Source organism: Homo sapiens, chromosome X (assembly GCF_000001405.40).
Source record: "Homo sapiens chromosome X, GRCh38.p14 Primary Assembly".
NCBI classification, from domain to species: domain Eukaryota; kingdom Metazoa; phylum Chordata; class Mammalia; order Primates; family Hominidae; genus Homo; species Homo sapiens.
Genome location: NC_000023.11, coordinates 85,491,592 through 85,779,949, shown reverse-complemented (window position 1 = coordinate 85,779,949; position 288,358 = coordinate 85,491,592).

Genomic DNA, 288,358 nt, shown 5'->3' with positions numbered 1-288,358 from the left:
CCTACAAAAGAAGTTCAGGATCATTTTAAAGGATTTGTGTAGAAAATACAACACAGCTGCTGAGACCTGTTAGTTCTGTGTAAAGCCTCTCCTATTTCCAAGACAGTTAATTTGATCATTTTTTGAGCGTCACAATCTACATGGCATGAACAATAGGTTCTTTCTGAGAGAGTTTAAAATAAAATATAATATAATTTTTAAAGGCTGGTGTTGCTACTACAAAATAGAAAAGCTCTTTCTTTCCAGTGAGGTGAATTACCATGCTGTACCTGTACTAGGCATATGAATAGAGCAATTCATGTATAAAGATAGCTTTAAAACATGATGCTGTCTTGTGAAAGGAATATCATTTTTAAAGTATAAGCATGAAGGATTTTTCAAAGATGAGTCTTTTTCTCAGAGTAATGTTGCATACAAACTGAAGATTGCCTATTCTATTGGATTGTATAATGAAAAATCAATCAGTTTAATGGTTGATAAACTTTGACATTCAAATAAAAATGTTGCTGCTATTTTCATAAAGACCTGTAGGCAAAATGAGATTCCATGACTTTAATTTATGCAACAGCAAATGTCTGCCAAAACATTGTACAAATGACTGTATAATGAGGCAATAATAACTGAAGGAATCAAGGGAAAGGGAACAGACACCAAACTTTTCCACTTTTTGCAGATTACAGAACTGCTTTGACAAAACCAAATGAGGTAAACTGAAAATGTCCCTCTGCTCTGTCATTACACCAGTGGATTTTGTTTGTGGAGAAATTCTTTTAAATTCTTTGCTATGATGCTTTGGCTATACTGCCCCTATCTTTTCCTCTTTCACAAAATAGATCATTTAAAACTTCCTTTCTTACATTTAAAATTTATTCTTTGTCTCCTGTGTCTTAGATGAACTTACATGTGATCTTTTTAAACCAAGCCTTAAGGCAACGAAAGAAAACACTAGAGGTCTTAATTAATAAAATTGCCAATATTATTAGTCTCAGACATTACCAGTTGCTTTGAGGCTGACGGTATGAGAAATCTTAGTATATGCTCTCTGTGTAGTCTGAATGAGACTGTTTCTATTTTATCCAGGTGTCACATGGGGCTTAAGAATATTTGCAAAGGAGAAACTGTAGAGATGTCAATGAATTTAAGCTGAGTGAGTAGGGATGAACAGAAATAGGGAGGGCTGTTTAGTGAAAACATGGTTAGGTACTTAGTGTACAGGCTCAATGAGTTTGAAGAACTAATGGTGTGCGGTAATTAAGTAATTGAACAAAAAAGTAAGGAATTTGGGGTTAGAGTAGAATGCTTAAATTTAATACTTTGGAGGCAATGCAATGATGGTTGATGGGTAACAATGGGGTTAGTGGTTGATGTAACAATGGGGTTTAGTGGTTAAGGTGGACGGGAGAAAGAAATCATTAAAAGGAGAATACATAAACACTTAAAAGCAAGAATTTTTTATATATTAGCTAAATGAATACTGTAGTTATCAATAATACTAATAATATTCATGATGGAGAGGGAGGAAGACAATGAGCCAAGTGCTGAAGATGGAAATGAATGGTGAGAAGTAAACAGCATTTTACTGGTTAACAATGACAAGAAAATGCAGCAGATGGCATGGCTATTAGCATAAACTCCACAGGATATTCAAAGGAAAAAGGAGAAACGGTTTTGAAGCGGCAATGTGGAGCAAGGAAGATATATATTTTACCTCAGACTCTAGGTTACATGGGTGTGAAAGTTAAAATAATCACCATTTGAAAGGACTTCAGGGAAAGTAGTATCCCCATTGGATATCTAGGTTTAAGTTAGAGCAAGAAGGTGAAAGGAATGTTAAGAATTTTAAAACATTGTGAAGAGTAATATCAAAAAATGTCAGACTAAGATGTTCTAGGCTCTTGTGCCACCACAGAAACATCAGGAAATAATAAGAAACTGACTAAAATAAACTTATAGGATTGTTGGAAAATAGTCAAGGAGCTACAGCAACAAAGTAAATGTCCAATAAAAAAAGCCATATTCAAAATGGTAAGATATTTTGTGGCATTTTTACCTCATTTGTCCCACCCCATCCCAGGTACAGCACAGTCTTGGTTTGGTGGAGGAGGCAGCCCAACTCTCAGTTCCATCTTTTGACTGAAGGGAGTTTATCCGACTTCATATGTGAACTTTTAACCACTCTAGGGGCTGCATGAAGGACCAGTTTTTGTTTCACCATCTCAGATCTCAGGTGGGAACAGCAGCAGGCACAGTTTGGGAAATGTGCAGATGGACTGTAAATGTGCAGACCCCTAGGGCAAATAATTATTGATGGAAACATCTAATAGTCCATCTAAGGCCCTGAAAAGAAGCTAGGGTGAGACTTTTGGGAAATTAACACATTGAAAAGCAACCACATGTATGTGAGACTCAAAAAAGCCACACACAGGCCCAGGCAGAATGCGTGCTCAGAAAAGACCTGAGAAGAACTTAAGTTTTCACCTCAGAATAATTGCAAGACCCATAATACACTCAGCTAATTAGTGAAGGACTGCTTTGGCACAGAGCCAGTCTGCAAAGACTGAGAAAGATGACTTTTTTTAAAATGCTAAATTATTAATAAAAAGTTTACAATGCATAAAAGAAATAGAAAAATGTAGCCCATTGAAAGGAAAAAAAATGTCAAAAACCATCCCAGAAGAATGACAGGCATCAGATTTAACAGACAAATACATGAAAGCAACTATTTCAAATATCCTCAATGTGCTAAAGAAAAACACAAAGAACTAAACTAAATAAGGAGAATGATAATATGTTAAAATGAAACTAATGACAAAAGATAAAAATTATAAAAAGTAGCCAAACATCATTGGATTAGAAGAAATATTTTTTGTTACTATGACAATATGACCGAAAACAATCCATAGGTTCAATTAATCACTATCAAAATTCCAATGACATTTTTGGGGGAGCAGAAATAGAAAAACCTATCCTAAAACTTACATGAAATTTCAAGGGATGCTGAATATATAAAACATTTTTTAGAAAGAAAAACAAAACAGGATGAGTCACATTTCCTGACTTCAAAACTTATTACAAAGCTACAGTAATAAAAAATGTGTGGTATTGAAAAAAGCATAGGCATATAGACTAATGGAATATAATAAATAATTCAAAAATAAACCTTTCTATATATGGTCAAATGATTTTCAATGAGGATGCTAAGACTGTCCAATGGAGAAAAAGATAGTGTTTTCAACAAATGGTGGTGGGAAAACTGGATATCTATATGGAAAAGAATAAAATTGGATTCTTACCTTACACCATATACAAATAGTAAGAGAAAATTAATTGAAGACATAAACATAAGTGCTAAAATTGTAAAACTCTTAGACAAAAAATAAGGACAAATCTTATATGTTCCTGCTTCCCTTTAACCTTTCACCATAATTGTAAGTTTCCTGAGGCCTCCCCAGGAGAAGCCTGTACAGCCTACAGAACTATACGCTGATTAAACCTTTTTAAAAAAACAAAATTACCCACTTTCAGATATTTCTTTATAGCAATGTAAGAATGGACTACTACAGACAATATCAAGAGAATGAACTAAGGCAACAGGTAGAATGTGAGAAAATATATCTGTTAAGGGATTAAAGTCCAGAATACATTAGTATAAATAATGCCTACAACTCAACAACAAAAACCGCCCATTGGAAATGGGCACAGGATTTTGATAGACATTTTTCTGAAGAAGATATGCAAATGGCCAATAAGCATACAAAACAATGCTCAATATCACTAATCCTTAGGAAAATGCAAATCAAAGCCACAATAAGATACCACCTCAGAAGGATTAGAACTGCTATTTAAAAAAACAAAACAACAACAAAAAATAACAGACATTTTTGAGAATGTAAAGAAATAGAAACCCTTGTACATTGTTGCTGGGAATGTAAAATGGTGCAGCTACTATGGAAAATAGTACAGTAATTCCTCAAAAAATTAAACTTATAATTTTCATGTGATCCAGCATTTCTACATCTCCTTCTCCCTCTTTCTATCTCTCTCATTCTCTATTTCTCTCTCTCTCTCTCTATGTGTATATATATATATATCAAAAATATTTAAAAGCAGTGACTTGAATAGACATCTGTACAACAATGTTTATAGCAGCATTATTCACAATAGCCAAAATGTAGAAATGACCTAATTTTCCACCACAGATAAATGGATAAACAAAATATGACAATACATAAGATGGAATAATATTCAACCTTGAAAAGGAATGAAATTCTGACCAATGCTATAACATAGATGAACCTTGAAAACATTATGGTGATATAAGACAGGCACAAAGGACAAGTACTTTAAGATTCCAGTTATACTGGGCACCTATGACAGTCATCCATAAAGACCAAAAGTAGAATGGTGATTTCCAAGGCATGAAGGGAGGAGTAAATGGAGACTTACTGTTTAATGGGTATAGAATGTTTAGTTTTGGATGATGAAAATATTCTGGAGGTAGTGGTGATGGTTGCACAACAATGGGAATGTAATTAATGCCACTGAACTGTACTTTTAAAAACTATACAAATGATAATTTTCATGTTATGTGTATTTTACAACAGTAAAGAATAAAAATTTAAAGACAAAAAATAGTTTTTAATTTTAATTTGAAGTGTACATTTTTTTTCCTGATTACAGATTGTGAGTTGCCAGAGGATATGGTGAATAAACTCAGGGTGGGAAAGGGGTGTGAGATTGGTACAGACTGGGAGCAGCATAGAGATAAGAGGTAAGTAGTCGAGAGATGACCTGGGAACCTAGGTTTCCTGTGGTGACTGAAGAAAGATGTAGGCAACTCAAAATTGGGAGGTGATCTGGGTATGGATAGATTTCATAAAGAAGGTACTGCAAAAGCCTTAGAATACCTGCTTCTTATTAGACCATGATTGTCTAATAAAGGCAATATAGAACAATTGTTTCCCTTATAAAATTTTGGCTTCTAACAAAAAGAGAATTGAATCATGTTTCTACCACTTACCATCAGTGTAGTCCTTTGGCTAAACTTTTGGAACTTATTTTTTCAACTGTGAAATAACATTGATAAGACCTACCTGAAGGAACTGTGTGACTCCAAAGCAATTACATAGTTAGATGCAGTTAAGTGCTGAATATGTTGTCAATACTCAACACTGTTGGCAACAGGCCCCAAAATCTGGCCATAAACTGGCCCCCAAACTGGCCATAAACAAAATCTCTGCAGCACTGTGACATGCTCATGATGGCCTTGACAACCATGCTGGAAGGGTGTCGGTTTACCAAATGAGGGCAAGGAACACCTGGCCCACCCAGGGCAGGAAACCACTTAAGGCATTCTTAAACCACAAACAATAGCATGAACAATCTGTGCCATAAGGACATGTTCCTGCTGCAGATAACTAGCCAGAGCCCATCCCTTTATTTCAGCGCATCCCTTTTTTTCCCTTAAGGAATATTTTTAGTAAATCTTATGACTGGCTTGCTGTCAAGAAATATGTGGGTAAGTCTCTGTTCAAGGCTCTCAGCTCTGAAGCCTGTGAGACCCCGATTTCCCACTCCACACGTGATATTTGTGTGTGTGTGTCTTTAATTCCTCTAGCACCGCAGGGTTAGGGTCTCCCCGACTGAGCTGGTCTCCGCAAAATACAATGGTTAACTTTGTTTTGATTGTTGTAATTATTTTTATATCCATTATTATCATCATCCTTCTATTTTTCTGAAGAACTGTAATAGGATAAAAGGCCTGGGAATCTTAAAAGAAGGAGAGAGGGGCATAGGTGAGAAATTGCTTCAGATGAAACTAAGCTCATCTTTCCATTTTGATATGGACTGGCTCTGTTAATGTAATTGATGAAGAAAGAATGCTCATGAGAAAGTTTAGAAAACATTAACAGAAGAAATATGATAGTTTAAGGCTGTGGCTCCATGCAATTGAAGATTCTATTACATCAAAACAATAAAAATGTATTTTTGTTTATTAATATATACTTCAATGCATCTGCGTATTCTAAAATCACTTTTTCTTATTTCATCAGAACTACATTTCCACTGTTGAAAATTATAAATTTCAGGTAAGCAGAGACAAAGTAAGAATGACACATGAGCTCCTAAAACCCAGAGATAACCACTATTTACCTTTATGCATAGCCTCACAGTTTTTTTCAACTCATATATAATCTTTTAAATAAAAATAAGATCCAACTCCATATACTAATTTAAACTTGAATGTTTTACTTAATACAAAATCTTGAACATATTCCCATGTCAAACAATACAGGGTTACACTGTTACATTTTAGGTACATAGTATTCTGTTGTATGAAAATACCATAATTTATTCAACAGTTTTATTGTTGTACATTTAGTTTATTTTCATTTTTCACTATCAAAAAAGGCACAGTAGTGAACAAACTTTTAAGTAGATTTTCTATCCATCCTATATAATTTTCTTTACATAAGTTGTTGGGGAGAGATTCCTGAACCAAAAGTTATGTAAGGTGGTAAGTTGTACATAAATAAAGAAGAATGTCATTGTGGTACCTGGAATCAGAAAGGCATGAGTTAGAATTCCAGCACCTAAATTTACTAGCTGTGTGATCTTGGGGAAGTTTCTTGACTTACTATTATTCTGTTTTCTCAGTGAGTTATTTATTCTCAATCTCTGCAATAATATAAATAAATATTTGCCTGTCACATAGATTGATGTGAGAAAATACATGTGAACTGCTCAGCAAAGTGCCAGGCATATAGTAAGACTTGTTGAAATATATGTTAATATATTTAAGCTGTATATATTATTCAACATAAGCCACAATAAACACTATAATGCAAGTGGTCCTAGAAGTAACAATGGGGCCCCTTCACAGTTCTGAGTTATGCTAATAAAGGCAACACACAGGGGGGTGGAGGCAAGATGGCCAAATAAGAACAGCTCCAGTCTACAGCTCCCAGTGTGAGTGACACAGAAAACGAATGATTTCTGCATTTCCAACTGAGGTACCGGGTTCATCTCACTGGGGATTGTCGGACAGTGGGTGCAGGACAGTGTGTGCAGCACACTGAGCCTAAACCAAAGTATGACGAGGCATTGCCTCACATGGGAAGCACAAGGGGTCAGGGAATTCCCTTTCCTAGCCAATGAAAGGGGTGACAGATGGCACCTAGAAAATCGGGTCACTCCCACACTAATACTGCACTTTTCCAACAGTCTTAGCAAATGGCACACCAGGAGATTGTATCCCTCGCCTGGCTCAGAGGGTCCTATGCCTACAGAGCCTAGCTCATTGCTAGCACAGCAGTCTGAGATCAAACTGCAAGGCAGCAGCGAGGCTGGGAGAGGGGCGCCCACCATTGCCGAGTCTTGAGTAGGTAAACAAAGCGGCCGGGAAGCTTGAACTGGGTGAAGCCCACCGCAGCTCAAGGAGGTCTGCCTGCTTCTGTAGACTCCACCTCTGGGGGCAGGGCACAGACAAACAAAAGGCAGCAGAAACCTCTGCAGACTTAAAGGTCCCTGTCTGACAGCTTTGAAGAGAGTAGTGGTTCTCCCAGCATGGAGTTTGAGATCTGAAAATGGACAGACTGCCTCCTCAAGTGGGTCCCTGACCCCTGAGTAGCCTAACTGGGAGGCACCCCCTACTAGGGGCAGACTGACACCTCACACGGCCGGGTACTACTCTGAGACAAAACTTCCAGAGGAACGATCCAGCAGCAACATTTGCTGTTCACCAATATCCGCTGTTCTGCAGCCTCTGCTGCTGATACCCAGGCAAACAGGGTCTGGAGTGGAACTCCAGCAAACTCCAACAGACATGGAGCTGAGGGTCCTGAATGTTAGAAGGAAAACTAACAAACAGAAAGGACATCCACACCAAAACCCCATCAGTACGTCACCATCATCAAAGACAAAAGGTAGATAAAACCACAAAGATGGGGAAATAACAGAGCAGAAAAACTGAAAATTCCAAAAATCAGAGTGCCTCTCCTCCTCCAAAGGAATGCAGCTCCTAACCAGCAACAGAACAAAGCTGGACAGGGAATGACTTTGACGAGTTGAGAGAAGAAGTCTTTAGATGATCAAACTACTCTGAGCTAAAGGAGGAAGTTTGAATCCATGGCAAAGCAGTTAAAAACCTTGAAAAAAGATTAGACGAATGGCTAGCTAGAACAACCAATGCAGAAAAGCCCTTAAAGGACCTGATGGAGCTGAAAACCATGGCACGAGAACTACATGATGAATGCACAAGCCTCAGTAGCCGATTTGATCAACTGGAAGAAAGGGTATCAGTGATGGAAGATCAAATGAATGAAATGAAGCAAGAAGAGAAGTTTAGAGAAAAAAGAATAAAAAGAAACAAATAAAGCCTCCAAGAAATATGGGACTATGTGAAGAGAACAAATCTACATCTCATTGGTGTACCTGAAAGTGACGGGGAGAATGGAACCAAGTTGGAAAACACTCTGCAGGATATTATCCAGGAGAACTTCCCCAATCTAGCAAGGCAGGCCAACATTCAGATTCAGGAAATACAGAGAATGCCACAAAGATACTCCTCGAGAAGAGCAACACTAGGACACATAATTGTCAGATTCACCAAAGTTGAAATGAAGGAAAAAATGTTAAGGGCAGCCAGAGAGAAAGGTTGGGTTACCTACAAAGGGAAGCCCATCAGACTAACAGCTGATCTCTTGGCAGAAACTCTACAAGCCAGAAGAGAGTGGGGGCCAATATTCAACATTCTTAAAGACAAGAATTTTCAACCCAGAATTTCATATCCAGCCAAACTAAGCTTCATAAGTGAAGGAGAAATAAAATACTTTACAGACAAGCAAATGCTTGAGAGATTTGGTCACTACCAGGCCTGCCCTAAAAGAGCTCCTGAAGGAAGCACTAAACATGGAAAGGAACAACTGGTACCAGCGACTGCAAAATCATGCCAAATTGTAAAGACCATCAAGGCTAGGAAGAAACTGCATCAACTAACGAGCAAAATAACCAGCTAACATCATAATGACAGGATCAAATTCACACATAACAGTATTAAACTGAAATGTAAATGGGCTAAATGCTCCAATTAAAAGACACAGACTGGCAAATTGGGTAGAGTCAAGACCCATCAGTGTGCTGTATTCAGGAAATCCATCTCATGTGCAGAGATACACATAGGCTGAAAACAAAGGGATGGAGGAAGATCTGCCAAGCAAATGGAAAACAAAAAATGGCAGGGGTTGCAATCCTAGTCTTGGATAAAACAGACTTTAAACCAACAAAAATCAAAAGAGACAAAGAAGGCCATTACATAATGGTAAAGGGATCAATTCAACAAGATGAACTAACTATCCTAAATATATATGCACCCAATACAGGAGCACCCAGATTCATAAAGCAAGTTCTTAGTGACTACAAAGATACTTAGACTCCCACACAATAATAATGGGAGACTTTAACAACCCACTGTCAACATTGGACAGATCAACGAGACAGAAAGTTAAAAAGGATATCCAGGAATTGAACTCAGCTCTGCACCAAGCGGACCTAATAGACATCTACAGAGCTCTCCACACCAAAACAAAAAAATATACATTCTTTTCAGCACCACACCACACCTATTCCAAAATTGACCACATGTTTGAAAGTAAAGCACTCCTCAGCAAATGTAAAAGAACAGAAATTATAACAAACTGTCTTTCAGACCACATCGTAATCAAACTAGAACTCAGGATTAAGAAACTCACTCAAAACTGCTCAACTACATGGAAACTGAACAACCTGCTCCTGAGACTACTGGGTACATAACAAAATGAAGGCAGAAATAAAGATGTTCTTTGAAACCAATGAGAACAAAGACACAACATACCAGAATCTCTGGGACACATTCAAAGCAGTGTGTGAGGGAAAATTATAGCACTAAATGCCCACAAGAGAAAGCAGGAAAGATCTAAAATTGACACCCTAACATCACAATTAAAAGAACTAGAGAAACAAGAGCAAACACATTCAAAAGCTAGCAGAAGGCAAGAAATAACTAAAATCAGAGCAGAACTGAAGGCAATAGAGACACAAAAAACCTTTCAAAAAATTAATGAATCCAGGAGCCGATTTTTTGAAAAGATCAACAAAATTGATAGACCACTAGCAAGACTAATAAAGAAGAAAAGAGAGAAGAATCAAATAGATGCAATAAAAAATGATAAAAGGGATATCACCACCGATCCTACAGAAATGCAAACTACCATCAGAGAATACTGTAAACACCTCTACACAAATAAACTAGAAAATCTAGAAGAAATGGATAAATTCCTCGACGCATACACCCTCCCAAGACTAAACCAGGAAGAAGTTGAATCTCTGAATAGACCAATAACAGAAGCAGAAATTGAGGCAATAATTAATAGCTTACCGACCAAAAAGAGTCCAGGACCAGATGGATTCACAGCTGAATTCTACCAGAGGTACAAGGAGGATCTGGTACCATTCCTCCTGAAACTAATACAATCAATAGAAAAAGAGGGAATCCTCCCTAACTCATTTAATGAGGCCTCATTATCCTGATTCCAAAGACTGGCAGAGACACAACAAAAAAAGAGAATTTTAGACCAATATCCCTGATGAACATCGATGCAAAAGTTGTCAATAAAATACTGGTAAACCGAATCCAGCAGCACATCAAAAAGCTTATCCACCATGATCAAGTGGGCTTCATCCCTGGGATGCAAGGCTGGTTCAACATACGCAAATCAATAAACATAATGCAGCATACAAACAGAACCAACAACAAAAACCACATGATTATCTCAAAAGATGCAGAAAAGGCCTTTGACAAAATTCAACATCCCTTCATGCTAAAAACTCTCAATAAATTAGGTATTGATGGGACGTATCTCAAAATAATAAGAGCTATCTATGACAAACCCACAGCCAATATCATACTGAATGGGCAAAAACTGGAAGCATTCCCTTTGAAAACTGGCACAAGACAGGGATGCCCTCTCTCACTACTCCTATTCAACATAGTGTTGGAAGTTCTGGCCAGGGCAATTAGGCAGGAGAAGAAAATAATGGGTATTCAATTAGGAAAAGAGGAAGTCAAATTGTCCTTGTTTGCAGATGACATGATTGTATATTTTGAATACCCCATCGTCTCAGCCCAAAATCTCCTTAATCTGAGAAGCAACTTCAGCAAAGTCTCAGGATACAAAATCAATGTGCAAAATTCTCAAGCATTCTTATACACCAATAACAGACAGAGAGCAAAATCATGAGTGAACTCCCATTCACAATTGCTTCAAAGAGAATAAAATACTTAAGAATTCAACTTACAAGGGATGTGAAGGACCTCTTCAAGGAGAACTACAAACCACTGCTCAATGAAATAAAAGAGGATACAAACAAATGGAAGAACATTCCATGCTCATGGATAGGAAGAATCAATATCGTGAAAATGGCCATACTGCCCAAGATAATTTATAGATTCAATACCATCCCCATCAAGCTACCAATGACTTTCTTCACAGAATTGTAAAAAACTACTTTAAAGCTCATATGGAACCAAAAAAGAGCAAGCATTGCCAAGTCAATCTTAAGCCAAAAGAACAAGGCCAGAGGCATCACGCTACCTTACTTCAAACTATACTACAAGGCTACAGTAACCAAAACAGCATGATACTGGTACCAAAGCAGAGATATAGATCAATGGAACAGAACAGATCCCTCAGAAATAATGCTGGATATCTACCACTATCTGATCTTTGACAAACCTAACAAAAACAAGCAATGGGGAAAGGATTCCCTATTTAATAAATGGTGCTGGGAAAACTGGCTAGCCATATGTAGAAAGCTGAAAATGGATCCCTTCCTTACACCTTATACAAAAATTAATTCAAGATGGATTAAAGACTTAAATGTTAGACCGAAAATCATAAAATCCCTAGAAGAAAACCTAGGCAATACCATTCAGGACATAGGCATGGGCAAGGACTTCATGTCTAAAACACCAAAAGCAATGGCAACAAAAGCCAAAATTGACAAATGGGTTCTAATGAAACTAAGGAGCTTCTGCACAGTAAAAGAAACTACCATCAGAGTGAACAGGCAACCTACAGAATGGGAGAAAATTTTTGCAATATACTCATCTGACAAAGGGCTAATATCCAGAATCTACAAAGAACTCAAACAAATCTAGAAGAAAAAAACAAACAATCCCATCAAAAAGTGGTTGAAGGATATGAACAGACACTTCTCAAAAGAAGACATTTATGCAGCCAACAGACACATGAAAAAATGCTCATCATCACTGGCCATCAGAGAAATGCAAATCAAAACCAAAATGAGATACCATCTCACACCAGTTAGAATGACGATCATTAAAAAGTCAGGAAACAACAGGTGCTGGAGAGGATGTGGAGAAATAGGAACACTTTTACACAGTTGGTGGGACTGTAAACTAGTTCAACCCTTGTGGAAGTCAGTGTGGCGATTCCTCAGGGATCTAGAACTAGAAATACCATTTGACTCAGCCATCCCATTACTGGGTATATACCCAAAGGATTATAAATCATGCTGCTATACAGACACATGTACACGTATGTTTATTGCGGCACTATTTACAGTAGCAAAGACTTGGAACCAAGCCAAATGTCCAACAATGATAGACTGGATTAAGAAAATGTGGCACATATACACCGTGGAATACTATGCAGCCATAAAAAACGATGAGTTCATTTCCTTTGTAGGGACATGGATGTAGCTGGAAATGATCATTCTCAGCAAACTATCACAAGGACAAAAAACCAAACACTGCATGTTCTCACTCACAGGTGGGAATTGAACAATGAGAACACATGGAGAGAGGAAGGGGAACATCACACACTGGGGCCTGTTGTGGGGTGGGGGAAGGAGGGAGGGATAGCATTAGGAGACATACCTAATGTTAAATATCTAGTTAATGGGTGCAGCACACCTACATGGCACATGTATACATATATAACAAACCTGCACGTTGTGCACATGTACCGTAAAACTTAAAGTGTAATGAAAAAAAGCAGTTGATTAAATTTAATAAAACTCATCATCAAAAGTTTTTTAAGAAAAAAAAAGAGGCAACACACAATGGATGGACTCAGGTACATGCAAATATCACAAGAGAAAGAGTGTCTTCCAACCCAAAAAGTGGAAGAGAGTGCTAGACTGCAGCCTAATCAATGGTATTGACAGGTGCAAATATTCTAATAACAGGAAAGAATTTGTCAATTTTGAAACAAAATACATTTATTCAGGGTGGGTATTATAGGGGCATGATCTAGGAGAAAATGTATTAGTGAACTAAGATGAATGTTTGTTCAGTTGGTCTATCTTTCCAGTGGAGATGGATTAATTACTCTCCTAGCTGGAAGACAGGAGCCATGAAAATCATCCAGCTCATTCCCTTGCTGTATATTACTGGGTTTATTTGATCACTTTCTGATTATAATGTGGCTTTCCATGTAAACTTTCCTATAGAGAAGAGAATGTATGTATGTAAGAGAATCAATGCATCTATGTATTCCAGCCCTTGTGACAATTGTACTCTAAGAGTAACTTAGTAAATCGGTATTCTGTTTCATATCTCAGTATTTTTGTGAATTTGGTGGGCAAAAACTATTCCCAAAAACTTTTATTATTTTAGAGGCAGTATCAAGACTCAGTTTCTAGCCCTAAAAAGCTACATCAATTTAGCAAACCCATCTCTCTCTGTCCTCTCTGCTCCCAAAGCTGTTTTCAGTCAAAGAGGATAATTTTCCCAGAGATGAGTGCCATCAAAGGTATCAAATGGCTGTGTTTCTATACTATTGTGTATGACATAAACCTGATGCCCTGAGTTCTAGACTTCCAATTCAAAATTATTTTAATCAAAGAACTATTTGAATCTGCCCTGAGTTTCAAATGTCTATATTAAAACATAAAAGACAATGATTGTCTTTTTCCTCCTCTGGTTCTATTGTAATAACACTTTCTTGTTAGGCCTATAATTCCAAAATCCTTCCAAACAAAGGCAGTTTTGTCCTGGAAAGTGGTATTGCATAGCACTTTAGAGGCTGGGTTTAGCTCAGTCAAGACCAGAGGAAAATGCTCTCCATTGACATCCAATATTGCCCGAGATCACTGGAGGCATTCCTGTTTCTTATACAACACATGATGGCTTTGGTGACCTTTGTATCACACCCTGATAATTCATTCGCCCTGCACCACAATTTCTGTCCTCCCTTGTGTTCTATTTTGAGTCCTTATTGATCGGATATTCTCTAACTACTCTCTATTAAGATAAAGATAGGTAAATGCCAACTTCTCCGTATGGAATATGTGGGTTACTTTGAAGTTCTAGTAGACAAGCATAGCTATTTTGGTACAATCGATAGTTCTCTGTGGCAAAATCATCCTCTTTGACTTAAATCAGCTTTGGGAGTAAGGAGGGTAGAGAGAGATGGGTTTGCTAAATTAATCCTAATGATCAATGGAATGGCAAACGTGACAACAAGCTCACTCTTCTATTCAAGTACAACTTCCCTAATGGAAAAAAAATAACTGAAATGCAGAGCACACTCACAGAGAGTCAATAATATCTTCTTCCTACTCAAAATTATAGGGCCCATACTGGAATACATTTTTTAAAACTAAATTACATTCATTTTTTGAAATAGCTAATATATATACATGGTATAAAATACAAAACAAATAAATGGGTATACAATTAAAATTGTCTCCCTTTTACTTAGACACCCAGTTTCTCTCTTCATAGGCAATTGTTAACAATTCTTTGAGTATGGTTTCTGACATATTTTATGCATATTTAAATTCTTTTTATACAAATAGTAAGGTAATATAATGCCTTGCTTCCTTAATTAAAACTATCATGGGGATTGTTGAATATCAGTAGAGAGCTGCATCATCTTTTTGATGGCTGCATGATATTCATTAACAATATATCACAAATCATTTAACCAGTCCCTCTGATGGTAGATATATAAGCTTCATTCAAAGAATTCATATTGTACCACTGGGATCTTCTTTTTCTTCCTCACTTTTCTTGGCCCCAAAGGCATTCAGTGCTTTTTTCCTGCTCTCTGGGTGGTCAAAATTCTGTATTTTCTGCCCCATATTTTCTTATCTTTAGTAGAAATATCGTTTTTCTAATTTTACAATTACATTTATAGCATAGTATCTGTCACCAAGTGCTCCATAAATACTAGATTTGTTCCCTCAGACTGCTTATATGAATTGCTATGTGCCACAAAGAAAATAGTCTGATTAACCAAATGACACTAATGATCAATCATACATCATCTTGTAATCCAGTTAGATATGTTTGCATTTTAAAAGAAGACTTTAAAAATCAGAGATGAATTTCCAGGGATTTAAATTGAAAATTAATGTGAATAAATCAAATCAAATAATCTGAATAAATCAAGTAAATCAAATACAAGTATCTGGAGGGTCACCTTCTCAGAATCTCTTAAACATCATTAGACTAGCTATTGTCTGGTTTATTTATAACACTTGGCCTTCAAAGGCTGGCTCTGGATTAGATAATCTTTAAGGTATTATTCAGTTCTAACTTTCTGTGATTCCTATCTCCATTATGGAGAAACCACATTAGTAAACATGTTTTAACATAAAAAGCCAATTACAATCTTAGTTGCTTGATTTTTGCCAATTCCATGCTGATTTAACTATACTTGAATATCACCTTTAAAATATATATCGAAGTTTTATATTATCAATATATTAATAATGAAAATGTTTAATCACTACTTTGCTAAATTAGACAATGGTAACTGTTTGTTCAACAGCAGAAACACCATGGTACTTGGACAAACATAAGAATAAGGGCTTCTTTAAATTTTGTACCCTAGGACCACACTTGCTTCACCCTATTTCCAGTCCTGGTTTCAGCTGTGAGCTAAGCTTAACTCTATGGACTAAAAGGAGATCTTTCTCTCCTCTAAGTCCTATGCCAGTGATTTTCAACTTGTGGTGCATCAGAATCACTGAAGGGCTTGTTAAAATACAGATGTCTGGGCCCCAACTGCAGAGTTTCTGCTTGAATAGTTCTGGAACAGGGCCTGAGTATTGGCATTTCTAACAAGTTTCCAGGTGATGCCAATGATGCTTGTGCTCCTTTGGAGGAGCGTGGGAGGAACACACTTTGAGGACCACCATCCTAATCGCAAATGCCTAAGAGCGTCCTGCCCTGTAAACTTCATGCTCTAAAATTTACAAGTGCAGGCTCTATCCCTGTTGGAGGAAGTCTGTCTCAGTTCACTGCTGTTGATGACTGAGCTTCTAATTTTATTTCCAGGGTTAGTATTAGGAGGCCTATTTGCCTGCAGATTTATCACATGCTTCAATATGAGCTTTATTAGTACAGGCAAAATTTTAGACTCCCATATTCTGACTCTTCTTAATTGGTTCAGAATACCTGTAAGAAAATGAACAGCTGTTCTACCCCCAAACCCTAAAATACAACAAACAATATCAGACACGTGAATCTGTTATAGAGTATCTTTATTATGTTTCAGTGGATACATTCCAGAGTCTGGAAATATACTCAGGTATCTGGCTGAGAAAATCTGCCAGGAGTAGGGGTGGAATTATTCTAAGCAAAACAATGTTTGCTAGGTGAAATGTTATTCATTTATACATTTACTCAGTAGCTAATCAATCAGTATTTTTATCAACAAAAATTATTAAGTATATTATACGTGGCAGACATTTTTATCTGCTGAGAAAAAGTGTTGAAAAATAGACGAGGTCCCTACTCTTGTGGAACTTACATTGAAATAAACACACACCCACACACACACACACACAAATAAACAACAAAATATTAACTGGTTATAAGTACTACAATGGACTAAGAAAAAGTGATTCATAAGAGCGAGTTAACACAGGAACAGAATACTAAGTACCACATGTTTTCACTTATGAGTGTGGGCTAAATTTTGAGTACACATGTATACAAACAAGGCAACAGTGGATACTGGGGACCACTAAAGGAGGGAGGGAGAGAGGGATAAAGATTGAAAAAGTAACTATTTGGTACTGTACTAAATTCCTGGGTGAGGGGCTCAATCATAATCCATACCTCAGCATCACACAATGTACCCATGTTACAAACCTACACCTGTACCCCCTGAATCTAAAGTAGAAACTGAAATTATAAAATAACTAAATAACTAAATAAATAAATAAATAAAAATAAATAAAATTTGAAAACAACTTGCTTGGTAAGATATATTAAATCAATAAAATACTCACTAAAGAGTTAAACTTTAGACTGAGCTCTGAATAATGAATAGAAAAGAAAGAGCAAATCAAAGTTCTGGAAAAAGTGAAGCAGGAAGATAACTTAGAAGATTATTGAAGTAATCCAATGAGAAACTCTGTTAACTAGGACTGTGCAGGTATCAGAGGATAGCAAAGAGGGATGACTTCAAAAACCATTTAGGAAGCCAACCTACAATGAATTGTATATAGCATCAAAGGGAGGAAACTACACCTAGTTTATGGCTGTGGTTACCGGATTGTTGGTGATGCCATGCTCTAAGACAAGTAAGAGTAGAAGGCGATGAAGCAACTTTGGGGGAAAAGAAGAGACCGAACTATTGGAGATATAGATAGATTTAGATTAGATAGATAGATAGATCTGGAGTTCAGGGAAAAAGTCTGAGCTAGAGCTGGGAGTTGTCAGCATGACAAACAATCATTTAAACAATGGGAATGAATGAGATAGTTAATAAGTGTGTAGGAAAAGAAAAGGTCCAAGGGCAGAACTTGCACATTACTAGAGTGGTTAATTAAAGATTGAGTCTCAAATATCATTTAACTATGTGAATGTTCATACTATTCAGTTATAAATTTTCTTAAAGCAATGACACACAAAGCAGAAATAAAATATTGCTTAAATTAAGCATTCCAAAAATCACTTGAAATCTGATAGTTATTATTTTCCCCAAAAAAAGTCTGTCTATCTGTATGTATGTGTTTACAGTTTGGCTATTTGACTATATGATTTTATTTTTATTTTATATCATTCAAGTAATTCTTTGTCTGAAAATTTTCTCACTACCAAAAAAAAAAATTCACAAATTATGTATGCTAGTACCATTTTTCCCTCATGTGTAGTTCAGATATACTTAAAGGCTGACACCAAAATGGAACTAGATGTATAAGAGATTTATTGGGAGAGGTAGCAGGAGAAGAAGGAGAGAAATTTTAGACCACAATTCAGATATGACACTAATGGATGAAGAGATGAAAGGAAAAAAGATTGACTGAAGAGTCTTGAAATGCAGCAGAGCAAGCCAATGGGAAGTCCTCAAGCCTAAGTCTCCCACTGAAAAAGTCTCACATCTCCCAAGAATTATCTTGTTATTTTATCTCCCCAGTGCTTAGTCTTTGTCTGGGAGCAACTCACAGGAAGCATAGCATCATAAATGCAGTGGTAGTCTTTCTCTCTTTGCCTGCCTCATCCATGTAAGACGTGACTTGCTTCCTTGTCTCCTGCCATGATTGTGAGGCCTCCTCAGCCACATGAAACTTTATTCTGGATCATAACGGTGGATGGGAGGCAGAACTAGATTGCAGCCCCAACTCACATGGACAAAGTCGAGTGTGGAGGCTTGCATCATGAACTTTAGCTCCAGAAGGACTGCAAGAACAAACCCAGAATCCAAAGAGGACCCACAGACCCTCTGAAAGAAGTAGACTGTTACTTCAAGACCCAGAAGACATCCCACATACTATGAGTTCCCAAACTGTGGAAGTGGGAAAAGGAGATCTTCTGCTCCTGAACACACATCACCACTGGGAAAATTGAAGGTCTAATTTGCAGGAGAAGTTTCTGACCTTACCTGGAGCTGAGTCAATTTAGAGAGCCAAGTGAAATACAGGGGAAGAGAAAGTAGCAGGAAAGGCCCTGGGAGCTCACTGAGTCCCCAAGTGGGCCACTCCTGATTGGCACCACAGGGATCCTTTGGGAGGGAGACCAGAGGTGTGAGGGAAAATGCCACAGGGAAAAGAAAAAGTCTCTGGTTGAATTTTGTAACAACTTGAACCAGGATAGAAGCCTCCTGGCCAGAACTCAGGGGAGGGTGCAAATCCAGTGTGCAGGCTCCACAGGTGGGGGAAGAACCAAAGCCCTTTACTTTTGCAGTTGGGAGGTGGGTAGCCCTGCTCACCCACTGCATGAAAACAGACTGAGGGCTGTTGGGAGGGGGCACGGTAGTAGTGAGACCAGTCCTTCAAATTGTATGGGGGCTGTGTGAGGCCTGTAACTGCCAGCTTTACCCACTTCCCTGACAACCTGCATGACACAGCAGAGGCAGCCATAATCCTCCAAGGTACACAACTCCATTGAACTGGGAAACTCACCCCCATCCGCCACAGTAGCAGCAACAAAACCTACACAAGCAGAGTCTGGGCTCAGACACACCAGTCCTGCCCCAACCTGATGGGCCTTCGCTATCCACCCTGGTATCTGAAGACAAAGGGTATATACTCGTGGGAGTTCTAGGGCCCCACCCGTCACCAGTTCCTCTCCATACTGCCACAGCTGATGCTCTCTGGAAAGCACCACCTCATGGCAGGAGGCCAACCAGCATAAAAATTGAACATTAAACCACCAAAACAAAGAACCCTCACAAAGACCATTTCACCCCCTTGCCACCTCCACCAGAACAGGTGCTGGTGTCCATAGCTGAGAGACCAACAGATGGTTCACATCACAGGACTCTGTGCAGACAACCCCAGTACCAGCTCAGAACTGGGTAGAATTTCTGAGTGGCTAGACCCAGAAGAGAGACAACAATCACTGCAGCTCAGCTCACAGGAAGTCACATCCATAGGAAAAGGGGGAGACTATTACATCAAGGGAACACCCCGTGGGACAAAAGAATCTGAACAACAGTCTTCAGCCCTAGACATTCCCTCTGACAGAGCCTACCAAAACGAGAAGAAACTAGAAAACCAACTCTGGTAATATGACAAAACAAGGCTGTTTAGCACCCTCGAAAAATCACACTAGATCACCAGCAATGGATGCAAACCAAGAAGTCCCTGATTTACCTGAAAATAATTCAGGGGGTTAGTTATTAATCTAATCAGGGAGGCACGAGAGAAAGGCAAAACCCAGTGCAAGGATATCCAAAAAATGATAAGAAGTGAAGGGAGAAATATTTAAGGAAAGTCTCAGCAATAGAATTCAACAAGTAGAAAAAAGAAATTCAGAGCTAGAATACAAGGTCTTCAAATTAACCCAATCCAACAAAGACAAAGAAAAAATAATAAGAAAATATGAACAAAGCCTCCAACAAGTCTGGAATTATGTTGAATGACCAAACCTAAGAATAATCAGTGTTCCTGAGGAAGAAATCTAAAACTTTGGAAAACATATTTGGGGGAATAATCAAAGAAAACTTCCCTGGCCTTGTTAGAGACCTAGACATTCAAATACAAGAAGCACAGTGAACACCTGGAAAATTCATCACAAAAAGATCACCACCTAGGGGCATTGTCATCAGGTTATCTAAAGTTAAGACAAGGAAAGAATCTTAAGAGCTGTGAGACAAATGCACCAGGTAACCTATGAAGGAAAACCTATCAAATTAACAGCAGATTTCTCAGCAGAAGTCATAGAAGCTAGAGGGATGGGGGCTCTATCTTCAGCCTCCTCAAACAAAACAATTATCATCCAAGAATTTTTTATCCAGTGAAACTAGGCATCATATATAAAGAAAAGATACAGTCTTTTTCAGACGAACAAATGCTGAGACAATTCGTCACTACCAAGCCATCACTACAAGAACTGCTAAAAGGAGCACTAAATCTTGAAACAAATCCTGGAAACATATCAAAATAACCTTTTTAAAGCATAAATCGCACAGGACCCATAAAACAAAAATACAATTTAAAAAACAAAAACAACAACAACAGCAAAAAACAAGGTACAGAGGCAACAAATAACATGATGAGTGCAATGTTACCTCACATCTCTATACTACCATTGAATGTAAATGGCCTAAATGTTCCAATTAAAAGACACAGAACTCCAGAATGGATAAGAACTCACCAATCAATTATCTGCTGTCTTCAGGAGACTCCCCTAACACATAAGGACTCACATACACTTAAGGTAAAGGGGTTGAAAAAAGCATTTCATGCAAATGGACATCAAAAGCAAGCAGGGGTAGCTATTCTTATATCAGACAAAGCAAACTTTAAAGCAACAGCATTTAAAAAAGACAAAGAGAAACATTATATAATGGTAAAAGGCCTTGTCCAACAGGAAAATATCACAATCCTAAACATATATGCACCTAAAACTGGAACTCCCAAATTAATTAAACAATTGCTAATAGACATAAGAAATGAGGTAGACAGCAACACAATAATAGTGGGAGACTTCATTACTCCACTGACAGCACTAGGTAGGTCATCAAGATAGAAAGTCAACAAAGAAACAATGGATTTAAACTATACCTTGAAACAAAGGTACTTAACAAAATACAGAACATTTTATCCAAAAACTGCAGAATACACATTATATGAAACAGTGCATGAAACTTTCTCCAAGACAGACCATAAAATAGGCCATAAAACAAGCCTCAATAAATTTAAGAAAATTGAAATCATATCAAGCACTCTCTCAGACAACAGTGAAATAAAACTGGAAATCAACTCCAAAACGAAACTTCAAAACCATGCAAGTACATGGAAATTATATAACCAGCTCCTGAATGAGCATTGGGTCAAAAACAAAATCAAGATGGAAATTTAGATATTCTTTGAACTGAATGAGAATAAAGAAAAAACCTGTTAAAACCTCTGGGATACAGCAATGGCGGTGCTAAGAGAAAAGTTCATAGCCTTAAATGACTACATCAAAAAGACTGAAAGAGCACAAACTGACATTCTAAGGTAACCCCTCAAGGAACTAGAGAAACAAGAACAAACCAAACCCAAACCCAGCAGAAGAAAGGAAATAATCAAAATTAAAGCAGAAGTAAAGGGAATTGAAAAAAAAATACAAAGGTGGGGGGGAGACAAGATGGCTGAATAGGAACAGCTCTGGTCTACAGCTCCCAGCGTGAGCGACACAGAAGATGGGTGATTTCTGCATTTCCATCTGAGGTACTGGGTTCTTCTCACTAGAGAGTGCCAGACAGAGGGTGCAGGACAGTGGGTGCAGTGCACCATGCATGAGCTGAAGCAGGGCAAGGCATTGCCTCACTTGGGAAGTGCAAGGGGTCAGGGAGTTCCCTTTCCTAGTCAAAAAAAGGGGTGACAGATGGCACCTGGAAAATCGGGTCACTCCCACCCCAATACGGCGTTTTTCCAACAGGTTTAAAAAACGGCTAACTAGGATATTATATCCTGCACCTGGCTCAGAGGGTCCTACAACCACGGAGTCTCGCTGATTGCTAGCACAGCAGTCTGAGATCAAACTGCAAGGTGGCAGTGAGGCTGGGGTAGGGGCACCGGCCATTGCCCAGGCTTGCTTAGGTAAACAAAGCAGCTGGGAAGCTCGAACTGGCTGGAGCCCACCACAGCTCAAGGAGGCCTGCCTGCCTCTATAGCCTCCACCTCTGGGGTCAGGGCACAGACAAACAAAAAGACAGCAGTAACCTCTGCAGACTTAAATGTCCCTGTCTGATAGCTTTGAAGAGAGCAGTGGTTCTCCCAGCATGCAGCTGGAGATCTGAGAACGGGCAGATTGCCTCCTTAAGTGGGTCCCTGACCCCTGACCCCTGAGCAGCCTAACTGGGAGGCACCCCCCAGTAGGGGCAGACTGACACCTCACACAGCCGGGTACTCCTCTGAGACAAAACTTCCAGACGAACGATCAGACAGCAGCATTCACGATTCACAACAATCTGCTGTTCTGCAGCCACTGCTGCTGGTACCCAGGCAAACAGGGTCTGGAGTGGACCTCTAACAAACTCCAACAGACCTGCAGCTGAGTGTCCTGTCTGTTAGAAGGAAAACTAACAAACAGAAAGGACATCCACACCAAAAACCCATCTGCACATCACCATCATCAAGGACCAAAAGTAGATAAAACCACAAAGATGGGGAAAAAACAGAGCAGAAAAACTGGAAACTCTAAAATTCAGAGCGCCTCTCCTCCTCCACAGGAATGCAGCTCCTCACCAGCAATGGAACAAAGCTGGACGGAGAATGACTATGACGAGGTGAGAGAAGAAGGCTTCAGACGATCAAACTACTCTGAGCTTCAGGAAGAAATTCAAACCAAAGGCAAAGAAGTTGAAAATTTTGAAAAAAATTTAGAAGAATGTATAACTAGAATAACCAATACAGAGAAGTGCTTAAAGGAGCTGATGGAGCTGAAAGCCAAGACTCGAGATCTATGTGAAGAATGCAGAAGCCTCAGGAGCTGATGTGATCAACTGGAAGAAAGGGTATCAGTGATGGAAGATGAAATGAATGAAATGAAGTGAGAAGGGAAGTTTAGAGAAAAAAGAATAAAAAGAAATGAACAAAGCCTCCAAGAAATATGGGACTATGTTTAAAGACCAAATCTACATCTGATTGGTGTACCTGAAAGTGATGGGGAGAATGAAACCAAGTTGGAAAACACTCTGCAGGATATTATCCAGGAGAACTTCCCCAATCTAGCAAGGCAGGCCAATGTTCAGATTCAGGAAATACAGAGAACACCATAAAGATACTCCTTGAGAAGAGCAACACTAGGACACATAATTGTCAGATTCACCAAAGTTGAAATGAAGGAAAAAATGTTAAGGGGAGCCAGAGAGAAAGGTTGGGTTACCCACAAAGGGAAGCCCATCAGACTAACAGCGGATCTCTCAGCAGAAACTCTACAAGCCAGAAGAGAGTGGGGGCCAATATTCAACATTCTTAAAGAAAAGAATTTTCAACCCAGAATTTCATATCCAGCCAAACTAAGCTTCATAAGTGAAGGAGAAATAAAATACAAACAAGCAAATGCTGAGAGATTTTGTCACCACCAGGCCTGCCCTTAAAGAGCTCCTGAAGGAAGCACTAAACATGGAAAGGAAAAACCGGTACCAGCCGCTGCAATGTCATGCCAAAATGTAAAGACCATCGAGACTAGGAAGAAACTGCATCAACTAATGAGCAAAATAACCAGCTAACATCATAATCACAGGATCAAATTCACACATAACAATATTAACTTTAAATGTAAATGGACTAAATGCTCCAAATAAAAGACACAGACTGGCAAATTGGATAAATTTGGACCCATCAGTGTGCTGTATTCAGGAAACCCATCTCAATGCAGAGACACACATAGGCTCAAAATAAGAGGATGGAGGAAGATCTACCAAGCAAATGGAAAACAAAAAAAGTCTGGGGTTGCAATCCTAGTCTCTGATAAAACAGACTTTAAACCAACAAAGATCAAAAGAGACAAAGAAGGCCATTACATAATGGTAAAGGGATCAATTCAACAAGAAGAACTAACTATCATAAATATATATTCACCCAATACAGGAGCACCCAGATTCATAAAGCAAGTCCTGAGTGATCTACAAAGAGACTTAGACTGCCACAAAATAATAATGGGAGACTTTAACACCACACTGTCAACATTAGACAGATCAATGAGACAGAAGATTAACAAGGATATCCAGGAATTGAATTCAGCTCCGCACCAAGCGGACCTAATAGACATCTACAGAACTCTCCACCCCAAATCAACAGAATATACATTTTTTTCAGCACCACACCACACCTATTCCAAAATTGACCACACAGTTGGAAGTAAAGCTCTCCTCAGCAAATGTAAAAGAACAGAAATTATAACAAACTATCTCTCAGACTACAGTGCAATCAAACTAGAACTCAGGATTAAGAAACTCACTCAAAACTGCTCAACTACATGGAAACTGAACAGCCTGCTCCTGAATGACTACTGGGTACATAACAAAATGAAGGCAGAAATAAAGATGTTCTTTGAAGCCAACAAGAAGAAAGACACAACATACCAGAATCTCTGGGACACATTCAAAGCAATGTGTAGAGGGAAATTTATAGCACTAAATGCCCACAAGAGAAAGCAGGAAAGATCTAAAATTGACACCCTAACATCACAATTAAAAGAACTAGAAAAACAAGAGTGAACACATTCGAAAGCTAGCAGAAGGCAAGAAATAACTAAAATCAGAGCAGAACTGAAGGATATAGAGACACAAAGAACCCTTCAAAAAATTAATGTCTCCAGGAGCTGGTTTTTTGAAAAGATCAACAAAATCGATAGACCGCTAGCAAGACTAATAAAGAAGAAAAGAGAGAAGAATCAAATAGATGCAATAAAAAATGATAAAGGGGATATCACCACCGATCCCACAGAAATACAAACTACCATCAGAGAGTACTACAAACACCTCTCCGCAAATAAACTAGAAAATCTAGAAGAAATGGATAAATTCCTCAACACATACACCCTCCCAAGACTAAACCAGGAAGAAGTTGACTCTCTGAATAGACCACTAACAGGCTCTAAAATTGTGGCAATAATCAATAGCTTACCAACCAAAAAGAATCCAGGACCAGATGGATTCACAGCCGAATTCTACCAGAGGTACAAGGAGGAACTGATACCATTCCTTCTGAAACTATTCCAATCAATAGAAAAAGAGGGAATACTCCCTAACTCATTTTATGAGGCCAACATCATCCTGATACCAAAGCCAGGCAGAGACACAACCAAAAAAGAGAATTTTAGACCAATATCCTTGATGAACATTGATGCAAAAATCCTCAATAAAATACCGGCAAACCGAATCCAGCAGCACATCAAAAAGCTTATCCACCATGATCAAGTGGGCTTCATCCCTGGGATGCAAGTCTGGTTCAATATACACAAATCAATAAATGTAATCCAGCATATAAACAGAACCAAAGACAAAAACCACATGATTATCTCAATAGATGCAGAAAAGGCCTTTGACAAAATTCAACAACGTTTCATGTTAAAAACTCAATAAATTAGGTATTGATGGGACGTATCTCAAAATAATAAGAGCTGTCTATGACAAACCCACAGCCAATATCATACTGAATGGGCAAAAACTGGAAGCATTCCCTTTGAAAACTGGCACAAGACAGGGATGCCCTCTCTCACCACTCTTATTAAAAATAGTGTTGGAAGTTCTGGCCAGGGCAATCAGGCAGGAGAAGGAAATAAAGGGTATTCAATTAGGAAAAAGGAAGTCAAATTGTCCCTGTTTGCAGATGACATGATTGTATATCCAGAAAACCCCATTGTTTCAGCCCCAAATCTCCTTAAGCTGATAAGCAACTTCAGCAAAGTCTCAGGATACAAAATCAAAGTACAAAAATCACAAGCATTCTTATACACCAATAATAGACAAACAGAGAGCCAAATCATGAGTGAACTCCCATTCACAATTGCTTCAAAGACAATAAAATACCTAGGAATCCATCTTACAAGGGACATGAAGGACCTCTTCAAGGAGAACTACAAACCACTGCTCAATGAAATAAAAGAGGATACAAACAAATGGAAGAACCTTCCATGCTCATGGATAGGAAGAATCAATTTCATGAAAACGGCCATACTGCCCAAGGTAATTTATAGATTCAATGCCATCCCCATCAAGCTGCCAATGACTTTCTTCACAGAATTGGAAAAAACTACTCTAAAGTTCATATGGAACCAAAAAAGAGCCCGCATCACCAAATCAATCCTAAGCCAAAAGAACAAAGCTGGAGGCATCATGCTACCTGACTTCAAACTATACTACAATGCTACAGTAACCAAACCAGCATGGTACTGGCACCAAAACAGAAATATAGATCAATGGAACAGAACAGAGCCCTCAGAAATGACGACGCATATCTACAACTATCTGATCTTTGACAAACCTGACAAAAACAAGCAATGGGGAAAGGATTCCCTATTTAATAAATGGTGCTGGGAAAAGTGGCTAGCCATATGAAGAAAGCTTAAACTGGATCCCTTCCTTACACCTTATACAAAAATTAATTCAAGATGGATTAAAGACTTAAACGTTAGACCTAAAACCATAAAAACCCTAGAAGAAAACCTAGGTGTTACCATTCAGGACATAGGCATGGTCAAGGACTTCATGTCCAAAACACCAAAAGCAATGGCAACAAAAGCCAAAATTGACAAATGGGATCTAATTAAACTAAAGAGCTTCTGCACAGCAAAAGAAACTACCATCAGAGTGAACAGGCAACCTACAAAATGGGAGAAAATTTTTGCAATCTGCTCATCTGACAAAGGGTTAATATCCAGAATCTACAATGAACTCAAACAAATTTACAAGAAAAAAGAAACAACCCCATCAAAAAGTAGGCAAAGGACTTGAACAGACACTTCTCAAAAGAAGACATTTATGCAACCAAAAAACACATGAAAAAATGCTCACCATCACTCGCCATCAGAGAAATGCAAATCAAAACCACAATGAGATACCATCTCACACCAGTTAGAATGGCAATCATTAAAAAGTCAGGAAACAACAGGTGCTGGAGAGGATGTGGAGAAATAGGAACACTTTTACACTGTTGGTGGGACTGTAAACTAGTTCAACCATTGTGGAAGTCAGTGTGGCGATTCCTCAGGGATCTAGAACTAGAAATACCATTTGACCCAGCCATCCCATTACTGGGTATATACCCAAAGGATTATAAATCATGCTGCTATGAAGACACATGCACACGTATGTTTATTGCGGCTCTATTCACAATAGCAAAGACTTGGAACCAACCCAAATGTCCAACAATGATAGATTGGATTAAGAAAATGTGGCACATATACACCATGGAATACTATGCAGCCATAAAAAATGATGCGTTCATGTCCTTTGTAGGGACATGGATGAAATTGGAAATCATCATTCTCAGTAAACTATCACAAGAACAAAAAACCAAACACCGCATATTCTCACTCATAGGTGGGAATTGAACAATGAGAACACATGGACACAGGAAGGGGATCATCACACTCTGGGGACTGTTGTGGGGTGGGGGGAGGGGGGAGGGATAGCTTTAGGAGATATACCTAATACTAAATGATGACTTAATGGGTGCAGCACAGCTGCATGGCACATGTATACATATGTAACTAACGTGCACATTGTGCACATGTACTCTAAAACTTAAAGTATAATAATAATAAAATAAAAAAAATACAAAGGTAAATGAAACAGAAAGCTGGCTCTTTGAGAAAATAAATAAAATTGATGGACCATTAGCAGGATTAATCAAGAAAAGAAGAGAGAAAATCCAAATAGCCTCAATAAGACACAAAATGGGAGATTTTACAACTGACAACACTGAAATACAAAAGATCATTCAAGGCTACTATAAACACATTTTCAAACATAAAGTGAAAAACCTAGAAGCAATGAATAAATTCCTTAAAAAATACAACCCTCCTAGCTTAAATCAGGAAGAATTAGATACTGCGAACAGACCAATAATAAGCAGAGAGATGGAAATGGTAATTTAAAAATTACCAACAAAAAAAAGTCCAGGACCAGATGGATTCACAGCAGAATTTTACCAGGCATTCAAAGAAGAATTAGTACCAATCCTTTTGACACTATTCTACAAGACAGAGAAAGAGAGAATCCTCTCTAATTTATTCTATGAAGCCAACATCACCCTAATACCAAAACTAGGAAAGGACATAACCCAAAAAGAAAATTACAGATTGATATCCATGATGAACATGCTAAAAACCTTAGCAAAATACTAGCTAACTGAATCCAACCACATATCAAAAAGATAATCCACCATGATCAAGTGGTTTTCATACCGGGAATGCAGGGATGGCTTAACATACCTAAGTGAATAAATGTGATACACAACATAAACAGAATTAAAAACAAAAATCACATGATCATCTCAATAGATGAAGAAAAAGCACTTGACAAACTCCAGCATCACTTCAGCATTAAAACTCTCAGCAAAATTGGCATACAAGGATCATACCTCAACGTAATAAAAGCCAGCTGTGACAAACCCAAAGCCAACATAATACTGAATGGGGAAAAGTTGAAAGCATCCCCTCTGAGAACTGGAATAAAACAAGAATGCCCACTCTTACCATTCCTCTTCAACTTACTACTGGAAGTCCTAGCCAGAGCAGTCAGACAAGAGAAAGAAATAAAGGGTCTACTAGTCAGTAAAGTGGAAGTAAAACGATCATTGTTTGCTGATAATGTGATCGTCAAACTTGAAAACCCTAAAGATTCCTCCAGAAAACTCCTAGAATTGTTAAAAAAATTCAGCAGAGTTTCCGGATACAAGATTAATGTACACAAATCAGTAGCTCTTCTATATACCAACAGCAACCAAGCTGAGAATCAAATCAAGAACTCAGGCTGGGCATGGTGGCTCACGCCTGTAATCCCAGCACTTTGGGAGTCTGAGGTGGGTGGATCACTAGGTCAGGAGATTGAGACCAGCCTGGCCAACATGGTGAAACCCCATCTCTACTAAAATACAAAAAAAAAAAAAAATTAGCTGGGCATGGTGGCACTCACCTGTAGTCCCAGCTACTCAGGAGGCTGAGGCAGGAGAATTGCTTGAAATTGGGAGGTGGAGTTGCAGTGAGCCGAGATCACATCACTGCGCTCCAGCCTGGGTGACAGAGCAAGACTCTGTCTCAAAACAAAACAAAACAAAAAAACAAAAACCAAAAACAAAACAACAACAACAAAAAACCCCTTAGGATTATTCCTAAACAAGGAGGCAAAAGACCTCTACAAAGAAAACTACAAAACACTGCTGACAGAAATCATAGATGACACAAACAAATAGAAACACATCCCATGCTCATAAACGGGTAGAATCAATATTGTGAAAATGACCATACGGCAAAAAGCAGTCTACAAATTAACCTATGAAAATAGGCATATAGACCAATGGTACAGAATAGAGAACCCAGAAATGAACCCAAATACTTATAGCCAACTGGTCTTTGACAAAGCAAACAAAAACATAAAGCAGGGAAAGGACACCCTTTTCAACAAATGGTGTTGGGATAATTGGCTAGCCACACATAGAAGAATGAAACTGGATCATCATCTGTCACCTTATACAAACATCAACTCAAGATGTATTAAGGACTTAAATCTAATATTTGAAACTATAAAAATTCTAGAAGATAACATGGGAAAACACTTCTAGACACTGGCTTAGGTTAGGATTTCATGACCAGGAACCGAAAAGCAAGTGCAATAAACAAAGATAAATAGATGGAACTTAATTAATCTAATGAGCTTTTCACAGCAAAAGGAACAGTCAGCAGAGTAAACAGACAACCCATAGAGTGGGAGAAAATCTTCACAATCTCTACATCTGACAAAGGACTAATATCCAGAAGCTACAATGAACACAAATCCACAAAAAATGGGCTAAAGACATGAATAGACAACTCTCAAAAGAAGATATAAATGGCCAACAAACATATGAAAAAATGCTCAACTTCATTAATAATCAGGGAAATGCAAATCAAAAGCACAATGCGATACCAATGCGATGCCTGCAAGAATGGCCATAATAAATAATCTAAAAACAGTACACGTTGGCATGGATGTGGTGATCATGGAACACTTCTACACTGCTGGTGGGAATGTAAACTAGTACAACCACTATGGAAAACAGTGTGGAGATTCCTTAAACAACTAAAAGTAGAACTACCATTTGACCCAGCAATTCCACTACTGGGTAGTTACCCAGAGAAAAAGAAGTCATTATACAAAAAAGACACTCTTACACGCATGTTTATAGCAGCACAATTTGCAATTGCAAAATTGTGAAACCAACCCAAATGCTCATCAATCAATGAATGGATATAGAACCTGTGATATATAAGATGGAATACTACTCAGCCATAAAAAGGAATGAATTAATGACATTTGTGGCTACTGGGATGCAATTGGAGACTATTATTCTAAGTGAAGTAACTCAGGAATGGAAAAGCAAACATCATATGTTCTCACTGATATGTGGGAGCTAACCTATGAGGACGCAAAGGCATAAGAATGACACAATGGACTTTGGGGTCTTGGGGAAAAGTGTGGAAGGGAAATGAGGAATAAAATAATGCAAATAGGATGATAGGTGTATTGAAATCTCACTAATCACCACTAAAGAACTTACATAACCAAATACCACCTGTACCCAAATAACTTATGGAAAAATATAAATAACAAAATAAATAAAGTGGTACAGAATTAGAAAAAACTATTTTAAATTTCATATGGAATCAAAGAAAACCCCATATAGCCAAGACAATCCTAAGCAAAAAAACAAACCTGGAGACATCACGCTACCTGACTTCAAACTATACTACAAGGCCACAGTAACCAAAACAGCATGGTACTGGTACCAAAACAGACATATAGACCAATAGAGCAGAACAGAGAGCTCAGAAATAACACCTCACATCTACAACCATCTGATCTTCTACAAACCTAACAAAAACAAGCAATGGGGAAAGGATCTTTTATTCAGTAAATGGTGCTGGGAATACTGGCTAGCCATATGCAGAAAACTGAAACTGGACCCCTTCCTTACACCTTATATAAAACTTAACTCAAGATAGATTAAAGACTTAAATGTAAAGCCCCAAACCATAAAAACCCTAGAAGAAAACCTAGGCAATACCATTCAGGACATAGGGATGGGAAAAGACTTCATGACAAAAACTCCAAAAGCCATTTCAACAAAAGCCAAAATTGACAAATGGAATCTAGTTAAACTAAAGAGCTTCTGCACAGCAAAAGAAACTATCATCAGAGTTGATAGGCAACATACAGAATGGGAGAAAATTTTTGCAATCTATCCATCTGACAAAGGTCTAATATCCAGAATTTACAAGAAACTTAAACAAATTTACAGAAAAAAACAACACCATAAAAAAGTGAGTGAAGAGCATGAACAGACACTTCTCAAAAGAAGACATTCATGCAGCCAACAAACATAAAAAAAAGCTCAACATCACTGATCATCAGAAAAATACAAATCAAAACCACTATGAGATACCATCTCATGCCATTCAGAATGGTGATTATTAAAAAGTTAGGAAACAATAAATGCTGGTGAGGCTGTGGAGAAATAGGAATGCTTTTACACCATTGGTGGGAATGTAAATTAATTCAATCATTGTGGAAGACAGTGTGGAGATTTTTCAAGGATCTAGAACCAGAAATACAATTTGATCCAGCAATTCCATTATTGGATATATACCCAAAGGAATATAAATCGTTCGACTATAAAGACATATGCGCAAGTGTTTATTGCAGCACTATTTACGATAGCAAAGACATGGAACCAACCCAAATGCCCATCAAAGATAGACTGGATAAAGAAAACGTGGTACACATACACAATGGAACACTATTCTGCCATAAAAAGAAATGATATCATGCCCTTTGCAGGGACGTGGATGAAACTGGAAGCCATCATCCTCAGCAAACTAGCACAGGAACAGAAAACCAAACACAGCATATTCTTACTCGTAAGTGGGAATTGAGCAATGAGAACACGTGGACTCAGAGAGGGGAACAACACACATCAGGGCCTGTTGAGGGGTGGGGCCCGAGGGGAGGGAACTTAGAGGATGGGTCAGTAGGTACAGCAAACCACCATTTCACACGTATACCTATGTAACAAACCTGTACGTTCTGCACATGTATGCAGTTTTTGTTTTTTTGTTTGTTTTTAGAAGAAATAAAAATTTTGAAAAATTCAGTGGTAAATCCAGAGGGGCCACAGCTGGAGCCCTCAGTCAATCTCCTTGTAGCAGGGGATCTGAGTGGCATGTTTATATGGGTGCCATACCTTAATAATACTTGGTACTGCATAATTAACAGATGTTTTAAACAGTGGATTCTCATTTTGCATTCCAGCTCTACATAGCTCTTGCTAACTATATGACCTTGAAAACCATTTCGGTCTCGAGCTTACTTATTGGTAATATGTGAGTGATAATATTTACCATACCTGCTTTAACTCATTTGTATGGATCAAATGAGGTGATAAATTGAAAACTACCATAATGTTGTATAACCACGTAATCCAGTATGGCCTTCTCTAGCCACTTGTGACTACTGTGTTCCTTTTTACTTAAAATATTTTATTTGCCAGATCCTTATTAAATTTGAATTGTAATTTTTAGTATTTGTGCATATTATTATTACTGAGACAGGGATTCACTCTGAACTCCAGGCTGGAGTTCAGTGGTGTGATCATAGTTCACCGTAACCTCAAAATCCTGGGCTCCAGTGATCCTCCTGCCTCAGATTCCTTAGTAGCTAGAAACTACAAGCATATACGACCATGCCAGGCTAATTAAAAAAAAAATTGTAGAGACAGCATCTCACTGTTTTGCCAAGCCTATTCTCAAACTTGTGGTCTCAAGCAATCCTCCTGCCCTCCCAAAGTGCTGTGATTACAAGCATGAGCCACTGTGCCCAGCCTGGGACTATTATTAATATATCTTTTGCTTTGCTTTCATTTTACTATTCTCTATTTTACATATTTTCAGATATCTTTACTGCCTTTGTTTACTACATTGTTCTTTAACTTATACATTTCTTTTCACTTTTATTTTAGTTTCAGTGGTACATATGCACATTTGTTATATAGGTAAATTGCATGTCATGGAAGTTTGATGGACAGATTTATCACCTGGGTAATAAGCAAATAAGCATAGTATCCAATAGGTAGTTGCTTGATCCTCAGCCTCCCCCTACCCTTCACCTTCATGTAGGCCCTGGTGTCTATTGTTATCTTCTTTGTGTCCATACGTACTCAGTATTTAGCTCCCACCCATAAGTAAGAATATGTAGCATTTGGTTTTTTATTCCTGTGTTAGTTTCCTTAGGTCAAAGGCCTCCAGCTCCATCCACGTTGCTGCAAAGAATATCATCTCATTCTTTTTCATGGCTGTATAGTATTTCATGGTGTATATATATTATATAATATATATATATAGTATATATAATATATATTATATATAAAATATATAAAATATATATAAAATATATATATAAAATACATATAAAATATATATTATATTTATAAAATATATATAATATATATAATATATAAAATATATATAATTTATATAATATATATAATATATAAAATATATATAATATATAACATATATAAAATATATATAATATATAATATATATATGAAATATATGTAATATATATAATATATATATGAAATATATGTAATATATATAATATATATAAAATATATGTAATATATATAATATATATAAAATATATGTAATATATATAATATATATGAAATATATGTAATATATATAATATATATAAAATATATATATAAAATATATGTAATATATATAATATATATAAAATATATATATAAAATATATATTATATATAATATATATAAAATATGTATATAAAATATATATTATATATAATATATATAAAATATATATATAAAATATATATAAAATATATATACAAAATATATAATATATAAAATATATATATAAAATATATAATATATAAAAAATATATAATATATAATATATAAAAAATATATAATATATAATATATATAAAATATATATATAAAATATATATATAATATATAATATATATAAAAAATATATATTATATATTATATATATAATATATAATATATATAAAAAATATATATTATATATTATATATATAATATATATATTAAGAAATATATAAAATATATATTAAGAAATATATAAATATATATAGAAATATATATCAAATATATATATAAAAATATGTAAAATATTATTTAAATCAAATCTACCATTCACGGGCATCTATGTTGATTCCATAACTTTGCCATTGTAAATAGTGCCGTGATGAACATGCTTGTGGATGTGTCTTTATGGTAGAATGATTTATATTCCTTCGGTTATATACCCAACAATGGAATTGCTGAGTTTAATGGTACTTCTGTTTTAAGGTGTTTGAGAATTGCCAAACTGCTTTCCACCTTGGCTGAACTAATTTATATCCCTGCCAGCAGTGAATAAGATTTCCTTTTCTCTGCAACCTCATCAGCATCTGTTATTTTTTGACTTTTTAATAATAGCCATTTTGACTGGTGTGAGGTGGTATCTCATTGTGGTTTTGATTTGCATTGCTCTAATGATTAGTGATGTTGAGCATTTTCTCATATGCTTGTCAGTCACATATATGTCTTCTTTTGAAGAGTTTCGGTTCATGTCTTTTGCCCACTTTTTAATGGTGTTGTTTGTTTATCTCTTGAAGATTTGTTTACATTCCTTATAGATTCTGAGTATTAGACCTTTGTCTGATGCATAGTTGGCAAAAATTTTCTCCCATTATGTAGGTTGTCTGTTTACTCTGTTGATAGTTTCTTTTGCTGTGCGTATTAGTTTAATTGGGTCCCATGTGTCAGTTTCTGGTTTTGTTGCAATTGCTTCTGGAGTCTTTGTCATAAAATCTCTGCCAAGGACTATTTCCAGAATAGTATTTTCTAGGTTTACTTCAAGGGCATTTAGAGTTCAATGTCTTACATTTAAGTCTTTAATTAATCTTCAGTTGATTTTTGTATATGGTGTAAGAAAGGCATCCAGTTTCAATCTACTACATATAGCTAGCCAGTTGTCCTGGAACCAATTATTAAATAGGAATTCCTTTCCCCATTACTTGTTTTTTCTATTTTGTCAATGATCAGATTACGGCATTCCGTTGGTCTGTTTTTGTACTAGTACCATGCTGTTTTGGTTGCTGTATCTTCACAGTATAATTTGAAGTCAGGTAGCATAATGCCTCCAGCTTTGTTATTTTTGTTTAGGATTGCTTTGGATATTTGGGCTCTTTGTTGGTTCCATATGAATTTTAGGTTAGTTTTCTGTAGTTCTGCAAAGAATATCATTGGTAGTTTGATAGGTACAGCATTGAACCTGTATATTGCTTTGGAAAGTATGACCATTTTAAGAATATTGATTTTTTCTATCAATGAGCATGGAGTATTTTTCCATTTGTTTGTGTCATTTCTGATGCCTTTCAGCAGTGTTTTGTAATTCTCGTTGTAGAGATCTTTTAACACCCTGGTTAGCTGTATTCCTGGGTATTTTATTTTTGTGTGTGGCTATTGTGAGTGGGATTTTATTCTTGATTCCACACTTAGCTTGGATGTTGTTGATTTATATAAATGCTAATTTTTGTACATTGATTTTGTATCTTGAAACTTTGCTGAAGTTGTTTTTCAGATCTATGAACTTTTGGGAAGAGACCATGGTGTTTTCCTGGTGTAAAATTATGTCATCTGCGCATAGAGATAGTTTGACTTCCTCTCTTCCTCTTTGGATATATTTTATTTCTCTTGCCAGATTTATCTGGCTAGGACTTCCCATAATACGTTGAATAGGAGTGGTGAGAGGGGGTATCCTTGTCCTGTTTTGGATCTTAAGGGGAATGGTTCCAGTTTTTACCTGCTAAGTGTAATGTTGGCTGTGGATTTGTCATGGATGGTTTTTATTATTTTGAATGTTTTCCTCCACTGTCCAGTTTCTTGAGAGTTTTTTTTAACATAAACAGATGTTTAATTTTATTGAAACAATTTTCTGCGTGTATTGATATGATCATGTGTTTAACTCTGTTTATGTGATGAGTCACATTTATTGATTTGTGTATATTAAAACCACCTTGAATCTCAGGAATAAAGGCTACTTGATCATGGGGAATTAGCTTTTTGATCTGCTGCTGCATTCGATTGGCTGGTTTTTTTTTTTGAGGATATTTGCATCAAGGATATTAGCCCAATGTTTTCATTATTGTTGTTGTTGTGCGTTTGCCTAGTTTTGGTATCAGAATGATGCTTGCCTCAGAAAATGAATTAGGGGAGTCCCTACTCCTAAATTTTTGGAATAGTTTCAGTAGGAATGGTACCAGCTCTTTATCTGTTTCATAGAATTATTTATATGTTTCATAGAATTCAGCTGTTTAATCTGTCTTGTCCTGTGCTTTTTATACTGATGAAGGGATGTTGAATTTTATTGACAACCTTTTCTGCATCTACTGAGATAATCATGTGGTTTTCGTCATTGGTTCTGTTTATGTGATGGATTACGTTTATTGATTTGCATATGTTGAACCAGTCTTGCATCCCATGGATGAAGCTGACTAGATCATGTTGGATAAGATTTTTGATGTGCTGCTGGATTCGGTTTGCCAGTATTTTATGGAGGATTTTCACATCGTTGTTCATGAGGGATATTGGCCTGAAATTCTCTTTTTTTGTTGTGTTTCTGCCAGGCTTTGGTATCAGAATGACGCTGGCCTGAAAAAATAAGTTAGGGAGGAGTACCTCTTTTTATGTTGTTTGGAATAGCTTTAGAAGGAATAGTAACAGCTCCTCTTTGTACCTCTGGTAGAATTTGGCTGTGAATCCATCTGGTCCTGGGCTTTTTTTGGTTGTTAGGCAATTTAATAACTGCCTCATTTTCAGGACTTGTTATAAGTCTGTTCAGGCATTTGCCTTCTTCCTGATTTAGTCTTAGGAGGGTGTATGTGTCCAGGAATTTATCCATTATGTCTAGATTTTCTAGTTTATCTGCATAGAGGTGTTTATATTATTCTCTGATGGTAATTTGTATTTCTGTGAGATGAGTGGTGATATCCCCTTTATCATTTTTTATTGTATCTATTTGATTCTTCTCTCTTTTCTTCTTTATTAGTCTATCTAGTCGTCTATTTTGTTAATCTTTTCAGAAAACCAGCTCCTGGATTTGTTGATTTTTTGATGGGTTTTTCGTGTCTCTATCTCCTTCAGTTCTGCTCTGATCTTAGTTATTTCTTGTTTTCTGCTAGCTTTTGAATTTGTTTGCTCTTTATTCTCTAGTTCTTTTAATTGTGATGTTAGGAGGTCGATTTGAAATCTTTCCCACTTTCTCCTGTGGGCTTTTAGTGCTATAAATTTCCCTCTTAACACTGCTTTAGCTGTGCCTCAGAGATTCTAGTCTGTTGTGTCTTTGATCTCATTGGTTTCAAAGAACTTTATTTCTGCCTTAATTTTGTTATTTACCCTATAGTCATTCAGGAGTAGGTTGTTCAATCTCCATGTAGATGTGAAGTTTTGAGTGAGTTTCTTAATCCTGAGTTCTAATTTGATTGCACTGTGGTCTGAGAGACTGTTATGATTTCCATTCTTTTGCATTTGCTGAGGAGCATTTTTGCTTCCAATTATGTGGTCAATTTTAGAATAAGTGCCATGTGGCACTGAGACAAATATATATTCTATTGATTTGGGGCAGAGAGTTCTGTAGATGTCTATTTGGTTCACTTGATCCAAAGCTGAGTTCAAGTGCTGAATATTCTTGTTATTTTTCTGACTTGTTGATCTGTCTAATATTGACAGTGGGGTGTTAAAGTCTCCCACTATTATTGTGTGGGAGTCTAAGTCTCTTCGTAGGTCTCTAAGAACTTGTTTTATGAATCTGGGTGCTCCTGTATCAGGTGCATATATACTTAGGACAGTTAGCTTTTCTTGTTGCATTGACCCTTTACCATTATGTAATGCCCTTCTTTGTCTTTTTTTTTTTTTATCTTTGTTGGTTTAAAATCTGCTTTATCAGAGACTAGGATTGCAATCCTGCAACCACTGCTTTTGTTTTTGTTTTTTTTTTTTTTGCTTTTCATTTGCTTGATAAATATTCCTCTATCCCTTTATTTTGAGCCTATGTGTGTCTTTGCACATGAGATTTGTCTCCTGAATACAGCACACCAATTGGTCTTGACTCTTAATCCAATTTGCCAGTCTGTACCTTTCAATTGGGACATTTGGTCCATTTACATTTAAGGTTAATATTGTTATGTGTGAACTTGATCCTGTCATTATGATGCTGGCTGGTTATTTTGCACATTAGTTGATACAATTTCTTCATAGTGTCATTGGTGTTTATATTTTGGTGTGTTTTTGCTCTGGCTGGTACCAGTTTTGTGTGTGTGTGTATGTGTGTGTGTGTGTGCCTCCTTCAGGAGCTCTTGTAAGGCAGGCCTCAGGGTGACAAAATCAGTCAGGTTTTCCTTGTCTGGAAAGGATTTTATTTCTCCTTTGCTTACAAAGCTTAGTTCGGCTGGATATAAAATTCTGGATTGAAAATTCTTTTTTTAAAGAATGTTGAATATTGGCCCCCACCTTCTTTTGGCTTCTAGGGTTTCTGCAGAGAGATCCACTGTTAGTCTGATGGACTTCCCTTTGTAGGTGACCTGACCTTTCTCTCTGGCTGCCATTAACGTTTTTTCCTTGTTACAACCTTCAAGAATCTGATGATTATGTGTCTTGGAGTTGATCTTCTCGAGGAGTATCTTAGTGGTGTTCTCTGTATTTCCTGAATTTGAATCTTGGCCTGTCTTGCTAGGTTGGGGAAGTTCTCCCAAATAATATCCTGAAGTGTGTTTTCCAACTTGGTTCTATTCTCTCCATCAGTTTCAGGTACACCAATCAATCATAGGTTTGGTCTTTTCACATAGTCCCATATTTCTTGGAGGCTTTGTTTATTCCTTTTTATTATTTTTCTGTAATCTTGTCTTCACACTTTATTTCATCAAGGTGATCTTCAATCTCTGATATCCTTTCTTCTGCATGATCGATTCGGCTATTAATACTTGTGTATGCTTCACAAAGTTCTCATGCTGTGTTTTTCAGCTCCATCAGGTCATTTATGTTTCTCTCTAAACTGGTTATTCTAGTTAGCAGTTCCTGTAACCTTTAATCAAGGTTCTTAGCTTCCTTACATTGGGTTAGAACATGCTCCTTTAGCTCAAATGAGTTTGTTATTGCCCACCTTCTGAAACCTACTTCTGTCAATTCATCAACCTCATTCTCTGTCCAGTTTTATGCCCTTGCTGGAGAGGAGTTGAGATCACTTGTAGAAGAAGAGGCATTCTGGTTTTTTGAATTTTCAGTGTTTTGTGCTGTTCTTTTCTCATCTTCATGGATTTATCTACCTTTGATGTTTGGGGCTGATGAACTTTTGATGAAGTTTTTGTGTGGGGGTCTTTTTTGTTGTTGTTCTTTCTGTTTGTTAGTTTTTCTTCTAACATTTAGGCCCCTCTTCTGCAGGTATGCTTCAGTTTGCTGGAGGTCCACTCCAGACCCTGTTTGCCTGAGTATCACCAGTGGAGGTGATAACAATTGCCGCTTTAAAGTCTATAGCCACACAATCTCTCTTACAGTTTCTGCTTGCATGGTATATATTTTTCCATATTTTTACTTTCAACCTATTTATGTGTTTGAATATAGAGTATCATCTATAGAGCCCATATAGTTGAATCTTGATTTTTTTAATCTTGTTGGACAATCAATGCCTTTTGACTGGAATGTTTAATTCGCTCACATTTATAATTGATATGGTTGGATTCATTTTTGCCATTTTGCCTTTTGTTTTATGTATGTTTCATGTCTTTGCATTATTAATACGTCTTATTGCCTTCTGGTCTCCATTGTTTCTTTTTAGAAATCAGCTGTTAATCTTCTTGTAATGAGTTATTTTTCTCTTGTTCCTTTCAAAATGTTCACTTTTTCTTTGCCCTTGAAAGCTTTCACTATGATGTGTTTGGTGAAGATCTCCTTGAATTTTACCTACTTGCACTTGCAGATCTTTTTAGATGCATAGATTAATGTTCTTCATCAAACTGAGGAAGTTTTTTGCCTTTATGTCTTTTTTTTTTTGCTTCCTTCTCTCCTTTGTTTATTCAAATTATGTGTATATAGGTGCACTTAATTGCATCTTACGTTTCTCTGTGTCTCTGTCGATTTTTTCACTCCCTTTCTTTCTGTTCTTTGGATTGCATAAATCCTCTGATTCTTTCTTCTGAAGCTCACATCTACTGTTGAGGTCCTTTAGTGATTGTATTCTCTTTGGTTATTTTACTTTTAAATTCCAAATTTTCTATTTCATTCTTTTTATAATTTATTTTTCTTTATCTATATTCTATATTTGAAAGATAATTGTCGTTATACTTTTCTTTAATTATTTAAAGATAGTTTCCTTTAGTGTTTTTGAAGTTATTATACCTGCTTTGAAGTCTTTTACTGATAAGTTTGGAACCTGGAGCCTCTCACAGGCAGTTTACATTGGCTGCTTTTGTGTGTGTATTTGGGCCATAGTTTCCTATATCTTTGTATAAGACATTAAAAGAAATCTATTTTCTAAAAGGTCCAGTTTTCAGCAAAACAGGATCTTTCAGAGAATACTTTGTAGCAGCTCCGGATATTGATTTCTCCCCTTGGTTTTTTGCTTATTTATTTAGTGAGTTAGCTAAACTAATTCTGCAGAGGCTTGTGTAGATGGCAGCTGCCACACAGCTAACAAACTCAAGGTAGCAGCTCTCCTACAGCACACGCTGTGTGGGAGAGAGGGACTTTACAGGACTGCATATGTCCCACATGGTGCGAGTTAGAGGTGGGAAAATGGGCACTATCTGCCTGCCACAGTCTTTTGGATATTGACCTTCTTTGCCAGAGCTGAGGAAAAAGGAAACTTCTGATGTCCATTATTTGTGGAAACTTTCCAGGATATTTCTTCCTTCCTAGAGATCTGAGCAAAATGGGGATTTTCACTCTGCTCTTATGCTCTCTTAAATAGTTCTCCCACAAAGAAGAGCTATGGAAGGATGAGTTAAGCCACTACTTCAAATGCCATAGCTTCCCACTGTTCTTGCCAATTTTCCATATATTTTGTTGAAAAAATGATTCTTAATGTATTCTAAGCCTTTTTCTCGATCTGCAGAGGTCATAAATTATTCTCTTTGCTAATTTTGACTGGCTTAGGAGATGACTCTCCATGATATATTTCTCCACTCCCCAACTTCTCACACTAACATTCTTTTTTAAAATTAATTTTAATAACAAATAATAATTGTGTGTATTAATGGGACAGAATGTTATGTGCTGACCTTTGCATACATTGTAGAAAGATTCAGTGAAGTTACTTAACATATCCATTACCTCACCACTTATACATATATTTCTGTGTTGAGAATTTTTTCCAACAGATATATAAAAAAATGCTCAACATCTCTAATCACCATGGAAATGCAAATTGAAACCAAAATGAGATATCACCTCTCATTGGTTAAAATGACTATTTCAAAAAAGTTGAATGATAACAAGTGTTGCCAAGGATATAGAGAATAAACTCTTCTTCACACCACCATTCTTGAAGTCCCATCTCTGCACATAATTTTAAAATGTAGAACCTTAACGAAGACAACTAGTGGGTAACATAGGTCATTACAGGAGATATTAAAGATAAACTACATCAATTTGGGGTATATAAAGGCTGAATGTAATTTGGATTAAAGCAAGAAGAAATATTGTTTGAGTTACTTTCCCACCTTACATTTTGAACAGAAGCACACATTATTCAGTAAATACTATGTTAGCTGCATATCCTTGAACTCCCCAACCTTCAGTAGGTTACTTTTTCTTTTATCTATTATCTGAATGTTTGTAGGAATTTCTCATCTTTTATCAGCTTCTGCCTGCAAGTTCCAAAAATATGTTTTAATAGACATCTATTACATATTTCTTCAGATGGCTGCTTTAGGTTTTTTCTTTAATCGATAATTACTTCTTCACTAAAATATTCTCACTCAAACGTGGACCATTCCTTAATTTACAGCTAATACAAGGCTGTAGCTTTAACTAAATTTTACTATAAGCTTAGAGGTAACAGGTGGAAAATACTATATAGAAAAAGAAAACATACAACTGGATATCAGTTATCAATACCTCATTTATAAGAGTCCCACAATGACCATCTCTCTTTTAGCCTTTTGTCAGCTGCCATGTGCCCTTTCACAAACAGGAGTCTGTTTTGACCAATCCTCTCTCCTAGTTATCCAAACATAACTATTCCTGACTCCAGAAAAGGGAGATGTACCCTAGTCTAAGTTCTATCTAAATTCCTCCTCCAGGATAACTGAGAGTGTTAATATCTGCTTTCTTCAATTGTCCTGCCCTTTTGATCCAAACAAAGCAATAAAATAGTCATATCTTAAATAATATTATGTGTAAGACACTGTCTAGACACCAAACAATCCAGTTTCTTTGCACCATTTTATCCAACATTAGATGAATAAAATACCAGGCCTGCACTCCTCTCACTCTAGGGTCAGGTCTGGTCTTTCTATCTCTTATTAGCAAATAAACAGGGCAAAAAAGATATCTTACCTCGTAAGGGGAAAAAAAACTTTACATATGCAGTTCTGGCTAAATATATATTTAGAAAAGAAAATAAAACCTCTACAATGGAACAGTCTCCTTAAAAATAAAACTAATCTACATTATTAATTAGGATAAACATCTAAAGTTTCTGAATTTGGTTTCATTTCATAATCCAGGACTTCTTCAAGAAAAATAAGAAAGCAGTAGTTACACTACATCTGTCTGACTGAAAAGGTTCAACAAAGATCCCTCTCTCAGGAAAAAGACTAATTCCAATTCTCTCAAGAATGTTCCAGCTTTCCCAAGAATTCAGAAACCATTTATGCTCCCCCAAATTGGATACAACTCAACTAAGTGTTCATCAAAAGCTAATAACTGGGCTAGGCATAGAGGCTCATGCCTATATTCCTAGCATTTGGGGTGCCAAGGTGGGAGAATCGCTTGAGGCCAGGAATTCAAGACCAGCCTGGGCAACATAGCAAGACATCATCTCTGCAAAACATAAAAACAAAAGATCCAGCCTGACGATTTGTACCTGTAGTGACAGTTTCCCAAGAAGCTGAGGCAGGAGGATCACTTAAGCTGAGGAGTATGAGGTTACAGTGAGTACAGTGAGCTATGATCACACCACTGCAGTTCAGCCTGGGCAACAGAGTGAGAACTTGTCTCATTAAAAGAAAAAAAAAATCCACTAAAGCCACTAACCTGCCTCATGCTTTATGTTCATTCCTAATACATTAAATTTGGGTGACATGGAAGAAATTGAAGTTAGAAATAAATAATTCTTGGTGAAGGACTTAAAGATGGCTGTCTGGATATATTAGATACTCCCTTCTCCCACAAGAAAAAAAAAATAGCAGATAATCACACTGCAGCATGTTGCCATTTTTGGCAGACCAGCCCCCACCATACTGCATCCTTCCCTGGGGCTCAGTAGCCTCTTCATCTTCACATCCCTGAATCCCCATTAACATTCCTGGCAAACAGATAATCTGCCAGAAACAAGGCAGGAGCCACTGGCAGTGACTATGCCCTCTATCACAGCAAAGGAACAGCCCTGCATTTTCACCTGCCTCAAGGACAAATTTTACTGCCCACAACCACTGCCATTGCCAGCTACTCTGTGGCCAAGGCATGAGCAAAGCAAGTCCCCCTGCCCAGCGACCTACGTACAGCTGCTCCCATTGAAAGCAGCTCTACCCTCCTCAATAACAGGACTGCAGTGCAGCCACTCCTTCCCTTAACTAAACATTCTGCCAAAAGCCTGGGGATCACCTCACTTGTACCTACAACAGCAGTGCCTTCATGTACCCCTAGGAGGAAAGAAAGTAGGCTGCCTAGGCTTGCTGCACTCATCCTAGTACCCAAGCATGTCGTCCAGGAGCCCATCTCAGTCCAAAATATTTGTACCTAAGCACTCCTGTCAGAGATCTGAGGTAGGGCCCACTCAATCTGCCACTACAACCACAGCTGGCAACCACTTCCCTGCACCAACTGTAAAACTGAGGATTGGACTGTTCAGTCCATTGCAGCCTCTGGTAAAACCACTATAGATTGTTGGGGTCCCAGAGGGTTGTCCCATCACAGCTCCTGCCATTGCTCATGCCATGTCTGCTGCCCAGGGGCTCAAAAATCTTTCCACTACTGCCATTCCTGGAACCCAAGCAAGCAACCTGGAGGCCAAAGAATCACCCTGCATGGACCTGAACATACTGGTGCCATTGTTTGCCACAATGGCGCCCAAGGTCAGCATGCTTGGTCCACTGCTGCCAACCACTGGGTCCTGATGACTGGCTCACCTGCCATCCCAGTCTCCAGTGAAATTTCACCACAGTCTCTATTAACAACCACAGCCTAAGCCACTGAGGAAATTGCATACACCACAAATTCTGTTCACAGCCACATAAATCATACAGAGACTGCACTACTGCATGTGCCGAGGATCAAAGCTAAAGTACTCTACCCAACCAACACCATAGATGCATCTTAGAAAAACTTCTTCCCCTACAAAAGCAAATTCAAAAAATCAAAATGGGCAGATATCAACTTAAGGACACAGGAAAAACAACAACTTAAGGACACAGAAACATGAAAAAGCAAGGAAGTATAACACTCACCCCCAAAAAACGTGGTAATTATCCAGCAACAGAACTCAATCAACTTTTGGTCTTTGATGATGGTGATGTACAGATGGGTTTTTGGTGTGGATGTCCTTTCTGCTTGTTAGTTTTCCTTCTAACAGACAGGACCCTCAGCTGCAGGTCTGTTGGAGTACCCTGCCGTGTGAGGTGTCAGTGTGCCCCTGCTGGGGGGTGCCTCCCAGTTAGGCTGCTTAGGGGTCAGGGGTCAGGGACCCACTTGAGGAGGCAGTCTGCCCGTTCTCAGATCTCCAGCTGCGTACTGGGAGAACCACTGCTCTCTTCAAAGCTGTCAGATAGGGACATTTAAGTCTGCAGAGGTTACTGCTTTTTGTTTGTCTGTGCCCTGCCTCCAGAGGTGGAGCCTACAGAGGCAGGCAGGCCTCCTTGAGCTATGGAGGGCTCCACCCAGTTCGAGCTTCCTGGCTGCTTTGTTTACCTAAGCAAGCCTGGGCAATGGCGGGCGCCCCTCTCCCAGCCTCGCTGCCCCCTTGCAGTTTGATCACAGACTGCTGTACTAGCAATCAGCGAGACTCCGTGGGCATAGGACCCTCCGAGCCAGGCATGGGATACAATCTCGTGGTGCGCCGTTTTTTAAGCCCGTGGGAAAAGTGCAGTATTCGGGTGGGAGTGACCCGACTTTCCAGGTGCCATCCATCACCCCTTTCTTTGACCAGGAAAGGGAATTCCCTGACCCCTTGCACTTCCCGAGTGAGGCAATGCCTCACCCTGCTTTGGCTCGTGCACATTGCGTGCACCCACTGACCTGCACCCACTGTCTGGCACTCCCTAGTGAGATGAACCCAGTACCTCAGATGGAAATGCAGAAATACATCACCATCATCAAAGACCAAAAGTAGATAAAACCACAAAGATGGGGAAAAAACAGAACAGAAAACCTGGAAACTCTAAAAAGCAGAGCGCCTCTTCTCTCCAAAGGAACGCAGTTCCTCACCAGCAATGGAACAAAGCTGGATGGAGAACGACTTTGACGAACTGAGAGAAGAAGGCTTCAGAGGCTCAAATTACTCTGAGCTACTGGAGGACATTCAAACCAAAGGCAAAGAAGTCGAAAACTTTGAAAAAATTAAAAAGAATGTATAACTAGAATAATGAATACAGAGAAGTGCTTAAAGGAGCTGATGGAGCTGAAAACCAAGGCTTGAGAACTACGTGAAGAATGCAGAAGCCTCAGGAGCTGATGCGATCAACTGGAAGAAAGGTTATCAGCAATGGAAGATGAAATGAATGAAATGAAGTGAGAAGGGAGGTTTAGAGAAAAGAGAATAAAAAGAAATGAGCAAAGCCTCCAAGAAATATGGGACTATGTGAAAGGACCAAATCTACGTCTGATTGGTGTACCTGAAAGTGACGGGGAGAATGGAACCAAGTTGGAAAACACTCTGCAGATCCAGGAGAACTTCCCCAATCTAGCAAGGCAGGCCAATGTTCAGATTCAGGAAATACAGAGAACACCACAAAGATACTCCTCGAGAAGAGCAACTCCAAGACACATAATTGTCAGATTCACCAAAGTTGAAATGAAGGAAAAAATGTTAAGGGCAGCCAGAGAGAAAGGTCGGGTTACCCTCAAAGGGAAGCCCATCAGACTAACAGCGGATCTCTCAGCAGAAACCCTAGAAGACAGAAGACAGTGGGGGCCAAAATTAACATTCTTAAAGAAAAGAATTTTCAACCCAGAATTTCATATCCAGCCAAACTAAACTTCATAAGCGAAGGAGAAATAAAATACTTTACAGACAGGCAAATGCTGAGAGATTTTGTCACCACCAGGCCTGCCCTAAAAGAGCTCCTGAAGGAAGCACTAAACATGGAAAGGAACAACCGGTACCAGCCGCTGCAAAGTCATGCCAAAATGTAAAGACCATTGAGACTAGGAAGAAACTGCATCAACTAACGAGCAAAATATCCAGCTAACATCATCATGACAAGATCAAATTCACACATAACAATATTAACTTTAAATGTCAATGGACTAAATGCTCCAATTAAAAGACACAGACTGGCAAATTGGATAAAGAGTCAAGATCCATCAGTGTGCTGTATTCAGGAAACCCATCACATGTGCAGAGACACATATAGGCTCAAAATAAAAGGATGGAGGAAGATCTACCAAGCAAATGGAAAACAAAAAAAGGCAGGGGTTGCAATCTTAGTCTCTGATAAAACAGACTTTAAACCAACAAAGATCAAAAGAGACAAAGAACGCCATTACATAATGGTAAAGGGATCAATTCAACAAGAAGAACTAACTATCCTAAATATATATGCACCCAACACAGGAGCACCCAGATTCATAAAGCAAGTCCTGAGTGACCTACAAAGAGACTTAGACTCCCACACATTAATAATGGGAGACTTTAACAACCCACTGTCAATATTAGACAGATCAATGAGACAGAAACTCAACAAGGATACCGAGGAATTGAACTCAGCTCTGCACCAAGTGGACCTAATAGACATCTACAGAACTCTCCACCCCCAATCAACAGAATATATATTTTTTTCAGCACCACACCACACCTATTCCAAAATTGACCACATATTTGGAAGTAAAGCTCTCCTCAGCAAATGTAAAAGAACAGAAATTATAACAAACTATCTCTCAGACCACAGTGCAATCAAACTAGAACTCAGAAATAAGAATCTCACTCAAAACGGCTCAACTACATGGAAACTGAACAATCTGCTCCTGAATGACTACTGGGTACATAACGAAATGAAGGCAGAAATAAAGATGTTCTTTGAAACCAACGAGTACAAAGACACAACATACCAGAATCTCTGGGACGCATTCAAAGCAATGTGTAGAGGGAAATTTATAGCACTAAATGCCCACAAGAGAAAGCAGGAAAGATCCAAAATTGGCACCCTAACATCACAATTAAAAGAACTAGAAAAGCAAGAGCAAACACATTCAAAAGCTAGCAGAAGGCAAGAAATAACTAAAATCAGAGCAGAACTGAAGGCAATAGAGACACAAAAAACCTTCAAAAAATTAATGAATCCAGCAGCTGGTTTTTTGAAAGGATCAACAAAATTGATATATCACTAGCAAGACTAATAAAGAAAAAAAGAGAGAAGAATCAAATAGACGCAATAAAAAATGATAAAGGGGATATCACATCCGATCCCACAGAAATACAAACTACCATCAGAGAATACTACAAACACCTCTATGCAAATAAACTAGAAAATCTAGAAGAAATGGATAAATTCCTCGACACATACACTCTCCCAAGACTAAACCAGGAAGAAGTTGAATCTCTGAATAGACCAATAACAGGATCTGAAATTGTGGCAATAATCAATAGCTTACCAACGAAAAAGAGTCCAGGACCAGATGGATTCACAGCCAAATTCTACCAGAGGTACAAGGAGGAACTGGTACCATTCCTTCTGAAACTATTCCAATCAATAGAAAAAGAGGGAATCCTCCTTAACTCATTTTATGAGGCCAGCATCATTCTGATACCAAAGCCTGGCAGAAACACAACCAAAAAAGAGAATTTTAGACTAATATCCTTGATGAACATTGATGCAAAAATCCTCAATAAAATACTGGCAAACCGAATCCAGCAGCACATCAAAAAGCTTATCCACCATGATCAAGTGGGCTTCATCCCTGGGATGCAAGGCTGGTTCAATATACGCAAATCAATAAATGTAATCCAGTATATAAACAGAACCAAAGACAAAAACCACATGATTATCTCAATAGATGCAGAAAAGGCCTTTGACAAAATTCAACAACCCTTCATGCTAAAAACTCTCAATCAATTAGGTATTGATGGGACGTATTTCAAAATAATAAGAGCTATCTATGACAAGCCCACAGCCAATATCATACTGAATGGGCAAAAACTGGAAGCATTCCCTTTGAAAACTGGCACAAGACAGGGATGCCCTCTCTCATCACTGCCATTCAACATAGTGTTGGAAGTTCTGGCCAGGGCAATTAGGCAGGAGAAGGAAATAAAGGGTATTCAATTAGAAAAGAGGAAGTCAAATTGTCCCTGTTTGCAGATGACATGATTGTATATTTAGAAAACGCCATCATCTCAGCCCAAAATCTCCTTAAGCTGATAAGCAACTTCAGCAAAGTCTCAGGATAAAAAATCAATGTACAGAAATCACAAGCATTCTTATACACCAACAACAGACAAACAGAGAGCCAAATCATGAGTGAACTCCCATTCACAACTGCTTCAAAGAGAATAAAATACCTAGGAATCCAACTTACAAGGGATGTGAAGGACCTCTTCAAGGAGAACTACAAACCACTGCTTAAGGAAATAAAAGAGGATACAAACAAATGGAAGAACATTCCATGCTCATGGGTAGGAAGAATCAATATCATGAAAATGGCCATACTGCCCAAGGTAATTTACAGACTCAAAGCCATCCCCATCAAGCTACCAGTGCCTTTCTTCACAGAATTGGAAAAAACTACTTTATAGTTCATATGGAACCAAAAAAGAGCCCGCATCGCCAAGTCAATCCTACGCCAAAAGAACAAAGCTGGAGGCATCACAGTACCTGACTTCAAACTATACTACAATGCTACAGTAACCAAAACAGCATGGTACTGGTACCAAAACAGAAATATAGATCAATGGAACAGAACAGAGCTCTCAGAAGTAACGCCACATATCTACAACTATCTGATCTTTGACAAACCTGAGAAAAACAAGCAATGGGGAAAGGATTCCCTATTTAATAAATGGTGCTGGGAAAACTGGCTAGCCATATGTAGAAAGCTGAAACTGGATCCCTTCTTTACACCTTATACAAAAATCAATTCAAGATGGATTAAAGACTTAAACGTTAGACCTAAAACCATAAAAACCCTAGAAGAAAACCTAGGCAATACCATTCAGGACATAGGCATGGGCAAGGACTTCATGTCTAAAACACCAAAAGCAATGGCAACAAAAGCCAAAATTGACAAATGGGATCTAATTAAACTAAAGAGCTTCTACACAGCAAAAGAAACTACCATCAGAGTGAACAGGCAACCTACAAAATGGGAGAAAATTTTTGCAACCTACTCATCTGACAAGGGGCTAATATCCAGAATCTACAATGAACTCAAACAAATTTACAAGAAAAAAACAAACAACCCCATCAAAAAGTGGATAAAGGATATGAACAGACACTTCTCAAAAGAAGACATTTATGCAGCCAACAGACACATGAAAAAATGCTCATCATCACTGACCATCAGAGAAATGCAAATCAAAACCACAATGAGATACCATCTCACACCAGTTAGAATGGCAATCATTAAAAAGTCAGGAAACAACAGGTGCTGGAGAGGACATGGAGAAATAGGAACACTTTTACACTGTTGGTGGGACTGTAAACTAGTTCAACCATTGTGGAAGACAGTGTGGCAATTCCTCAGGGATCTAGAACTAGAAATACCATTTGACCCAGCCATCCCATTACTGGGTATATACCCAAAGGACTATAAATCATGCTGCTATGAAGACACATGCACACGTATGTTTATTGTGGCACTATTCACAATAGCAAAGACTTGGAACCATTCCAAATGTCCAACAATGATAGACTGGATTAAGAAAATGTGGCACATATACACCATGGAATACTATGCAGCCATAAAAAAGGATGAGTTCATGTCCTTTGTAGGGACATGGATGAAATTGGAAATCATCATTCTCAGTAAACTATCACAAGAACAAAAAACCAAACACCGCATATTCTCACTCATAGGTGGGAATTGAACAATGAGATCACATAGACACAGGAAGGGGAACATCACACTATGGGGAGTGTTGTGGGGTGGCGGTGGGGGGAAGGGGGAGGGATAGCATTGGGAGATATACCTAATGCTAGATGACGAGTTAGTGGGTGCAGCGCACCAGCGTGGCACATGTCTACATATGTAACTAACCTGCACAATGTGCACATGTACCCTAATACTTAAAGTATAATAATAAAAGAAAAAAAAAGAAAAAAAAAAAGAACTCAATCAAAAAGAAATTTATGAAATTTCAGAAAAAAAATTCAAAATATTGATACTAAAGAAGCTCAGCAAGATACAATGTAATTCTGAATAATAACACATTAAAATTAAAATGCAATTCAGGATATGAATGAGAAATTTACCAAAGACATAGATATAATAAAGAACCAGATAGAAATTCTGGAACTCAATAATTCATTGAATGAAATACAAAATACAATCAAAAACCTAAAACAGACTACATCAAGCAAAAAAAAAAAAAAAAAAAAAAACTATCTCAGAACTTGAAGACAGATCTTTAGAAATAACCCAGTAAGAGAAAAAAATTTAAAAGAATGAGTAGAAACTAGGCAACATATGGGAAACCATAAAGGGAGCAAATACTTGAATTTTCAATGTTCCAGAAAGTGAAGAGAAAAATAAAGGGTGAGAAAACCTATTTAATGAAATAATAGATGAAATCTACCTGAGTCTAGCAAGAGATTTAAACATACAGATATTGGAGGATACACCAAAGTAGATATACTTTAAAAAGATCGGCTCTGTAGAACATTATAGTAAAACTGTTCAAAGTCAGACAAAGAGAATATTCTAAGAACAGCAATAGAAAAGCATGTGGTCACTTATAAAATAATTCCCATAAGACTAATGGTGGATTTTTCAGCAGAAATTTTCAGTGCAGGACAGAATGGGATAATATATCAAAGTGCTGAAAGAGAAAAAAACTGCCAGTCAAGGATACTATGCCCAGCAAAGTTGTCCTTTATATATAATAGAGAAATAAAGCCTTTACCAGACAAACCAAAGCTGAGAGAATTCATCACTACTAGACACGCTTTATAGGAAAAGGTTAGGAATTTCTACATCTGGAAGTAAAAGAATAACTACCATAATGAAAACTTACGGAAATATAAAACCCATTGGTAAAGGAAACACACAAATGAGTATGAGAAAAACTCAAATGTTACCACTACAGAATACCACCAAACCACAATGATAAACAATAAGAGGGAAAGAAAGAGACAAAGGAGGTACAAAACAACCATATATTATTGTTATTATTATTTATTTTATTATTTTTTTGAGATAGAGTTTCGTTGCCCAGGCTGCAGTCCAATGGCACAGTCTCAACTCACTGCAACTTCTGCCTCCTGGGTTCAAGCAATTCTCCTGCTTCAGCCTCCCAGGTAGCTGGGATTACAGGTGCCTGCCACCAAGTCCAGCTAATTTTTTTGTATTTTTAGTAAATATAGGATTTCACCATGTTGTCCAGGCTGATTTCGAACTTGTGACCTCAGATGATCTGCCTGCCTCAGCCTCCCAAAGTGCTGGGATTACAGGTATAATTCACTGTGCCTGGCCAACAACCATATAGTATTGATAAAATGGCAGGCATAATCCCTCACATATCTTTAATAACCTTGAAGATAAATGGTTTAAACTTTCTACTTAAAATACATTGACTAGCTGATTTGATCTGAAAAAAGGCCCAACTGTATGCTGCCTACAAGATATTCCTCTCAACTGTAAAGACATATATACGTTGAAAGTAAAGGGACAGAAGAAGCTATTCCATGAAAATGGAAACCAAAACCAAGCAGGAGCAACTATACTCATATGAAATAAACCATACCTTAAATCAAAAATAATAAAAAGAGACAAAGAAGGTAACTATGTAATAATAAAGGGATTGATTCAGCAAGAGGATATAACAATTCTAAACATATGTGATCCAACACCACAGCACCCAGATACAAAAGGCAAATATTATTAGATCTAACAGGAGAGGTAGACTCCTACACAATAACAGTAGGAAATTCTACACCCCACTCTCAGCATTAGACATATCATCTAGACAGAAAATTAATAAAGAAACATCAAATTGAAACTGTAATTTAGACCAAATGGACCTAACAGACATTTACAGAACATTTCATCCAACAATTACAGAATACATATTCTCATCAGCACATGAAATATTCTCCAGGATAGACAATAGGTTAGAACACAAAATAAAGCTTAAGAATTTAAAAATTAACATCAAATCAAGTATCTTCTTAGACCACAGTGGAGTAAAATTAGAAATCAATGACAAGAAAACCTTTGGAAACTGTACAAATACATGGAAATTAAACAACATGCTCCTGAATGATCATTGAGTAAATGAAGAAGGAAATCAAATAATTTTTTTGAAACAAATGAAAATGGAAACACAGCACACCAAAACCAGTAATATAAAGACAAAGCAGTAAAAGGAAGTCTATAGCAATAAACACCTACATCAAAAAGTAGAAAGATTTCAAATAAAAAACCCAACAATGCACCTCAAGAACTAGACAAGCAGCAACAAACCAAATCCAAAATTAGTAGAAGGAAAGAAATGATAAATATCAGAGCAGGACTAAATGTAGTAGAGATGAAAAAAATAAATACTAAGGATCAACAAGATAAAATGTTGGCTTTCTGAAAAGATAAAGTAAAAAACTAGTCGTTATACCAACCAATAATAAAAGAAGACTCAAAATCAGAAATAAAGGAGACAGTAAAAATGATACCACAGAAATAAAAAAGATCACCAAAGACTATTATGAGCAACTATACACTAACAAGCTAGAGACTGGAGGAAATTGATAAATTCCTGGACACATACAACCTCCCATGACTGGTTCAGAAAGAAGTAGGAATTGGTACAGACGAATAATAAGTAATGAGAATAAATCAGTAATAAAACATCTCCCAACAAAGGAAAGTCCAGGACCAAATGGCTTAACTACCAATTCTACTACATTTTCAGAGAAGTAATACCAATTATCCTTAAACTTTTCCAAAAAAGTGTAGAGGAGGGATTTTTTTCTAAATCATTCTATAAAGCCAGCATTATCTTTATACAAAAACACACAAGGACAGAGCAAAAAAAGAAAACTATGGCCAATATACCTGATAAACATAAACACAATAATTATCAACAAAATACTAGTAAACCAAGTCCACCACATCAAAAAATAATACACCATAATCAAGTGGAATTTCTACACAGGATGGAAGAATTGTTCAACATACACAAATCAATAAATGTGATACATCACATCAACAGTATGAAGATAAAACATATATGATAATCTCAACAGGCACAGAAAAAGCATTTAGCAAATTTCACCATTCTTTTATGATAAAGCTCTTAACAAACTAGACGTAGAAGGAACATACTTAAATATCATAAAGGCTATACATGACAAACACATGGCTGATGTCATACTGAATTGGAACAAGAGAAGAATGCCCATTTTCACCACTCATATTCAACCTACTAGTGGAAGTCCTAGTCAGAGCAATTAAACAAAAGTGAGCAATAAAAGGCATGCAAATCAGAAAAAAGGAAGTCATGTTGTCTTATTTGCAGATTACACAATCTCATATATAGAAAAACCTAAAAAGTCCACCAAATAAACCTCTTAGAACTGATAAATTAATTGAGTAAAATTTCAAAATACAAAACCAATGTACAAAAATCAGGAGTGGTTCCATTCACCAACAACAAACTAGCTGAGAAGGAAATTAAGAAGGCAATCTCATTTACAATAGCTACAAAAAAATAAAATACCTAGGAATAAATTCAACCAAGAAGGTGAAAGATGTCTATAAGGAAATCTACAAAGCATTGATAAAGTAAGTTGAGGAGGACACAAACTAATAAAAATGCATCCCATGCTAATGGATCAGAAGAATTAACATTATTAGAATGACCATACTGCCCAAAGCAATCTACAGATTCAATGAAATCCCTATCAATGTCATTTTTCAAAGAAATAGAAAAAAAATTCTAAAATTTGTAAGTAAAAATGAGCCTGAATAGGCAAAGTAATCTTGATCAAAAAGAACAAAGCTGAAGGCATCATACTACCTGACTTCAAAATAACCAAAACAGCATTGTATTGATATAACAACAAACACATAGACCAACGAAACAGAATAAATAATCCATAAATAAATCCATGCATTTATAGCCAACTGATTGTTGACAAATATGCCAAAACATACATTGGGGAAGCAACACCCTCTTCAATAGATGGTGCTGGGACAATTGGATATCCATATATGGAAGAATTAACCTGGGCCCCTGTCTCTCACCATATACAAAAGTCACCTCAAGATATATTAAAAACATAAATATAAGACCCAAAACTATAAAACCACTAGAAGAAAACATAGGGGAAAGATTTTTGGACATTAGTCTAGGCAAAGATTTTATGGGTAATACCTCAAAAGCACAGACAACAGCAAAATAGACAAATGAGACTATCTTAAACTAAAAAGCTTCTGTATCACAAAGGAAACACTAGGTGAAAAGACAACCTGTAAAAAGGGAGAAAATATTTGCAAGCTATTTATCTAACAAGAGACAAATATCCAGAATATACATGAAATTCAAACAACTCAACATTAAAAAACAAAGCCCAAATAGTTTGATTAAAAAGTGGGCAAAGCCATCCGGGAGGTGAGGGGCGCCTCTGCCCGGCTGCCCCTACTGGGAAGTGAGGAGCCCCTCTGCCCAGCCAGCCGCCCCATCCGGGAGGGAGGTGGGGGGGTCAGCCCCCCGCCCGGCCAGCCGCCCCGTCCGGGAGGGAGGTGGGGGGTCACCCCCCGCACGGCCAGCCGCCCCATCCAGGAGGTGAGGGGCGCCTCTGCCAGGCCGCCCCTACTGGGAAGTGAGGAGACCCTCTGCCCGGCCACCACCCCGTGTGGGAGGTGTACCCAACAGCTCATTGAGAACGGGCCATGATGACAATGGCGGTTTTGTGGAATAGAAAGGGGGGAAAAGTGGGGAAAAGATTGAGAAATCGGATGGTTGCCATGTCTGTGTAGAAAGAGGTAGACATGGGAGACTTTTCATTTTGTTTTGTGCTAAGAAAAATTCTGCTGCCTTGGGATCCTGTTGATCTGTGACCTTACCCCCAACCCTGTGCTCTCTGAAACATGTGCTGTGTCCGCTCAGGGTTGAATGGATTAAGGGTGGTGCAAGATGTGCTTTGTTAAACAGATGCTTGAAGGCAGCATGCTCGTTAAGAGTCATCACCACTCCCTAATCTCAAGTACCCAGGGACACAAACACTGCGGAAGGCTGCAGGGTCCTCTGCCTAGGAAAACCAGAGACCTTTGTTCACTTGTTTATCTGCTGACCTTCCCTCCACTATTGTCCTGTGACCCTGCCAAATCCCCCTCTGTGAGAAACACCCAAGAATGATCAATAAAAAATAAATAAATAAATAAATAAATAAATAAATAAATAAATAAATAAAGATTGAACTGGGAAGAAATTAAGCTAGGCAGCAGGAACAATCAGGTCAGAATGCCAAACATCTGTGCTGAACACAGCTACTACTAACCAAATGCTCACTCCAATGGAGACCCAGCCTCCCCTTCCCTACATCTGTTATTAAGTCTCGACTCTTGAGTACCTGTTTTCAATATGTGTGATAAAATGGGAAGTACATGTGAAGTTTTCCTCCTGCATTCTGAAATACAAGTTGCCTCAAGAAAAAAAAAAAAAAAAAAAGTGGGCAAAGGTTATGAATAGACATTTCTCAAAAAAAAAGACATACAAATGGCCAACAGGTGTATAAAAAATGCTCGACATTACTAATCATCTGAGAAATGCAAATCAAAACTATGATGAGGTATTATCTTAGAAATGTCTATTATTATAAAGACAAAAATAACATGGTGGTGAGGATGTGGAGAAAAGGGAACTCTTACTCCCTTTGGTATAAATTTAAGTTAGTACAGCCACTATGGAAGACAATATTAATATTTTTTAAAAAACTAAAAATAGAACTACCATACCATCCAACAATCCCACTACTGGGTATAAATCCAAAGGATAAAAAATAAGTATATCAAAGTTTTATCTGTATTCGCATGCTTATTGCAGCACTTTTATGGTAGCAAATATGTGAAATCAACCTAAGAGTCCATCACCAGACGAATGGATAAAGAAAATTATATATATATGCAATAGATTTATATATAATATAATATGTAATAACTATATATATATACATATATATGCAATGAAATACTATTCAGCCAGAAAAGGAATGAAATCATGGCATTCGCAGCAACTAGAGGTTGTTATGTTAAGCAAAATATGCTGGCCGTAGAAAGACAAACATTGCATGTTCTCACTCATACGTGGGAGCTTTAAAAGGTGATCTAATGGAGGTAGAGAGTAGAATGATAGATATCAGAGGCTGAGAAGGGTGTTTAGGTGGCCGGGGGCGGGGGGGATGAAGAGAGGTTGGTCAATGGGCACAAACATACAGTTAGATGAAAGGTGTAAGTTATAATGTTCAATAGCAGAGTAGGGTGACTATAGGTTAGCAACAATGTATTGCACATTTCATAGAAGCTAGGAGAAAGAACTTGAAATATTCCCAACATATAGACATGATAAATAGTCCAGGTGATGAATACCTCAAATACTCTGACTTAATCATTCCATATCCCATATATGTAACATAATATCACATATTTGTAGTATGTATGTATTTGTAGTTTGTATATGGATCTGAAGAAATTTCTAAGGTGAACAAATATATTATTCCTCAACTTCAAAAAGCTCTGGACAGTTTTGGGTGAAATTACTCATTTTTACCATTAGATTTAACCATGCTCTATTATCACATATAGTTGAGAAGAATAAGAAGACTTAGGATGTTTCCACTTCAAGAGTACTCTTTAGGATCTTTCCAAAGCCTCGGTCATCTTTAGAGTATGATAGAAAGGGTAATTGAGAATTAAAATTACTTAGAGATCATCACATATCTAATTGAATTTGTAAGGACTTTGAAAGGAGATTATAATTAAATCCTTCAGATGGTAGATATCATTGTAAGGAGATAGATTTAAAAATACACCTTGATAAATGTCAATTTTGCTTCAAGTTTCTAATAAGGATACATATTGTCTCAGTAAAGAGCACAGAGCCAGAAAAGCTTTGTTCATTCACCCACTGATCTCATAGTGCCAACTTTAAAGAATCAAAGGCATTTAACAATATTATAGCATTAAAAAAAGAGACTGAACCCAGATTCTGAGCCTCTGACTGATTCAAATCAAAGTTATTATATTAAAGCCAGGATCTCCTACTAGAGGGCTGATGGCTTGAGGCATGGGCACTAACTAAGATAGGGTGGTACCCACTCCTTGGGCTGCATATTAACATTTACTAATTCTAGTAAGTTATTTTATTTTATTTTATTACACCTGGCTAAGTTTATTTTTTTTTTTAAATAGAGGTATGGTCTCACTTTGATGCTCAGGCTGGTCCCCAAATCCTAGGCTCAAGCGACCCTCTTGCCTTGGCCTTCCAAATTGCTGGGATTACAGGCGTGAGCTACTGTGTATGGCCAACAGTAAGTGTTTAATAATTCATCCTGACTTCCATTGGAAAGGCTTTGCGGTAGATGATATCAAGATTATAGAAAGAATAAACTTTATATCTCTTATTTTTCTTCTTCCTCCTCCTCCTCTTCTTCTTCTCCCTCTCCCTCTCCCTCTCCCTCTCCTTCTCCTTCTCCTTCTCCTTCTTCTTCTTCTTCCTCTCCTGCTCCTTCTCCTTCTTCCCATTCTCTCCTCCTCCTCCTCTTCCTCTTTCTCCTCCTCCTGGAACAGACCAATAAAAATTAACGAAAGTGAATCAATAGTCAACTAATTCCAGCAAAAAAAAAAAAAAAAAAAAAAAAAAATGCAGGACCAGATGGCTTCACTGGTGAATTCTACTAAACATTTAAACAAAGATTGAACATTAATACTTATACTTTCAAATAACATAAGAGGAGGAAGCACTTCAAACTCATTTTATGAGGTCAGCATTACCTTGATAGCAAAGCCAGACAAAGACACCACAAGAAAAATGTAGATAGTCATTGACTTACAATAGTTCAACTTATAATTTTTGGACTTTACAATAGTGCAAAATGATGTGCATTCAGTAGAAGCCATACTTCAAAATTTGAAGTTTTATCTTTTCTTGGGCTAGTGGTATGCAGTACAATACTTTCTTGTGCTGCATCAGTGAGCCACAGCTCCCAGTCAGCCACACGATCATGAAGGTAAAATAGCTTATCCTCTACAGTATAGTGTGTTGCCAGAAATTTTGCTCAACTGTAGGCTAATATAATTATACTGAGCACATTTAAACTAAGCTAGATGAAGCTATAATGTTCAGCAGGTCAAGTGTATTAAATGTATTTTCACTTGTAATATCTTCAATTTATGATTGGTTTATCAGGACATAACCACACTGTGCAGGACAATATCCCTGATGAACATAGATGGGGACATTCTCAACAAAATATTTTTTAAATTATACTTTAAGTCATAGGATACATGTGCAGAACGTGCAGGTTTGTTACATAGGTATATATGTGCCATGGTGGTTTGCTGCACCCATCAACCCCTCATTTACATTAGGTATTTCTCCTAATGCTATCCCTCCCCTAGCCCCTCACCCTCGGACATGGTTCGGTGTGTGATGTTCCCCTCCCTGTGTCCATGTGTTCTCATTTTTCAACTCCCACTTATGAGTGAGAACAAGTGGTGTTTGGTTTTCTGTTCCTGTGTTAGTTTGCTGAGAATGATGGTTTACAGCTTCATCCATGTCTGCAAAGGACATAAACTCATCCTTTTTATGGCTGCATAGTATTCCATTGCGTATATGTGCCACATTTTCTTTTTCCAGTCTATCATTGATGGGCATTTGTGTTGGTTCCAAGTCTTTGCTATTTTGAATAGTGCTGCAAAAAACATATGTGTGCCTGTGTCTTTATAGTAGAATGATTTATAATCCTTTGGGTATATATAGCCAGTAATGGGATTGCTGGGTCCAATGGTATTTCTGGCTCTAGATCCTTGAGGAATTGCCATGCTATCTTCCACAATGGTTGAACTAATTTACACTCCCACCAACAGTGTAAAAGTGTTCCTATTTTTCCACATCCTCTCCAGCATCTGCTGTTTCTTGACTTTTTAATAATCACCCTTTTAACTGGCGTGAGATGGTATCTCACTGTGGTTTTGATTTGCATTTCTCTGATAACCAGAGATGATGAGCTTTTTTTTCAAATGTTTGTTGGCCACGTATATGTCTTCTTTTGGGAAGTGTTTGTCCATATCCTTTGCCCACTTTTGGTTGGGTTGTTGTTGTTTTTTTTTTTAAATTTTTTTTGTAAATTTTTTTAAGTGTCTTGTAGATTCTGGATATTAGCCCTTTGTCAGATGGATAGATTGCAAAAATTTTCTCCCATTCCGTAGGTTGCCTACTAACTCTGATGATAGTTTCTTTTGCTGTGAAGAAGCTCTTTAGTTTAATTATATCCCATTTGTCAATTTTGTCTTTTGTTGCCATTGCTTTTGGTGTTTTAATCATCAAGTCTTTAATGTCCTCAATGGTATTGACTAGATTTTCTTCTAAGGTTTGTATGGTTTTAGGTCTTACATTTAAGTCTTTAATCCATCTTGAGTTAATTTTTGTATGAGGTGTAAGGAAGGGATCAAGTTTCATTTTTCTGCTTATGGCTAGCCAGTTTTCCCAACACCGTTTATTAAATAGATAATCCTTTCCCCATTGCTTGTTTTTGTTAGGTTGTCAAAGATCAGATGGTTCTAGATGTGTGGCATTATTTCTGAGACCTCCATTCTGTTCCATTGGTCTATATATGTGTTTTGGTACCAGTACCATGCTGTTTTGGCTACTGTAGCCTTGTAGTATAGTTTGAAGTCAGGTAGTGTGATGTCTCCAGCTTTGTTATTTTTGCTTTGGATTGTCTTGGCTATAGAGGCTCTTTTTTGATTCCATATGAAATTTAAAGAAGTTTTTTTCTAGTTCTGTGAAGAAAATCAATGGTAGCTTCATGGGGATAGCATTGAATCTATAAATTACTTTGAGCAGTATGGCCATTTTCATGATCCTAATTATTTCTATCCATGAGCATGGAATGTTTTTTCATTTGTTTGTGTCCTCTCTTATTTCCTTGAGCAGTGGTTTGTAGTTTTCCTTGAGGAGGTCCTTCCCATTTCTTATAGGTTGTATTCCTAGGTATTTTATTGACTTTGCAGCAATTGTGAATGGGAGTTCACTCATTATTTGGCTCTTTGTTTGTCTGTTCTTGGTGTATAGGAGTGCTTGTAATTTTTACATAGATTTTGTATCCTGAGACTTTGCTGAAGTTGCTTATCAGCTTAAGGATATTTTGGGCAGAGATGATGGGGTTTTCTAAATATAAAATCATGTCATCTGCAAACAGAGACAATTTGACTTCCTCTTTTCCTATTTGAAATCCCTTTATTTCTTTCTCTTGCCTGATTGTCCTGGCCAGAACTTCCAATACTACTTTGAATAGGAGAGGTGAGAGAGGGCATCCTTGTCTTGTGCATCCAGAGAAAGGTCGGGTTACCCACAAAGCAAAGCCCATCAGACTAATGACAGATCTCTCTGCAGAAACTCTACAAGCCAGCAGAGAGCGGGGACCAATATTCAACATTCTTAAACAAAATAATTTTCAACCCAGTGTTTCATATCCAACCAAACTAAGCTTCCTAAGTGAAGGAGCAATAAAATCCTTTACAGACAAGTAAATGTTGAGAGATTTTGTCACAATCAGGCCTCCCTTACAAGAATTCCTGAAGGAAGCACTAAATATGGAAAGGAAAACTGGTACCAGCCACTACAAAAACATACCAAATTGTAAAGACCATGGATGCTATGAAGAAACTGCATCAACTAATGGGCAAAATAACCAGCTAGCATCATAATGATAGGATCAAGTTCACACATAACAATATTAACCTTAAATGTAAATGGGTTAAGTGTCCCAATTAAAAGATACAGACTGGCGAATTGGACAAAGATTCAAGACCTGTTGGTGTGCTGTGTTCAGGAGACCCATCTCACGTGCAAAGACCCACATAGGCTCAAAATAAAAGGATGGAGGAATATTTACTGAGCAAAAGGAAAGCAACAAAAGCAGGGGTTTCAATCCTAGTCTCTGATAAAACAGACTTTAAACAAACAAAGAGCAAAAAAGACAAAGGGGGACATTACATAATGGTAAAGGGATCAAAGCAGCAAGAAGACCTAACTATCCTAAATATATATGTACCCAATACAGGAGGACCCAGATTCATAAAGCAAGTTCTTAGAGACCTTCAGAGAGACTTAGACTCCCACACAACAATAATGGGAGACTTTAACACTGCACCATCAGTATTAGACAGATCAACAAGACAGAAAATTAACAAGGATATTCAGGACTTGAACTCAGCTCTGAACCAAGCAGAACTAATAGACATCTACAGAACTCTCCACCCTAATCAACAGAATATACATTCTTCTCAGCACCACATCGCACTTATTCTAAAATAGACCACATAATTAAAAATAAAACACTCCTTAGCAAACACAAAAGAATAGAAATCATAATAGTCTCTCAGACCACAGTGCAATCAAATTAGAACTCAAGATTAAGAAACTCACTCAAAAGGACACAACTACATAGAAACTGAACAACCTGCTCCTGAATGACTACTGGGTAAATAATGAAATTAAGGCAGAAATAAATAAGTTCCCTGAAAGCAATGAGAACAAAGACACAATGTACCAGAATCACTGGGACACAGCTAAAGCAGTGTTTAGAGGGAAGTTTATAGCACTAAATGCCCACAGGAGAAAGTGGAAAAGATCTCAAATTGACACCCTAATATCACAATTAAAAGAACTAGAGGAGCAAGAGCAAACAAATTCAAAAGCTAGCAGAAGACAAGAAATAAGTAAGAACAAAGCAAAACTGAAGAAGATAGAGACACGAAAAACCCTTCAAAAAATCAATGAAGTGAGGAGTTTGTTTTTTGAAAAGATTAACAAAATAGATAGATCACTAGCCAGACTAATAAAAAAGAGAAAAGAATAAAATAGACACAATAAAAAATGATAAAGAGGATATCACCACTGATCTCACAGAAATACAAACTATCATCAGAAAATGCTGTAAACACCTCTATGCAAATAAACTAGAAAATCTAGAAGAAATGGATAAATTCCTGAACACATATACCCTCCCAAGAATATACTAGGAAGAAGTGGAATCCCTGAATAGACCAATAACAAGCTCTGAAATTGAGGCAGTAATTAATAGTCTACCAACAAAAAAAAGCCCAGGACCAGATGGATTCACAGCGGAGTTATACCAGAGGTACAAATAGGAGTTGGTACATTTCTTCTGAAAACATTCCAAGCAATAGAAAAAGAGGGAGTCCTCCCTAACTCTTTTTATGAGGTCAGCATCATCCTGATATCAAAACCTGGCAGAGACACATCAAAAAAAGAAAATTTCAGGCCAACATCCCAGATGAATATCAATGCAAAAATCCTCAGTAAAATACTGGCAAATCGAATCCAGCAGCACATGAAAAAGCTTATCCACCATGATCAAGTGGCTTCATTCCTGGGATACAAGGCTTGTTCAACATATGCAAATCAATAAACGTAATCCATTGGATAAACAGAACCAATGACAAAAACCACATGATTATTTCAATAGATGCAGAACAGGCCTTTGATAAAATTCTACATCCCTTCATGCTAAAAACTCTCAATAAACCAGTTATTGATGGAACGTATCTCAAAATAATAAGAGCTATTTATGACAAACTCAGAGCCAATATCATACTGAATGGGCAAAAGCTGGAAGCATTCCCTTTGAAAATCAGCAAAATATTCACAAATCCAATTCTTCAGCACATTAAAAAGATCATACACCAAGATGTAGTGGGATTTATCCCTGAGATACAAAGATGGTTTAAAATATGCAAGTCAACATATGTAATACATTACATTAACAGAAGAATAAAAATTATATAATCATCTCAAAAGTTGCTGAAAAAGCATTTAACAAAATTTAACATCCTTTCATGTTAAAAATTTTCAATAAATTAGGTAAAGAAAAATAGCTAAAGAAAAATAAGTACCTCAACACAATAAAGTCCATATATGAGAAGCCTACATCTACCATCATACTCACAATGAAAAGCTGAAAGTTTTTCCTCTAAGATAAAAGGAACAAAGCAAAGATGCCCACTCTTGCCACTTCTATTAAATACACTACTGAAAGTCCTTGCCAGAGCAATAAGGCAGGAAAAAGGAATAAAAGCTATCTAAAGTAAAAAGTCAGAAGTGAAATTATCTCTGTTTGCAGAGGACATGATCTTATATGTAGACAACTCTAAAGATCCCCAAACAGCAAACTATTCAAACTAATAAATGAACTTGGTAAAGTTGGAGGATACAAAATCAACATAGAAAAATCAGTAGTGTTTCTACACACTAAAAATAAACTCCCCAAATAGAAATTCAGTAAATAGTCCAATTTACTATAGCATCCAAAGAAGCAAAATACACAGGACTAAACATAACCAAGGAGGTGAAAGACTTGTACAATAAAAATTACAAAACAAAGATGAAATAAATTACAGAATACATAAATAAATGCAAAGCCATATCTTGCTCATAAATTGAAATAACATTATTAAAATAGCCATATTACCAAAAAGAGTGTACATGTTCAATGTTATCTCCATTAGTATTCTAAAAGCATTTTTAAGCAGAAATAGAACAAACAATATTACAATTTGTATGAATTCAAAAACGATCTCAAATAGCAAAAGCAATCTTGAGAAAGAAGAATAAAGCTGGAGGTAACACACTTCCTAATTGTCAAATATATTACAAACCTACAGTAATTAAAACCATATGATACAGGCATAAAAACAGACATATAGACAAATGAAACAAGTTAAAGAGTCCAGAAATAAACCAACACATGTACAATCAACTAAAACTTGATAAGAGTGCCAAGATAACTGCACAATGGGCAAAGTATAGTCTCTTGAACAAATAGTGCTGGGAAAATTGGATATCAACATGCAAAAGGATAAAAGTCAACCCTTATCACATACCATACATAAAAATCAACTGTAAATGGTTTAAAAACTTAAACTTGTAACCTGAAACTAAAACTTTTACAAGAAAACGGGGAAAAATCATCTTGACCTTGGTCTTAGCAGTGTTTTATTTGGATATGACATCAAAAGCACAAACAACAAAAACAAAAATAAACAAGTGGGACAACATGAACTAAAACTTCTACACAGCAAAAGAAACAATAAACAGAGTGAGAAGGTAACTAATGGAATGGGAGAAAATATTTGCAACATATATAACTGATGAGTGGTTAATATCTAACATATATATGGAGCTACTACAACTCAATAGCAAAAGAAAAAATAAACATGATTAAAAAGTGGGCAAAAGACTTGAACAGACATTTCTCCAAAGAAGAAACACAAATCACCAACAGATATATGAAAAGGTCCTGAATGGTATTGCCTAGGTTTTTTTCTAGGGTTTTCTAGGTTTAAGTCTTTAATCCATCTTGAATTAATTTTTGTATAAGGTGTAAGGAAGGGATCCAGTTTCAGCTTTCTAAATATGGCTAGCCAGTTTTCCCAGCACAATTTATTAAATAGAGAATCCTTTCCCTATTTCTTGTTTTTATCAGGTTTGTCAAAGATCAGTTGGTTGTAGACGTGTGGTATTATTTCTGAGGGCTCTGTTCTGTTCCATTGGTCTATATCTCTGTTGTACTGGTACCATGCTGTTTTGATTACTGTAGCCTTGTAGTATAGTTTGAAGTCAGGTAGCATGATGCCTCCAGCTTTGTTCTTTTGGCTTAGGATTCTCTTGGCAATGCGGGCTCTTTTTTTGGTTCCATATGAACTTTAAAGTAGTTTTTTCCAATTCTGTGAAGAAAGGCATTGGTAGCTTGATGGGGATGGCATTGAATCTATAAATGACCTTGGGCAGTATGGCCATTTTCACAATATTGATTCTTCCTACCCATGAGCATGGAATGTTCTTCCATTTGTTGGTATCCTCTTTTATTTCATTGAGCAGTGCTTTGTAGTTCTCCTTGAAGAAGTCCTTCACATCCCTTGTAAGTTGGATTCCTAGGTATTTTATTCCCTTTGACACAATTGTGAATAGGAGTTCACTCATGATTTGGCTCTCTGTTTGTCTGTTATTGGTGTATAGGAATGCTTGTGATTTTTGTACATTGATTTTGTATCCTGAGACTTTGCTGAAGTTGCTTATCAGCTTAAGGAGATTTTGGGCTGAGACGATGGGGTTTTCAAAATATACAATCATGTCATCTGCAAACAGGGACAATTTGACTTCCTCTTTTCTAATTGAATACCCTTTATTTCTTTCTCCTGCCTGGTTGCCCTGGCTGGAACTTCCAACACTGTGTTGAATAGGAGTGGTGAGAGAGGGCATCCTTGTCTTGTGCCCGTTTTCAAAGGGAATGCTTCCGGTTTTGCCCATTCAGTATGATATTGGCTGTGGATTTGTCATAAATAGCTCTTATTATTTTGAGATACGTCTTCAGGACATAGGCATTGGCAAGGACTTCTTGACTAAGACACCAAAAGCAATGGCAACAGAAGTCAAAATTGACAAATGGGATCTAATTAAACTAAAGAGCTTCTGCACAGCAAAAGAAACTGCCATCAGAGTGAACAGGCAACCTACAGAATGGGAGAATATTTTTACAATCTCCTCATCTGACAAAGGGCTAATATCCAGAATCTACAATGAACTCAAACAAATTTACAAGAAAAAAATCAAACAACCCCATCAAAAAGTGGGAAAAGGATATGAACAGACACTTCTCAAAAGAAGACATTTATGCAGCCAACAGACATATGAAAAAATGCTCATCACCACTGGCCATCAGAGAAATGCAAGTCAAAACCACAATGAAATACCATCTCACACCAGTTAGAATAGCGATCATTAAAAAGTCGGGAAACAACAGATGCTGGAAAGGATGTGGAGAAATAGGAACACTTTTGCACTGTTGGTGGTACTGTAAACTACTTCAGCCATTGTGGAAGACAGAGTGGCGATTCCTCAAGGATCTAGAACTAGAAATACCATTTGATGCAGCCATCCCATTACTGGGTATATACCCAAAGGATTATAAATCATGCTGCTATAAAGACACATGCACATGTATGTTTATTGTGGCACTATTCACAATAGCAAAGACTTAGAACCAACCCAAAAGTTCATCAATGATAGACTGGATTAAGAAAATGTGGCATATATACAGCATGGAATGCTATGCAGCCATAAAAAAGATGAGTTCATGTCTTTGGAGGGACATGGATGAAGCTGGAAACCATTATTCTGAGCAAAATATCGCCAAGGACAGAAAACCAAACACTGCATGTTCTCACTCTTAGGTGGGAACTGAACAATGAGAACACTTGGACACAGGGTGGGGAACATCACACACTGGGGCCTGTCGTGGGGTGGGGGGAGGGGGAGGGATAGCATTAGGAGATATACCTAATGTAAATGATGAGTTAATGGATGCAGCACACCAACATGGCACATGTGTGCATATGTAACAAACCTGCACATTGTGCACATGTACCCTAGAACTTAAAGTATAATAATAATAATAATAATAATAATGATGATATATGAAAAGGTGCTCAACATCACTAATCATCAGGGAAATGCAAATAAAACCATAATCAAATATTACTTCACACCCATTAAGGTGGCAACTATTAGGAAAAAGGAAAACACAACTACGAAATAACAATCATTGAAGAGGACATGGAGAAATTGGAACCCTTGTGCACTGTTGGTGGGATGGTGAAATGGTGCAGCCACTATCAAAAACATATGGAGGTTCTTCAAAAAATTAAAAATGGAACCACCATATAATCCAGGAATCCCACTTCTGGGTATATATCCAAAGGGTTTGACATCAATATGTTGAAAGGATATCTGCACCTCCAAGGTCATTAAAATATTATTCACAGTATTTATGGTAGCCAAGATATGGAATCAATCTAACAGTCCACTGATGGATGAGTGGATAAAGAAAATGCATTATATATATATATATATGATGGAATATCATTCAAATTTTAAAAAGAAGAAAACCTTGCTATATCTGACAATGTGGTTAACCTGGAAGACATTATGCTAGATGAAATAAGTCAGTTACGGGCAAATATTACATGATTCCACTTATAGGAGGTATCTAAAATAGCCAAATTCAGAAATGAAAAGTACACTAGTGGTTTCCAGAGACTGGTGGAAGAGGAGTTCTTGTTCAACGGTAGGATATTTCAGTTATGCAAGATGAATAAAGTCTTATAAATCTGTTGTACAGCATAGTAACTAATTTAACAATACTGTATTGTTTTATATTTTTAATTTTTGTCAGTACATAGTAGGTATATACTTGTGGGATATGTGGGTTGTTTTAATAAATGCTTGAAATGTGAAATAAGCACATCATAGTGAATTGGGTATCCATCCCCTCAAGGCTTTATCCTTTGAGTTACAAAGAATCCAAGTATTTCTTTAAGTTATTTTAAAGTGTACAATTATTACTGACTATAGTCCCCCTATTGTGTTATCAAAGAGTAGGTCTTATTCATTATTTCTATTATTTGTACCCGTTAACTATCTCTACCTCCCCCCAGCCCCCAACTACCTTTATCAGCCTCTGATAGACATCTCTCTATGTCCACGGGTTCAATTGTTTTCATTTTTAGATACCACAAATATGTGAGAATATGTGATGTTTGTCTTTCTCTGCCTGGCTTATTTCACTTAACATTATGATCTCCAGTTCCATCCATGTTGTTGCAAATGAATGCATCTCATTTTTTTATGGCTACCAGTTTTTCTGTATCCATTTATCTCTTGAAAACGTACATTGCTTCCAAGTCTTACAGTGCTGCAACAAACATAGGACTGCAGATATCTCTACAACATACTGATCTTTTTTCTTTTGGGCATATACCCAGCAGTGGGATTTCTGGATTATATGGTTGCTCAATTTTTACTTTTTGAGGAACCTCCAAACGGTTCTCTATGGTGGTTGTACTAATTTACATTACCACCAACAGTGAATAAGGGTTCCCTTTACTCCACATCCTTGCCAGCATTTGTTATTGCCTGTATTTTGGATGAAAGTCATTTTAACTGGAGTGAGATTATATCTCATTGTAGCTTTGATTTGCATTTCTCAGATGATTAATGATGTTGAACACCTTTTCATATGCCTATTTACCATTTTTATATCTTCATTAGAGAAATGGCTGTTCAGATCTTTTCCCTATTTTTGATCAGATTATTATATTTTTCCTATAGTGTTGTTTAAGACTCATATACTCTGGTTATTAATCCCTTGTCAGATGGGTAGTTTGAAAATACTTTCTCCCATTCTGTGGGTTGTCTCTTCACTTTATTTATTGTATCCTGCACTGGACTGAAGATTTTTAACTTGATATGATCCCATTTGTCCATTTTTGCTTTGGTTGTCTGTGCTTGTGGGGCAGTGCTCAAGAAATTTTTGCCCAGACCAATATCCTAGAGTTTCTCCAACGTTTTCTTGTAGAAGTTTCATAGTTTGAGGTGTGAGATTTAAGTCTTTAATCCATTTTGATTTGATTTATGTATATGGTGATATAGGGGTTTAGTTTCTTTCTTCTGCACATGGATATTTAGTTTTCCCAGCATAATTTATTAAAGAGGGTGTCTTTTCCCACAATGTATTTTCTTGCCACCTTTGTCAAAAATGAGTTCACTGTAGGTATGTGAATTTGTTTCTGAGTTCTTCATTCTGTTTCATTAGTCTATATGTCTGTTTTTATGTCAATATCATGCTGCTTTGGTTATTATAGCTCTGTAGTATAAGTTCAAGTCAGGTAATGTTATTCCTCTAGTTTTGTTCTTTTTGCTTACGATAGTGTTGGCTATTCTGGATCTTTTGTGGTTCCATAAGAATTTTAGATTTTATTTTCTATTTCTATGAAGAACATCATTGATTTTTTGATAGGGATTGCATTGAATCTGTAGATTACTTTGTGTAGTATGGACCTTTTAACAATATTGATTCTTCCAATCCATGAACATGGATTTTTTTTTTCATTTCTTTTATGTCCTCTTCAATTTTCTTCATCAGTCTTTTATACTTTTCATTATAAAGTTCTTTTACTTCTTTGGTTAGTTCCCAGGTATTTAATTTTATGTGTGGGTATTGTAAATAAATTACTTTTTAAATTTATTTTTCACATTGTTCACTGTTGGTGTATAAAAATGCAACTGATTTTTTAATGTTGATTTTGTATCCTGCAAATTTACTGAACCTGTTCATAAATTCTAATAGTTTTCTTGTGGAGTCACATGTTTTTCCAAATATAAGATCATATCATCCGCAAACATGAATAATTTGATTTCTTCCTTTCCAATGTGGTTTTCTTTTATATCTTTCTCTTATCTGATTGCTTTAGCTAGAACTTCCAGTACTAGATTGAGTAATATTAGTGACGGTGGGCAACTTGGTTGTGTTTCAGATCTTAGAGGAAAAGCTGTCAGTTTTTCCCCGTTCAGTATGATATTAGCTGTGGGTCTGTCATATATAGCTTTTATCATGTTGAGATATGCTCCTTCTATGCCTAATTTTTGAAGGTTTTTATTATGAAGGGATGTTGAGTTCTATCAAGTGCTTTTTCTGCACCAATTAAAATGGTCATATGGTTTTTATCCTTCCTTCTGCTGATATGATATATCACATTGATTTATTTGCATATTTTGAATCATCCTAGCTTCCCAGAAATAAATCCTAAAGGGTCATAATCAAGGATTTTTCTAATATATTGTTGAATTCAGTTTGCTAGTATTTTGTTGAGAATTTACACATCACTATTCATCAGAGATATTAGCCTGTAGTTATATATTTTTTGATATATCTTTATCTGGTTTTGTGTCAGGGTAATACTGTCCTTTTAGAAGTTTGCAAGTATTCTCCCCTCCTCTTTTTTTCCAGAAGAGTTTGAGTAGGACTGCTATTAGTTCATCTTTAACTGTTTTGTAGAACTCAGCAGTGAAGCCATCAGGTCCTGGACTTTCCTTTACTGGGAGACTGTTTCTTATGGCATTGATCTCGTTACTTGTTATTGGTTTGCTCAGGTTTTGGATTTCTTCCTTGTTCAATCTTGGTAGTTTTTATGTGTGTAGCAATTTATGCATTTCGTCTAGATTTTCCAATTTACTGGCATAAAGTTGCTCATAGTAGCCACTAATGATTTCTTGAATTTCTGCAGTATCCGTTGTAATGTCTCCTTTTTCATTTCTGATTTAATTTATTTGGATTCGTAGTTGCTCTGGCTAGAGGTTTGTCAATTTTGCTTACATTTTGAAAAAAACAACTTATTGTTTCATTGATTTTTTTATTGCTTTTTCTTAGTAGCAAATATTTTGTTTTAAAATTTTTTTAATTTTTACTTTAAGTTTGGGAGTACATTTGCAGGATGAGCAGGTTTGTTACATAGGTAAATGTGTGTCATGAGGGTTGATTGTACAGATTATTTCATCACCCAGGTATTAAGCCTAGTGGCCATTAGTAATTTTTTTCTGCTTCTCTCTCTTCTCCCACCTCCAACACTCCAATAGGCCCCAGTGTGTGTTGTTCCCCTCTATGTGTTCATGTGTTCTCATCATTTAGCTCCCACTTATAAGTAAGAACATGAAGTATTTGGTTTTCTGTTCCTGCATTAGCTTGGTAAAGGTAATGACCTCCAGTTGCATCCATGTACCCGCAAAGGACACAAACTTATTATTTTTATGGCTGCACATTATTCCATGGTGTATATGTACCGCATTTTCTTTATCCAGTCTATTATTGATGGGCATTTGGGTTGATTCCATGTCTTTACTATTGTGAATAGTGTTGCAACGAACATATGCATGCATGTGTTTTTATAATAATGATTTATATTCCTTTGGGTATACACCCAGTAATGGGATTGCTGGGTCAAATGGTAGTTCTGTCCTTAGGTCTTTGAGAAATTGCCACGCTGTCTTTCACAATGATTGAATGAATTTACAGTCCCAACAACAGTGTAAAAGTGTTTCTTTTTAATAATAGCTATTCTGATGGGTGTGAGATGGTATCTCATTGTGGTTTTGATTTGCATTTCCCTAATGATCTGTGATGTTCAGCTTTATTCATATGATTGTTGGTCACATGTATGTCTTCTTTTGAGAAGTGTCTGTTCATGTCATTTGCTCACTTTTTAATGTTTTTTTCTTTTAAATTTGTTTAAAGTCCTTATAGATGCTGGATATTAGACCTTTGTCAGATGCATAGCTTGCAAAAATTTTCACCTATTCTGTAGGTTGTCTGTTTACTCTGTTGATAATATCTTTTGCTGTGCAAAAGCTCTTTAGTTTAATTAGATCCCATTTGTCAATTTTTGCCTTTGTTGCAATTGCTTTTTGCATCATCATCATGAAATCTTTGCCCATGCCTATCTCCTGAATGGTATTATCTAGGTTGTCTTCCAGGGTTTTTGTAGTTTTGGGTTTTACATTTAAGACTTTAATTCATCTTGAGTTGATTTTTGTATATTGTGTAAGGAAGGGATCCAATATTTTTTTGTATCTTTATTTCAATTTTATTTATCTCTACTTTTATATATATTATTTTTTTCTACTGATTTTGGGTTTGGTTTGCTCTTGCTTTTCTAATTCTTTAAGATGTATCATTAGATTGTTCACTTTAAATTTTTCCACTTTTTTTGATGTAGGCACTTATAGCTATAAACTTCCCTCTTACTACTGCTTTTGCTGAATCCCATAGGTTTTGGTAAGTTGTGTTTCTATTATCATTTGTTTCAAAAAAATTTTCACTTTCCTTCTTAATTCCTTCATATCTAGCAGATATGTAGCAGCAGTATGTCACAGCAGAAAGTACACTTGTTTTGGAGTTCAAATCTTGTTTGTGTCTTATTAGCTGTGTAGATTTAATATATTTACTTAATTTCTCTGAAATTCAGTTTCTTTATCTGATAAATGGAAGTAAATTTGCTTGCCTTGCCAATGCTTAAGATTGTTGTGAAATCAAATAAGGGAGTATGTAAATCTAAAATTTGTAAATTTGAGTAAAGGCACTTAATAAACTACAAATGGGGAGATCCACACCAGAGATAATTTTTTGATAAACTTTTCCAGTCCTTACTACATAACAGTGATCAAGTTACTGCCCTTTATCTTTTGTTTAAGCACTGTAGGTGAGAGGCAATATAACATGATTATTAAAAGCACAGATTCTGAAATCAGATTGCCTGTTTGAATCCTAGCATCACCACCTACTGGCTGTGTGACCTTAGAAAAGTCATTCGACTTCTCTAAACCTGTGTCCCCATCTGTAAAAGTGGAGACAATAATGGTATCTATCTCATGAGGTGGTTGTGAGAAATAAATGATAAAGATGCTTAACAAAGTGTTTGGTATGTAGTAAGCACTCTATATATGTTGACTTTTATCTATTATATACATAACATATATATATATAAAACATAAATATATATATGAAGATTAGTAACCAGAGATTCAAGAATTTTCTCCTCTTATTCTTACACTAGACTTGCAGATCAAAATCAGTGCAAAGGGTGAGAAAACTCCATAAAAGAATGGAGTAAAGTTCACATTACTCACATTTCATTTATTGAATTTCCATTTAGTTGTTTTCCAAACCCCCTTACCCTAGTTTGAGTATAAACTACAGATTGTGCCATAAACAGGCGAATATCATTATATCCTCTCTTTTATCTGGAGGGAAGGTTGCTTTCTCAGCAGCAAACTGGAACCTGGTTTCTGTGCTTCAGTATTTGTGTCAGCAGCAAAATTGAAAGTATTTTTCGTCACCTGCACTGCTGTCATCAGAAAAAAAAAAAAAAAGAAAGTAGGGGAACATAATTTTAGCACTAACACAAGTATCAGAATGATCTACCTGACTGTTTTGCTTCACCTTCATCTTAGCTTTCAGAGATTCATTCATCGATATTTTGTCTACACACGCATATCTCATTTTTATGCTGTTTCTCTCCCCACTGCCAGATGGTATGTTGTGTCCAGTGTCCATAGTGTTCATAAGGAGAATGAGGAAGATACGCAGATACATCTTATTGGCATTTGAGTGGGGCTCCCATAACCACATTTTCTAGTGTGAATCTCCCGTGAATAATGGGTCAGACCAAAGCAAACATTTGTTCACCATTGAAGAAATACTGGAAATGACTAAACAAATGTGAAACTAGAATCAAAAGAAATCAAATATTAAGGTATCTATTAAAAATTAAACATCGAAAGATTATGAGGTCAATCTCCTTGCTCATATTAAATTGTTTCAGATAGTACATGACCCAGTGCTCTGTATCCTCTACTTAAAATATCAAGGGCATGAAGTTGTGACCACATCCAGTGAGAGGTAATTTCACAGTCTAATACATCTAACTTGAGCATTTTTCCTAATATTTAGCTTGAATGTGCCTTACAAAAGAAAAATGACATAGTAAGTAAGTTTGAATAAGTGTAAGTAATTCCTTTTTTAGTCATAACAAACATTTCTTGAAAGAAAACAATGACCAATTCTGTCAGAAAGGCTTTCTAGCAGTGGTTAAGAGTGAATTGTGGTCAGGCAAGCCTGAGAATTCCATCTCTGCCACTTACTTGTGAAAACTTAGGTAAGTCTCTTAACTTCTCTAAGCCTCATTTTGTTCATCTGTAACTGGGAACAACAACTTCAATAACAATAACAAAAATGTCATATATATTGAAGAAATTTATTGTGAGAAATAAATGATAAAATAGAAATAATTACACAGTACAGTGCCTGGCATTAACATTAAATAAGTGGTAGTTATTTTTGTGGGAGGATCAAATTTGAAGATAACTAAAGTTTTTCTTTCCTGCATTTTCATGCTTCTGTGAAACCCTTCACCTACTGAATCATTGGCTTTCAAATTATCTGGAGAAAGTTTTCACCCAAAGGAACCCCTCAAGAACAAAATCACTTGTGTTTCTAAACAGATTTTTAAAAACTCAGAAAAGATAATAATTTTGAAAGTGAAGGCACTTTTGAATTGCAAAAGTTAAACTTTCTGAGAAGAAAGAGTTGTTTGCTTTTTGTTTTAGTTTTAAAAACTTGATTTTGAATTAAAAGTCTACAGATACTTGCAGGCTAATGCAGTAAAAGTTTATTCTAAAGTGTAAGTATTTTACACTAATATACTGTAGTGTATAGCAGTGGTTCACAGAGTGTGGTTCCTGTTCTAGAGGTATTAGTATCACTTGAGAGTTTGTTAGAAGTACAACATCTTAGTTCCTAAGACACTGAATCAGAAACTGTGGTGTGGCCCAACAATCTGACGTTTAACAAGTCCTCCAGGTTTTTCTCATGCATGCTCAAGTTTGAGATATACCGGTATATAGTATTAGTATAGATTAGGGATGCCTCCATGATAAAGTTAGAGCTAGCTTTTCAACCCACAATGAGCCAAAGCTGGCAAATACAGAATTGAGAGATGTCTTACTCTACTTGTGATAACAAAGTACCAAAGCCTGCATGACTTAAACAGCAGGAATTTATTTTCTCACAGTTCTGGAAGCTGGAAAAGCCTAAGATCAAGGTCCATGCAGGGTTCTATGTGTGGTTTGGTCTTGCTTCCTGTTTTGTAGATAGCAGATTTTTTCTCATATGATCCTTCTTCTGAGAAAGCATGGAGAGAGAAAGAGTGAGCTCTCTTGTGTCTCTTCTTACAGGCACACTAAGTCTACTGGATTATGGCCTCACTCATTATTATTATTATACTTTAAGTTCTAGAGTACATGTGCACAAAGTGCTGGTTTGTTACATAGGTATACATGTGCCATGTTGGTTTGCTGCACCCATCAATTCATCATTTACATTAGGTATTTCTCCTAACGCTATCTCTCCCCCATAATGCCCAGGTGTGTGATATTGCCCTCCCTGTGTCCATGTGTTCTCATTAACTTCCACTTATGAGTGAGAACATGTGGTGTTTGGTTTTCTGTCATTGAGATATTTTGCTGAGAATAATGGTTTCCAGCTTCATCCATGTCCCTGCAAAGACATGAACTCATCCTTTTTTATGGCTGCATAGTATTCCATGGTGTATATGTGCCACATTTTCTTTATCTAGTCTATTACTGATGGACATTTGGGTTGGTTCCAAGTCTTTGCTATTGTGAATAGTGCCACAATAAACATATGTGTGCATGTGTCTTTACAGTAGCATGATTTATAATCCTTTGGGTATATACCCAGTAATGGGATGGCTGGGTCAAATGGTATTTCTAGCTCTAGATCCTCGAGGAATTACCACACTCTCTTCCACAATGGTTGAACTAGTTTACAGTCCCACCAACAGTGTAAAAGCATTCCTGTTTCTCCACAACCTCTCCAGCATCTATTGTTTCCTGACTTTTTAATGATTGCCATTCTAACTGGTGTGAGATGGTATTTCAGTGTGGTTTTGATTTGCATTTCTCTGATGACCAGTGATGATGAGCATTTTTTCATATGTCTGTCGGCTGCATAAATGTCTTGTTTTGTTCATATGCTTTTCCCACTTTTTGATGGGGTCGTTTGTTTTTTTCTTATAAATTTGTTTAAGTTCTTTGTAGATTCTGGATATTAGCCCTTTGTCAGATGGATAGATTGCAAAAATTTTCTCCCATTCTGTAGGTTGTCTTTTTGCTCTAATGATAGCTTCTTTTGTTGTGCAGAAGTTCTTTAGTTTAATTAGATGCCATTTGTCAATTTTGGCTTTTGTTGCCATTGCTTTTGGTGTTTTAGTGATGAAGTCTTTGTCCATGCCTATATCCTGAATGGTATTGCCTAGGTTTTCTTCTAGGGTTTTTACGGTTTTAGGTCTTATATTTAAGTCTTTAATCCTTCTTGGATTAATTTTTGTATAATGTGTAAGGAAGGGATCCAGCTTCAGCTTTCTGCATATGGGAAGCCAGTTTTCACAGCACCATTTAATAAATAGGGAATCTTTTCTCCAGTGCTCGTTTTTGTCAGGTTTGTCAAAGATCAGATGGTGGTAGATATGTGATGTTATTTCTGAGGCCTCTATTCTGTTCCATTGGTCTATATATGTGTTTTGGTATCAGTACCATGCTGTTTTGGTTACTGTAGCCTTGTACTATAGTTTGAAGTCAGATAGTGTGATGCCTCCAGCTTTGTTCTTTCTGCTTTGGATTGTCTTAGCTATGCAGGCTCTTTTTGGTTGCATCTGTTGAGATAATCATTTGGTTTTTGTCATTGGTTCTGTTTATGTGATGGACTACATTTACTGATTTGCATATGTTGTCCCAGCCTTGCATCCCAGGGATGAAGCTGACTTGACCGTGGTGGATAAGCTTTTTCATGTGCTTCTGGATTCAGTTTGCCAGTATTTTATTGAGAATTTTCACATCGATGTTCATCAGGGATATTAGGCCTCACTCTTATAACCTAATTATCCTTGATTACCTCCATAAAGGCTATCTTCAAATACAGTCACATTGGGGTTGGGGCTTCAACATATGAATTGTGGGGAAACACAAAGCTTCAGTCTATAAAAGGAGATTAACAAATTAATACTGGTCTTAGTCTCTCACAAGAGGTTATTTGCCCTATCTCCCCCTTCTGGGTTGAAACCTCGCTTGGGAGTGTTTGTGGCCATAGTGGAATAAAATAGGAAAAAACAAAAATACATTTGCGGTAGAAGAGAACTCAGATCAGAGGACAGCTATGTGTTGCTTCATAGAATGTAGCCCAAGGGGACTGCAATTCTTGTAGAGAGGCCCCCAGGTTCAGCTTGGAATAGGAACAGTAGAGTAATAATGATTTAGTGAATTTCCTTACCCGATTATCCTAACGACAAAGTCCTATTTACTCCAGTAGCAGGGAGAGGGACTGAGAGATCATATGTTCTACTCACCCAGCACATACACACATGAGACATATAAGGCCCAAGGAGAGCCAATGAGCCTTAAAGGGACTCACAGTTGGGGAGAGAAAGATGAAGAGTGAACAGGCTTGTCAGCAAAAGAAAATGATGTCACCACTGGCATCCCAGACCATAGTAACGAGAGGGTGTATGTGTGACTATATCTGAGGAATAGACCCTCAAGCTTCTCAGTGGAAGCCAGCATTACACAGAAATCCACGGACAACCAGATATCCTCACCCACCATAATATGTAAGCTCTACCACTTCTACACTTTATAACATCTCTCAGGGAGAAGGAGGAGGGCAGCAACCTTAGCTGATTATGTTTAAACCCTAAATCTAATGAGCTTGGTAATGACTAGATGATGATGATGATGATGATGATGATGATGATGATTTTTCCCTTAGGCAGAATAAAAGCTCGGAGTCATTAAAATGAGTTGTAGCAAATGAAAGAAGGAGTAATGTTTGCACACCTGAATTTATGGCTGAGAATCATCAACTGCTAGATTATTATTATTATTATTACTACTAATAGTAGCAGCAGTAGCAGCTAGAGTATTTCTCTCTATATAAGGTGGAAAACCACTGAGCTTCATGAGCAACTGAAATAGATGCCACACTATTATATAGTGGCAAATCACTACTTTTTTTTCCATACATAACACTATTTGAACATGCAATTGCAACAGTTTTCTCTCAGTTTTGCTTCTCACCTGGGACATTATCAGCAAGTTTAGTTTTCAGAAGTAGTTATTGTATTGCACTTCATTTTTTGGTTGCCAGGCATTTACCAGATGAATATACTAACATTACATACACATTTATGATTTCCTATTTGTATCCAGTAGTAGTCCCCCCTTGTCTGTGGTTTCATTTTCCACAGTTTCATTTATCCACAGTCAGCCATGTTCTGAAAATAAATAAGTACAGTACAATAAGATATTTGAGAGAGAGAAGAACCACATTCACATAACTTGTATTATAGTATATTGTTTTAATTGTTCTGCTTTGTTATTAGCTACTGTTATCTCTTGCTGTGTCTAATATATAAATTAAACTTTATCATAGGTATGAATGCATAGGAGAAAACATAGTATATATAGATTCTGTACTATCCACAGTTTCAGTCATTTACTGGGGGTCTTGGAATATATCCCCTGAGGATAAGCAGGGAGTACAGTGTGTGTGTGTGTGTGTGTGTGTGTGTGCGTAATTTATAACTTACATAAATTGTTTATATGTGCCCATGTATGTGTGATTGGCATATATATATATGTGTGTATATATATATATATGTGTATATATATATGTGTATATATATGTGTGTATATATATGTGTATATATATATGTGTATATATATATGTGTATATATATATGTGTGTGTGTGTATATATATGTGTGTGTGTGTGTGTATATATATATATATATATATATATATATATATATATATATATCCTGCAATGATTTCTAAGCAATATCCTGTTAACCATAGTTTTGAATTTTCAACAATAAATTAAAACCTATCAACATTTCTTTCAGCTAAATTCCAAGGCTTCTAGAGGCTACCCAAGCCTTTGCAACTTCGGATGTGAAATCACCTTTGACTTATCCTCAGGCCACAGTGCTAAGCCACTGCAGATCTTATTGGCCTTCATCCATTTATACCTAAGTGGCAAACCAACCATCAAAATGGAAGGCAAAATTATATTTGCTTACTGGATTTTTCTATTAGGGCAAACCAATCATCAAAATGGAAGGGGAAATTATATTGGCTTACTAGAGTTTCCTATTAGGAACCCATTTTTATTTGAAAATAAATTCACATTTAAATATAATAAAAAATAAAAATAGTACAAAGAACTTTTGTATACCTTTTATGCAGCTATATCTATTGTTAATATTTTACTCCTGGGGGTGGAGTCAAGATGGCTGACTAGAAGCAGCGGCTTTCGGAAGCTCCTATTGAAAAAAAAAACAACGTAAGTGTGTGAATCTTTCACCAGCAACCAAAGGATCCGGGTTCTCTCATCAAAGTTGTCTAGAAGGCTGGCGTGATTCATGGAGAGAAGGAAGAAAAGTGTGGTGTGGCGGCCCACCTGATAGCCACGAGCCGCATGGGAAAGGAAAGCTTCCTCCCCCTAGCCAAGGGAGGTGGTGAGTGAGTTTGCTATCCAGCTGGGGAAACTGTTATTTTTCCACTGTACTGTGCAGCCCATGGACCGGATGATCCCACTTGTGAATCCATGCCACCGGGTCCTAGTGTTCCAAGCCCAGAATGCACAGATTCTTAACAGCCTCTCAGCTGGAATCTGCTTAAGCTTACTGAACTCCTGGGGGGAAAAGTGACCAGCACCAGCTACAACTGCCTGCTGTTTAAGCCATTTGAGCTCCTTGGGGGAGGGGTGGCAGCCAGCACTGGGACTCGCAACTGCCTAACACGCTAAGCTCCCTGAGTGGGGGAAGGGCGACACCCATTTCTATAGCTCCAGGCTGTGCTTTTTCCCTGCTGGAGCCAAGTAGGATGGACGACTTGGTCCCAAGACTTGTCCCCACAGCCCAACACACCAGCTGTGGCAGTCTTCAGCCAGAGTGCCTCTTCAGGCCTAAACCTGAACCATCCTTCTTCATTGGAAGGGGCTTCCCTGCAGGATCTCCAATAACTCCCAACAGAGGCTCAGTGACAGAATTCAGATCTCCCTGGGCCTGAGCCCCTGGGGAGAGGGATGGCTGCGGTCTCTGCAGACAAGCAGACTTATCCTTTTCTCCTGGTAGTTCTGAGGAATCCAGGCAGCCCAGACGAGTGGGTTTCCCCACAGCAAAGCACACCCCTTCCACCAAGGGACAAAGTGCTTCTTTAAATGGGTCCAGTTCCTCGTGCCACCCAACTGGGTGAGATCCTCCAACAGGGCTTGTCAGGCAGGAATGATCATTCTGGCATCAGGTTGGTGCCTGTAGAGGTCAGAGGTCCCAGAAGAAACAGGCACCCATCTTTGCTGTTCTCCAGTCTCCTTGAGGGACATCTCCAGGCACAGGAGTGAATCAGATGAATACAGCCTGAAGTGAACCCTCAGCTAACTGCAGCAGCCCTACAGAAGTGGGACCTGACTATTGAAAGAAAAACAATCAGAAAGTGACAATAACAATATAAACAACAACAAAAAAGGCCCACACAAAAACCCCATCCAAGGATCAGCAGCTTCAAAAACGAAAATTAGACAAACACGAAGATGAGAAAGAGTCAACAAAAAAAAAAATGCTGAAAACTCAAAAGGCCAAAGTGCTTCTTCTCCTCCAAATGATTGCAACATCTCTCCATCAAGGGCACAAAACTGGATGAAGGATTAGATAGACAAATGGACAGAATTAGGCTTCAGAAAGTGTGTAATAGACAACTACACTAAGCTAAAAAGGTATGTTCTAACCCAATGCAAGAAGCTAAAAACCTTGATAAAGGATTAGAGGAATTGCTAGCTAGAATAACCAGTTTAGAGAGGAACATAAACGACCTGATGGAGCTGAAAAACAGCACGAGAACTTTGTGAAGCATACACAAGTATCAATAGGCAAATCAACCAAGCAGAAGAAAGGATATCAGAGTTTGAAGACCTCCTTATTGAAATAAGACATGCAGACAAGAATAGAGAAAAAAGAATGAAAAGGAAAAAATAAAGTCTTCAAGAAATATGGTCCTTCATAAAAAGACTGAACCTATGATTAATTGGAGTACCAGAAGGAGACAGGGAGAATGGAAACAAGCTGGAAAACACACTTCAAGATATTATCCAGGAGAACTTCCCCAACCTAGCAAGACAGACTCAAATGCAAATTCAGGAAGTAAAAAGAACACCATTAAGATAATTCATGAGAAGATCAACCACAAGGCACATAATAATCAGATTTTTCAAGTTTGAAATGAAGGAAACACTGTTAAGGGCAGTCAGAGAGAAAGGCCAGATCATCTACAAGGGGAAGCCCATCAGAGTAACAGCAGACCCCTCAGCAGAAACTCTACAAGCCAGAAGAGATTGGGTTGTATTCTACGTTCTTAAAGAAAAGAATTTTGAACTCAGAATTTTATATCCAGCAAAACTAAGCTTCATAAGCCAAGGAGAAATAAAATCCTTTCCAGACAAGCAAATGCTGAGGGATTTCATTACTACCAGGCCTTTCCTGCAAAAGCTCCTGAAAGAAGCACTAAATATGGAGAGGAAAAACCGGTATGATCCACTGCAAAAACACACCAAAATATAAAGACCAATGACACTATGAAGAAATTGCATCTACTAGTGTGCAAAATAACCAAATAGCATCATGGTGACAGGATCAAATTCACACATAACAATACTAATGTTAAATGTAAATAGGCTAAATGCCCCAATTAAAAGACACAGACTGGCAAATTGGATAACGAGTCAAGACCCATCAGTTTGCTGTATTCAGGAGACCATCTTATGTGCAAAGACACACACAGGCTCAAAATAAAGGGATGGAAGAAATTTTCCCAAGTAAGTGGAAAGCCAAAGAAAGCAGGGGTTGCAATCCTAGTTGCTGATAAAACAGACTTTAAACCAAGAAAGACCAAAAAAGCAAAAAAGGGCATTACATAATGGTAAAGGGAACAATTCCACAAGAAGAGCTAACTATTCTAAATAATATGTATGCACCCAATACAGGAGCACCCACATTCATAAAACAAGTTCTTAGAGACCTATACGGAGATGTAGACTCCCACACAATAATAGTGGAAGACTTTGACACCACACTGTTGGTATTAGACAGATCAACGACACAGAAAATTAACAAGAATATTCAGGACTTGAACTCAGCTCTGGATCAAGTGAACCTGGTATACATCTACAGAACTCTCTACCCCAAATCAATATAATATACATTCTTCTCAGTGCCACATGGCACTTATTCTAAAATTGAGCACATAATTGTAAGTAAAATGTTCCTCAGCAAATTCAAAAGAATTGAAATCATAACAAACAGTCTCTCAGACCACAGTGCAATCAAATTAGAACTCAGGATTAAGAAACTCACTCAAAACCACACAATTTCTTGGAAATTGAACAACCTACTTATGAATGACTCCTGGGTAAATAATGAAATTAAGGCAAAGATCAAGAAGTTCTTTGAAACCATTGAGAATAAAGAGACAATGTACCAGTATCTCTGGGACACAGCTAAAGAAGTGTTAAGATGGAAATTTATAGCACTAAATGTGAACATCAGAAAGCTAGAAAGATCTCAAATTGACATGCTAGCATCACAATTAAAAGAGCTAGAGGGGCAAGAGCAAACTAATCCAAAAACTAACAGATGACAAGAAATAACTAAGATCAGAAAATAATCAAAGACAGAGACACAAAAAACCCTCCAAAAAAGTCAGTGAATCCAGGAGCTGTTTCTTTGTAAAAGTTAACAAAATAGACAGACTGCTAGCTAGACTAATAAAGAAGAAGACAGAGAAGAATCAAACAGACACAATAAAAAATGATAAAGGAGATATCACCACTGACCCCACAGAAATACAAACTACCATCAAAGAATGCTATAAACACCTCTACATGGAAAAACTAGAAAATCTAGAAGAAATTGATAAATTCCTGAATGCATACAGCCTAACAAAGACTAAAACAGAAAGAAGTCAAATCCCTGAATAGACCAATAACAAGCTCTGAAATTGAGGCAGTAATTAGTAGCCTACCAAAGGAAAAAAAAAAAAAAAGCCCAGAACCAGATGGATTCACAGCTGAATTCTACCAGAAATACAAAGAGGAGTTGGTATTATTTCTTCTGAAACTATTCCAAACAATTGAAAAGGAGGGACTTCTCCCTAACTCATTTTATGAAGCCAGCATCATCCTGATACCCAAACCAGGAAGAGACAAACAAAAAAAGAAAACTTCAGGCCAATATCCCTGATGAACATTGATGTGAAAATCCTCAATAAAATACTGGCAAACCAAATCCAGCAGCACATCAGAAAACTTATCCACCATGATCAAGTCAGCTTTATTCCTGAGATGCAAGGCTGTTTCAACATATGCAAATATATAAATGTAATCCATCACATAAACAGAATCAAAGACAAAAACTACATGATTATCTCAATAAATGCAGAAAAGGCCTTTGATAAAATTCAACATCCTTTCATGTTAAAAACTCTCAATAAACCGGGTATTGATGGAACATATCTCAAAATAATAAGCGCTATTTATGACAAACCCACAGCCAATATCATATTGAATGGGCAAAAGCTGGAAGTATTCCCTTTGAAAACCAGTACAAGACAAGGATGCCCTCTCTCAACACTCCTATTCAACATAGTATTGGAAGTACTGGCCAGAGAAATCAGGGGAGAGAAAGAAATAAAGGTATTTAAAATGGAAGAGATGAAGTAAAGTTGTCTCTGTTTGCAGACAACATGATTTTATATTTAGAAATTCCCATGATCTCAGCCCAAAAACTTCTTGAACTGATAAGCAACTTCAGCAAAGTCTCAGGACATAAAATCAATGTGCAAAAACCACAAGCATTTCTTGACACCAACAATAGGTAAGCAGAGAGCCAAATCATGAATGAACTGCCTTTCACAATCGCTACAAAGAGAATAAAATACCTAGGAATACAGCTAACAAGGGATGTGAAGGACCTCTTCAAAGAGACCTACAAAGCACTGCTAAAGAAAATAAGAGAAAATTTAAACAAATGGAAAAACATTCCATCCTCATGGATAGGAAGAATCAATATTGTGAAAGTGCCCATACTGCCCAAAGTTAGTTATAGATTCAATGCTATTCCAATAAAACTACCTTTGACGGTTTTTACAGAATTAGAAAAAATTATTTTAAATTTCATATGGAATCAAAGAAGACCCTGTATAGTCAAGATAATCCTAAGCAAAAAGAACAAAGCTGGAGGCATCAGGCTACCTGACTTCAAACTGTACTACAAGGCTGCAGTAACAAAAACAGCATGATACTGGTATCAAAGCAAATATATAAACCAATGGAGCAGAACAGAGACCTCAGAAATAACACCACAAATCTATAACCATCAGATATTTGACAAACCTGGCAATAACAAGCAATTGGTAAAGGATCTCCTATTCAGTAAACGGTGCTGGGAAAACTGGCTAGCCATATGCAGAAAACTGAAACTGGACCCCTTCCTTACACCTTATACAAAAAGTAACTCGAGATGGACTGAAGACTTAAATGTAAAACCCAAAACCATAAAAACCCTAGAAGAAAACCTAGGCAATACCATTCAGGACCTAGGCATGGGCAAAGACTTTATGAAAAAAATGCCAAAAGCAATGCCAACAAAAGCCAAAATTGACAAATGGGATCTAGTTAACTAAAGTTAAAGAGCTTCTGCACAGCAAAAGAAACTATCATCAGAGAGAACAGGCAACTTACAGAATGAGAGAAAATTTTTGCAATCTACCCATGTGACAAAGTTCTAATATTCAGAATTTGCAAGGAACTTAAACATATTTACAAGAAAAAGGCAAACAACCCCATCACAAAGTGGGCAAAGGATATGAACAGACACTTTTCAAAAGAAGACATTTACGTGGCCAACAAACATGAAAAAAAGCTCAACATCACTGATCATCAGAGAAGAGCAAATCAAAACCAAAATGAGATAACATCTCATGCCAGTCAGAATGGCAATTATTAAAAAGTCAGGAAACAATAGATGCTGGTGAGGCTGTGGAGAAATAGGAACACTTTTTACCGCTGGTGGGAATGTAAATTATTGCAACCATTGTAGAAGACAGTATGGCGATTCCTCAAGGATCTAGAACCAGAAATACCATTTGACCCAACAATCACATTATTGAGTATATACCCAAAGGAATATAAATCATTCTACTATAAAGACACATGCACATGTATGTTTATTGCAGCACTATTTACAATAGCAAAAACATGGAACCAACCCAAATGCCCATCAATTATAGACTGGATAAAGAAAATGCTGTACATATACACCATGGAATACTATGCAGCCATAAAAAGGAATGAGATCATGTCCTTTGCAGGGACATGGATGAAGCTGGAAGCCATCATCTTCAGCAAACTAACACAGGGACAGGAAACCAAATACTGCATATTCTCACTCATAAGTGGGAGTTGAACATTGAGAACACATGGACACAGAGAGGGGAAAAACACACACCAGGGCCTCTTGGGGGGGTGTGGGGTGAGTGGAGGGAACTTAGAGGATGGGTCAATAGGTGAAGCAAACCACCATGGCATATGTTTACCTATGTAACAAACCTGCATTTTCTGCACATGTATCCCCTTTTTTTTAGAAGATAAAAAAGAATATAAAAATAAAATAAATATTTTACTCCTTTTGCTCTCTGTCTCCTCACACACACACATAATTTTATAATATTTTTCTGAACCATTCACGGGTGAGCCATGTGCATCATGAGCCTAAGAATATGACAAAATACTTTTATCTAACATATCTCTTATATTCCAACTATGCCAGTTGACCCAGTAGTGTCCTTTACAGCATTTTCTCCTTGAGTTGAGAATCCAGTCTAGAACCTGGTAGCACATATAATTGTCATATCTCGCTAGGCTTCTTTAATCTGGGACAGGTCCACAGCCTTTTCTTGCCTTTTGATCATCCAGTCAAGGTGCTGCCCAAATTATTTGATGTATAATTACTGGTTATATTACTTTTTTGTAACTAATAAGTTGTCTGTGGGAAGTCACTTGGAGAATATGCATAATTTCCCCCAAGATTCAGCCTCCACTTATCATATTTTATTAATTTAGTCTTTATTATGATTATTGTTAAATAATTATTTTTTAGCTCCAGTACTTCCTTCATACTTATCAGCAATCTATTTCAAGGAAAAACCCTTCCCCCATATTTATTTATATATTTATCTATTACTGTCAGTGTGGACTCATGAATTCTTATTTTTTCAGTGGTTTACTCAGTAATTTTGGTGCTTATATTGTCTCAGATTTTTCCAGCAGGAATTTTTTTCAATTTGTTAACTGCATTTTGTGGCATGCTCCCAATGAAATGAAAATTTCTATTATGCTTTTGGTATAACAAAACATAATATGTTTTTTTACATTTCAGGCTCATTTTGTGTCTACCCTACCCTAGCTCTGGCATCAGTCATTTCTCCAAATATCCCTAAGAATCAGGTTTTTTTTTTTTGCTCTAATTGTGCTACATGTTTTGAGCAGGGTTCGGATTTACTTATTATATTGTCTGTTTTCTTTCATCTTTTTATATTTTGATGACATTCAAGCAAGAATGAGTCTCTCCCACTGGTGGAAAAAGAAATTAAATTGGAACTTCCTCTCCAAAACTCTTCTCCCAATATGTTAAATAGACATAATTAGTACCATATCTAATTTGTGGGTGCAAGGCTGGGTGTATCAAAATGGAGAAAGACTATTTCACTTCCAGCTTCAGTATCTGTATAGTACTGTGTATGCAAGCCTATTTAATAGAAATATGTATATAAATGTATATAATGCAAGAATACTGCAGTTAAATTAAGCTGTTTCCTGTTTTATCCAAATTGCATGGGAGAAATTTCAATCCTTGGAAAGGAACACAAGACAAAAGCAAATGAAAGAGTATAATTTTAAATGTTTACAAATATTGCCTTTTTCAGTGTAATTCTTACATAAACAAATAAATGAATAACATGGATGTTTTGTGGTACTGCCTACAGCTCTGGGTATGTTGTGCAACCCCATATTGGAAGAGAAAAACTTGTTACAAGATAAAGCCATAGACAAGTAAAGATTCTGTATGAAACCATCTAGTTATAGTGAACTTTATTTCTTCGAGCAATCTAATAGGATGTGAGGATGGCAGAGCATCACTTATGGGAAGGCAGAACAACTGTGATTTGGTTGATGAAATGCCCCAACCACAGCATTTCTGGCTCCAAGAATAGTCCAGGCTAACAATAACTATCCTTTCTGAAGCTATCAGAGGCTGAGAAAATGAATATGAGCTCTTTGCCGCATAGAGATGAGGAAGTCTCATTTCTAGGGAATCATTTTTCTCCGTTCTGGAAGAGAATAGCCAGGCTATTCAGAAAGCAATGAAAAAGAGGATATTTGAAAGTTGCATGCACACTGACATGTGCTCTGGCTTTCTAATCTTGGGGAGGAGTACAGTGTCAGTCACAGAAAATTAAAATTCCAAAGGATGAATTTAGCTATATAGTAGAGAATGTGCTTCAATCAAAAAAGACTATTGCCACCTGGCTGAAAATATTTTCATTATTTCTTTCTTTTTGGTTTAGGACTTCTTGTATAAAACAATGCAAGACAAAATTCATAGGAACCCCCCCCCCCACCAATATTTGTTGGTGTTATTTCTTCTGGCAATAGCATCATCATTGCTTCAGACTGAACACAAGCATGGAGGAGAACCCCTCAAATCCCATGACCCCATCCCAAAGAAAGTGGTCTTTGGGAGAGGGTGCATCTATCTGCCTTTGACTTATGAGAAACAACAGTATCTCTCAAAGCAACTTCAAACCTAGGAAGTTAGGTTGTGAGAACCATAACGAAGAAATAACTTCAGCATTGTCTAAGATATTAGGTTGTGACATTGTACCTATTATAGAGGTCCTGAATAATTATGGAATCCTAACAGCCAACATTGAGTTCATATGGACATAAAGATGGGAACAGTAGACCCTGGGGACTACTAGTGGGAGGATCCTAATATCTCATAATGGAGTCACTCAGGTTAAGTGTTACAAAGCCCATACTGAAGTTGTTTACTGCTCAAAGTGATAAGCATATGTGCACTTGAATGAGCATTATGTCCAAGTAAAATTGTTTTTCCTCGAAGTTATAAACATATGTGTAATAGGCTGAGCATTAATCTCACAGTAAAGTCGGTTTCCTTTAAAGTAAGAAACATGCGTAATAGGTGAGATAAAACCAGCTGTGGTATGATACCACCTGAAAGCAAGAATGAGCCAATAGAAAATTGAGCCAAAAGGTTGATGAGATAATGATAATGGGCACAGTTGTAGAATATCATTAAAACAGCAAAGAACTGACAATGCACAAGACACCTTTAGAATTTCTGCCTGTAAGATTTCTGAAGCCTACTCCAGGCTTTGACAATTGCTACCCGGAGGTTCTGTCTGATAGGAGCAGATATTCCCCCACTGACCAGCTACTGACTTCCAGATCTACTCCAGTTTTCTCTTAGTGTGCTGGCTTTCCCAGCCATCACTGTGGTTTGTCATCCTCCCTAATTACTGGCTTTAACAATTGAATTAGATTGTGAATGTTTGCTCAGTTGATCGTGTGTGTGATCATGTGTGTGAATCTAATGCTCAAATTCTCTTGCATGAATTTGAGCATTAGAAAAAAGACCTGATATTGGTATTTTTCTTCTTCTTTTTCTTTATCTGATCATTTTTTCATATCTTAATTGACTGCATGTATGTCTTCTTTGAAGAAGTGTCTGTTCATGTCCGTTGCCCATTTTTAATGGCATTATTTGTTTTGTACTTGTTGAATTAAGTTCTTTATAGATTCTAGATATTATAACTTTGTCTGATGCATAGTTTGCAAACATTTTCTCTCATTCTTTAGGTTGTCTGTTTACTCTGTTGATAGTGTCTAGTGCTGTGCAGAAGCTCATTAGTTTAAGTCCCATTTGTCTATTTTATGCTTTTATTGCATTTGCTTTTGAAGTCTTAGTCATAAATTCTTTGCCTAGGCCAAAGTCCAGAATAGTTTTTCCTAGGTTTCCTTCTAAGACTCTGATAGTTTGAGGTCTTACATTTAAGTCTTCAGTTCATCTTGAGTCAATTTTTGTATATGGTGAGAGATTGGGATCCAGTCTTATTCATTTGCATATGGCTAGCCAGTTTTCACAGCATCATTTATTGGAGAGGGTGTGTATTAGTCCAGTCTTACACTGCTATAAAGAACTATCTGAGTCTGGGTAATTAATGAAGAAAAGGTGTTTGGTTGACTCACAGCTTCACAGGCTGCACAGGAAGCACAGCTGGGAGGCCTCAGGAAATTTACAGTCATGGTGGAAAGGTGAAGGGGAAGCAAGCACATCTTACCGTGGCAGAGCAGGAGAGAGAGAGAGTAAAGACAGGAGTGCCACACACTTTAAAACCATCAGATCTTGTGAGGACTCACTCACTATCACAAGAACAGCAAGGGGGAAATCCGCCCCAATGATCCAATCACCTTTAACCAGGTCCTTCCCCCAACACTGGGAATTAAAATTCAACATGACATTCAGGTGTGGACAAAGTGCCAAACCATATCAGGGTGTCATGCCCTGTGGTTTATTTTTGTTGATGTTGTCAAAGATCAGTTGGTTGTAGGTATGTGGCTTTATATCCAGGTTCCCTATTCTGTTCCATTGTTTGACGTATCTATTTTTTTATACCACTACAATGCCATTTTTGGTTACTGTGGCCTTGATCATTATTGGTGTATCAAAATGCTACTGATTTTTGTATGCTTACTTTGAATCCTTAGACTTTACTGAATTTAAATTTAAGAGTCCTTTGGAGGAGTATTTGGGATTTTATAGGTATTATCAACAAACAGAAAATTTGACTTCCTCTTTTCCAATTTGGATACATTTTATTCTTTCTCTTCCCTGATTGCTCTGGCTAGGACTTCCAGTATTATGTTGAATAGGAATGGTGAAAGTGGGTGTCCTTCTCTTGTTCAACATCTTAAGAGGAATGTTTTCAGCTTTTTCCCATTCGGTATGATGTTGGCTGTGGGTTTCTCATATATAGTTTTTACTATTTTGAGATATACCCCTTCTATTCCTAGTTTTTTGGAGGTTTTTGTCATAAAGAGATGCTAAATTTTACCAACTGCTTTTTCTACATCTGTTGAGATGATAACATGGTTTTTTGTTATTGATTCTCTTTATGTGGTGAATCACATTTATTGATATGCATAGGTTGAACCATTCTTGCATCCCTGGAATAAATCCCACTTGATCACGGTGTATTATTTTTTTGATGTGGGTGTTGAATTTGGTTTCCTAGTATTTTGTTGAGAATTTTTAAATCTATGTTAATCCAAGATATGGGTGTGTAGTTTTCCTTTTTGTCGTGTCATTCTTTGACTTTGTTATCAGGGTGATACTGGCTTTGTAGAATGAGTTAAGGAGGATTTCCTCCTCCTTGATTTTGGAACATTTTCTGTAGGATTGGTATTAGTTCTTTTTTATACATTTGGTAGCATTTGGCCATGAATTCATGTGATCTCAGACTTTTTTTGTTGAGAGATTCTTATTGCTGACTCAATTTCACTCATTATTGGTCTGTTCAGGATTTTTATTTCTTCCTGGTTCAATTTTGGAAGTTTGCATATTTCCAGAAATTTATCCATTTCCTCTAGGTTTCCTAATTTGTGAGCATAGAGTTGTTCATAGTAGAGAAGGCTTAATATTGTTAAAATGTTTATACTACCAGTGTTAGGATTTTCCAGAGAAACAGAACCAATAGAATACATACCTTTATACATTTAACTATTATGTGGAATTGGCTTATGTGATTATGGAGGCCTAGAAATCTCCAAATCTGCAGTTGCCAAGCTAAAAACCCAAGAGAGCCAATGGTAGTACAAAGCCCTAAGAATTAAGAAAGCTGATGGTGTAGCTAGTCTGAGTCCAACAGGCTCAAGACCCAGGAAGAGCCAATGTTTCAGTTTGAGTCTAAAGGCAGGAAAAAAAAAAAAAAAACAGATGTCCCAGCTTGAAGGCCATCAGGTCAGATAAATTCCCTCGTACTCAGCCTTTTTGTTCCATTCAGGCTTTCAACTGATTGGATGAGGCCTATCCAAATTAGGGAAGTCAATCTGCTTTACTCAGTCTACAGACTCAAATCTTCATTCAGAAAAACCCTCCTAGACATATCCAGAATAATGCTTTGACTAAACATCTGGGCATCCAATGACTAATCAAGTTGACACATAAAATTAGCCATCATACTACACAAAGAAATCTACAGACTCAATGCAATCTCTATCAAAATTCCAATGTACTTTTTGCAGCAATAAAAACAATAACTTAAAATCTATATGGAATCTCAAATGACCCAAATAGCCAAAACAGTCTTGAAAAAGAAGAATAAATTTGGAGACCTCACCCTTCCTGGTTTCAAATTTACTACAAAGCTATAGTAAACAAAACATACAGTGTGGTAATAGCATAAAGACAGATATATAGACCAATGAAAAAGAATAGAGAGCCCAGAAATAAACCCTTCAGTATAGAGTCAAATGATGTTTGATGAGAATGCCAAGACCACACAATGGAAAAAAGGCAGTTTCTCCAAGAAGTGATGTTGGGAAAACTGGATAGTCACATGAAAAAGAATAAATTTGACTGCTACTTTACATCACATACAAAAAATATTTTAAAATGTATTAAAGGAGGCTTAGAGATCATCATAGCAGATGGAAGGCAGGACTAGATTGCAGCTCTGGACAGAGCAGCTTGCGGAAGCTTGCATTGCGAATTTTAGCTACAGATAGACTGCTAGAACAAACCAGCAATCCCAACAAGATCCACAGACCCTCTGAAGGAAGCAGACTGCTCCTGCAGTACCTGGGAGACACCCCAAATACTGTGAGTGCCCCAACTGCAGAAGTGGGAAAGGGAGACCCTTCTCTCCTGCACACACACCCCCACTGGAGAAGTTGAAGGTTTGTTTGCCGGAGAAGTTTCCCACATTACCTGTAGCTGAGCCAATTTAGAGAGCCGAGTGAAATACAGGGGTAGAGGAAGGAGCAGAAAGGTCCTGGGAGCTTGCTGCATCTCCTAGCAGGCGATTCCTGCCTGGCACCACAGGGATCCGTTGGGTGGGTGACCAGAGGAGCAGGGGGTATAACTCCACAGGGAGAAGGAAATCTTTAGCTGAACTTTGTAATAATTTGAACAGAGCAAGATGCCTCCTGGCCAGATCTCGGGGGAGGGTGCAAATCTGGTGTTCAGACTACATAAGTGGGGAAGAACCAAGCCCTTTTCTCTTGCAGCTGGGAGGAGGGTAGCCCAGGGCAAATTTTCAACCCCATCATACCCTCCACCTGGAAACAGACTCAGGGCTGTTGTGGGGGCACGGTGGGAGTGAGACCAGCCCTTCATTTTGCGTGGGAGCTGGATGAGGCCTGTGACTGATGGCATTTGCCCACTTCCCTGACAATCTGCATGACTCAGCAGAGGTAGCTATTATCCTCCTAGGTACACAACTCCAATGACCTGTGAATCTCACCCCCATCTCCCACAGCAGCTGCAGCAAGACCCACCTAAGGAGAATCTGAGCTCAGAGACGTCTAGCCCCACCACCACTTGATGGTCCTTCCCTATCCACCCTGGTAGCAGAAGACAACAGGCATATAATCTTGGGAGTTCTAGCGCCCCGTCCACCACCAGTTCCTTTGTATACTACTACAGCTGGTGCTTTCTGGAAAGTGCCACCTCCTGGCAGGAAGCCAACCAGCACAAAAATAGAGCATTACAACAAAGCTAAGAACCCTCACAAAGTCCATTGCACTCCCCAACCACCTCCACTGGAACAGGCACCGGTATCCATGGCTGAGAGACACATAGATAGTTCACATCACAGGACTCTGCAGACAATCCCCAGTACCAGCCTGGAGCCGGTAGACTTGCTGGGTGGCTAGACCCAGAAGAGAGAAAACAATCACTGCAGTTCAGCTCACAGGAAGCCACATCCATAGGAAAACGGGGAGACTACTATATCAAGGGAATATCCCCTTCTGAACAACACCTTCAGCCCTAGACCTTCCCTCTGACAGAGCCTACCCAAATGAGAAGGAACCAGAAAACCAGCCCTGGTAATGTGACAAAACAAGGCTCTTTAACACCCCCCAAAAATCATGGTAGCTCACCTGCAATGGATCCAAACCAAGAAGAAATCCCTGATTTACCTAGGTCCTAGCTATTTTATCTTTGTTTTTATTGCATTTGCTTTTGGGTTCTTGGTCATGAAATCTTTGCCTAAGCCAGTGTCGACAAGGGTTTTTCCAATGTTATTTTCTAGAATTTTTATAGTTTCAGATTTTAGGTTTAAGTCCTTAATCTATCTTGAGTTGATTTTTGTATAAGGAGATAGATGACGATCCAGTTACATTCTCCAACATGTGGCTAGCCAATTATCCCAGCACCCCAGCACCATTTGTTGAAAAGGGTGTCCCTTCCCCACTTTATGTTTTTGTTTGCTTTGTTGTAGATCAGTTAGCTATAAGTATTTGGGTTTATTACTGGGTTCTCTATTCTGTTCCATTGGCCCATATGCCTATTTCTATACCACTACCATGCTGTTTTAGTGACTATAACATAATAGTATAGTTTGAAATCAGGTAGTGAGATAAATAGATGAGACTTGATTAAATTAAAAAGCTTCTTCACAGCAAAAGAAATAATCAACAGAGTAAACAGAAAACCCACAGAGTGAAAGAAAATCCCAATCTATACATCTGACAAAGGACTAATATCCAGAATTTACAACGAACTCAAACAAATCAGTAAGAAGAAAACAAACAATCCCATCAAAAAGTGGGCCAAGGACATGAATAGACAATACTCAAAAGAAGTTATAAAAATAGCCAACAGATGTATGAAAAAATGCTCAACATCACTAATGATAAGGGAAAGGCAAATCAAAACCACCATGTGATACCACCTTACTCTTGCAAGAATGGCCATAATCAAAAAAATCTAAAAACAGTAGATGTTGGCATGGACACAGTGAACAGGTGGGAATGTAAATTAGTACAGACACTATGGAAACAGTGTGGAGATTCCTTAAAGAACCAAAAAGAAAACTACTATTTGATCCAGCAATCCCACTACTGGGTATCTAACCAGAGGAAAATAAGTCATTGTTCAAAAAAGATACTTGTACACACATGTTTAGAATTGCACAATTCGCAGTAGCAAAATCATGGAAACAACCCATATGCCCATCAATCAATGAGTGGATAAAGAAACTGTGGTATATACGTACAATGGAATACTATGCAGCCATAAAAAGAAATGAATTAACAGAATTTGCTGTGACGTGGATGAGATTGGAGACTATTATTCTAAGTGAAGTAACTCAGGAATGAAAAAACAAACATTGTATGTCCTCACTGATACGGGGGAGCTAAGCTATGAAGACACAAAGGCATAAGAATGATACAATGGACTTTGGGGACTTTGGGGGAAAAGTGGGAAGAGAGTGAGGGGTAAAAGTCTACAAATATGGTGCAGTGTATACTCCTCGGGTGATGGATGCACAAAAATCTCACAAATCTGCAGTGAAGAACTTACTCACGTAACCAAATACCACCCTTACCCCAATAACTTTTGGAAAAAATTAATTAATTAGTTTTTTAAAATGTGTTAAAGATCTAAAGATAAGAGCTAAAACTTTTTTTTTTTCAAATTGGTGAATTAGAGGCTTTCAGCATGCCTCAGGCACCTGGAAATAACAATATACGGTATAAAGATAGACTCTGAGCTTTAATTCAAGAAAGAAAAAAGGGAATCCATCAGAATTGTGAAGAATACCACAGATCTTGGAAATGAGAATGCTGATAAACTGCCCCCATGATGGCATTTGGCTGATAAAAGTGAGTGAAACCCCAGTACATGAGAGAGGAAGAGATCCACCCTCTGTGACTCACTTTTCCATTAGATATCCAAGCAAACCAGGCCAATGGAGAACACTTTGCTTCTCCCAAGTCCTGGAGTTAACCTGGGGACAGGCTTGGAGATGCTGTGAGGGAAAGAAACCAGGGAAAGCTTCACGCATTTTCCCAGACCCAGGACTGAGAGCAGGGTACAACCTTTAACCCAGGTGCATCCGAAGTCAGCAATTCTTTGGCAACCTGGCAGTGTGGCCAAGCAGGCATTTAGTCTTGGGTCAGAGATTGGAGTTCCTGCTCTGGAGTAGAGTAGCGGCCTCCATAGCCAGAACTGTGAAAAGTGCCTCAACAGTAGGTGCTATAACTGTGCTCATTCCCTTCCCATGCCTGGGGTGGGATGAGAGCTGCTATAGCTGCAGTTTCTTTTGGGCAAAAAGTCTTGCACTCAGGGCTAGCTTGGCAACATTGAACCGATCTGCATGTACCATTGCTGGGTTCCCCACCCTGCTTCTCTGATACCACAATACAGGGGGGCCCTTTCTGCTCCACCCTGAGGCAGAAATCCAGGCATTGGAGGACCCACTTGTCTGGATCAACAGCCAGAGCCACCCACCCTTCCTGGACATATATTGTGGTGCAGGGGTGTGCTCTCTGCTCCACACTCAAGCAGATCTCCAAGTATTTGGAGCACCCATTCACCTGGCTTAGCAGCCTGAGCCACCCCACCCTTGCCACACATAGTTCTTGATGCAGTTTTCTCTGCTCGATGCCCAGTCTGACCTTCAGCCATTGGAGCACCTGTTCTCTTGGTTCAGCAGCCTGAGCCACCCCACCCTTCCTGCACATAGTTCTTGGTGCAGTTCTCTCTGCTTCATGCCTAGTCAGATCTCCAGATATTTGGAACACCTGCTCACCAGAATCTGCAGCATGACCAGCCCCACCCCTCTTGTGCAGAGATTTTGGTGCAGGAGGACCCTTTCTGACACACTCAAGCAGATCTCCAGGCATTCAGAGAATGTGCTTGCTTCATCAAGCAGCCTGAGATGCCCCATCCCTTCTGTGCAGAGATCTTGCAGGGTGTCATCTCTGCTCCACACCTAGGCAGATGTCCAGGCACATGGAACGCTTGTTTGCCTGTTTCAGCAGCCTGAGAAGCCCAATCTCCTTTGTGCAGAGATCTTGTTGCAGGGTGGCCCTCTCTGCTCCACACCCAGGCATATCTCCAGGCACCTGGAGCGCCCACTCTCCTGGATTATAAGCTTAAGATGACTCCCATCCCTGTGTAGAGAACTTGGAGCTGAGGAGGTTTGCCAGCTCCAAGCCTAGGCATGCCATTGGGTGCCTGGTGACCACTCACTGGTTTATCCCTTGGCACTGGTGCTTGTGCCTGCCATCAGAGGACCTGCAGGTGGACATACCCAGTCTGGCCGCTCCTTTTGTGGCTCCTGCTCTCCCATGCCTGAGGAAAGAGCTCTGACCACTGTGCATTCTATAAATCAACCCATTGCCTGAGGCAACAGAGAGCTTCTGCCAGTAACAATGATCAAGTATATACCCACATATGTTGCTCACAGCCAGCTCATAACTATAAATGTCATTTACAGGCTTGTTGGATAAACTGCACAGCCTAATATAAACTGTGCCAAAAGAAGTGCATAGTGCTATAGAAGCTAAGCCAAGAGACTCTACCAAGCATTCTCTAGTCGCACCCCATAAGAGGGGAGTGAAAGGGAAAGAAAAAATATTAATAATGAAATAATAACAACATTATAAGAAAACAAAGAAAAAGAAAAAAATCCTACCTGCACAGACGTATTTACAGAAATTAGAAGTGCCAGCACCTCCAAATGAGAAGGAACCAGCACAATAATTCTGGCACCATAAAAAATCTGAATGAAGTTATACCACCAAAGGATCACACTAGCTCTCCAGCAATAATCCCTAAACAAAATGGAAATTCAGAAATGACAGATAAAGAATTCAAAGCATAGATAGCAAAGAAGCTCAATGAAATTCAAGACAAAGTTAAAAATCAACATGAATAAATTTCTAAAGCAACCTACGAAAGAAAGAAAGAGATAAACATCTTAAAAAGAAATCAATCAGAGTTTCTGTAATTGAAAACTCACTTAAAAATTGTTAAGACACAATTGAAAACTTTATTAGTAAACTGGGTAAAGCAGAAGAAATAATATTAGAGTTTGAAGACTGGTTTTTTGAGCTAAACCAGTCTGACAAAAATAAAGAGAAAATAATTTTAATAAATGAGGAGGGTCTTCAAGAAATATCTTATTATGTAAGGTGACAAAACATACAGATTATTGGCAATCCTGAGAGAGGTGGGGGAAAAGCAAACAAACAGGAAAAATATATTTTAGGGAATAATTCAAGAAAACTTCCCAATCTTGCTAGAAAAATAGACATCCATATACAAGAAATCCAGAGTACACCTGTGAGATACTATACAAAATGAACTTCACCAAGGCATATAGTCACCAGACTGTCCAAGGTCAATGCCAAAGAAAAAAATCTTAAAGACTTCTGTAGAGAAAAGACAGATCAAATACAAAGGGAGTGACATCAGGCTAAAAGTAAATTTTTCAGCAGAAGCTTTACAATCCAGGAGATATTGGGGGACTATTTTCAGCATTGTATAAAAAAACTAAATTTCAACCAAGAATTTATATCTTGCCAAACTAAGCTTCATAAGTGAAGGAGAAATGAAATATTTTCCAGACAAGCAAATGCTAAGGGAATTTGTTAACACTAGACCAGCATTACAAGAGATTTTTCAGGGAGTTCTAAACATGGAAACAAAAGAATGATACTGACTACCACAAAAACACACTTAAGTTAATAGCCCGTAGACCCTATAAAAAGCATAAACAAAATAGAAACTACAAAGCAAAGAGCTAACAAATTCACAATAGAATCAAAACCTCACGTATCAGTATTAACCTTGAACACAAATGATCTAGACACCCCATGTAAAAGACGAAGAATGACCAGTTGGATAAAAAACCAAAATCCATTCATCTGCTGTCTTTGAGAGACCTATCTCACACAAAATGGAACCCACAGGCTCAAAGTAAAGGATTGGATGAAGAAACACCAATGCAAACAAAAAAACAAAAAGAGCAGGGGTCACTACTCTTATATCAGATAAAACAGACTTTAGACCCACAACAGTAAAGAAGGTCAAAGGAGGGCATTATATAATGACAAATTAAAGAAGATGACTTAATGATTCTAATGATATACACATGCAGCATTGGCTCACCCAGATTCATGAAACAAGTACTTTTAGATGTACAAAAAGACTTAGACATATACACAATTACAGCAGTGAACTTCAACACCCCACTGACAGAATTAGATAGATCATTAGGAAGAAAACTAGCAAAGAAATTCTGGACTTAAACTTGATGCTTGACCAATTGGACCTAATAGACATCCATAGAATACTTCACCCATCAACCACAGAATATACATTCTTCTCATCTGCACATCAAAGATAGTCCAAGATTGTCCACATGCTTGGTTGCAAAGCAAGTCTTAATAAATTTAAGAAAATGAAATTACACCAACCATACTGACAGAACACAGTGGACTAAAAATAAAAATCTATACCGAGAAGATCTCTCAAAACCACACAGTTCCATGGAAATTAAACAACTTGATTCTGAATGACTTTTGGGTAACAACAAAATCAAGGAAGGAATTTTTAAAAAATCTTTGAAATAAACAAAAATAGGGATACAACATACCAAAATCTCTGGGATGCAACAAAAGTGGTGTTAGGAGGAAAGTTTACAGTGCTAATTGCCTACCTCAAGAAGTTAGGACAATCTCAAATTAGTAATCTAATATCACACCTAGAAAAATTAGAAAAACAAGAACCTCAAAGCTTACAGCAGAAAACAAAAACTGATCAGATTGGAACTGAACATAATTGAGATCCAGAGATCCACAGAAAGAATCAATGAAATGACAAGTTGGTTCTTGGTAAGGATAAACAAGATCAATTGACTGCTAGCTAGATTAACAATGAATAAGAGAGAGAAGATTCAAATAAGCACAATCAGAAGAAACAAAGGTGGTATTACAACTGATCCCACAGAAATGCTTCTGTATTTCCACAGAAGTATTTCTGTGGGATCAGTTGTAATACCATCCTCAAAGACTATTATGAACACCTCTGTGCACACAAACTAGAAAATCTAGGGACATGGATGAAACTGGAAACCATCATTCTCAGCAAACTATCGCAAGGACAAAAAACTAAACACCGCATGTTCTCACTTATAGGTGGGAATTGAACAATGAGAACACGTGGACACAGGAAGGGGAACATCACACACTGGGGACTGTTGTGGGGTGGGGGGAGGGGAGAGGGATAGCATTAGGAGATATACCTAACGCTAAATGACGAGTTAATGGGTGCAGCACACCATCATGGCACATGTATACATACGTAACAAACTTGCACGTTGTGCACGTGTACCCTAAAATTTAAAGTATAATAAAAAAATTAGAAGATCATAAGTAAAGAGAAGATAAATGATGAAAAAAATCTAAAGAAAATGAATAAATTCCTGGAAACATACAATCTTCCAAGATTGACTCAGGAAGCTATTGTAACCCTGCACAGACCAATATTGAGTTTCAAAATTGAATCAATAATAAAAGACATCCCTATAGAGTACATCTGGAGGCTTAAGAAGGCAGGTTTTATTTTGTCTTGTTTTTGCTTGTTTTTGTTTTTTGTTTGTTTGTTTGATTGTTTTTTGCACTGAAAACCCAAGATGGCAAGCAATGCCCATCTTGAGTAGTCTAGAGACCCCAAGCAGCATGAGTAAGGGTTGCTAATGCTTCATTTAGAAAGGAGTGGGCCTGGTAACATTGAAGGAAGTACTTGTTGGATGATTAAGGATACAGCCTTGAGGGCTTGTTGGTGAGGCAGGCCACATTTATAACAAGCAGGCACACAAGTAATAAAATTTGTAAATGGAAATACAGCACCTGAAAAGTCCAAATAGACCTAAGAAAGCTCTTTAATGAGTATTTAGATGTCCCCATTGAAAGAATGTCATCAATATAATGTCATAGCTGAAATCTTGGCAGCAATTAGATGTGATTCAGGATTTGTCTGCATAGTCTATGTGTGATAGCTAGACCTTTCACATGTCATGGGGAGCTGAGTAAAGCTGTACTGTTCCCTTTTGAAGAGATATGTGACTTGAGGTTGGGAGGCTATTGAAAGAGGTGATGAATAGGACATGTCAGTTAAATCTATAATAGTAAATTATTTTCCAGCAGCCTTGTTGTATTGAATTTGTTATTTCAGTAATGTTTGGATTCAGAGTTTTATGGGTGCCACTATGATAGGAGGCATTATAATGATTCATTCAGGTGCCACTCATTTTTATTTTGTCTTAATATAGGTCAAATGGGTCAAGTAAAGGGGAAACCACTGAAATAATGAGCCCTTCCTTCAGTAAGTTGAATAGTCTGGTATCTAATTTGGTAATCCTTATTAGTTAAAATTGTGACAAATATATAGGGTCTGATTTAGTGAGATTGACCATTAGATCTGAGAATTTAATTGTATATAATTTATTGTATCTGTTTGGGACCTTAGATGTAAAACAAATTATTTCCCCCTTCCTTTATTATGCAATCTTATGATAAGCTCTGAATTATAATCTAGGGATTTTTATTTGGCAGAATAAAATATGTGTCATTATGACAATTATTACTTTCTTTATTCCTAGCAATTTCTTCTTTATCTTTTGTAATTTAGAATATTTAGGGGATTTTAATTTTAACTTTTTCCCCTCTAGAGAATTCCAATGTAGATCAAGATATTGCAATGGAATTGAGGACAGCTACAGAAACAGAAGTACTTTTGACCTTAGAGCACTCTAATTAACCATCTGCAATTGGCAGCATGGACTCTAAATGCCTTATAGTAACTCTTCATCATAAGAGGAACCATCTGGGGAATACTTTGTCCCTTTGCAGGAAATGTTCGGGAAATGCAGAGAGCAGTGCCTGGCCAAGACACCCGACTGTGGCCCTACTCTCTCCAACAAATGGGCCTGGCATCTCTAAGGATGTGGTTAGGGGTAAGGCTCCTTAGCCTTTATTCCCTTTTTTGCTTTCCCAACTCTCTCTGGCGTCAAGCTCCTCAGCCCTGTTCCCCCACATGTAATGTCAAGCTTAGACCTGCTAAATTTGGGGCAAGGGCTTGGTAGAAGGCAGCAGAATCGACATAGAATGGTATAGCTCAAAGCACAAGCACATCAGCTATTGATTGACTCTGTCCAAACCCACTGAGCTGTGAAATGAACCCAGCTTGTAAGCCATAAGCAAGAGAAGAAAAATCCATTGCACTCATGGTCTTTGTCCAGGCATCCTTCTCTGCTTACTTTGGCAATTGTTTTATTTGGGTGTCTAGGCTCCCCTGCTTGACACCAGGCAGCCTGGCCACCAAACCCGGGAATTTATCTAGATGTGGGGTAAATGACATATATACATTAATAGATAATAAATAAAGCTTATTACTCACATCAGAAATAGCAAGAGGATTTCCCAAGAAGGGCACAAATTCTGTACAAAGGGAGAGACTATTTTTGAATATGACAGCTTCTAGGTCCCCAACCCTTCCCACACCCCTTTGCCTTACAGGTAGACAACAAGGTAAAAAAAAAAATCTGAACACTTCCTTTGTCCCTTGCTTTTGGCAGAAATTTCAAACTACACAAGACTTGGCCTCTTTATCCTGGCCTCACCTCCCCAGTCACAATAAAACTCCATAGCTCCCATTACCTATACCCTTGCTCTTGAATTGAATTTTATCAATAAATCTAAATTCTGCCTGGTTGCACTCTGGATCAAACCTGAGCCCTTTTCACATTAAAAAGAAAAAAGACAAGCCAAAGATAGGGGGGAATATTTGCAAATCACATTTCTGACAAAGGACTTGTACACAGAGGATATAAATAACTCTTAAAACTCAACAATAGGAAACAAATCACTCATCACAAAATGGACAAAAGAACTGACAAATACAGAAGATACAAGAGTGGCAAATAAGCATATGAAAAGATGCTAAACATCACTATCCATTAGAAAAATTCAAATAAAGACATCAATGAGATACCACTACACATCTATTGCAAGATCTGAAAGCAAAGCAAACAAACAAAAAACTGGAAATATCAAATGCTGTCCAAGATGTAGAGCAACTGAAACTCATACACTGCTAGTTGGAATGTAAAATAATACATCTGTCAAAAATGTTGTGGTAATTACCTAAAAACTTAAACACATCTACTATATGATTCAACAAGTTCATTCCAAGGCATGTACTCCAGACAAATGAAGGCATATTTTCAAAGTCTTGTACATAAATGTTTAATTAAGTGCTATTCACTGTAGCAAATACATGCATTTAACCTATTTGTCCATCAATGGACAAATGAATAAATAAAATGTGGTATATATACACAATGGAATACTATTTCACCATAAACAAGAATAAAATTATGTCATTTGCAGCAACATGGATAGAACTGGAAGTCACTATGTTAAATTAAATAACCCAGGCAAACAAAGACAAATATCACCTTCTGTTACTCATATGTGGAAGTAAAATATTTGGTCTCATGGAGGTATTGAGTAGAATGATAGATAACAGAGGCTGGGAATGGTTTATGAGTTGGGGGAGATGAAAAGAGGTTTGTTAATGGATATAGACATAGCATTAAATTGAAGGAATAAGTTCTGGTGTTTCATAACAGAGTAGGGTGACTATAGTTTAATGGCTGACTAGCATTCCATGGTGTATATATACCATATTTTCTTTATCCACCCATTGATTGATGGGCATTTGGGCTGGTTCCATATTTTCACAATTGTAAATTGTGCTGTGATAAATATGCATGTGCAAGTATCGTTTTTGTATAATGACTTATTTCACCTGGTTAGATACCTAGTAGTGGGATTCCTGGATCAAATGGTAGTATACTTTTATTTCTTTAAGGAATCTCCACCCTTTTTTTTTTCATAGTGATTGTACTAGTTTACATTTCTACCAACAGTGTAAAAGTGCTCTCTTTTCACCACATCCGCGCCAACATCTATTATTTTTTTATTTTTTTGTTTTGGCCATTCTTGCAGGAGTAAGGTGGTTGATTCTTTATAGTTTTTTAATACACACTGCCTGATATACAATAAAACATTACTAGACCTGTGAATGAGGCAGAAAAATTTGCCTTTCAATCATTACAAAAATAAACAACTGATGCATAGCCACAGATACAAATATTGGAGTTAGTAGAAAAAGATTATAAAATAATTACAGCTAGAGTAAAAAAAATATGAACAAAAGGAACAAAAAGATGGGAAAATTCAGCAGAAAATCAGAATCTATTAAAAAAATTAACATTCTAGGCAAAGCAATCCCAAGCAAAAAGAATAAAGGTGAAGTCATCACACTACCCAACTTGAAACTATACCATAAAGTCACAGTAACCAAAACAGCTTGACACTGGTACAATAACAGACATACAGACCAATAAAACAGAATAGAAAACTCAGAAATAAAGCCACAAACCTACAACCATCTGATCTTTGGCAAGGCTGACAAAAACCAGCAATAAAAAAAGGACTCCCTATTCAGTAAATGGTGTTAGGATAACTAGCCATATGCAGAAGACAGAAGCTGGACACCTACATTTTACCATTTACAAAAATTAACTCATAATGGATTAAAGATTTAAATGTAAGACCTCAAACTACAAGAAATCCTGAAAGACAATCTAGGAATACGCTTTTGGACATTGATGTTGGCAACGGCTTCTTGGCTAAGTACCCAAAAGCAATTGTAACAAAACCAAAAATAGACAAGTGGAATATAATTAAACTAAAGAGTTTCTGCAGAGGAAAAGAAACTATCAACAGAGGAAATAGACAACCTACAGAAAGGGAAAAGGTAATCACAAACTATGCATCTGACAAAAGCCTAATATTCAGAATCTAGAGGGAACTTAAATCAAAAGCAAAACACAGATAACCCAATTAAAACATTGCCAAAGGGCATGAAGAGACACTTCTCAAAAGAAGACGTAGAAGAGGTCAATGAACATATGAAAAAAATGCTCAATATCATCAATCATCAGAGAAATGCAAATCAAAACCACACTGAGATATCATCTTATACCTGTCAAAATGGCAATTTTTAAAAAGTCAAAAAAAATAAGAATGAAAACAGATGATGGCCAGGCTGTGAAAAAAAGGGAACACATATACACTTGGTGGGAATGCGAATAAATCAAGCCACTGTGGAAAGCAGTCTGGAAATTTTTTAAAGAATTTTAAGCAGAACTACAAGTAAACCCAGCAGTATCATTACTGTGTATATACTCTCCCAAAATAAATCATTCTACCAAAAAGACACATATACTTGTATGTTCATCACTGCACTATTCACAATAGCAAAAACATGGAAGCAAGTCAGGTACCCATCAGTGGTAGCTTGGATTATGAAAATATGGTACCCATGCACTTTGGGATACTACACAGCCATAAAAGAGAATGAAATCATGTCCTTTGCAGCTACATGGATAGAACTGGAGGCTATAACCTAAGCAAATTAATGCAGGAACTGAAAACCAAATATAGCATGTTCTCATTTACAAGTGGGAGCTAAGCATTAAGTGCAAATGAACATAAATATGGAACAAATAGACACCGTGTACTACTAGAGGGTGAAAGGAGGGAAAATAGGTTTAAAAACTACCTATGAAGTACTATGCTCACTACCAAGGTGAAAGTATCCATACTCCAAACCTCAGCATCACTCAATATTTCCATGTAACAAATCTGTACAAGTACCTTCTGTATCTAAAATAAAAGTTGAAATAAAAATAAATTAACATTGTAGATCTAGAAAAACTTGATACTTGAAATTAATAATTCACTGGATGGGAATAGTAGCAAACAGAACAAAACAGAAAATACAACTAGTAGACTCTACAGACAAATATCCAATGTGAAATACAGTGGAAAAAAATAAAAAGAAAAGTGCAGAGTGAAAGAAATATATGCCACAAAATTTCTAATATACCTGTAAGGAGAGAGAGAATGTAATAGAAGGAATCTTTAAATAGACTATGGCTAAATGTTTTCTAAAACTGAAGACATTATCTAACAGTTTCTAGAAGCTCAGCATTGGTCTGCGCAACTATTATTTGAATATCAACCCAAAACCACAGACAATGAAAGCAAAACTAGACAAATGTGAGTAGATCAAACTAGAGTTTCGGCACAGCCAAGAAAACAAACAATTGAGTGAAGAGAAAACATGCAGAATGGGATAAAGTATTTGCAAACTGTATCTCTGATAAGGGCTTAATATCCAAAATATATAAGGAACTCGAATGACTCTTTAGGAAGAAAAAGTGGGCAAAGGATCTTAATAGACCTTTCTCAAAAGGAGACATAGAAATAGCCAACAGAGGAAGAATTAGTATTATTCAAATGTCCATTCTACCCCAAACAATTGACAGATTCAAAGCAATTCCTATCAAAAGATCAATGACATTCTTTACAGAAATAGAAAGCCAATCTTAAAATTTATATGGAACCACAGAAGACCCAAAATAGCCAAAGCTACTTTGAGCAAAAAGAGAAAATCTGGAGGAATTACATTATCTGACTTCAAATTATACTACAGAGCTATAGGAACAAAAACAGCATGGTACTGGCATAAAAGCAGACACATAGACCAGTGGAACAGAATTGAGAACCCAGAAAAAAATCCACACATTTACAGTGAACTCATTATCCCCAAAGGTGCCCAGACATATGCTTTGGAAAAGATAGTCTCTTCAATAAATGGTGCTGGGAAAACTGGATATACATATTCAGAAAAAAGAAACTAGACCCCTATGTCATACCATATACAAATATCAAATCAAAATAGATTAAAGACTTAAACCTAAGACCTCAGGCTATTAAACTACTACAAAAAAACATTGGGGAAACTCTCCAGGACATCAGTCTGGGCAAACATTTCTTGAGTAATGCCTCACAAGCACAGGCAACCAAAGCAAAAATGGACAAATGGGATCATATCAAATTAAAAAGCTACTGCACAACAAAGGAAACAAGAAACAAAAATAAGAGACAACCCACAAAATGGGAGAAAATATTTGCAAACTACTCATCTGACAAAAGGTTAATAACAAGAATGTATAAGGGATTCAAACAACTCTATAGGAAAAATCTAATGATAGGATTAAAAATGTGCAAAAGATTTGAATAGACATCTCTCAAAAGGAGACATACAAATGGCAAACAGGCATATGAAAAGGTTCTCAACAACATTGATCATCAGAGAAATGCAAAGAAAAACTATGGTAAGATATTCCACACTCCAGTTAAAATGACTTATATCCAATAGACAGGCAATAACAAATGCTGGCGAGAATGTAGAGAAAAAAGAACCCTTGTGCACTGTTGGTGGGAATGTAAGTTAGTACAACCACTATGGAGAATAGTTTGGAGGTTCCTCAAAATAACTAAAAATTGAGCTACTATATGATCCAGCAATTCCACTGCTGGGTATATAACCCAAAGAAAGAAAATCAGTATATCAAAGAGATATCTCCACTCCCATGTTTGTTGCAGCACTGTATACAATAGCCAAGATTTAGAAGCAACCTAAGTGTTCATCAACAGATGAATGGATAAAGAAAATATGATGCATACACACAATGGAATATTACTCAGCCATAAAAATAATAATATCCTGTCATTTGCAACAAGATAAATGGACCTAGAGGTCATTATGTTAAGTGAAGTAAGCCAGGCACAGAAAGACAAACATCACATGTTCTCACTTGTTTGTGAGATCTGAAAATTAAAACAATTGAACTCATGAACATAGAGAGTAGAAAGATGGGTACTAGAGGCTGCTAAGAGTAGTGGGATGGCAGAGTGGGGGAAGTGAGGATGGGTAAGAGGTACAAAAATAGAAAGAATGAATAAGACCTGCTATTTGATAGCACAACAGGGTGGCTATAGTCAATAACAACTGAATTGTACATTTTAAAATAACTAAAATACTATAATTAGTTTGTTTGTAACACAAAGTATAAATGCTTGAGAGGATGGATATCCCATTCCATGATGTGATTATTACACATTGCATGTCTGTAGCGAAACATCTCATGTACCCCGTAAATATATACATCACTACATACCCACAAATATTAAAAATAAAAAATTTAAATTAAAAAAGGAGATGGGGATATAAATGAGTGAGGAGTAAGTAAAGGAATTGCAAGAAAAAAACCAAGCTATAAAAATATACACATAGGGTGAATGAAAATACCTTTAAGTTTACTATGACTTTTGCTTAAAACAGTGCTTCTTGATTAAATATTCAGTAAAGTGCCTCTGTGGTAGATTTCAAAGTTTTTCTTATCTTGCTGTCAAGTTGTAGCAGTCATGGAGACTTTTTTTTTTTTTTGCAGGGTGGTCTCAAACTCTTGACCTCCTGATCCTCCCACCTCGGCCTCCCAAAGGTCTGGGATTACAGGCGTGAGCCACCACGCCTGGCCCTGTTATCCCCATTCTTTTTTTTTTAATGTATTATTATTATACTTTAAGTTTTAGGGTACATGTGCACAATGTGCAGGTTAGTTACGTATGTATACATGTGCCCTGCTGGTGCGCTGCACCCACTAACTCGTCATCTAGCATTAGGTGTATCTCCCAATGCTATCCCTCCCCCCTCGCCGCACCCCACAACAGTCCCCAGAGTGTGATGTTGCCCTTCCTGTGTCCATGTGTTCTCATTGTTCATTTCCCACCTATGAATGAGAATATGCGGTGTTTGGTTTTCTGTTCTTGTGATAGTTTACTGAGAATGATGATTTCCAATTTCATCCGTGTCCCTACAAAGGACATGAACTCATCATTTTTTATGGCTGCATAGTATTCCATGGTGTATATGTGCCACATTTTCTTAATCCAGTCTATCATTGTTGGACATTTGAGTTGGTTCCAAGTCTTTGCTATTGTGAATAATGCCGCAATAAACATACGTGTGCATGCATCTTTATAGCAACATGATTTATAGTCCTTTAGGTATATACCCAGTAATGGGCGAAGGACATGAACACACTTCTCAAAAGAAGACATTTATGCAGCCAAAAAACACATGAAAAAATGCTCACCATCACTGGCCATCAGAGAAATGCAAATCAAAACCACAATGAGATACCATCTCACACCAGTTAGAATGGCAATCATTAAAAAGTCAGGAAACAACAGGTGCTGGAGAGGATGTGGAGAAATAGGAACACTTTTACACTGTTGGTGGGACTGTAAACTAGTTCAACCATTGTGGAAGTCAGTGTGGCGATTCCTCAGGGAACTACCTTATTCTTATAAAGGATGCTTAGAGCTAGACTACTCAGTTGGAAAATATTGAATGCTTTCCTCTTGACATCGAGAACAAAACATGGATGGCCACTATTACCACTTCTAATCAACATTGTGCTTCAGATACTGCTCACTATAACATGGCAAAGTAAATAAAAGTAAAATCTGGTCAACCTAATAAGCAAGAAAAATAAGTAAAATGTATAAAGAGTAGAAAAGATAAACAAAATTGTCTTCATTCACAAATGATATAATTATGTACAAAGACCAGAAATAATCTACAAAGAAACTTTTGGAATTATTAAACAAATTTAGCAAGACCTCTGGATAGAAAATTAATATACACATTCAATTGTATATCTTATATTAGCAAGAAACAATTGGAAAATGAAACAACTTTTACCATGGCTTCAAACCACCATAAGCACCTATAAAATATCTGATAAAATGTGCAAGACCTTTATACTAAAACTATAAAGCATTGATGAGGGAATTTTAAAAGACCTAAACAAATTGAGACATGTGTCACAATTATGGATCAGTAAGCTCAATAATGTTAAGATGTCAGTTTCCCCCAAATTGAGCAATAGGTTCAATGCAATACTAATAAAAATACCAGTAGCATTTTCCATGGAAAACTGACAAGCTAATTCTAAAATTTACAGGGAACTGCAACGGATTTAGAATAGCCAAGAATTCTTGAAGAAAAAGAACAAACTTCTTATGGAGTTACAGTAATTAAGAGAATGTGGTATTAGTGTGAAGATAAACCAATTGTACAGAAAAGACAATTCAAAAATATGTCTACACATATGTAGTGTCCTGATTTATAATATATCTCTACTACAATTCAATAAAGTAAAAGATGACCATTTCTCTCTCTTATTTATTTATTTATTTATTTATTTATTTATTTATTTATTTTGGGGCAGGGTTTCACTCTGTCACTCAGGCTGGAGTGCAGTGGTGGGATCACACAGCAGCCTCTAATCCCTGGGGCTCAAGCAATCCTCCTGTCAGTCTGCAAACTAGCTAAGACTACAGGCTTGTGCCACCATGCCCGTCTATTTTTTATATGTATTTATTTATTTATTTATTTATTTATTTATTTATTTATTTATTTATTTTGAGATGGAGTCTCGCTCTGTCACCCAGGCTGGAGTGCAGTGGCTCGATCTCGACTCACTGCAAGCTCCGCCTCCCGGGTTCACGCCATTCTCCTGCCTAAGCCTCCTGAGTAGCTGGGACTACAGGCGCCCGCCACCACGCCCGGCTAAGTTTTTGTATTTTTAATAGAGACACGGTTTCACTGTGTTAGCCAGGATGGTCTCAATCTCCTGACCTCATGATCCACTGGCCTCGGCTTCCCAAAGTTCTGGGATTACAGGCGTGAGCCACCGTGCCTGGCCATGCCCGTCTATTTTTTAAAAAAAATTTGTGGAGACATGATCTTGCTGTGTTGCCCAGGCAGGTCTCAAACTCCTGGCCTCAAGCAATACTCCAGCCTCAGCCACACAAAGCGTTGGGATTGCAGGCATCACCCACTGCCTCCAGCCACATTTTACTTAATGTTTTTGGATCAATTGTATATCCATGGGGATGAAGTGAGCCTTGACCCCATGCTTTACACTGAACCAAAAATTAATTCGAAATGGATAATAGACATAATTGTGAAAACAAAATATATAAAGCTTCTAGAGGAAACTTTAAGAAAATATTTTCATGAACTTGAGGCAGGTAAAAATTTATTAAACATGATAGAAAAGAATTAACCATAAGAGACTGATACATTAAAATTAAGAACTTCTCTTCATCAAAAGACTATTATGAGAGTAAAACGGCAACCACAGAATGGAGGAAATACTTGTAATACATAACATCTAATAACAAACTCATATGCAGAATGTACAAATAATTACTACAAATGAATAAAGAAAATACCCACCCAATTAAAAATTGGCAAAACATTTAGACCATTCACAAATTTCTAAATGGCTAATAAGAATTTGAAAATGTTCTCAGTATCATTAATTAGAGGAAAAAAAACAAATTAAAGCCACAATGTAACAGTTTTATAATTGATTATGATGGTGGTTACACAAGTCTACACATGGAATAAAATTGCATAGAGCTATACACACGTACACACACATGCACAAAGGAATGCATGTAAGAACTGGTGAAATCTGAGTAAGGTCTCTAGTTGACAGTATTAAATCGATGTGAATTTCCCGGTTTTGCTATTGTACTATAGTTATATAAGATATTATGACTGGAAGGAAACGGTGAAAAAAACATAGTTGTCACTTTGGGAGGCCGAAGCGGGCAGATCACGAGGTCAGGATATCGTGACCATCCTGGCTAACATGGTGAAACCCCATCTCTATTAAAAATACAAAAAAAAAAAATTAGCTGGGCGTGGTGGCGGGCGCCTGTAGTCCCAGCTGCTGGGGAGGCTGAGGCAGGAGAATGACGTGAATCCAGGAGGCGGAGCTTGCAGTGAGCCGAGATCGCGCCACTGCACTCCAGCCTGGGCAATAGAGGGAGACTCCGTCTCAAAAAAAAAAGAGTTGTCCGTACTATTTTTACAACTTCCCTATAAGTCTACAATTATTTCAAAATAAAAAGTTTGAAAAAATACAATATAAAATAACTACACACCCACCAGAATGGCTAAAATTAAAATGGCTAACAATATCTAGTGCTGTTGAGAATGAGGAAAAACCGACGACTATTATACATTGCAGATAATGGTGTAAATTCATATGATCACTTTGGAAAACTGGTAGTAGCTAGTAAAGATAAACACATGCATACCTCATGACCCAGAATTCACTATGTACCCAAGAGAAGTTTGATCATATGCCCAACAAAACACTTGTATAATAATAACAGCTTTATTAATGATAGCCCCAAACCAGAAAATATAAAAGTTTAGCAACAGTGAAAAGCATAAATTGTGGTATGTACACAAAGTGCAATAATATATATTAATAAAAACAATTAACTACTGCTACACACAATAACATAGCTGACCCTCTGACATAATGTGTCAGAGAATTCAGACACATACATACATACATGCAAAAGAATACATATAATCCATTTATATTAATTTAAAGGAGAGGTGATAAGCAATGGAAATCAGAAGAGTGGTTCCCTCTGAGGGTATGTGTTGACTAGGAAATGCATGAAGTTGTCTGTGATACTAGAAATCTTTGAAGTGGTTGTTATGTGGGTATATGCATATGTAAAAGTTCATCAAATTTTACCTTAAGATTTGTGCCCCTTACTATATGTATGTTATATCTCAATTTAAAAATAAAATGATAAACTAATGGGCTAAAAATAAACTTGGAGAAAACATTCACAATACATATATCTGATAAAGGATTTGCATCCAGGGTATTTAAAGAACTTCTGCAAATCATTAGTAAAAGTCACACCACCAATTTAAGAAGTGGACAAAAGATTTGAACAGACACTTCACAAAAGATACACACAGGCAATAAGCTCGAGGAATGTGCTTATCATTAGTCATCAGGAAAATGCAAATTAAAGCTATAAGGATATACCATCTTACACCCACAAAAACGTCTGAAGTAAAGACTAACAATACCAAATGTTGACAAGGATGTAGAGAAACTAGGACTCACATATATTTCTGGTGGGAATGTAAAATGGCACAACTTTGGGACACTGACAGTTTTTAATACGTTCAAACATACACTTACTCCATGTTGAGCAATTCCATTCCTAGGCACTTACCCAAGAGAAATCAAAACATATGTCCACAAAAGACTTGTACAAGACTGTTCTTGCAGCTTATTCATAAATGCTCCAAAAAAAATAATCCAAATGTACATCAGCAGGATGATGGATAAACAGACAGTGGTATATTCATTCAATGGAATACTGCTTAAAAATAAAAAGGATGACCAATGATAAGGATGAATCACAATATCATGTTGAACAAAAGTGGAACACAAAAGAATAAACACTCTATGACTCCATTTCTAAAACAGGCAAAATAAATCTATGGTGATGGAAATCACAGTGATGGTTGCCTCTGGTGTGAAGGATAATTAACTGGAAATGGGTAAGTGGGAGCATTCTGGGGGTTATTGGAATGTTCTATATCTTCATTTGGGTGGTGAGTATATATGTGTATACAGTTGCCAAAACCCACCAAATTGTACATTTATCTATGAATTTTATTGTAAATAAATTATACCTCACTTAAAAAATCAAGAAAGAGGAAGACATAAGACTCAGGAAGCAGGGGCTCTAACATGACAAAAAAGTGAAATAATTTTCAACGTGGTGGCAAAGAGAAGTTCAAGAATTTTGGCTGAGTAGCAGGCCCAGAGAGAAACCAGTCCAGATAGAGGGAAAACAGTGGTCTCTGGGAGGAAGGCTTCCCATAAAAACTGGAATTGGTGTATTGCCCGAAGTATTTGATCACTTGGAAAATTATATTAATGTATAACGAACCTGACAGAGCATGAGAAAGTAATTAAGAATATATACACAGATCCCCAAACAAGAGAAAACATTGAGCAAGTACTATCTCCAGGGGAAAATTAAAACATAATAAACATAATAATGGTACATAACTTGGCTCCACAGAAAATGCTTATATGGTCATAATAATATTAACACTAGCCATTGATTTTTTTAAATGTTATATAACTATTTTGGGAGGATGAGGGCAGGGCAAGTGTGTGTGTGTGTGTGTGTGTGTGTGTGTGTTGTAAGAAATTTCATCGACTATAACAGGAAATTGACAGATAGTTGTGGAAATGAAAACTTTTAGAAATAGTACATCATTTACAAATATGAAATTAGAATCCAGAAAAAACAAGTAAAATAGCAGAAAATGATTATGTTTTGGGAGCAGAAATCGGGGTTTTATAGAATTGGGAAGAGCTCTTTATTATTATTATTACTTAATACTAATTGTGCACATATTTCCAGGTTTAAAATACATATTAACTTTAAAAGAAAGAAAGAAACTATTGTAAGTAGAATAATGCCCCCCAAAAGTGTCCATGTTCTAATCCCCTGAATCTGTGACTATATTGTTACATGGTAAAGAGAAATTAAGCTTGTAGATGAAACTAAGGTTGGTAATGAGCTGACCTTAAGATAAAGAGATGATTCAGAACTGTCTGGGTGGGTCTAATGTAATCAAAAAACTCTTTTTATTATTATTATTATACTTTAAGTTTTAGGGTACATGTGCACAACGTGCAGGTTTGTTACATATGTATACATACGCCATGTTGGTGTGCTGGACCCATTAACTCATCATTTAACATTAGGTATATCTCCTAATGTTATCCCTCCCCTCCCCCTCCCCCCACCCTGGTGTGTGATGTTCCCCTTCCTATGTCCATGTGTTCTCATTGTTCAATTCCCACCTATGAGTGAGAACATGCAGTGTTTGGTATGGGCAAGGACTTCATGTCTAAAACACCAAAAGCAATGGCAACAAAAGCCAAAATTGACAAATGGGATCTAATTAAACTAAAGAGCTTCTGCACAGCAAAAGAAACCACCATCAGAGTGAACAGGCAACCTATAGAATGGGAGAAAATTTTTGCAATCTACTCATCTGACAAAGGGCTAATATCCAGAATCTACAATGAACTCAAACAAATTTACAAGAAAAAAACAAACAACCCCATCAAAAAGTGAGTGAAGGATATGAACAGACACTTCTCAAAAGAAGACATTTATGCAGCCAAAAAACACATGAAAAAATGCTCACCATCACTGGCCATCAGAGAAATGCAAATCAAAACCACAGTGAGATACCATCTCACACCATTTAGAATGGTGATCATTAAAAAGTCAGGAAACAACAGGCACTGGAGAGGATGTGGAGAAATAGGAACACTTTTACACTGTTGGTGGGACTGTAAACTAGTTCAACCCTTGTGGAAGTCAGTGTGGCGATTCCTCAGGGATCCAGAACTAGAAATACCACTTGACCCAGCCATCCCATTACTGGGTATATACCCAAAGGATTATAAATTGTGCTGCTATAAAGACACATGCACATGTATGTTTATTGCGGCACTATTCACAATAGCAAAGACTTGGAACCAACCCAAATGTCCAACAATGATAGACTGGATTAAGAAAATGTGGCACATATACACCATGGAATACTATGCAGCCATAAAAAATGATGAGTTCATGTCCTTTGTAGAGACATGGATGAAGCTGGAAACCATCATTCTCAGCAAACTATCGCAAGGACAAAAAAACTCTTAAAAGTGGAAATTGGGGCAGGAGAAAGCGGGTAATGTGAGGTGCGAATGACTCAACTCACTATTGCGTGCTTTAAAGGAGAGGAAGAGGTCATGAGCCAAGGAATGTGGGAAGCCTCTAGAAGCTGAAAAGGTAAGGAAATTGAGTCTCTTCTAGGGCCTCCAGAAGGGAATACAATGCTGTATAATACTGTGAATATCTTGACTTTAAGTCGGTGAGACCCATGTCCAACTTCTGACCTATATAGCCATAAGATTGTAAGTTTGTGTTGTTTTAAGCCAAAAAAAAAAAAAGTGTGAACATGTTGCATTAACAATAGAAAACTACTACAGTGACAGGCACCCAAAACCCTAGGATAAATATCGCATATTTTCTTATGTACATTGAATTGATCTTGTATTTTCTCATCTTATCTTTAATAAGGATTAGCTCCCAAACAATATACTGCAAAAATGCCATTAATACAAACAATGCTGACCAAAGCCATTGAGGCAGTCATATACATATCTATTTCATAATGACAGTGACATTCTCGTCAATAGAAGTAATTGGTTGTGGCATAAAATTATTCCAGATTTATATACAAGATTAGCCCACAATGGTTTCTAATTTATGCAAAACCTAACTACTGTAATAATTTACTAATAGTTTATGTCATTATAATGGATTTATTATGAAAGAAGTTATTTCTACATGATCACCCAACAAATGTGTTACTCTCAATTGTTTTTCATCAATGCTTAGTGCAAAACCACCATTATATTATTACTATTATTATTATTATTATTCTATACTTTAAGTTCTGGGATACATGTGCAGAACATGCAGGTTTGTTACATAGGTATACATGTGCCATGGTGGTTTGCTGCACCCATCAACCCATCATCTACATTAGGTATTTCTCCTAATGCTATGCCTTCCCCAGCCCCCCACCCCCCCACCCCCCAACAGGCCCTGGTGTGTGATGTTCCCCTCCCTGTTTCCATGTGTTCTCATTGTACAGCTCCCACTTATGAGTGAGAACATGTGGTGTTTGGTTTTCTATTACTGTATTAGTTTGCTGAGAATGATGGTTTCCAGCTTCATCCATGTCCCCGCAAAGGACATGCACTCATCCTTTTTTATGGCTGCATAGTATTCCGTGGTGTATATGTGCCACATTTTCTTTATCCAGTCTATCATTGATGAGCATTTGGGTGGTTCCAAGTCTTTGCTATTGTGAATAGTGCTGCAACAAACATACGTGTGCATGTGTCTTTGTAGTAGAATGATTTACAATTTTGGGGGGTATATACCCAGTAATGGGATTGATGGGTCAAATGGTATTTCTGGTTTTAGATCCTTGAGGAATCACCACATTGTCTTCCACAATGGTTGAACTAGTTTACAGTCCCACCAGCAGGATGTTCAAAGTAGAAATTTTAATAATATCATGACATACATGAGAAAGTTTATGTACTTGATCATTTTGGAAGCAAGGGTTATTCAAGAATGCTTCACTTTATGTTGTATGTGCTTCCTGTAAAAATGCATCTTTAATCTGGACACATTTTGGCATATAAAAAGGTTTCAATGCAACCTGGCTAGAATAGACCATTTCAAGATTATTGTTAAGTGAGGTTCTTATGAGCTTCAATAAATTAATAACTATGGACAACTTTTTCAGGACATTTTAGACAAAAAAGTTGACTATGTAGTGATCGTACGTCAACAAATTTAAAATAAAAAATTTATATCAATTATTTATGTATTATGTAAGCACCTAAATTTGCTGTTTGGATAAATTTATTATTCCAAATTATTGTAATTAAATAGCAAATATTGATTTTATATGGAATGTTTTCTATATCTCTCTAAATTCCAAGTAAATTGATCCTATTTCTTCTTGCTTCCAAGTCCCTATCATCTTTTTAGGTAAAAATCTCTAAAGTTGCATTTTTTAAATTAGTAATATCTTCTAAAATAGTTCTACTTTAGGACCGTGTATACCAGGTTATAAAGGTAAAGCAGGCAAACGACCAAGCTGAGGTAAAAAACAAAATGACTGTTGAAAACTCTGAGGGAAGGAACTACTTCATATACTTTTTTATAGTCAGAAAGTAAGTGATCAGTTGATGTAACTATATTCTTATAGTATTTAATGCTCCTGCTAGCCCTATGAGGTCAGAATATTATTTACCCACATTACTCTCAGTTTACAGATAAGGAAACAGTGGTTATTTGCAGACATTTACTCTTCCATATGAATTTTAAAACTCATTTAGATCAGTCTCAAGGAAAGGTACATTTAAGTTATGATTGGAACTCGACTAAACTTAAAAAGTATTGACCTGTTATTGCTAGCATAGAGAAAGAATATCACTACATAAAGATTGATATATATGCAGCCTGAATTTCAACAGTACAAAAATTGGAAGTGATCTGAATGATCATAAATAATGGGATCACTGAATACTTCATGGTGTATTAAAACTACAGATTCTTGCGATGCTAGTGGAAAGAGTGCATGAAACCTCTATTTCTTGACCTAGATGGATATTCAAAATACTTTTATTGCTACATAATACTTGTACATATTGATGTGGATATGTGATATTTTGATACAAGCATACAGTGTGTAATGATCAAGTCAGGTTGGGTGAGCTATCCATCACCTCAAACTTTTATCATTTATTTTTGTTGAGAACATTTCAAATCTTCTCTTCTAGTTATTTTGAAACATATAATAAATTAGCAATAACTGTAGTCACCTTACTGTGCTACCTAACACTAGAACTTGTTGTTTCTATTTAACTGTGCTTTTGTATCCATTAAACAACCTCTCTTCATCTCCCATCTTACCACTCTTACCAGCCTCCAGTAACCACCATTCTACTCTCTACCTCCATGAGAAAAACTATTTTAGCCCCCAAATATGAGTGAGAACATGTGATGTTTGTCTTTCTGTGCCTGGTCTATTTCACTTAACACGATGATCTCCGGTTCCATCCATGTGACTGTAAATGACAGAACTTTATTCTTTTTAAGACTGAATCATATTCTATTGTGTATATATCCCTCATTTTAAGTTATTTTTAAATTTTATTTTAGGTTCAGGGGTACATGTGCAGGTTTGTTAATAAAGGCAAACTCATGTCATGGGGGTTTGGTGTACAGATTATTTTGTCACCCAGGACTAAGCATAGAACTTGATAGTTATTTTTCTGGATTCTCTCCCTCCTTCCACTCTCCTGTCTCAAGCAGGCCCTGATGTTTATTGTTTTCCTTTTTGTGTCCATTGTGTCTCATTATTTAATTCACACTTATAAGTGAGAATATGTGGTATTTGATTTTCTGTTTCTTCATTATTTTGCTAAGGATAATGGCCTCCAGCTTCATCCATGATTCTGCAAAGGACATGGTCTCATTCTTTTTTATGGCTGCATAGTATTCCATGGTGTATATGTACCACATTTTTAATACAGTCTACCATTGATGGACATTTAGCTTGATCCTATGTCTTTGCTATTGTGAAGAGTGCTGCAATGAACATACATGTGCCTGTCTCTTTATGGTGGAATGATTTATATTCCTTTGGGTATATACCAAGTAATAGGATTGCTGTGTTGAATGGTAGTTCTGGTTTTAGTTATTTGAGGAATTGCTACACTGCTTTCCACAATGGTAGAACAAATTTACATCCCAGCCTCAGTGTATAGCATTCCTTTTGCTCTACAACCTTACCAGCATCTGTTGTTTTTGGCTTTTTAATAATAGCTATTCTGACTGGTGTGAGATGCTATCTCATTGTGATTTTAATTTGCATTTCTCTAATGATTAGTGACAGTGAGCATTTGTTCATATGTTTGTTGGCCACGTGTATGTCTTCTTTTGAAAAGTGTCTGTTTATGTCCTTTGCCTACTTTTTAATGAGGTTGTTTGGTTATTGCTTGTAAATTTGTTTAAGCTCCTTATAGATGCTGTATATTAGACCTTTGTCAGATGTACAGTTTGCAAATATTTTCTCTAATTCTGTAGGTTGTCTGTTTGTTAATAGTTTCTTTTGCTGTGCAGAAGCTCTTTAATTAGATCTCATTTGTTTGTTTTTAATTTTTCTTTACCCATTAATACACATTAAAGTTGATTCCACATATTGGCTATTGTGAATAGTGCTGCAATAAACATGGGAGTGCTGATATCTCTTTGATATACTGATTTCCTTTCTTTCTTTTGGATATATACCAGCAGTGGGATTGCTAGATCATATGGTAGTTCTATTTTTAGTTTTTTGAGGGAACTCCATATGGTTTTTCATCATAGCTGTACTAATTTTCATTCCCACCAACAGTGTGTGAGAGTTCACTTTTCTCCACATCCTTTCCAGCATTTGTTATTTTTTAACTTTTTGACAATATCCATTTTGAGTGGGCAACATGATATCTCATTATGAATTGGATTTAGATGAATTGAATTTCATTCAATTTGCATATCTCTGATGAATCATGATGTTCAGTAGCTTTTTTAATATACCTGTTGGCCATTTGTATGTCTTCTTTTGATGAATATCCATTCAGATCAATTGCCCATTTAAATTGGATTATTTGTTTTCTCGCTGTTGAGTTGTTTGACTTGAATTAAGTTAATATTCTGGTTATTAATCCTTTGTCAAATGAATAGTTTGCAAATATTTCCCCCATTCTGTAGGTTGTCTCTTCACTCTTTATATTGTTTCCTTTGATATTCAGAAGCTTTTCTGTTTGATGTAATCCCATTTCTTCATTTTTGCTTTTGAGGTCTTACTTGAATTGTTTTCCCAGACCACTGACTTGAAGTCAGTGGTCTCTAATATTAGAAATTCTCTAATATTTAATTTAAATATTAGAAATATTTAAATTAAATATTAGAAATTCTCTAATATTTTCTTCTAGTAGTTTCATAGTTTGATGTGGTACATATGTCTTTAATCCCCAAAATATTTTATTAAGTACAAAAGGCAATTTGAAGAGTCATGTGTATAGTTGGTATGATGCTATTTTTGTAGGAGAAAGTTGTGGCAAAGAACATACCAGACTTGAGATATTGGTTAACTCAGTGGAGATGGGTGTAAACAGGAGTTAGGGGAAGATTATTGTTTATTGAATACTTTTTTTACACATGATACCTTGATCATATACTGCTTTTGTAATTAAAAAAGAATAAATACATAATGTATTTTTAAAACTATAACAAACAGCAAAATATTGCAGTGACTTTATATGCGTGATGGATTATGTTTGCTTATACTTGCACGTTTTTAACTTTGGCCATAGGGGTAATAATGGAAAAGAGAAAGAATTTGTATTTCATTTCAGACATAAGGATAATAGTATTTGAGAAAGTATAGGTAGTTTTTCCACAAGTGAGAGTGGGGTAATAGACAAGGAGATAACAAACATAGGATGTGTTCAGGAAAATTGATTGCAAGATGTGTATTTAAAAATTGGTAGTAAAGAATTGTAAATAGATGTGCACTCAATATCAGGGAATCTAAATCTATAAAGTAAATATTAACAAATCTGAAGAGAGAAATAGACAACAAATATACCCGTATTAGTCTGTTCCCATGCTGTTATAAAGAGCTACCTGAGACTGTGAAATTTATAAATAAAAGAGGTTTAACTGACACACAGTTCTACCGGCTGTATAGTATGCATGGCTGGCAGGCCTCAGGAAGCTTGCAGTCATGGCAGGAGGTGAAGAGGAAGAAAGCACATCTTACCATAGTGGAGCAAGAGAGAAAGAGAGCAAAAGCGGAAGTGCAACACACTTTTAAACCATCAGATCTCATGAGAACTCACCCACTATCATGAGAACAGCAAGGGAGAAATCTGCCCCCATGATCCAATCATCTCCCACCAAGCCCCTCTCCTGACACATGGGAATTACAATTTGACATGAGGTTTGGGTGGGGACATGGAGGCAAACTATATCATTCCACCTCTGGCCCCTCCAAAATGTCATGTTCTTCTCACACTTTAAAATCAATCTTGTCTTCCCAACAATCACACAAAGTCTTAACTCATTCCAGCATTAACTCAAAAGTCCAAGTCCAAAGTCTCATCTGAGACAAGGCAATTCCTTTCTACCTATGAGCCTGTAAAATCAAAAAACAAGTTAGTTAATTCCAAGATACAATGGGGTACAGGCACTGGGTAAATGCTCCCATTTCAAAAGAGAGAAACTGGCCAAAACAAAGGGGCTACAGGCCCCAGTCAAGTCCAAAACCCAGCAGGGCAGTCATTAAATCTCAAAACTCCAAAATAATCCCCTTTGACTTCATGTCTCACATCCAGAGCATGCCAATACAAAGGGTGGGCTCTTAAAGTCTTGGGCAGCACCACCTATGTGGCTCTGCAGGGCACAGCCCTCATAGCTGTTTTCATGGGCTGGTGTTGAGTGTCTGTGGCTCTTCCAGGTGCATGGTGCAAGCTGTTGGTAGATCTACCATTCTGGGGCCTGGAGGATGGTGGCCCTTTTCTAACAGCTCCACTTGGCAGTGCCCCAGTGGGGACTCTGTATGGGGGCTCTAAGCTCATATTTACCCTCTGCACTGCCATAGCAGAGGTTCTCCATGAGGTCTCTGCTTCTGCAGAAGACTTCTGCCTGGACATCCAGGCATTTCCATACATCCTCTGAAACCTAGGCAGAGGTTCCCAAACCTCAACTCCTGTCTTCTGCACACCTGAAGGCCCAACACCATGTGGAAGCTGCCAATGCTTGGGGTTTACATCCTCTGAAGCAATGGCCCAAGCTTACCTTCACCCCTTTTAGCTATGGCTCGAGATGGAGCAGCTGGGACACAGGGAACCATATGATGAGGCTGTATAGATCTACTGCGCCTAGAATGTGGCCCATGAAACCATTTTTTTCTCCTAGGTCTCAGGGCATGTGATGGGAGGGGCTGCAATGAAGGTCTTTGGCATGACCTGAAGAAACTTTCCCCCACTGTCTTGGCTATTAACATTTGGCTCCTGTTTATTTATGCAAATTTCTGCAGCTGGCTTTAATTCCTTCCCAGATAATGGGTTTTTCTTTTCTACCACATCGTCAGTCTGTGAATTTTCCAAAATTTTATGCTCTGCTTCCCTTTTAAATGTAAGTCCCAATTTCAGACCATCTTTTTGTGACAGCATATTACTGCATGATGTAAGGAGCAGCCAGACCACATCTTGAACACTTTGCTGCTTAGAAATTTCTTCTGCCAGATACCCTAAATCATCTCTCTCAGCTTCAAAGTTCCAACAGATCTCTATAGCAGAGGAAAAATGCCACCAGTCTTTTCGGTAAAACATAGCAAGAGTGACCTTTACTCCAGTTCCCAATAAGTTCCTCATTTCCATCTGAGACCAACTCAGCCTGGATTTCATTGTCCACATCACTATCAGCATTTTGGTCAAAACCATTCAACAAGTATCTACAAGGTTCCAAACTTTCCCACATCTTCATGTCTTCTTCTGACCCCTCTAAACTGTACCAGTCTCTGCCCTACTCCCAAAGTGGCTTCCACATTTTCAGGTATCTTTACAGCAGTGCCTCACTCTTTTGGTCCCAATTTTCTGTATTAGTTTGTTCTCACATTGCCATAAAGAACTACTTGAGACTGGGTAATTTATGAAGAAAAGAGGTTTAATTTACTCACAGTTATGCAGGCTGTATAGAAAAAATCGCTGGGAGGCCTCAGAAAACTTACAATCACAGCAGAAGGTGAAGGGAAACAAGCATGGCAGGGCAGGAGAGAGAGATAGCGAAGGGGGAAGTGTCACACACTTTTAAACCATTAGATATTGTGAGAACTCATTCACCTTCACAAGAAAAACAAGAAGGAAATCACCCCCATGATCCAATTACCTCCCACCAGGCCCCTCCTCTGATACATGGGGATTACAATTTGACATGAGATTTGGGTGGGAACACAGAGCCAAGCCACACCAATACAATTTTTAGTAATGGATAGATCATCCATACAAAAAATTAATGAGGAAAGATTGAACTTGAACTATACTTTAGATCAAATGGACTTCACATATACAGAACATTCTATCCAACAGTACCAGAATTCACATATGTCCCAAGTACACATGGAACATTCTTCATGATAGATCATGTGAGGCCACACAACAAGTCGTAACAAATTTAAGAAGTTTGAAATCATATCAAACATCTTTTTCAACAACAAGTATGTAAAACTAGAAGTTAATAACAGGAAGCAAACTGAAAATTAACAAATATGTGGAAATTAAAATCACACTCCTTAACAACCAATGGGTCAAAGAAGAAATTAAAAAAAAGGGAAGTTAAAAGATATCCTGAAACAGGTGAAAATGGAAATACAACATACCAAATCTTATGGAATGCAGTGAAAGCAGTCTTAAGAGGGAAGTTGATAGTGATAAATGGTTACATTAAAAAAAGATAGAGACCTTAAATAAACAACCTAACTTTATACTTCTGAGAACTAAAAAAGAACAAGCTTAGCTTAAAGTTAGTAGAAAGAAGGAACTAACAAAGATCAATGCCAAAAATAAAGGAAAGACAGAAAAACAATTTACAAAACATTAATAAATCTAAGCATTGATTTTATAAAAAAAATTGATAAACCTTTAGCTAAATTAAGAAAAAAAGGACTCAAATAAATGAGATCATAAATGAAAGAGAAAACATTACAACTGATAGCACGGAAATACAAAGTATCACCAGAAACTACTATGAACAATTATTTGCCAATAAATTATGTAACCTAGTAGAAGTGAATAAATTTTTAGAAACATACAACTTACCAAGACTGAATCATGAAGAAATAGAAAGTCTCAACAGACCAACATCAAGTAAGGAGATTGACTCAGTAACCAAAATTTCTTATCAAATAAAAGCCCAGGACCTGATGGCTTCACTGGTGAATTCTACCAAACATTTAAATAAGAGCTAGTATTGATTCTCAAACTCTTCTAAAAATTGAAAAGGAGGGAACACTTACAAACTCATTTTACAAGGCCACCATTATTCTGATACCAAAGCCAGACAAGCACATTCCAAGAAAAGAGGATTACAAGCCAATATCTCTGATAAACATAGATGCAAAAAATCCTCAACAAAATACTAGCAAAGTGAATTCAGCAACACATTAAAAGGATCATACAACATGATAAATTTGAATTTACTCCTGGGATGTAAGTATGTTTCAACATACACAAGTCAGTAAATGTGATACATCACATAAACAGAATGAAGGACAAAAGCCTTATTATTAAATCAATAGGTGCAGAAAGAAGAATTTAACAAAATTCAGCACTCTTTTATGATAAAAAGTCTCAAAATATTAGGTATAGAAGGAACGTACCTCAAAATAATAGACACCATATATGACAAACCCACAGCTAACATAATATTTAACCGTGCCAAGTTGAAAGCCTTTGCTCTAAGATCAGGAACAAAACAAGGATACCCACTCTCACAACTTTTATTCAGCATAGAACTAGAAATCTTAGCCAGAGCAATTAGGAAAGGAAAAGAAATGAAAGTCACTCAAATATAAAGGAAATAATTAAAATTGTATCTTCAGATTACTTAATCTTATATAAAGATAACCCTAAAGACTCCATCTAAAACTATTAGAACTAATGAACAAATTCAGTAAAGATACAAGACGCAAAATGAACATACCAAAATCAATTGTGTTTCTATACACTAATAACAAACTAATTGAAAAACATTAAGCAAACAAGCTCATTTACAATAGCATACAAAAATAAAATACTTTTAGAAGCAGGTTTAACCAAGGAAGTGGAAGATCTGTACAATGAAAACTATAAAGCACTGATGAAATAAATTGAAAAAGACACCAATAATTGAAAAGATATTGTGTGTCCATGGATCAGAAGAATCAATATTTTCAAAATGTTTATACTACCCAAAGCAATCTATAGGTCAATTAAATCTTAATGAAAATTCCAATTGCATGTTTTACAGAAATAGAAAAAAAATTCTAAAACCACAAAAGATTCCAAGTAGCTAAAGAAATCTTGAGCAAAAAAAGTAAAGCAGGTGGCATCATACTTGTTTATTTCAAATTATACTACAAAGCTACAACAATAAAACAGTATGGTCCCAGCATAAAAACAAACACATAGACCAATGGAACACAATAGGAAGTCCAGAAATACATCCATGCATATTCAGTCAACTAATCTTTGACAAAAGTGCTGAGAATATAAAATGAGGAAAGAGTAGTCTCTCCCATAAATGATGCTGGGAAAACTGAATATCCACATGCAAGAAAAATAAAATTGGATCATTTTCTTACTCCATACACAAAAATAAACTAAAATGGATTAAAGACTTGAAATAATAAAACTTCTAGAAAAAACCATAGAGGAAAAATTCCCTAACATTCATCTTAACAATAATTTCTTGGATATGACAGCAAAAACACAGACAATAAAAGCAGAAATAAACAAGTGAAACTACTTCAAACTACGAAGTTTCTGCACAAAAATGAAACAATAAACAGAATAAAAAGCAACCTATGGAAGAGGAAAAATCTTTGCAAACTATTTATCTTATAAGAGGTTAATGCCCAAAATATATAAGCAACTCTTACAACTCAATAACAAAAAAACAAACAAAGCAAAACAAAAACAAAAACAAAATAGCCGGATTTTATATGGGCAAAGGCACTGAATAGACGTTATTCCAAAGCAGACATACAAATGGCCAACAGGTATATGAAAAGGTGCTGAACATCACTAACCATCAAGAAAATGCATATCAAAACCACAAGCTATCACTTCACACCTGTTTGAAAGGCTTTTACCACAAAAAGATAACAAGTATTGGTGAGGATGTGGAGAAAAATGAACTCTTATGCATTGCTGGTGGGAATGTGAATTGGTACAGCCATTATGGAAACAGTATGGGGGCTTCTCAAAAAATTAAAAATGAACTATTATATGATACAGCAATCCCACTTCTGGTTACATATTGAAAAGAAATAAAAATCACTATCTCAAAGAGATACCTTCACTGCCATGTTCATTTCATCATTATTTACAATAGCTTACAAACTAAGTGCCTGTTCACAGATGAACAGATAAAGAAAATATGGAATATATACACAATGAAATACTGTTCAGCTTTTAAAAAGAATGAAATCCTGCCATTTGCAAAAACATGGATGAACCTGGATGACATTATGCTAAGTGAAATAAGTCAGACAGAAAGTCAAATACACATTATCTCATTTATATGTGGAATCTGAAAAACTCAAACTCAAAAAAAAAAAAAGAGTAGAAGGGTAACTACCAGGGGTTGGGGGGTGAGGGAGATAAGGAGGTATTAGTCAAAGGGAACAATTTCTCAGTTATAAGGTAAATAAGTTCTGGAGACCTAATGTATAGCATGGTGACTATAGTAAATAATATTGTATTGTATACTTGAAATTTGCTAGGAGAGTAGCTCTTAAGTACACTAATCACACACACACCAAAAAAGTAACTACATGAGGTGATAGATATGTTAATTGACTTGATTGTGGTAATCATTTTACAATGTATATGTATATCAAAACATGAAGTTGTACCCCTTAAATACACATAATTTTTATTTGTCAATTATATCTCGCTAAAACTGAGAAAAAATAAAAACTTTTAAAAATGTCAGAAAAGAAAAGAAAAAAGGATGATAATAGCTTGAAAGTATTGCTGCATCTACGAAATGTGTTTTGGAATTAAGAGAAACTGAAAATGTTTGCAAGCAGAAGAGAAGCTGAGATTGAAGATCAGATTTGAGAATCAATAACTCATTGGAACAAGGTATAGAGGATGCAGTTAGAGGTGGCATCAGGACATAAGTAGAGGGGTAACTTTGGCAAAGGGGGTGCACTTTCTCAAATACAAAAGAAAAAGAAAGCAGGAATACAGAGTAATTTTTAAGATTGGGAGAAAGATATTGAGAGAGATGTCATATGGGAAATATTTAATTTTTTCATAAATAAAGAGGCAAGAAAAGAATAAGGCTAGGGTGGGGTTGGGTACTTTGAAGGAAATGGAGAAGGTTTGGAACCAGTACAATGAAGGAGACCGCAGAGAATTCCCAAAGATGCTCAAAGGAAATTGTAAACAGTAGGAAAAGTCTAGCTGAGATAAGAGCACAAAATCAGGATGGTTTTTGCAACTTTTCTAGCAAAGCCCTTTGCCTAAGAAATAAGAGTGAATGGCAAACATCATCTACAGCTAGAAATGAGCAAATTTGGCAGAGATGACTGGTTGTCTCCTTCTCTGTTGTAGTAATAAAGTCCATTACTTTTAGCTGGACACAGGAGTACCCAGAATAAAGTTTTATTTCCTAGTTTCCTTTCCAACTAGATATGGCCATGTAACTCCATTCTGACTAATGAGATGTGAGCAGAAGTGATGCACACAAAGTCCAAGTTGTGTCCTTAAAGGGGACAGTTATGCTTTCTCCTTTTTCCCACTTCAAGCTGGTACTAGATGGAATGCAGACATAGGGTGGAAATTTTTGGACTATGTGGATGAGAAGAATATCTTAAAGACAGTAGACCATGAAAATAGAAATAATTTGAACTCCATCATGACTTTATAGAAGAAGACATACTAACTTAAATATTTACATAAAGGTGAAATACACTTATATCTTGTTTAGAATGCTGTTACTGTCTGTCTCTGTCACGAAAATCCATATTTACATCCTAGAAAGTTAGTGAGCCAGAAATTAAAGGATATTCTATGGTGAAAATAATAATAATGGTGGGAATGAGGCAGCAGGGAGTTACTTAAACTTTCTGAATCTAAATTTCCTAATCTTTAAAATGAGCATAGTATTAGTACATACCTCACAGTGTTGAGATAATTAAATGAGACAGTGTACATAAAGCACCTAACAGGGCTTAATACATAGTCAGTGCTCAAAAAATAGTTCCTATTATTATTGCTGTCATAGTGAAGATTAAATAAAATAGTGCATGAAATATGCTTGGCATATTGTAAGTAATTGGTGGTAGCTTTTGTTTCTGACCCTTTTTTTTAATTTTATTATTATTATACTTTAAGTTTTAGGGTACATGTGCACAACGTGCAGGTTTGTTACATATGTATACATGCGCCATGTTGGTGTGCTGCACCCATTAACTCGTCATTTACATTAGGTATATCTCCTAATGCTATCCCTCCCCCCTCCCCTCACCCCACAACAGTCCCCGGTGTGTGATGTTTCCCTTCCTGTGTCCATGTGTTCTCATTGTTCAATTACCACCTATGAGTGAGAACATGCGGTGTTTGAAAACCAGAATTATTTTGAGACTTAGGAGGGGGGCATTGAAATAAAGGTCATAATGAGGACAAAGAACAGCTTCAGTAGGAATGAGTAAGTAGAATAATTAGAACAACAAATAATTAAGGTCAGAGAGAAAGAAATTTCCATTAGAACCTGAGTTTACACATGCCCCACCGGCCTATGGGTATAAATAATTCATATTAACAACACTACTTGAATCTCCTGGCTTTTGTTCCCATACACTCATGCATGGCCTCAGTCCTCTCTAATGTGCCACCACCACCTCTTCCAAGTATTTCTAGAAGTCTGTCAGTCGTGTCTCACATGTGCTCATAAGCGCATATGCTCCCTCTTAGCACCACTGCTAATTAGCCATTTTGATGAGCTGAGCTGAGTACTGCAGTCTCTACTGTGCCCTGTGGTATCTGCTAGGTGATACTGTTACCCTATTAAGCACCAAAGCTTCCCTTAGGCACCATCACTGAAAAAATGCAGCACACCTGGTGCCAAAGCTTTACAGAAGTCTGCCATGAGGTGGAAAAGAATGCGTCTCTCTTCCTCCTATGTTATACTTTCAAAAGGAAGAAACAGTGCTGCTTTTGCCCCAGTACTTTCAGGGGTTTTAGTGAAACAGCCTTTTCAGTTTTATTTGCATCCCTACTGCATTCCATAGGCCCAGAAATGAGTATTTTAGGGGCCAAGCTAAAAGACAAATCAGAATTAGAAGCACCATATTATACTCAGAATTAAACTTCCTTTCCAAGGATTAAGGATTCACCCTAGGTCGAGGAATCATGCCAAGTTTTCTCTTCTGGTAGGCAGTTATCAAATACACTCCACAGATCCCCTGCAAATGTATTTCTGTCAGGTCATCCCACCATTTCAACAAATATAAAGAGAAAAATCTGAATTGCAGTTTAATTTTAAAATATTTTCTGTGTCTCTTCTCTTTCTTGTAGTTGGGCTGGAGTTAGCCCTTTAGACGTCTTGTTAGGACAGAAACAGTGGTTGTTGTGAAAAGGGGCCCTGGGATGGAAGGGCACAACCAAAGCAGTGGTGGATTACCTTGTAAGAAGGGCAAGCTAAGCCTGAAACCATACAGAAAATAATCTGCAGTCCAAGAGAATAAGAAAGTATACCGTATCAAGAAGGGGCCAAAGAGAGGTGTGATGGTTAGTATTGAGTGTCAACATGATTGGATTGAAGGATGCAAAGTATTGTTCCTGGGTGTGTCTATGAGGATGTTGCCAAAGGAAATCAACATTTGAGTCAGTGGACTGGGAGAGGCAGACCCACCCTCTGTCTGATTGGGCACCATCTAATCAGCTGCCAGCGTGGCTAGAATAAAGCAGGCAGAAGAAGGTGAAATAAGCAGACTTGCTGAATCTTTTGCTCTTCGTCTTTCTCCCATGCTGGATGCTTCCTGCCCTTGAACAGCAATACTCCAAGTTCTTCGCGTTTGGGGTTCTTGGACTTAAACTAGTGTTTTCCTAGGGGCTCTTGGAATTTCAACCACAGGCTGAAGGCTGCACCTCGGCTTCACTACTTTTGGGGTTTTGGAACTTGGACTGATGCACTACTGGCTTCCTTTCTCCTCAACTTGCAGACAGCCTATTGTGGGACTTCACCTTGTCATTGTGTGAGTCAATTCTCCTAAATAAACTCCCTTTCATATGTAGGTATACCCTATTATTTATGTCCCTCTAGAGAACCCTGACTAATACAAGATGTTTTGAAGTCAGGATAAAGACAGAGACACGAGTCTGGCAACAGAGAGAAGACAGCAAGTGCAGGCAGATCCAACTCAAACAGTGGAGTTCCTGAGCAATTACCTAGTTTTAGTTAATGTTTGATGCTTTGTTTTGGGGTCCAGCAAAGGCAAGATTAGTGGGTACATCAGCCTGATTTGAAGGGCCAGAAATGAGACCACATTGCCTGTTACTCCATGAATCCTTCTTGGATAAATTGGGGTGAGGTTTCCCTGTATTCACTTGATGAAAATCCCTGACATATTTTGGGACATTAAAAACAATTCCACAATATATTAGAATATTTTAAAATAAAGAGAAAGAAAAGAAGCAAACAAAACCAAACAAAATGGGCCGTAATCTCTCTGCCAAGCTAACTCTGTTGACCAATTTTTAATGTAACACATGAATTAAGTTAGTAAGTTTAAACAGTACAGAGTAATATAAAATAAAATTACTGTCTTACCTTCCAAACTTTCTCACCAAAGGTAACCATTATTAACAGTTTCTTTAATTCCAGATAAAGACATAAATATATACATATATATGTGTATGTATATATTATATATAGTTTTATAATTTCAGCTTTTCTTTTGGATTCAGGGGGTGCATGTGCAGGCTTGTTACCTGGCTATATTGTGTGATGCTGAAGTTTGGGGTAAAATTGATCCTGTCACCTTGGTACTCAGCATAGCACCAAATAGTAAGTTTTTCAGGTCTTGTCCCCATCCCTCTGTCCTCCCTCTAGTAGTCCCCAGTGTCTATTGTTGCCATCTTTAAGTCCACATGTATTTAAAGTTTAGCTCCCACTTATAAGTGAGAACACGCAGTATTTGGTTTTCTGTTCCTGCATTAATTCACTTACAACAACGGCCTCCAGCTACTACATCCATGTTGCTGAAAATGAGACAATTCTTTTTATGGCTACATAGTATTCTATTGTGTTTATGTACCTCAGTTTCTTTAGGAAATCCACCATTGATAGGCACCTAAGTTGATTCAATATGTTTGTTATTGTGAATACCGCTACACTGAACATGTGGGTGCATGTGTCTCTTTGGTAGAACAATTTATTTTCTTCTGGATACACACCCAGTAATGAGATTCCTGTGTTGAATGGTAGTTCTAAGTTCTTTGAGAACTCTCCAAACTGCTTTCCAAAGTTGGTGAACTAATTTACATCCCCACCAACAACATATAAGTGTTCTCTTTTCTCTGCAGTCTTGCCAGCTGGCATCTGTTTTTTTTTTTTTTTTGACTTTTGAATAATATCTATTCCGACTGGTGTGAGATGGTATCCCATCGTCATTTTGATTTGCATTTCTCTAATGACTAGTGGTGTTGAGCATTTTTTTATGTTTGTTGGTTGCTTGTATGTCTTCTTTAGAGAAGTGCCTATTCATGCCTTTTGCCCATTTTCATTAAGGTTGCTTGTTCTTTGCATGCTCAATTGTTTAAATTCCTTATGAATTCTGGATATTACACCTTTGTTGAATTCATAGATTCTGCATAATGTCCCCAATTCTGTAGGTTGTCTTCATACTCTGTTAATAGTTTCTTCTGCTATGCAGAAGCTCTTTAGTTTGATTAGGTCCCCTTTGTCAATTTTTATTTCACTTGCAATTGCTTTTGAAGATTTAGTAATAAATTATTTCCCAAGGCCAAAGTCTGGAATACCATCTCCTAAATTTGCTTCTGGAAATCTTATAGTTTGAGGTCTTAAACTTAAGTCTTTAATACACCTTGTTAATTATTGTGTCTGGTGAAAGACAGGAGTTTAGTTTCATTCTTCTGCATATGGCTTTCCAGCTATCCTTATGCCATTTATTGAATAGGGAGTCGTTTCCTCTTGCTTATTTTTATCAACTTTGTCAAAGTTTAGATGGTAGGTATACAGTTTTATTTCTTGGTTCTCTATTCTGTTTCATTTATCTATGTGTCTCTTTTTGTACCAGTACCATGCTGTTTGGGTTACTGCATCCTTATAGTATAGTTTCAACTCAGATAATATGATGCCTACAGCTTTCTTCTTTTTGTTCTAAGCAAAAGAGCAATTTTCTAGCCAATTACTTTGGCTATTTGTGATTTTTTATGCCTTCATATGAATTGTAGAATAGTTTTTTCTAGTTCTGTGAAAAATGATGTTCATAGCTTGATAGAAAGAGTTAAATCTGTAGATTGCTCTGGGCAGTATGGTCCTTTGAACAATATTGATTATGTCAATCCATGAGCATGGGATGTTTATCCAATTGTTTGTATCATCTGTGATTTCTTTCAGCAGTGTTTTCTAGTTCTTCTTTAAAGATCTTTCACTGCCTTGATTAGATATATTTGTAGGTATTAAAGTTTTTGCTGCTATTTCAAGTGGGATTGCATTTTTGATTTGAATATTATTGTTGTATAGAAATGCCACTGATTTTTCTATATTTTGCATCCTGAAACTTTATTGAAGTTATTTATCAGTTCCAGGAGACTTTTGTTGGAGTCTTTAGGGTTATAATTTTTTTTAGTATATAATTATAACATTTGTGAAGAGAAATAGTTTGATTTTTTCTTTTTTCTTTTCTTTTTATTTTTTTATTTTTATTTTTGACAGAGTCTCACTGTGTTGCCAGGCTGGAGTGCAGTGGCATGATCTGGGCTCACTGCAACCTCTGCCTGCCGGGTTCAAGCAATTCTCCTGGCTCAGCCTTCCGAGTAGCTGGGACCACAGGTGCGCACCACCACGCCCAGCTAATTTTTGTATTTTTTAGTAGAGACAGGGTTACACCATAATGGCTAGGATGGTCTTGATCTCTTGATCTTGTGATCTGCCTGCCTTGGTCTCCCAAAGTGCTGAGATTACAGGTGTGAGCCACCACACCAGGCCAATTTTTTCATTTTGTATTTGGATAATTTTATTTATTTCTCTTGCCTGATTATTCTGGAAAGTATTTTCAGTACTATGTTGAATAAGTGAGGTGAGAGTGGGCACCCTTGTCTTATTCCCTTTGTCAAGGGAAATACTTCCAGCTTTTGTCCCTTCAGTATGATGTTGGCTGTGGGTTTCTCATAAACGACACTTATTATTTTGAGGTGCATTCCTTCAATGCCTAGTTTGCTGAGGATTTTTATCATGAAGGAATGTTGGATTATATAAAAAGCTTTACCCATAACTATTAAAATAATCAATGGTTTTTGTTTTTAATTACAAAAACATTTATTACATTTATTGAATTGTGTATTTATGAATTACATTTATTGAATTGTGTATGTTGAACCAACCTTGCATCCTGGGAAAGAATCATAGTTAATCTTGGTGAATTAACTTTTTGATGTGCTCACTTTGGTTTGCTAGTATTTTGTTGAGGATTTTTGCGTCTATGTTTAGAATTGATATTGGCCTGTAATTGTCTTTCTTCTGTGTGATTTTGGCAAGTTTTGGTATCAAGGTGATGCTTACTTTATAGAATAAGTTAGAGAGAAGTACCTCTTCCTTGATTTTTTGGAATAATTTCAGTGGGATTGGTACCACCTCTTCTTTGCATGTCTGGTAGAATTCTACTGTGAAACCATCTGGCCCAAGGCCTTTTTTGGTTGGTAGTTTTTTTGTTTCTTTGTTTGTTTGTTTTTTCTTTCAATTATGAATACAATTTAAGAACTCAATATTGGTCTGTTGAGGGCTTCAATTTCTTCCTGATTCAATCTTGAGAGATTGTGTGTTTCTGGGAATTTATTGATTTCCTCCAGATTTCCTGTTTTTGTGCACAGAGATGTTCATAATAGTATTTGAGGATCTTTTGTATTTCTGTGGAATCAGTATTAATGTCACCATTGTTATTTCTGATTGTGCTAATTTATATCTTCTCTCTTTTTTCTTTTTAATATAGCTAGCTGTCTATTGGTCTTGTTCATCCTTTTAATGAATCAACTTTTGGTTTCATTTGTTCTTTGTATAGGATTTTTGGTCTCAGTTTTATTTAGTTGTCCTCTGATTTTAGTTATTCATTTTTTTCTGCTAAATTTGGGGTTAGTTTTTGTTTTGTTTTGTTTTGTTTTTCTAATTCCCCTGGGTGTGATTTTAGATCACTAATTTGAATCTAGCTTTTTGCAGTAAGTGCTTAGCACTATAAACTTCCCTTTTAATACCACTTTTGCTGCATCCAAAAAGTTTTTGTATGTCATGTCTCTGTTTTCATTTATTTCAAATAATTTTTTATTTCTGTCTTAATTTTATTGTTTACCCCAAAGTCATTAAGAGTAAGTTGTTTAATTTCCTTGTAATTGTGTGGTTTTCATAGCTCTTCTTGGTATTGATTTTAGTTTTCATTTCACTGTGTTCTAAGAGTATGGCTGGTATAATTTCAATTTTTATTACTTATTTTAGACTTGCTTTATGGCTGAGCATGTGGTCAATCTTGGTGTATGCTCTGTGTGCAGATGAGAAGGATGTTTTTTCTGGGGTTGATGGATGAAGTATTCTGTAGATGTCTGTTTTAACCAATTGGCCAAGACTTGAATTTATGTCCAGAATGTCTTTGTTAGTTTTCTGTCTTGATGATCTGTGAGTGCTTTCAGTGGGAATTTAGAGTGCCCCATTATTATTGTGTGGCTGTGTAAGTTTTTTTTTCTAAAGTCTAGAAGTACTTGTTTTATAAATCTGGGTGCTCCAATATTTAGTGTATACATATTTAGTATAGTTAGGTCTCCTTGTTGAATTGAACCCTTTATCTTTATGCAATGCTTTTCTTTTTCCTATTTTTAACTGTTGTTGCTTTAAAGTCTGTTTTGTCTCTTATAACAATATTGACCCCTGCTCTTTTTTGTGTTCACTTTGCATGATAGATTTTTCTTCAATCCTTTACATTGAGCCTTGTGTCAAATGGTCTCTTGAAGACAGCAGATGAATGGATCTTGTTTTTTTGTTTCTTTGTTTGTTTGTTTATACAACTTGCCAGCCTGTGACATGTAACTGTGGCATTTAGATGATTTACATTCAAGGTTAATATTGGTATGTGAGGTTATAATCCTACTGCAAAGTTGTTACCTGGTTGCTTTGTAGTTTCTATTATATGGTTGCTTTATAGGGTCTGTGGGCCGTGTACTTAAGTATGTTTTTGTGGTAGCAGGTATCTTTCTCTTGTTTCCATATGTGGAACTCCCTTAAGGAGCTCTTGCAAGGCTAATCTAGTGATAATAAATTTCCTTAGTACTTGCTTGTCTGGAGTAGGTTTTATTTATCCTTTGCTTATGTAGTGTATATATATAAATCATTCTATTATAAAGATACATGCACATGTATGTTCATTGCAGCACTATTCACAATAGCAAAGACATAAAATATCTTTGGAGGGATATGAAATTCTTGGTTGAAATTTCTGTTCTTTAAGAATGCTAAAAATAAGCCTCACAATCACTCCTGGCTTGAAAGGTTCCTGCTAAGTAGTCCTCTCTTAGCCTGATTGGGGTACATTTGTATGTGATCTGCCATTTTTCTCTAGCTACCTTTAAGAATTTTTCTTAGTGATGACATTGGACAGTCTGGTGGCTATATGTGTTGGTGAATTTTATTTTGCATAGTATTTCACAGGTGTTCTCTTGATTTCTTAAATCTGGATGTATACCTATTTAGCAAGATTAGGTAAGTTTTCTTGGATTATTGCCTCAAATATATTTTTCAGTTTGTTTGCCTTTTCTCTTTCTCTCTCAGGCATGCCAGTCATTGGCAGGTTTGGTTGCTTTCCACAATGTCATATTTCTCAAAGACATTGCTCATGCTTTAATTTTTTTCTTCTTTATATTTGTCTGATTGGGTTAGTTCAAAAGACTGAAATTCAAGCTCAGAAATTATTTTTTCAAAGATGAGATTTTCAACAAGCCTGGCAAAAACAAACAATAGGGAAATAATTTTCTATTTAATAAATGGTGCTGGGGGAACAGGCTAGCCATATGCAGAAAATTGAAACTGGATCCCTTCTTATCACCTTATAAAAAAATTAACTTAAGATGGATTAAAGACTTAAATGTAAAATCCAAAACTATAAAAGTCTTAGAAGAAAATCTAGGCAATACCATTCAGGACATAGGCACGGGCAAATATTTCATGACAAAATTGCCAAAAGCAATTGCAACAAAAGAAAAAATTGACAAATGGGAATTAATTAAACTAAAGAGCTGAAAGAGCTGCTGCGCAACAAAATAAACTATCATCAGGCTGAACAGACAACCTACAGAATGGGGTAAAATTTTTACAATCTATTCATCTGACAAAGGTCTAATATCCAGAGTCTACAAGAAACTTAAACAAATTTACAAGAAAAAAATAACCCCATTAGAAAGTGGCAAAATACATGAACAGACACTTTTCAAAAGACAACGTTCATGTGGCCAACAAACATATATAAAAAAGCTCAACATCACTGATCATTAGAGAAATGCAAATTAAAACCACAACGAGATACCATTTCACACCAGTCAGAATGGCAATTATTAAAAAGTCAAGAAACAACAGGTGCTGGTAAGGATGCAGAGAAAAAGAGGAACAATTTTACACTGTTGGTGGGAGTGTAAATTAGTTCAACCATTGTGGAAGACAGTGTGGCAATTCTCAAAGATCTAGAAGCAGAATTATCATTTGACCCAGCAATTCCATTACTGGGTATGTATCCAAAAAATATAAATCATTCTATTATAAAGATACATGCACATGCATGTTCATTGCAGCACTATTCACAACAGCAAAGACATGGAATCAACCCAAATGCCCATCAATGATAGAATGGATTTTTTTAAATGTGGTACACCATGAAATACTATGCAGCCTTAAAAAGGAACAAGATCATGTCCTTTGCAGGGACATGGATGAAGCTGAAAGCCATTATCCTCAGCAAACTAATGCAGGAACAGAACACCACACACCTCATGTTCTTACTTATAAATGGGAGCTGAATGATGAAAACACATGGACACAGGGAGGGGAACACCACCCACTGGGGGCATTGAGGGGGCTGGGGAAAAGGAGAGCATCAGGAAGAATAGCTAATGGATGCATGGCTTAATACCTAGGTGATGGGGGGAGAAATTTCTCAGCCCTGCTAACTGGCTGCCTGGAAATCAACTTGGTGCTGTTGGGTGGGTGCATTGTGGGTGTGAGACCACCTTTTGAGCTGTGGGTTGCATCGGAGCTGGGTGAGGCCTGTGGCTTCCAGCTTTTCCCCACTGCCCTGGTGACCTGTGTGACATAACAGAGGCAGTCATAATCCCCCTGGGAACATAATTCCATTGGCCTGGGAGCCACGACCCCATCCCCCACAACAGCCACAGGAAGCCCAGCCCAATGAGAGTGTGAGCTCAGGCTTACCTTACCCTGCACCTGCCTGATGGTCTTTGTCTACCTGCCCTGTTAGCTGAAGACAAAGAACATAACATCTTGGGAGCTCTATGGCCCTGCCCACCACCTGATCCTCCCTAAACTACCACAGCTGATGTGCTCTTGAAAGTGCTGAGAGGTGTGAAGTTAGATCACATCACAGGACTCTTTGCAGACACTCCCCAGTACCAGCCCAGAGCCCGGTAGCTCCACTGGGTGGCTAGATCTGCAAGAGAAATAACAATCATTGCAGTTCAGCTCTCAGGCAGCCCTAATCCTAAGAAAAAGGGGAGAGAACCACATCAAGGGAGTATCCCATGGGAGAAAAGAATCTGAACAGCAGCCTTTGAGGCCCAGATTTTCCCTCTGTCATAGTCTACCCAAATGAGAAGGAACCAGAAAAACAATTCTGCTAATATGACAAAGCAAGGTTTTATAACACCCCCAGAAGATTGCACTAGCTAACCAGCAATGGATCTAAACCAAGACGAAATCTCTGAATTGCCAGAGAAATAATTCAGGAAGTCGACCATTAAGCCAATCAAAAACGCACCAGAGAAAGGTGAAGTCCAACTTAAAGAAATGAAAAAAAAAAACACTGTAAGATATTAAAGGAAAAAATCTCTAGTGAAATAGACAGCATAATTAAAATACAATTACAACTTCTGGAAATGAAGGACATGCCTAGAAAATTGAAAAATGCACTGAAAAGTCTCAGCAGCATAATTGAACAAGGAAGAGGAAGAATTTTAGAGCTTGAAGCCAAGTTTTTCAAATTGACCCAATCTGACAATGACAAAGTAAAAAGAATTTAAAAAATTTAAAGAGCCTCCAAGAAGTTTGGGATTATGTTAAGTGACCAAACTGAAGTATAATTGGTGTTCCTGAGGAAGAAATCTAAAAGTTTGGAAAATATATTTAAGGGAATATTGAGGAAAACTTCCCCAACCTTGCTAGAGATCTAGACATCCAAATACAAGAAGCTCACAGAACACCTGAGAAATTCATCGCAAAAACACCATTGCCTAGGCATATAGTAATCAGATTGTTTAAAGTCAAGACAATGAAAATAATCTTAAGAGCTGTGAGGCAAAAACATCAGGTAACCTTTTTAAAAAAACACTTTCTGAACAGAAACCCTAAAAATTAGAAGGCTTTGGGGTCCTATCTTTAGCCTCCTTAAGCAAAACAATTATCAGCCAAGAATTTTGTATCCAGTAAAACTAAGCTTCATAAATGAAGGAAAGATACAGTCTTTTTCAGACAAACAAATGCTGAGAGAATTTACCACTTACCAAGCCAGCACTACAAGAACTGCTAAAAGGAGTTCTAAATCTGGGAAAAATTTATCTCCTTAAAGCATACATCTCATAGGACCTATAAAACAACAACACATTAAAAAAAAAACAAGGTTTTTCAGGCAACAAATAGCATGATGAATAAAATAGTACCTCAGATCTCAATACTAACATTGAATATAAATGGCCTAAATGCTCAACTTAAAAGATACAAAATGGCAAAATGGACAAAAATTCACCAACCAAGTATCTTCTGTCTTCAATAGACTCACCTGACACATAAGGACTCACATAAACTTAAGGTAAAGGGATGGAAAATATATGAAAACAGACACCAAAAGTGAGCAAAAGCAGCTATTCTTATATATGACAGGAAAAACATTAAAGCAACAGCAATTTAAAAAGACAAAGAGGGACATTATACAATGATAAAAGATATAGTCCAACAGGAAAATATCACAATCCTAAATATGTGTGTGTGTGTGTGTGTGTGTGTGTGTGTGTGTGTGTATAACATTGGAGCTCCCAAATTTATAAAACACTTACTACTAGACATAAAATGAGATAGACAGCAACACAATAATAGTGGAGAACTTCAATATTCCACTAACAGGAGAACTTCAATATTCCACTAACAGCACTAGACAAGTCATCAAAAAGATAGTCAGCAAAGAAACAATGTACTTAAACTATACCCTAGAACAAATGGACTTAACAGATATTTACAGAACTGCAGACTATACATTCTATTCATCAGCACATGGAACATTCTCCAAGACAGACCACATGATAGGCCACAAAACAAGTTTTAACAAATTTAAGAAAATCAATCTTATAGCAAAAACTTTCTCAGACTACAGTGGAATAAAATTAAAAATCAACTCGAAAAGGAACCCTCGAAACTATGCAAATACAAGGAAATTTAATCTGCTCCTGAATGATCATTGAGTCAACAATGAAATCAAGATGGAAATTAAAAAATTTTTTGAACTGAATGATAATTGTGACATAACATATAAAAACTTCTCAGATACGGCAAAAGTGGTGCTAAGAGGAAAGTTCATAGCATTAAATGTCTACATCAAAAAGTCTGAAAGAACACAGATAAACAATCTAAGGTCACGCCTCAAGGAACTAGAGAAACAAGAACAAACCAAACCAAAACCCAGCAGAAGAAAAGGAATAACCAAGATCAGAGCAGAACTAAATGAAATTGAAACAAAAAAATACAAAAAATAAATGAAATAAAAAGCTTGTTATTTGAAAAGATAAACAAAATTGATACACCATTAGTTAGATTAACTAAGAAAAAAACAGAAGATTCAAACAAGCTCAATTATAAATGAAACAGAACACATTACAACCAATACCACAAAATACAAAAGATCATTCAAGGTTACTATGAACACCTTTATGCACGCACATAAACTAGAAAACCTAGAGAAAATAGATAAATTCCTGTAATTACACAAACCTCCTAGATTAAACAAGAAAGAAATAGAAACTCTAAACAGACCAATAACCAGCAGCAAGACTGAAATGGTAATTAAAAAGTTACCAACAGAAAAAAGTCCAGGGCCAGACGGATTCACAGCTGAATTCTATCAGACATTCAAAGAAGAACTGGTACCAATCCCATTTACTCTATTCCAATAGATAGAGAAAGAGGGAATCTTCCCTAAATCATTCTATGAAACCAGTATCACCCTAATAGCAAAACCAGAAAAGGACATAACAAAAAAAGGAAACTACAGACCAATATCCTTGATCAACATAGATACAAGAATCCTCAACAAAATACTAGCTAACCGAATCCAACAAGATAGCAAAAAGATAATCCACCATGACCAAGTCAGTTTCATACAAGGGATGCAGGGATGGTTTAACATACACAAGTCAATAATTGTGATGCACCACATAAACAGAATTAAAAACCACATGATTATCTCAATAGATGGAGAAAAAGCATTTCACAAAATCCAACATTCATTTATGATTAAAACCCTCAGCAAAATTGCCTTAGAAGGGCCATACCTTAAGGTAATAACTTACTCTCTCTCTCTCTCTCTCTCTCTCTCTCTATATATATATATATACACACACACACACATATAAAACAAACTAACAACCAACATAATACTGACCAGGGAAGAGTTGAAAGCATTCCGCCTGAGAACTGGAACAAGACAAGAATGCCCACTTTCACCACTTTTATTCAACATAGTACTGGAAGTCCTAGCCAGTGCAATCAGACAAGAGAAAGAAATAAAAGGCATCCAAATCAATAAAGAGAAAGTCAGACTGTCGCTATTTCCTGATGACATGGTAGCATACATAAAAAATCTGAAAGACTCATGCAAAAAGCTCCCAGAACTGACAAATGTTTCAGCAAAGTTTCAGAATGCAAAATTAATATACACAAATCAGTAGCTCTGCTATACACCAACATTCACCAAGCTGAGAATCAAATCAGGAATTCAACCCCTGATACAATAGCTGCAAAAAAAAAAAAAAAAACATAGGAATATACTTAACCTAAAAGGTGAAAGACCTCTACAAGGAAAACTACAAAACACTGCTGAAAGAAATCACAGATGACAGAAACAAATACAAACACATCCCATGCTCATGGATGGGTAGAACTGGTATTGTGAAAATCACCATACTGCCAAAAGCAATCTACAAATTCAGTGCAATTCCCATCAAAATACCACCATCATTCTTCACAGAACTAGAAAACACAATCTCAAAATTAATATAAAACCAAAAAAAGAGCCAGCATAACCAAAGCAAGACTAAGTAAAAAGAACAAATCTGGAGGCATCCCATTACCAGACTTCAAACTATACTATAAGGTCATAGTCACCAAAACAGCATGGTACAGGTATAAAAGTGACATTTAGACCAATAGAACAGAATTGAGAACCCAGAAATAAAGCTAAATACTTAGAGTCAACTGATCTTTGACAAAGCAAACAAAAATATAAAGTGGGGAAAGGACACCCTTTTTAACAAATGGTGCTGAGATACTTGGCGAGCCACATGTAGAAGAATGAAACTGAATCCTCATGTCTCATCTTTTACAAAAATCAACTCAAGATGGATCAAAGAATTAAATCTAAAACCAAAACCATAAAAATTATAGAAGATAACATTGGAAAAACCCTTCTAGACATTGGCTTAGGCAAAGACTTTATGACCAAGAACCCAAAAGCAAATGCAACAAAAACAAAGATAAATAGATGGGACTTAATTAAACTAAAAAGCTTCTGCACAGCAAAAGGAATAATCAGCAGAATAAACAGACAACCCACAGAGTGGGAATAATTCTTCACACTCTTTACATCCAACAAAGGACTAATATCCAGAATCTACAAGGAACTAAAAAAAATCAGCAAGAAAAAAAACTTAACAATTCCATCAAAAAGTGAGCTAAGGGCATAAATAGACAATTCTCAAAAGAAGATATACAAATGGCCACCAAACATGTGAAAAAATGCTCAAATTACTAATTATTAGGGAAATGCAAATGAAAGCCACAAATGCAATACCACTTCGCTCCTGCAAGAATGGCCATAATAATAATAATAATAGATATTGGTGTGGATGTGGTGAAAAGGGAACATTTTTACACTATTGGTGCTAATGTAAACTAGTACAACCACTATGGAAAACAGTATGGAGATTCCTTAAAGAAGTAAAAGTAGACCTATCATTTGATCCAGTAATCCAACTCCTAGGTATTTACCCAGAGGAAAAGAAGTCATTTTATGAAAAAGATACTTGCACATGTATGTTTATAGCAGAACAATTCACAATTGCAAAAATATGGAACCAGCCCAAATGCTCAGCAATCAATGAGTGGATACAGAAAATGTGTGTGTGTGTGGTGTGTGTGTGTGTGTATAATGAAATACTACCCAGCCATAAAAAGGAAAAAAAATGGCATTTGCTGCAACCTGGATGGAATTAGAGACCATTATTCTAAGTGAAGAAACTCAGGAATGGAAAACCAAACATTGTTCTTGGGGGAAAGGGTGGGAGGGGGTGAGGAATAAAAGACTACCCATTGGTTACAGTGTACACTGCTTGGGTTACAGGTGCACCAAAATATCTATAATTACCACCAAAGAACTTACTTATGTAGCCAAACACCACCTGTTCCCCAAAAACCTATTGAAATAAAAAAAAATCCTAGGTGATGGGTTGATCTGTCCAGCAAATCACAATGGCACACATTTACCTATGTAACAAACCTGCACATCCTGCAAATGTACCCTGGAACTTAAAATAAAAGTTGAAGAAACATATAAATAAAATTCTTTATCATAAAAAGGAAATTCTATCTTCTACTTGGTCTAGTCTATTGATAACACTCTCAATTGTATTTTGGTATTCCTCAAGTATTTGTTTTTAATTTCCAAAGCTTTGATAAATTTCTCTTTAAGATGCTCATCTTTTCCTTAATTTTCTAGATTCATTTAGACCTGCCTTTGTGTTGATTTTCAACCTTGTCTTTTGTATCATTGAGCTTGCTTGAAATCCATGCTTTGAATTATTTATCCGTCATTTCTAAATTTCCCTTTTGGTTAGGGACCATTGCTGGAGAGCTAGTGTAATCCTTTAATGGTATCACTACGTTCAGATTTTTTATGGTGTCAGAATTCTTGTGCTGATTCCTTCTCATTTGGGGATGCTGGCACTTCTAATTTTTATACACATTTTTGTGGGGACAGGAATTTTTTTATTTCTTTCACCATAATTTTATTGTTTTTTTTTTTTTCCCGTTCCTTTTCCCCTTCTGCAGAAAGTGTGGCTGTAGAAAATGTTGGGTAGTGACTTTTGGCTTTTCTTCTATAGCTTTATGTGGTACTGATGGCAGCTTTTATATTGGGCTGTGTGGTTTGATCTAGAAGTAAATAGATTGCGTTTATGGGTAAGAGCTGGCTGTGGTCAAACTGGCTGGGTATATACTTGGTTTCTGTTTACAGAGAGAAGTTATATGTTGCCTCAGACAATGAGCTGATCCATGGAGTGCACAGGGGTTGGAACTCTCTACTCAGCCCCAGGGTGCTCAGGGACAAGTTTAGCAGGGCTGCACCAGACGGACCTGCCTATGGGTCCCCCAATGGCACACACAAGCACCAGCACTGAGGCAGAATCCAGTGGGAAAATACCAAGCACCTAGATGTGTGCCTTTGTGGGCAGATGGGAAACCTCCTTGGCCCCAAGTTATCTGCATGGGTTTGGAGGGTGGCCTAAACTCCTAATACAGGAGAGTGGAAGTTCCAGATGCCTCAAACTTTATCTGGGCATGAGGTGTAGAAGACTCCACTGCACCACAATCTCTGCATAAGAAGAGTGGGGCAGTTCAGGCTTCGAATACTGGTGAGGAGGTACTTCGATTGCCTGGATTCCTGCCTCGGATGGAGCAAAGAGAGCCCTCTCAGCGCAATAATCTTAGTGCAGTAAGGTGGGGAACCCACCAATGGCACATGCAGATTAGGTCCAGGTTGCCAAGCTAGACCTGGCTGCAAGTCTCATTGCCCAAGAGAAACTGCAGTTGTAATAGTTCTTCTCCCACCTCAGGCTTGTCAAGTGGATGAGCACAGTTCGAGCATCTACTGCTGAGGCACCTTCCACAGTTTTGGCTGCGGAGGCCTCTACCCTACTCCAAAGCAAGTGCTCCAATCTCTGGACCAAGACTAAAATACCTGTGTGGCCTTGCTGCTGGGTCATCAAAGAGTGGCTGACTTTGTATGTACCTGGATTAAAAATGCATCCTGCTCTCGATCCCCAGGTCTGGGAAAACGCCTGCAGCTTTTCCAGGTTTCTTTTCCTCTCAGCGCATCCAAGCCTCTCCCCAAGATAGCTTGGGAGAAACAAAGTGTTCTTCCTTGACATGAAATGCTAAAAGCCTCTTTTATGCAATCTTGGAAAAACCTAATTTTAAAGATTTATTTTTAAATTGACATATTATAATTGTATATATTTAGGAAGTACATAGTGATGTTTTGATATACGTCATGGATAGTGATGAGATCAGGATAATGAGCATATCCACCATCTCAAATTTTTATAATTTCATTGTGTTGGGAACATTCAATATTCTCCTTCTAGGCATTTGAAACTATGCAGTAGATTATTGTTAACTATTAAGTTTGTTTTTATGCAAAAAATAAACCATTATTTTCTAAGCCTCATTGGTTGTTTTTTGTTGTTGTTGTTTTTGTTTTTTTTTTTGTAACTTGTATCTGATCATATTCTTAATTAATGCACAGGCTAATGAAAGCTGCCACTGAGCTCCCAAATATTCTCATTTATGAAGAACATGTGATACGCCACCCATTCTTCCCACCTTTCATCCTCTACAAAAAATCAGAGTGTCGGGGGGGAAACTGATGATTTGAAATTCTTTTAAAATGGCTATGAGTATTCATTTTCGATTCCCTAAAGAAATTTGGAAAGACATTATGTTAGTCTTTGTCATTTGAAAACACCAACAGTACTATATGATGAAATAAGGTGAGTATGGACTATGTTTGCAAACAATAATAGTATTTATAATGTATATGGTATTTCTTCTTAAATGAGGCCCTCAGTAATACTCTCCAGATGCTTTCCCTAATAAAAATACCTATGATTTACCTAATGTTTCCACTTTCAACTCTCAGAGCTAATTTATTGTTTCAGGATATGTTAATTACATGGTGCACAAATTTGCATTTACAAATCAATAAATATGCGAGAAATCTTATTACCCAGCCAGCTTTAAAAATGTAGCTTGTAACATACCTTGGAAACTGAGAAGTCCTGCTGAGCTGGGACCATTTCTTCCAACTGTTGCCTACAGGGGCAAGAGGATGAATTTAATGGCATTCTGCAACATGCCACTATAAATGAAAAAAAATCTCGTTTGTGTGGATAAAATTTTGACTTGAAGTAGCCTAAAATTAGCAGATTAATATTCAATTACAGGCAACAACACGGATTTATTTTTAAGATACCTTTCATATAGATTACATTTGAGAGAGATTAGAGTTCAAAGATATGAGTAGAGATCCTATTTTTTTAAATCCGTTCTGTATCACAAACATGCCAAACAGCTAAAAGATGAGATAAAACAGAACTACAAGAAAGAAGTTTAAATTTCCAAGGCAACAGACAGCTCTGAGGTTCCTGGTTTTAAAACATCGTCACCATCATCATTCTTTATTTATATATGAATTGAGTCTTAACAGTATAACAAATGGCTAAATACATTACAATAATCTAGTATTTACATAGAAATCTCTTTACAGTTTGACAACTGTATAGAAGTACCTCTTTTAGAAATGATATTCAAACAAGACTGATCACCAGAAGATGTCTAGTGTATAAAAAATTAGCCCATTCACTGACATAACTAGTTTTAGTCTGATATTCCTAAACTATTATTTGTACTTTTCTCCTCTACCCTTGTGTGATATGTCTTTACTTAGTATTTCTCTTTGTTGCCTGTGATATTACTGTTTTCTTTCTATTTCTACTAGACCATCAAATAAATGGCTTTGATAAAAAATAACCAGTATATAACAGAAAGGGAATGATGTGTATACATTACAGAAGGAGTGTGTCTAAATAATTCAGGAGTTTTGCTCAAAGAGATACAGTAAGCAATAAACACATAATTGATCAGAGACATGCAATTGTGTTTTAAAGTTATAAAATGATTGACAGTATTGCTATATATATGAAAATAATTTGTTAATCAAAGAGGAGATGGTCCACAATGGATGCCAAAAATATTCAAAGTCAGTTATATTAAAAAAACTTATTGATCACCTAGTACGTGATTTATACACAGAATCTGTTCTTTAGGAATGCAAAACAGTAAGAAGAAGAATTTCATTGCAATGGTTTAAATGTTAAAATCAATGTAAGCCCACAGCACTGTAAGAGCACCAAGAAGGAGCATCTATCTCAGCCTGAGATATGGCAGGGGAGGATTCCTGAAGGATGTGACAGATGAGACATGTGCACAGGAACATAAATGAAGAGTTAGAATTATCCAGGTGGTTGAACAGAAGGGGTGTGAAAAGAACCAGATGGAGAGTTTCTTAGCCGATAGTTCAGAAATAGCATGGTGTGGTGATGGAACTACACCTAAGTCAGTGCTCCCGGAGCAAAATGTCAGGAAATGGATAGACAAGCAGGGGCCAGATAATGAAGGTCTGAAGGCCAGACTGTGAAGTTTGGACTTTATCTTTTGGTAATACTCACACTGGGGTTTTCCAAGATGTGCTAAGTGTGTCAAAGGACAGGACAAACATGGTGTATATTTCTGAGGCACAATTTTTAACTTGATGGTATATAAATTGAAACATTATTTCTAATTCAAAACAAATATATATTATCATTTACAATTGAAAATTGCCAGTGAACAAGTTTAAGACAAAACATAAGACTTTAAAGAATTTTCAAACTTGTAGTCTTTGTTACCACGCCACACTTACTACAGATATCAGTCTGTAGTTTTCTTTTTTGGTTATATCCTTTCCTGGTTTTAGTATTAGGGTCATGCTGGCTTCCTAGAATGAACTAGGGAGGATTCCCTCTTTCTCTGTCGTGTGGAATAGTGTCAAAAGGATTGGTACTAATCCAGAAAGCTCCTAGAACTGATAAAAGAATTCAGCAAAGTTTCTGGATACAAGATTAACGTACACAAATCAGTAGCTCTTCTATACACCAACAGCAGCCAAGTGGAGAACCAAACCAAGAACTCAACCCCTTTAACAATAACTGCAAAAAAATAAAATAAAATAGAAATATACTTATATTTCTATATAGGTATATATTAGAAATATACCTAACAAAGGAATTGAAAGGCCTCTACAAAAAGATTTGTATTTTGGATCACCATGGCAGTTGTGTGAAGGATGGATTTGAGGAGGAGGGCAGAGTGGGGCAGCACAATAGGTTAGGAAGCTATTACAGCAAGGGTGATATAGGATTAAACTAGGGTCACAGTAGATAGAGAGAAGGGCACAGAGATCAGAAAAGTTTTGTAGGTAAGATAGGCAGAATTTAGTGACTAAATATGGGAGCTTAGGAAAAGAGAAATCTAAAACAAATCTTCAGTTTCTTCCTTGAATACTTGGGTAGGTAGAGTATAATAAATACCTCTGGCTTTAAGAAAGAGATAATAACTTTATGTTGGATATGTTGAGTGTGAGTTTCCTGGTGAGACATCTAGGTTAGAGATTTTCCTGACCCAAATGGGATACTAAGTGGGAAGACATTTATCTTCCCAGCCCTCAGGATGGCTGGGCATTTCCTGAGGCAACTAGAGTCCTCTGCTGGTCAGGCTCACACTTCAGGCTGCACACAGCCTTATCAACTAACCCCAGGATGTTGTAAAATTATTTTTATTTTCTATGTGTTCCATGCCATACAAAATTTTGGGAAAGACCAGTCTAAGGGATGGTGCTTAGTTGGCTGCTGAATATATAAGTACATACCTTAGAAGAACTATAAAAGATAACCAATAGCTAACATTTTGGAGATTTGTTATGTGCCAGGCACTGTTCTAGGAACTTTGAATTTATTAACTAATTCAATCCTAAAAGCAATCTTACAAAATAGTAGGCATTTTGTTATCACCATTTTATGGATCAGGGAACTGAAGTACCAAGAGGTTAAGTAGCTCACCCAACGTCCCTTAGCTAGTAAGAAGAAGAAGCAGAGCTTGATGTTATTAACCAGTCAAATCATCATGCAGCCTACTCCGCTTGTTCTATATCTGTGCTCACCAGGCAAATTTCTGATTATGTTTTGACTTTCCACATAAGCGACTGGGAGAAAATCAGCTGGTCAGAGGATTGAGGATTATAATTCTTTTGACAATTATAGTTATCATTATAAAATAATGAGCCAACATTCTTGTTTAGATGCCAGTCTTTGGTGAGATTGGAGAGTATAAGTCAGCTTTTTGGAGACTAACCAGCTTTTAAATACAGATAGGATTGAACATTTGGCCTTAAAATGGTGACTGCCTGTTCCTATACTGTGATAACTCTCAGCATAAATCCTACCTGGTGATGCCTCTAGGCAGCAAAAAGGCTTCTTCTGGTAGGTCCTGATATCTTGATATAATTTTTTTGAACTTCTTACTGCAGAAGCAGGATAAAGAAAAAAACAGTCCATGAAAGAGATATGGGCGCAGCTTTCTACATGTGGAACTCATTGGATACAATGATTTTGCTCACGAGGATTTACACAAGGTGAGGAAGAAGTCAGGCTTTGGTTCAGTAAATAAAGCTAACTGTTTTATATTACAATTACTGCATTTAGAGCCAACCGCGTGTGGTGACAAAGAGCAAACTCAGTGTTGGCAAACATAGTTTGCATTTTCTTCATTTCCTCTGTCAATTAGCCCCCATTCAGATTGAAAAGTCAGGAGCCCAGGTCAGAGAAAGGTAAACCACAAAGGATTGAAGCTCTGAAGAAAATGTCATTGTTGATTGGAGAATTGAGTAGCTCAGAGTTGTTTTTCTTTTCATCAGAGAATGAAGAGGATAGCTTTCTCTTGGCAAGCAATGCTGCAAAACACTATGCCATCTCTATTACATTTTCTTCAGTAAACATACTTTCAAGTAATCAAGAATCAAAAACAAAAGTACCAAGGGAAAAGATCTAAAGTTATTAAGAAAAACAAAGGAATGTTAAATGAGATTTTGTTTCTTATTTATAAATATTGACTGCTTGGAAACTTAGACTTTCTAACCCTTTGTTTTCTCCTCTATAAAACTGGGAAAATGGAAGTTACTTCACAGCCTAGAGATTGAATGAAATATTTTTTGGATATAAGTATCAAGCACACAGTACCTGAAACATGTCAAACAAGCAATAAAAGCTATTTTTTTCGAGATGACAGATAAGAAGAGGCTTTTTAAGCATGCCTCAGTCCTTTGAAAATAGCAACACAGTGCATAAAAATCAACTACCTAAGCTCTAATTCAAGATGGAAAACTTGAATCCATTGGAAACATGAAGGAAATCTCAAATAATGGGGAGAAGAATGTGAGTGGCAAATAGCCCCCATGACAGTGTCCAGCTGATAAAACTGAATGAAGCCTCAGTACCAGAGAGAGGCAGAGATCTCTCTGTTACTCACCTTTACACTGGAGATCTAAGCAACCCAGATCAAGGGAGAGCACTTTGTTTCAGCCAAGCCTTGGAGCTAACTTGAGGAGAGGATTGGAGGTGCAGAGAGGGAAAGACACTGGGGAAAAGCTGCAGGCATTTTTCCAGATCTGGGACCAAGAGCAGGATGCCATTCTAAATCCAGGTGCATACAAAGTCAGTCATTCTTTGGTGACCTGGCAGCATGGCCATTCAGGCATTTTAGTTTCAGGCCAGAAATTAGAGCACATGTTCTGGAGCAGGGTAGGGGCCTCCACAGCCAGAATTGCAAAAAGGACCTCAGCAGTGGACGCTGGAACTCTATTCTCCCCTGTCACAGACTTGAGGTTGTTTGGGAGCCACCACAGCTATAGTTTCTGCTGGGCAATGAGACTTGCATGTGGGGCCAGCTTGCTGACCTGGAACAAGTCTGTGTGTGTCATTGCTGAGTGCTCCAGCCTACTCCCTAGAGGTAAAGGTGGAGAGGGCCCTTTCTACTCCACCCTCAGGCAGAACTTCAGGCATTTGGAGCACCCGCTTGCCAGGACCAGCAGCCTGTGCTGCCCTACCCTTCTTAAGCATAGATAATGGTGCAGCAAGGCCATCTCTGCTCAACATTCTTGTAGCTCTCCAGGCATTCACAGCACCTCATTGCCTGGATCCAGCAGCCTGAGAAGTCTCGCCCTTGCTGTGCATAGATCATGGTGTAGTGGGGCCCTCTCTGTTTGACACTGAGGCATATCTCCAGGCATTCAAGCCACTAGTTCACCTGGAGTGGCAGCCTGACTTGCCTCACGCTTCCTGTGCAGAGATCGTGGTGCAGTGGGCCATCTCCTCTTGACATCCAGGCAGATCTCCAGGCATCAGTAGCACTCACTCTCTTAAATTAAGAGTTTAGGCTGCCTGCCATCCCCATGCAGGGGATAACTCGGGGATAAAGAGGTTTCCCAGCTTCATGCCTAGGCACACCTCTGGGCTCTTGGTGGTTGCCCAGTGGATTATCCCTTGGTGCTGATGTGTGTGCCTGCCATCAGGGAGCCTGTAGGTGGACTTGCCTGGTCAGGCCCTGCCTAACTTCCTCCCCATCATCCCCAGGTTGAGGAGGGAGCTCAGACCACTGTGCACTTCGCCGATCAAACCATTGCCAAAGGCAAAAGAGAGTACCTCCCAGTAAACAAGGATTAAGTATATACCAAGCCTTTCTTCTCCTTCAACTTTTATTTTAATATGTGCAGGTTTGTTCCATAGGTAGATGTGTGCCATGGTGGTTTGCTGCACAGATCTTCCTATCATTTAGGTATTAAGCCCAGCTTTCATTAGCTATTCTTCCCGATGCTCTCCCTCTCCTGACCCATTCTCCGGCAGGCTCCAGTGTGTGTTGTTCCCCCCTTGTGTCTATGTGTTCTCATCATTCAGCTCCCACTTATAAGTGAGAACATGCGGTGTTTGGTTTTCTGTTCCTGCGTTACTTTGTTGAAGATAATGGCTTCCAACTCCATCAATGTTATTGAGGTACACATTGACATGAACAACACATGTAAAGCATACAGTTTACAGTGTTTTCACCTACATTGTAAACTATATGCTTTACATGTGTTGTTCATGTCAATGTATACCTCAATAAAGTGTGTGTGTGTTTTGTTCTTTTTAAAGTATATACCAAGCCTTGTTGGCTACAGCCGGCTCTTACTCATAAGCACCATCTACTGGATGGTACGTCAAACTGCACAGCCTAATATAAAACCTGCTGACAGAAGTCCCATAGAGCTATAGAAGAAAAATCAAAAGACCCTACCCAACATTCTCTACAATCACACCCGCTAGGGAGGGTGGGTAATGGAAAGGGACAGAAGAAATTAAAAAAAAAAAGTTATATAGAAAAAGAAAAAAATCCTACCCCCATAGAAATATTTATGAAAATTAGAAGTACCAGTGTCCCCAGATGAGAAATAACCAGCACAAGAATTCTGGCACCATGAAATACCTGAATGTAGTGATGCCACCAAAGGATCACACTAGCTCTCCAGCAATGGTCCTTAACCAAAATGGAAATTCAGAAGAGAATTCAAAGCATGAATTTCAACGAACTCAGTGAGATCCAAGACAAGGTTGAAAATCAACAAAAGAAACTTCTAAAAGAAATAAAGGAAGAGATGAACATCTTAAAAGGAAATCAATCAAAGCTTCAGGAATTGAAAAACTCACTTATTAAATTTCTAAATACAGTGGAAAAGTTTATTAATAGACTCAAACAATCAGAAGAAAGAATTTCCAAACTTGAAGACTGGTTTTTCAAACTAACCCAGTCAGACAAAAATAAAGAAAAAAGCATTTATTTATTTATTTTTGTTACCTCTTGTGCCTGCTTCTCTTCCATCCACAAACCACACAAAGGCTTGGGTTACGAACCTCTACTGTCTGATATCATGTTCCCACATATCCATTAGTATCTCTACATTAAAGTTAGGTACATTACATAAAGCCCTCACATTGGTTTTCTACATTCAGTTGTGCCTGGTTTCTCTCCATCACTTTAACTGATAAACCTATAGGCATCACAAGAAAACCACATCTGTTGACTTATAAATACTGACATGAATAGGTGACAGGTAGTTAGGAAGTATTTATACCACCTTCATGCATTTATTTTAGGATCAAGGGGTACATGCTCAGGACTGTTATATGGGTAAATTGTGTGTCATGGAGGTTTGGTGTACAGATAATTTTGTCACCCGGGTAGCAATCCTCACCCTCCTCCCACACTCCACCATCAAATAGGCCCCAGTGGCTATTGTTTCCTTCTTTGTGTCCATGTGTACTCAATATTTAGTTCCTACTTATAAGTGAGAACATGTGGTGTTTGGTTTTCTGTTTCTGCATTAATTTGCTTAGGATTATGGCCTCTGGCTCCATCCATGTTACTGCAGAGGAGATAATCTCATTTTTAAATAGCTGTGTAGTATTTCATGGCGTATATGTACCACATTCCAGTCCACTGTTGATAGGTATCTAGGTTAATTCCCTGTCTTTGCTATTGTGAAGAGTGCTGCGATAAACATATGTGTGCATGTGTCTTTATGATGGAATAATTTCTATTCTTTTGGGTATATACCCAGTAATGAAATCATTGGATGTAATAGCAGTTCTATTTTAAATTCTTTGAGAAATCTCCAGACTGATTTTCACAGTGTCTAAACTAGTTTATATTCCCACCAACAGTGTATAAGCATTTCCTTTTCTCTGCAACTTCATCAGCATCTGTTAATTTTTGACGTTTTAGTAATAGCCATTCTGACAGGTATGAGATGGTATCTTATTGTGGTTTTGATTTGCATATCTCTAATGATTAGTGATGGAGAGTATATTTTCTTATGCTTGTTGGCCACATATATGTCTTCTTTTGAGAAGTATTGGTTCATGTCCTTTGCCCATTTTTTAAATGGGGTTGGTTTTGCTTTTTGATTTTTTGGATATTAAACCTTTGTTGGATGTGTAGTTTACAGATACTTTCTTCCATTCTATACATTGTTTTTAACTCTGTTGATAATTTCTTTTGCTATGCATAAGCTCTTTAGTTTAATTAAATCTAACTTGTCAATTTTTGTTTTTGTTGCAATTGTTTTTGGAGTCTTCATCATTGCCTGCACTGATGTCGAGAATGGTATTTCTTAGATTTACTTCTAAAGTCTTTATAACTTTAAGTTTACATTTAAGTTTTTAATCCATCTTGAGTTGGTTTTTGTACATAATGAAAGGTAGGGGTCCAATTTCAATCTTCTGCATATGGCCAGCCAATTATACCAGCACCACTTGTTGAATAGGGAGCCCTTTCTTTATTATTTATTATTATTGACTTTGTCAGAGATCAGATGGTTGTAGGTGTGCAGCTTTATCTCCGGGTTCTCTAACTTGTTACATTGGTCTATGTGTCTGTATTTGTACTAGTATCATGCTGTATTAGTTAATGTAGCTTTGTAAGATAGTTTGAAGTTTGTGTGATGCCTCCAGCTTTGTTCTTTTTGCTTAGGATTGATTTGACTATTTGAGCTACCTTTTTGTTCCAAATGAATTTTAGAATATTATTTTCTAGTCCTTTAAAAAATGTTATTGGGAGGCCAAAGCAGGTGAATCACGAGGTCAGGAGATCGAGACCATCCTGGCTAACACGGTGAAACCCCGTCTCTACTAAAAATACAAAAAATTAGCCAGGCGTGGTAGCAGGTGCCTGTAGTCCCAGCTACTCAGGAGGCTGAGGCAGGAGAATGGCATGAACCTGGGAGGCAGAGCTTGCAGTGAGCCGAGATCATGCCACTGCACTCCAGCGTGGGCGACAGAGCAAGACTCCATCTCAAAAAAAAAAAAAAATGTTATTGGTAGTTTGATAGAAATAGCATTGAATCTGTAAATAGCTTTGGGCACTATGTAAATTTTAACAATATCAATTCTACCTATTCATGAGCATGGAATGTTCTTCCATTTGCTTGTGTCATCTCTGAATTATTTCAGCAGTGTTTTGTAATTCTTGCTGTAGAAATCTTTCTCCTCTGTGGTTAGCTGTATTACTATGTATTTTTGTGTTTGTAGCTATTGTGAATAGGATTGCATTCTTGATTTAGCACTCAACTTGGACATTGTTGGTGTATAAAATGCTACTAATTTTTGTGCATCAATTTTGTATCCTGAAACTTTGCTGAAATTGTTTATCAAATCTAGAAGCCTTTGAGCAAAGACTGTGGGGTTTTCTAGGTACAGTACCATATTGTCTGTGAAGAGAGATAGTTTGACTTCCTTTCTTCCCTATTTTAATGTCTTTAATTGCTTTTTCTTGCCTGATTGCTCTGGCTAGGACTTCCAGTACTATGTTAAATAAGAGTTAAATAAGAACGCTGATAGTGGGCATCCTTGTCTTGTTCTGGTTCCCAAGGACAATACTTCCAGATTTTGCCAGTTCAGTATGAGGTTGGCTGTGGATTTCTTGTATATGGCTCTTATTATTTTGAGGTACGTACCTTTGATGCCTAATTTGTCGAGAGTTTTTAACATGAAGGGAAGTTGAATTTTGTAAAAAGCCTTTTCTATGTCTATTGAGAAGATCATGTAGTTTTTGTTTTTAATTCTGTTGATATGATGAATCATATTTATTGATTTGTATATGTTGAACCAACCTTGCATCCCAGGAATAAAATCTACTTAATCACGGTGTAGCAGGACAAGCTGCAGACAAAACTCCTCAGACACCAAGTTAAAGAAGGAAGGGGTTTATTTGGCCAGGGGCATCGGCAAGACTCCTGTCTCAAGAGCCGAGCTTCCCGAGTGAGCAATTGCTGTCCCTTTTAAGGGCTCACAACTCTAAGGGGGTGTGGGTGACAGGGTCGTGATCCATTGAGCAAGCAGGGGATACGTGACTGGGGGCTGCATGCACTGGTAATTAGATCGGAACAAAACAGGATAGGGATTTTCACAGTGCTTTTCTATACAATGTCTGTAATCTATAGATAACATAACCGATTAGGTCAGGGGTCAATCTTTAACTAACAGGCCCAGGGTGTGGCGCCGGGCTGTCTGCTTGTGGATTTCATTTCTGCCTTTTAGTTTTTACTTTTTCTTTCTTTGGAGGCAGAAATTGGGCATAAGACAATATGAGGGGTGGTCTCCTCCCTTAACAGTAGATCAGATTTTTAATGGGTTGCTGGATTCAGTTTGCTAGTATTTTGTTGAAGATTTTTGCAACTATATTCATCAGGAATACTGGCCTGAAGTTTTCTGGGTTTTGGAATTTTCAGCCTTTTTGCACTGGTTTCTCCCCATCTTCGTGGATTTATCTACCTTTGGTCTTTGAAGTCAGTGACCTTCAGATGGGGTCTCTGAGTGGACGTCCTTTTTGTTGATGTTGATACTATGCCTTTCTGTTTGTTACTTTTCCTTCTAACAGTCAGGCCCCTCAGCTGCAGGTCTGCTGGAGTTTGCTGGAGGTCTGCTCCACACCCTGTTTGCTTGGGTTTCACCAGCGGAGGCTGCAGACCAACAAAGATTGCTGCCTGTTTCTTCCTCTGGGAGCTTCATCCCAGAGGGTCACCTGTCAGATGCCAGACCAGCTCTCTTGTATAAGGTGTCTGTCAGCCCCTACTGGGAGGTATCTCCCAGTCAAGATACACGGGGGTCAGGGATCCACTTGAGGAGGCAGTATGTCCCTTATCAAAGTGTGAACGGTGTGCTGGTAGATCTGCTGCTCTCTTCAGAGTTGCCAAGTAGGGACATTTAAGTCTGCTGAAGCTGCGCCGACAACCGCCCCTTCCCCCAGGTGCTCTGTTCCAAGGAGGTGGGGGCTTTATCTCTAAGTGACTGGGGCTGTTGCTTTTTTTTCAGAGATGCCCTGCCCAGAGAGGAGACAGTCTGGCTGCAGTGGCCTTGCTGAGCTGGGGTGGGCTCCGCCCAGTTTGAACTTCCCAGTGGCTTTGTTTACACTGTGGCGGTAAGACCGCCTACTCAAGCCTCAGCAATGGTGGACGCCCCTCACCCCACCAAGCTCGAGCATCCCAGGTAGAGCTCAGATTGCTGCTGTGCTGGCAGCAAGGATTTCAAGCCAGTGGATCTTAGCTTGCTGGGCTCTGTGGAGGTGGGACCCACAGAGCCAGACTACTTGGCTCCCTGGTTTCAGCCTCCTTTTCAGGGGAGTGAATGGTTCTGCCTCGCTGGCATTCCAGACCCCACTGGGTTATGGACAAAAAACTCCTGCTGCTAGCTTGGTGTCTGTCCAAACAGCCACCCAGTTTTGTGCTAGAAACCCAGGGCCCTGGTGTCGTGGGCACCAGAAGGAATCTCCTGGTCTGTGGGTTGTGAAGACTGTGGGTAAATCACAGTATCTGGGCTGGGGTGCACAGTACAGTCCCTAATGGCTTCCCTTGGCTCAGAGATGGAGTTCCTCGACCCCTTATGCTTCCCAGGTGAGGTGATGCCCCACCCTGCTTTGGCTCGCCTTCCTTGGGCTATATCCACTGTCCAACCAGTCCCAATGAGATGAAGTGGGTACCTCAGTTGGAAATGCAGAAATCACTCCCCTTCTGCATCAGTCTCGCTGGGAGCTACACACCGGAGCTGTTCCTATTCAGCCATCTTGCCAGCAACCTGGCCTGAAGTTTTCTTTTTTTGTTGTGTCTTTTGCTTTATAGTGTGGGTATACTATGTACTTAAGTGTATTTCTGTGGTGCCAGATAACGATCTTTTGTTTCCATGTTTAGCAATCCCTTAAGTACCTCTTGTAAGGCAGGCCTGGTGGTAATGAATTCCCTTAGCATTTGCTTGTCTGAAAAGGATACTGTTTCTTCCTGGCTTCCGAAACTTAGTTTGGCTGGATATGAAATTCTTGGTTGGCATTTCTTTTCTTGAAAGATGCTGAATGTATGCTCCTAATCTCTTCTGGCTTGTAGGGTTTCTGCTGAAATGTCTACTGTTAGCCTGATGGAGTTCCCTTTGTATGCGACCTGCCCTTTCTCTCTAGCTGCCTTTAATATTTAATATTTTTTATTTCATGTTGACCTTGGAAAATCTGATGACTATGTGTCTTGGGGATGGTCATCTTGCAAAGTATCTCACAGGAGTTCTTTGAATTTCTTGAATTTGTATGTCGACCTCTCTAGCAAGGTTGGGGAAATTTTTGTGAACAGTATAACTCAAGAATATTTTCCAAGTGGCTTGCTCTCTCTATTTCTCTTTCAGGGATGCCAATAAGTCATATATATGCTGTCTTTACATAATCTCGTATTTCACAGAGGCTTTGTTCATTTTTTAAAAATATTTATTTTTGTCTTACTAATTCAAAGAACCAGTCCTCAAGCTCTGAGATTCTTTTCTCAGCCTTGTCTATTCAGCTGTTAATACTTCCGCGTAGTGAACTATTCATCTCTATCAGCTTGGATTTGTTCTTTCTTAAAATGGCCATTTCAGCTTTCATTTCTTGAATTGTTTTACTAGATTCCCTAGAATGAGTTACAACTTTCTCCTGCATCTCAATAATCTTCCTTGCCACCTAAATTCTGAATTCTGTCTTTCACTTCAGCCATTTTATTCTCATTAGGATACATTGCTGGGGAGGTAGTGTGGTCATTAGGAGGTAAGGAGATTCTCTGGCGTTTACGGTTTCTAGAATTTTTGCACTGGTGCTTTCTCATATATGTGGGCTGATTTTCCTTTAACTGTGGTGTAATTTGAGTATAATCAATTGACTTTATTTCTGGATGTTTTCAGAGGGCTTTGGCTTTGTGTGAGGTCATTATTTGTGGCTTAATTCTTGTCCTTGGCTTCACAGGGCGTTATATTAAGAAAGTATTTTTGGTGTTGAAGTTTGGGGTGTGATCCAGTAGATGACACTTAAGCATAATGGCTGCCAGGCAGACTTGCTGAGCCATGTCGCTCCTCTGTATTTCCTCACAATTACAGCTGTGCTCCCTCTCAGTACTCTGAGAGTGTGGGCTCTTCTCTCACTCAAATGTTGGCTGCAGATCATGGCTTGGCACTCCTGAGCTGCACACTGCAGCCTTAGGTTGTGCTCAGGCTTTATGTTACCACCCACACTTGGGAGCAGCAGGGGCAGAAACCTTGGCAATGACAATGGCAGATGGCCTTTTATTTGTTTCTTGGTGATCTACCCAAGAGAAATACAGAGCCACGGCCAATCACAATGATCATCCCAGGGTGGGGCAGCTGTATTGCTGGCCCAAGCTGGGGGATGGGGGAGACCTTGCCTGGTGACTAGCAGGGAGCAGGGGGCAGGCTTACAAAGAGACAGACTGGCCTCTTTTCCTTAGGGTGGCTGTAGCATGTTGGAGGTGTGAATAAAGAAACCAGGCTATTCTTTCCCAAATCTGAGGGCAACAAGGACAGTACCACTGCAGTGGCAGTGGCAGAGGCAGAGGAGTTTCAGTTGCTTCTGGGAACTCTACCAAAGAGAAATGCAAAGTTGCTGCCAATGAGAATTTTCAGCTGGGGGATGGGGAAGCTGCACTGTGGGCCCAAGCCTGGGGCCCTGCCTGATAATGAGTAGGGGGTCAGGGACTCACAGGGCAGAGAGGATGAGTGAGCTCACCTCTGTGGCATGCTGGAGGTGTGAGTAAGGCACTCAGGCTCCTTGTTCCTTCTTCAGTCTGAGTACAGCAAAGGCAGTACCACTGCAGTGGTAGTGTCAGAGGGGTTGTCAGTTGCCTCTGGAAGCTCCACTACAGGGAAACACAGAGCCACTGCCAGTAGGAATGTTTAGCTGAGAGTGGGGCAGCTGCTCTGTGAGTCTGAACCAGGAGCTCTGCCTGTTGATGTGTAGGGGGTGGGGACCTACAGAGAAGAAAAATGGAGATACTCTCCATGGGAGGTTGTGGCATGCTGGATGTGCCAGAAAAACAACCAGACCCTTTGTTTCTTCCCCAGGCCAATAGCAGTAAAGGTGGTACTGCTGCGGCTGCAATGGCAGAGGGGCTATGGGTTGTCTCTGGTATTTCATTTTCATAGAAATGCAGAGCTCCCACCAACAGAAATGTTCAGGTGGGGACAAGGCAGTTGTGCTGGGGGCCCAGGTAGAGAGGTCATGCCCAGTGAGGAATAAAAAAGGCAGGAACCCATATGGAAAGCAGTCTGGCAACTTTTCCATAGGGCAGCTGTACTGTGCTGGAGGCCTACAGTAGTCCTAAGCTCTTCGCTCCCTCCTGAGCCTAATGGAAGCAGGGATGGGGGCTATGGAGTGGTAGCCTGCTTGCTACCTCTGGGATCTCTGTCCCAGGGAAATGCAGAGCTTATACTGGCTCAAGAGCTCAAGTGGGGGCGAGGTGTCTGGGCTCCCAGGCCAGGAGGTCCCACCCAGTGAGAAGTAGTGGAGGCAGGGACCCATGTGGAAAATAGTCTGATTACTTTTCCAAAAGGCAGGTACACTGTGCTGGAGGCCCATGATTGTCCCTAAGCTCCTCACTTCCTCCTAAGCCTGAGGTCAGCAGGAGTGGGGGCTGCCTGAGAAAAGAATTTAAAACATGCACAAAGTCTTTGTGCAATATGGGATTATGTAAAGTGACAAAACCTATGAATTATTTACATTCCTGAAAGAGAAGGAGAAAAGGTAAACAAATTGGAAAACATATTTGAGGAAATAATTCAAGAACATTTTCCTAATCTTTCCAGGGTGATAGACATCCAGATATAAGAAATACAGAGAACCCCTTTGAGATATTATAAAAATCTATTATCACCAAGACATATAGTCAGTATACTGTCTAAGGTCAATGCCAAAGACAAAATCTTAAAGGCAGCTAGAGAAAAAGGTCAGATCACATACAAAGGGAATCTGATAAGGTGAACAGAGGATGATTCAGCAGAAAACTTACAAGCTAGAAGAGATTGTGGGCCTATTTTCCGCATTCTTAAAAAGAAGAAATTTCAACCCAGAATTTAATATCCTTCCAAACTAAGCTGCATGAGCAAAGGATAAAGAAAACCTGCTCTAGACAAGCAAGCGCTAAGGGAATTTGTTGCCATTAATCCAGCCTTACAAAAGACCCTTAAGGGGGTTCTAACATGGAATTGAAAGAAAGATCCCTGCTACTACAAAAGCACACTTATGTACCTAGCCCACAGACCCTATAAAGCAACCACTAATAGGAACCCGAAGCAATCATCTAGCAATGTCATGATAGGATCAAAACCTCACATATCAGTAATAACCCATATTGTAAAGAGTCTAAATGACCCAGTTAAAAGACACAGGGGTAAATTGGACAAAAAACAAGACTTATTTGTCTATTATCATCAAGAGACTCATCTCACGAGTTACAACACCCATAAGGTCAAACTAAAGAGATGGAAAAAGATCTATCATGCAAACCAAAAACAAAAAGAAGCAAGAGTTTCCACTCTTATATAAGATAAGGTATAAATACAGCCAACATTTGGTCACCCAGATTCATAAAACAAGTACTTCTACACCTACAAAACACTCAGACAATCAAGACGGCAAAACAATAATAGTGGGGGCTTCAACACTCCACTGATAGGGTAGCACAGATTGCTGAGGCAGAAAACTACCAAAAATTTCTGGACAAAACTATGACACTTGACCAATTGGACATAATAGACAGCTACAGAATACACCACCCATCAACCACAGAATATACATTTTTCCCATCTGCACACAGAACATACTCCAAGATCAACCACATGCTCAGCCATAAAGGAAGTCCAAAAAATTAAAAAAATATATTAAATCATACCAACCATATTCTCAGTCTGCAGTGGAATAAAAATAGAATTCAGTTGCAAAAATATCTCTCAAAACCCCACAATTACATAGAAATTAAGCAACTTGCTGCTGAATGACTTTTGGGTAAACAATAAAATTAAGGCAGAAATAAAAAAATCTTTAAAATAAATGAAAACAGAGACACAACATACCAAAATCTCTGAAAGTCAGCAAAAGCATGTTAAGGTGAAAGTTTATAGTGTAAAAGCCTACCTAAAGAAGTTGGATAAGTCTCAAATTAACCGTCAACCATCTAACATCCCACCTAGAGGAACAACAACAAACAAAAACCTGATTTCAAAGCTAGCAGAAAATGTTAGAAAGATTTCAAGTTAACAGCCTAATGTGACAACAAAAAGAACTAGAGAACCAAGACAAAACAAACACCAAAGCTAGCAGAACACAAGAAATAACCAAAATTAGAGCTGAACTGAAGGAGGTAGAGACCCACACAAAAAACTATTGAAAATTTGAAGAAATCCAGGAGCTGGCATTTTGAGAAAATTTATAAAATAGATAGACTGTAGTTAGGCTAATAAAAAAGAGAGAAGATTCAAATAAGCACAATCAGAAATGATAAAACAGATATTACCACTGACACACAAAAAATACAATCATGAGAGAATATTATAAACACTTCTATGCACATAAACTAGAAAATCTACAAGATATTGATAAACCTGGACAAATATACCCTTCCAAGACTGAACCAGGAAAAAATTGAATCCCTGACCAGACCAGTTCTGAAATTTATGCGGTGATAAATAGCTTACCAATGAACAAAAGCCTAGGACCAGACAGAGTCACAGCTGAATTCTACCATACGTAGAGAGAAGAGACGGCACCATTCTTACTGAAACTATTCCAAAAAATTGAAAAGCAGGGACTCCTCCCTAACCTGGCAGAGATACAACAGAAAAGAAAATCTCCAAGCCAATATCATTGATGAACATTGATGCAAAAATCCTCAACAAAATACTGGCAAATGGAATCCAGCCACACATCAAAAAGCTTATCCACCATGATAAAGTAGGCTTCATTCTTGAGATGCAAGGTTCATTCAACATACACAAATCAATAAATGTGATTCATCACATAAACAGAACTAAAGACAAAAACCATGTGATTATCTCAATAGATGCAGAAAAGGCTTTCTAAAAAGTTCAGCATTCCTTTAAGTTAAAAATTCCCAATAAACTAGGTATTGAAAGACCATACCTCAAAATAATAAGAGTCATGTATGACAAACCCACAGCCCACATTATACTGAATGGTCAGAAGGTGGAAGCATTCCCTTTGAAAACTGGCACAAGACAGGGATGCCCTCTCTCACCATTCCTATTCAACATAGTATTGGAAGTTCTCGTCAGGGCAATCAGGCAAGAGAAAGAAATAAAAGGCATCCAAATAGAAAGAGAGGAATTCAAACTATCCCTATTTGTAGACAACATGATTCTCTATCTAGAAAATCCCATCATCTGAGCCCAAAATCTTCTTAAGCTAATAAGCAACTTCAGTAAAGTCTCAGGACACAAAATCAATGTGCATAAATTGCTAGCATTCCTATACACCAAAAACAGCCAAGCTGAGCTCAAAATTAGAAATGAATTCCCATTCACAACTGACACAGAAAGAATAAAATACTTAGGAATGCAGCTAACAAGGGAGGTGAAAGATCTCTACAAGGGGAACTACAAACCACTGCTCAAAGAAATCAGAGATGACACAAACAAATGGAAAAACATTCCATGCTCATGGATATGAAGAATCAATATAATGAAAATGGTCATACAGCCCAAATTAATTTATAGATTCAATGCTATTTCTATTAAACTGCCATTGACATTCTTCACACAACTAGAAAAACTATTTTAAAATTTACATGAAACCAAAAAAGAGCCCAAATATCCAAGGCAATCCTAAGTAAAAAGAACAAAACTGGAAGCATCACTCTACCTGACTTCAAACTATACTACAGGGCCACAGTAACCAAAACAACATGATACTGGTACAAGAACAGACACATAGACCAATGGAGCAGTATAGAGAAACCAAAAATAAGACCACACACCTACAAGAATCTGATCTTCAACAAACGTTACAAAAACAAGCAATGGGGAAAACATTCCCTATTCAATAAGTGGTGCTGGAATAACTGACTAGCCATGTGCAGAAGGTTGAACCTGGACCCCTTCCTTACACCATATACAAAAATTAACTCAAAATGTATTAATGACTTAAATATAAATCCCAAACTATAAAAATTCTGAAAACAATCTAGACAATACCATTCAGGATGCAGGCACAGGCAATTATTTCATGATGAAGATGCCAAAAGCAAATGCAACAAAAGCAAACATTGAAAAATGGAATATAGTTAAAGCTAACAAGCTTCTGCATGGCAAAAGAAACTCTCAACAGAGTAAACAGACAACCTACAGAATGGGAAAAAAGTTTTTCAAACTATGCATCTGAGAGAGGTCTAATATCCATTATCGATAAGGGACTTAACCACATTTACAAGAGAAAAACAAACCACCCCTTTAAAAAGTGGGCAAATGATATGAACAGACACTTCTCAAAAGAAGACATACATGAGGCAAACAAGCATATGAAAAAAAGCTCAACATCACTCATCATTAGAGAAATGCAAGTCAAAACCATAATGAGATACCATCTCACATCAGTCAGAATGACTATTATTAAAAAGTCAAAAAATAACAGCTGCCCGTAAGGTTGTGGAGAAAAAGGAACACTTATACACTGTTGGTGGGAGTGTAAATTAGTACAGCCATTGTAAAATACAGTGTGGTGATTCCTCAAAGACCTTAGAGGCAGAAATACCATTCAACCCAGCAATCTAATTACTGGGTATATATCCAAAGGAATATAAGTTGTTCTATTATGAAAACACATGCTTGCATATGCTCATTGCAGAACTATTCACAATAACAAAGACATGGAATCAACTTAAATGTCCACCAGTGATAGACTGGATAAAGAAATTGTGGCATATATACACCATGGGATATTATGCAGATATAAAAAAGAATGAAATCATTTCCTTTTCAGGAACATGGATGAAGCTGGAGGCCATTATCTTCCACAAACTACCGCAGCAACAGAAAACCAAATACTGCATGTTCTCACTTATAAGTGGGAGCTAAATGATGAGAACACATAGAGGGCAACAACACACAGTGGGTCCTATCAGAGGGTGGAAGGTGGGAGGAGAGAGAGGATCAGGAAAAATAACTAATGGGTACTAGTCATAATACCTGGGTGATGTAATAATCTGTACCAAAAAATCTCACGACACATGTTTACCTACGTAACAAACCTGCACATGTAACTCTGACATCTAAATTTAGAAGTTAAAAAAAGAAAGAAAAGAACAAACCAACCATATATAATAATCACAGAAAAAAGCAATAAATGTTAATATGGTGAAAGCCTACTGGCATCTGAAAAGAAAAAATGAAAGCATCCTAACTGGAAAAAAAAAAAGAAGAAGAAATCTAATATCTCTTCACCGAAGATCTCATTCTATGCCTAGAAAACACTAATGACTGCCAGAAGACTCCTGGAACTGATGGAAAAGATAAACGACCTCTGTAAAATTTTGGAACACAAAATCAATGTACAAAAATCAGTAGTATTTTTATACACCAACAACATTCAAGCTGAGACTGAAATCGATAACAATGAAAGCAATCCCATTTACAGTAGCCACAAAAAAAAAAAAGCCTAGGAATACATCTACCCAAGGAATTGAAAGGACTGTACAAGCTGAACCAAAGAAAACTGCTGAAGAAAATTATAGATGGCACAAATAGAAAAGCATTCCACGATCATGGATATGAAGAATCAATATCATTAAAATAACAACATTGCCCAAAGCAAGCTACAGATTTAATGCTATTTTTATCAAACCACCAACATCATTTTCACAGAATCAGGAAAACCTGGTTTATAATTCATATGGAACCAAAAAAGAGCCTGAAATCCAAAGCAATTCCCAGCAAAAAGAACAAAGCCAGAGGCATCCCATTACATGACTTCAAACTATACTATAAGGCCACAGTAACCAACTCAGCATGATCCTGCTATAAAAACAGACAAATAGACCAATGAAACAGAATAGAGAACCCAGAAATAAAGCTGAACACCTATAGCCACATGATCGTAGACAAAGTTGGGAAAAAGTAAGCCATGGGGAAAGGACTCTCCATTTAATAAATGGTGCTGGGATAGCTAGCTAGTCATATGCAGAAGAATAAAACTGGATCCTTATCTTTCACCATATACAAAAATTAACTCAATATGGATTAATGATTTAAATCTAAGACCTCAAACTATAACAATTCTATATGAAAATCTAGGAGACACCGTTCTGGACATTGGCCTTGGGAAAGAATTTATAACTAAATACTCAAAAGCAATTGCAAGAAAAACAAAAATTGGCAAGTGAGACCTAATTAAACTAAAGAGCTTCTCACCACAAAAGAAACAATCAACAGAATAAACAGAAACAACCTACATAATGGGAGAAAATATATTTAAACTATGCATCTGACAAAGGTCTAATATCCAGAATCTATAAGGAACTTAAACAATTCGACAATCAAAAAACCCCAATAACCCCATTAAAAATGGGCAAAATACATGAATAGACACTTCTCTGAAGAACACACACAAGTGGCCAAAAACCACATGAAAACAATGCTTTAACATTGCTAATCATCAGAGAAATGCAAATCAAAGCCACAATGAAATACCATCTCACACCTGTCAGTATGGCTTCTATTAAATAGTAAAAGAAAAAGACAAAAAAAGATGTTGGTGGGGTTGCAAAGATAATGGAATGCTTATGCACTGTTGGTTGGAATGTGAATTAGTTCAGCCACTGTGGAAAGCAGTTTAGAAATTTCTCAAAGAACTTATAGCAGAACTACCTTTGACCCAACAATCCTGTTACTATATATATGCCCAAAGGAAAATAAATCATTCTACCAAAAAGACACATAAACTTGTATGTTCATTTCAGCACTATTCACAATAGCAAATACATGGAATTAACCTAGGGGCCCATCAACACTGGATTGAGTAAAGAAAATGTGGTACATATACACCATGGAATACTATGCAGCCATAAAAAGAACAAAACCATGTCCTTTGCAGCAACATGGATGCACCTGAAGGCCATTATCCTGAGCTAATTAACAGTGGAAAAGAAATCTAAATACCACATGTTCCCATTTATAAGTGGGAGCTAAATGTTAGTTACTCATGGACATAACGATGGCAACAGTACACACTAGGAACTAATAGAGGGGGAAATAAAGAAGGGGGCAAGGGTAAAAAAATTAACTGTTGGGTCTGTGCTCACTCTCTGGGTGATGGAATCATTCGTATCCCAAACCTCAGCATTACACAATATACCAATGTCGCAAACCTGCACATGTATCCTCTGAATCTAAAATACAACTGGAATTATTTTTAGAAATACTTCAAAGAAAAAAAGTTGGATGTCATTATGAACTCTGTGCATGTCTACTCACATATAATAACTTTAGAGCCTTCCTCTGAAAATTTAAATCATCTTACTGTTAATTTAACCACACACTATTGACTTCTTAGAAGTGTTTACAACAAAGTTTACAGGGTGTATTTTGTATCACTATTTCTTTTAAAATGCCATATAGCCATTGCCTACTAAATCTCACAGTGGTGACCTATGTTAATTTGTCACATCAGTGCCTGTTGTTTTTATACAAGTTTTAGTTGCATGGTTCTGTCTTAAAACTAGACTTATGAAATGAAACATTGCATTTTTAAATCTAATTTTCAATTCCCTTTGAATTCAGACCTTCCTTATACTGCCATCTTCTGGAAATATCTGGTCTTGAACAACTTCTCAATTTATTTAGTCATGTCTTGCTAGTCTGTTAGTGATGAGTTTCTAGGTGTAAGTTTTGCCCTCCCCAGTGTCTTTTCTTATAGACTGCACTCTGAGTAATCACCTGTCAAAAAGCATGCAGATTTTTTATAGTGCCTCATGACTTCATCTTTGGGCAGTGGGATCAACAGAGACATTTTGAAAGAAAATGGCCAATATTTACCTTTTTTTTTTCTATAGTCATTTCGAGACTGGTTATAACCAGGTTATAACCTAGTTATAAGGCTGAGTGAAGTAGACATAATTTTATGTACTGTCAAACGTAATTCAGCTAAAATCTGATAACTAATTTTCTTAGAGGATCATAGAGGAAAAACTCAATGAAAATGGGAAAATAAATATTCATTTCATCAGGCTTGGTTTTAGATGATAGCCCCTAGCAGTGTGGCAAAGTAGAAGAATATCAAGTCCGGGAGTCCAGAGACTGGGCTTTTAAGTCTTATGTTAACTGTGTAGCCCTGTACAAGCCAATTCTCTCTGGGCCTCAGCTTCCACATATGTAAAATAAGAGAATAGAACTAGGTGATCTATAAGTTCACTACAGACTCTCACATTCTGTAGTCTTCTGAAAGGTAAAGATGACATTGTGATTAATCCTATCCAGTGAAAGTAGGCTGTTTTATCAAAATGGTATTGCTGAGCCTTACTGAGATGGGCAAAATTACACATAAAGGTTTGCCCATGACTGCTACTGAAAGACAATATATTGATAATAATGAGTCTGTGTATGAAACTTGACTGTGGTTATGTTTTATGTCAAATACAAGTTTTCTGATTCTCTTTCAGTGTTTCTACCCTTTTGTTGCATTCTAGTATTAGAAGCTCCAGTCATGCTATGTGAACACAGGTCAGCTTTACACATTAGTAGCCAACTAGGAAGCAGGATTTGGGGGTAACAGATCCAAGAGACCTGTGGTTTGAAACCTTGTTAAATCCTGATAAAACATGCTTGCTAACATATACATGAAGTCTTTTTCAGTAAATAAAACCTTAATTTTAGATCATTTATAATTTCTCTAGTACAGCAGGTTTTTAAAGGACATTGGACCATGAGATACAAGAGCCAGCAGGAAGAACAGGGAGGTCCAAGGTACTCAGCCATTGAGGAAAAAAATGACCACAATCAGTCAGATATAGAGATTTGGAGAAGTAAAAATTGTGCATACAATTATCATTTCATGAAGCTTGAGTATTAAGTGAAAGAGAAACCAGAGTATCAGGAACAATAGAGATGGCCCCAATTTTTAAAGTCATCAGGCCCTAAGATCTTTACAGTCATCCAACCCCACAATGTAACCTGGGCAGGAGACCAATAAATCTATGTAAGACTACATAGCTGAGATTCAATCACCAGAGGTCAGCACTGAGAAGTCATGTGCTGGATGTTAACAGGCTGCTTTGTGTCCAAGCTAGCCAGATCCCAGATCTGCAGCTGAGTACATCCACTAGGAAGTGCAGTCACTGCCTTTGGACACTGCACTGCATTCAAAGAATTGAATATAATCCATCCGGACTTTTGATGGCTCTATGTACAGATTAGGTATTTCTAATTCAAAAATCTGAAATCTGAAATGCTCCAAAATCTGGAATTTTTGGAGCACCAACATGATGCTCAAAGGAAATGCTCATTGGAACATTTTGGATTTCAGATATTTGGATTACTAATGCTCAACCAGTGTAATAGAAATTATTCCAATATCCAAAAAAGTTGAAATTCTAAACATTTCTGGTCACAAGCATTTTGGATAAGAGGTACTCAACCTATATTAATAGTTTCCTAGAGCAGCTATAACAAAGTACCACAAACTGGGTAGCTTAAAACAACAAAACTATTCTATTACAATTCTGGAGGGTAAATGTTCAAAATCAAAGGGACTGCAGGGATATGCTCCCTTTGAGAGTCCAGATAGAATTCCTTTTTGCCTCTTCCTATCTTCTGGTGATAGGATCAATCATTGTGTTCCTTGGCTTGCAGCTGCATCACTCCAATCTCTGTCATCACATGACATTCTCCATATGTACCTTTCTCTGTGTCTTCTCTTCTAATAAGGACACCAATCATACTATATTAAGGGCCTGCCATACTCCAGTATGACCTCATCTTAACTAATTACATTTGCAATGACCTTATTTTCCAATAAGATCACACTCTGAGTTACTAGGGGTTAGGATTTCAAGATATCTTTTTGAGGGACACAATTCAATCCCTAACACCCTCCATCAAACAAGGTACTCTCCAATAGGAGACTATTTGCAGAAAAAGATTGGCTTCTTCATCTACTGGACTCTCAGTGTTTTGGGAACATATTGTGGGTCTAGATTTGATGCCTGACTTGTCAGCTTGGCCTCATCAACCCACCCATTTTCCCCACATACTTGTATACAAAACTCTCCATTAAGGGTGGTTGATGCCCTCATACAAAAGGCAAACTTCATCCCCTACACTGACTCCTGGTCTTCATTAGCCACCACCATCCTACTTCTCAATACATTGCCACCATTTGTATTCTAGTTTTGGAAGGCATGATTTAAGTTCTTAAAGTTCAAGTACACATAAAGTCTACCCATCACCCACAGACCTATGCTCAAACAGAATGTATACTTGAGAAATACTTCCTATGTGCCATCTCCTGCTGAAAACACTGCTGTTGTCTTTATCTAATCTAACCGCAGAAAAATTCGTGGCTAAGACTTGCCTGTATTTCTCCATCCAGATGACCTCCTACTGCAATAACCATGGATTTCATTCCCACTGCTTCCTCCATATTCCTGACCATATTTACACCCAAGCAGCTAGTCAGTACTTAAGAAAGCTGTAGCTATTCAGCAGTCTAGAAGAAAGTCTTGAATACTATTAGAGGCTATTTTAAGGGTTTTATGACATAATGGATATAAAACACCTAGTACCTTACTTTGAGCACATGGTAGTAATTAAACAAATAGTCATTTTAAAGCTATTATTGTTTCCCTACTTTTGTATTAAAAAAACTCCCTCTGAAGATCATGTTATCTAGCTATACTACCTCTAATCTCTCCTCTTTGCTGTCTTCCTTAGACTTCCTGGGCAATTTCCACATTCACTGAGGACATTAGTACTTTGGATCATCAAATCTCTGTCCACATCTTTTCTAGACATCGTCCAGGACAAACTCAATATTTATTTAATTATTCCAATTAATAATTTAGCTTTACCAGTACCCTTGATCACCTCAACACCAAAGATTTTCATTTTCAAAGTCATAAATTTCTATTACTCTACCTTAAATCTTGAAAATTCATCTCTGGAAATTTAAGCTCCAGTACTCCATGTTCGGACTATGATTTTTCATTCTTCCAGTCATCTCCTTCATTTATTATCACCTCATCTAAGCTTCTACTGGGACCCCCTTTCCCTGGACGTGGGTCACTATTGATCAGCTCACTTATACATTCACTTCCTTCTCTATCTGGTCTAAATCCAATAATCTATTATTTGTTGATTAAACAAATATTTTAAGTGTGACTACTATCTATATGGTAAGCACTGTTTGTACATAGCAGTGAAGGTAAAAATCCACACCTTCATAGAGCTTGCATTCTTATGAAAAGAAACAAACAATTAAAACATAAACAAATGGCAATGTATCAGGAAATGCTAAGTGCTGTGGAGAAAACCAAACAGAGACAGAGGTATATGGAGTACCGGTACTGGGGGAATGTACTCCTAAAAAGAGATTTTTGATAAGGTGACATTTAAGGATGACTTAAAGAAAGTAAGAGAGTAGTGATTTCAAATTCCTGATGCATATTAGTCTTTGGAGTCCAGATGAATAAATTGGAATTCCTGGGGATTCTCAGAAATTCAAAAAATCAGAAGATAGTATTTTTCATAACACTTTTCTTGTGTGTTTTTTATGAATTACCATAACGTATAAATCACTTTTCTCTGATACTAAAAATTTCAGAGCCTTTCTGCAAAATAAAAACCAATATAATCATACATGCACGGGTTATTATTATTATGAACCAATATATTGTGTAAAATTTATATATTTCAAATAGATAATTGGTAATATTAAAAGAAGGGACCATTAACACAAAAAAAGTCAAATAAAAATTATTTAAAAACTTGAAAGATGACACAAATATTTAGTACTTTAAAGATAGCATTTTTAAAATAAATTACAAACAGATTACATTAACTACTCTATCTTGATTTTTGTTTTATGACAAATATTCTAGAAATAGAAAAATATCATGCTTTGATATTGGTCAAATTTTTAAGAGTGCATCTAAAAAGATCTTCAAGTAAGCATCGGATACTTGTTGATTCATATAAACTCACTTCCTTTTTCAATGACCAGTGTATTTTGTCTGTTTGCCTGATTTTGGTTTTGCCATTGAGATCAACATTATTTTTGCTACTTCAGATTTTAGTCAAGTTTCTTCTCCCTGTAACTCTTCTGTTGAAGTATTGACCAAAACACCTATACTCTGTGGCAAATATCCCAATACTGGAAAATGCCAGTGATGATTATTGGGTAAGAGTTGAATGGCATGGCATTCAGGTCCACCTAGCAAGGTTAGCAGCACTACATAGAATCACATGTTGAAATTGCCAGTTATAAACTTATGTTGCTTGTAAGACTAGTTATTTATTGGAATTTCACCAATAGGATCTGTACATGTTTAAACTGATTAATATTTATTTTATTTGCTGGAATGACTAACCATTTGCTGTAGACAGGGCCACAAACACAATTATGACAACAGCCATAAGCAAGACTGACTGATTAGACTGTGGCTTTTTTTTCTCTTATGTGCTCTTGTCCTGTACTGAGAAATGTCAGCATTAACCTTCAACTCCAAATATCAGCATTTCCTGCTTTTGCTTTGATATCAGTGTATTTCTCCCTACCAGTTATGTCACTTTATTTCATTAAGCTTTAATTGTCACAAGGGAATTAAATATTTTCTCACCCTTCTCAACTTCTTGACTATTTTTTTCTCAGAACTAAGAATTTTGAAAAAACATGCAAATATCCTGAGACATTAAGAGAAGGAATTGCCATATGGAAACACTATGAGGGAGCAATCCGTGAGCATGTCTGTGGGAAGAGTGTTCCAGCGAGAGGGAACAGAAAGTTTAAAGGTACTGCAATAGGAACATTCCTAGCATGTTGAAAAAACAGAGAAAAGATATTTTAGCTGGAGTGTAGTAAGTAAGAGGGAGAATAGTGGGAGATGGTATTAGAGACATAATGTATGTGACAGAAACCTAGAGACTTAATCATAAAGAGAATGTATGAGGGAGAAAGGAAGGGAGGAAGACAGAGAATATAAATTTGAGTTGTGGGAAAATGTAGTCAAGAACTATAAATAGGTTTTGGTATGGAACAAGAATAACAGCATTGCCATTAACTGAGATGCAAAAGACTGTTGATGGAGCAAGAATTTGAGGGAAGGTAAAAGTGTTAAGAGCCTCTGGAACTGTTTTAGAACATGTTAATTTTAAAATACTTACTTATATAGTTTGGATATTTGTCCCCTCCAAATCTCATGTTGAAATGTGATTACCAATATTGGAGGTGGGGATTGGTAGGAAGTCATTGGATCATGGGGTGGATCCCTCATGAATGGCTTAGCACTATCCCCTTAGTGACAAGTGAATTCTCACTCATTTAACATGAGATCTGGTTGCTTAAAAGAGTCTGAGACCTTACCCCTCTCTGTCTTGCTCCCTCTCTTGCCATGTAACATGCTAGTTCCCCTTCATCTTCTGCCATGATTGAAACCTTCCTGAGGCCATCACCAGAAACATATGCTGGCACCATGCTTTCCATATAGCTTGCAGAACCATGAAAAGCTTGAAAGATTTGCAGGCTGGCCCTGTGGTAGGGAAAGAATTCAAGCATCCTGTGGAGCAACCCCTTGCTGGAAAGATTAGTATGGCTGAAAGGGAGCCAAATACTTATATCCAGGAAAATGGGAAAAGACCTCAAAGCCATTTCAGAAATCTTTGGGACAACCCCTCCCATTACACACTCAGAGGCCTAGAAGGAAATAATTGTTTCAGGGGCAAGGCCAAGGTCTCTCCATTCTTGTGCAGCCTCAGGACACTACTTCCCACACCCTGACCACTCTGGTTCCAGGCTTGGCTCAAAGAGGCCCAAGTATAGGTTTGGCCATTACTCTGGAGGGTGCAAGCCATTAGCCTTGGTGGCTTCCACGTGGTGTTAAGCCTTCAGGTACACAGAATGCGGGAGTAAAACAAGCTTGACAGCTTCCACCGAGATTTCAAGGATGTATTGGAAAGCCTGCATGCCCAGGCAGAAGCCTGTCTCAGGGGCAGAGTCCCCACAGAGAGCCTCTACTAGGGCAATGGAGAGGGGAAAGGTGTTTGAGCCCATATACAGTGTCCCAACCAGGGCACTGCCTAGTGGAGCTATGGGTAGAGGGCTGCCACGATCTAGGCCCAAGAATGGTAGAGCCAATGGCAGCGTGCATCCTCAGCCTGGATAAGATACAGGCACTGGACTCCAACCCATAATAGCAGCTGCATAGGCTGCATCCAGCAAAGCCATGGGGGTGGAGATGCCCAATGCCTTGGGAGCCCAGCCCTTGCACCAATGTGCCCTGGATGTGGGACATGGAATAAAAAGTTACTTTGGAGCTTTATGATTTAATGACTTCTCTGCTAGGTTTCAGACTTGTGTGAGGTCTATTTCTCATTTCTCTTGGTTGATTTATCCTTTTTGGAATGGGAATATTTACTCAAAGCCTATACCACCATTGTATCTTGGGAATAAATAACTTGTTTTCGATCTCATAGGCTCTCAGGTGGAAGGAAATAATCTTTAGATGAGACTCTAGACTTGAGACATTTGAGTTAATGCTTGGATGAGTTGAGACTTTGGAGGTCTATTGAGAAGGCGTGATTGTATTTTGCAGTATGAGAAGGACATGAGATTTGGGGAGCCAGAGGCAGGATATTATGGTTTGGGTGTTTGTCCTCTCCAAATCTCATGTTGAAATATGATTCCCACTGTTGGAGCTGAGGCCTAGTGGGAGGTTATTGGATCATGGGGGTAGATTCCTCATGAATCGCTTCTCACCATCCATTTGGTGATAAGTGAGCTCTCACTCAGTTCACATGAGATCTGGTTGTTTAAACGAGTCTGGGACCTCCTCTTCTCTCTCTTCCTCCTTCTCTCATTGTGTGACATGCTTGTTCCTCTTTGCCTGCCACTATGATTTTAAGCTTCCTGAGGTCCTCATCAGAAGCAGATGCTGGCATCATGCTTCCTGTACAGCCTGCAGAACCATGAACTAAAATTAACCTTTTTTCCTTATAAGTTATCAGCCTCAGTTATTTTTTATAGCAATGCAAAAATGCCCTAACACACCTATAATATATCCAAGTGGAGATGTTTAATGGTAAACTGGATATTTAAGTCTGGAATTCAGGGAAGAGGTGTAGGCTAGAGATAAAAATTTGAGAATCATAAGGATATAGATGATATTTAAAGCCATGCAACTGGATGAGCTCTCCAAGGAAACAGAGATAAATAGAAAAGAGAAGATGTTCCAGGACTGATCCCTAGGACTCTGAAAAATTTAGAGGTCAGAGTCATAAATAAGAGTGTCTAGCAAAGCGGAAGGAAAACCAGGAGAACCTGGTTTCTGGGAGAGGCTGGGAGCAACATGAAGAAAGTATGTCAAAAAGGAGGGATTGAACAAATATATCAAATGGTATTAACTTGTTATGTAAATTGAGGAATGAAAATTGATTATTGTGTTTAACCATATGGTGACCTTGACAAGAGCAGTTCAGTGAGTGGGTAGGGACAAAAGGCCTATTGGAGAAGGTTTAAGGGAGAATTGAAAGAGAGGAAATGAAGACAGTGAGTATAGACAATTCGTTCAAGAATTTTTGTTGAAAAGGGAGCAGAGAAATGGGACTAATTCTTTTATACCACCATTCTTTTCCATTTACCCCAATGAAAAAACTAAAATCTTGAAAAAAATCAAACTATTCAAACTCTGTTCTTATTCCTGAGCTGCTAGACCCCATTGGAGGAAAGCATGCAGTCATGCTGATTGATACCACCAGATATTCATGGTCTTCAACTTTAACTGGGCCCCAAACACATCAAGGCATCCTTTATGCACAACCTAAACAGTTTTTACTCACAGGAAATTTTACTTTTTCTTTCAAACTCCCCCAATCTTGATTTTCCACTCTCACTTAATTCCCATAAGTAATCAATTACCAAATATTGTTGATTCAACAATTACAGCTCCATCGTCACCTCCTTAATGAGTTAGATCATGCTAATGAAGTGACATACTTGTCTGGGGTAAATACCCAGGGTTCATATTCTCACGCCAAGAATATTAAGGACATGAACACGTGTAAGTGGTTAAGGAGCAAAAAGTTTAATAGGCAGAAGAAAGGAGAGAGGAAAGCAGCTCTCTCTTGCAATGGAGACGTGTCTGAAAGGGAAGCGCCAGCCTGCAGCATACTGCAGCAGATTCTATAGGCAGGCTTCAGGAGGTGGTGTCTGATTTATGTAGGACCTACAGATTGGTTCAACCAGGTGTGACGTTTACATAGCATGTTGGGGAGGCTGGTTGCCCCACCCTAATCTTATTATGCAAATGAGGTTTCCACTTGGCCAGTGCCAACTTGTGTGCTCCTTACTGTACACATGGCTAGCAAAGAGAAGGGAAGATGGAGCCGCCACTTTTATCATGCCTAGTTCCAGGTAGTCTTTTCCTATTGGCACAACTGCCGGCATTCATCTGTGCAAGCTTCCAGCTTGTTTGTGTATGTCTGCAGCTCGATTTTACAGATTTCTCTTTGTTAGAAAAGAAAATGATTTGGGGACTGCTTTTCATTAAAAGGAAAACCTTACCAAGGACTCTTACCCTCACTATCTGCCTAAATAATTTCTTTTTAACTCCTATAGCCCTAGTTTATTAATGGAATTATAACAGTAACCTATCTGCCTTTAGTTTATCTCCTCTATAATGCATTTGTCCCACTGCTGCCAGAGTGGGATTTCTAAAACACAAATGTAATCATATCACTCTATGGGTTTTTTTTAATATAAATTTAGGGTGTACGGTGAAGTTTTGTTACATGAATGTATTGCATAGTGGTGAAGTCTGGGCTTTTAGTGTAACCAACACCCAAATAATGTACATTGTATCCATTAAGTAACTTCTCATCCCTCATCCTCCCACCTGCTCACCCTTCTGAATTTCCAATGTCTATTATTCTACACTCTATATCCTTGTGTACACATTATTTAGCTCCCACTTATAAGTGAGAATATGCATTATCTGACTTTCTCTGAGTTATTTTACTTAAGACAATGGACTCCAGTTCCATCAATGTTGCTGCAAAAGACATTATTTTATTCTTTTTTATGGCTAAGTAGTATTCCATGGTATTTATGTGTGTGTGTGTGCGTGTGTATATATTTATTTATATATAAACATATATATGTATACATTTGTGTGTGTGTGTGTGTTCATTACATTTCCAGTCATCTGTTTATGGACATGTACATTGATTCCACATCTTTGCATTGTGAATAATACTGCTATAAACATATGAGTACAGGTATCTCTTTGATATAATGATTTCTTTTTATTTGGGTATATAAGCTTTCAAATTTAACATCTAAGTTCCTTTATGTATAACACATGCTGTTCATTAATTTATCCATTCAAAAATATTTCCTGGGGCCCTATTCTGCTTCAGGTTCTGTATTGGTTGCTGAGGGCACTGAAGTAGGTACATCTTGATGTCATCTTCAGGGATCTCATAACCCACTTTTATTTCTGTATTACTCTTGAATACCCATAAATTCTTATAGTCAGACCTTATTGCTTGGGGTTCTCAAAATATATCTTACTGTTTCAATGACTTTAGCTTTTCTCTACCTAAAATATCATCTCTGTTTCTTCAGATCCTGTTTATTTTCTTTAAAATTCAACTGAAACATCACATCCTCATGAAAAACATTCTCATTTACTTGTCCTTTCTCTGTCTTCCTGTAGCACTCTGTGTTTACCTCTATCATAATGTTCATCTTACTGTACTGACAAAATTTATTTATCTGTTTCCCTTAGTGAGACTGTGAGCTCCTTGGGGAACTGGGTCTTTTTTTTTCTTTGTATCCCCACCACTTAGCCTAGTGCCTAATATATAATACATGATCCATAAATGTTTAAAAACATGAATACATCAAGGAAAATGTAGCATGCTTTGCTTAATTTCATTAAACTACATCTGTTCCACCTGTAGAGTAGCTTTTTGAATCCTAATTCTTTCGTTCTGCCTTTTGGCTTTCTTTCCAAGTCTTTCATAAGTCTGACCTCTATGCCTTCTAGTGGACCTTACTCTAGATTTAACCAATCCATGAATCACCACTTTTTGGTAATGGTCTTCCAGTTATTAACCTACTAGGCAATGATATTATCCAGATCAGCTTATCCCAGGACCTTATCAAACACCTTGATGAAATCTAGGTATTCTTTATTTATAGCATTTGTATCACCAACCTGTGTAGTGACCCTGTCAAAAAGGAAATGATGTTTTATTGACCTCTAAATTTGTCACCCTTATTAAAATCTACATTGCTTTTCCACATTTTATTCTCATTGGAGTCTCTCTCATCTATTTCTGAACACAGCGAAGGTCATGTTTTCCCAGCAATGCCTCATATTTGTGCCTTTTATAACACTGTTCCCTCTGTCAATAAAACTCAGTTCAAAATTCAAAATTATTGTTCAAAATTCAACTTCTTCCCTGAACACTTTCAAGAATCTGATCCCTTATTTCACCTATTATGATGAGGTAAAATGGTATTGTCCCTGACATTTTTTTCTGTAGTTTAGGAAATAAAATGAGAGATTTGGGAGAAGCAATTTCTCCTGGCTTCTCTCACTGTCAATTACAGAGCAGGAATAGACAAAGATCTTTTAGTATAACAAAGTCAGAATTAATAGTTCACCTAATGTTTAAAATATTCAAATATGTCATATAAGCCAAGTGGGACTTAGGAAAAAATGGTTCATTCTAAGGTGTCAAATGTGTTGTACACTAATTAGGAGACAACATGCTTATATTCCTACTCCTACCCCTACCCATACCCACAGGAGATATTAAGAGAAAACACCTTGAGAGACAGAAAGAGGGGATAGAAATCTATCACATGGATTATAATCTTGCATCATATAACGTATAAACTACTTTGTAATATAGTAAGTTATTTTAATGTTAATTGCACACCTCAACTCCCCACACACGGTAGAATTTACAATGCTTGAGTTGCAATATTGTGTCATAATCACTGTTATGGAATTATTTCATTCCTGAACATGCTTCTAAGATAATTTAATTTCTATGTGATTCTTTGAGTTTACAGTTTAAAAATTGGAAGCAAGCTTTCAGTCTGGAAGTTTCAATACTATTATGTCTGCTATACAAGTGGCAATGTCAACAATCATGAAAGAAAGCCACTAAAAAAAAATCTAAGATGTTTCATAAAGCTTTAGGAAAGTTTCTACTTGATGATACTACCTTAATATATGCTTACAGATTAACGTAATACCTTGACCTTTCTTCTTCTAAATTTAAATCCTGGTTCTGTCACTTACTAGCTGTGCACTCTCTGGCAAATTACTTATACTTTCCCAATGTCAGTTTCTTTATCAATTTAAGTGGTATCATACTTCTTCCCTCAAAATATTGTGATAATAATTGAATGAGATAATGTATGTGTAGCAGAGTAAGCAAATTATTTAAACAAATTATTTAAACTCCACCTCGAATATAGCCCCTGCCTCCTAAGGTATGTATGGTGGGGGAGAGGGTTAGTGGTAGTATAAGTTTCTATCAGTTAAAGATTTTGTTTTTATTCTCTTCCCATTGGTATTAGTTTCCTGTTACTTCTGTAACAAATTATCACAAACTTGGTAGGTTAAAAGAACACACATTTATTCTCTTGCAATTCTGGAGATCAGAAGTCCAAAATCAGTATCTCTGGGCTGAAATCAAGGTCTTAGCAGGGCTTGCTCCTTTCGCAGGCTGCAGGAGAGAATTCTTTTCTTGGCTCTTTCAGTTTCTTGTGCCTGTTGGTATTCTTTTGAATGTGGCTATATCACTTCAATCTTCAAATTTTTTCATTTATTTCAGTAGGTTTTTGGGGAACAGGTGGTGTTTGCTTACATGGATAAGTTCTTTAGTGGCTATTTCTGGGATTTTGGTGCACCCATCACCGGAGCAGTGTACACTGTACCCAATGTGTAATCTTTTATCCTTCTCCCCTCCCCCACCCTCCCCCCAAGTCCCCACAATCCATTGTATCATTCTCATGCCTTTGCATTCTCATAGTTTAGCTCCCACTCGTAAGTGAGAACATACAATGTTTGGTTTTCCATTTCTGAATTACTTCATGTAGAATAATGGTTTCCAACTCCATCCGGGTTGCTGTGAATGCCATTAATTAATTCCTTTTAATGACTAAGTAGTATTCCATGGTGTATATAACCACTGGTTGACTGATGGGCATTTGGGCTTGTTCCATATGTCTGCAGCTGTGAATTGTGCTGCTATAACTTTTTCATATATTGATTTCTTTTCCTCTGGGTAAATATCCAAGAGTGGGATTGCTGGAACAAATGGTAGGTCTACGTTTAGTTCTTTAAGAAATCTCCACACTGTTTTCCATAGTAGTTGTACTAGTTTACTTAGTTTACTTACCACAAGCAATGTAAAAGTGTTCCCTTTTTACCACATCCATGCCAACATCTACTACTTCTTGATGTTTTTAAATGATGGTCACTCCTGCGGGAGTAAGGTGGTATCACATTTTGGTTTTCATTTACATTTCCCTGATAATTAGTGATGTTGAGCATTTTTTAAATATGTTTAGTGGTCATTTGTATAACTGCTTTTGAGAATTGTCTATTCATGTCCTTATCCCACATTTGATGGGATTTTTTTTTCTTGCTAATTTGTTTGAGTTCCTTGTAGATTCTGGATATTACTCCTTTGTTGGATGCATAGTTTGCAAAGATTTTCTCCCACTCTGTGGGTTGTCTGCTTATTCTGCTGATTATTTCTTTTGCTGTACAGAAGTTTTTAGTTTAACTAAGTTCTATCTATTTATTTTTGTTTTTGTTGAATTTGCTTTTGGGTTTTTGGTCATGAAGTCTTTGCCTTAGCCACTGTCTAGAAGGGCTTTTCTGATGTTGTCTTCCGGAATTTTTATGGTTCCAGGTCTTAGATTTAAGTCCTTGATGCATCTTGATTTTTGTATAAAGTGAGAGATGAGGAACTAATTTCATTCTTCCACATGTGGCTTGCCAATTATCCAAGCACCATTTGTTGAATAGGGTGTTCTTTCCCCACTTTATGTTTTTGTTTGCTTTGTCAACAATCAGTTAGGTTTAAGTATTTGGCTTTATTTCTGGGTTCTGTATTCTGTTCCATTGATCTATGTGCTTATTTTTATGCAGTGTCATGCTGTTTTAGTGACAATAGCCCTGTAGTATAGTTTGAAGTCTGGTAATGTGATGCCTCTAGATTTGTTCATTTTGCTTAGAATTGCCTTGGCTACGTGGGCTCTATTAGGGTTCCACATGAATTTTAGGATTTTTTTTCTAGTTCTGTGAAGAATGAAGATGCTATTTTGATGGGAATCACATTAAATTTGTAGTTGGTTTTGGCAGTATGACCATTTTCACAATATTGATTCTACCCTTTTATGAGCATGGGATGTGTTTTCTTTGTTTGTACTATCTATAATTTCTTTTAGCAGCGTTTTGTAGTTTTTCTTTTAGAGGTCTTTCACCTCCTTGGTTAGGTATATTTTTAAGTATTTTATTATATTCTTTGCAGCCATTGTAAAAGAGGTGAGTTTCTATTTATTTATTTGTTTACTGAGACAGAGTCTCACTCTGTCACCCAGGCTGGAGTGCAGTGGCACAACCTCGGCTCACTGCCAGCTCCACCTCCCGAGTTCACGCCATTCTCCTGCCTCAGCCTCCCAAGTAGCTGGGACTACGGGTGCCCACCACCACACCTGGCTAATTTTTTGTATTTTTAGTAGAGACGGGGTTTCACTGTGTTAGCCAGGATGGTCTCAATCTCCTGACCTCGTGATCCGCCTGCCTCAGCCTCCCAAAGTGCTGGGATTACAGGCATGAGCCACCACACTCAGCCAATAGGTTGAGTTATTAATTTAAGTCTCAGCTTGGTCACTGTTGGTGTATAGCAGGGCTACTGATTTTTGTATATTAATTGTGTATCCTGAAACTATGCTGAATTCACTTTATCAGTTATAGGAGTTTTTTGGATGAGTCTTTAGGGTTTTCTAGGTATACAATCATATCATCAGTGAACAGTGACAGTTTGACTTCCTCTTTACTGATTTGGATGTCCTTTATTTCTTTCTCCTGTCTGATTGCTTTAGCTAGGACTTCCAGTACTATGTTGAATAGAAGTGGTGAAAGTGGGCATCCTTGTCTTGTTCCAGCTGTCAGGGGGAATGCTTTCAACTTTTCCCTATTCATTATTTTGGCTGTGGGTTTGCCATAGATGGCTTTTATTACCTTAAGGTATGCCCCTTCAACACAGATTTTTCTGAGGGTTTTAATCATAAAGGGAAGCTGAATTTTTGTCAATGCCTTTCCTGCATGTATTGAGATAATCATATGATATTTGTTTAAATTATCTTTATGTGGTGTATCACATTTATTGACTTGTATGTGTTAAGCCATCCCTGCATCCCTTGTATGAAACCCACTTGATCATGGTGGATTATCTTTTTAATATGCTGTTGGATTCAGTTAGCTCATATTTTATTGGGAATTTTTGCACTTATGTTCATCAGGGATATTGGTTTGTAGTTTTCTTTTTTTACGTCTTTTCCTGGTTTTGGTATTAGTGTGATACTGGCTTCATAGAATGATTTAGGGAGAAGTCCCTCTTACTCTATCTTTTGGAATGGTGTCAACAGGATTGGTACCAATTTTTTTTAATGTCTGATAGAATTCAGCTGTTAATCCATCTTTTCTTGGACTTTTTTGTTGTTGGCAATTTTTTTTATTAGCATTACATTCTCACTGCTTGTTATTGGTTTCTTCAGAGTTTCTATTTCTTTCTGGTTTAATCTAGGAGAGTTGTATGTTTCCTTGAATTTATTCATCTCCTCTAGGTTTTCTAGTTTGTGTGCATTAAGTTGTTAATAGTAGCCTTGAATGATCTTTTGTATTTCTCTGGTATCAGTTGTAATATCTCCTGTTTTATTTCTAATTGAGTTTATTTGGATTTACTCTCTTCTTTTCTTAGTTAATCTTGCTAATGGTCTATCAATTTTATTTGCCTTTTCAAAGAAAAAGCTTTTCGCTTCATTTATCTTCTTTTTTAGTTTTAATTTTATTTAGTTCTGCTCTGATTTGGTTATTTCTTTTCTTCTGCTGAATTTGGATTTGGTTTGTTCTTGTTTCTCTAGATCCTTGAGGTGTGACCTTAGATTATCAATTTATGCTCTTCAGACTTTTTGATGTAAGCATTTGATGCTATGGACTCTCCTCTTAGCACTGATTTGCTGTATCCCTAAGGTTTTGATATGTTGTGTCACTGCTATCATTCACTCCAAATAATTTTTAATTTTCATCTTGATTTCATTGTTGACCCAGTGATCATTCAGGAGCAGGTTATTTAATTTCCATCTGTTTATATGGTTTTGAGGGTTCCTTTTGGAGTTGATTTCCAGTTTTATTCCACTGTGGTCTGAGAGAGTACTTGCTATAATTTCGATTTTCTTAAATTTGTTGAGATTTGTTTTGTGGCCTATCATATGGTCTATCTTGGAGAATGTTTCATGTGCTGATGAATAGAATGCATATTCTGTAGTTGTTGGGTAGAATGCCGTGTAAATATCTGTTAAGTCCATTTGTTCTAGGGTATAGTTTACGTCTATGATTTCTTTGTTGACTTTCTGTCTTGATGACTTGTCGAGTGCTGTCAGTGGAATATTGAAGTCTCCCACTATCATTGTGTTGCCATCTATCTCATTTCCTAGGTCTAGTAGTAATTGTTTTATAAATTTGGGAGCTCCAGTGTTTGGTGCATATATATTTAGAATTGTGGTGTTTTCCTGTTGGACTAGATATTTTATTATTATATAATGTCTCTCTTTGTCTTTTTTAACTGTTGTTGCTTTAAAATCTGTTTTGTCTGATAGAATAGCTACTCCTGCTCACTTTTGGTGTCTATTTTCATGGAATATCTTTTTCCACCACTTTAAGGTTACATGTGTCCTTATATGTCAGGTGAGGCTCTTGAAGATAACAGATACTTAGTTGGTAAATTTTTATCTATTCTGCCATTATGTATATTTTAAGTAGGGCATTTGGGCCATTTACATTCGGCATTAGTATTGAGAAGTGAGGTACTATTCTATTCATCTTGCTATTTGTTACCTGAAAACCTTGTTTTTTTAAATTGTGCTATTGTTTTATAGGTCCCGTGAGATTTATACTCTAAGAAGATTTTGTTTTGGTGTATTTCAAAGTTTTGTTTCAAGACTTAGAGCTCCTTTCATCAGCTCTTGTAGTGCTAACTTGGTAGTGGTGAATTCTCTCAGTATTTATTTGTCTAAAAAGACTGTATATTTTCTTCTTTATTTATGAAGCTTGCTTTCACTGGATAGAAAATTCCTAGCTGATAATTGTTTAGTTTAAGGAGGCTAAAGATAAGACCTCAAGCCAGGCACGGTGGCTCATGCCTGTAATCTCAGCACTTTGGGAGGCTGAGGCAGGTGGATCACTTGAGACCAGACATCCAAGACCAGCCTGGCCAACATGTTGAAAACATATCTCTGCTAAAAAATACAAAAATCAGCCAGGCGTGGTGGTGCACACTTGCAATCCCAGCTACTCTGGAGGCAGAGGCATGAGAATCCCTTGAATCCAGGAGGTGGAGGATGCAGTGAGCCAAGATCATGCCACTGCACTCCAGCTTGGGCAACAGAGCAAGGCTCTGCTAAAAAGGTAAATATATAAAATAAATAATTTAAAAATAAAGATAGGACCCCTAACCCCTTCTAGTTTATAGGGTTTCTGCTGAAAAATCTGCTGTTAATCTGATCAATTTTTTTAATAGGTTACCTGATGCATTTGCCTCACAGCTTTTAAGATTCTTTCCTTCATCTTGACTTTGGATAACCTGATGACTATGTGCCTAAGCGATGATCTTTTTGTGACAAATTTCTAAGGTGTTCTTTGAGATTCTTGTATTTAGTTGTCTACATCTCTAGCAAAGCCAGGGACGTTTTCCTCAATTATTTCCTCAAATGTTTTTCAAAAATTTAGATTTTTCTTCTTCCTCAGGGACACCAATTATTCTGGCTTGGTCATTATTATAATCCCAAGCTTTTTGGAGGCTTTTTTCATTAAAAAAAAATTCTTTTTTTCTTTGTTTGTTTTGAATTGGGTTAATTCAAAAGTCCTGTCTTTGAGCTGGGAAGTTCTTTCTTCTACTTGTTTAATTCTATTGTTGAGACTTTCCAGTGTATTTTACATTTCTCTAAGTGTGTCCTTCTTTTCCAGAGGTTTTTAATTGTTTTTTATTTATGTTATCTATGTCTCTAGAGATTTTTCCATTCATATCCTGTAACATTTAAAAAATTTCTTTAACTTCGTATTTACATTTCTCTGCTGTCCCCTTAAGTAGTTTAATAATTGACCTTCTGAATTTTTTTTCTAACCATTCGGAGATGTCTTCTTGACTTGGATCCATTGCTAGTGAGCTAGTGTAATATTTTGGTGGTGTTAAATAATCTTGTTTTGTAATATTATCAGAATTGTATTTCTGGGTCCTTCTAATTTGGGTAGACTATGTCAGAGGAAACATCTGAGGATCAAGGGCTGCTATTTAGATTCTTTTGTCACAGGGGTGTTCCCTTGTTGTGGTGTTCTCCCCCTTCCCCTAGGGATGTGGCTTCCTACAAGCAGGACTGCAGTGATTATTATTTCTCTCCTGGGTCTAGCCATCCAGCAGAGCTTATGGGCTCTGGGCTGGTACTGGGGAGTGTCTGCAAAAAGTCCTGTGATGTGATCTGTCTTCAGGTCTCTCAGCTGTGGATAACAGCACCTGCTCCAGTGGAGGTAATGGGACTGAGGTAGACTGTGTGTAGGATCTTGGTTGTTGTTCTATTTAGCGTGCTGGTTTTCTTGAATGTTGGTTGTGCTGGCAGTAAAGTTGTCACATTGACGGACAGACTCAGGACCTCTGGTTAGCCAGGATGTTACAAGCAGAGGAGCTAGCTGTTGTTTTCTCCTTTCTTGTGGCAAGGTTGCTCTTTTATGAGTTGCTGTAATGGTTTGTATTGGCTGGCCTGTAGCCAGGAGGTAGCACTTTCAAGAGAGCATCAGCTGAGGTAGGATAGGGAAGATACAAGCTTGCCTTAGGGTCACCTGGATAAGTACTCTGGTTTCTCAGGCAGTGGGTGGAGCCATAGAGCTACCAAGAAATTACGTCTTTTTTCTTTGGCTACCAGGGTGCACAGAGAAAGAACATTAAATGGGGGCAGGTTTAGGTGTGCCTGAGCTCAGATTCTCCTTAGGTGAGTCTAGCTGTGGCCGCTGTGGGGGATGGGAGTGTGTTTCTCAGGCCAATGGAGTTACGTTCCCAGGGGAATTATGGCTGCCTCTGCTGCATCTTACAGGTCACCAGGGAAATGGGGTAAAGATGGCAGTGACAGACCTCACCCAGCTCGCACACAGCCAACAAGGCCAGTCTCACTCCCACTGTGCTCCCCCAACAACACTGAGTTTATATCCAGGCAGCTGGTGAGCTGGGCTGGGAACTTGCCCCAGGCTACAAACTTACCTTCGAGAAACCAAGCAGAGCTTTCAGGTTTTGCCCCTCCTGGTCGCAGCTTCTATGCTCCTATCTGCACTTTCTGTTTGCCCCCATACCTCCAGATTCTGCCCTGGAAAATTTGTGCTCAGTCAAAATTACTACAAAGTTCAGCTGGAATTTTCCTTCTCTCTGTGGTCTTTTCCCAGTTCCACTGGCCGCCCTCCTCAAGGACCCCTGTGAGATAAAGTCAGAAATAGTTCCTTGGGCTTCCTTGGGGACCAGGAGTGCCTAAAGGGCTTTTCCCATGGCTTCTTCTACTTTTATATTTCATTTGGCTGTCTAAATTTGTTTCAGCTCTGGGTAAAGTTAAATCTTTCTCCTGTGATCTGGATTTTCAGGCTCCTCAGTGAGGTTAAGGTATTTTTGGGTGGCCATTATTCAGCCTATTATGCTATATCCAAAATGAGGAGAGAGAGACAGAGAGAGAGAAAGAGAGAGGGAGATAGAGAGATAACAAAGAAATTGAAATCTCAAAGTGTCTACTAATCTGTGCTTCTGAAAGGTCAGCCTCCAGCATATGTGAACCTATGTTTTGCAGAGTACATTAATTTGAATTTAAATAGAAAATAGTAGGCCTTAAAATGAGTGTCATGGAATAAATTGTATTTATATATTTTAACCCCTAACTGATAAAGTCATTCTACTTTGAGATAGGGCCTTCAAGGAGGTAATTAAGGTTAAATGAAGTCATAAGGGTGAGGGCCTAATTGAATGCGACTGGTGTCCATATTAGAAGAGAAAGAGACTTCAGGAGCATGTGCACAGAGAAAAAGCCACTGAAGATACAGTGATAAAGAGGCTGTCAGCAAACCAAGGAGAGAGGCCTCAAGAAAATCAACAATGCCAGCACCTTGATCTTTTACTTCAGACAGTGAGAAATAAGTGACTGTTTTATAAGCCACCCATTCTGTGACATTTTGTTATTGCAGCCTGAGCAGACTAATACAATGAATAAAGGGAAAGGGAACTAAGTTGCTTTGTATAATAGAATGAGAAGAATTACATTTGGGGAAAGTAACACTGGAGGGGTCTGGCAAACAGAGGAGCAGGGAGTTATAAGGAGAGCCTTGAGGGAGAGAGGCCTAAGCAATCTAGAAGCATGTTGGAGCATATCGAAGAAGATGCTCAGCAAAAAATTCCATATGGCAGTATGGCCAAAAGACTTGCAAGAAGAACCATGTCTAAAATTCACTTCTAAATTGCACATTTTGTGTCAGCATACAATCTTTCCTTGGTTCCAAATTGCAAGTAGAGTGTTCTCTCTGCTACTCATTGCTTGTATGAGCACTTTGGGACAAAACTAAGGAAAAGGAACAGAGTTCCCTGGCTGAGTGGGTGTCAGACAGAAAAAGAGAAAAACTGTGACATAGATTAGTGGAAGCATGAACTCAAAACCAGATGTAATTATGAGATCATAATTCCCTGAGGATTCATAAATCATAGGGAGAACATTGAAATTCTTCACAATGTGGGCTAGAGAGTTTGTGCCAGATTTTTTTAAATCTCAAAACACAAGGTAACATTATCTGACATCTGGGAAACATATAAACATTGCTGAGTGTAATGCCTGATATTTGATACCCACCCACAAAATAATTTTACCCTTTTCTTCTTTTACTACTGGTAAGGGGAGGTGGGTGTGTGTGAGATAAAATAAAACAAACTTTTCAGTAAGGCATGAATGAATTAATATTCAGCTGAATCCTTTGTAGACTCTCCACTACTCTAGTGTTCAGAAAGAAGAAAGAATATTATATATAAAAATAGTGAGGCACAGAAGCCCTAAAACAGCAGTGTGTAAGCTAAGTAGATAATCTTTTATAGATTTTATGAAAACCAGCAAAAGAAAACAAATACTCTTCATTTTGGCATGGTACTTAAGAACCCCAAATTTAGAAGCCACTCAAAAACCGTAAAATGAAGGTCTGTCACTGGTAAATTCTCCCAATTTTCTGTCTTTAATAGCCCAGCTCCATGCCACAGGGGAAGAAATAGGAATGTGTCTTTTTCTAATTTGGAAAATCTTGTAGCATCTTCAAATATGATATAAATCAATTACAGGCATTAAGCTCTTTGAAGTTCAGCAGCCATGAAAGCACCACAAACTTACTGATTGTGGAAGTTAATAGATTCCAGAAGCCTTAGGTCTTCTCTAGAATTCTTTTGAATTGGAAGACATTTGAAGTATGTCATACAAAGAAAGACAGTCTGTGATTTGGGGAATGTTTCTCCAGCAAAGCCCCAGGCAATAATAGCCAGCATACCAGAACCCCGAATCATGTCAGTACAGGTAATTAACTCCTCCAAAAGAGCCTAGGTCTTCTGTGGGCAGTTACATGGTTGTCACTCAGCACTTCAGACATTTCAGAGGCTCGGGCTTCTCCCTACCTCCATCCCCACAGAAGTGCAAATTCTTCTAGCTATTTCAAAGTGAAGTCTTATTACAGAGCAGAAAATTATAATGAGCACCTCCAACATAACTACTGATGAAAAATACGTTTCTTAACTGCCGCTGAAGCGGCAAAGCAAATTTTATTTCTTTATGCTTACTTTTGAAAGTTATTTTAGGATTGCTGAGGGCAGCATAAAGATCACTTAAACTTAGGGGGCTCATACTCTCTCAATAGTTAGATTTCTAATTTGATAAAAATCAGCTCTATAGTGGCCCCCTAGTTAAGTAGCATAATTGGCTGACTGCAGATATTGCAGCTGATGCAAGAATGCTTGACATACGCAGGCATTAGGAAGAGAATACTCCACATTAAAATGCTGCATGAAAAAAAGTTGCATTGGAAAGTAACTTTATTAAAGTAAGCTTTAAAGATGCTTAAAAATTTTATCATAAAAAGATATTCTAGATATAAGTGAAAAATAACATAGAAACATGAATAATATATCCCATTTTGTTAAAATATATTTATATGTATTTATTTATTCATCATAAACACACACAAGTGCATACATACAATGCCTGGAAGTACGTATACCAAACTGCTGATAGGGGTAAGCGCTTGGTCAAGGAACTTGTTTTTGCTTATTTGTATGTGGTATATTTTCAATAATAAATATGGATTATACATGTAATAATAGAATTATAATAATATCTTTAAAGAAAGAAAGAAATCCAATTATTCAAATCCATTTTCAATTTCAGGTTCAGGGTTTTATTAATACCACAAATTTATGACTATTTTTTATAAGATTCGTATATCTTTTTTTACAGAACACCACATTCTTCCAACTCTTGGCTCCTTTCACTGCTTTAAAAAATAAATGTGGGTGGTCAGTCAAAAAATATTCACTGAGGACCCAGTCTACAATCTTGGTCCAAAATATAGAGTAACTCCCCTACTCTCATTGCCTTAAAAATGGAAAGTTTTAAAATGAGAACTTCCTTTTGTCAGTAGGTTAGGGCTGTGCACTAAATACTTTGAGAGCTGTTGTCTCAGTCTCTAGAAGAAAATTTTCAACTAGAATTGTGAACTAGTTTTTGATTTTGAATTTTGACTAGAATTTCAAAAAATATCTAGCCTTTGTCTAGAAATTTGACAAGAATTTTTAATTTTCAAAATAATGGAATGATGTCTTTGAATAATGATAAGTAACATTAATTGAACATCTACCATGTGCCAGGAACTTTTTATGGTTTATCTTATATAATCCTGCAAATAATGCTATTGAGGTAAATGCAATATTTCCTATTTTCTAGGTTAGGAATTATGGTTTAGAGAGATTAAGTCACTTGTCTAAATTGACACAATTAGCAAATAGGGGAACTTGGGACTCCAACACAGATTTTATTTTTTAATTTACATATTTATTTTTTATTATACTTTAAATTCTGGGGTACACGTTCACAACGTGCAGGTTTGTTACATATGTATACATGTTTCATGTTGGTGTGCTGCACCCATTAACTCATCATTTACATTAGGTATATCTCCTAATGCTATTCCTCCCCCATTCCCCCAGCCCACAACATGCCCCAGTGTGTGATATTCCCCTCCCTGTGTCTATGTGTTCTCATTGTTCAATTCCCACCTATGAGTGAGAACATGCAGTGTTTGGTTTTCCATCCTTGTGATAGTTTGCTGAGAATGATGGTTTCCAGCTTCATCCATGTCCCTACAAAGGACATGAACTCATCATTTTTTATGGCTGCATAGTATTCCATGGTGTGTATGTGTCACGTTTTCTTAATCCAGTCTATCATTGATGGACACTTGGGTTGGCTCCAAGTCTTTGCTATTGTGAATAGTGTTGCAATAAACATATGTGTGCATGTGTCTTTATATCAGCATGATTTATAATCCTTTGGATATATACCCAGTAATGGGATGGCTGAGTCAAATGGTATTTCTAGTTCTAGATCCTTGAGGAATTGATACACTATCTTCCACAATGGTTGAACTAGTTTACAGTCCCACCAACAGCATAAAAGTGTTCTTATTTCTCCACATCCTCTCCAGCACCTGTTGTTTCCTGACTTTCTAATGATCTCCATTCTAACTGGTGTGAGATGGTATCTCATTGTGGTTTTGATTTGCATTTCTCTGATGGCCAGTGATGATGAGCATTTTTTCATGTGTCTGTTGGCTGCATAAATGTCTTCTTTTGAGAAGTGTCTGTTCATGTCCTTCACCCACTTTTTGATGGGGTTGTTTGTTTTCTTCTTGTAAATTTGTTTGAGTTCATTGTAGATTTTGGATATTAGCCCTTTGTCAGATGAGTAGATTGCAAAAATTTTCTCCCATTCTGTAGGTTGCCTGTTCACTCTGATGGTAATTCCTTTTGCTGTGCAGAAGCTCTTTAGTTAAATCAGATCACATTTGTCAATTTTGGCTTCTGTTGCCATTGCTTTTGGTGTTTTAGACATGAAGTCCTTGCCCATGCCTAGGTCCTGAATGGTGTTGCCTAGGTTTTCTTCTAGGGTTTTTATGGTTTTAGGTCTAACATTTAAGTCTTTAATCCATCTTGAATTAATTTTTGTATAAGGTGTAAAGAAGGGATCCAGTTTCAGCTTTCTACATATGGCTAGCCAGTTTTCCCAAGCACCATTTACTAAATAGGTAATCCTTTCCCCACTGCTTGTTTTTGTTAGGTTTGTCAAAGATCAGGTGGTTGTAGATGTGTGGTATTATTTCTGAGTGCTCTGTTTTGTTCTATTGGTCTATATCTCTGTTTTGGTACCAGTACCATGCTGTTTTGGTTACTGTAGCCGTGTGGTATAGTTTGAAATCAGGTAGCATGATGCCTCCAGCTTTGTTCTTTTGGCTTAGGATTGACTTGGCAATGCGGGCTCTTTTTTGGTTCCATATGAACTTTAAAGTAATTTTTTCCAATTCGGTGAAGAAAGTCATTGGTAGCTTGATGGGGATGGCATTGAATCTATAAATGACCTTGGGCAGTATGGCCATTTTCATGATATTGATTCTTCCTATCCATGAGCATGGAATGTTCTTCCATTTGTTTGTGTCCTCTTTCATTTCCTTGAGCAGTGGTTTGTAGTTCTCCTTGAAGAGGTCCTTCACGTCCCTTGTAAGTTGGATTCCTAGATATTTTATTCTCTTTGAAGCAATTGTGAATGGGAGTTCACTCATGATTTGTCTCTCTGTTTGTCTGTTATTGGTTTATAGGAATGCTTGTGATTTTTGTACATTGATTTTGTATCCTGAGACTTTGCTGAAGTTGCTTCTCAGCTTAAGGAGATTTTGGGCTTAAACGATGGGGTTTTCAAAATATACAATCATGTCACCTGCAAACAGGGACAATTTGACTTCCTCTTTTCCTAACTAAATACCCTTTATTTCTTTCTCCTGTCTGATTGCCCTGGCCAGAACTTCCAACACTATGTTGAATAGGAGTGGTGAGACAGGGCATCTCTGTCTTGTGCTGGTTTTCAAAGGGAATGCTTCCAGTTTTTGCCCATTCAGTATGATATTGGCTGTGGGTTTGTCATAAATAGCTCTTATTATTTTGAGATATGTCCCATCAATACCTAATTTATTGAGACTTTTTAGCATGAAGGACTGTTGAATTTTGTCAAAGGCCTTTTCAGCATCTATTGAGATAATCATGTAGTTTTTGTCTTGGTTCTGTTTATATGATGGATTATGTTTATTGATTTGCATATGTTGAACCATCCTTGCATCCCAGGGATGAAGCCCACTTGATCATGGTGAATAAGCTTTTTGATGTGCTGCTGGATTTGATTTGCCAGTATTTTATTGAGGATTTTTGCATCAATGTTCATCAGGGATATTGGTCTAAAATTCTCTTCTTTTGTTGTGTCTCTGACAGGCTTTGGCATCAGGATGATGCTGGCCTCATAAAACGAGTTAGGGAGGATTCCTTCTTTTTCTTTTGAGTGGAATAGTTTCAGAAGGAATGGTACCAGCTCCTTCTTGTACCTCTGGTAGAATTCAGCTGTGAATTCATCTGGTCCTGGACTTTTTTTGTTGGTAAGTTATTAATTACTGCCTCAATTTCAGAGCTTGTTATTGGTCTATTCAGAGATTCAACTTCTTCCTGGTTTAGTCTAGGGAGGTTTTATGTGTCGAGGAATGTATCCATTTCTTCTAGATTTTCTAGTTTATTCACATAGAGTTGTTTGTAGTATTCTCTGATGATAGTTTTTCTGTGTGATCAGTGATGATATCCCCTTTATCATTTTTTATTGTGTGTATTTGATTCTTCTCTCTTTTCTTCTTTATTAGTCTTGCCAGCGGTCTATCAATTTTGCTGATCTTTTCAAAAAACCAGCTCCTGGATTCATTGATTTTTTGTGTCTCTATCTCCTTAAGTTCTGCTCTGATCTTACTTATTTCTTGCCTTGTGCCAACTTTTGAATTTGTTTGCTCTTGCTTCTCTAGTTCTTTTAATTGTGATGTTAGGGTGTCCATTTTAGATCTTTCCTGCTTTCTTTCGTGGGCATTTAGTGGTATAAATTTCCCTCTACACAGTGCTTTAAATGTATCCCAGAGATTCTGGTATGTTGTGTCTTTGTTCTTATTGGTTTCAAAGAACATCTTTATTTCTGCCTTCATTTCATTATGTACCCAGTAGTCATACAGGAGCAGGTTGTTCAGTTTCAATGTAGTTGAGTGGTTTGGAGTGAGTTTCTTAATCCTGAGTTCTGGTTTGATTGCACTGTGGTCTGAGAGACAGTTTGTTATAATTTCTGTTGTTTTACATTTGCTGAGGAGTGCTTTACTTCCAACTGTGTGGTCAATTTTGGAATAAGTGTTATGTGGTGCTGAGAAGAATGTATATTCTGTTGATTTGGGGTGGAGAGTTCTGTAGATGTCTATTAGGTCCGCTTGGTGTACAGCTGAGTTGAATTCCTGGATATCCTTCTTAACTTTCTGTCTGGTTGATCTGTCTAATGTTGACAGTGGGGTATTAAAGTCTCCAATTATTATTGTGTGGGAGTCTAAGCCTCTTTCTAGGTCTCTAAGGACTTGCTTTATGAATCTGGGTGCTCCTGTATTGGGTGCATATATATTTGGGATAGTTGGCTCTTCTTGTTGAATTGATTCCTTTACCGTTATGTAATGGCTTTCTTTGTCTCTTTTGATCTTTGTTGGTTTAAAGTCTGTTTTATCAGAGACTAGGATTTCAACCCCTGCTTTTTTTTTTGTTTTGTTTTCCATTTGCTTGGTAGATCTTCCTCCATCCCTTTATTTTGAGCCTATTTGTGTCTCTGCATGTGAGATGGGTCTCCTGAATACAGCGCACTGATGGGTCTCGAATCTTTATCCAATTTGCCAGTCTGTGTCTTTTAACTGGAACATTTAGCCCATTTACATTTAAGGTTAATATTGTTATGTGTGAATTTGACCCTGTTGTTATGATGCTAGTTGGTTATTTTGCCCATTAATTGATGCAGTTTCTTCATGTCGATGGTCTCTACAATTCAGTATGTTTTTGCAGTGGCTGGTACTGGTTTTTCCTTTCCATATTTTGTGCTTCCTTCAGTAACTCTCGTAAGGCAGGCCTGGTGGTGACAAAATCTCTCAACATTTGTTTGTCTGTACAGGATTTTATTTCTCCTTTGCTTATGAAGCTTAGTTTGGCTGGATATGAAATTCTGGGTTGAAAATTCTTTTCTTTAAGAATGTTGAATATTGACCCCCACTCTCTTCTGACTTGTAGAGTTTCTGCCGAGAGATCAGCTGTTAGTCTGATGGGCTTCCATTTGTGGGTAACCCGACCTTTCTCTCTGGCTACCCTTAATATTTTTTCCTTCATTTCAACTTTGGTGAATCTGACAATTATGTGTCTTGTGGTTGCTCTTCTCAAGGAGTATCTTCGTGGCATTCTCTGTATTTCCTGAATTTTATTGTTGGCCTGCCTTGCTAGATTGGGGAAGTTCTCCTGGATAATATCCTGCAGAATGTTTTCCAACTTGTTTCCATTCTCCCCGTCACTTTCAGGTACACCAATCAGACGTAGATTTGGTCTCTTCACATTGTCCCATATTTCTTGGAGGCTTTGTTCATTTGTTTTTACTCTTTTTCCTCTAAACTTCTCTTCTCACTTCATTTCATTCATTTGACCTTCAATCACTGATACTCTTTCTTCCAGTTGATCAAATCAGCTACTGAAGCTTGTGCATTTGTCACGTAGTTCTCGTGCCATGGTTTTCAGCTCCATCAGGTCATTTAAAGACTTGTCTACACTGGTTATTCTAGTTAGCCATTAGTCTAATCTTTTTTCAAGGTTTTTAGCTTCTTTTTGATAGGTTCGAATTTCCTCCTTTAGCTCAGAGAAGTTTGATCGTCTGAAGCCTTCTTCTCTCAACTCGTCAAAGTCATTCTCCATCCAGCTTTGTTCCATTGCTGGTGAGGAGCTGTGTTCCTTTGGAGGGGGAGAGGTTCTCTGATTTTTAGAATTTTCAGCTTTTCTGCTGTTTTTTTTCCCATCTTTGTGGTTTTAACTACCTTTGGTCTTTGATGATGGTGACATACAGATGGGGTTTTGGTGTGGATGTCCTTTCTGTTTGTTAGTTTTCTTTCTGACAGTCAGGACCCTCAGCTGCAGGTCTGTTGGAGTTTGCTGGAGGTCCACTCCAGACCCTGTTTTACTGGGTATCAGCAGCAGAGGCTGCAGAACAGCGGATATTGGTGAACAGTAAATGTTGCTGCCTGATCACTCCTCTGGAAGTTTTGTCTCAGAGGGTTCCCCGGCCATGTGAGGTGTCAGTCTGCCCCTACTGGGGGAGTTGCCTCCCAGTTAGGCTACTCAGGGGTCAGCGACCCACTTGAGGAGGCAGTCTGTCCGTTCTCAGATCTCAAACTCCATGCTAGGAGAACCACTACTCTCTTCAAAGCTGTCAGACAGGGACATTTAAGTCTGCAGAGGTTTCTGCTGCCTTTTGTTCAGCTATGCCCTGCCCCCAGAGGTGGAGTCTACAGAGGCAGGCAGGCCTCCTTGAGCTGCGGTGGGCTCCACCCAGTTTGAATTTCCAGCCACTTTGTTTACCTACTCAAGCCTCAGCAATGGTGGGCGCCCCTCCCCGAGCCGTGCTGCCACCTTGCAGTTCAAACTCAGACTGCTGTGCTAGCAATGAGTGAGAGTCTGTGGGCACGGGAGCCTCTGAGCCAGGAGTGGGATATAATCTCCTGGTGTCCCATTGGCTAAGACCATTGGAAAAGCGCAGTATTAGAGTGGGAGTTGACACGATTTTCCAAGTGCCGTCTGTCACAACTTCACTTGGCTAGGAAAGGGAATTCCCTGATCCCTTGTGCTTCCCATGTGAGGCGATGCCTTGCACTGCTTCGGCTCACACTCAGTGTGCTGCACCCACTGTCCTGCATCCACTGTCCAACAAGCCCCAGTGAGATGAACCCAGTACCTCAGTTGGAAATGCAGAAATCACCCGTCTTCTGCATTGCTGATTCTGGGAGCTATAGACTGGAGCTGTTCCTATTCGGCCATCTTGGGACCGCCCCCCATCCAACACAGATTTTTATTACTCCAAAGACTTTCTATCGCTGTGTTACATTTCATTCTTTGACCAAATATATCTAGAGCAAAATTATTTACACTGAGAAAAAACGGTGGTAAAATCTACATATTTTACATATGTTTTATGTATGTCATCTCATTTCATCCACAGAATAATCCTATGAGGAAGTTACTTCTAACAATCCTATTTTACAGATAATAAAATTGAGGCTCAGACTCACTAAGTAAATTAACTGATGCCACATGGTTGTTAAGTGGTGGATCCAGGATTCAAATATTGATCTGTTTAATTTAAAAACTTCAAAGACACAAAAACATTAATATAAATAGATAGTGTTTGCTATGCACTAAATTGTGTTCTCCCCAAATTTATATGTGAGACATTAACCCTCAATGTGATGATATTTGAAGATGGGGCTTCTGGGAAATAATTAGGTTTAGATGAATTCATGATGATGGGGTCTTTATGATGGGATTAGTGAGTGCCCTTATAAGAAGAGACACCAGAGAGTTTGCTCTATCTTGCCTTTCCTGCTATGTGGGCTAACAGTAAAGAGTAGACTTCTACAAGCTATGAAAATAGCCCACACACAAAAAACAACCATACTGGTATCTTGATCTTTGACTTCCCAGCCTCTACATGTGAGAAAATAAATTTCTCTTATTTAAGCCATCAAGTCCAAAGTATTTTGCTATGGCAGCCTGAACTGACTAGGACACATCTGTTGAATATGTATTACACACCAAGCACTGTTCTAAATACTTCAAATGTATTATCTCATTAAACCCTCACAAGTATCATCTTATGAGGCAGATAATTTTATTATTCCCATTCTACAAGTAAAAAAAACTGAGAATTAAGAATATTAAGTAACATATCTAAAGTTGCATCAACAGTTAATTGGTAGAGCCAGAAACTGAGCTCCGGTCTTTTTATTTCAAAGTCAGAAATATAACATTTTAAGGCACTATAATACAGTGATCAAGATTTCATGGGTTCAAATCTTTGTTTAGCACTTACTAGCTGTGTGATCCTGGGCAAGTTGGTTGCCATCTCTGAGCTTCAATCCTCTTCTTCAAAAATGAAGATAATGGTAAAACCTAACTAATAGGTTAACTTATATAACGTGCTTAGAACAGTGCCTGACAAGTTGCTATATTACATGCCAAATATATATATATATAAGCTTGAACCTGGGAGGGGGAGGTTGCAGTGGGCCAAGATCATCCCATTGCACTCCAGCTTAGGTGACGAGAGTGAAACCCCATCTCAAACATATATATATATAAACATATATTATAAAAGCAAAAATAAACTAACAAAGAAAACTGATACTATGGAGTGAAATTGGTACTATTGCTATAAAGATAACTGAAAATATGGATGCAGATTTTAAACTGGGTAATGAGCAGAGTTTGGAAGTGTATTGAGGGCTTGGAAGAAGACAGGAAGATGAGGGAAAGTTTGAAACTTCTTAGAGACTGGTTAAATGGTTGTGATCAAGCTGATAGAAATATAGACAATGAAGGCCAGGCTGATGAGCTCTCAGATGGAAATGAGGAAGTTATTGGGGACAGGAGTAAATGTGACTCTTTTTACACCTTAGCAAAGGACTTGGCTGCATTGTCCTTGCCCTAAGTGTTTAAGAAAGTTCGAACTTAAGGGAGATGACCTAGGGTATCTAGTGGAAAAAATTTCTAATCAGCAAAGCATTCAAGAAGTGACCTGGCTGCTTCTAACAAACAGCCTATTATAAAATACAGGAGCAAAGAAATGACTTAAAGTTGAAACTTATATTTAAAAAGGAAACAGAGTGTAGAAGGAAAGAGTACTCTCAGAGGAGGAATACAAGCAGGTTGAGGAACAATCACTTCCTGGAGAGATTTGCATGACTGAAAGGAAGCCAGGTGCTAATATCCAGGACAATGGGAAAAGGCTTTGAAGGCATTTCAGAAATCTCTGAGGCAGCTCCTCCAATCAAAGGTCCAGAGGCCTCAGAGAAAAGGATGGTTTCAGTGGCTAGGCCTGGGATACCACTGCCCTGCTCAGCCTTGGGACACTGCTGCCCACATCCCTGCTGCTCTAGCTACAGCTGTGGCTCAAAGAGCCCCAGGTACAGCTCAGGGTGTTACTACAGAGAGTGTAAGCTGTAAGCCTTGTTGGCTTCCAGGAGATGTTAAGCCTGAAGGTGTGCAGAATGCAAGACTGAAGGTTTGGCATCTTCCACCTACACTTCAGGGGATGTATGAAAAAGCCTGGTGTCTAGGCAAAAGGCTGCTGCAGGAGCAGAGCCTTCACAAAGAGCCTCTACTAGGGCAGTGTGGAAGGGAAATGTGGAGGTTGGAGCCCATAAATGGAGTTCTTACTGGGGCATTGCCTAGTAGAGCTGTGGGAAGGGAGCTGCTACCCTCCAGACCCCAGAACTGTAGAGCCACTGGCAGCTTGCACCCTGAGCCTGGAAAAGTTGCAGGCACTCAACTGCAACCTCTGAGAGCAGCCATAGGGGCAGCACCATGCAAAGCCACAGAAGCAGAGCTACCCAAGGACTTGGGAGCCCAGCCTTCACACTAGTGTGCTCTGGAGTAAAAGGAGATTATGAAGATTCAAGATTTAGTGACTGTCCAGCTGGGGTTCAGACTTGTGTGGGGACTCTTCCTCCTTTCTTTTGACCAATTTTACATTTTTTGAATTGGAATATTTACTGACTGCCTGTAACACCATTGTTGGAATCTTGAAAGTAAACAACTTGTTTTGATTATACAGTCTCATAGGTGGAAGGAACATGCCTTGAGATCAGAAGAGACTTTGTATTTTGGACTTTTGATTGAGTTGATGCTGAAATGAGTTAAAACTTTTGGAGAGTATTGGGCAGGCATGATTATATTTTGCAGTGTGAGAAAGACATGAGATTTTCAGGGCCAGAACAAAATGATATTGTTTGGATGTTTGTCTCCTCCAAATCTTATGTTGAAATTTGACCTCCAGCGTTGGAAGTGGGGCCTCATAGGAGGTGTTTGGGTCCTGGGAGTGGATTCCTCCTTAATGTCTTGGTGCCTTCCTCACGGCAATCAGTTCTCACTCTGGGATCATGTGAGAACTGGTTGTTTAAGGAGCCTGGAACCTACCCCTTCTCTCTCTTACTCCATGTCTTACCATGTAACATACATGCTCCCCCTTCACTTTCTGGGATAAATGGAAGCTTTCTGAGGCCCTCATCTGAAGCAGATACTGGCACCATGCTTCTTGTACAGCCTGCAGAACTGTGAGCCAAATAAACTTCTTTTCTATCTAAATTACACAATCTCAGATGTTTCTTTATAGCAATGCAAACAGAGAAACACATAGGGTCAAATTTCACTTTGCAAAGTCTGTAGCAAGTTTTCTGGACACAACCAAATATAAATAGGAAGATAAATAAATTCTGAGATATAAAATAAATGTACATACTTTATCTTCAAAATAAGGCTATTGAGGTAGGTAATTTTTTTTTCTAATTTCCAGGTTAGAAATTATAATATAGGCTAAGTCACTGGATAAATAAAATAAAATAAGAAAGAATACAATTAATACATAAAATAAAATATATATATTTTTCTTTTTCAACTTTTATTCTAGGTTCAGTGGGTACATATGCAGATTTGTATGTGGGCAAACTGTGTGTTCCTGGGGTTTGATACACAAATGATTTTGTCACTCAGGTGGTGAGTATAGTACCCTATGGGTAGTTTTTTTACCCTCACCCTCCTCCCACCATCTTTCCACCTTTCATCCACAAGTAGGCCCCAGTATCTATGGTTTTCCACTTTGCATCCATGTGTACTCAAGTTTTAGCTTCCACTTACAAGTAAGAACATGCGGTACTTTATTTTCTGTTCTTTTTTAAAATACTCTTGGGATAATGACCTCCAGCTGAATTCATGTTCCTGCAAATGACATTCTTTCATTATTTTTTATGGCTGCATAGTATTTCATGGAGTGTATGTACCACATATTTTTTATCCCATATGCTGTTGATGGATATCTAGGCTGGCTCCATATCTTTGTTATTGTGAATGGTGTTGCAAAGAACATACAAGTGTATGTGTCTTTTTGTTACAATGATTTATATTCTTTTGGGTATATACCCAGTAATTAGATTCCTGGGTTGAATGGTAGTTCTGTTTTAAGTATTTTGAGAAATCTTACTGCTTTCCACAGCGACTGAACTAATTTACATTCCCACCGGCAGTGTATAAGCATTCCCTTTTCTCTGCAACATCACCGGAATCTGTTATTTTATGGCCAAGCATGTGGTTGATCTTAGAGTATATGCTATGCACAGTTAAGAAAAGCATACATTTTGTTGTTGTTGGGTGGAGTATTCTACAGATGTCTTTTAGGTCCATTTGGTCAACCATTAAGTTTAGGCCCTGAATATCTTTCATTGTTTTCTGCCTTGATGATCTGTTTAACACTAGGATGGTGACATGACCAGGAAGAGCATAAAAGGTTCACATCCCTTCCCACATACCTCACCCTATGTATATCTTCTTCTGTATCTTTTATTATATCCTTTATAATAAACCAGTTAATGTAAACAAAAAATAAATCAACTATACAATCAAGTCTACATGACAGCTTAACAAAGCTAACAGTGTGATGACAAGATCCCCCTAACACCATCTGTTAAGGGGGTATTGCAGTCTTCCACTATTACTGTGCCACTATCTCAGTTTCTTTATAGGTCTCTAAGAAGTTGTTTTATGAATCTGGGTGCTCCCATGTTGGTTACATATATATATAGTATATTAAATCTTCTTGTTGACTCAAGTCTTTTATCATTATTTAATGGCCTTCTTTGTTCTTTATGATTATTGTTGGACTAACGTCTGTTTTTTTCTGAAATAAGAATAGCAATCCCTGCTTTTTGGGGGTTTTCTTTTGTTTGACAGATCTTTTTCCTTCCCTTTACTTTGAGCCTATGAGTGTCATTGGAGGACAGACAGGCTTTTTGAAGATGGCATACAGTTGGGTCTTTCTTCTTTACCCAGTTTGCCATTATGTGTCTTTTAAGTGGGGTGTTTAGCCCATTTATATTCAAGGTTAATATTAGTATTTCAAGATTTGATCTTGTCATCACACCATTAGCTGGTTGTTATGTAGACTTGATTGTACAGTTGTTTTAGTTTTTGTTTACATTTACTGGTTTATTATAAAGGATATCACAAAGGATACAGATGAAGATATACATAGGGTGAGGTATGTGGAAAGGGATGTGAACTTTCTATGCCCTTCCTGGTCATGTCACCATCCAGGAGGCTCCATGTTTTCAGCTTTTACAACTCATTGAACCTTATTATCTTGGGTTTTTGTGGAAGCTTCATTATACAAGCATTACTTGTCTCAGGGTATAGGGTGGAACCCTCTCATGGGCTAGTCTTAACACCCACAATCAGAAAGGTGGGGGAAGGAGCGAAGGAGACGTTCAGTGGCCTACCCCTGAGGCCTAACACACTCAAATTATAACAAAATACTTTAATAAGTGTAATAGGAGTTATAAGCCACAAACCAATGATGAAAACCAATATATATCATAACACCACAGGCCACCCCCTGGCTTTCAATCACAGATCATTTACATTAATATATATATATTATATAAAATCATTATTAATTATTCCAGTCCATCATGTTGTATAAATGTCTCCCAGGATGAGGCCACTCAGGTTTGTAGGTTTCCTCTCAATCTTGTCAGCTTCCAATAGCAGGAGTGGCCTTAGTAAATATACAGCATTACCCTTTCTGGCATCTGGAATAATTGCACTAAGAGACAATATCATCTCTTGCTTTGAGACTATTTTGAGTTGTTAATGTAATTTTGAATTTTATCTCAGTTAATAACCCAGTTATTCATTTCTTTAATTTCAGCTGGTATTTCTCCTTCTCTCCATTAATACCCAAACCTTTTTCAACTTTGGAAGAGACATTAGAATTGCCACTGTGCTGGTCTAGATTGCAGGTAGCAATACAAGTCTGGCAAGTAGCTCCTCCTCAATCCACTTCCATTCAGATAGAGTAAGGTTACATAGGGGCAGAACTAGTGAGTTATTTTTACCATCCGGCAATATAGCTGCATTCACTGTTAGCCCCAATTTTTCTAGATGGGGTGAAGGCACAACCCACCTCCATAGTGCCCTTAGGAATTTTGAAATAAGGTTTAAAAATACTGTTATACATTTTGCTTAGAAATCTCCCCTGCTATTTAAACTTGTAGTTGCTTTCCAGGTTCTAGGACCACTGCATCAGGTAGAAAAAATAAAATATTTTATTTCTGAAATAATTTGAGAAAGAAAGAAAGAATTATAGTTGTTATATAAGCATGTAAGCCAGCCCTTCATGCTTTTATCTTTGCCTGTTTTAGACAACCAATGTTTCAATTACCCGTTCCACTTCTCTGTCAAGCTATTACTCTTAGCAGGATATCACTCTACCCATTGTTGGACATTATGGGCTGTACAGTGTGTTACTTGATCTGAAGAAATGATGAGTGGTCATGCAAATCCATGCAATATCTTCTGTTCTATACTTTTTATGGCACTCTGAACATTATCATCTTCAGATGGATAAGCAAAACCCACTTTAGAGTCAGTGTTTATTCCTGTCAAGACCCATTTTTAGCCCTCTAGGGCTACTGGCATTAGTCTCACTTGCCAGCTATGTTCAGGGCCTTTCAACCAGAGAATCTGCCCCATAGCCATCAGCAGTCTCTGTCGCTCTTGATGAAAAACAGAACAATTCTTTCTGAGATTTTGTGCCTAAGAAAGTGAAGAAGGAACCTGTCTTGATTCATCCCATTTCTATACTGCTACAATACTCCCATATCCAACTGTTTCACTGATGCAGGTGGCCACATCAAGGGAGCACATGGGGATATCTGCTTTTTAATTCCAATCACCTTATGAATCCAGAAGGGAGTTCTTCTGTTGGTCATTGACTTGTTGGTCATTGACTTGTTCTGCTTTAATTCACCCCTTAAATCTCCATAGGGCCTTGTTCTATAGAAGCATTCTTCTAATAGGACAGGTTTCCATCACCCTCTTGCCTGCGTGTGTGGCCAGACCATTGGTCACTGCCCATGAGCCAGTGAAAACCCGAACACAGGGGCTTCTATCATTGTTCAATTTTTTCCATCACTGTTAGAAAAACAGCATGCAATTCATCCCATTGAGCAAATCTGTTTTTACGTTCTCTTATCAAAGTAGCAGAAAACGGTGTCCATTTACCTTGGAATTACCTTTCCCAAATCAAGCAACTTGCGTTCAGTCAGTTGAGAGCTGTTTCCTGAACACTGAAGAATCCAGCAGCTTCTTACACAGTTCCACAGTCAGTCCTATGGGAAAAGAAACACATAACATTTCATAGCAAGGGAGTACATGCCCCTCAAGTGGAAATTCTCTAGTTCAAAATCCCAATAGTTGTTGCTGGGAGGTGCTCAAGGTTTTCACCATAAGCTCCAGGAAGTGCTCCACAGAGGGTTATCAAGGGGAGCATTTGTCCCTACCTGCACTCTAGCGTCTACTTTGCAATGTGTGGGCTTGGGCAGTCTTACTGGTTCACATTTAGCATGTCCAATTAATATTGCTTGAAGAGCAGATTTACATGCCTTCTGTTTTATAGTACCAAGTAGAGGAAACATTCCCTAATCAGATACAATGTTCATTCTCATGATACAATCAGGTAAAAGAGATGCAACCACTTCAAATGAAGTATGTTTAAATATGCCAACTTTCACACTCCTATCAGGCCTTGCATTTTTATGCTCTAGTTTCAGGAACTTCTTTCTCCATTCCAAGACTGTTTTACCCTCTCTTGTGCAAAAGGCTTTGGGTCCCCAAGCAAGGATTGAGCCAAAGGACCCTGGCCTTTTTGTCAATCTTTATTTTGATTAGCCTGCCCTACTATTGACCCAGGTAATTTCAGATCAGGTTTTTCATTGTAATCTCTGCCTTCCAGCCTTTAAAATTTCTCCAAACTGGGAGAAACACAGCAAACTGGTTTGAAGCCCTTTAATGTTGGGGAACAAGAAGGGGCTCCCTTTGATCCACCCAACTTTGGATAGTATTCTATTAAGACCTTTGTTTTAACCCCACCAATTTTTATTGTATTCATTTCTTTTCTTAGAACCATATAAAGATTTCCACCCTGATGGGATGAGTCCCATAACTCTCTCCCTTCTTTTTATTCTTAGCTTTGCCCCATCAATATTTTCTTTATTCTCCTTGTTTTCTAATAATTATTTTAAAATTTCCACATTCCTAGTATAAGTCCTTTGAAGGTCCCTTTTGCCTTTCCCCATTCTCTTGTTAATTAACCTGATGCTTATATTAGCACCTGTAAGACCCATGAGGGGAAGCTGATATTGCAAATTTGATACAACTTCTCAAACTGTTTGATTATGCAGAAGTAACATCACATGGGGTGCCCATGTAGAATGGCCTCCCACTTAAAACAGCATTTACTAAGACCTGGATAACAGGCATATTCAGGGAGTGAATATCCCTGTCATCATAAAGCCAGTCTCACATGGCTTGCATACAAAGCATAACAGCTACCTCATCTGTAGTGTTTTACTTACATTTATAGGTGCATTTGGACAGTCCACTTTTCAGGGTAAACAGACTTACAGTGGCTTTTTCCCAGTCTGCCAGGCTGGCTGTTTCCTCAGGAATAAGCTCCTGCGTGTCTGGATCACATACACCCATTTGCAATTATTCAGTAGTGAGCTGTGGGTCCTGCATCAACCCAAACATGCTCTACCACTCTGAAGGTACTGCCCCTACATTAGTCGATCTTCTAATGCACATTAGCAAAGGTTCTTCAGGAAACTGATAATACTTATTTATACAATGAAAGAATTTCTTCAAACTATACACTCTGGTTTCAATAGTTACTTGTTTTTTCCCTTTCCCCACATTGACTACCTACTTTGTAACCACAGATCTTAGAGGTACATTGTGTTGCCCTTGCATACTTGGGTGGTGGCTTTGAGGCTGGTGGCCTAAGCTCAGACTTACTAAAATGTGAGCTTCGTCTAGCATCAAAGTCAGACCGAGCATTCTCTCTTAGTTTCATTTTAGCTATTACAGATAACAACAACTGAAAGATTGAATGTTTCACCTTTCTCATATTCATTTACATTTCCTTACACATCTAACATACCAATTCCTGGGGAGTTGGATTCATCTCTAAATTACACTGGTAACTTTCACTTTTAGTAACTGATCTCAATGCAACTGTGTCTTCATACGATGAGTGATCACATGGCCACCCAGGAATCAAAGGTTCTTCATCTCCCCACCCTTTTGTCCTTTCTATATCCAAATCACATGCTTCTGTGAGCCAAGACCTTTCCAGCAAATACTGCTTCACTGACACTATGTACCTAAAGATAGTGTCAGATCCCACAGATCAAGGACTCAGTCCCCAAGACTGTCTCCTCCTCACACCAGTCACATGCCCAGACCCCCAGAAATTCTGACTAATCAGCTTCAAGTTGGGGTTCCCATGATCCCCTCTTTGGGTTTGATTAATTTGCTGGAGTGACTCACGGAATTCAGGGGAACACTTATATTTACTGGTTTATTATAAAGTATATTGCAAAGGGTACAGATGCAGAGATGCATAGGGTGAGGTGTGGAGGTGTCATGCTCTCCCTGGGCATGCCACCCCCAGAAATCTCCATGTGTTCAGCTATTAAGAAGCTCCTACAGCTGCTTTATAGTGTTAATGGGTTATGCAGTTACATGTGTTTTTGTGGTGGCCAGTTACAGCTTTTGTTTCCAAGTTTAGCACTCCCTTCAGGACCTCTTTTAAGGCAGGTCTGGTGATAATGAATTCTCTTAGTATCTCCTTGTCTGAAAAGAATACTATTTCTTCTTTGCTTGTGAAGTTTAGTTTGGCTACATATGAAATTCTTAGTGGGAATTTCCTTTCTTTTCTTTTCCTTTTTTTTTCTTTTCTTTACATTTTTGGAGACAGGGTCTTGCTCTGTTGCCCAGGCTGGAGGGCAGTGGTGTGATCATAGCTCACTACAACCTCAAACTCCTGGGCTCAAGCAATCCTCCTGTCTCAGCCTCCAGCATAGCTGGGACAACAGGCACAAACCACCATGCCTGGCTGGAATTTCTTTTCTTTAAGGATGCTGAATATAGGTCCCAAGTCTCTTCTGGCTTGTAAGGTTTCTGCTGAAAAAACCGCTATTAGCCAATGGGGTTTCCTTTGTAGGTGGCCTGCCCCTTCGCTCTAGCTGCCTTTAAAATTTTTTTCTTTTGCACTGACACTGGAGAATCTGAAAACTATGTCTTAGGGATAGTCATCTTGTATACTATCTCACAAGAGTTCTCTGAATTTCCTGAATTTGCTGTTGACCTCTCTAGTGAGGTTGAGGACATTTTGATGGACAATATCCTTTCATATGTTTTCCAAGTTCCTTTCTCTCTTTCAATCTCTCTCAAGAATGTCAGTGAGTTGTAGGTTTTGTCTTTTTACATAATACTATATTTCTCGAAGGTTTTATTCATTTTTTATATTCTGCTTTCTCTATTTTTGTTTGTCTGCATTGAATCAAAGGATTGGTTTTTCAGGTAAGAGATTCTTTCCTCAGCTTAGTCTGTTCTGTTATTAATCCTTCCAATTGCATTCTGAAATTTCTGTAGTGAACTTTTTATTTCCAGAAATTGGTTCTTTCTTAAAATGGTTATGTCATCTTTCAACTCTTGTACTGTTTTACTGTTTTCCTTGGATTGGCTTTCAACCTTCTCCTGTATCTTGATGAGCTTCTTTGCCATCTAGATTCTTAATTCTATGTCTGTCATTTCAGCTATTTTACTCATATTAAGAACCATTGCTAGGGAGCTAATGTGGTAGTTTGGAGGTAAGAAGATGCTTATGCTTTTAGAGTTGCCAGAGTTTGTGAACTAGTTCTTTCTCATCTGTGTGGGCTGATGTTCCTTTGATCTTTGATATTGCTGTCTTTTGGATGGGCTTTTTTGCTTTCATTTTCTTTGATACTATTGAGGGTTTGACTGTGGCACAAGTTGAGTGTAGTCCATTGGCTTCCTTTCTGTATTATTTTAGTGGCCTAAGGCTCAGCTCAGCACTCCTGGACTGTATGTTCTAACCCTGGGTAGGGGGCTGTGACCTGGCCTAGGGCTTTGTTGTCTGGCCCCATGAGTTTAAGCACCACTGTGCTGGGGAGGCCAAGGGGTCCCCAGTTCACTGGCACCAACACTCCCATGAAGCTGCTGGCAAAAATGCTCCAGCAGGGTGGTGATGGGCCCCCGCATGTGTGCATGCTGGTGGGGCAGCTTCGGGTTCATATTTGCATGCACGCCAGTGGGTACACACAGAAATAAAATTTTAAAAAATAAAAATAAAAAGGAATTGATAACATCGAAATATGAGAAGACAGAGCTATAGCCTCAGATGTTAATGTAGTCTTCCTCCAAGATTAATTCCATTCACAAGCAAAGTTTCCTGACAGATAAAAATGAGATAATAAATACATAACAATGTTTTATATTCATTAAGCACTTTTCCTCCTGAGAGTTCAAAGTGCTTCCAAATCCATTCTCTTCCACCCTACACTGCAACCTGAGAAGTAAGCAAGTATATATTTATAAGAAGTTGTAGAGATAAAGAAGACAATTAAAACAATAAAGTTAATAATTCCAACACAAGTTAACTCCAACAGGAGTTAGTAATGCTGTGGTTTCATTTTAAACTTAATAAAACTATTTTGAATTTTCCCCATAAACTTTACCAAAGTGATATAGTTGGCTGAAATGAATGTCCTTTAATTATACCCATAATCACAAATTGTCCTCTGGGAGATTCGTAGGGTAACAGCTCTTAGCTGTTCCTATTACCTTGTATAAGGCAAGCAAGTGAGGCCAGGAGCTACTATATTCAGTAGTATTGTACAGATGCTCTTGGACTCACTGTGGGGTTACGTCACAATAAACTCATTGTAAGTTGAAAATATACTAAGTTGAAAATGCTTTTAATACACTTAACCTACTGAACATGATAGCTTAGCCAAACATACCTTAAACATGCTCAGAACACTTACATTAGCCTACAACTAGACAAAATCATCTAATGCAGTCTATTTTATTACAAAGTGTTGAATATCTTATGTAATTTATTGAATAACGTACTGAAAGTGAAAACCAGAATGGTTGTATGAGTACTTGAAGTATTGTTTCTACTGATGATGTATCATTTTGACACTATCATAAAGTTTAAAATTCCTCTGTTTTTTTTTTGAGGAAAGGGCATTATCATAAGTAACAAGAACTATTGGAACTTGTCATTCATTCATTAATCTGGTTTGAATCTAAAGCTAGCCACACCTAGCCTGAATTATGTATATCAGGGGATACTCTAATTCTCTGCTAATCCCCACCCCTCCTCACACACGCTTAGTTGTGCTACAGTGATTTAAGATGGGTTTAACCTATCACAGTTTCAGTTCAATTGAAGGACAATTTGTTCAAAACCTGCACCTCTTTGCTTGCTTCCCCAGCCTTTGCTTGTAACCACTAGCTAACCCAACACAAACACCTTACAATCAACCTAAGATAGACTGTGGTTTTGGGGTTGGAGGAGGTGGAGGTGGAAGATGGTATTGGAAAGGTCTTAGTTCTTATTGTTTAAAAGTGACGTTTGACTTTCTGCCAAAAGGGGCCCCTACCTCAGGATAAATATTTTGATAAAGCTCTGTACAAATGTTGGGAATGGTAGAGAAAACTTTCTCTCTGCCAAGACATAGTAAGTACATAACAAGTAGGGCTAACACTGAAGCTGCAACATGGTAGTTTTTGGGAGGTCAACCTGGACCTCTCTGGGTCCAAACACACTCTAGAGTGAGCAGCACAATCAGTGCTTATATAAAAGCAGAGAGAGATTTATTATTTGTGTAGATCCATGCAAATGAGTATATGAGTGATTTTCCAAGCATATAAAATGAAAGGCTTCAAATGGTAATATGGACTTTGAGAGGGCACTTAGTTCACCTTTCTATCTCTAGCCATATAGAAAATTTATCTTACAAAGCTAAAGCAATTGTTTCTTCTTTCTTTAAAACAAATCTTCATACAAAGAGATGTCACAAACACTTGATGATACGTACCAGCCTTATGCTTCTTATGCAAATGACTTAACCATAATAGAGACAGGGTTACCATAGTAAATAATTTCGTTTTCCATCACTTTGTGCAGTGAGCAGGGCAAACAAAGCCAGCAACAAGAGGCCTTGCACATGGCATGCACAGCTGCTAACCAGAGAACAGATTATATGCATATTTAGCACAGAAAGGATTCTAAAGCGTGGAACAATCTTTTCTCTCTCTCTCTCTGTCTGTCTCTCTCTCTTTCTCTCTCTCACACACACACACGCACATCAAAGCAATCAGTTAATAATACAGAAGCTAACCAAAAGGATTATGTGGGAGTTGTTTGCATTTATAATTTCTAACAATGTAGCATTTGTCTAAGGAAATGTTCCTTGTTATAATAAAAAATAATGAGGCTCAGTTTTTACTTTTTCTTGCAAAAAATCCATATTTCTCTGAAAGGATACAGCCCCTATCAGCCAAGTTTCACCTAAAACAAGTTTTAAAGCCACTTCTCCTAATGTATCTGTAAAGATTAAATCCGTATTAACACTGCTAAGGAAAAGATTGCTCAGAAGCTACCACAGTCAGGGCCACTGCTGCTGCTTGACTTAAGACCACCATTGTTGGTCCATTGTGTGCCATTGGGACTGTCATTCCCTTACACCTCCAGGCTTCTAGGGCAGTTGCTACCTTCTCCACTGACCATGTTTCCTCAGATCAATGAAGTTAAGAGCCTTAACACCACCACAACTGCTCTTTTCATATGCTGATACCAGGCACTACTGAGCCAGAGCTGCTCCAGCTAGAATTTTGTCTTTACTAGGATTTTTTAGTTTTTTCCTTTAACTGCCAGACAGAGGCTTTTCCTCTCATAACTGCTATTCCTCAGTTAACACATATTCCTCACAAAGTAGCCCTCTGAATCATAGTTACTTCTATTAAGGATATAGACCCCAGAGATCCACACAAGTTGTGGAAGAGATTTCTGAAAGGGTGTGTTGTGGGTGCTTGCATAAATGGTCTTCTCTTCACAATGCCCATATATTGTGCCTGTGGCTACTAATTCCAGTTAGGCCCAGGGCTGACATTTGGTCTTGTACCAATTTGAAACCATTGTACTAAATGTCTACTCTCCAAAACAGAGGTTTATAATCTGGCTACAAAGCAGAACCCCCCAGGAAATTATAAAAATGTGTATTTTCAGATCCCACTGCAGCCCTACTGAACAGAATATGCATTTAAAAAATCTACATAAACCAGACTTGGGAGTGACATCAACAAAATGGCAGAGGGAAGCTCAAGGCTTCTATTCTCCTACAGAAATATTATTTAAAAAAAAAACAACTAGATAACTGACTAAACTAACTTTATAGGAGCTCTTAAAATCAAAGATCTATAGTTATCAAGCAAATGACTAATACAGAAAAAGCCACATTAAAACATTAAAATTCTGTGGCATTTTTACTTCCCATTGCCCTACCCCCTCCATGGCATGGCATAGTTTGCTGTAAACAGTGACCAGATTCCCAGTTCCCTTCCATGAACTGGAGAATGCAGAGCAGACCAAATTTTCAACTTTATAACCTGCCTGAAGGCTGTCTGTGAGATTGGTCTCCAGGTCACCTAGCTCAAATCTCAGACTAGAAAATACTATGGAAAGTAGCATGCATGGCTCCTGGAAACCACAAGAGATGACAGAACCATGGATTTCCAGAAGCAAAAAATTACAGGCACAGTAATACAACAGAACATTTAAGGCCCAAGAAGAAGCAGGGGTAAAACTCTCAGGGAAATAAAATGTTTAAAAGCTTTGTGGGGGTAGAAATACAAAGAACACCACAAAGATACTCCTCGAAAAGAGCAACTCCAAGACATAATTGTCAGATTTATCAAGGTTGAAATGAAGGAAAAAATGTTAAGGGCAGCCAGGGAGAAAGATTGAATTACCAACGAAGGGAAGTCCATCAGACTAATAGCAGATTTCTCTGCAGAAACTCTGCAAGCCAGAAGACAGTGGGAGGAGGTATTCAACATTCTTAAAGAAAAGAATTTTCAGCCCGGAATTTCATATCCACCCAAACTAAGCTTCATAAGCAAAGGAGAAATAACATCCTTTACAGACAAGCAAATGTCGAGAGATTTTGTCACCACCAGGCCTGCCTTACAATAGCTACTGAAGGAAGCACAAAATATGGAAAGAGAAAACTGGTACCAGCCACTGCAAAAACATGCTGAATTATAAAGACCATCAACACGAAGAAACTGCATCAATTAATGGGCGAAACAACCTGTTAGCATAATAATAACTGGATCAAATTCACACATAACAATATTAACCTTAAATGTAAATGGGCTAAATGTCCTAATTAAAAGACACAGACTGGCAAATTGGATAAAGAGTGAAGACCCATTGATGTGCCCTATTCAGGAGACCCATCTCAAGTGCAAAGACACATAGGTTCGAAATAAAGGAATGAAGGAAGATTTACCAAGCAAATTGGAAAGCAAAAAAAGCAGAGATTGCAATCCTAGTCTCTGATAAAACAGACTTTAAACCAAGAAAGATCAAATGAGACAAAGAAAGGCATTACATAATGGTAAAGGGATCAATGCAACAAGAAGAACTAACTACCCTAAATATATATGCACCCAATACAGGAGCACCCAGATTCATAAAACAAGTTCTTAGAGACCTACAAAGAGACTTAGACTCCAACACAATAATAGTGGGAGACTTTAACACCCCACTGGCAATATTAGATAGATCAATGAGACAGAAAATTAACAAGGATATTTAGGACTTGAACTCAGCTCTGGAGCAAGTAAACCTAATAGACATTTACAGAACGCTCTACCCCAAATCAACAGAATACACATTCTTCTTAACACCATATCACACTTATTCTAAAAGTGACCACATAATTAGAAGTAAAACACTCCTCAGCAAATGCAAAAGAATGAAAATCATAACAAACAGTCTCTCAGACAAGAGTGCAATCAAATTAGAACTCAAGATTAAGAAACTCACTCAAAACCACACAACTACAGGGAAACTGAACAACCTGCTCCTGAATGACTACTGGGTAAATAACAAAATTAAGAAAGAAAGAAATAAGTTCTTTGAAACCGATGAGAACAAAGACACAACATACCAGAATCTCTGGGACACAGCTAAAGCAGTGTTTAGAGGGAAATTTATAACATTAAATGCCCACAGGATAAAGCAGGAAAGATCTAAAATCGACACCCTAACATCACAATTAAAAGAACTAGAGAAGCAAGAGCAAATGAATTCAAGAGCTAGCAGAAGACAAGAAATAACTAAGATCAGAGCAGAACTGAAGGAGATGGAGACATGAAAAACCCTTCAAGAAATCAATGAATCCAGGACCTGGTTTTTTGAAAAGATTAATAAAATAGATAGACTGCAAGCCAGACTAACACAGAAGAAAAGAGAGAAGAATCAAGTACACACAATAAAAATGATAAAAGGGACATCACCACTGATCCCACAGAAATACAAACTACCAACAGAGAATAATATAAACATCTCCATGCAAATAAACTAGAAAATCTAGAAGAAATGAATAAATTCCTGTACACATACACCATTCCAAGACTAAACTAGAAAGAAGTGGAATCCCTGAATATACCAATAACAAGTTCTGAAATTGAGGCAGTAATTAATAGCCTACCAACAAAGAAAAATCCAGGACCAGATGGATTCACAGCCGAATTCTACCAGAGGTACAAAGAGGAGCTGGTACCATTACTTCTGAAACTATTCCAAACAATAGAAAAAGAGGGACTCCTCCTCAACTCATTTTATGAAGCCAGCATCATCCTGATACCAAAACCTGGCAGAGACACACAAAAAAAGAAAATTTCAGGCCAATATCCCTGATGAATATTGACGCAAAAATCCTCAATAAAATACTGGCAAACCAAATTCAGCAGCACATCAAAATCTTATCCATCACGATCAAGATGGCTTCATCCCTGGGATGCAAGGCTGGTTCAACATACACAAATCACTAAACGTAATCCATCACATAAACAGAACCAATGACAAAACCCCATGATTATCTCAATAGATGCCGAAAAGGCCTTTGATAAAAATGAATATCCTTCATGCTAAAAACTCTCAACAAACTAGGTATTGATGGAATGTATCTCAAAATAACAAGAGCTATTTGTGACAAACCCACAGCCAACATCATACTAAATGGGCAAAAGCTGGGAGCATTCTCTTTGAAAACCAGCACAAGACAAGGATGCCCTCTTTCACCATTCCTATTCAACATATTATTGGAAGGTCTGGCCAGTGCAATCAGTCAAGAGAAAGAAATAAAGGGTATTCAGTTAGGAAAAGAGATAGTCAAACTGTCTCTGTTTGCAGATGACATGATTGTATATTTACAAAACCCCATCGTCTCAGCCCCAAATCTCCTTAAGCTGATTAACAACTTAAGCAAAGTCTCAGGATACAAAATAAATGTGCAAAAATCACAAGCATTCCTATACACCAATAATTGACAAACAGAGAGCCAAATCATGAGTGAACTCCCATTCACAATTGCTACAAAGAGAATAAAATACCTAGGAATACAACTTACAAGGGATATGAAGGACTTCTTCAAGGAGAACTACAAATCACTGCTCAAGGAAATAAGAGAGGACACAAACAAATGGAAAAAGATTCCATGCTCATGAATAGGAAGAATCAATATCATGAAAATGGCCATACTGCCTAAAGTAATTTATAGATTCAATGCTAGCTCCGTCAAGCTACCATTGACTTTCTTCACAGAATTAGAAAAAACTTTAAGTTTCATATGGAAACAAAAAAGAGCCCGTATAGCCAAGACAATCCTAAGCAAAAAAAAAAAAAAAAAACAAAAAAAAACAAAGCTGGAGGCATCATGCTACCTGACGTCAAACTGTACTACAAGGTTACAGTAACCAAAACAGCATGGTACTGGTACCAAAACAGAGATATAGACCAATGGAACAGAACAGAGACCTCAGAAATAATGCCACACATGTACAACCATCTGATCTTTGGCAAACCTGACAAAAACAAGAAATGGGGAAAGGATGCCCTATTTAATAAATGGTGCTGGGAAAACTGGCTAGCCATATGCAGGAAACTGAAACTGGATGCCTTCCTTATACCTTATACAAAAATTAACTCAAGATGGATTAAAGACTTAAACATAAGACCTAAAACCATAAAAACCCTAGAACAAAACCTAGGCAATACCATTCAGGACATAGGCATGGACGAGGACTTCATGACTAAAATACCAAAAGCAATGGCAACAAAAGCCAAAATTGACAAATGTATCTAATTAAACTAAAGAACTTCTGCACAACAAAAGAAGCTATCATTAGAGTGAAAAGGCAACCTACAGAATGGGAGAAAATTTTTGCAATCTATCCATCTGACAAAGGGCTAATATCCAGAATATAGAAATAACTTAAATTTACAAAAAAAAACCCATCAATAAGTGGGCAAAGGATATGAACAGACACTTCTCAAAAGAAGACTTTATGTGGCCAACAAACATATGAGAAAAAGCTCATCATCACTGGTCATTAAAGAAATGCAAATCAAAACCACAATGAAACATCATCTCATACCAGTTAGAATAGTGATCATTAAAAAGTCAGGAAACAGATTCTAGAGAGGATGTGGAGAAATAGGAAAGCTTTTACACTGTTGGTGGGAGTGTAAATTTGTTCAATTATTGTGGAAGACAGTGTGGCGATTTCTCAAGGATCTACAACCAGAAATACCATTTGACTCAGCAATCCCATTACTGGGTATATACCCAAAGGATTATAAACCTTTCTGCTATTAAGACACATACACATGTATGTTTATTGCAGCACTGTTCACTATAGCAAAGACATGGAACCAAATCAAATGCCCATTAATGATAGAATGGATGAAGAAAATGTGGCACATATACACCATGGAATACTATCCAAACATAACTTTTCTCAGCAAACTAACACAGGAACAGAAAACCAAACACCACATGTTCTCACTCATAAGTGAGAGTTGAACAGTGAGAACAACACATGGACACAGGGAGGGGAACATCACACACCAGGGCCTGTCAGGGGATGAGGGGCTGGGGGAGGGATAGCATTAGATGAAATACTTAATGTAGATGACAGGTTGATGGGTGCAGCAAACCACCATGGCATGTGTATACCTATGTAACAAACCTGCACATTCTACACATGTATTTCATATCTTAAAGTTTAATAATAATTTTAAAAAGAGAACAAGAAAAAAAGCTTTGTATACCAAGAAGTTGAGAAAAAGCACATACACAGGTCCGTGAAAGATACATGCCAAGAAACTGTGTCTAGAAATCTTAAGACTTCACACAATGTATTAACAAAGGTATCTTTCTGCAAGGTGCCAGTCTGAAAAGATGAGAGGGGTGTCTCTTTTTTTCAAATGCCCAATTTTTAATAAAAGAACACAAGGCCTACAAAGAATTAGGAAAGCATGGCCCACTGATAGAAAGAAAATAAATCTGTGGAAACTATCCCTGAAGAAGAACAGATTTTGGAATTACTTTAAAAAACTTTCTCAAATATGCTAAAAGACAAAGACTGTAAACAACTGTCTCAAATATGCTAAAAGAACAAAAAGAAAACATAGGCAAAGAACTAAAGAAAATCAGAAAAACCGTATATGAACAAAATGAGAATATCGGCAAAGAGATAACAGGTAATTAAAAAAAAAATGAATCAGGCTAGGCACTGTGGCTTGCACCTGCAGCCACAACACTTTTGGAGGCCAAGGTAGGCAGATTGCTTGAGCTCAGGAGTTCAAGACCAGCCTGGGCAACATAGTGAGATTCCATCTCTACAAAAAATAAAAACATTAGCTGGGAGTGGTGGTATTCATGTAGTCCCAGCTACTCTGGAGGCTGGAATAGGTGGATTGCTTGAGCCTGGGTGGTCAAGTTGTGATCACACAACTGCACTCCAGCCTGGGTTATAAAGTAAGACCTTGTCAAAAAGAAAAAAAAAAAAGAACCAAATAGAGATTCTAGGAGCTGTAAGCAAAAAGAAAAATAAATGAACATACGTAAACAGAGTCTAAGGGACTTACAGAACACCATTAAGCAGACAAACAAATGTTACAGGAGTTCAAAAAGGAGAATAGAAAGAGGCAGAGAGCTTATTTGAAGAAAAAACGGCAGAAAACTTCCCAAATTTGAAAAAAGACATGGATATACAAATGTAGGGAGCTCAATAAACTCTAAGTAGGATAAAATCAAAGTGATCCACACTGAGACATATTATAATCAATCTCTCCCAATCTGAAGACAGAGAGAATTTTGAAAAAGAAAAGTGGCCTATGATCAATAAATCCTTCATAAGATTATCAGTGGATTTTTCAACAGAATTTTTTAGGCCAGAAGGCAGTGAAGTGCTATATTTAAAATGCCTTAAAAAAAATGGTCGAATGACAATTCTATACCTGACAATTCTGTGCTTCAAAAATGAGTGAGAAAGTAAGACTTACCCAAATAAACAAAAGCTAAGGGAATTCGTGATGACTGGATCTGCCCTACAAGAAATGCTAAGGGTTACCCTTCAAGTTGAAATGAAAGGTTGCTAGACAGTAACTCAAAATCATATGAAAATATAAAGTTATCTGGTAAAGGTTAATACATGGACAAATATAAAAACATGAATTATAATTTTGACTAAAACTTACACTTTTTATTCCTCTACAGGACTAAAGATATAAAAATAATTTTAAATATATATTAATATGTATACTATATATAGATATAATAGGTGACATTAATAACATAAAGTGTAAGGGGTGGCAGAGCTGTAAAGGTACAGAGTTTGTATGTACTTGAAGTCAAATTGATATCAGATTAAAATAGATTGTTATAACTTTAGGTTATTACATGTCATTCCCATGGTAACCACAGAGAAAATATCTATAGGATATACACAAAAGAATATGAGAAATGCATAAAAACGTGTGACTACAAAACCCAGCTAAGTGTAAAAGAAAACAGTGAGGGAGGAAATAAGGGATAAAAAGTTATGACATATTAAAAAAAAAATAACAGGGGGTGGGACAAAGATGGCCAACTAGAAACAGTGGCGACGAGAGGCTCCCATCCAAAAGAACCATAATAAGCTTGTGAATCCTTCACCGGCAAGGTATCCATGTTCTCTCATCAGAACTGACTAGGAAGCTGGCATGATACACGGAGAGGAAGGAAGAGCAGTGTGGTGCAGTAGCCCACCTGAAAGCCACATGGGACAGGGGAGTCTCCACCCTCTGGCCAAGGGAGGTGGTGAGTGAGCATGCTACCCACCTGGGGAAACTGTGCTTCTTCCATGGAACTGTGCAACCCATGGATCGGAAGATCCCACTAGCGATCCTATGCCACCGGGGCCTAGCGTCCAAACTCCAGAGCTGCTCAGATTCTCAACAGCCTCTCAGCTGGAATCTGCTTAAGCCTACTGGGACCCCGGTGGGGGGATGGTTGACAAGCACCACAGTTGCAGCTGCTTGCTGTCTAAGCCATTTGAGCTCCTTATGGGAGGGGCAGCAGCCAGCACTGGGACTCACAACGGCCTAACACACTGAGCTCTCTGGGCAGGGGAAGGGTGATATCTATCTCCATAGCTCCAGGCTGTGCATTTCCCCTGCTGGAACCAGGGAGGCTGGACATCTTGGTCCCGAGACTGTCCTCCACAGCTCAACACACTGGCGTGGCAGACTGCAGACAGAATGCCTCTTCAGGCTAGACCCTGATTCATTCTTCCTCAGTGGGTGAGGCTTTTCTGCAGGAACTCCAATAACTCCATCCAGAGGCTCAGAGACAGAACCTGGATCTCCCTGGGGCTGAGCCACTAGGGGGAGGGGTAGCTACAGTTTCTGTGGACCAGGAGACTTAGCATTTCCTCCTGGTAGTTCTGAGGAATCTGGGAAGCCCAGATGAGTGTGTTTCCCCCCAGCAAAGCACACCTCCTCCACCAAGGGACAAAGTACTTCATTAAATTGGTCCTGTTCCCTGTGCCATTCAACTGGATGAGATCCTCCAACAGGGGTTGTCAGACACCCTATACAGGAGTGATCCTACTGGCATCAGGGTGGTGCCCCTCAAGGTCAGATATCCCAGAAAAAGGAGGAGGTACTCATCTTTGCTTTTCTCCAGACTCCTTGAGTGACATCTCCAGGCACAGGAGCAAATCGGATGAATGGGGCCTGAAGTGAACCCCCAGCAAACTGCAGCAGGCCTACAGAAGTGGGACCTCACTATTGAAAGAAAAACAAACAATCAGAAAGTGACAACAACAGCATCATCAACAACACAAAACCCCCCACAAAAACCCCATCCAAGGGTCAGCAGCCTCAAAGACTGAAATTAGACAAACATGAAGATAAGAAAGAGTCAATGAAAAAAATGCTGAAAACCCAAAAGGCCAAAGTGCTTCTTCTCCTCCAAATGATTGCAACATCTCTCCATGAGGGCACAGAACTGGATGAAGGATTAGATGGACGGATTGACAGAGGTAGGCTTCAGAAGATGGGTAATACAAAACTACACTAAGCTAAAGGAGCATGTTCTATCCCAATGCAGAGAAGCTAAGAACATTGATAAAAGGTTAGAGGAATTGCTAGCTGGAATAACCGAATTAGAGAGGAACATAAATGACCTGACAGAGCTGAAAAACACAGCACAAGAACTTCATGAAGCATACACAAGTATCAATAGCCAAATCAACAAAGGAGAAGAAAGGATATCAGAAATTGAAGACCACCTTGCTGAGATAAGGCATGCAGACAAGACTAAAGAAAAAGGAATGAAAAGGAATGAACAAAGTCTCCAAGAAATATGGGACTTCATAAAAGAGACTGAACCTAAAATTGACTGGAGTACCTGAAGGAGACAAGGAGAATGGAAACAAGCTGGAAAACACACTTTAGGATATTATCCAGGAGAAATTACCCAACCTAGCAAGACAGGCCAACATGCAAATTCAGGAAATACAGAGACACCACTAAGTACTTCGCAAGAAGATCAATCCCAAAACACATGATCATTAGATTCTCCGAGGTTGAAATGAAGGAAAAATGTTAAGGGCAGCCAGACAGAAAGGCCAGGTCACCTACAAAGGGAAGCCCATCAGACTAACAGAGGACCTCTCAGCAGAAACTCTAAAGCCAGAAGAGATTGGGGGCCAATATTCAACATTCTTAAAGAAAAGAATTTTCAACCCAGAATTTCATATCCAGCCAAACTAAGCTTCATAAGCCAAGGAGAAATAAAATCCTTTCCAGACAAGCAAATGCTGAGGAATTTCATACCACCAAGCCTGCCTTGCAAAAGCTACTGAAAGAAGCACTAAATATGGAAAGGAAAAACCAGCATCGGTCACTGCAAAACACACCAACATTTAAAGACCAATGACACTTTGAAGAAACTGCATCAACTAGTGTGCAAAATAAACAGATAGCATCATGATGACAGGATGAAATTCACATATAACAATACTAACATTAAATGTAAATAGGCTAAATGCCCCAATTAAAAGACACAGACTGGCAAATTGGATAAAGAGTCAAGACTCATCGGTGTGCTGTATTAGGGAGACCATCTCAGGTGCAAAGACACCCATAGGCTCAAAATAAAAGGATGGAGGAATATTTACCAAGCAAACGAAAAGCAAAAAATAAAAATAAAATAAAGCAGGGACTACAATCCTAATCTCTTATAAAACAGACTTTAAACAAACAAAGATCAAAAAAGACCAAAAGGGCATTACATAATTGTTAAGGGAACAATTCAACAAGAAGAGCTACCTATTCTAAATATATATGCATGCAATACAGGAAAACCCAGATTTATAAAACAAGTTCTTAGAGGCCTACAAAGAGAATTAGACTTCCAGACAATAAGAGTGGGAGACTTTAACACCCCACTGTCAATATTAGACAGATCAATGAGACAGAAAATTAACAAGGATATTCAGGACTTGAACTCAGCTCTGGATCAAGTGGACCTAATTGCCATCTACAGAACTCTCCACCCCAATCAACAGGCTATACATTCTTCTCAGTGCCAGATGGCACTTATTCAAAAATCAACAACATAATTGGAAGTAAAACACTCCTCAGTAAAGGCAAAAGAACTAAAATCATAACAAAAAGTCTCTCAGACCACAGTGCAATCAAATTACAACTCAGGATTAAGAAACTCACTCAAAACCACAAAATTACATGGAAGTTGGACAACCTGCTTCTGAGTAACTCCTGGGTAAATAATGAAATTAATGCAGAAATAAAGAAGTTATTTGAAACCAATGAGAACAAAGAGACAATGTACCAGAATCTGGGACACAGCTAAAGCAGTGTTAAGAGGGAAATTTATAACTCTAAATGGACATATCAGAAAGCTAGAAAGATCTCAAATCAACACCCTAACATCACAATTAGGAGACCTAGAGAGTCAGGAGCAAACTAATCCAAAAGCTGGCAGAAGACAAGAAAAAACTAAGATCAGAACAGAATTAAAGGAGATAGAGACACAAAAAACACTCCAAAAAAATCAATGAATCCAGAAGCTTGTTTTTTGAAATAATTAACAAAATTACCATTAGCTAAACTAATAAAAAAGAAAAGAGAGATCAAATAGACACAATAAAAAATGATAAGTAAGATGTCACCACAGACCCCACAGAAATACAAACTACCATCAAAGAATACTATAAACACTTCTATGCAAATAAACAGGAAAATCTAGAAGAAATGGATAAATTTCTGGACACATACACCCTCCCAAGACTAAACCAGGAAGAAGTCAAATCCCTGAATGGACCAATAACAAGTTCTGAAATTGAGGCAGCAATTACTAACCTACCAACCAAAAAACCCTAGGACCAGATTGATTCACAGCCAAATTCTACCAGAGGTACAAAGAGGAGCTGGTACCATTCTTTCTGAAATTATTCCAAAGAATTGAAAAGGAGGAACTCTTCCCTGAATCATTTTATTACGCCAGCATTATCCTGATACCAAAATCGGTAAAAGACACAACAAAAAAAGAAAACTTCAGGCCAATATCCCTGATGAACATTAATGCAAAAATTCTGAGTAAAATACTGGCAAACCAAATCCAGCAGCACATCAAAAAACTTATCCACTATGATCAAGTCAGCTTCATCCCTGGGATGCAAGGCTAGTTCAACATATGCAAATCAAAAAATGTAATCCATTGCATAAACAGAATCAAAGATAAAAACCACATAATTATCTCAATAGATGCAGAAAAAGCCTTTGATAAAATTCAACATCCTTTCTGTTAAAAACTCTCAATAAACTAAGTATTGATGGAACATTTCTCAAAATAATAAGAGCTATTTATGACAAACCCACAGCCAATATCATATTGAATGGGCAAAAGCTGGATGCATTCCCTTTGAAAACCGATACAAGACAAGGATGCCCTCTCTCACCACTCCTATTCAACATAGTATTGGATGTTCTAGCCAGGGCAATCAGGCAAGAGAAGGAAATAAAGCATATTCAAATAGGAAGTGAGGAAGTCAAATTGTCTCTTTTTGCAGACAACATGATTTTGTATTTAGAAAACCCCATCACCTCAGCCCCAAAACTCCTCAAACTGATAAGCAACTTCAGCAAAGTCCCCAGATACAAAATCAATGTGCAAAACTCACAAGCATTCATTCATACCAACAGCAGACAAGCAGGGAGCCAAATCATGAATGAACTCCCATTCACATCGCTATAAAGAGAAGAAAATACCTAGGAATAGAGCTAACAAGGGATGTGAAAGAGCTTTTCAAGGAGAACTACAAACCACTGCACAAGGAAATAAGAGAGCATGTAAACAAGTGGAAAAACATTCCATCCTCATAGATACTGATTCTTCTTATCCATATCAATATCACAAAAATGGTCATAGTGCCCAAAGTAATTTATAAGTTCAATCCTATTCCAATCAAACTATCATTGACATTCTTCACAGAATTAGAAAAAAACTACTTTAAATTTCATATGGAAACAAAAAAGAGCCTGTATAGCCAAGACAATCCTAAGCAAAAAGAGCAAAGCTGGAGGCCTCATGCTACCTGACTTCAAACTATACTACAAGGCTACAGTAACCAAAATAGCACATTACTAGTATCAAAACAGACATATAGACTAATGGAACAGAACAGAGACCTCAGAAACAACATCACAAATCTACAACCATCTGATTTTCTACAAACCTGACAAAAACAAGCAATGGGGAAAGGATCTCCTATTCAGTAAATGGCACTGGGAAAACTGGTTAACCATATGCAGAAAACTGAAATTGGACGCCTTCCTTACACCTTATACAAAAATTAACTAAAGATGGATTAAAGACTTAAATGTAAAACCCCCAAACCATAAAAACCCTAGAAGAAAACCTAGGCAATACCATTCAGGACATAGGCATGGGCAAAGACTTCATGATAAAAATGCCAAAAGCAATTGGCACAAAAGCCAAAATTGACAAATGAGACGTAATTAAACTAAAGAGCTTCTGCACAGCAAAAGAAACTATCATCAGGGTGAACAGGCAAGCTACAGAATGGGAGAAAATTTTTGCAATCTACCCATCTGACAAAGGGCTAATATCCAGAATTCACAAGGAACTTAAACATATTTACAAAAAAAACAGAACCCCATAAAAAAAGGGGGCAAAGGATATGAACAGACACTTCTCAAAAGAAGACATTTTCACGGCCAACAAACATATGAAAACAAGCTCAACATCACTGATCGTTAGAGAAATGCAAATCAAAACCACAATGATATACCATCTCACACCAGTCGGACTGGTGATTATTGAAAAGGCAAGAAACAATAGATGCTGGTGAGGCTGTGGAGAAATAGGAACACTTTTACACTGTTGGTAGGAATGTAAATTAGTTCAACCATTGTGGAAGACAGAATGGTGATTCTGCAGGGATCTGGAACCAGAAATACCATTTGACCCAGCAATCCCATTACTGGGTATATATCCAAAGGAATATAAATCATTATACTATAAAGATGATGCACATGTATGTTTATTGCAGCACTATTTACAATAGTGCAGTCATGGAACCAACCAAAATTCCCATCAATAATAGACTGGATAAAGAAAATGTGGCACATATACACCATGGAATACTACACAACCATAAAAAGGAATGAGATCATATCCCTTGCAGGGACATAAAGGAAACTGGAAACCATCATCCTCAGCAAATTAACACAGGAACAAAAAACCAAACACTGCTTGTTCTCACTCACAAGTGGGAGTTGAACAATGAGAACACATGGACACAGGGAGGGGAACAACACACACCAGGGCCTGTTAGTGGGTGGGGGATGAGGGGAGGGAACTTAGAGGATGGGTCAATAGGTGTAGCAAACAACCATGCCACGTGTATACCTATGTAACAAACCTGCAGGTTCTGCACATGTATACTGGAACTTAAAGTAAAAAATTTTTTAAAAATAGGCCAGGTGCGGTGGCTCATGCCTATAATTCTGGCAGTTTAGGAGGCCAAGGTGGGTGGATCACTTGGGCTCAGGAGTTTGACACCAGCCTGGGCAACATGGCGAAACCCTGTCTCTACCAAAAATGCAATGAAAATTAGCCAGATGTGGTGGTACATGCCTGTGATCCCAGCTACTTGGGAGGCTGAGGTGGGAGGATCACTTGACCTGGGAGGTGGAGGTTGCAGTGAGCCAAGATTGCACCACTGCACTCAAGCCTGGGTTACAGAGTGAGACCCCATCTCAATAAAAGAAAACAAACAAACAAACAAACAAACAAAAAACAACAAAAATAGCAATAGTAAGTCCTCCTCTATATGTAATTACTTTAAGTTAAGTAGATAAATTCTCCAATTTAATCTATGTCCCCAAGAGACATAGATTAGCAAAGTGGATTAAAATGTAGGATCCAACTGTATGTTGTCTGTAGGGGACTCATTTTGGATCTAAGAATGTGCATAGGTTAAAAGTGAAAGGATAGAAAAAGACATTTTGTGCAAATAACAACAAAGAGAGAGCAAGGTTGATTATACTAATATCAGATAAAATAGATTTTTGGACAAAAACTGTTACAAGAGACAAAGAAGAACACTATATAATAATCATCCACCAATAAGATATCTAAATTGTAAACATATACACACAAATCACCAGAACTCCTAAATATATGTGGCAAACCTTGACATAATTAAAGGGAGAAATAGTTTTATAATAATAGTTGGAGACCAGTACCTCACTTTCAATAAAGGATAAAATAATCAGACAGAAGATTAACAAGGAAATAGGGAACTTGAGCAGCATAGGCCTATCAGATCTAACAGACATATACAAAACATTCCACCCAAGAAGAGTAGAACATACATTTTTCTGCATATATATTACTTACACATAGAATATTCTCCAAGAAAGATCATGTGTTATACCATAAAACAAGTCTTCATAAATTTAAAATTACTGAAATAATACAAAGTACTTTTTCATTCCCAGTGGAATGAAACTAGAAACCAATAACAGAGGGAGAATTGGAAAATATGCAAATGTATGAAAATTAATCAACACACTCAAATAACAAATGAGTCAAAGAAAAAATAAAAAGTAAAATTAGATAATGCTCAGAGACAAATGAAAATGAAAACAAAACATACCAAAACTTATGGCATGTAGTGAAAGCAGTGCTGAGAGGAAAATTTATACCTGTAAATGCTTTCATTAAAAATGAAGAAAGATCTCAATTTAACAATCTAACTTTATGTCTTGAGAACTATACGAAGAACAAACTAAACAAAGCTAGAAGAAAAAGATAAATAATAAAGATTAGAGCAGAAATAAAACAATATAGACAAACAATAGAGAAAGTCAACAAAATCAAGAATTTGTTACTTGAAAAGATCAACAAAATTGACAAATGTTTAGCTAGATTGACAAAGAAAAAGAGAGAGGACTCAGGTACTTAAAATCAGAAAGGAAAAGGGGGACATAACTACTAATTTTATAGAAATAAAAAAATTATGAGTTTTATGAGTGATTGTACAGTAACAAGTTGGATCATCTAAATGAAATGAACACATTTCTAGAAACTCACAACCCATCAAAACTGAATCATGTCAAGAAGAAACAGTAAATCTTAATATACTTGTAAGTAGTATGAAGATAAAAACAATAATTAAAAAAACTCATAGAAAGAAAAAAAAACCTAGGACCAGATGGCTGCTCTGGTAAATTGTATCAACAATTAAAAGAAGAATTAAAATCAATACACCTCAAACTGTTCCAAAAATCAGAGAGGAAATAATACTTCCAAACTCATTCTATGACACCAGTCTTATCCTGATAACAAAGCCAGGCAAATTCACTACATGAAAAGAAAACTATGGACCAATATCCCTTATGAATATTGATGCAAAAACTCTCAACAAAACACTAGCAACTCATATTCAACAACATATTAAAAGGATTATACTCTATGACCAAGTGGGATTTACTCCTGGAATGCAAGGATGGTTGGCTATACAAAAAGCAATCAATGTAGTGCAATACATTAGTGAATACATTTATTAATAAATACATGATTATCTCAAAGGGTACAGGGAAAGCACTTGACAAAATTGAACAACTTTTCATGATAGAAAAAAACTCAACTAATTTGGAATTAAAGGAAATTATCTCAACATAATAAGGGCCATATATGAAAAACCTACAGCTAACATCATACTAAATGGTGAAAGACTGAAAATGTTTTCTCTAAAATTAGGAACAAGGCAAGAATGCCTGATTTAGCCACTTCTATTCAACATAGTACTGGAAGTGCTAGCCAGAGCAAATAAGAAAAAATATATATAAAAATCAGAAAAACTAAAATTATCTTTGTTTGCAGATGACATAATCTTATATGTAGAAAGCCCTAAAGATTCTACTCCAAACCATTGGAAGTAATAAATGAATTCAGCAAAATTGTAGGATAAAAAATAAACATGCAAAAAACAGTTGTGTTTCTATATGCTAACAATTAATAACCTGCAAAATAATTTAACAAAACTGTTCCATTTATAATGATATCAAATGAATAAAATACTTATGTACAAATTTAAAGCAAGAAGGTGAAGACTCTTACACTGAAAAGTCTAAAATGTTACTAAAAGAAATTAAAGAAAATACAAATAAATAGAAAGATATCTTTCCATTTCATTGATACACTTAATATTGTCAAGATTTTGATACTACTCAAAGTGGTCTACATATTCATTGCAATCCCTAACAAAATCAAAATCCTTAAGATGTTTTTGCATAAATTACAAAATTCATCCTAAAATTCGTATGGAATCTCAAAGAACCCTAAATGACCAAAACAATCTTGACAAAGAACAAAGTTGAAGGAAGCACATTTCCTAATTTCAGAAGTTACCAAAAAGCTATAGTAATCAAAAGAGTATGGTGCTCGCATAAATACCAACATATAGTCTAATGTAACCGAAGAGAGTTTCCAGAAATAAATCTTCACATATATGATCAAATGAATTTTTACACAAGTGCAAACACCATTCAATGAGGAAAATCAGACTTTCTCAAAAGGTCCTGGAAAAACTTGATATACACATGCAAAACTAAAATTATAAAAATATTAAGTCAAATTTAATCAAAAGACCTAAATGTAAGCTCTAAAACGATAGCCCTCTCAGAAGGAGCATAAATGAAAAGCTTCACAACTATGGATTTGGCAGTAATTTCTTGGATACAACAACAAAAATGTAGACAACAACATGAAAGTGTAAATTGGACTACATTAAAATTTAAAACTTCTGTGCATCAAAGGAAACAATCAATAGGGTGAAAAAACCACCAAGATTGTGAGAGAAAATATTTCCAAATTATATATATGTTAAGAGGTTAATATCTAGAATATAAAGAAGTTCTACAACTCAACAATAGAAAACAGCCTAATTTCAAAAATGGACAAAGGACTTAGGCATTTTTCCAGAGAAGATACAAAAATGGCTAACAAACACATGAGAAGATACTCAACATCACTAATCATTAGTATTAATGCAAGTCAAAACCACAGTAAGATGCCACTGCACACCACTGCATAGTAGAATAGCTTCTATAAATAGAAAAACAGAAAATAACAAATGTTGATGAGGTATGGACAAATTGTAACATTTGTGTACTGCTGGAGTGAATACAAAATGCTGGAGACACTACAGAAAAAAGTTTGGTGGTGCCTCAAAACTTCAAAATATAATTATTTTTAGTGCATATAAATTATATACCTACTCCAGGTATATACTCAAAAAAATTGAAAGCAGGGACTTGGATAGATATTTGTACTTTCATGTTCACAGCAGCATTATTCACAATAGCCAACAGGTGGAAGCAACTCAATTGTTCATAGATAGATGAATGAATAAACCAAATATTCTATCTATAGTGTATATGCCTTAAATAGGAAAGAAATTCTCACATATGCTACAACGTGGATGAACCTTGAAAGACATTATACTGAGTGAAATAAGACCACTACATAATAACTACTGTATGATTTCACTTATATGAAGTACTTAGATTATCAAATTCAGAGACAAAAAGTAGAATGGTAGTTGCCATGGGCTGAGGGGAGGGGAAAATCGGAAGTTACTTTCTAATGGGTATAGAGTTTTATTTGAGGAGGATAAAAAAGTTCTGGAGATAGTTAGTGGTGATGGTTGTACAACAATGTAAATGTACTTAACACCATTGAACTGGGCACTTAAAAATGGTTAAAATGGGCCGGGTGCGGTGGCTGACATCTGTAATCCCAGCACTTTGGGAGACCGAGGTGGGTGGATCAACTGAGGTCAGGAGTCCGAGACCAGCCTGACCAATATGGTGAAACCCCGGCTCTACTAAAAAAAAAAAAAAAATTATATATATGTATATACATATATATATGTATATATATGTATATACAAAAATTAGCCAGGAGTGGTGGCGGGCACCTGTGGTCCCAGCTACTCGCGAGGCTGAGATAAGAGAATTGCTTGAACCCAGGAGGCAGAGGTCGCAGTGAGCCGAGATTCTGCCCCTGCACTCCAGCCTGGGCGACAGAGCGAGACTCTGTCTCAAAAAAAAAAAAAAAAAAAAGAAGGTTAAAATGGTACAAACAAGCAAACAAACAAAAACAAAACTCCTTGTAGGATTCTCAAGTAGCCAGTTTAGGAATCACTACTCTAGAGTTATCTCCCTTGAATTCTCTCTCCTCAGAAATTTAAGAACCTGTAAAATAAGATGGTAAAATAAGATGGCCACTCCCAAGATGAGCAGAAATATGAATCTTCACTGTTTCCCTAATTCCTTGCTAGATATTGACCATTCATTGGTTATTTGGCAAGCAACATTCTCAAACTGTGAATGGTCTTTGCCATAAATGCATATGTGTGGCCTAATGCCAGAAATAGAACCACAGAAGAACCCTGCTCTCTTAAAAATTCTTAAATCTATTCTACAGCATAATGATAGCTAATGTTTATTGAGTGTTCCTATGTTCCATGATCTCTAAAAGTGTTGCAAGCCCATTGTCATTTTTTACTATTCTCAAAGCCAAGCATTTTAAAATCCATATACTATATAGTATAAGTCCTTTTTCTCCCTTTCCACAGTCACTGATGTTGGTGAAAAGTTAGTGATAATCAGTTGGCAAATTTGTCTCAGTTATCTAGGCTGCTTTGTTTCCTGGACTCTGGCATTTGAATCCCAGCTTTGGGTTCTGACCATGATCCCAGTCACTTAGGATTTCTGCCTTTCTATCTCTGGAATCCTGTCTACTTCTGTCTCTGGTCTTAAATTTTCTCAACTTATTTGTTAATAGACTTGCTTAATTAGTCTCCTTCATGATTTTGTCCCCAGCCAGTATCTTAAATCCTCTGCTTACTTTGTTTCTCTCTCTGGAATGTAACTCCTAGTTTTAGTCCTTGAAGTTTCCGGAACTGCATGTAAATTTAAATTTCTTTGCAGGGTGGACGTTCCTGAATAGTGGCAGGTGGAAGTCGGGTTAATAAGGAGATGAGAAAGAGAGGACCTCTTTTGCCACCAGATTCAAATGACGCCACTTGTATTAGAGCCACTTAATGCTCTAAAAGTTACTGATGAGAAGCCTATCTCAACTGAAATGGAAATTGACATTTTATGTCTTTCAGCAGCAGGTCAGAATTGACAGATGCCAATTAGGATTTCCCAGTGAAAACCACTTGCTATTTCCAACTCTACAGATCTTGTTTTTGAAGTGAAACATTCTCTGAAAAAGTAGTGTATGGCTTGGGTCCAAAATTGTCTAGCAAGCACGTCAAAAGCTAAACAATGATTTATCTGCCAATTGAAAAGTATTTTCATTAATGTTAAATATCCTCCTTTTCAAATAAACTAACTTGTATCAACTAGGAAAGCTTCTTACTCTACTCAGCAAATTTTACATCAAATAAATTGGTAAAGACCTGCACAAGATTAAAAAATGTGAAGATAAAATTAGTTTTTGTTTGTTTTTAAATCATCGCCTCATGCATTCTGTCTAATTTAAATAATCCACTAAGAAGTTTACCTAGTACCAAGAACTGTCCCTAGGCCAAATTGTAAAATAGTCAGAAATGTAATTTTGTTTCTGTCTTCCTTCTTTTTGTGGGCTGTTTCCTCCTTTTCAAGTCCCCAACCCCACCTACTCCATTGCTACCTACTATTTACAGTATCATGTCTTTTCACAACTGGCAAAATTAATTCATATTGTTAGCGTTACCACTTACTCAGGAGCAGTACATAAAATTAATATTTGAAAGGGCTCTCCAGGAACTTTAGTTAATTAAAGGAAAGATTTGTTAATGATTTAATTTTAGGTACCAACAAGAAGTCTTCAGGAAAGGAGAGAGTTAAAGAATGAGAAACCTTCTCAAATTCCTCACATCACACCATGCACCAGGCAGCCTAACAACCACAATTTCACTTAATACATACTTGTTTAATATGGGGAATTCCCTAACCGAATTCTTACATTCTTACCTGTTTTGTTGTGATTAGCAAAAAATAAGAAATTTAAAAAAAATGACATCAGGAACTCCTTTACTACCATTCTGCTTGGCTCACAGTAAAAAGTCTCCTCTCCATTTATTCTTTTTAATCTCACCTCCTTGGTAGAAATTATTGTATTCTTTTTCAAGTTAGTCAAGAGGAAGATGGACAGACTAATCCCAAACAGTCTTTGAGTCTTATCAAAACCCTCTCTGTGTGCCACTATACAATTGGAAACTCCAGATCTAAAACTGCGTACATATTTTTTTAAAATAATGCTCATTTGTAAATTTGTACATAAATATAATGGTGTGATTATGGGATCCCTAATCTAAGTATTATTCTTTTTTGATGTTCTGCTCTGAAGGTCTCTTCCAAAACCAGGTAGAATTTAACAAATCGTGATTATTATAAGTGAATATTCCTTTCAACAATGCCCCATTGATACAAGAAGCTTCTATCGATCAACATTGTCTCATTATTTCCTCTTAACAATTCAGAATTGGTTATTCAATTGGAACTGTATTATTTCCCCTAAACCATTGGCTTTCTTGCTTTCATCAAGTTTTTTTCCAATCCTATAATTTACAATTTTGTTGCTATTAGGTCCATGAAAATTGGAAATTTGCAACCATTCTGCGTGTACTAATTATTAACTGTAAGGAGAGAAATAATTTACTTGTGCCAAACCCCATATTCAGACTGCTTACCATGGGAACTTATTTTGGTATTTCATAGGAAGTGGATTACTTCATTTGGAAATATGTATTAGAAATCATGTAGTGATTAGACTGGCAAATATTTTCATCCTATGTCTTCTTCATAATTATTTTTCTCTAGGGTAGGTAGCTACAATTCCTTTTTTATTTAAATATCTTTTTTATTTTATCAAATTCTTTAGGGCATTAAAAAGAACCACAGATTTAACATAACATAACAGAATCTGATTAGAATACGGTCCAGTGATGCCAGAAGATTTAGAGAAAGTCTAGTTAGAGAACATAATTAAACCACATGGAAATGCTTGTTTCCTTTGACAGAAATTTTAATTGTGTCAATAAAAAGCAAAGAAGAACTTCTTTAGTTCAGGATATTTTTGGCATAATTGAATACACATTTTGATTTCTCCTAAGTCACATAATATTTTCCCATAAATCACTTTATTACTATGCTCTTTGTTTTGTGATAATACTTCTGGTAACCAATAAAACTGTCAATGCCATTTATTTTCTTTACGTATTTCTAGATCTCAATTGATGCCAAATTTTCTAAGTGACAGGAAAAAAAATGTTGTGAATGAGAACTAATCAATTCCATAGCACCCACCCACCAACACAGAGTGCAAGCCATTCTTTCTATAATGTCCTCCTATAATACCTTTAAAATACTTTAAAATACCATGGCCTACTCTTTTTCTTCTTGAAACTTCATTATCTAGTCTTCATCTGATATGCTGTAAAATTGTTGTTCCCAAGTAACAGTTTATTATTTGACCAGTGCCATTCCAGACAAATGAGAAAAATAAAAACAACATTGAATTTTTCATAACACTAAATGTATTACATTTTTACATAGGTAAACGTGTGTCATGGGAGTTCGTTACATAGATTATTTCATCACCCAGGTATTAAGCCTAGTATCCTTTAGTTATTTTTGCTGATCCTCTCCCTCTTCCCACCCTCCACCCTCCAGCAGGCCGCAGTATGTATTACGTTTTTTAATAGACTGCCTTATATTCTAAAATTGTGTTAGTTTTATGTGTGTGAAATTATCCTAAAAGTGAACTAAAATTTTAATGGTTACAACAAGCAAAATAAAAAGCTGGCAACCTTATGTTGGTCCCTAAAATTGGGGAGATATTTTACTGGTCCATGACATCCATGAATCTCAAAACCACTTCAGAAAATTACATTTATATGGTTTTTGAGAATGTGATTTTATTTCGTTCCTTAGGACTCCTGAGGATAGTGATAATGTTTTTATCACTTATTTCTTTTTACCTAACCCCTAATGTCCAAATACATAATTAGTTTTTACCCACTCAGACTTTGAAGGCACACATAATAATATTTAACATTTAAATTTTGTTTAGTAAGATTCCAAATCTTTTTCAATCATTATAAAGTCCAAATCTCTTGCAATCATTTTTCAATTGGTATATATATATATACCATTACATTATATATACATTATATATATACCATATACAATTGGTATATATATATATATATATATATATATATATATATATATATATATATATTCATATATATATGTATGTGAAATACCTAGGAATACAACTACCCAAGGAAGTGAAAGATCTCTATAAGGAGAATGACAAAAGACAGCTGAAAAGAAAAAAAGAAAAAAAACAGAGATGACACAAATAAATGAAAAAAAACATCTCATGCTTACAGATTGGATGCATCAATATCGTTAAAATGGCATACTGCCCAAAGCAATTTACAGATTCAACAATATTCTTATCAAACTAACATTGCCACTCTTTAGAGAATTAGAAAAAAAAGTTCTAAAATTCATATAGAACCAAAAAAGAAACTGAAGAGCTAAAGAAATCCTAAGCAAGAAAGAACAAAGCCAGAGGCATCACACTACCTAACTTCAAATTATATTATAAGGCTATAGTAACCAAAACATCATGGTACTAGCACAAAACTAGGCACATAGACCAATGGAACAGAATAGTAAACTCAGAAATAAAGCCTCATACTTACAAACATCTGATCTTTGACAAGGCCAACAAAAACAAGCAATGGGGAAAGGATTCTCAATTCAATAAATGGTGCTGGGATATAGCTGGATAGCCATATGCAGAAGATTGAAACTGGACCCTTGCCTTTAAACATATATAAAAATTAAGTCAATGTGATTTGAAGACTTAAATGTAAGACCTCTAAGTATGAGAATCCTAGAAGTAAACCTAGGAACCCTTCTTGACATCAGCCTTAGTGATGAACTTTTGGCTAAGTTCTTAAAAGCAATTGCAGAAAACAAAACTTGACAAGTACGACCTAATTAAACTAAAGAGTTCCTTCACAGAAAAAAAAACTATCAATAGAGTAAATAGAAAACTCACTGAATGAAAGAAAATATTCACGAACTGCATCCTACAAAGGTCTAATATCCAGGATCTATAAGGAACTCCAACAAATCAATAGGCAAAAACAAATAACCCCATTAAAAATGGGCAAAGGACATAAACAAACACTTTTCAAAAGAAGACATACATGTGGCCAACAAACATGAAAAGACAAATACAAAATACAATGAAATACCATCTCACACCAGTTAGAATGGCTATTATTAAAAATTCAAAAAACAACAGATGCTGGTGAAGCTACAGAGAAAAGGGAGTGCTTATACACTGCTGGTGGGAATAAAAATTAGTTTAGCCACTGTGGAAAGCAGTTTGGAGATTTCTCAAGGAACTTAAAACAATTACCATTTGACCCAGCAATCCTATTACTGGGTATATACCCAAAGGAAAATAGATCATCATACCAAAAAGACACATGCACTTGTATTTTTATTCCTGCAGTATTCATGATAGCAAAGACATGGAATCAACCTAGGTGGATTGGATAAAGAAAGTGTGGTACATATGCATCATGGAATAGTATGCAGTCATAAAAAAAACTGAAACCATGTCCTTTGCAACAACACGGATGGAACTAGAGACCGTAATCCTAAGGAAATTAATGCAGAAACTGAAAACCAAATACTGCATGTTTTTACTTGTAAGTGATAGCTAAGCATGGAACACCCACGGACATAAACATAGGAACAATAGACATTGCAGATTCCTAGAGGGAGGAGGGGAGGAATGGATTTAAAACTATCTATTGGTTACTATGCTCAATACCTGAGTGCAACATACCCATGAAACAAATCCATACGTGTACCTTCTATATCTATAATAAAAGATAAAAATATTTAAAATTCAAATATGTAGATATAATTTTTTAAAAAGTATTTTGAGGTAGTTCCAAAAAGCAACAGTAGATGGTGCTAGTGATTTTCTAACAAAATAATTTTCGCCCCTAAATTTACTAAAAAACGAAAGGATAAATGAATGAGTCAAAGCTTGAACAAATGTCCAAAGTTTTAGGATTTTAAAAGGAGTTAAGGTTAAAAGACTAATTTGTTAAAACATCGACATTTCTCACTTGAAGTGCAACAAACTATACCATATCAAATCTCTTTTCTCTGACTTCAGGGTTGTTTTATACATGGAAATGCCAGGAAAATACTTTTCAGAGAAAACATGGATCTAAATGAACACTCCTGACTCTTTATAGAGAAAAGAGTCCTTAGAATATTGCTCAAGTAACTCCCAAAAGGATACTTTGTGGCATATTGAAAAGGGTACATTCAAATCATTAGCATTGCTCTGAATAGAAGAAATAACACATGTGGGTCACAAACCTTGGCAGTTTTGTGTTGCCCTGAGAAATAAACAAGTCATTTTTTATGTTAAATTTCTAACAAAAAGTTAGCCTGTTTATTATATTGTTATTCCTAGGAACAAACTTTAAAAATTGTGAGATTTACATGGAAATGAACCATGTGAGAAAAAAAAAAAAAACAACCTTTGAGATTTAGAATGCACTTAGTTTGTGTGATAATGTAATAATAGAAGTGAAGTGATTGTGCTTCTGAAGATATTTTTGGCAGAGATATATTATAATAAGGTCATAAGTTATAACTAGTCTCATTCTTCCCACTTTATTTTTATTCTTATTCTTGGAAACCGAATTTCCCAAAGCAGTTCTAAAATTATACACATATGGTCCTAGGGACATCTGAGTTGGACCAGACTGGAGGAAGTGGAGAGACACTATATGGCTTATTATTTTGTTCCAGTGTTTGTCAGCATTTAAATGTTAAACTGTTTTTGTCCTCCCTAGAAAGAACTAAAATAACGTGGCTTCATGGAAGCAGTAGAAGGCGAATCATGTCAAAATAATCTAGTGAAGCCTTTAAAAAGCCAATGTTTAAAGCATATACCTTTTAAAATAATCATAGCCCATCAAAATCCTGTCCGTGTCTCAATAAGGTACACACACAAAATTATAAGTAGATTCGTTCCTATCTGCAAATATATACTCATTTCGAGAAGAAAAATGAGAGAATGAGTTTATACAGTTTATTAAAACCAACTAATTGGGAGGCCGAGGCGGGCGGATCACGAGGTCAGAAGATCGAGACCATCCTGGCTAACACGGTGAAACCCCGTCTCTACTAAAAATACAAAAAATTAGCCGGGCCTAGTGGCGGGCGCCTGTAGTCTCAGCCACTAGGGAGGCTGAGGCAGGAGAATGGTGTGAACCCGGGAGGCGGAGCTTGCAGTGAGCCGAGATCACACCACTGCACTCCAGCCTGGGCGACAAAGCTAGACTCCGTCTCAAAAAAAAAAAAAAAAAATCAACTAGTTACTCCTCTGCCAAAAACCAGTTGCTTTGTAAATGCCCAATGGCCTCACCTTGCCTGCTGCCTATACAGAGCCGATTTACCAAGACAGGGGATTGCAATACAGAAAGAGTAACTCATGCAGAGCTGGCTGTGTGGCAGACCAGTTTTATTATTACTCGTATCAGTCTCGCAAGAATTTGGGGACCAGAGATTTTAAGGATAACTTGGCGGGTAGGGGGCCAGTGAATCAGGAGTGCTGATTGGTTGGGTCAGAGATGAAATCATAGGGAGTGGAAGCTATCCTCTTATCCTGAATCAGTTCCTGGGTTGGGGCCACAAGACCCAGGTGAGCCAGTTTATCGATCTGCGTGGTACCAGCTGATCCATTGTGTGTAGAGGCTGCAAAATATCTCAAGCCCTGATCTTAGGTTTTACAATAGTGATATTATCCCCAGAAGAAATCTGGGGGAGGAGGATTAGAATCTTGTAGCCTCCAGTTGCATGATTGCTAAACCATAATTTCTAATCTTGTGGCTAATTTGTTAGTCCTGCAAAGGCAGTCTAGTCCCCAGCCAGGAAAAGGGTTTGTTTTGTGAAAGGGCTCTTATAGTCTTTGTATGAAAGCTAAACTATAAACTAAGTTCTTCCCAAAGTTAGTTTGATTATGCCTAGGAATGAACAAAGATAGCTTGGAGGTTAGAAGCAAGACGGAGTGGGTTAGGTCAGACCTCTTCCACTGTAATAATTTTCTCAGTTATAATCTTTGCAAAGACGGTTTCAGTTTCACTGATTCAATTTTTTAATCAAACAAGTTTAGGCACTCGAAGATATTTAGACTCTGTAGCTCACCTTATTTTGTGAGAAATCACTAAAGCTTTTTCACATAATAAGAGGAGCCATAAGGACATAATTTGTCAGCACCTATGAGACCCTAACACTTTCTTTTATACCAGTAAACAGAAGCATTAAACTCTGTAAAACTGGGGAGAATGCCATCTTTTCTTCCTAAGCATTTTGAATTATTTGGAAAATGTAAGCTCTGTTCTCAGACACTTTTGTGAATAATCCACTGAGCCCATATGATAAGCATCAGGTGTTTTAGAGGCGTTGCATATCATTTATTTCAGTTCACCATTATAGAAACCACTATAATGATTTAATTAGAATACAGGGTTTTTTTGATCTTGTGTTCCTCTAACTCCTTTACTTAAAACCTTTGGTTCCAGACCAATTCTTGAAATTGCCCTGAATTATAAAATGTAATGGAGTGAAGTATCTATACAATTCTTCCTGTTATTAGAAACAGTGTAATATTTCATGCGAGTGTTCTATCAGAATTTTTACAAACATGCACAACTGACTATTCTGTTTAAAGTGGTAAAGCCTCATTTATTTCATAGTATTATGAATCTGTTTATTCTCTGAAAGTTCACAATGAAAATGTAACCCAGAGGGAATAAGATTTAGGCCAATTGCTATCATGTGGAGCTTAGTGCAGACGCTATACTGTTTTGGCCAGGTGTTAAGAACTGTGAAAATTGTCAGCCTTCAGTAGATAATTATTTACTTTAAGTGTTAAACATAATAATAGTAAGAATTTACATTTCTGGCCTGCGCATTTTTAAACAAAAAAAAATAGCTGAATGTCGTTGTTTTAACATGAACATCACATAGGAAGCACATTCTCATTAAATATTATCATTACACTATTAATGTGAAAATTTTTGAGAAGGGGAGGTGGAGAAAGAAGTAAAAAGCACATTTTTACCTGGACTCATTTTGATAAGCCTTTCCATTTAATATAGCACGTTAAACTTATTTCTTTACTTTTATTTTTAAATATAGATAATAATTGCTTATACTATGGGGACCCTCATTAAAGAAACAGAGGGAATAAATATATTGGGGTACCTACTGTATGCCACTCTTGTCAATAGCTGCTTTATACCTATTATCTAATTTATAGATATTTACGGGTGTTATTAGTGGAAAACCCCCTGAAAGAGTTTGAGATTATTGATTTTTATGTTTGTATTTTAAAAATTTTGAATTTTAAATTTTGTGGGTACATATATATTTATGAGGTACATGAGATTTTTTGTTTGTTTCTTTGTTTTGAGACGGAGTCTCACTCCAACACCCAGGCTGGAGTGCAGTGGCGCGATCTCGTCTGGCTGCAATCTCCGCCTCCTGGGTTCAAGCGATTCTCCTGCCTCAGCCTCCGGAGTAGCTGGGACTACGTGCGCGTGCCACCACGCCCGGCTAATTTTTGTATTTTTAGTAGATACATGGCTTCACCGTGTTAGCCAGGATAGTCTCAATCTCCTGACCTCGTGATCCACCCACCTCATCCTCCCAAAGTGTTGGGATTACAGGCGTGAGCCACCGCGCACTGCTGTACATGAGATGTTTTGATACTGTATGTTTGTGTTTTAAACAAGAACCTCAAATACTAATAGGATATGGGAGAAGTGGAATCTATAAAAAAACAAGTATATCCAAATAGCTAATCCGGAGTTTGAAATAGCTGTAGTTTAAGATCAGAAAATAACCCCTGCGGTGAATTATAGGTTTTATATATGTCAAATCTAAAAGGTACATCTTCTGCTTTTCCAAGACTTTGAAGAGGTAGGCATGCTTAGTATAGACTGGATATTTTCTTGGATATTAATTATTTACACATGAGTGTCTGTCCTTCATGGAAAGAAATCTTTGCCATCATCAACCAGTGTTATAAAATCTTATGACAACACTGTAGCAAACAATACTCTCTCTTACTCTCTCTGAAATGCAAAACAGAATTTAACCAAAGCAAATGGTGTTAAAGAAAAATACCACAATGTCTTTAATGAAAATGCTGTTGAGCTGGGTTTAATTGGTGAAAGGGGATAGAAAAAATAAAGACTTTATTTTTGTTCTTAGGGGAACATTTTACATAAGGGCCATTTTAATGTAGATTATAAGTTTAAACTGGTTCAATGAGTCTAAGTAAAACAGAAATACATAAAATTCAAAATTTCATTTTGGCCTCCGTGTTCCTATGCACACTTGGGCATATAGTTAAACATAGGTGGAGATGACAAGAAATAACATTCTCATGTAGTCGAGTCACAATTTAGATACCACATTAGTTATGAAATTATGTCTCATCCTTTCTTAACCATAAGACAATAAGTCCTAAGGGCATTGTTTATTGAACTAAAGCTGATGCTGGGCAGAGCCTCTCATTTTGAAATTGAAATAACAAGTAGAGAATGTAACAATTGTGACGGATACCTGGTTTATGCCCCGGTTAAATGTTTTACTAGAAAAGCCAGGGCTGGCCCAGTATGTGCCAGCCCTACTCCTAACAAAGGAGTAATGGCAGGTGCCTTTGACAGAAAATAGCATTACAAAAGCAAAATTTGTAACACCCCTTATTTGTATAAATTCTTGGCTCCAGCCTGTAGTAGGAAGGGCAGCACTGAGATGTTTTAGGGCATGAGAGAGTAATGGAAAGTAAAAACCAACAGAGGCAAGTGTCATTTCTATGAACTATAAGCTCCTCAAGGGCAAGGGCCATTCCTAATTTGTGGTCTGTAGCTCCATTTTGCCTAACACAGTAATCTGCGCTAAGTGTGTGTGCAATAAACATATGTTGACGAAAATATCGGCTCTGAAGGGTTAAGATGACTTAAAACACAATGAGAAGCAGTTGGATGATCATGAACCTTGAGAGAATGGACAATAACCCTTTCACTGAGTTAAGTGACCTAATATTTCGATATGTAAGTGCTAGAGATCCTTCAAGGATGCTGCCCTCTAGGAGTCAGCCTCCTCAAATAATAACACATGTTACATAAATCCAACCAAACATTTATTCCAGCCCTCTAAGCAGATTATCTGTAATTAGGCAGTGTCTTAGGTTTAACAACTTCAAAGAGAATTATCAGAGCAAGGGTAATTCTTAGAAAAATTTCAGAAAACTAAAAGCCTATACTCTACTCTTTTAGTAAGAAAAATGTCAACATTGTATTTATTTTTAATAAATGATAAATATCACAGCAAAAACAATGTTCTAGAAACTACTACTCATGCTGCATAGTGAGGTCAAAACCTAGGTAAATGAAACAAATGGAAAGAGTGTGAGCTCTAATTCCCTTCTTCAAACATCTAATCATCAATGCTGTAAATCCATTTCATCTCTGTCAATTGAGCAGAGGAATTAGAGGGATTTTTCACATAAGGCTTATTAGAAATAGCCAAATTTGAACCAAATTTTGCAAGACGTCGATCCTTATTGAAGATGGCCCATTACCATTATAAAATATTTGTCATAAAGATTGTATGAGATGGTAATAGATTATGGTGTTACTTTAGTATGTGATATGAAAATTCTAATAATCAAAGAGTCTTCTTTAATAGAAAAATACAAAAATAACACTTATAAATCAAGGAAAGCTCACATGAGCAAAACTTGATATGTGTGGGAAACAGAAATATATCATGAGGAAAGAATAGCTGTAGGAGAAAATGCCATTCTTGGAAAGTAAGCAGCACCTGAGTTTAAAAGGTCTTGCTGCATTGTAGATATTAGGGAAAAGTCTGATGTTCATTTTTAATGATAAAAATGAGACTTTAAAAAAGCTATTATATAAGAATGATATTATTTTAAAGTCCTAGTGTGCCACAAAATAATCAATTATGCACAATCTTTTTCTAAAGCTGATTTTACAGGACATCTCATAAAGAAAGAAGACTTCTTTGCAAAGGACACTGCAGGAAAATAAATATTTCATCTTCTAAATATACAGAAAGCCATCTTCTCCTTTCTTTTCTACACCTGAGGAAGAGGTGTTTCCCCTTTCAGTCTTTTTTTGACTTGTGCTCTTTAGCCCAGTTTTGCAGTTTGGCTATGATTCCACTTCATTTGCTTACATTCTTTCCATGCAACTGAAACTACACTCTAAGCAGGGTTCATAACCAGGCATCAGCCTACAGCAATGGAGGATTCTCAGAATGCACATCAGAAAAAAATTAAATCTCGATTTTCACTAACCTAACTAAAATTTGACATTATCTTATATTATGATAATAGACAACAAACCGCAATAGGATTAGCAGTACCTGTGACTGTCAACAATAGAAATCACAGATATTTTTATATCACATAACTGTCATTGCAGATGTCTTAAAATGTTATTTACATACATCAGAACTTTAGAATTATGATAGTTATTAGATTGTACGTGATTTTAGTCTTCCTGTCTACAGAAGCTTATGTCACATAGACAGCTAACTATTCAGCAACTTTGCATCTACTTGTTGTTCAGTCACCAAACAATGAAGTCATGTGTTATCACATTGGTTACCCAGGCATAAAAGTTGCTTTCTGATATTCTCTACCTATAATTGATCATTGATCAATACATGTCAGGAGGTGATTCAAAGACCACTCCAGAGTTTAATGTTTTTACTAAATATATTTATTCAAGTAACAATGATCTTGACACTGACATGTCTTTTGAAAAGTAAAGCCTAATTTTAAATTTTCCATATTGTATTTTATTTTTTTATTTTAGTTTTTAATTGATGAGTAAAATTGTATGTATTTTTATGTAGAACATAATGTTTTATGTATATATGCAGTGTGGAGTGACTAAATCTAGCTAGTTAACATATGTACTACCTCACATAGTTATCATTTTTGTGATGAGAACACTTAAGATCTGCTCTTAGCATTTTTCAAGAATATTTTTATTAACTATAGTTATCATGGTGTACAATTTCTTGAACTTATTCCTTCTGAGATTTTTTATCCTTTAGCTAACATCTCCACAACACCCCCCTTCAAATACTCCAGCCCATCATAGCCACCACTCTATAATTCTAAGATCTAATATTTTTGTTCCACATATGAGTGAGATCATACAGTATTTGCATTTCTGTACTTGTCCTCCGGGTTCATTCATGTTGTCAGAAAAGGCAAGATTTTCTTCTTTTATAGCTGAATAGTATTCCATTGTGTATTTATGCCACATTTTCTTTATCCATTCATTCATTGATAGACATTGTGAATAATGCTGCAATGAACATGAGAGTGCAGATATCTAATTGGCATACTGATTTCATTTCCTTTTGATATATACCCAGTAATAAGATTGCAAGATTATATGATAGCTCTATTTTTAGTTTTTTGAGGAACCTTTATACTGTTTTCCTTAAGGACTGTATTGACTAATATTCCCACCAACAGTTTTCAAATGCTCCCTTTTCTCCACCTCTTCGTCAACATTTATCTTTTGTCTTTTTCACAATGGCCATTCTAACAGGTGTGAGGTGATATCTCCTTGTGGATTTAAATTGCATTTCCCTCATGATCAGTGATGTTCAGCATTTCTTCATATACCTCTTGGAATTTGTATGTCTTCTTTTGAGAAATATCTATTCAGGTCCTTTGCCCATTTTAAAACTGGATTGTTTTCTTGCTAGTGAATTCTTTAAGTTCTTTATATAATTCGTATATTAACTCCTTATCAGAGGGATGGTTAGCAAATATATTCTCCTATTCTATAGATTGTCTTTCTATTTTATTAACTGCTTTCTTGGCCTTGTAGAGCTTTTTAGTTTGATGTTGTTTAACGTGTTTATTTTTGTTTTTATTTCCTGTGCTTTCGGTGTTATATCCAAAAAATCATTAACATGACTAATGTCATATAGTTTTTCTCCTATATTTTCTTCTAGAAGTTTTATAATTTTGGCTTTTAGATTTTAGTATTTAATCCATTTTGAGTTCATTTTTGTACATGAGGTAAGATAAGGGTCTAGTTTCATTCTCCTACATGTGGATATCCAGTTGTTCCAACAGCATTTATTAAAGAGACTGTTCTTTCCCCAATGTGTGTTCTTGACACCTTTGTGGAAAATCAGATGGCTGTAAATGTGTAGATTTATTTCTGAGTTCTCTATTCTGCTCCAGTGGTCTCTGTATCAGTTCCTATGCCAGTATCATGCTGTTTTTGTTACTATAGCTTTGTAGCATATTTTGAAGTAATGTAGTGTGACAACTCTTGTTTTTTTTTGTTCAAGATTGCTGTGGGTATTCAGGGTCTTTTGTGGTTCCATATGAAGTTTAGGATGTTTTATTTCTATGAAGAATATCCTTCATGTTTTCATAGCGATTGCATCAAATTTGTAGATTGCTTGGATAGTATGGACATTTTAACAATATTGACTCCTCCAATCCATGAATGTGGGATGTCTTTCCATTTATTAATGTCTTCAATTTCTTTTGTCAATGTTTTATAGTTTTCAGTGTAGAGATGTTTCACTTCCTTGGTTAAGTTTCTTCCTAAGTATGTTTTCATAGATATTATAAATGGGATTGTTTTATTGATTTCTTTTTGAGGTAGTTTATTATCAGTGTATAGAAATGTTACTGATTTTTGTATGTTGATTTTGTATCTTGCAACTGGAATCCTTTTATTAGTTCTAACAGCTTTTTGGTGAATTCTTCAGGGTTTTCTATATATAAGATCATGTCACCTGTAGTTTAACTTCTTCCGTTCCAATTTGGATGTCCTTTATTTCTTTGTCTTGATTAATAGCTCTGGCTTGGACTTCCAATACTCTGTTGCATAGACATGGCAAGAGTGAGTATCCTTTTCTTATTTTGGATCTTAAAGAAAAAGCTTTGAACTGTTCCCATTAGGTATGATGTTAGCTGTAGGTTTGTCACACATGGCCTTTATTTTGTTGCAGAATATTTATATTTAATTTTTGCAGGTTTCTATTATGAAAGGATGTTGAATTTTGTCAAATGCTTTTTCCGTATCAATTGCAATGAGCATATGGTTTTTGTCCTTTATTCAATTAATGTGATGTATTGTATTTATTGGTTTGCACATGTGGAGCCATCTTTTCATCCCAGGAAGGAATATCATTGGATCATGGTGAATGATCTCTTTAATGTGCTGTTGAATTTTGCTTGCTAGTGTTTTGTTGAGGATTTTTGCCTCTATTTTTATCAGGGATATTGCTCTGTAGTTTTCTTTGTTTTTCTTTCTTTGCTTTGCTTTCTTTTCTTTTCTTTTCTTTTCTTTTCTTTTCTTTTCTTTTCTTTTCTTTTCTTTTCTTTTCTTTTCTTTTCTTTTCTTTTCTTTTTGTACTGTCCTGTTTGGCTTTCATATCAGGGCAATGGTAGTCTTTTTATTTATTTATTTATTATTATTATTATACTTTAAGTTTTAGGGTACATGTGCACAATGTGGAGGTTAGTTACATATTTATACATGTGCCATGCTGGTGCACTGCACCCACTAACTCGTCATCTAGCATTAGGTATATCTCCCAATGCTATCCCTCCCCCCTCCCCCCACCCCACAACAGTCCCCAGAGTGTGATGTTCCCCTTCCTGTGTCCATGTGTTCTCATTGTTCAATTCCCACCTATGAGTGAGAATATGCGGTGTTTCATTTTTTGTTCCTGTGATAGTTTACTGAGAATGATGATTTCCAATTTCATCCATGTCCCTACAAAGGACATGAACTCATCATTTTTTTATGGCTGCATAGTATTCCATGGTGTATATGTGCCACATTTTCTTAATCCAGTCTATCATTGTTGGACATTTGGGTTGGTTCCAAGTTTTTGCTATTGTGAATAATGCCACAATAAACCTACGTGTGCATGTGTCTTTATAGCAGCATGATTTATAGTCCTTTGGGTATACACCCAGTAATGGGATGGCTGGGTCAAATGATATTTCTAGTTTTAGATCCCTGAAGAATGGCCACACTGATTTCCACAATGGTTGAACTAGTTTACAGTCCCACCAACAGTGTAAAAGTGTTCCAATTTCTCCACATCCTCTCCAGCACCTGTTGTTTCCTGACTTTTTAATGATTGCCATTCTAACTGGTGTGAAATGGTATCTCATTGTGGTTTTGATTTGCATTTCTCTGATGGCCAGTGATGGTGAGCATTTTTTCATGTGTTTTTTGGCTGCATAAATGTCTTCTTTTGAGAAGTGTCTGTTCATGTCCTTTGCCCACTTTTTGATGGGGTTTTATGTTTTTTTCTTGTAAATTTGTTTGAGTTCATTGTAGATTCTGGATATTAGCCCTTTGTCAGATGAGTAGGTTGTGAAAATTTTCTCCCATTTTGTAGGTTGCCTGCTCACTCTGATGGTAGTTTCTTTTGCTGTGCAGGAGCTCTTTAGTTTAATTAGATCCCATTTGTCAATTTTGTCTTTTGTTGCCATTGCTTTTGGTGTTTTAGACATGAAGTCCTTGCCCAAGCCTATGTCCTGAATGGTAATGCCTAGGTTTTCTTCTAGGGTTTTTATGGTTTTAGGTCTAACGTTTAAGTCTTTAATCCATCTTGAATTGATTTTTGTATAAGGTGTAAGGAAGGGATCCAGTTTCAGCTTTCTACATATGGCTAGCCAGTTTTCCCAGCACCATTTATTAAATAGGGAATCCTTTCCCCATTGCTTGTTTTTCTCAGGTTTGTCAAAGATCAGATAGTTGTAGATACGTGGCGTTATTTCTGAGGGCTCTGTTCTGTTCCATTGATCTATATCTCTGTTTTTGTACCAGTACCATGCTGTTTTGGTTACTGTAGCCTTGTAGTATAGTTTGAAGTCAGGTAGCGTGATGCCTCCAGCTTTGTTCTTTTGGCTTAGGATTGACTTGGCGATGCGGGCTCTTTTTTGGTTCCCTATGAACTTTAAAGTAGTTTTTTCCAATTCTGTGAAGAAAGTCATTGGTAGCTTGTTGGGGATGGCATTGAATCTGTAAATTACCTTGGGCAGTATGGCCATTTTCATGATATTGATTCTTCCTACCCATGAGCAAGGAATGTTCTTCCATTTGTTTGTATCCTCTTTTATTTCCTTGAGCAGTGGTTTGTAGTTCTCCTTGAAGAGGTCCTTGACATCCCTTGTAAGTTTGATTCCTAGGTATTTTATTCTCTTTGAAGCAATTGTGAATGGGAGTTCACTCATGATTTGGCTCTCTGTTTGTCTGTTGTTGGTGTATAAGAATGCTTGTGATTTCTGTACATTGATTTTGTATCCTGAGACTTTGCTGAAGTTGCTTATCAGCTTAAGGAGATTTTGGGCTGAGACAATGGGGTTTTCTAGATATACAATCATGTCATCTGCAAACAGGGACAATTTGACTTCCTCTTTTCCTAATTGAATACCTTTTATTTCCTTCTCCTGCCTAATTGCCCTGGCCAGAACTTCCAACACTATGTTGAATAGGAATGGTGAGAGAGGGCATCCCTGTCTTGTGCCAGTTTTCAAAGGGAATGCTTCCGGTTTTTGCCCATTCAGTATGATATTGGCTGTGGGTTTGTCATAGATAGCTCTTATTATTTTGAGATACGTCCCATCAATACCTAATTTATTGAGAGTTTTTAGCATGAAGTGTTGTTGAATTTTGTCAAAGGCCTTTTCTGCATCTATTGAGATAATCATTTGGTTTTGGTCTTTGGTTCTGTTTATATGCTGGATTACATTTATTGATTTGCGTATATTGAACCAGCCTTGCATCCCAGGGATGAAGCCCACTTGATCATGGTGGATAAGCTTTTTGATGTACTGCTGGATTTGGTTTGCCAGTATTTTATTGAGGATTTTTGCATCAATATTCATCAAGGATATTGGTCTAAAACTCTTTTTTGTTGTGTCTCTGCCCAGCTTTGTTATCAGGATGATGCTGGCCTCATAAAATGAGTTAGGGAGGATTCCCTCTTTTTCTATTGATTGCAATAGTTTCAGAAGGAATGGTACCAGTTCCTCCTTGTACCTCTGTTAGAATTCGGCTGTGAATCCATCTGGTCCTGGACTCTCTTTGGTTGGTAAGCTATTGATTATTGCCACAATTTCAGCTCCTGTTATTGGTCTATTCAGAGATTCAACTTCTTCCTGGTTTAGTCTTGGGAGAGTGTATGTGTTGAGGAATTTATCCATTGCTTCTAGATTTTCTAGTTTATTTGCGTAGAGGTGTTTGTAGTATTCTCTGATGGTAGTTTGTATTTCTGGGGGATCGGTGGTGATATCCCCTTTATCATTTTTTATTGCATCTATTTGATTCTTCTCTCTTTTTTTCTTTATTAGTCTTGCTAGTGGTCTATCAATTTTGTTGATCCTTTCAAAAAACCAGCTCCTGGATTCATTAATTTTTTGAAGGGTTTTTTGTGTCTCTATTTCCTTCAGTTCTGCTCTGATTTTAGTTATTTCTTGCCTTCTGCTAGCTTTTGAAAGTGTTTGCTCTTGCTTTTCTAGTTCTTTTAATTGTGATGTTAGGGTGTCAATTTTGGATCTTTCCTGTTTTCTCTTGTGGGCATTTAGTGCTATAAATTTCCCTCTACCCACTGCTTTGAATGTGTCCCACAGATTCTGGTATGTTGTGTCTTTGTTCTCATTGGTTTCAAAGAACATCTTTATTTCTGCCTTCATTTTGTTATGTACCCAGCAGTCATTCAGGAACAGGTTGTTCAGTTTCCATGTAGTTGAGCGGTTTTGAGTGAGATTCTTAATCCTGAGTTCTAGTTTGATTACACTGTGGTCTGAGAGATAGTTTGTTATAATTTCTGTTCTTTTACATTTGCTGAGGAGAGCTTTACTTCCAAGTATGTGGTCGATTTTGGAATAGGTGTGGTGTGGTGCTGAAAAAAATGTATATTCTGTTGATTTGGGGTGGAGAGTTCTGTAGATGTCTATTAGGTCTGCTTGGTGCAGAGCTGAGTTCAATTCCTGGGTATCCTTGTTGACTTTCTGTCTCGTTGATCTGTCTAATGTTGACAGTGGGGTGTTAAAGTCTCCCATTATTAATGTGTGGGAGTCTAAGTCTCTTTGTAGGTTACTCAGGACTTGCTTTATGAATCTGGGTGCTCCTGTATTGGGTGCATATATATTTAGGATAGTTAGCTCTTCTTGTTGAATTGATCCCTTTACCATTAAGTAATGGCCTTCTTTGTCTCTTTTGGTCTTTGTTGGTTTAAAGTCTGTTTTATCAGAGACTAGGATTGCAACCCCTGCCTTTTTTTGTTTTCCATTTGCTTGGTAGATCTTCCTCCATCCTTTTGTTTTGAGCCTATGTGTGTCTCTGCCCATGAGATGGGTTTCTTGAATACAGCACACTGATGGGTGTTGACTCTTTATCCAATTTGCCAGTCTGTGTCTTTTAATTGGAGCATTTAGTCCATTTACATTTAAAGTTAATATTGTTATGTGTGAATTTGATCCTGTCATTATGATGTTAGCTGGTGATTTTGCTCGTTAGTTGATGCAGTTTCTTCCTAGTCTCGATGATCTTTACATTTTGGCATGATTTTGCAGTGGCTGGTACTGGTTGTTCCTTTCTATGTTTAGCGCTTCCTTCAGGAGCTCTTTTAGGGCAGGCCTGGTGGTGACAAAATCTCTCAACATTTGCTTGTCTGTAAAGTATTTTATTTCTCCTTCACTTATGAAGCTTAGTTTGGCTGGATATGAAATTCTGGCTTGAAAATTCTTTTCTTTAAGAAAGTTGAATATTGGCCCCCACTCTCTTCTGGCGTGTAGAGTTTCTGCCGAAAGATCTGCTGTTAGTCTGATCGGCTTCCCTTTGAGGGTAACCCGACCTTTCTCTCTGGCTGCCCTTAACATTTTTTCCTTCATTTCAACTTTGGTGAATCTGACAATTATGTGTCTTGGAGTTGCTCTTCTCGAGGAGTATCTTTGTGGTGTTCTCTGTATTTCCTGAATCTGAATGTTGGCCTGCCTTGCTAGGTTGGGGAAGTTCTCCTGGATAATGTCCTGCAGAGTGTTTTCCTACTTGGTTCCATTCTCCCTGTCACTTTCAGGTACAGCAATCAGACGTAGATTTGGTCTTTTCACATAGTCCCATATTTCTTGGAGGCTTTGCTCATTTCTTTTTATTCTTTTTTCTCTAAACTTCCCTTCTCACTTCATTTCATTCATTTCATCTTCCATCGCTGATACCCTTTCTTCCAGTTGATTGCATCAGCTCCTGAGGCTTCTGCATTCTTCACGTAGTTCTTGAGCCTTGGTTTTCAGCTCCATCAGCTCCTTTAAGCACTTCTCTGTATTGGTTATTGTAGTTATACATTCTTCTAAATTTTTTTCAAAGTTTTCAACTTCTTTGCCTTTGGTTTGAATGTCCTCCAGTAGCTCGGAGTAATTTGATCGTCTGAAGCCTTCTCTCCGCTCGTCAAAGTCATTCTCCATCCAGCTTTGTTCCGTTGCTGGTGAGGAACTGCGTTCCTTTGGAGGAGGAGAGGCGCTCTGCGTTTTAGAGTTTCCAGTTCTTCTGCTCTGTTTTTTCCCCATCTTTGTGGTTTTATCTACTTTTGGTCTTTGATGATGGTGATGTACAGATGGGTTTTTGGTGTGGATGTCCTTTCTGTTTGTTAGTTTTCCTTCTAACAGACAGGGCCCTCATCTGCAGGTCTGTTGGAGTACTCTGTGTGAGGTGTCAGTTTGCCCCTGCTGGGGGGTGCCTCCCAGTTAGGCTGCTCGGGGGTCAGGGGTCAGGGACCCACTTGAGGAGGCAGTCTGCCCGTTCTCAGATCTCCAGCTGCATGCTGGGAGAACCACTGCTCTCTTCAAAGCTGTCAGACAGGGACATTTAAGTCTGCAGAGGTTACTGCTGTCTTTTTGTTTGTCTGTGCCCTGCCCCCAGAGGTGGAGCCTACAGAGGCAGGCAGGCCTCCTTGAGCTGTGGTGGGCTCCACCCAGTTCGAGCTTCCCTGCTGCTTTGTTTACCTAAGCAAGCCTGGGCAATGGTGGGCGCCCCTCCCCCAGCCTCGCTGCCGCCTTGCAGTTTGATCTCAGACTGCTGTGCTAGCAATCAGCGAGACTCCATGGGCATAGGAGCCTCCGAGCCAGGTGTGGTTTATAATCTCCTGGTGTGCAGTTTTTTAAGCCCGTCGGAAAAGCGGAGTATTCGGGTGGGAGTGACCCGATTTTCCAGGTGCCGTCTGTCACCCTTTTCTTTGACTAGGAAAGGGAACTCCCTGACCCCTTGTGCTTCCCAAGTGAGGCAATGCCTCACCCTGCTTCGGCTCCCGCACCGTGCGCGCACCCACTGACCTGCGCCCACTGTCTGGCACCCCCTAGTGAGATGAAGCCGGTACCTCAGATGGAAATGCAGAAATCACCATCTTTGGCGTTGCTCACGCTGGGAACTGTCGACGGGAGCTGTTCCTATTTGGCCATCTTGGCTCCAATGCAATGGTAGTCTTATAAAACAAGTTTGGAAGTATTCTCTCCTCTTCCATTTTTTGTAACAGTTTGAAACAAATTGATGTAAGTTATTTTTTAAATATTTGATATAATTCAGCTGTGAAGCCATCAGACACTGGGCTTTTCTTTGATACATGACTTATTATTACTGGTTCAATTTTCTTATTCATTATAGTCCCATTCAAATATTCTATTTTTTTATAATTTAATATTCATAGTTGTATGTGCCCAGGAATTTATCCATTTCTAATAGGTTATTCATTTTCTTGGTATGTCATTTTTCATAATACCCTCTTATGACTTTTTATATTTATGTCATATCATTTGTAATGTCTCTTCTTTCATTTCTGATTTTATTATTTATTTGAGTTTTCTCTCTTTCTTCATCTAGGTAAAAATTTGTTGATTTTTCTTATCTTTTCAAAAAATCAGCTCTTAATTTCATTGATCTTTTCTATTATTTTTCTGGTCTCTATTTTATTTATTACTACTCTGATTTTTATTATTTCCTCCCTTCTACTAATTTGGGGTTTAGTTTTTTCCTACTTTTCTGATTCCTTGAGGTACAATGTTAGCTTATTTGAGATCTTTCTTCTTTTATAATGTAAGTTCAGCTCATAGCTACAAGAGAGAATCCTTCCTTCTGCTTGAGCAGAAGAGAGGAAATAGTACTGAGAACTTTATCTTGCCACCAGAATGCCAGATCAGCCACAGTAAGGTGGAGCACTGGGCAAAGTCATGAGGTCCCCTTTCCAGGCCCTAGCACCTGGATGGCATATCTAGACACACTCTGGGCCAGATGGGAACCTGCTGCCTTGAAAAGAAAGACTCAGTCCTAGCAGGATTTATTACCTACTGATTAAAAAGCCCCTGGTCCCTGAATAATCAGTAGGAGTACCAAGGAAGTAGTTGCCATGGGCCTTGGATGAGAATCAGAGACATGCTGGATTCAGGTATAACCCAGCACATTCCCAGCTGTAGTAGCTGTAGATATAGAGAGAGACTCTTTCTTCTTGATAAAAGCAAAGGAAAATATAAAGGGGACTTTGTCTTGCAGCTTGGCTACCAGCACAGCCACAGTGGGGAACAGTATGAAGAGGGTCCTCGGGGTCCGGGATTCCAGGGCTTGACTCTTAAATGGCATTTAGGGACCTACGCTGGGCCAGATGGGAGCCCACAGTCCTGAAGGGAGAGTCCCAGGCCTGGCAACATTCACCACAAAATGACTGAAGAGCCCTTGCGCCTTAAGGAAACATTGGTGATAACTAGGCAGTATTTGCCACAGGCCTGGGGAGATGGTGACCACAGGAAGTGACTGCTCTGCTTATGAAAATGGGAGGAAAGAGTGGGAAGAACTTTGACTTGTGGCTGGGATGCCAGCTCAACCACAGTAAAATAGAACACCAGGTAGATTTCTAAGGTTTTTGACTTCAGGCCCTGGCTCCTGGACGCATCTCTGAACCTGCCAGGAGAAAGCAGAAACTGGCCACCCTGAAAGGAAAGACACAAGCCTTTCTGGCTTCACCACCTGCTAATTGTAGAAGTTATAGGGCCTTAAATGAATATAGGTGGTAGCCAGTGAGTGGTTACTGTGGGCCTTGGGTAGGACCTACTAATGTGTTGACTTCAGGTCTGACCCAGCACATGCCCAGTGGTAGTGATCACAGGGGTGCTTGTGTCACTCTTCCCCTAGCTACAGGCAGCTCAGTACAGAAAGAGTCACTCCATTCATTTAAAAGAAAGGGAAGAAAATGAGTCTCTGCCTGAAAATGCAGGGAATTTTTCTGGATCTTACCCAAGACCACCAAGGCAGTAGCTCTATGAGTATTCAAGAGCCACAGCATTACTGGGCTTGGGGTGCCCCCTAATGCAGATATGGCTGCAGTGACCAAAGTCTTAGATCACAATACTCAAGTCTCTTCAAATACCTGGAAAGCCTCCCCAAGAAGGACAGGTACAAACCAACCTAGACTGTGAAGATTTCAAGAAATACTTAACTCTTCAATGCCCACACACTGATGAACACCTGCAAGCATCTAGACCATCCAGGAAAACTTGACCTCACCAAATGAGCTGAACAAAGCACCAGGGACCAATCCTGGAGAAAAAGATATGTGATCATTCAGACAGATAATTCAAAACAGCTGTTTTAAGGACACTCAATGAAATTCAAGATAACACAGAAGGAATTAAGAATCCTATTAGATAAATTTAACAAAGAGATTGAAATAATTAAAAAGAATCACGCAGAAATTCTGAAGTTGAGAAATGTAACTGACATGCTGAAGAATGCATCAGAGTCTCTTAATTGCAGAAGTGACCAAGCAAAAGAATTACTGAACTTGAATAATGGATATTTAAAAATACACGGTTGAAGGAGACAAAAGAAAGAATAAAAACAGATGACGCATAACTACCAGATCTAGAAAACAGCCTCTAAGAAGAAAATCTAAGAGTTATTGGCTTTAAAGAGAAGGCAGAGAAAAAGATAGGGGTAGAAAGCTTATTCAAAGGGATAATAACAGAAAACTTTCCAAACCTAGAGAATGATATCAATATCCAAGTACAAGAAGGTTATGGAATACCAAGCATATTTAACCTCAAGAAGATAACATCAAGACATTTAATAATCAAACTCCCCAAAGTTAAAGATAAACAAAGAATCCTAGAAGCAGCAAGACAGCAAGAAGAAAGAAACAACATACAATGGAGCTCCAATATGTTTAGCAGCAGACTTTTCAGTGGAAACCTTATAGGCCAGGAGAGAGTGGCACGAGGCGTTTAAAGTGCTGAAAGGGAGGGAAAAAACCCTTTTACTCTAGAATAGTAAATCTGGCGAAAATATCCTTCAAACATGAAGGAGAAATACAGATTTTTCCAGGCAAACAGAAGCGGAGGGATTTCATCAACACCAGACATATCCTACAAGAAATACTAAAGGGAGTTCTTCATTCTTAAAGAAAGGGGTGTTAATGAGCAAGAAGAAATCATCTGAAGGTACAAAACTCACTGGTAATAGTAAGTACACAGAAAATTACAGAACACTGTAATTGTGGTGTGGAAACTACTCATACCTTCAGTAAAAAGACTAAAAGATGAACCCATCGAAAATAATTACAACTGCTTTTTAAGACATAGGTAGTACAATAAGATATAAATAGAAAGAACAAAAAGTTATAAAGTGAGGGGATGAAGTTAAAGTGTAGTTTTTCCTTTGCTTGCTTGTTAGTTTGTTTATGCAATCAGTGTTAAGTTGTCATCAGTTTATAATAATGGGTTATAATATATTATTTCCAAGCTTCATGGCAACCTCAAAAAACCTACAACAGTTACACAAAAATAATGAGGAAGAAATTAAAATATACCATCAGAGAAAATCACCTTCACAAAAAGGAAGACTGGAAAGAAGGAGAAAAAAAACAAGAGAAGACTACAAATAACCAGAAAACAAATAATAAGATGGAAGGAATGTGTAATAACTTATCAACAATGAAGTTGAAATTTCAATGGACTAACCTCTCTAATAAAAAGAAATTGAGTGGCTGAATGTATAAAAAGACAAGACTCAGATCTGTTGCCTACCAAAAACACACGTCACCTATACAGACACGCATAGACTGAAAATAAAGAGATGCAAAAAGACATACCATGCAAATGAAAACCAGAAAATAGCAGGAATAGCTATGCCTATATCAGAAAAAAATAGATTTTGAGATGAAAACTTTAAAAAAGACAAAGAAAATCATCTTATAATGCTAAAAGTCTCCATTCAGCCAGCAAGAGGATATAAAAATTGTAAATATAAATGTACCCAACACTGAACCACCCAAATATATAAAGCAAATAGTATTAGAGCTTAAGAGAGTAATAAACCCCTATACAACAATAGCTGGAGACTTCAACACTTCACTTTCAGCTTTATACAGGTCATCCAGAGAAAAAAATCAAAAAGGAAACATTGGACTTAATCTGCACTATGGACCAAATGGACCTAATAGATATTTACAGAACATTTTATCCAACGGCTGTAGAATACACATTCTCCTCAGCACATGGATCATTCTCAAGGAAGTTCATATGTTAGGCTACAAAACATTTTCATTTTCATTTCAAAAAATTGAAAAAATTAAAATAACATCAAGTATCATTTCTGACCACAGTGAAATAAAAGTAAAAATCCATAGCATTCCTATATTAAAACATCTCATGTACCACATAAATATATATACCTTCTATTGTACCCACAAAAATTAAAAATTAAAATAACCTGAAATATAATTACAAAAGGTTTTAAAAAATAACAAGGGTAATTTTGTAAACTATATGAACACATGGAAGTAAAACATGATGCTCCTGAATGACAAGTGGGCCAATGAAGAACCTAAGAAGGAAATTAAAACATTCCTTGAACAAATGATAAAGGAAACGTCACATTCTAAAACATATAGAGTAGAGCCAAAGGGCTACTAAGAGGATAGTTTATAGCAATAAGTGGGTACATCATAATGTTAAACAAATTTTAAATAAACAACCAAATGGTGCATCTTAAAGAAATAGAAAAGGAAGAGCAAACCAAACTCAAAATTAGTAGAAAAAAGAAATAATCAAGATCAGAACAGAAATAAATGAAATTGAAATGAAGAAATCAATACAAAAGATCAACAAAATGAAAAGTTTGTTTTTGAAAACATAAATAGAATGGACAAACCTTTAGCCAGACTAAATATGAAAAATGAGAGAAGACTCAAATAAATAAAGTCAGAGATGAAAAAGGAGACATTATAATTGATACCACAGAAATTCAAAGTATCATTAGCAGATAGTATGAGCAGTGATATGCCAATAAACTAGAAAACCTAAAAAATTGATAAATTCCTAGACACACACAGCCTACTAAGATTGAACAATGAAGAAATACAAAACCTGAACACACCAATAACAAATAATGAGATGGAAGCTGTAATAAATACTCTCTCAGCAAAGAAAAGCCTGGAATCTGATGGGTTCACTGCTGAATTTTACCAAACATTTAAAAAGTAACTAATACCAATCCTACCCAAACTATTTTGAAAAATAGGGGAGTAGGGCAAACTTCCAAATTTATTCTATGGGCACAGTATTACCCTGATACTAAAACCAGACAAAGACACATCAAGAAAGGAAAACTACAGGCCAATATCCCTGATGACCATTGATGCAAAAACCCTCAACAAAATACTAGCAAATCAAATTCAACAACACATTTAAAAGATCATTCATTACCACCAAGTGAAATTCATCCCAGGGGTACAAAGATAGTTCAACATATGCAAATCAGTGTGGTACATCTTATCAACAGAATGAAGGACAAAAACAATAACCATCATTTTGGTTGAAGCTGAAAAAGCATTTGATAAAATTCAACATCCCTTAATGTTAAAAACCCTCAAAAAACTGGGGACAAAAGGAACATACTTTAACATAACAAAAGCCACATATGACAGATCAATTACCAGTATCATAACGAATGGGGAAAAATTGAAAGCCTTTCCTCTGAGATCTGCAACATGACAAGAATGCCCACTTTCACCACTGTTATTCAACACATTACTGGAAGTTCTAGCTACAGCAATCAAACAAGAGAAAGATATAAAGGGCATTTAAATTGGGAAGGAAGAAGTCAAAGTATTCTTGTTTGCAGATGCTGTGATCTTGTATTTGAAAAAACCTAAAGACTCCACCAAAAACTATTTGAACTGATAAATTCAGTAAAGTGGCAGAATAAAAAATCTACATTCAAAAATCAATAGCATTTGTATATACCGAACAGTGAACAATCTGAAAAAAGAAATCAAAGAAGTAATCCTATTTACAGTAGCTACAAATAAAATACCTAAGAGTGAACTTAACCAAGGAAGTGAAATAGTTCTACAATAAAAAGAATAAAACACTGATGAAAAAAATTAAAGAGGACACAAAAAGTGGAAAGATACTTCATGATTGTGGATTGTAGAACCAATATTCTTAAAATGTCCATACTACCCAAACTAATCTACAAATTCAATACAATCCCTATCAAAATGCCAATGACATTCTTCATAGAAATAGAAAAAACAATTCTAAAATTTGTATGGAACCACAGAAGACCCAGAATAGCCAAAGCTGTCCTGAGCAAAATGTACAAAACTGGAGAAATCACATTATCTGACTACAAATTGTACTACAAAGGTATAGTAATCGAAACAGGATGGTCCTGGTATAAAAATAAACAGATAGATGAATGGAACAGAAGAACCCAGAAAAAAAGATCCATACCTCTACAGTGAATTCATTTTCAACAAAGCTGCCAAGAAACTGCATTGCAGAAAGGATTGTCTCTTCAACAAATGGTGCTGGAAAAACTGGATATCCATATACAGAAGAATGACACTAGACCCCTATGTCTTGCGATATCAGTTCAAAGTGCATTAAAGACTTAAATCTAAGACTTAAAGTATAAAACTACTAAAAGAGTACATTAGGGAAACTCTCCAGGACATTACACTGAGCAAAGATTTCTTGAGTAATACCGCACAAGCACAGGCAACCAAAGCAAAATTCAACAGATGGGATCACATCAAGTTAAAAAGCTTCTGCACAGCAAAGGAGACAATCAACAAAGTGGAGAGAAAACCCACAAAGTAGAAGAAAATATTTGTCTCTGATATCCCTTATCCATCTGATAAGGAATTAATATGCATAATATATAAGGGCTCAAACGGATCTGCAGGAATAAATTTAATAATACATTTAATAATTTGATTAAAAATGGGCAAGATATCAGAATAGACATTTCTCAAAAGAAGACATACAAATGGCAAACAGATGTATTAAAAGATGCTCAATGTCACTGACCATCAGAGAAATGCAGATCAAAACTACAATAAGATATCATCTCACCCCAGTTAAAACTGCTTTTATCCAAAAGTCAGGCAATAACAAATGCTGGTGAGGATGTGGAGGTAAGGGAACTGTATTAGTCCGTTTTCACACTGCTATAAAAATACTACTCAGAACTGAGTAACTTATAAAACAAAGGAGATCTAATTGACTCACAGCTCCTCGTGGCTGGGGAGGCCTCAATAGAGAAACTTAAAATCAAGACAGAAGGGGAAGCAGGCACCTTCTTCACAAGATGGCAGGAGAGAGAGACTGCATGAAGGAGGAACTGCCAAACACTTATAAAACCATCAGATCTCGTGAGAGCTCACTCACTATCACAAGAACAGCATGGGGGAAACTGCCCCCATGATCCAATCACCTCCCACCAGACCCTTCCCCAGACGCATGGGGATTATGGGGATTACAATTCGAGATGAGATTTTGGTGGGGACACAAAGGTAAACCATATGAGGAAAGCTTGTACACTGTTAATGGGAATGTAAATTAACACAACCACTATGAAAATCAGTTTGGAGATTCCTCAGAAAACTAAAAATAGAGCTACTATATGATCCAGTAATCCCACTGCTAAGTATACACCCAAAAGAAATGAAATCAGCAAATTGAAAGTATGTATGAATTTCCATGTTTATTGCAGCATTATTCGCCATCAAGATTTGGAAGCAACCTAAGTGTGCATCAACAAATGAATGTGTAAAGAAATGTGGTACATATACACAATGGAATGCTATTCAGCCATAAAAACGAATGAGATCCTGTCATTTGCAACAACATGGATAAAACTGGAGGTCATTATGTTAAATGATATAAGCCAGGCACAGAAAGACAAACATCACATGTTCTCACTTATTTGTGGGAGCTAAATATAAAACAATTGAACTCATGGAGATAGAGAGTAAAAGGATGGTGATCAGAAGGTGGGAAGGGTAGTGGGAGTTTTAAGGGGACATGGTTAGTGGGTTCAAAAAATAGTGAGAAAGAATGAATAATATCTAGTATTAATAGAACCACAGGTAACTAGAGTCAACAATAATTTATTGCACATTTTAAAATAAGTAAGAGTATAATTGTATTGCTTGTAACAGAAAGAAAGAATAAATGCTTGAGGTGATGGATACCCCCATTTACCCTGATGTGACTGTATGCCTGGATCAATATATCTCTTGTACCTCACAAATATATGCATCTACTATGTGTCCACAAAAAGTAAAAATTAGGAAAAACAAATGTTAGTCATAATCTTTCTTGTCACTTTCATCATCATCATTATCAACAACTAATGAATGATGGAAATAAATACAGTTAAAAGTCAGAGATGTTTTAGCAGTAGAAAATAAATAAATGTATTGTCTTATTATTCAATACATTAATAAATGGCATATGCTTTACTATTTGACCAAGTTTAAAATATTTTGATAACTGAAATTCTACATAATTGGTTTCTTTTAAAGCTCCTTTATGTTTTGTTTAACACATTTAAACACATTATTATGAGAGTCTGTAGGCCTCACAAGACTGCTAAAAGGACCCATGGAACAAAAATTGCTTAAGAACCATTCTTCTAGAGGGTCACAAATAATGCTATATTCAACGGCTTTTCTTCCAGTCAACAATGAAAACTTCTTCTTCTGAGATTTCAGCTAAACTGAAGGATTATGAGAACTTTTTCTTTTCTTTCCTGATTTCTAGGTTTTTCCCACAACTTCTGACACTTTTGATTATCCTCTACAAGTAGTCAATCTCTCCTCCATTGGCTCACATGCTGTTGCAAAACCCTGATTTTTATCATATTTCTTTAGTTGTTTTTCCTCAGTCTCTCATATAGACTTCTCATTCATCTCCCTGTCCTTTAGTTTTGAAATCTCTGAAAGATCTCTGACTTTTAAAAAATCTCCTCCAAAGTCAACATCAAGTCAGTTTCTAAGATCTTTTACTTCTTTTTTCTTAAAAACGTCTCTTATACGTCTCTTATTTCTCATTGTTACTGCCACCACTATAGCCTGTGTCCTCAATTCCTGGTTCTAAAACTACTACAACAGCCTCCTAAGGGGTCCCCCTCACTTCAGTCTCTCTGCTTTCCAATCCATTTAACACAGTGTTTCCAGAATACTTTTCTAGTTCACTAACTTGACAACATTATTCTTCTCCTTAACTTTTTCTTCAAAATTTTATCAATGTAAAACAGGCTTGCATTGAAGGTTTAATCAGGTTCTTTGGTGTAAGCAACAAAACCAACTGGCTAACTGAAAACTCAAAAAAGAAAAGAAAAAATAATATAATATTATTGGAAGAACACAAGGTAGCTCACAGAATTGAAGGACCAGCTGAAGAGAGCCACACTTAAAAAGAACATGAACTAGGAGAGAACTAGGAGAGATCTAGTGATCCAAGTCAAAGGAGAAAATGGATAAATCAAGAAATTATTTTCCTCATTATTTCTCTCTGCTCAAAACCCAAAGTCCAGGAGAACATTGAAATGACCTAGCTTGGATCACATGTCCATCCCTTAGAGAGAGCAGGATACTTTTATTAGAGGTCTATCAAGACTATCCATGTGAGAGAAAAGTTTATTCATCTCTAGAATTTCCAAAAGAGGGAATGAATGTATGCTGGATAGCCCTAAACAATAAATGTCCACTACAAAGCTTCTTCTTCTCTGTACAGTCCTGACATACTTTCCAGATTTATGTCTCTGTACTTCAGTACATGCTCTAAGCTAAACTGTTCCACTTATCTTCTCCTGATTCATTCCTGATATTTTTTTCTTTCTTTACAACTTTGTTCATGCCATTTCCTCCCTCTGGAAAGTGTTGTTCTTTCCCCTTCTGTTGAAATCCTGTTTACCCTTTAATACCTAGATCAAACATTTATAAACCCTATCTGACTATATTTGGACAAAAATCATCTCTCATTTTGTGGCTTTTGTTAGTACTATTTTAGGGTAGTTATCTCATACTGTGTGTAGTGTATTTATGTTTGAACTAGTTTTATCTCTCTTACTAGAACATAATCTCAGTAAACACAGAGAATCACAACAACATTCACCAGAGTGCTATATATATAGTAAGTGTTCAATAAATATTTTGGTAAGGAACAAATGAAAACAAGTGGAAAAATGAAAGCACATGTATAATTTTGATCTCTTCAGTGGATCTGTTTCTATCCATTGCAAAATACAAAAGAAACATTAAAAAATTCAGCCAATAAATTAGTATGCTTTGTTAATAAGTACCAACACGTCTATTTGAATAAGTCAATGTTTTCCTTATTGAATCTCCCAGTTATTTTACCATCTTCTCCCAAAACCTAAGAGTAATTCTAAAGGACCTCAAAGCCATCCTTTTGTTCAGTGAGAATCGGGACTCTCAAAGCTATAGTGTTCCAAATATTAATAGTAACATCAGAAAACTTGGAGCTGACTCCCCACTAAAACAATTACAAACCTTCTTTGTAATGACAGGTGGGAAGGGTGAGAGGAGTACTCGGTAATGCATAACACTGTAAGAACTTGTGACTTTCTAAATATAGCTATTGATTTCTATCTGCATTGTTCAGTCCAGATATTTAAATCTGAAACATCTAAGTAAGTCTAAATCAAGTCTCCAATAGAATTTTACAAAGAGGTGTCCCTCCAGACCATAGAAATATTTTTTTCCATACTCCCTATAATGTTTTTAGGGCTCTCAAGTACAGCACAGACTGCTGGAAGTTTTGCAACATCTATGTTCCTGGATATATGTCCTGTTATGTTCTCTGAGATTATGTAGAACAAATATCCTACTGTGGAACATATTTTATAGTGTAGTGTTTGAAATGGATGTTTTATGTTAAGTTTTTCAGCCTTTATTTTATTTGGCTAGACTCTTTCTATCCCTTTATCCCAATGCCAAAAAAGTGCCCTATTATAAAGGATTAACAAAGATAAGGGAGTTTGAAATAGAATTGCAGTTGGCTATTACAAGAGTGTAAATGGGGAGGAACAGGGAGGTTCCCCTAATTATAGCAGAAAATATGTAGCAGCAGAAATAACACTGAAATAAACTTTTGTAACAGAGATCATTCTCTTGAACCTCCCCAACTGGTTAGGGTTGGTTTCGGCTAAGGTGGAGCTGGCTCTGCCATTACGTTGTTGTTATTACTGATAAGTTTTTTTTTTATTGTGCTATGAAGTATCTACATGGCATTTTACAGCATCACCCATAATGACCAAGTCTCTTTCCTCCAGTTTTGAAGTATCACTTAGGGTAAATATTCAGGTAGGTGGACTTATAAAAAGTAGAATTTCATGTTAATTTTATACACATCTCTCACTGCCCTCTTGAATTTCATAGATATTTACTGTACACTCTTAATACTTAAAATGAAAGATGTGATGAGATATCCTGACACAAATCTACCAGCTGTCTCTGACATACATCTTATTTGACGGGACCAGTCTTTCTTCCTCCATTCCATTTATTCATCTATTCATTTATTTAATATGTTTTTATTTGGCCTCCCAGAAGAAAACAAGGGGATCTATTTTGAAAGTTTCTAAATTGCATTTTTTTTGGCAAACAAAAACTGGATTTTGATCAATATTTACTTGTATGAATGAGGAGCTTCAGTCAACAACTTTTAGGCAGTGCTTCGTATGAGCAGACAATTGAGAGATATATAAAGTATCTAATCATGTATGATCCAGGAGGATTTTCTGATATTTACATAGACAGATTACTTAAGACCAAACTATTCCCTTCTACTCGGGGCCAAACTAGAAACAGTCCAAACAGAGTTACTGAATCAATCAGTAAAACACCTACCATGAACCCTTAACTGACTATAGAAACATTACCAAAAAGATAAGGAAAACCCACACGTGAAAACATTTCAGAATGGTTTGTCCCAAGATTGTAATTTTTGTGGGTCAGCACACCCCTGCTTAGCATTGAAGAAAGACCACAGTATTACATTTTTCATGCCTGGCTTACTAGAAATGTCAAGATGCGTTTCCGTAGGTGTGCACACATATCAATTATGTTAGGAACAATCAAATTTAAAAGAGCTGTATTGTTTCAAGATTCTCTCTCTCTCTCTCTCTCTCTCTATATATATATATATATGTATATATATATATACACACATACATACATTTATATGTGTATATACGTGTATGTGTATATGTGAAATTTGCCAGAGAGAACATTTATTATTCTCTCGATTTCCTCCACATATTATTTTCTAGGCAGATAAAGCTTAAAATTAAATACACATCACGAGGTTTTAGAAATCATTATTTTAATCTCCTTGATGAAGACATCTAAATTCTGTGAAAGAATTTACCTTTTCTTACAGCAATTTAATACCTCTAATTAAACCTTACAGAATTGTAGACTATACCAGTGTATTCTATATTAAAAGTTGTTCACTTAACTCATTATACTATTTTTTCTCCTGAGGTATTACACATTATTTATAAATTAGGATTTTGAATCTGTGCCATTGGGTTCAGGTGTTAAAATATTTTAGCTTGGTGATTTGATGTATAATGCCCTGACCTAATTCCCCCCTTGTGTTCTGATTTAACAATGCCATAAGTAGAAAGTCATGAATGCAATAAAATGTTATAGTGGATCTTGTCCATTATTTTTTGGTTAGAGGAAGTGGTAAAGTTTGAATTTTTATAAATCTTGAGATATTTCATAAGAAGTCACATTCACAGTTTTCTTCTCTCTCTCCCTCTTTATCCTTTTCTCTAAATATATATATTTTCACTTCTATATTCCAACAAAATTTAAGTTATTATGGGTAAAAGAAGAGGCTTGTTATTTTCAATGAAGATGCCTTACTAAAACCTAACTCCCAGGCCAATTCCCATCACAGGACATTCAAACTAAACATCTTAATTTCATTGCTCATCAGGTGAGTAACACTAAGTTTTTATGAATGTGAGACACACCCAACTAAACCAGTTTTAAATTTGTACACATTACATTGCTCAGATTGGCAAATCGTAGCATAATCTAGTCTCCAGGACATTCGTGAGTCATTAATTTTTTTTTAAAAGGACTTCTTGAAATCAACCTTGTCAACACTGATGATAATTGGAAAAGAAACGTAACTGACTTATTTGCAAGTAGGACTGCTTAAAATTGTATCCCATCTTTATCATCAGTTATGCTACTTCAAGTATGCTGGCCCAGGAGAAACAAAATGCCTTTTTGTATCCTGTAGAGCAAAATCGTTTTGCTAATCAGTGGAATAGTTGATTTCAATAGTAGACAGCTGTCACTCTTTGCCTCTACAAAATATATATATATATGTATATCATAGTTAAACTAAGCAGCCAATTTTGAAGCCAAAATCCTCCAAACTACTGAGTTTGGGTTAATTTTATAAGGCATGGTGAGTACAGGATAACCACACAGAAGCAAGATGATTTGAAAAATTGTTAGCACTTCCCAAGTTTTTGCTCAATGAACTGTTTTGCAAATAAAAATGGCTTGGAGCACATCAATGCAATGATTTTCCATTGATTTTTACTGGGGAAAAAGCACAAGATAAGGGGATAAGCTTTCTCAAAGGTCTGGGCACATTCCATTAATTCATTCATCTATTTGTTTATTTGTTTATTCATTTATTTGTTTATGCAGCCAACTTATTGCGTGCTCCATCTCTGTGTGAGTCCCTATGCCAGGTTTTGGGAACATCATGATAATAAAAACTCAACACTGTTACAATGCAGTGTGATAAATGTTATGATAGGTTTCAGCTTAGGACACTATTGAAGCATGCAAGAGGAGAATTTAATCCAGCCAGAAAAGGCATTTTAAGGATAATGACATATAAGCTTACATGTGAAGCCCAGATAAATAAAGTGGTTGAGTATTTCAGATGAAGTGAGCAGGCAATGTGTTCAAAAGACTGGAAGAAATTATTTCAAAGCCTAGAATACATTTTTCTCTGAGTTTTCATTACATTATTATATCCCCTATAACACAAAAGTTATCCTCCCCTTCTCTTATTGTGGCGGAACTCAGTTTGCTGGTTTTTCTTAATTAAGATGAAAATGCAATTGCAACAAAATGCCTGTAAATACAAAGTCCAGGGAATGTACAGTTTTATGGGAGGGAACCAGCAATTATGAAATATGTGTTTCTTCACAGGGTCCCCCAATCCAATTAACAATGTGGCATACACAGTGACCCAAGTGTGAGAAAAGTTGGTTAAACAGAGAAGCTGACTTATTAGACCAGATATTAACCAGATCATTTTAATGCTCTTGATTCCACTGTCTAGTGCTTCTTCAAACAAATTTCAAGTGATAACTTATCTCACTTGTCTAAGTCATCTAAGGATTTACATTTTCAACCATGGTGGCTGTCATCTAGAATGGCTTTAGAGAGGAGGCTGAGAGGAGAGGGAAGAGAGAAAGTAGCAGACACAAATGTAGTCAATATTTATATTTGAGTCATTTCATCAGGTGTATTATTGTAGTATCCATAGATGTTTTTATTGGAAAATGAAATATTCCATGCACTTTCTCCCTAATCAAAAAAATCATGTACTATGTTTTTATATGAATCATACTCGTTAAATGTCAGTATCAGTGTGGGGGCACCGACTTAATATGATTAATTTCACCCCTAAGTCTTGAATCTTTCTGCCTCATAATTTATAACTCTGAGTGACTGGAGTGAAAGCTGCATCAATGGTTCTATTGCAACAAGATAATCTTTTATCCTCCAAGCATCTACCCACAAAACACCTCCTTGTTTGGTAATTAAACTTCAGCTACTTCATTTACTTACAATTAAAAAATCTCATTCTGAATGGTTTGAAATATCCTAAGAGAGAAGCAGATGCTATAAATAGAAAATGTTCACCATTAAGTGGGACCATCTGGGAAGGGCCTGTGGTTATTGTGAGGATGCTTGATAAAATCCAAGTTTTTATGTGAGTTATTTTTCATCTTGGTTCCTAACGCTGTATTTATATTATGGGTGTGTGCAGTTAATTTGGTCTTCACATTCGTCAAGCAGTTTTAATACAGCACTAAATGCTGAGGCAAGATGAAAGAAAAAATACCACTTGTGTTTTGGAGGGATTGTTTGCAGGGGCAGTTAGAGTAAAATGAATTTAGTTGGAATCAGTCTTATCTATAAAACAGACAAGAACATTTGTTTCGTTATGTGAACTTTGATCATGAGTTTAATAACATGAACAAGTAATCATGTTGCTGCCTATCCACAAATTATTATAATAACACCTTCTACTATAATTATACATTCTCCTAGACACTCAAACTTTACTGACATTATCTAATTTAAAATTTGAAAACTCTATTGACATAGTGAGCCCCTAGGAGTTAAAGGTCAAATAACTTTTTGTGTAGCTTTCATAAACAGAAAGGGGAGTTGAGAAAAAAATATAGGAAAATAAATTTTAGGAGACACTTCAAACCTCAAAACTGAATAGCAACGAAGAAGCCAATGAGGCAGCCAATGGTAGAAAGACCACTAAATGGGAGCCAAGAAAGCTGGTTTCAAGTCCTGGTGTTGCTACTAATCAGCTGGGTGAACTTGGGCAACCCACTCAACTTCTGTTCATGTCTGTCCACTATAAAACAGCAGAGATGGAATGAGTGTTCTCTATGGTCCCTTTCAGATCTAGCAGGCTCTGATAAATTTATTGTTTTTTTGAGTGCTTGAGATGGTTCTAATTCTTGAAATGTCAAATTAATAGGGCTCTATTTGCCTCCACATTTTATAAAGGCTCAGAGGGTATTTCTGACCTGAGAATGGGCACTGAGGCCAAGGACAGTCTCAGGTATACTGCTTTATTCAATTTATATGAAACACTGCATTGCAATATAATTCTATGTAGAATTTCCACACCAGTTTGGCTTATTTAAACCCCTTGCTATTGCAGATGTGAGTGAAAGGATTAATGGTGAAGGAAAACCTATTCCTAGTTTTTTAGTTAAACAGCATGTCTAGCCCCTTCCTCCAGCAACCAGCAATTACTAGGGAAAAGCTGGTGTCACTCCAGATTTATGCCCTACACACACACACACACACACACACACACACATACTTTGTCACCCAGATTTGAATGATAAACTTTCCTCTCTTCCTCCTATTTTCTTTCCTTCATCTCTGTCCTTTTACCCCATCTTTCTCATAGGTCAACATTAGATCTGGTGAGGGGGAAGGGTAAGCCCCTATGGAAACAGTTTACTGATTAAACAGGGTAGTAGTGCCTTCAGATTAGTCATTCTGCTATCTGATTTGAGGATGCCCTTAAGCACGTTTAGAACTTGATAATGAGTGTCTGTAGAAACAAAAATTGCCCCTCTTTTACAACAGTTGGTAAATTACAAGAAACAAAATGAAATATTTGGTTCTTCAAAATAGCAAAACAGCACAAGTTGAAAAGAATTAGTTACTCTAACTAAAATGTATCAAAAGAAAAACTGAATGTTCCTTCTGAAAATAATCTAGTCTAAGAGGAGCTGGGAAATTTTTCTCTTTATGTAAGACTGGGCTTGTTTTGTATGCCTGGTGGTGAGAGGGAATAAGTAGAGTTCTTTATTAAATCTCAGATAATATTTTGATTAAAATGGCACTGACAGTTTTTAAACAGGTTTGCTGAAAAGCTTGATTCCCACAACTTTAAGTAAAATGTAGATAGTAAATCTTGAAAAAATGTATGTATAGCAACCAGAAAAATGCCTTGCTTCCAGTAGGCTCTCAGATGTGTATTAGTTGATGGAATGATTAAATTTTAGAAGTTTAGAACTTGAAAAAATAATTAAAGAGTCTAGTCTAATTCAAATTTTCTCATTTAACAAATAGGGTAACTGAGGTTCAGAGAAGAGAGTGAGTTCCAAAGGGTTGTATAACTATGAGTAAGTTCGCAAAATATGTTTCTTATGTAAAAGATGTCAAAGGCATTTTCTATCAATATTGGTTCTAAAGGAAGATTATATAATTAATAGGTATACGCTATAATTATGGGAAGTTATAAAGAGCCTTGCTACGAAACAACCCACTAATGCAATTATATAATTATAAGGATAAGTGCTTTCTAGTGAGAATTCCTTAAAGAGAGAGAGAATGAATGTACTTGAGGCCAGTCAAGGCAAATCTAAAACAAAACTTTTTTCTTAAACTAGAAATGAAAGCAATAAAATTAGGCTGCAAAATTGGAGTATATCTTTTTATTATCTACTACAAATTTTGCTTTGCTTATGTAATTCTATTTTAAATCAATAACCAAAGCTTTGAGCCCTAAGAAAAGATGGGGAGAGAAGGACTAAAAATTACCTAGCATTTACCCAAACGTTGGTTCTGAAGTCCTGAAAGTTGTCGGCCTGTTATTGCAGATGAGTAAATTGAGGCACAGAAAGAATAATTTGTCCAGCTACACAGTTCATTACTAGTGGCACTCAGAACAGTCTGTCTCCAGTTCTTCCACATTTAGTCATTTATGTGAATAAAGTAGAGGTGAATAGAAACGAGTCTTTATTTTCTGTTCACCTCCTAGTATGCTGAGTTTTTATAAACTAAGAAGCACATTTAAATGTAAATGTTCATTTATATTTTATATTGTGAAACAGTAAAGATTTATAATTAAAGAGAAATATTTATCTTCTCTACAAGTGATATTTTATCATGGAAAGATAAAATATTTTTAAAAGCAAGACATTAATCCCTTAACCTACTATGAATATCAAAGTTTCTAAAGCAGAAATGTTTTCATTTTTTAAAAAAATTATTCATTTAAATGGGAAGAATAAGTTTAAATAATTCAATATTTAGCCTTATTTAGTGAAGTAAGCTAAATGAAAGCACCAGACACTTGAAAACATCGAGACAAGAAATATAGAGAACCTCAAGTCCCACATATGTAGAATCTATGATCTTTTACATTGACCTTTAATTACAGTATAAGAGAAAAAAAACAAAATTAACAGAGAAAATTTTACCCCTCGCAATCTTAATTATGCATATTAAGAACACAAAATATTCAATCATGTTAAAAGCATTCACACATACAATATTTGTGCTAATTATAAAATGTTCTCATTTATTTATTCAATTAAGTTAAATGAACTAATGTGCGATAAAGCACATTGCAAGAAAAAATACATTATAAAATATAAGATTTTAAAAACAAAAATGGGACCTAGAGAACCTCTGCCTAGCAACCTCTTGTTAAACAATCCATCCACTTGCATGCTTAAGATTAGAAGATGCTAATGGTAAAGCTGTCCCTATTACCTCCTATATTCGAGGGCAAGGGGAAATGGAAATTGTCCTCTTCATTCCCCTTATGTTTCTGTTAGCATCCTAACAACTTTAATCCTATGACTTTGTTTTGTCCATCTAAGTTATTTATGCTTCTTGTTTCCTCTACCTGCAGCTGTTTGCAAGTGAATTAAGATGATTCAATACCTGTTAAATGGGGATAAGATTCTTTTTGTCTACACAAGACCCCTACTGTAAACTTGGGTGGCTCTTATCTGGGTGCTGCTGTAATAGGCTGTGCTTTCTCTCAACTCATCCTTTTCTCTAAGTGGTACCCAAACAATTAAGAGAGGCTGCAAAGCATGGGAAAGTTAGCATGGATAAAAGTTTTGGCATGTGACCCTTTGGCACCAGGGTCACACTCCTGAGGATTCAAACCAGCTCTTCATGTAACTTCTTCAAACTTCAATAATAAAGAGCTTGAAAATATCTACTGGATAGAATTTTTGTTAGGCCTAAAAATGAGATGATAGACGTAAAAACATTTAGGATCATGTCTGGCACATTGTGAGCACACAATAATTTTTAACTAAAAATTTAAAATAAAAGATAAAAACAAAGAGCAGATCTCTGTTGAGAAGGAGCTCACAATTTAGTAGGAAGACATTTGTGAAAGCAGTGTTCATAAGACAACAAAATAAAAGTGATAGTCTAAATAACATAAAGTTGTAGGGGAGTAGGGAGGGACAGTCAAGTTTTTGTTTGTTTGTTTGTTTTTTGACTCGCTCTGTCGCCCAGGCTGGAGTGCAGTGGCACAATCTCGGCTCACTGCAACCTCCGCCTCCTCACTGGTTCAGGCAATTCTCCTGCCTCTGCCTCCCAAGTAGCTGAGAGTATAGGTATGTGCCACCATGCCCGGCTAATTTTTTTTTTTTTTTTGTATTTTTAGTAAAGATGGAGTTTTGCCATGTTAGCCAGGGTGGTCTTGATCTCCTGACCTTGTGATCCTCCCGCCTCATCCTCCCAAAGTGCTGGGATTACAGGCATGAGCCACCACGCCAGGCTGGGACAGTCAAGTATTTTAAATTAAAAGTGAACAAATGATTTCTTGAAAATAGTAAAAATGAATTTGAAATTCATATTCTGTTCATCTGTTTTTCCAGGCAAATTCTTTCTTCATAAAAATTTTAGTCCAACATCCACATGAATCAATACAGGTTTTGAATTTGAGGACTATAAAATAATGTATACTTTTATTGTGTTTTGAAAATTTGTAGCTGATGTAGTAATATTGTTTTATTATAGTATTACCTTAAGCCTTTGTTAGAGTAATCTGAACAAGCAGTAGGCATATAGAATATAATGTCACCAACTAAAAAGATTTTTTCCTTCTGAACTAGCTCTTCAACAAAATATCAAATCTTAAGCATTTTGCTCATACTACATCTAGGCATCTGGATAACATTTCAGTTAAAATTAGCTAAAACCTAGGATGGGGTTTGATTTGAAAAAGACATTTTAATTGTGTCTCCTTTTTCAGGATATATGCATATACAGTATCTCTTTGTGAGTATAACCCATATATTTATTTTGAAATGACACTTTTGATTCACTGAGTAGGCCAAAAACAAACACAGAAATTCAGCAGTCATTTTATTCACTCTTAATTAGGATTGTTAACTTTGTGGTCTCAAAAAAGGTGCCTTAAAGAAAGATGACAGTGACAAATTAAGATAAAAAAGTAGCACTTTATAACTATTATGAATATGTTTGGAAAAGAACAAAATGCATCAGTTGGTAAAAACTGAGCTGGGAGTGGGTCTTAATGTCTAAAAGACTTTGGTGAAATGGTGAGTGAATGATGTGATCCAATACATTGATAATTCATTGGGTTTCCCTGTATAGGAAGCATTCTGGTTCAAAGAGTGATCCTTTGCTTAGTAAATACTTCTTTTTTTCAAGAGTAGTAATTGGCAAGTGTCTAGGAACATTAATTAACTAACTATCTGATTTGATGCTATCATTACAGTCCTAAATCCATAACAACTGGTCTGCACAAAGTCCTTACCCGAACATTAGCAGTATTATTTAGAACATTTGACCTTTGGAAAACATTACTAAAATTTCCATCTAGTGTTGCACATTCCTGTAAAACTAAAACCGGGGGAAAATATTTTTTAAAGTTAACAAATAACTTTGAAAAGCCCAATCTCCATATAGTGATTGGTCGTAGTGACCTTTCCAGTCCTGAGATCACCTGACATTACTACAGTGAGATAGTAACTTGTCCGGTTCGTCCATGGTAAAACATCATGGTTGTGAAATAGAAAGTCATCTTTTTGAGACCACTCTGTTAAATCAGGCTACATGGTATTTATGCGTAATGATGGTTGAGAAAAAAAAAAAACAAGATAAGGGTTCCTACAAAATCAGGCGTTTCTAGTGACAGTCACAGGTAACCAAAAGATTAATACCCATTCTCCTTTACTGTGCAGTATTCCCCACTTCAGTGTTTGATTGCATCAAAACCTTGATACAGTGGTAATGTGTTATTTTTATTTTTGCCTTTTAAAATTATATTCTGGCCTGGAGAGGTGGCTCACGCCTGTAATCCCAGCACTTTGAGAGGCAGAAATGGGTGGATCACGAGGTCAGGAGATCGAGACCATCCTGACCAACACGGTGAAACCCCGTCTCTACTAAAAAAATACAAAAAAATCAGCCGGGCGTGGTGGCGGGCACCTTTAGTCCCATCTACTCGGGAGGCTGAGGCAGGAGAATGGCGTGAACCCGGGAGGCGGAGCTTGTAGTGAGCTGAGATCGCGCCACTACACTCCAGCCTGGGCGACAGAGGGAGACTCCGTCTCAAAAAAAATAAAAATAAAAATAATAAAATTATATTCCTTAGACTTGACTGTCAATCCAGTCTATTTATTATTGCTATTATTTTCATACTAACAGTCTATAAAATCATTTGTCTGGTTGTATTATAATGTCTTGTTTATTTTCATAAAATTGACACGAAGTAGAAGTCCATATATCTTCAGTATTTAAGCCTCAGTAAAGTAGCTTAGCATAGATAATAGATCATTTGAATTAAAGTTATAAGACTTGAGTACCTGCAGACTTTGTCAATGATTTTTTCTATGACCTTAAAAAAAAAAATGCCTAGTTTATTTTAGTAGCTTAAAAGTGAAATTCCTCTTACCTACCTCTCATGATGCCTTAATAATTAAACATAAAGTGCTGCAAAGGTCTTTCGAAAATGCACCCTATTAATGCATAAGGTAGGTTTTATTTTTCTCTTTCTCTCAACTTCATTAGGCACAGACAGTTAACTCACAGTCGCCATTGGTTGGTAAATGGCTAGGGGATTTCTACAGCTAACATTTACTGAGAACTTACTATCAGCCAAGTTCTGTGCTTGGTGGTTTACATGCATTATCTCACTTATTTCCATGATGGCTCTATGAGATGGGTATTTAATTACAGGTCTATGGCAGCAGCCAAAGGAGAAATAAGTCAAATTACAACATATTGCAGAATAAAATTGTAAAGGAGAATCTCTATCTTTAACGCCATTTTGCCTTTTGTTCTTCTAGATATCAATGTCTCTTCAGGCTCCAGTACCTAAAATACCAAAGTATAAATGGCAATCAACAATTTAAAATGCTGTCTCATCCTAGAAAATTTCCCCTTTAAAGCAAAATTAAAGAAATGATGCTCTAACAATGACATTTTCAATACCACATTGTATGGACACTTTGTGGTAGATATCAGGAAATACAGGCCAATCAGAAATCATATAAGAACTATCTACTGTAGTTTAGACTAACTTTTCAGGGAAATCGCTGTAAAAATCCTCCCTTCTACACCACTCCACTCCACCACACACACACACAGTGGCCCAAAGAATCTTCTCATTTCAACCTATGGATAGCCTAAGAAATATGAGATGGAAGTCAAAGGGTTGATTGCTTAATAGTTAATGTCAAGGCATGCCCAAGGAAAGACTGCTGTCTCTTAGGAACACATGTTCCAAGGAGCTTGGTTCTCCACACTCACTAATCTTTAATTTAGCAAAAATCTCAAAAGAATATGCATAGCCCTCGTCCTCTATCAGAATAAAATGTTGGAACAGCAGTCAAGTTATAAGCAACAGAAAAGTTGTCCCCTATAAGTTCCTTAGCTACTTTTGTCCAACCCTGTGCTCACTCAGCGTGCTCTCTAAACTACTCCCCACATGCTCCTTCTTCAAACTTCTTGTTCGTAGGTCAGAGAATAGCTTTTGAGTGCCATGACAGCATTTAATGACTCAATTCACTTGTTACAAAGTCATACATGTGTATGTGCATCACAGTCTGTAAACACACCTAAGGAATAATTTTAAACAATTGGGCCGTTAATTCCCACTTTAAGTCCTTTCAACATTCACATCCACCGGTAAGTCATTAGATTTCATACGCATGCATTTAAAATCTGTTTGCACAGTTGAATGTAATAGCTAGGAAGACTTGATGTGCCTATTTTGAGAGGATGACTAAAAAAAAGTGTCTAGATTTCGTATTATCTGCTCTAAATTACAGAAATGTTGTTTTAAATTCACTTTAGAAAAAAAGCAGGGAAATGATATGGTGATTTGGCTCATATATTCTAATAGCAATGGCTATTAATATAATATCATGCCAAGTAACCATCACTGGAGAAGAACCTGCTTGAAGTTGCTTTTATTGTAAGTTATTTATCAGTAGAGATGCCCACAATACTGGATTTCTGAGGACTCCATTGAACCACTAGCTTGATTCTAAAGCTCATATAATTTAATGACCAATTTGTAAAAGAAAATACCATAAACTCCCAAGAAGAACCATTCAGATTATGAGAGAAACACAATAGAATCTTCTTGAATTCAGAAACATAGAAAAGCAGAGAAAACAATAAAATACAAATGTGGCCTTTAACCGAGACAATGTTTCCATTATGGCACTCATTCATTCCTGTATTTTGAATAGTGGCTTGGGCTATTGTTACCTTGTGTTGAGCAAATTGATGCTGTGTCTTTCATCTGATTTTAGCATCAGAATCGTGAAAATAACATGCTCAAATGTTGTCATAAAAAGGATGAAAATAATTAATGGGGTGTTCTGAACTAGGAGTCAGGTTCTAATAATGGTAAAACCTTTCCATTCTATATCAGGATCAATAAAAAGAAAGCATTCATGTGCATAATCTCTTAGTCCTCACCATAATTATATAAGATTCGTTTCATTATCTTCTCCTTATGTATGAAGAAACCAAAGCTCAAAGAGAAGAGACTAGCTTGAGACCTATGCTGCAAGCTCAAGTATCCTGACACTAAGTCTAAGACTTTGTCCTCTACCCCATAGCTCTGCCTTCCTTTCCCAGTACTGATACTGACTTGTACAAATCACTTAGCCTCTTTGAATCTAATTTTTTTTTTCACCTGCAAATTGGGCATGGGATTTGGAAAGTAAGGATTGAAACTCAGTGGTTCAAATCTAAGAACCAAAGATTCTTTGGGGTTATATCCCTACCTCAAAGGAAGGGCCCAAATATATTGCAAAGAGCACATTAATTTACATGTTCATGAGACACAGTCTGTAGAGTACATAAATAATATATACTGCACATATATGTGTGTAAATGTCATTAAGATTAATAAAAAATACACATTCAATTAAAATCAATGCTGAATTTGTTGTAGCTGTTTGTTAGGTATTTTCTCAATCAACAGCTACTAAAAGTGGTACCTTTATCTTGGGAGAACTACATTTTGCAATTTTAAAAAGGGCTTCTCTATGTGAAAAGATTGGGAATATCTAAACTAAGTGATCTCCAAGACAGCTTTGAGCTTCAAAATTCTATTAAATTGTCATTCAAATCAGGCTTTTTCCAGTTATTAGACAGATTAGGGGACAAGCACAGTGGCTCATGCCTGTAATTCCAGTTCTTTGGGAAGCCAAAGCAGGTGGATTACTTGAGACCAGAGGTTTGAGACTGGCCTAGGCAACATAGTGAGACTCTATCTTTACAATTTTTAAAAAGACAGATTCAGATTTGTTACTTGTTTTCCACCTGGCTATGTAGTATTGACCCATAATACAGTTGATCTGATTAGTCACGTAAAACCAGTCTAAGTACATTTTTATCTAAGAAACTAATTAAAGAGGGGTAGGTGGGAGGTTTGAGAGAATAATGGTTTCAGAAAAGGAATGTATCATTATCTTCATAATTCTTATATACATTTATTATCTTATGATTCTGGATTGTGTGGGAAATAAGGCCAGTTAAGTAAACTGGTATGAGCCTTCTAGGGGCTTGTAATATAAAACCTTTATTATCCTACTACTTTCCCTATCCCTTTTGAAATGTGTCCAGATTAAGGCCAATTCTCACCACCTCCTCTGGCTCAATCCTCCATAATCTCTTGCCTGTAATATGATAATACCTTCCTAATTGGTATCCTTGCTTCTGTCCTAATCCCTTCTATAGTGTATTGTGAACACAGCAGTCAGAATAATCGCTTTACTATATAAATCTGATCATGTCATTAACCTTCTCACAACTCTCCAGTGACTTCCCATATCTTTCAAAGCAAAAACTGAGGTCTTTCAAATGGTCACATGCCCTACATGATTTGCCTTCACACTGTACCTCTATTTTCTATTACTCTCTGCCTCCACTTGGTCCCTCTATTCCAGCTGTGCCTGTATCCACTTCTGGAATTAAAGGTTCCAAGAGATAGATAGTTGTTACTTTGTTATTCATTCTCTGTGGCTCTCCTGCAATAAATTGTAGTTGTCTGAATAAGTGAGGGCACTTGCCAAGCGCAGGAGCTCATATTTCAAGGCAAGGCATTCACACTTTGATAAGAAAACTCTATTTGCTATGGCTTGACAAGAAGTGAATCTAACTTTTCAGGTAACAAAGTAGAGGCAAAATTAACTAACAATCTCATCTGTTTGTTTTATCTAGTGTTTCCCAGGCATTTTTGACTTTTGTGTTTTATGTCGACTTTTATTGTTTTATGACTTGAGGGTCACCCCTACTCTTAAAATCAAGGAGATTTGACAGACGAAATGAAGGCGTAGGTCTTAATTTTATGCTTGGATATTGCACATTGTTCAAACTGACGTGTATAATAGTTAGGAACAAGTTACAACATGCACTTAATTATGTGTCATGCAAACACATTACTAGAGCAGTTTCTGTAGGCACAGCTCCAGGAACAATGAGGGCTTATGCTAGATCACATTTACTACCACACAATAAAGTGTGAGAAACAAACTCAACAAAGCATTCTTCTATTAACATTTTTGCTGCCATCATGTGCATAATAAAATAGAGGTTTTAATCATTCTCCATGTTCAAAAACCTTAACTCAGAGAAGAACTATTAAGTAATCAAATATCAAATGAGCTATACTTACCCAATAAGGTATTGCAAAGAACACCCTTGTAAAAACTGATAAACAAAATATAATTCAATATGAAATAATGGGAAATTGAGAGGGAGTGGTTGGAAAACCCCAGAACACATGTAAGAATGCAACTACAAAGAACCTGTTATTACACGAGACTTGATTTGAATAATCAAAGCTCAGGTATACCTAAGGGAAAAAAGCGATGGCAGGAGATGTTGAGAAAAGGTCTGGCTAGGGAATGAGCTAGCTTGAATGTTATAATTGCATTCTTGTGACTCTTTGTGTTCAGAAATGAATTTATTCTGTATAGATTCCCTAAAAGGGATATTTTACCAGCTTTCTTCAGAGCTAATTAGAATGAATACAAATGCTAGAGTGAAAGGGAGAGAAGGGAAGAAAAGGAGGAGGAAATGAAGAAAGGGAGAAAGGAATAGAAAGATGGAGGCAGAGGGAAAAAAATAATATTTATTTTCTACTAAATATTAAGTGATTTACATACACATTCTTAGAAGTACTCTCAATAACCCAACAAGGTAGATATTATTTCTTTATTTTCAGAGAGGGAAACTGAGGCTGTGAAAAGTTATTTGCCTAAGGTCATGCAGCTACTAAGTGGCTGAGTTAGAATTCAAGCCTAGGTTTGCCTGACCATGCCCATGTGACCATTTCAGTATGTCATAGTTCTATGATAACTCTGACACAGAACTTTGGTTCACAAGTAATGGTCCACATGGGTCCAGGTGGCCCACAGGTTCTCTCATATCATTAATGAAAATAATATAACAATGTCTATTCTTTTGTACCTATCATGCATTCAAAATTTATGCTTTTAATACAAATCTAGACATAACCTCATTGGCATCTCTTCAAACGTGGGACTTTCCCAAATTCTAGGGAGACTTGTTTGGGTTTTTTGCAGAAAGGCAGGAGCAGATGATGTAGGTGGTCCATGAAATCTTTGCCCCATCAAAGGGGCCAATGGGCTGAAAATATTTTGGAGCAACTTACCCAAGTGTATTTTAAAAGATAGGGGCAAATGTAATACCAAAACAGCATGATTTGACACAGCAGGATATGTCTGAAGGTATAATTTTCGGTTGTAGCATGTTTTGGAAAGGAAGCAGTAATTATTTATTAGTTGACTCTTAGGTTTGCTGCCATATCCTCTTTCATTATATTTTTTCTCTATTGAAACTTAAAAAATTAAAAACAAATAAAACATGTACATTAAGTTCTAACTATAAGTGGTTATGAAGCTTCTTTTGGGGTGATAGAAATGTTTTAGAGCTGGATTGCAATGATAACTGGACAAAATAAATGTACTAAAACTCATGAAATCATGTATTTAAAATGGGCAAATTTATGGTATGTAAATTATACCTGCATCAATCTGTATAAAAATGGATTGAATGTAAAAACAAAAATCCAAATTATACAGAATACAGAGTAAAAGAATAAAAGGCGCAATTTCAAATTACTGAATAAATATTCTAAATGAGAGCCTTAAAGAGAATTAAAAAGAAATATTTCTATATAATGCTATGCTACACAGAGATTGGTCATTTAAAAATTTCTTTTCATTGCAGTGATAATCTAAATAGTAGTAGTTAAGAGTTATCGATCATAGTAGCATATACTTGGTACTGTTCTAAATGTTTTACAGGTATTATCTCAATTTATATTCACCAATATTTTATGAGGTAAATAGTATTAATAGCATATTCATTTTACAGATGAGATAACTAAAGCAAAGATAATAAGTACCTTCTCAGATCACACGGCCAGAAAGTTTTGAAGCCAGAATTGATAATCTAGGTAGTTTGATTTCAGGAGCCTTGCTCTTAACATTTCTCATAAGCTAATTAAATTCTACCTAATTTTGAGACCTAGCTCATGTACAACTACCTCTGTGAAGTCATCTTCGAGGTACCCCTTTCCTAACTCTTTCACATTAATACTCTGTACTGAGTTTTGTTATTCTCTTATTTCATGTATTTGCATGTCATCTTACCAGCAGGACTCACTAAAGACAAGAGAATGTGAATACGTCATTCTTTTGTATCCTCCACAATGTTTAGCTCATGACGTAGCCCATGCTTAGTAAACACATGTTTATTAATTGATTCTTTAGGAAATTTTGCTATCATGAACACATATGCTACACATATATGAATATTAGAGACTTGAGGCAGTTTTATAAATTCCTCATACCAAAAGTTCAGCAAATGAGGGATTAAACATTTTAATTAGTGTGCCAACCTTAGTAATGACATTGATTAAACTCTTTAGATAATTACTCTTCTATACTCTGCCTGAGTCGATCTAATGAGAAGAATATACTTCTGGCATCAATATAAAATATGTATTGTGCCCACTTCATGCAGAATAATGTATGCTGAAAACTTTAATATCCTACTCTTCTGGATCCAAACAAGATGGTTTAATAACTGAAACAGCCTTCTAGCGCTGTCTTGTTGCTACTTTTTACCCAAGAAACTAAGATAAACGTGTCTTATGCAAAATTCATCTGTAAAATGAAAAAAAAGTGTTACAATGAGGTTGCACTGTACAAAGTTCTGTGTAAAAATTTAAAAAATGTAAACATTGTCCCTGCTTTTTGGGAGTTTGTTATTTTTTCAGATTATTTAATAAAAAATGTTTCCTAAAATGGATGGGAAAGATACACATTAAACAACTGCTTCTGGGGTATGGATTGGGTATGGGTGGGCATGTCTAATGGACTTGTCATCTTTGCCTATATTTATGTATTATTTAAATTTCTATAATAAAAATGTTTTCATACATTATTTGTGTAACTTTAAAAAAAGTTAGTTAAAAAGAAATTTTCTAGCTTTGTGATTTTTTTTAAATTGACATATTTCAGGGAAAAGGAGTAGGTAGGAATTTTTGCAAGGAATAAGTGAAGTTAAACTCAGCTCCCCCACCAAACTCATTCTCCTTCTCTTTCTCTTTCTCACACACACACAAACACACACACACACACACACACACACTTTCTTCATTAAAAAACCTTCCCTTTTCTAAGTCCTTTCCCTCAGATTATCCACACTTTAGACAACAAAAAGAACTAGAAAATATATTTTTGAGCTTGACAAATAGCATTTAAATAATTTAGAATTTGATGACAACCACCAGTCGGAAAGGAAATCAGAAATGTTTTCAAACAAAAATTTAAGAAAAACACTTTCTAGTTACGTTACCTGACGTTAAAGAAAAGGTAAAGAAATCTGTACTATCAGAGTAATCAAGATGCCAAGTTCCTATTGTTTTTATTTTTGTCCTATTTATTTATATTGATTGGTTTTCTTTGCATGAATTATTTTTAGACAGGTAGGATCTGCCTTTTTTTAGCCTGATGAGTTGTACATGGTTTTGTGCGAAGTCTTCAATTCAAGCGTAGTTGGGGCACAAAGCCACCTTGTGGCTGCAAGTTGATTATTTTCAGTTGTTCTTTCCAAGGAACATGATGTGGTCAGAAATAACAACAACAAAAAAGACCATTCTTATTGCAGCAAAACTACAGGATTCCAACTTCTCTTTTTAAAAATAAGATAATGAGCAACTCTGTCTTATTTGCTTTCACGAAATGAAAGAGTTAAAACATGCATTTGCCTCCTTTCTCCTTCTCACTTTGTTTATGTCCTGCTCATGAAAGATATCATGACATATTATAGGCTTTTCTTGTCAAGCTCTTGGATATAATCTTTAATCATGTTTAATAAAATCATCAGGGCACCTAGCTTAGAAAACTTACTCTATATATTTCGTTTGCATAAATGTAAACTAATATTGTGCCAGGAATTCCAATCACAGAATAGTCATGTAAAATAATAGAACAGACTATAAATATAGATCATCATAGCCTACATCAATCATTCAGTAGACTTTGAAACCAATCAACATAATGACATCCTTTATTAGGAGAGTGAGGAATGCAACTAAGACTCCCTAGACTTTGCCGGAGGGAGAAAAAGAGCAGGCACACTACTCTCTGCATACCAGAAGAATGACTATCATGGTACATCTCACATAGCACATCTTTGCTTGCAGTATACTAAGACCTTGCAGCTACTGTCTGACCTGAAAAAAGAATAAAATCCAAAACACAACAAAAACAAGAACAACAACAATGAATAAACCTATGTCCCCAACAAAAGCTGTCCTTTTCTCCAGAATACCCATGCCTCATCCCAGTGCCACTCATAAATTTAGAACAAAAAGCACATACATATACCTCTCCTAAAGGCATTGATAATTGACCTGCTTCTTCTCAAATTGATTAATTCAAATAAAGCACACACTCTCAAAAATCACCTACTTGATTACATGCCTTTTAAGGACTCTACTGCTTTGTCTTTCAGGTCTCATTAAACTAGAATAATTGGATGGATGGATGGATTTAACTTTTTCTAACCTTTTTCTTTCTCTTTCTTTTTTTCTTTCTTTCTTTCTTTCTCTTTCTTTTTCTTTCTCTCTTTCTCTTTCATCTAACAAGTAATTATTGAGTACTTACTATGTGTCAAGTACTGACTGAGATGTGAAACACAATTTATGGAAGTTTCCAGACCAGCATATCTATAATTATGGTAGAATGTGATAAGTACTAGGGTATGTAAAGTATGGAATAAACAAGAAAATTGTACTTATCTGATCCACCTCCCCCCCGCAAAAAAAAAGAAAGCTTAAATTTTGAAAACGAATATGAACTGGTCAATAGATTGTTGTATGATAAAAATGCTTTTTGGCTGAATGCTTGTATTTAGCTACAAAGTGGAGAATAAATTTGGTGAGGGCAAAACTGTAATAAAGTTTACCTGTTAATAGATTATGTAGTAGTCCAAATAACAAATAATGGCAATTTGATCTAAGATGGTGGCAATGGGTGTGAAAAGAAATTAATAAAGACTTACTAAGAAGACAATCAATTTGATTCGGCAGATGATTTAATGTAGATGAGAAGGAAGACTCAAAGATGACACTCGGATTTTGAATTGGGCAGTTGGAGAGGTGGTGGTGATGCCATTTGTTGAGACATGGAACACAGAACAGATTTGAGAGTGAGGATAGTGATGAGTTCAGCTACAGATGTGTTGTACTAGAAATGGCTGAGAAACATCCAGATACAAATATTCAGTAAGCAACTAGATATTTCATCTGGAACCAAGGAGAAATATCTGGGATAGCGATAGAAATCTCAGAATCATTAGCAGAGGTAGTTATTAGAATCATAAGAATATATGAGATCATCTAGGATGCATTAAAAAAAGACCCAGGACATCAACATGGACCAACTAAACTAGCCCATTTAAGGGAGTGGTATGTCCATAAAACTTATTTTCTCCTCTGAATATTGATTAGGTTATTTATCTATTCATTCAATTAGTGTTTATCAGGCACCTACTAATGAGTGTTTATCAGGCCATGCATAGACAGGTTTAAAAAATATACTTGCTGTCACCATGATAGAAGAACAAAATAAAACCAAGAACTATGATGAAGGTGCCCATTTGATTTCAACAAAAGCCCCAAATAATCCTTTTATAATAAAATTAAATGTTCCAAATTAAGTATTTTATCAAAATTAGTAAAGAAAAGGAAAACACAAAAATGGTTTAAATCACATTGCTTTCAGTGGAATATAGAGATTCCATGTTGCAATTATTTGAAAAAGACAAAATTTGACCCAGGCCTTTTATCAGAATAAGTAGAGAAAGAGAAAATAAAACCTAGCTCTTCTGTGGCCTTGCATGGCTCTACTCATTGCATCCATCAGGTAGGCATTAGAAGGTGTTTGAAGAACTTGCCTACACTGATAGAGCACTATTCATCAAAAACTTTTCTGGAATTATCCTACACAATGATGATGATAGTGATAATTTATCCCTAAATGGATGACTCAAAATCACTAGATTCATCAGGTCTAAGAACTCCTTCATAATGAGCTCAACTTTGTTTGGGAGAATTTTGTCTGTTTTTATTAATAAGTATGTATTCTGTCAGAGCTAAAAGACAAGATAACTACCAGAAAGTATTGTCAGCAATATGAATTACATGGTTTACTACTATATATCTATTGTGATGAGTAACCATTTACTAACATAAATACTACCTTGTAGATTAATTATGACATTCTGCTATAATATGTAAGAAATAAAAATATTACAGTTAGTCATGTGTGCAAATTTAATAACACTTGAACATTTCCTTATAAATATTAGTGATTCAAAGGAAATCAAGGACAGATTGGTACAAGTCAATAATTAAAATTGGCGATAGGAATACAAGCAGAATATGCTTAATAATGCTTTTAAAAATAATAGCAAAAACCCGGATTACTTTTGCACCAACCTAATAAAAGAAGTGTAAATAGGTCCTTAGCTTAATGAAAATTACATATTGTTGATTTGCAAATTTTAGTGTAAGAATTTGAGATTTATTTTCTTTTACTCCTTAACTTTTTCATGGGCAGATTTTTATCCTTAATGGGTGGGAACATACGGAATAGGCAAAGTCCTACAATGAGGTATCTATAAAAATATAATATAGGAACATGTAAGGGGAGGAAAAAAGCTCCTGAAGGAGGTTGCAACTTCATTATGTAGTGCTCTGAAGAGCTGGATCATGACTGTCAGCCATACCCAGCATCTGTGTGGGTAGTCTAGGTTAGGTTTTACATAACTAGGTGTAGCTAGTATGCTTTAGGAGATGACCTCTTTGTGGTCCACTTATAGCAGTACCATATCCAGGTCCTAAAATTTAATTGAATTATTTTGTCTTATGAGATCTACTATTTCAGTATATTGTTTCAAGCTTCAGATGGATCTTTGCTTGAGTTCGAGTTCTGTCACTTAAAACTGTGTGACCTTGTAAAATTAATTTAGCCTGGCTTATCCTCAGTTTCCTTATCTGTAAAATGCAAATAATTACATTACCTACCTCACATAATTGTTTTGAGGATTGAATGAGACACTGTGTTTCAAAATCACAGCACAGAGCCTGAAGTATTGTAAGCAATCAGTTTTGTTAGCTTTTATATCATCCTCTTCCCTGTGATCTCTGTCATTTCTGTTTTCTGGGACCAGAGATTCATAAGAGAGTCAGCACAGCTTCAAACAGTAACTTTTCTCTACAAAACAGAGACTCCTTCTGAAACCAAGTAAGATCCTATAAGATGGAAGTGCTAAAATCAAGCACTTAGCACAGAAAATGAAGCAGTAGGTAAATTAGCTGGTGCTTTCTGATGCCTATACCTGGGCTTACATTAAAGTGTTATAATTAGACACATTCCCAACGTTCCCAGTTGTTGCCACTATTCAATATTTTTCAGATATTCACATTAAATATCTTTGGCAGTTAGGCCAGGTTTATATTTCAATATGAAAAACCCATGATCACTGTGGGAGAATCCAATGAAGACTCCAAATCTTTAAAAAAGTGTGTTAGGGCCTTTTGTAATTAGTTTTGGATATTTTGGGAAGAGATGGGGAGAAATGATCCTGGGAAAAAGGTCATAGCTAAGATATTCTAAATGTCACAACATAAATTTTAATGGGTTGACAGGAGTGTCACCTGGAATTCTCATGATCACAGAAAATAACCATAATTAAGTGTTTCACAATGCTCGATGTAGACACACCCCTAATGTCCTTGTTTTCTCCACTGCATCTTATTTCCTAATGAGGTCTAGGCAGGAAACTCTGGATGTGGAGGTCCATCGCTTGGTGGTTGAGAATACTTGAGATCTATCTGCACAAAATTATGACACAGATAACTTTTGTGTTACAATTCATAGCCTTCTCATTTCCTTTTGGAAAACTTTTTTCCTCAGGTAGCCCATATCTTTTTGCAGCCTTTTCACTGTTTGTTCTTCTGAATTGTGTTTTCTTCCCAAGGTATCGCTCAGCTCTGAACCTCTTTCCATCTTTCCGTCAAAGAAATCCTTAACCTCTTCTTTCTCTTATTCCTGTAGACCTTAGTAAATGAGAAAAATAAAATCAATCACCAGTTATTATTAATGTCTACTAATGAAATGATTCTTAAATACTAATCTGCAGCATCAAATCACCTGAATAGTGTGGCAGGTATGTAGACTCCAGGGCCTCAGAGGAGACATACTGAATCAGAAGCTCTTAGAATAAGGTCTACAAGTCTGTACTATAAACAGATTTCCCAGATGTGTCTAATGCGTAGCCCTGTTTGAGAACCACTGTGAATATATTGGGGGAATAATGACTTGTCACAAGTGACTTCCAGAAAAAGTAATGCTGTAAATCAAAGGAGGAGTTCTTGGGTGGTGGCAAGCTACTAGAGAGGCTATATTCTCGGTGAGGATGTCACTGAAATAAAATTTCTTGAGTCATTCATACTTTCTATTATAGATGGTGCCTGAGTATTCATCAGCCTTTTTGAGCTATTAGAACATTCCTCAACCTTCCTGGTACCACTTGGGAGATACTTAAACCTCTTCTTTCTCCCTACCATTTTCCTAAGGATGTAGCTACTGACATGATTCATATTTGCCCTCTGCAACCCTTTAGTTCTGCCAGAGACCTCACCATATAAAACTAAAGAACCCTTTATATTCATAGTATAGATCTCACACATGGCTATTATATAATTAGAATTATTTTGCTTCCCCAAGTCCCCATCCTCATGGCACAATTACTATGCAATAAAATATATTATAGTAATTCTGACAGATAAATGCAAGTTGAAATAGGGTAGACAACTCAACAAGTGGGTTAGTGATGGAACACAGAAAATATTGGAATCCCGTCTACCTAGTATTCAACCCATACTACATAGTTTTTCAGATTCAATCAAATTTCTCAGCTTCAATCAAGAGGGTGTTAAGTGTTATATTTCAATATTTATAAGGATAAATTCATAATTTAAGCCTGTATTAGTTGTGTTGGGCTAATTGATATTACTTTCCATTTGAGGGAAAAAGATGAAACACTGGGAGGTAAAAATTTTTTAATCTGGTGACATTTAAAATTGTCCTAATTCCATGCCTTCTATAATTGACAAAAATTTGATTACAGATGAGGGTAAACAATATAATCATTTTTCTTTTCCTCTGGGCAATGCAAATTTCAATTACCAGCCTTAATGAAAATTTTAAATATCTTGGGGAAAGTAGTTAATTCAATGCAGTTTTATAATAATCTACTGAATATTTATCTCAATTTGCAGATTTTTCAAGTTACTGTGGTTTCCATTAGTTTGTCAGTGTTATTAGATTCCTTTTTTCAATTCTTTTACTTTTTCACATATAACTTCTAGACTGTTTATTAGCAATAAAACTTACACAAAGAAAGAAGGCCACTTCTGATTGTAGAAGTTGTTTTAAATGACATTGTTATTGACTCAGAATCTGTCCACGTATTGAGTTCTTCCAAAGCCACATTATTTTTGTAACTATAACAGAAAAATGATCTCAATGAGAAAAATAAGACTCCGAACATAAAGTATTAGCCTTAATTTGCAAATTGTTCATTGAGTGTAACATGTATAACCAGACTAAGTCTTTTGTACTTTGTGGTTCCTATTGTGTAGGAATAATGTAAATAGAGCTATAAAATGTTGTAATTACAATAAAGTTGTCAAGTGTTGAGTCATTGTATGTGTAACTTTTTAATGACTTATGCTGCTTTTGAAGGGAATGTTTTCAGTATTCATTAGTAATAAACTTCCGAAGGCTTGAAACAACTTTTTTAAAGACTAGAGACTTGGGATAAATTATGTTAAATAATTTGTTTCACTATGGTAACCTTTAGACTATCTATATATATCGAATAGCATCACATTGTATACCTTAAATATACATGTTAACATTTATTTTTAAAAAATTATATCAAATAATATCAAACATAGGCAAAGCTGGTAAGTTGCCGTAGTAGTAAACTTAAGTATTAATAACTATAAAATGAGACTTGGAAAAAGTCTGCATTCACTGTAAACTACAGGTCCATCAAGGAATTGGAAGATCCAACTATTTCTCAGCACCCTGTCTCCACTCAAACCACAAAAATAATAGGATGAAACTCGGCTTATTTTTGTGTAAAAAATTCATTTCCCCAAATCCCATATTTTGCCTCAGATCAAGTGAACATATTCCTCTGTATTTCTCCAGTCTCCCAATAATGCCATCATGTCGTGACTAGCAAAACTCCAATAAGTTAAAAGGACATTTTCCTCCTCACCTTACCCGCAGAATTTCTCTTCTGTTTTTTAGCTTATTTCTTGCAAAATAGCCATAACTTTTATATCATCACGGTTTATCAGCTGTCTAATCAACCATTAGAGCTCATTCTATCAGAAAAGGAAGGAAAAGCAAACAAGCAACCAAAGTCTGAGCTTTTTGCAAAATTGTATTTTTCAGTACCTCTCAATAAAATATTCAACACTCATGTAAGATCAAACAAACTATACTCAGACTATGTCAGGGATTGTAATTTGTTTACTAAGTCTACTACGCATGCACACACACACACACACACACACACACACACACACGCACCACTCCCCACAACGACTTTCATACTATTACATAGCCCAGTGATAATGAAAGAGGAAGAATCTTTTTAGTCCATACTTAGCATCTATTTTTCCAACTTTAGCAGACACACATCAAATCTGAAACTGATAATAGTCAAAGGTCGATAGAATTGGTTTAATTTACATTAGAAGTTCACTTATTTACATTAGAAGTTCACTTATTCATGTTCAAGTTTAACTCCAGAACTTAATAAGTTTTGGCAGAGATCAAAGAGTTAACCATAAGTATACAAGCTGCTGCTCCTCCCCCAATCCTCAAACCAAACAAACCAAAGCCAGTTGCTGACAATGCAGAGTATGAATGCACCCTATCTCCACTCCTATTTTCCCTTCTGTTTTCTCATAGTGCTCTCTTCTGCTTATTTGTTCTGCAATGTGGAGTAAGCCTAAGTGCTCTCAATGAATACTCCCTTTGCCGAGCCCTTGTTAGTGCTCTGTTTCATATCTTTTTTTTCTTTCTTTCTTTTTTTTTTTTTTTTTGAGATGGAGTCTTGCTCTGTCACCCAGGCTGGAGTACAGTGGCGCTATCTTGGCTCACTGCAAGCTCCGCCTCCCGGGTTCACGCCATTCTCCTGCCTTAGCCTCCTGAGTAGCTGGGACTACAGGCGCCCACCACCACGCCCGTCTAATTTTTTGTATTTTTAGTAGAGACGAGGTTTCACCGTGTTAGCCAAGATGGTCTCAATCTCCTGACCTTGAGATCCGCCCGCCTCAGCCTCCCAAAGTGCTGGGATTACAGGCTTGAGCCACCGCACCCGGCCTGTTTCATATCTTTAAGCAGGAAAGAAAAGCATAGTATTAAACATCAGAAACCCCAAATTTGAAGCCCTGTATTTGATTTTTAAAACCTTACTCTTCATTTGTCTGTCGACCTCAACCTTTCTCTGCTATAACTAGATGTTTTTAGACAATCACGATGGTTTCTTCAGACTCTAGCATTCCATGATTTGCAAGTGTTTGTTTGCTTCACTTGCTTACTGTGGTTTAATTTCCAGTTTTCTCTTTTCTCTCTCTTTGTAAATGGCTAGGTTAAACAATGGAATATCAAGAATTGAAAGCTTACTTCTATTGTGAGCAGGACTTATATTCTGAATAAATGAATTTGCAAAACAGACAACTGCTGTGCAGGGTAAAATAATATTATCACTTCAGTAAATAATATCATCACCTCAGTAAATGATGACCTTCAATTCATAGAGGCTCTTGATTAAAAAGCCCACAAAACCAACACACACATACACACACACCCACAAACACATTCACAAATATGAACCACAATAGCCAATGAATGTAGTGAGAAAAAATATCTTAGGATACAAATTAACAAATACTTGAGACCTGTGCTACAGGAGACTGGCCCTGGACAACTCTCATCTAATCTACTTTTTACTTCGTGTTGGAAGGCAATTGTGGTTTTAAGGTCAGGA